Raw genomic sequence first — 288358 nt, 5'->3', positions numbered from 1 at the left:
TTACAATTAATATTTAATACCAACAAGTCTTCTGTGATGCTGTGCGGATGTAAATAAGTGGAGAGAATGTGATATTTACCCCACTATAAAACATTCATGAGAGCTAAGCTATTTACAAAAGCTAAATACGACACTGTATTTACTGTAGGTCACCTCCTAGGGTTAGAGATGAAAAGTTTTTGGTCTAATGGAAAGTAACATAATACACCATAATAACACAACCACTGTCTCGTCTGCAAAGAAATATCTCCTGGCTCCCTCTTTCTATTGCAATTACAGGTGGGTAAAGCCACTACAGGGGGAAAGAAATAATAATAATAATAATAATAATAATAATAATAATAATAATAATAATAATAATAATAATAATAACCAAAAGGAAAACAAAAGGGTGCCTTAAGGAGACTTGATACCTCGTGCCTTAGGGACACTGGATACCTTGGGCTGTTACACTGTGTGCTCTCCACGCTCATTATGAAACATCGTCATGTTCATGCAGGAACTCAGGTCAGTAGAAAGGTATGTGGGATGACTTCACTTTAATTGAAGTTACACTATCCCAGGATTGCCAATTAAGTATCAAAGTGCGTTGACGTGATCTGGGGCTTTCCTTCTACTCCAGTGGAATTCAAATTCCCCCTGAAAAAGGCTCCTTTTTATATACCCAAACCTGCAATCAATATAGATGGTTAAATGGGATTGTCAAAAACTTAAAATGCCAATATGCTGGGAGCAAATTCACTGATGAAAGTCTCATGGTGTTAGGCTCAGGATTTATAGACCAGGATAGTTAGGAATTTGTTTCCACAAACCAGGCCCCACAGTGAAGCCCCTCAGCAGCCAGCTGCATTATTTGCTCCAAGTCTCGGAAATCATTAAAGAATTGTCAAATCCAAAGCAGAGCCCTGATTTAGGAAGCATTTGGGTGAAGCTGTATTACAAAGACTAACAAAAAAATTGCTTAAATTGACGCATTTATCTCAGATTCCTGGATTGTTGCTTGGCTTGACATCTAAAAGCAAGCTGAAAAAATGATGTGAGTAATTTCTAAGGTGATAGTAATTTCTGGTGGAGCAACAATAAATGGGAAAAGGTACAGAAGCTTCAGCCTTTGCTGCATAGGAGAAGAGAATGTGGGTTATTGTAAACAAATTAGAAATGGATCAACAGTATCTACCTCTGCAGGGAATGGTAACAGCCCAAAGGCTGACAGAGCTCCAGGAGAATTTGGGGAATGCTCTCAAGCACAGGATGGGATTGTCGGGGTGTCTGTGCCGGAACAGGAATTGTACTCAACGAGCCTGATGGGCCTCTTTCAGCTCAGTATATTCTATGATTATTTTCCAGTTGGTGACTCAAAGATAGCAGTCTTCAGCCCTTTAAAGGTTTGCCAGAGAAGGCAAATTTAGGATGGCTGGATGGGCTTGCTTAACATTAATTTGGCAAATACTAAACGAGAGATAAGGTAATATCTAAAAAGAATAGAATCACAGAATCATTTAGGCTGGAAAAGACCTTCAATATCACTGAGTTCAACCTCTGTCTGATCACCACCTTGTCAACCAGACCATGGCAGTAAGTGCCCTGTCCAGTTTTTCCTTGATCACCTCCAGCTGTGGTGACTCTGCCACCACAGCTCATGAATAATTCATTTGGAAGGAACCTACAATGGTCATCTGGTACAGCTGTCTACCAAATAAAGTTAGAACGGCAAAGATGACTTCCTTGTGCATCAGAGAGGATTTTGAGAAAGCAGACAATAGAAATGGAAGTAGTAGCTGACATCTCCCCTCCTTCTCACGTGCAGGACATCTCCCAGTAAGACAGGACTCCCCATCACATCCTTGTCAAGAGCCCTTTCAGTACAGATGCCTTTCCTACAGCTGCCCCAAGACACATTGCTCCAATGGACGGAAGAATCCCAGTGCCACTATGGACACCACCAAGTGACACCTTCTCTCACTGCTCCTGTGTGAAACGCTGCAGCCTTTCCACCTCCTCTCTCTCCAATGCACTGAACCTCAGGGGCTGAAAGGGAAGCACATCCTGACTTGAGTAGAGTCAAAATCCTCAAAAAAACCCCACTATTTCCCATCTGTGTCAACAAGTTTGAAGAGCCAATGTAGTTTTGGTGATCCGGGGGCAAGTGGCTTGCCCGAGGCGACTCCACCGAGTTGGTGACAGAACCTCAAAGCGCTCTCCTGCTCTGGTTACTAAGGTGTGCTCCCCACACAGCCCTCTGAGATCAAACCAGAGCTGGAACCAGTGACAAGGTAATGAATAGGACGGTGGCCTATAACTAAGGCCCGGGGTCTATCTCTTGGGAGTAAATCCTACAACTGATATGCTCAGTGGGCATCTTCAGGAGAGATGATCTATCACCGTACAGTGGAAACCCTTTGTGATACCTGCTTACTGAATCCCCACAGAGACTAGTGAAGTTTCAGTGTGATTGATGAAACAGGATCAGTAGGAATACGGAGGCCTGTGCAGTTTGAGAATTATTTAAGATAAGATATCTCACCTCACAGCCTCAAAATTTTCCACGAAGATTGGAAGATTACTCTTAAGTGATCCTCAGGCCATTGGCAGATGGAGACACTGTGAGGCCAACAGCAGAGATTACACTATCACCCTCCTTTGCAGCCCAAAGATGGTGTGATTTTGGGCTCATCTACAAGTTCAGTGACGTTTGGTGACATTTGGACCCATTGACAACATGCTGCAGGAGCTGTGAGTAGCCTTGCTGCTCAAACATCTCATCCATTCTCCGATGATGTACGTCATGTGGATGGAGGTCAGTAAGTCTCAATGCATCCTCTAGCAAAGAGAGGTTGTACAAAGCCAAATTGCAAAGCAGATGGGAATTAAATTCCCAAAAGCAGGTGTCCAGATGTCTCAGGATCACCCAGAACACCTCTAAGGGCTGGCAGGTTGAAGTTATGACCTCAGGTTGTAGCCGGGTTGTGGTCCATGCAAGCATGGTGACCGAGTCAAACTGGGGGAGGATCTCTGGGCCAGAAAATCAGTGAGAAACTTTAAGAAACCCAAATCCAAACTAAATAATTGCCTAGGTTCCTACCTAAAAAGCAGAGTGGTCCATAAGTTTAACCTGAGAAGATATTTCCCAGGAGCAATGCACTTTTGGTAAACACAAAGTATTTCTCATACTGATTAAAACAAGATTTTATACAACAAAACAGAAAATCTTTGTAAAATACTGAAATGTCTCATTTAAAGAAATTTTATTTCATCTCAAGTCATATTTATTTTCATGTCTTCAGCAGACTTAAATTTAAATTTAGGAGTTCTTTTCAATTAAATAATCAGCTGAGGTTTTCCTGAAAAGGTACAAAAATATTTGCTTATATTCGATTTCTAATTTTTATCTGAATTCACCCAAATGTGAATTCTGAAAGGTTGAAGATTTCAACAAAATTTAAAAAAAACCTTTTCTCTAACCTGCTTTACACACAAAGCAACACCCCAAAACTGAGGTGCTCAAAAGCACTGTCATTAAAAGTTCCTGTCCCAAGGCCCAGTTTTTGGATCTCATTCCTCCAAGGTTATTGTTGTTCTCTCAAAAACTGCTCTGGAGCACATTCCCTTTGCATCACTTTTTCCTACATTTCCAGCTGTAGTGTGGGGAATTACAGGCAAACACTGGTGCTGTCATCACTTATACCCTTTATTTGGGAGTTATTCACAGGGAAGGAGAAATAACCCCAAATGGAGCAGAGGAGATGTTTGACTATAAGTGCTTTGAAACACTCCTTCTAAAGCCAACTCAGAGAGTTTCTCTACTGCAGATTTCTTTGTCAGCTGCAGAAAAGCAACATTTCTCATTTATTATGAGAGGTGACTCAGTGGAATGCTGGTGAGAGTTTGTTCAGCATCTGCTCCAGTTGCAGACAGCCTTTACCTGGGAGCAGCCCCTAACCTGGCATTTCTGCAAATGAACCCTACCAAGAGACATGAACATGGTGTTGTGGCACCTTGTGCTTTGATGTAACTAGCGAAGAGATGATGATAAACACAACAAAAACTGGCTGCAGTGTGCAAAGGTGGATGGACAGCTCTGCAGCCCAGAAAACCAGCCCACGAACTGGGGCTCCCCTGCCACGTGCAGCTTGCAGAGATGATGTGCAGGATTTACTCCCACCTCTTTTCGTCTTAACACCACTCTGCAGCACACACCGAATCGGACACTTCAAGGGAGAGGAAATATTTCTCCATTTATCCTGTCCATCAACATCAAGAGGTTCACAAAGTTATTCATACAATGAAATGTCATCAGAGGAGACACAGGGGGAAGAGAAGATGCCCCGAACTGTAGTTCCACCTCCAAGATATGGAGAAACGTTATTTTTCTCTTCCCAACCCCCTTTTCCTTAGTCTGATACCCCATATAAATACGGAAAGGAAAGGCAACTCCTTTGAAAGGCTGACGACTAGAACTATGACATTGTGAAACTGATAATGCAAAAAATATTTAAATATCCTCCCTGCCAAGCTGTGCTGAGTAAGTCAGGTAATCACTAAGGGGTGCACAACCATTTTATGGGTCATCAAGTGATAAAGCTAATATGCTGCTTAAACTCCCCGGGAGAGAGGTCTCATTTGGTTGCATCAGGCCATTACGCAGGGTTGTAAAAAATGCAATTGTTTGATTTGCCTAAATACAGGTGAGATGTAATAAAACCCCTTATTTGCCATCCCTTGCTGTGTTATGATGGCAATCTCAAAGCAGGGACTGACCTTTTTATTTGTTTATGAAGCACTCTTCTTACCTATAGTACTGTAGAAATAAAACTTAAGTATTTGTATGCATACACATAATCTATTAACGGGATGGAGGGGTAGGGGGGAGTGAAAAGCAAGAGGCTTTTTCAAGACGAAGCCACACAGATCAGGAAACATGATTTCACATGAGTTCACACCAGTATCTTCGGGCCTGGGGGAAGGGAGGAAGAGGAGAGGAGAGGGTAGTGCTCTCTTGGTTAAAAGCAGAATGGACACAAACATCCCAAACACCAAAGCAAAAAGGTCAAAGCGGGAGAAATAAAAGTGTTCTCCACTGCGGTGGGGGAGAAAGAGAGAAAGAAAAGGACCCTGAGAGCATTACATCTTGATCAAGGAATGACTGATAATATTCCAGCGCACCATCTTTCAGGCCCCTCGTTTGATGACAAAGCACGGCCAACATCCCACATCCATTATCCGCTTCCCTCCCCGAGGCGAGCGCATCAATAACGCTCCCTCTGCCTCTCGGTGCCGCGTCCCCCCGTCTGCGCCGCGGCCGCTGCCGAGGGCTGGTGGGCATTTCCATACAGCCCGCGCGCATCATTACAGCCCACCAATCCTTCACCACTCACGCACAGGATCCTGCTGCTACACCCTGGCCGCAGCTTTAACCAGTTCCTCTCCCCCGGAGACGCTCCCTCCATCCCAGGATGAGTGCCCAGGCCGCTCTTTTACCGTGTAAGGTCCGTCTCTTCTCACTGTGCACCTGATTACAGGTGATGAAAAACCGCCCGGCATTTGGGCACAGTCACCCCGTTTCTAGTTTTACTTTGATTTTACTCCTCCTCACCTTTTGATTAACAAGCAGCCTCATCCAAGGGGGCGAAGAGTGTGAATTTGAATGCAAGCATCCTCAAACTTGTTGCCGTAATTCGGCTGGATTAACAGTCACGTTTGTTCGACCATCTGCTGCCATCCAGGAGCCAAGCAGGATCCTGGCACACAGGGTCCCATCAGCCTGGTGGCCCACACCTGCTGGACAGGAGGGTGTTTTGATCTCCTTCCAAACCTGGCAATGGGATCCAAGACCCTTGGAATTTAGGGGCAGATCTGAACTGCTCACCTACCAGCTCTGGGTGAAGAGGTAATCATTCAGCTTGGGAAGGAGAGGAGTTATACACTCCACTGGGAGCCTGCTGTGGGTCTTGGCAGCACTTTAGAGGGGTGCCCAAGCCTGCAGGAACCAGCAGCGGCAATTTTCTTAAATAATTGACAATGGATCTTCCCCAAAGCTGCAACTGAGGTGTTATTGGTGTGATGGAGATGAGGAAGGTACCAACTGAAGGGAGCAGATTTGGAAGATGTGGTGGTTAAAGCTCTGACTAGCACAAGGTTAAGAAAAGGTCTGTGGCAGACTGCTACCTGCCTGGCTTTTCAGCAGCCTTGAGTGACTCCCCTTAGTTGCTTCTGTACCTGCATTTTTCATTTCACAGAATCCTAGAATGACTTGGGTTGGAAGGGACCTTAAAACTCATCTCACTCCATGCCCTGCTATGGGGAGGGACACCTTCCCCTGGACCAGACATTTATAGTGAACAAAAAGGTGCAGCTTCAGGTGTGTAAAGATCAAAATGGAGACAGGAGTCACCCAGCTGGAGCTGTAACAGCAGCAGCTCTTGCACCTCTGCCATGCCCAGCTCAAAACCGATTGTTTGTTACCCACTGGAACTGGCAGCAATTCCTTTTCTCCCTCTGCAGAAGCCAACCACCACCTGCCCATTCTGCCTCTTCATCACGGTCACCCAACAAGATGCCTGGTGGTGGAAAGCAGAGCACACCTAAGAAAAGCAGCAGAAAGCTTTTCTTCAAATTACTGGTTCAAATCCCAGCAGGATCAGTGGTGGATTTGAAACTAGATCAGGTAACTTCCAGGCAGCTTTGTGAGCTGCAGGAAAAGACTACTTAGTTCAAGTCCTTTGGAAATAAAAATTCAGCAAATCAGGGAAATTTTTGTCTCTTAACAGAACTCCCCACTCACTCCTAGGGCAAATAGGAGATATTCCAGGCACATCAGCCAGTAACATCGGTAATGAACCTTTGACAGTGCTACAAAACACATGGGGATTTTTAGAGGTGGTGCATCCCACTGTAATGAGAGAGAGAGAAAAATAAAGTTCCTCAAACATCCCAGATCCACCAGGGTGTTTATTTTTTTGCTCTTGAATGAGCAACGCAGAGCTCAGCCCATTCCTCCTGCCTTCCCCACCACAAGTTTGCACCGCCTACACGCTACAATTAGAGCCAGGGCTCAACCATCACTCCATCAGCCCTACACATACCAAAGCCTTTCCCCTCTGGCAGGAAAAGATATGATACGTGGGACTGAAACCTGTACTTAACAAGGAGGGGTGAGGGCCAGGCACTCTCCAACCTGTCACCTGCTCCAGGATGGGCTGGGAGGGAAAGGTCAGCGCCATCAAAGCAGCCAGCAAAGTAAACCAGTTAATAGCAAACCTGTTTCTAATTGCTTGCTGTATTATAGCTACACCTTTCACCACCTGAGACCACCAGGAACCCATTCAAAACCTTGCTTCCTAGCTTATACATAAGCCTTTCATGTTTTATTATAACCCCGACAATTTTTTACTTTCATTTATGTGCAGGAGAAAACAGCTCTGTCGCTAGCCTCAACAGACAGGGGGGACTTTTTAAAGCCTTATTTCCACATACATTGCTTCCAGAAGCCCCCAGCAGATTCAGGTTCAACCCACCACACCCCCCCATCCCGGATCCCCGCAGGCTGCTGTCAGTGCACGAACGGCTGAACGCGACGCCAGCACCCTCAGCAGCAGGATTTTCCTCTTTCTCCCTCTGCATTCACGAGGGCGATGGAACCGCCCCGGTGCTCTTCACGCCGTGGTCGCTCTGTGGTTAAGTGCAGACTGTTATTTAACTGCCCTGCCCTCACAATGGCAGCAGCTGCCCCGGTGTGGAGGAGGTGCTCCAAGGAGTTCTACAAGTGCTCTGGGCGCTGGCAGCTCTTACCACGGCCTCTCGTGTCGGTCTAAATCCATGCAAACTCCTGTGGTGCCATGTGTGAGCTCCCTCCGTCCCACCCCAGCTGAGTCCAGTTTCCCTGCCATGTGATCCAATGGGTCAGGAAAGGGTTGGGGTGCAGAGCATGGGGAGCAACTCAGTCCCACAGCGTTTCAACTCCTGGCCATCAGACAACCACAGAATCGTTCAGGTTGGAAAAACCCTCTATGGTCGTTGAGTCCCACCATTCCTCAGCACTGCCAAGGTCACCACTACCCCATGTCCCCATGTGCCACATCCACACGGCTTTTAAATCCCTCCAGGGATGGGGACTTCACCACTGCCCTTAGCAGCCTGTGCTAGGGCTTGAGAGCCCTTTCCATAAAGAAATTTTCCTAATAGCCAAACTAAGTCTGCCCTGGCACAGCTTGAGGCTGTTTTCCCGAAGTCCAACTTTGGGGTTTTAAGTCCTGTAGGAAGCACCATGAGCTGGCTGTGCTCTGCTCCACTCCCCCAGGTTCCCAACATCTGGGCTGCCCAAAAAAGCCCCTTTTTTTTGTTGTTTTGTTTTGTGGGATGGCAAGCCCTGGCCAGGTGTGGCAGGGAATTGCATCCTCTCCCCAGACCAGATCCCTGGCACTGAGCAACTCTTCCCTGCCTAATCCACTTTTCCCTTGACAGCCTACACCTCTGACAGTTAATTCCTCATCACTGACTATTAATATTTCATAGCAGCACCAGGACAGCACCATGACAGCTGCTTCAGAAACACGGGCAGACCATCCAGCTACCCTCATCAATAAATGGGTTAAGGTTGTTCTGGCATTGCAAGGTGTTTTTTTGGCATGGCTCAAGGTTATGGCAAGGGCCACTCACTGGCAGCATCACCTTGCCCTTAGTTTTCAGGCAGATGTGCGAATTCACCGAATTACAGCCAAACCCAGCCATGCTCAGCACTTAATCCTGGCTCAGCTGAGCCCCAGCCACCTTGTCTCTGCTTCTTTTTTTTTTTTTTTTTTCCTTTTCCCTGTTATTTAAATCATTTTGAGCAAGAAAGTAGGCCATGAAAAAGGGGGTAGCATTGTTTTAATAATTAGCAATTACGATCGCTGCAATATTAATTGCATATTTCCATAGCAAACATCCCCCTGGAGGGGAAAAGTGAGCGGTGGTTAGAGACCGCCGAAGCCTAAAACTGGAATTCCTGGGAACAGGGAGGGGAAAAAAAGGGAGAGAGAATATGAACTTCTTACATTCAAGTAAATTACTACAGGGATTCCTCAGAAACCTTTAATTAGCCCTGCTCTGCTGTCGCATTGATTGGTCTGAAACTCATCAATTATTCAATGGCAGCAGCTCTTTCTCTCTCTTGCTTTTTCCCCCCCTTCTTTCCATCCTTTAGGTGGAAGAGCCAGTTCTTAACCTGCTGGGGCATTTCTGTTTCCATGCAACTGAGCCACAGGCCAGGGAACTCAGCTTGATTTCCAACCTCCAACCCAAACCCTGCGGGGACAAGGTCTGATCCTCATGCTGGAGGAAAGAGGTTCCGTGCCCTTGCCATGCTGTGGGGCCAGCACACTTAAAGGTGGTCCATGCTGGTTTTTAGGGATCTCTCACCAACCCTGGATGCTTCCCATCTCGGGTTATTATTGCTCATCAGCCTCCAGAAGTGGGGTTTTCCAGAGGACAAGGTGCTCCTTCCGCCTGGCATCCCTGAGGGGTGGCTGCCACCTGAGGGAAAGAAGGTGTCATGGCTCTTCCCAAGCGAGGGGTGCACTTCCACGCAGGGAAACACAGTTTACAGAAATCAGAAGAATGAACTCCAGCAGAAACTCCCTCGTCAGCCTCAAGGTGAAAACAGAGCTGACCTGGATTTGACTGCTGCTCCCTCAAATTTGGCCTGGGAAGAGTAGAATCCTGTGTGCACAGCACTACTTGCAAATCATTGTTTCCCTGGCTCGTGGCTGGAAAATCAGTGATGTCTGTCTCAAATTGGTCACTTTCTCCAAAAAGACACAGATTCCACGTGTCCGTTTGCTTCATCCCTGGAAATGTTCAAGGCCAGATTGGACAGGGCTTGGAGCAGCCTGGGGTTGTGAAGATGTCCCTGCCATGGCGGGGGAGCCGGAATGAGATGGTCTTTAAGGTCCCTTCCAAGCCAAACCATTCCATGACTCTATGATTTCCCAAATGAGGCACAGCCCTCCTTAGATGATCCCTATCTCATCTGCACTGTCCCAGCGCCATCTCGCTGGGCTCATTTATCCCACCAAGTAGCAAACCCCTGTATCTGTTTGGCCACCAAAAGCACTGACAGTCCCAGTCCTTCCAACAGCACCAACCCACGGCAGCATCTCAGCTACAACCCACAGATGGAGAAGAACTTGCAGCAATCAAACTTGCAACAATCAAACTTGCAACAATCAAAACTCATCCCTGGCTGCCTTGCTCTATTTAAACTCTTGGGAGAGCAGCTTTGCTGACCCTGTATGTATTGGCCTGTGGTTTTTTTCCCCCATTTTCTCCCCAAGAATTGTCTCTAATGTCTGGCTTCTGGAGACCCCTACATATGGTCCCGTTCCCAGACTGCACAGCTCAGAGGAGCAGCCTGGTCACATTTATGTTTAGGAAAGAGACAAACTCACTGGGAATACAGGGCACAGACCTAGTCAAGAGTTATGTTTTTCAGGCTTTGGTCTAAACAGACTTCCACTATCCCAGGTTGGTCCAAACCCTGTCCAAACTGGCCTTGGACACTTCCAGGGATGCAGCCACAGCCTCTCTGGACAGCAAGTCAACTACGTGAGTAACAATTTGAAAAGTAGTTCTGGGCACTTCATCATGCCTATGGCTTCAGCTTTTCCCCTGCTGCTGCAAATACGAGGAAATTTTGTCCTCCTGAAGTCCTTTATCTCATCCTACAAGAAAGACAGAGGGATTTTTCATAAGGGCATGTGGTGATGGGACAAGGGAGAATGGCTTCCCAGTGCCAGAGGGCAGGGATGGATGGGATATTGGGAAGGAATTGCTGTCTGTGAGGGTGGGGAGGCCCTGGCACAGGGTGCCCAGAGCAGCTGTGGCTGCCCCTGGATCCCTGGCAGTGTCCAAGGCTGGGTTGGATGCATGTGATAGGAGAGAAGAATTTGAATGCCAAACCATAAGAGTGACCTGTCCATGCTTGTACCTATGAAAAAAACATATTTAAACTAACAGGGAGACAAAGTCAGGGCAGAAAAACCCCTTTGCCTTGGATGCTGGTGGAGAGATGAGCCATTCAAATGTCCATCCTGCCCAGAGCACTCCATGTCCTCCCCACCAGCTCCCCACTGCCCTAGGGATCAGATTGAAAGGTTCTCCCTTTTTTTCCAGCCCCTCAAAAAACTGGGAGAAAAACAGCATGTGAAACCAATAAGCAAAGGGGTTTTATTTTTCTCTTAAAGATATGAAAAATTATTTTAAAGGGTTGTTTAATGTGACCCTTCTTGTTTCATTTTATTTTTTTCAAAGACAGCAGTGGTGACAGGGGCTTCACATTTTCTGAGTAATTTTGGATCATTTCAAAACACTATTTAGAAATTTAAATATGCCATTTAGATTAACTTAAAATGATGCTTTGCCTCTAAATTTTTGAGCATTTTCTTTCTAGAAAAAATCTGTTTAATTTGATGTTATTTAGTAAATGCTATTTAGTGAATTGGTTTACCTTCTGACATGGGAATGATTTGTGTTCTCCTCCAGCTTTCATTCACCTCTAATATGCTCCATAGGTTCTTTGCAGTTAAGCTTGGTTTTAAATTTGCTATTTAAAGCAAAGAAAGGAATTAGTAATTGAAGTCAACTTTTTTAAAAAAAATTTTTAAAAATGAAATATATTACATTATCCAAAATCAGGACTTCTGGTGCCTCAGAGAAGCCCATCCTCGAGTGTCAGGGATGTGCCTGAAGACCCTGGGAAGGCTGGGATGGTCCCACCAGGTACCCTGAGGTCTCCCTGTTCCTACTCTCACATTCAGGGATAGCTGCAAAGAAGTCACAGATGAACACAGGCAAGAAAAGAAATCCAAACCAAACAAAACCTGAACCCTTTGCCCCAAGAGGGGGATAAGAAATGATGTATTGACTATGAATTTCATTTATCTTCCCACCTTCCCCGGCTCGAGCCGTTGCAGCGGCGCCGCTCACGATGCGTGTACACATATTAGCCTGTGTATTTCCCATCCTACTTATCCCCTGGAATTTATTCTAAAGCTCGCTTTTGGAAACCCATAAGTAGGACATAATTCGGAGGATTTGATATTCTGGTCAATGTTTTGCCAAGTAGTTACTCCACAAGCCTTGATACTGGGGAGAAATATGTCCTTAAATAAATATATAGATATATAAAAAAATATAAGTTACACACAAATATATATTATTTTACTTACATTACATTTTAATAGTTAATTATAATATATAAAACCAGTCATACAGATCACATCCAGAAACACCGAGGGCATTTGGTTTGCCTATGCTGGACACGTATTTTTAACCTATTTTACCCTCAAATAGAAAAAAGATGTGTTTCCTTGCTCAAGGCAGCTCTTCAAGCTCACCACAGGCAGTCATGCATGGCTGTGACACCCAGAACTGGCAGAAAGGTCACCAGTTAGAAACTTTTTTATTATGGATAATTATTTCAATTCCTTTATGGAGATCTGAAGCCCACGTGCCCATCCCAGCCCCTTCTGCAGGACATGGGATTTCCTGTGTATCCTCTGTTAAAACCCACTGTGTTACTATTAAAAGTCATCAAAAATATTCATACTGCAAGTTTTTTGAAAACCACTGGATTTTTTTGTCTGGTTTTGAGGGTAATAGGAGGAAAAAGAGGACAGCTCTTTCCTGGCTCTCCATGAACCATCGCCCCCATCTGCCTCCTGAAAGCAAGGGAAGAGGAAGAAAAATTGAGAATAATACTTTTTCCTCATTTTTCCACTTTTGTTTCCGTTTATAATTCAAAGTACAGATGGGAAGCATTACTGTTTCCTAAGGATGAAGACAGGGGTGCTTAAATTTCGTACAAAGTCATGACACTGCTCAAGAAATGACCAAAGAGAATTGGTCAAAAAATTAAACAAAACCACACTTTCCCCTTGACAGTGAACACATAATTTAAAAAAAAAGAGGAAAAGAAACCAAATAACAAACCTCTAAGGTGTCTTAAGAACAAGTATTATTTTGGAGAAAGTATTTAATTGGATTTTTATGGGATATATAGAAAGAATTTGCTTCAAATGCAGTTTTATCTTTGCTGTTATAATTTAAATTTCATGACTTAAAAAAAAAAAAGTCAGAATTTTTCTCTTTAAATCCTTACCCACTCATCAGAGAGGAGGGTAAGGATTTAATTGTTGCTAATTTTGTTAATCCCCTGATCAAGCCACCATTGATCCCAACTGCTTCCCTCCGCATTGCTAAGATGTACCCTCTTCCCAGAAATACAAGTTCACACCCTGACTGAACAGAGGAAGGGTTGCTCAAAGACACTTAGAAAGATGGGGTAGAGGGGCTGAGAGTGAAAAATCAACTTCTCTGCCCCCAAGGAGCCTTTTTTTCCCCAGGATCAGCCTTGATGCCGCAACCCTGTGCCGCAGTGCAAAGAGGGACACTGAAACCCCACCTGCCTCACAATTTTTTTTCCTTTAAGCTGGTGGGTTTAAGGCTGGATCCCTACTGTACGTGAGAAAAGGCTTTTTCTGTTGAATTTCTTTTCCTTTTTCTTTTGTTTTTCCCAGTTTCCTCACTATCACTAGAGCAAAAAACACATGTGCGCATCCCTGCCTTTAAGAGAGGGAGGGTTACTTGGCCCCTCTCCTCCCTGCCCCCCCGCCAAAATTCAAGGAGAACATACAGCTCATGAAAATTTAATGCCATATGTAACAAAGCAAAATGAATATTTAATTGGGGCTTTTATGTGAAACCAGATAACAAAACCAGTTACACACAGAGGGGGGAAAAAAATAATAATAAAATTAAGCCACTCTAATGTTTGATAAAAACTGGTACTGAAGCAGTTAAGCTATTGGCAACAAGCAGCTCCTAATAAACACTCAGCTAATTCTGTAGGAAAAGCACTAATTAGAAAAGCAATAATAATCGGTGTAATTGCTCTAAATTACCCTCCTCACAGAGAAGTGTGTTTGGATACTGCAACGCAGCTGCTCCTGCTCCATCCAGGCGCTTGCAGCCAAGGGTGCTCTGCTTTTCTCTGCTGCCCTCTCCAGGTCCAGGAAGGTGGGAGAGCTGTCACCTCTCACATGCCAGGGAAAGACAGGAAAATCCCACACACTGGGCACACTTGGGTGTCCCAGCCTGCTCTGGTTGCATCCCATGGATGTTGCCGGCTCCAGAAAACACAGCACTGAGCTCCAGAGCTGGGATTAGAGTGGATGAGGACCTATGAGGGAGGTTGGCAGGTCCCACTGGATGTCCAGATGCCAAAAAACCAATAAAGCTTAATGGTCTGGACACATTAGGCAGGACAGGGTTTCATAGATGTTTTTTATAGTGTGGTAGGGCTTTGAGCAAGAGCTGGGGAGCTGGGGAGCAGCATCCCTCCGTGGGGATCACCCTCTCCCCACATCACATTGACAAGGGCACCCACAGGCATCCAGAAGCACAGCAGGGACAAAATCCAGAGCTCTCAGATACCAAAACGCAGCAGAGAGCCCAGAACTCAGCTCTTGATGCAAAAAGAGGAATATTAGCTCCTCTCCAACCAAGAACAGAGGTGCATGAAGACCTCATGTCCTCATGGTGCACCCAGCAGGCATGTGAGGGTTGGCTGGATGGGGCCCTGAGCAACCTGCTTTAGGCTAAAGTCTCTTCCAACACAAGCCATTCTACGATGGTTCTATGACTGAATCAGCCCTTCCTCTGCAAGAGGCTCCCACCATAGGAATGGAGATGAGAACCCTGAAGATGCTCTGTTTTCCACTGCTCAGATTAGAGTTAGATTTTAGATATTTGGAGCCCCCAGGTGCTCTCCCATGCTGGATACAGATCATGGAAGTCATCGGTGCAATGATGCTCTCCCGTGCAATATTTTTGGTTATTGGCAAATGTGTTTACGTTAGCTTAAGTAATTCTGAACAGAATAACAAACTTCCATTGATTGTGTGTCTGCACCAGACAGTGAGGCTGCACTAGGGCTGATAACTGGCATTTTCAGAGCATTAAATTACCTCCCCATGCAGTAAAGGTCAGTGATTGGAGATGACCAGTGTACGGATGAGGCTTTAGCCCAAACATGCTGTTTTCCTCCAGCTGCAATGCTGAGATCTTCTTTCTCCAAAAAAAAAAGGCAAAAAGAGCAGCAGACCAAGAAGCCACGCAGTGAGTTACCAAACTACATACCTGAACAAGTCAAAACTGCAGCAAATTCTCTGGCAGGTCAGCTAAAATGGTCATTGAGTTCCTCTCTGGAAGCTGAATCTACAGATGTCAGATACAGTAGGACAACTCCAAGATCCTCTCCAAACGTGGCATGGTTTTTTCATTCATATCACTGCCAACAACTCCCACAGCTGTAGAAGCAATGATCTTTTTTTTCCTTTTTAATTTAATTTCACTGATCTTGATGAAATCGTCGGAGAGGAAATCATTCCAGGAACAAGGTAAAAAGGTCAGAGCCCGTCCCCAGAATTTTCTCTTTAAGCAGAAAAGAAATGCAAAAACCTAAAATGGTGTTTTCGAGTCTAACCCCTCCTGAGCTTGGTTTAATCCCCTCCCTTCCATGCCACAGCCTCCAAGATTGGACAGTCACGCTCCAAGTTTCCCTGTGTAATTGCGTTTAAATCCTCGTTGCTTCCATGCATGCTTCAGCGTTATTTATATTGGTTTAACGATCCATTAAACAAATACTGTACTTTGGGAAGTGCTACTTTGCTTATGAACAATTACAGTTTCTCCAGCGTTCAACGATGTTAACCACAAGATAGAGGATGGTGATGCAGAGCTGGCCTGGAGTAGGGGCTTCTGGGGGCTTGGGGAATGGCTTTTAGCATTATTAAGATAACCCTTCCTTGGGTTTGTTTGTATTTCAAAAAGTAGTTTGAGGACATTCAGAAAGACTTTTTTTGCTTTGGTTGTTGTTGTTTTGTTTGCTTGTTTATTTGGTGGTGAGTTTGTGGGGGGGGGTTCTTTTTGTTTGTGGCTTTTTGTTGGGTTTGGTTTGGTTTTAAAAAAACACCTTTCTGTAGTAACCCAAATTAATTGTAACCTGATGGCATTCAAGAGGAGATTCCTACTTGGCAGGATTTACTCCACTAGAGCCCAATCCTACAAATACTTGCAGAGTTTTGGTGCAGTGGACAGGCTCCAGGCAGTGAAGCACATCCCATGAGAAAAGCTCACCTTCCTCATCACAGACACTCTGTGTCCCACTGGGCACACTCAGCACATCCCACAGTGACCATGTGTTTGGCCAAGAAGGGAAGATGTGGCCCTGTGGTGAGCACCAGTCCTCAGCCCTGAGATGACCATGGGGTGAGAGGAGCCCACAAATGTCTTCCCAGAAATCTGGGGCTGTACCAGGACCTTGGGAATGGGGAGCATTAGGTTTAACTAAAGTGGGGCTCTGAGGGCAAGAGGCGCAACGAAGGAAATCCAAGTGTGAGGGAAGAGATGGGGTTTGGGTCTCCACCCTTCAGAGGCAGATTTCAGCTACATCAGCAGTGGGATGTAACAGGCACAGCAGTTGCTTGCAAGCCTATCATTTCTGCCCACAATTAATTTAATTATTTTAATTGATTTTTAAAACTTTTAAATGGTCTTCAGTGAGGCAGCTGAGCTTGTTTTATCCATCCAGTTTCCTGCAGAAGGAAGGAGAGTGAAAAGGAACTGAAGGTATAGGTGGGCAGAGACCATCCCATGACAAAGTGGTGCATGGGGAGGATTTGGGATATCAGGGGGATCTCCCCCAGCCCTGGCAGCTTTCCAGGCTCTGGGATCCCATGAGCACTGGCAGCAGCTCAGATCTGCAGGAGCCGGGGGACAGTTTGTGTTCCGCCTAATTAGGGTGGCTGGATCTGCCTGAAAGGCGTGCTGGGCTCTTTCATGTGCCCAGTCACCCTTTACTCCTTTCCAAAGTGCTCTCTTGTGTCTGAAGGCCTTGTCTTATTGTGCCCAGCCTGGCAGAGTGGAAAATTTAATTTTAAACTAATTAGTTTCTAAGTTGCTGAATATCCTCAAATTACCGGGCATCACCTTTCCCAAAGGGGAAGAACAACATAACTCACCTGTATCCAACATTTGACACTGCTGGAGTCAAGAGCATGGAAACAAAGGACCCCCAATTGCTTATTGTCTTCGCTCAAAGGTCAAGAGTCGTTTCTGACAAAGCTCTAATTAATAGTTTATTACCCGCAACTGACCATAGTCTCTTTTGTTAGCATTTAACGTTATTAGCTAAAGGTTCGCTTTGAATGCAGAATGAGATTATCTTTGAAATCAACTTGTTCAGCTTTCCTTGGTCTTCAAACAAGGCTGCCCTCCCGCTCGTCACTGCGTGTTCCCAACTGGTCTTCACCTGACACCAAATCAATGACGTGCTGTTGCTCTGATTACTTGGTCACTGGAAGGTCATATGGATATAAATACTATTTTCCAATTATTCTCATCAATGGGCCAGTAATCACACCAAGACCAGCCAGCTCTTCAAAGCTAACAACAGCAGCAGTGTCCTTCCCTGTTTGATTTTTCAAGTTCATACAACATCTGTATTACTCTGCCAGCACAGAATCACAGAACTGTTCAGGTTGGAAAAGCCCTCCAAGACCATCCAGTCCAACCATTCCTCAGCACTGCCAAGGCCACCACTGCCCCATGTCCCCAGGTGCCACATCCACACGGCTTTTAAACCCCTGCAGGGGTGGGGACTCCACCACTGCCCTGGGCAGCTGTGCCAGGGATGGACAACACTTTACAGAAAGAATTTTTTCCTCACAGTTTTCAATAAAAGCAATGGTTTTCAAACAGTTGTGTTTGGGTTTGTTCCTTCTTGTTTGTTTTTTTTTTCCCCTTTGGTCCCTTGAACCACATGGAAACAAGAGCCCAGGCATTAGGGATAGGCACAGGATTTACCTTTGGGATGACAACAAGCTCCCACTCCCTGGTTGGTTTTGGAAGCGGCTTCAGGTTGAAGCAGCCCCATGTTTTCATGGCAGCAAATCATCCTCTCTCCTGGCTAGTGACCTGAGCTGATGGCAATGGTAGGGACATCCTAGCAGGGTTTGGGGAGGGAAGGTGCAGGACGGGCTTTGCACTTTTTTTTCAAATGGAGCACTTAAAAGTACATTTTTTCCCAATGGAATCAAATTCCAAAAGGAAAACATTTTAAATACAAGAAGTTATTTTGCTTTAAGAGTGCTCCTTTGAGACATTCCGTAAAACTTTTCTTGACTACCCCTCCCATGACCCAAAGTTTGTCAGAATAGAAGTCAAAGTTACAGGATCAGGAATTGAAACAAGAGTTTCAATTAAGGAAAAAAAAAAGTTGTCTTCAGTGCAATGTGCCACAGACGGCTGCCATGACTCTGTGGCACACAGGAATACCCACATCCTTGCCTATTCCAGCAAACCCTGGAAAGATGCTGATTGTATGGCCACAAAAAGCCTTTTGTGCTCTGCAGAAAGGTGCCTGCTACAAGTTGTGGTCACTGGTCTCACCCCTTTCCCCAAGACCTGCATTGATACCAACCCTTCTCCTGCTTTTCAGTTCTTCTGTCCTTTCTAAAATAGCTCCCCAGTTTTGCTTTGGGGGCTCTTGTGCTCGAACACGTCATGGGAAGTGCCCAAATTCCCAGCTAGGTCCATCCATGTCCTGTTCTCCCACTCCCCCTGATACCGACAGCCACCACCAGGATCATGCCCATGGCTGAAGGGACAGTGTCTGGAGCCAGGACCACTGGCAGGGGCCACTCTGGGCACCCAGCCTGCAGCTGTGCCATCACAGCCCTCTGGCACATGGATTTTGGAGATGCTGCTGCTGGGCAGAAGCCATCCTCCAACCACACCAGGCACTTCACGCTGCTCATCGTACCCTGGCATCCCCAAAAGTGGCACCTGAACCCCACATGGCCTTTTCCTCTCCAGGAGGGCACAGAGATGATGTGAGTGAGCTCTTTCGGGGACAGGGGACATCGGCTGTTGCCATGGAAAGGCCACATCCCCAAAGCATGTTCCACATTTTGGGGATCCCCGATGCACGTTGGGCGCTGAGCAGCCAGCGGGGCTGGCGACCGCTCACACAGCCCGGGCTCTCCAATTCCCTGTTCTCTGCTGCCATCAGGTGGATATTTCATTTTATTCCGCTAAAAGCTGCAAAATCCGTGCACCTTTTGCCTGGATTTAACCACCTTGCCCACAGACAGCTGATTCCCTGGCCTCTGGTCACATAGCAAAGCCATAGCAGTCTGAAGACACGGAAAGATCCCTAATGTTTCCGCCGCTGCCAGGAACAAGATTTTGGACACCACAGAAGGCTGCCAAGACTCAGCAGTTAGTTGTCAGGTCTTGTTCTGGTCTCTTAGGTCTCACCCCACCTGGGAGAGCAGTGTTATTTATTGCTCCCCTTACCCAGCATCTCCCTTGCAAATCCCACCCCAGGAGAGGGAAGGTTTTAGGCAGTGTCAGGATTCAGCACTAGCACCTACCTTGGCATAACACCAGCACCAGAACATTTCCTGCACCCATTTGTTTCAGGACTTGGCAGTTTCCTGCACAGATGCCAAAGAAAACACAGGGTAAGGTTTATGTTCAGCAGAGTGTTTGGAAGATCTTCTGGTGCTCAATGCACTGCAAGTGAAGCTGCTGGCAGAGAAAGAAAAGAAATGCACATCTTAATTTCCCACCAAACAGCAAAAAGCTGCCCCAGACAAGAACTGGTCTTATCTAATATCACAAATTCATGTTCTGAACAACATGGCACATGACTCAGTGTCATGAAATAGAATCCCAGGATGGTTTGGGTTGGAAGGGACCTTAAACCTCATCTCATTCCACCCCTTGCCGTAGGCAGAGACACCTTCCACTATCCCAGATTGTTCTGAGCCCTGTCCAGCCTGGCCTTGGACACTGCCAGGGATCCAGGGGCAGCCACAGCTTCCCTGGGAGATGTGTGCCAGGGCCTCACCACTCTCAGCAGAAAAAACTTCTTCCTTATACCTACCCTAAGTTGACACTACTTCAGTTTAAAGACTTCACCCCTTGTTCTGTCACATCAGGCCCTGCTAAAAAATCTGTGTCCATGATTCTTCCAAAACCCCATTATGTACAGAAAGGCTGACATAAGGTGTCCCCAGACCCTTCACCTGGAGAACACCCCCAGCTCTCCCAGCCTGTCTCCAGAGCAGAGGTGCTCAGCCCTCGGAGCACCTCCGTGGTCTCCTCTGGACTCTGTCCAGCAGCTCTACGTCCTTCTCGTCCTGAGGACCCCCCGGATGCAGAACTTCAGGTGGGGCCTCACCAGAGCAGAGTAGAATTGCAACGGGTTGCTGGAAACAGAAGCATTTGCAAAGATTTTTGGAATCGTTTTGCACTCCTATAGAAAGCAGTAGCTAATTTAAAAGGTATAAACCAGTATTTTTCATGCCACAGCATGAAAAAAGCCCAGAGCACTGACACTTTGGACAAAACATGATTATGTAGAAAAACTTTGGTACTTTAATGGAGGAGTCAACCAACCTGATCCTGCTGAGGCCCAGGGCACTGCCAAGATGCTTGGTGACAATTGCAGCATGATGTCAAGTGTCACCCATAACCCAGGCTAATGCATTATTAAGCCTCTGAGCATCCACCTGTGGTGATTTATTCCCAGATCTTCCATTGCATTTCAACCCCTTCCACAGCTGGGGAAGCCACCAGGGAGAGTTTTCCCACTGATCACATCTCCCCTTGCCAGGCTGGAACCTGTGACTCCTGGCTGGCCAGAAGTTAGTGGTTCACCAGTGGCAGACCAAACAGAAGAGAAACATCAAGCTCACATTGTGGCAGGGTAAAAGGTGTAGATCTTCCTTGAGGTGGCCCTAGAAGATCAGACAAGACCAATCCTCCTTTAGACATGACCTGAATTGGAGGGTGGGTTCAAGATGCCGTGGAAGGAGAGAGCCCGGACTGGCAACAGTGCAGGCACAATTGTGCCAACTCAAAAACCCACAGGAGACATTCTAAAGTTACCCAGAAAACCCACAAAGCAGAAAATCAGGATATTGAAGAAAGTATCTTAAATTTTCCCAGTAGATTTTGATCATCTATGAGTCATCAAGCACTTCTCTTCCCATTTTGGTGAAAAGAGGCCCTGGCATAGGCTGCCCTGAGCAGCTGTGGTTGCCCCATCCCTAGGAGTGTCCAAGGCCAGGTTGGACAGGGCTGGAGCAGCCTGATCTGGTGGAAGGTGTCCCTGCCCATGGCAAGGGTGGAACTGGATGAAATTTTATGTCCCTCCCAACCCAAACTTCTCTGTGATTCTATGAAAACAAATCAACACTGGTGCAGGAGCCAGATCCACTTCTTGAAGCACCAGTAGAGCCAGAAGCAGAAGGTGGCAAAGGCAACAGGAGAGGGAGAGAAAGAAACAGCCACAAAAACTGTCTCTGGCTTCTCAGGTGCACAGAGTGCTCGTGGCCCCAAGGCTGTCTGCCAGCTCCTATTTTTCCCTCTGCCCCTAAAGTAAACAGGATGCCCAGGTGTTGACAAAAGACTATCAGCAGAAAGCAAGGTAAAAAAAGCAATAATTCAGCCAACTAACTGCCACTGCTGTTCCTCCCTATCTCTGCATTCTTGATAAACAAATTCATAACAAGATTTTACTGCTCTGTTCCCTGGAGCAGTCTATTAGTCTGTCGCTCAACATGCACTACCAGTCGAAGCCGAGCTCTCTCAATACAATATCCCTTAAGATGATCTCCTTTGCATTTGCTATGATGTAATTATGCTAATTATCCAGCCGGCTTTAATATCCTCATATTTTCCAGGAGGTTTACGATCAAACCTGTTCCCTTAATTTACTTTCCCTGCCGTCGGAGCCGGGGTGTTTTGATGCGCTCTGCCACACGTACGTCTCTCCGTGGCTTCTCAAGGCCACGGGGAGCTTAGGCACATAACTTCGTCCCAGCTGACAGGAATTTTAAAAATTATTTCTCCTAACTAGCATTTAGCCAATGTTTGATGTCTTCCCCCCATCCATAACATTACACTGATAATGCCCATCTGCATTTCAAGGTTTCATCCATTTTTTTTTTTTTTTTTTTTTTTTTTTAGCTTGCAGTGTATTACATTTCCTGGGAAACCTTCACATATTTACCCTTCCACTTGAAATGAAGGCCCTGCCTGTTAGATTAACATTTATCTGTGCAAAAAAACAACCCAAAACCCTAGAAATTTTGAAGTCTGGGTCCTTACAGATAGTATAAAAATGATGCATATTATAAAACAGATGAGGCAACTCAGAAATCAATCTGGAACAAATTGCTTTAAGTAAAATATATGAAAAAATATTATTTGACATAAAAATCTCATTATTTTCCTGACTGCCTGAAATACAGAATGGTTCAAATCCTACCAGAGTGGATCATAGAAAGTCCTCCTTATTCAAAGAGCATTAGCTTACTTAAGAATATTTTCTTTCATGTTTATAAAGTTTCAGTGGAAGTGCTCGGTGGGATATGGGTTTCATTAGCTTTTTCATTTCAACTTCTGCTGTGTGCTTTCTTTTCCTAAAAAATACAATGACATCTGAATTTTTATGGCTTGGGACTACCACAAATTTTTCTCCCCATAAAATGTGATTTAAATAGCAAGAATAGTCGGCTCTAATCAGAATAGGAAAACCAAAGATGACCCAGATCCCTTTCCAGAGGTTTTTTTTTGGTGTGCATCATTTCCATAAGTTCCTAACGCATGCAGTGGCCATTGGTACTGCATAACTCAAAAGAGTTTTCACTATTTCCAGTTTTTTCCCCCCTCCATTACCATTTATCTGAATGACCTCACAAAATCACAGAATGGTTTGGGTTGAGAGGGAGTTTAAAGATCATCCTGTTCCACCCCCTGCCCTGGGCAGGGACGCCTTCCACTGCCCCAGGCTGCTCCAAGCCCCATCCAGCCTGGCCTTGGACACTGCCAGGGATCCAGGGGCAGCCACAGCTGCTCTGGGCACCCTGTGCCAGGGCCTCCCCACACTCAATTTAAAAAAACCTATATTCCTTATATGTGATTAAGTGGTTAAAATTATGTTCTTTTCAGATTTATTTTTGCAGATTTATTCATGGGCTGTGCAGGGGGATTGCTCTGTATCTCCCTGCAACCACCCCAGCACAGCTCTGGAGACATGGAAAGGGTGAGGTGACATCTGCAGAGCCTGGACCAGCGCCCACAGCTCACTGCATGGGTGGAGGAAGGTCCATCCCACCTATTTAATTTTCCTTTCAGATACAGAAACCCAGCTCCAGCAGACTCCACATGTGCAGGTGGGAACACCAACCAGTGTGCACAGCTGCTTTTCACCCATGCATGATCCTATCCCCACCTAATCCCATCAGTTCCCGTATGTCACTAATTCCAAGGGCAGAGGGTCAGCCCTCCATGCCAAAACGCTGCCATGGAGCTGCTCAGCCCAGCACTGCCAGTGCCATCAGGGCTTCAGAGAGGGGACTCTGCTTGAAGAAGATGGGGAAGATGACAGGATCAATCTCTTGAGTGAACTATGCATGGGCTTGGAGGGAAGACTCTGAAGGAACACTCCTTCTCTGAGAGCTGAGCTGTGTCAGCCACGAGGAGCCTGGTTTCCTCCATCCCCTCATGACAGCCCAAGAAAGCAAATGAAGGACACAAATGCCCAAGACACAGCCAGGACAAAAGATCTTTAAAGAGCCAGAGGGGAAACACCAGCTGCTGGCTCCACCAGGTGTCCCAAAATACTCAGAAGCTGTAAGAGGAAGAGGGGAAAGCTGCTTTTAGGAGACCCCTTTTCCTTATCTCTGACCTCTGGTACTACAGGGGAAGAGGAATTAGCAAACAAGCAGACCTGTAGGACACCCCAGCTCTGAGGTACAGAATTTTAAAGTCAGGATGAAACAAGTGGGCCAGTCTCTGGCTCAGAAGGTCAGGGATTATCCCACACAGATTTCAGGGACTTTGGTCTTTAGCAGACTGTGACAGGAATACTAAGTCACAGAATCCCAGAATGGGCCAGACTGGAAGGGTCCACAGTGGGTGTTGGTCCCACCTCCTTGCTCCAGCAGGGCCATGCCAGAGCACAGGGCACATGATTGCATCCTGATAGTTCTGGAATATCCCCAGGGAGGGAGACTTCACACCCTCCCTGGGCAGCCTGTCCTGTGCTTGGTCACCACTCAGGGAAGAAGTTCTTCCTCATCTTCAGCTGAAGGTGGAACTTCCTGGGCATCAGTTCCTGCCCATTCCTCTGGTACCATTGCTGGCCCCTCCTGAGCAGAGCCTGAACCACGCTCTGAGCCCTCCCTGCAGACAAGGAAAGACATTGAAAATAGTCTCCAAACTGCTTCATTGGCCAGAATCTTTGGACCATCATTGTGTCTTCTTCAGAGCTTCACAAAGCAATAGCAAAGCTCAGGAGTCACAGAATCACAGAATCTCCTGGGCTGGAAGGGACCCACCAGGATCATCCAGCCCAGCTCCTGTCCCTGCCCAGACCCCCCAACAACCCCACCCTGTGCATCCCTGGCAGTGCTGTCCAAACGCTCCTGGAGCTCTGGCAGCCTCGGGGCCGTGCCCATTCCCTGGGGAGCCTGGGCAGTGCCCAGCACCCTCTGGGGGAAGAACATTTCCCTGATCTCCAACCTAAACCTCCCTGGCTCAGCTCCAGCTGTTCCTCGGGTCCTATCACTGACTGCCCCTTTGCTTCCTGAGAGATTCTGGGAAAGTTCAACCATGCAATACAAAACATCTCAGAAAGACCCTGGGCATGAAAAAACAGAGGCATCCACCTTTCCTGATCACATGGGAAATAAGCAGGCTGGGTTTATTTACATTGGGCTAACCCCACATCACACATGACTTTGAGATAATTTCAAAATAGATCCCCTACCTGGGGGAAAAAAGCAAAACTCCACTCAGTTCATCTCCTAGAGCACTCAAGGACAAGCAGGAGGGGAGCTGCTGAGACAAGCAAATCCTGTTGTCTTTACCCCAAACTCACAGGGAAATCAGGACTGCCTGACAGAGGAAAAGTTAATAGTTTTTGATATAGCAAACTGTGGTTGACAGACCAGAAAGCTTTGCATGAACGCCTTTTAAAACAGCCCAGAGCTTTAGGGCATGAATGTGAAATTTCTGTGTCTACCAGGACCATGCCAAGGCTACTGAAGGTGCCTGTATCAGCTACTCCGACCAGAAAAGACGGCGTTTGCTAACACCAACCCGGAGAGAAGCAGGCTTTCATTCCCAACCACCCAACGGGCCCTGCCACGGCACAAACGGTGACCAGGCTGTTGTGGGAAAGTCTGGCAGGAGAGTAAAGAGAGCACAGCTCCAGCTGGGAACACCTGGAGCAAAGCTTGCAGACGAAACCTCAAGCAAAGAACAAAAGCCATGTGCCCACGAGCCACAGACACCATCCGACCACGGGGTTGGCTGGGATGTCAGCTGCAGGATCAAGTTTAGCAGAGGGGAAACCATGCCCATAGGAAGTCAAGATTGCCTTGCTAGAGTCACAAGATGCTCTAATAAACTCCATTCTCACAGTAATACATGATTCCAGTCAGATTTGGAACTTACCTGAGATCCCACCAAGCAACACAGTGCAATCACTGTAGGATGTCTTCAAGTTGTGTTTTCGTGGCTTTTTTCCCCACAAATTCTAGCTTGGTGAGACCCAGAGTTTTGAACAAACCATCTTGAGAGGGGAAGATGTCACCTTTCAATGACACAGATTAAAGGATTGCTTCTCCAGGTTGTGAGATAATGAGGTTGGAGAGTTAAAGAACAACATAGCATGGACAATTTTTGGAGCACAAGACAGTCCTGTTAGGAGGTAAGGACAGGGTTTAGAAGTAGCCTGAATAGAACAATTTTGGGAAGTTACTGTCTTGTAAACAACCACAGCTGGAGGAACTTCAGAACTGAATCTCCCCCCCCCCGTGGAAAGAGGGATCATTTCCATGTCATAAGGGAAAGGAAGATCCAAAGAGAGAAATATTCAGCAGAAGGCTTGTCAGAAAAATTTAATTTTGAAATAGCTGGAGACACATGGGATGACATCAGCTCAGGGAGGTTGTCTGCCTGGAATGATGGCCAAGGGACCAAATTATCTGCTTTGCTTTTATTCAACAGACTCACATAATCAACACTTTGCCATGTAATATTTCAACTTTGTCAAAAGTGCTAGGCACTTTTTTTCCCCCCTATTCTTAATCCAAATATAACAAAATTTGGTTGTTTCTCTTGTGTAAATTGAAAACGATCACCTAGCACTGTTCAATAAAGGCTTTCTTGATATTTTAAATTTCTTAAAACATTTTAATCAACAAAGGTACCCTCATTATTTTTTTTTAAATAGTAGTAATTTTCAAAGAAGTGGGTTATTCTTAACACTAAAGTCCAGATGAGAATTTGCTTTTGTTGTCTCAGACTTCTCCACTGTCACAAGCCCCAGGTTATATTTAAAACCCTGCTGGCAGTGACACAGCACGCTGTGTCACTGTCCATCCTCACCCACCTTCTCTGTGAGGTGAGAAGTACACAGATTGTTTATCGGATCTCTTTGGAAACACGTGTTGGGTTAATGCCCAAGGTCAAATGAGCTTCTCTTACATAAGGAACCAAGGTCAGTGAAGGTTCTCAGGCCTTGTCCAAAGCAGCTTTGCCCTCCCCACAAGCAAGGGCGGCTTGTAGTGGTGCCACATCTGCAAATTCCAAGATTACCCAGAACAAAAATAGTCGGTCAGCAGCTGTACAACCAGTTTCACAAATATCAACACCTGTTTCTCATTATTTTACCTCTTTGAAGAAGATACTTTCCCGTTTCAGCTGGTCAGAAGGCCAACCCCGCTCTTGAGTTACATTCTGGTCACAACACCTCCACCACTGTCTCATTAACCGAGGACAAGAGAGACCCTGATGGGTCTCATCGGGCTCAAACCAAACCAGCTCCACAAGCCAAAGGAAGGGGGGCACAAAGCAAAACAGCTCTGTAGCCACACACAAGTCACTTCAAGGTTTCCATGACTCAGAGCTATGGGCTGCCAACAGTGGTGCCCTGTCAGAAAAATACCGTGGCTTCATGAAATCAGCCTGAGGCTGGAAGGCAGGAAGACGTGGGTTTAAATGCTGGTGCTGCAGATGCATCCTCGGGTGATGGCAACCGAGAAACTCCCCAGGAGTTTAACCTTATTTGAAAGTACATGGGGCTGACAGAGGCAAGAAGTACCCGAGGACTCCAGCAAAACAAGGGCATAAAACACTACCCACTGACTGCACTTATCTGCTTTCCATCTGTACACAGATACTGCTCATCTCAGTCTGCCTCCCCTGGCACTCCTCCACACAAACTTTTAGCAGATTGCTTTCCCTCCCATGGCTGTGGAGGTTTGACGCCCGCGTGCAGAGAATCTGATGCCTCTTCTGGATGAAACAACCCATACAAACACCTTTTAAGGGAGTGAGGCTGAGAAAAGAGATCTCCTTTTTTAACTTCTGAAGTTATGGTATTACCTCGATCATGTTCAGTATGAGTATTTAATTCGTTTTTAATCTGCACACTCAATCAGTTCTTTTCTGGAGGGAAGAGGCTCTGAAGGACCTGGCTTGTCACAGAGTTGACATTTTCTTGACCACATGGATAACAAGACAAAATACAAAAAAAATCCCATACTACTCAGTGAAAGGCTTTTTCACCCAAGCCAGCCAGAGCACAGGACAGTAGAGAATATAAAATGAGGGGGAATACCTGCTGCACACCTCAAAAGGCACATCTTGAAAATCATTAGTTTCAGAATTGGCTCAATCACAGCTGGGGAAAAGTCTTATAGACAGAGCTCTTTGGATGAAGGCACACCAGTATTAGCATCCTATACATGAATTTTGGGTTGAACTGGATGTGCCACTAAAACACCCCCTGCCAAGGGAAGAAGTCCACAAATTAGTCCCTTGCTCCTCCATTGTTTTTAATGCACCTCCTTAACTAGATGACTTTTTCCTTAATTAGATGACTTTCAATGATTTGGATTAATATCAAAGAAATATAAATGCTTTTCAAAAGTTGGCCCACCCATGGAGCTGGCGTTTGACAGGGCCATGGGAAATTTAGGCTAGCAGCACCCTCTGCAAGGACACTGGAGCTCCTCAGGCCACTGTCAGAAAAACATCTGTCTTTATTTTTTGTTAGACACACAGCTGGACACAACAGGCCCGTCACTAGCAATTGGTGTGACCAGTGCCACCTACTGCAGAGCTAATTAACAAGACATCAGTTCTAAACACACCCAGATCTTTTGACAGCAGCAGACCTGGAGACTGGGGGCAGACAAGGGGAATATTTGTTTCTCCCATGCCAGGGATACAACTTCCCAAAATTCTGCCCATTGTCCCAAAGTCAGGATAAATCATTCTTTCTGCTCATGTGTCTCAGCCTTTGGAGCATGCCTGGGGGAAGCACTGGGTACAAACAGATCCCAAAATGTTACAGTCACCTTTTGGATGAGCTCCAGGGTTTTGACTCCCAGGGGTCACTTGTGTAAACTCATCACAGCAGGTAGAGCTCAGAGAGAACACTAAAATTATGGTCTTTTTCATTGAATTGAGGCATTACTGCAGCAAACCTCTGTTGGACCCCCTTGATTTCAACATGATCAGAAATAAGGTCCAAGAGGGTACGTGTGAATGAGCACATGGGAAATGAGAGTACTGACCTTGAGTTTGTGTCCTTGGGATGGTACTGAGATCAGAACTGCCTTCCCAGAGGCACCAAATTAGTTTCTTACATCACACAAAATCAATAATTCAACTGATGGCTGACCTGTTTCCAAGAGTCTTCAGTGGAGAGAGAACACCTTTGTCACACCACCTTTGTCAGCCAAGTGAAACTACACAGAACAAGGGTGCCTGTTGACACAGCAAACTAAAAATAGAATGCACATTTAGGACCAAGTGTCCTATGTTTGAAATTAAGTCTCCTCAAGCTTCACTTCGTCAAGGCTTTGGTCCATCAGCCAGGCAAGTTTCAACCCAGTGCAATTCAAACACAATTAAAATATTTAGACTGTTACTTGCACGCTAATTCCATTCCTACCTCCCCCGCCCTGTTTTAAAGCAGAAAACTTTGAAGCTGGTTTTTTCTTCCCCCTTTCTAATAGTACTTCCTGCTATTGGCAAATAAGTATTCTGGAAAAATTTGCTCTTTAATATTCTTCCTCAGGGCCTCAGAGGAGCATAGTGTTTTCTCCACATTTTACAAGCGTGGCTGCTGTCACGCAAAACTCCACTAATTTTGTACTAAGCATTTTTAGAACAAAAGCAGGAGACAAAAAAGTTTTTTGACTTACTTTCAGTAAGTCAGTCTCTCTTCTAAATCCCTCAAATACAAAGCCGTCCCTCCCAAAACCCCACCACAAAACACCTTCACGCTACAGGATGAGATGTATTATTTGCCAAGGAGCACCTGAACACTCCCAAGGACGGTCCAAGCATTAAAGAAAAAGCTAAAAATGTCTTTTTCAGAATGAAAACTAATGCGGACATTACAGAAAACCTCTTCCCACAGAGGTTGTGGGGTATTTATTATAATTTATTTATAAGACTGCTTATCCTCATAGTCGGGTCACCACCGGGAGACAGGACAAGTCCTGTCGGTTCTTCTGTCTTGAACTCAAGTTGCTCCAGAAGGGACGATGCTGAGCCTTATCTTTGACAACAAGAGAAGCAAAACTGGATTTGTGCTCCTCAGCCCCATTTCCATTTAACCTGCTCCTGTGCTCCAACAACTCTTTCAATGCTGTAACAAAAGGAAAATGAGTTTTATGATCTTTAACGAGCAGACGCCTAACACGAGCGTTCAGACAGCTGCCCAGGGTGCCTTTGTGGCCACGTATCACTGCTGAGGCTGAGCATCAGCCACCCTCTCATTCTTCTTTTCACCTCCACCACTTTTCCTGTTTTACTAAACCTTAGTATTTCTCAGCCTTGGCTCTTTGCCCATTTTAATTTCGTACGCTGCACAAACCTCAAAGTCTGAATACATTATGAAGACATTTTCCCTCCCATCACTACTAACAGCAGCGTTGCTAATTGCTGTGGTTTTTCTTCCCATTGGACTCTTAGACTTCTGAAGCTGTAGAAGAAAAGATAAGTGTACTTGTCTAGAAGGAGATTATTGTTTCTGAATTAACGTTATCATTTCCCAGGCCTAAGTACCAACAGAGATGCTGGGTTATGAACATACACCTTCATGATGGAGATGCATCTCCTGTGCAAAACAGGATCCTGTTAGGAACATCCAGTCTGGACATGGACACTGTCCAGAGTGACCACAATGCTTCCCAACCCACAGTGTGCCCCAGTGCCTGACAGTCCTGACATGCTGCTGAGCTCCTCAGATGCCTGACAACTCTTCATCCAAAAGACATTTTAATTTGTTCCTCACTACAATTATTTTTTTCTTCCAGGACCTCCTCTACCGAACTTAATGCCCTTTGCTATTCATCAGACCACTTACAAAAACACATGGCAAAAGTCCTTTTTCCACTGTTAGGCAGCAGCCTGGGTAGTGATTATTCATTCAGCCCTCAAGTGGATCTTGTTGATCCGCACCCATTTATGCCTGCAGGGGAGACCAGCCCAGGCTCCCCCACCTTTGCCAGCTTTGGAACCAAGCACATGAGGAAGCACAGCACAGGCACACAGCACAACTAATTCTATCTGTGAACAACCTGGCTCAGGCCCTAAGAAATTTCACTTGGGCCTGTACCTGAATCAACACCCCCTCTGACAGTACACTGTTCTTCACATGGTGTTACCCAGCAGGGAAATTCTTCCTGCAGCTCACAGATCTCTTCACAGCAAGATCAGGGTGATTCTCCCCAGAGCTTCACTACGATCACGTCCTACCCCTCTCCCAAGAAGCTCACCTCTGCTGCCTGAGGCTTTTTGTTCTTAACCACAGACTCCACCAGTGATCGCATAGGGGGGAAAAAAGTACACCAACACACAGGTGTGAAAGCCCTGGGAAATCTGCACTGAGTAACCCCCACATGAATCTCACCAGCTCACACACACACATTTTTCTCAGCTTCACTTTGTGAATTCTGAAGATCCACTCTTCAAGGACATGCAACACAAATGGAAGAGGAGATAGGACTCTGAAGTGTTTTTAAAGTCATTATGCATTGGTGTCATTTCAAAGTCATTAATGGATCTAGACAATTCCAGTGTATCTGTCCAACTGTTTCGTATCTCTGAAGAGTTCTGAGTATGTGGCAGATATCTGGGCTGTCTGCAATTCCCTGGTCCAGGACTTGGCTGTACACCTTGACTGGCCTCTGCTCCAGCTTCCTCAGAAACTGCATGTACATTTGACGCTCTGGCCTCCCAGTGTAGTTACTCCTTGATCAAAGGTGACCATCTTCTAAACAACTCCTCTTCAAGATTAAATATGAACTGATATTACGATATATAACTGATTACCCAAAGATAAACTGCAGCTGCTGGCAACCTACATTTAATAAGCCTCTACACAAAGTGCACAACAGCTGTTCTTGGAATTTTACTTCAAAATGAAAAGGCAAGAAAACAAGACTTTAAAGCAGAGTAAGTTTTAAAATCAAACTGAATTTGCAGCCTCAGGTACACATTGCTCATAAGCTCAATTAATTCATGAGACATAAATTCTTTATGATACCTTATTATAGTTTTAGGCAAGCAAATAGAGCAAAAATTCTGCTGGTAACAGAAAAATCAAGAGTGTCAGAAGCTTGCTTTGCTTCACCTTCCCCTGCTGGGAAAACAGTAGGGGCAGAATGCCTATGCCCATAGACAGTTTGGGTCCTATTCCAAAAGGAACAGGACAAGCAACTGGGCTTTATCAAATCCATTCTGACTCAATCTTCTACACAGGGGAGAAGGATCAAGAAGACCGACGTCTGACATCATTACATATCCGTTGTCATTCACTTTTCTTCTGCCAGCTATCTAGATTTAATACTGATTACAGTTAATGAAACAACAGCTAATGCAACATCAAAGACTGCTCTCAGCTTTGAAGCCTTGGTTCTAGCACTTGTAGCTGCGACAATCCAGGACTAGAACCTTGCTCCACACACTGTGCTTTCCCAAGAGAGAAATGGCAACCTTAGTCAGAGAACTTTTTACCTAAGAGAGATGGAAAAGAGGGCCAACATGACTGAAGGGTTTTTTAAATGGCCTTCTTTAATATGGTTTATGACAGTCATTCACTAGCCAAGCTTAAGTGATCAGGAAAAACACATTTCATTAGTACTTTCTTAATAGTGATAAAGTTTCAGACCAGCTGCAAATTAAATCCCTGAGGAGGTCCTTCCAGAAGCAGTTACTAATGCATCTGGCATGTTATTTGCTATTTTTATAATTTTTTTAACAAAGACAGTATCTCGATGCTTCAGAGCTAGCACTGAAGCTTCAGCATCCCCAAAATTAGGTTAGTCAAACTTGTTTTGGTAAAAAGAACAGTGCTTCATACTCAAGTAGAACACTGTGTGGGTGGAGTATAGTGAAATCCTGTATTTCACAGTATTTTAACTCAAAACCCAGCTGCAGAAAGCTTTCAGTTTGCAATGCTAAAAAAAAAAAAAAAGCTGTAACCACAACGAAGTGTGACAAGTTCGAAGGCTAAAACAAAACACAGTTCACTGTGCCAGCTACTCAGAGCTGCAGATGATTATCAAACCCCCAAACTTCACACCCTCCCACTTCAACACGAGAAGCTGGACACACGAAAATAAAGAGCTTGGTGAAGTATAGTAGTTGTGATTTCTAGCTGTGTGTTAATTAGTTTAAACCTATTATTCCTAAACATCTTAGCTGACTACTTTGATAGCTCCAGAGAACCTTTCAAGGGAGATATTTATATTTACTTTATGCACTTACAACAGGCCCCTCAGCCAACAGCCTATGCTACCAGACAGCCAAATTCAGATTTTACCTCTCCCTGTCGATTTTACAGGGAGTCTGAAGTTAAATTATTTACTCTCCTTGCCTGCAATTGGTCTCAAGGAGGTTAAGTTCTGGTTAAACACAATATTCTGAATAAAAACAGGAGAAACCACAGCTGCCAAGGTGTTCTGGATTTGTGTAGCACTGCCTGGAAGTCAAAGGATCCCACACAAAATCATGACGTACAAGACAATTCCTGTTGCAGGGAGCTTGCCACCTAGACAGGAACCATGCGCAACAGGAAGGTAGATGACTCTACTATCAATTCTCACAGTTTAAAGCTGCAAAAGTCTAGGCATTTGACATTGTTATCAAAGCCTCAGCCCTGAGACAACTTATAAACGAAATCAGGTTTTTCTTTGGAGGAAGAGCTCAGAAAAGTCAACTCTGTGCCTCCAAGCTGACAAAAGGCAACTCAAAAATAATTTTTAGGCTTAGATGTTTACATCGACTACCTGGTGTTTGGTTACTTGGCTTTGGCAATAATATGAAAATCAAGCTCAGGCAGGGCTAGTGACAAGAGATCAGGACCCGGGCTCACGGAATTAAAGTCAATGCAACCCAGAGTTTGTACAGTTTTTCCAGCTCTGATACAGGTAAGGAGCTGGCTACCCATACTTTAGTGAAAGCATCTCCACTCAAGTACTCCCTCCTTGCTATGTGTTACATTCTAGAAAATAGCCTCACTGAAAAAAATAATTCACTTTTTATTTATATTTTGGACATCAGTACTTTGGCAGAACCGGAGAGGGAGGAAGTCACATTCCTGAGGTACAACGGGCATTCTGCATTAAGATGCTGGGGTCATCTGCATGATTTTGAAGAAGAGCAGAACAGCACTGGGTAAGTCAGAAAGGCAGTGATTAAGAAACGGGTAGGTTAAAGTTAGTAAAGAACTGCCAAAGGCATTTAAATGGAACACAGACAAGCAAACATTACAAATACAGCTAAGTTCCTTTGTGCTTCTAATCTGTGGCTGGCAGCAATGGCAGAACATTTCAGTGGCATGAGCAGAAGTCAAAAACAGTGACTTCATCACAGACCAGAATGGTCCTGCACACAGGCAGTACCACAGGCAATGTCTGCAGGGTCCTGGCACTCTCCTTGGAAGTGCCCACCACAAGAGGAGGCAGAGTCAAGATTACTACAATGTTCAAGGCAAAGCAACTAACACTGCCACAGTGCTAGGCAGATTCAGAAATCCACAGCAAGGAGACCAGAGAATTAGGCCACCCAACTGATTCAAGCTGCAACCTGCTCAAAAATGTGAGTCTGACCCAGACAACTTGCTCTTATCTGTCTCAAAGGTGAAAGTAAACACCGGAGATAGTAGGATGCAATTTGATTGTGGCAGGGAAAAGCAACTGCTTTAATAAACTCCATCAGGAGTAGGAGTCTGCACCACCAAACACACACAGACCCAGAACCTCCACAACAGCTGCATGGAAAGTGGTATTAATATCTAAACTCTACCTTTCCACCCACCACATGCAGGACACTTGTGTCATTTATCTGGGTGGGTTAGGGTAACTTCTAACCTTCAACAAAAAAAATACAGACAGCAATTAATTAATTTAAAAAAAACCAAACAACAAAAAACCAAACAGCCATTGTGAGAATTAAAACTTTTATTAGTGTATTCACATATTAGGCAAATGCAACACGCATGAAGCTTATCTCTTAGGTTCACAAGTTCTACCAATACATTAGTCTACTGGTAAAACTAGCACAAACTGGTAACTGCTTCGCCAATTTTTGAAAGGTGTCTGGCCCACTTTTTCAAGGCTTGATTTTTGGTATTGCTTCTATGCCCTAGTCATTATGGCATAAAAATATCCATCACTATCATCAATTCAGTCAAGTGATTAAAAGCTGTAACACTGGCCACATTTTTGTTCTCAAAGCTAAGTTATCACTAGCTGTACTTACGAAGTACAGAACTAGTGTAATTGATGAAACAATAGAAAAAAACAGACAAAGGCAATCCTGCTACTGCCACAATAACAAAAGAATGACAGACAGCTAGATCACAAGATTGTTAGTAAGATGTGTATTTTTCAAGTCAGAATAACCCTTCTATACAGTTTCCCAACCCAGCCCCAACCCAGACTTATTTGTAGAATATATTTCAGAATATTTTTAATATGGTGCAGCTGTAGTGTCCAAGGGTTCACAATAACATGCACTGTCATGAAGAACCTGGAAGTCCTCCTTTGCTGGTCATACCTCAGCAACCACTATCCTAGAGGTTTTGCAGAAGCAACTACTTTTAATAACAAGGCCCATTATGACATAATGAATGCATATGATCTGGTGTGTAAGTAAACTATAGAAGCGACTCAGATAAGAAATTTAAATTCTGTTACTGAAATATGTTAAGAAGCTGCATCTATTTAAAACCTAAACAAAAAGAGTCTAGCTTACCCCAGGAAATGATTTCTCAAGGTATATGGCTCCAAAAACTAAACCCCATTATTTTTAGTGACATATGAAAAAAATGAAAAAAAATACAGATAGGAAGGGGTAAGACTTATTCAATGAAAAAAATACAGAGGTAAGGTTTAAGCCAATAACCTTGTGCACTTAATCAAATATCCAAAGCCATGGTAAATTCCCATTCCATGAGAAAAACCACTCATTTCAATGATTCAAGGTACAAAAAAAGTCCCAAATTACAGCACTGCCAGCAATACTGCTGGCAACAGATGCATCAACTCAGATGGGTATCAAAAAGTAACTGCTAGTGTGATGGATACTCAGAATTTTTAATATGAATTCACTTTAGGCCCCATTAAGTATATAAAGTGTCTTAAGCCTTCACAGATGAATCTCAAGACGTTTCTTTCCCTTCCAATGGAGGGACTTTCTTTTTTGTTAAGAACGCAGCAAAAAATTAAGCTTTTCTATAAGGAAAGTCTTTTTATGATTAGGACAACTTGAAAACTTGCTTATATAAAAAAAATATAAAAGAATAAGGGAGCAAAGTCTTGGAATTTTATGGGATACTTGCCCCAATCAAAAAACCAAAATGACTATTAATGGGAACTAAAATGTAGAACAGCACAATACCATGATATTTGAGATCGTGATACATTATCTGTATATATACTTAGCTATTCATGTTATTGATAACCATTAGGACACTCAATTATATACCCAATAAAAAACACCATTAAAGAGTCTTTAGAACTGTCCCTTCTTTCTGAAGAAGGCTTTTCTATACACTAAATTTTCATCTAGTATCAGAGTATAGGAAACAGAATCCACAAGGTGCTTTAACTGATGAGACCTCAAGTGCTGTTTTTTCTTTTTTTTTTCTTTTCTTTTTTTTTTCCATTTTCTTTTTTTTTTTTTCTTTTTAAAAAACCTTTTTAGATAGTAAACAGTTCATGGGGACCACACACAAATACTACGACAGACGAGCTGTTATATTAAGTCTGTTGACTGGACTCGATTTTTAGCCCACTGGTGACAGAGGAGAGTTTTAGGACATGCTGGAGCAGCGAACTGAAGGGGAGCCCATCTGAGTCAATACTTTGTCCAGCCACTGTAGAGGCCCGTTCAGGTGAAGCTCAATCCAGCAAGGAGTGCTTGTTACTGTCTGCCGCCTAGAAAACAAAGAATAGGGAAAAGTCACTGTACTGGGTTGGTGTGGCCAGGTTTTGGCAGTTGCAGGGGTGGCTTCTGTGAGAAGCTGCCAGAAGCTTCCTCCATGTCTGGCAGAGTCCATCCTTGGCAGCTGCAAAGATGGACGTGCTGCTGGTCAAGTCTGGGCCAGTTAGGAATGGTGATGCCTCTGGGACACCAATTTAAGAAGAAAATAAAGTTGTTGCTTGGTTGTAATTGTGGCCAGAGAAGAGAGGGGTGAGAACATGTGAGAGGAACATCTCTGCAGACACCAAGGTCAGGCCAAGAGGAGGGGCAGGAGCTGGTCCAGGTGCCAGAGCTGAGATTCCCCTGCAGCCCCTGGTGCAGCCCATGGTGAGGCAGCTGTGCCCCTGAGGCCATGGAGGGCACCAGGATGCAGAGATGCACCTGCAGCCCCTGGAGGAGCCCATGCCAGAGCAGGGGGATGCCTGAGAGGAGGCTGTGACCCAGAGGGAAGCCCATGCTGGAGCAGCCTGTCCTTTGGACAGCAGGCTGCACCCTTTGGAACAGTGACCCACGCTGCAGAAGTTCATGGTGAATTGTTGCCCATGGGACAGATTCACACCAGAGAAGTTCATGTGAAACTGTCCCCCATGGCAGGGACCTCAAGCTGGAGCAGGAGAAGGATTCCAACTCCTCCCTAAGCAGTGGCAGGAACAACATGTGAGGAACTGACCATGACATCCATTCCTACCTCCCTTCACAGCTGGGGGAGGAGGAAGAGCTGGCAAGGAGGGGAAGGTGCTTAAAGTCTTATTTTACTTCTCATTATCTTGCTCTGATTATGTTAGCAATAAATTCATTCAATAACTCTGATTCAAGTCTGTTTTTCCCACGATGATATTTGGTGAGGGATCTCTCACGGTCCTTATCTCAACTCACGACCATTCCGCTACATTTTCTCTCCCCTGTCCAGCTGTGGAAGGGAGTGAGAGAGCTGCTTTGGTGGCTGCCTGGAATCCAGCCAGAGTCAACCCACTACAGCCAAAAAGCAGGTTCAGCTGCCACAAATTCTGCATCATATGAATAAATACATTTCAGAGAAAAAACAGAGATATAAAAAACTGCAACCATTATTATAACTGTTACTAAACTTTTTCCAGAAAAAAAAAAAAAAGCCTCAAAACTCCAAAGCACTTCACATATGTAAGACACATCAATAATTACATGTTTGTCCATAATACATCAAGAGAATATTCCACTCTGGAGAATAGTAACAGCAGTATTTCCTTCAAGTGCCACACCAAGCACCTTACTTCTAAAAGGAAATTCAGAAGTGAAGGTTGTCCAACCAATGCAGTGTTCATACCACAAACAACTGTGTGCAGCTGTATCTCAACCTTCCAAGAGTCTGCATGCGTAACTGGATTTGAATTTTACAGACAGCTACTGAGAAATACAGAATAAAAACCCTTGGCTCTGCATTGTCAGGTGGCCAAATAGCACAATGCTATGGTGATCATAAGGTCTGGCTTTTTGGGGCAAATGACATGATAAATGTATAAGAAAATTGGTAGATATTGTCAGAAACACTGTATCAAAACACAGTGTGTGGTTATACTCTGCTAACTGATGGTATCGCAAAAGAACACCAAACTTTATCTCTGATTTCCTGTAATCTTACACTTCTGTATGTGTTTTGTACTGTAACATCCTCACACAAACAACTGAAGCAGAAATTGTGTTTCTCTTGTCTTCTATACTAACTTGCCCATAATTTTCCACAATAGAAGCCCTTAATTAAACACCATATAGCAACTTCCAGTAAAGCTGAAGGACTGACAACCATGAAAGCTTCATTCTCTCTCCCATGTTCCTTTGTTTCAGAGACCTGTTATTCAAACATCCTCCTTCTCATCTCCAAAGTAAAGAAATCAGTATTGGACATACTCTGACTGAGAAATCCTGTTATTTCACTGCACCCACTCCAGGCATGGGAGTTTTCCCTAACTAGATTGGCAAGACTGTTGTTGCTAAGCCAGTTTTTCCTTGTAATTCCAGCTATCCCAAGATTCAAAGGCAGCAGATTAGTCAGACACAAATCCAGCTCCTTCATTTTTACTGTCGGCACTGAAGTCCTTTGCTTTAAGAAAAGCTGTTTATATAAACAGAGGAACTGAAAAGGCAGAAAGATTAAGACAGTGAAGATTGATTTCAAAAGTTTCACATTTTCTAGGAGAAGACAGCAGCTGGGGCCTGTGCTCTTTCAGCACTCTACAAAACAGTTATCTTAGCCCCAAATGCCTATGCCAGAACAAAGTGATACAACAGAGAAACAAATCTAAACCACAGGAAATATAATTCCATTTACTCTTGAATTCTCTCCCAAAAAAGGAAGTTCATTATTCCACCACTGTAAACTCCCCTACAATGTATTTCACAACAACTTCCTCAAAATTTTACAACTGGTTCTGTTCAACAACCCTGGCTTTGCACTAGGCTGGTAAAAATTGATTAAATACTGACAGTCACTAAGCAACCATCTAAAAGCTAAAAACTCAGCTTCTTCAGCGCACAGATTTCCAGTTCAAAGATCACTAATTACCTCTACTGAACTTTCTCTAAAACTATCTAAACTGGATAGTTCCTGCACTAACATGAACACTTCTGAACTTCTAAACTTCTACCATCCCCAATTTGGGCCAACATGTGACACAGCAAAAAGCTTTGTAAGGTATTTTGTCTACCAAGCCTATAAAATGTATTACCTTCCCATACCTGCACATTTATGCACATATGCCTAAAGTGCAAGCAATGCTTTGCCTTTGCCCAAGCCTGTTCTATGAGAAACACTTTTTCACATAATAACGAAGCACGGAGGTTTTAACAAGAGTGATGGGGTTTACAGTGTTCTTTTGTCCATTTTGACAAGTACGTTAATTTAAATTCAAGGTTGAGTTTGCTGGAGCTACCTCTTCTTGCTCTAATCTCAACTGCAGCATATTTACAAGCTTTGTGTATCAGTAATTTATTAGCATCATGAAAAAGAGAGGTGCAAAGGAACTAGTTCAGTATTACTCAGCATCCAGTTTTTGTGCTATTTTGCACTTTTTCAATCCTATGGTCTACAGTTTATAGACCAACCAACAACATTCTCCCCACTCAGAAGTAACTTTAACAAAAGCCTCCCCACAGTTTTAAACCAGCACTTACACTCTGTTCACTTCAAGATGCCTCTATATAATCTGCCTGATTAAGCCTTTCTTCTGCTCAGATTTGAATGTTGTATTTAATTATGCCTAAGTGTATACATGCTCCTTCAGAGCCAAATCCAATAGCTCTTTAAACCTGAGCCAGATTTTTTTGTGTACCTCTTCCTAACAAAGAGGTACCAATTTATTCCATTACTCAAATTTCTCATTTCATCTCATTAGACTATTACAAAGTTGGCTTCATTTAGCTGAGAAACCTCCCCCACATACTGACACTGCTATTTACATGTATGTATTTCAAGAGCAGATAAAGGAATCAACCCAAGTGGAGCCTACATGCCATTATTCAACTTCAGAAATTATATGGCATAAAAAAATCATTATGTATTGCATTAGGGTACTGACAGGTCAGACTTCATTCTTTCAGAGGACAGTTTCTAGAGAGGTTTAAGAGATTTGTTTAAAACCACAGTTCTAGCTCTCCAAAATAATGAAATCTTTAAAACTGCTCAGTTAGAAGTCAATTCCTTTTCTTCCTGAATTTCCATACTACATTAAAAACAGGCACTGTCTTCAACTACAGCTTTTTATTTGTGCTAATAGAGAATACAATTGGAATCTATTCAAAAGCAGATAGAGTGCTATTTTTTCCACTCAAAGAACTGTTTTTAGAAGTTTTACTACATAAACACAGTCATCTTACTCCTGCAAAGCTTTTTCCACTACAAGTTCCAAAATACTTGCCATCCCTTAGATGCATGCTCTCCAGCTATTTCATTCTGCAACAGGCACTGCAAGTCTCTCAGTTGGATACCACCGACCCCATCCTGCATCACAACCTAAGGAACTCATGCTACATGCAGAACAGGACAGATACCAGAATGACTGCAGGTCTAACAAACAGCAAATAATCTCACAGCACAAACTGTGAAACTTCAAGATGTTGTCATGGATTTCACCACAACATGCAAGACAGCAGGACTGAGCAAGGGAACGGAACTTTGACAACATTCCTTGCTCAACAGTTGGCTTCAATGCAACACTAAAATCAGTTTATGGACTTTGTAACTTAGCAGTTCCATGGCTGAGGGAGACAAAAAAGGAAAATATGGGTTCAATTTGCAGACAGCATATCCACAATAGCAGCAAGAAGTGTGTAAGTATTCTGTATGGCTTTTAAGCCAGACAGAAGTGGTATACTAGTGAAAAAACAAAAATTACTAACTGTAAATTTAAGAACAAAGGGTTTTCTTTTCTTACCTGTATTCAGCCCCCCATCCTTTAACAAAGCTCATTCTTATGGTACACATTCTAGTAAGCTGATAAACTGCTTCAAAGCCCTGATTCACAGATTGAGCCAGAAGAGCAGCAAATTCTTGGTTATTAAAGATTTTTAGATTGCATCCTATGAAGAGTCAAAAAGGTACAGTTAGTGAATACACTTGTGTTTGCTACACAGAAGACTGAATCAATGAAGAAATTACAAAAAAGGAACGCAAATGTCCTTCAGTGAATAACTCCACTGGGTACTTTCACACGAGACTTTTGGTAGGCTGCTAACCTGGTGGAATTTTGCACACAGTTGCAGGATGCCAGCCGTATCTTTGATTACAGTTGGGGCTCTGAACGAAGATCGCGCTATCACTCAGGCACTCGGCAAAAACTTCTCCGCCAATGTAATACAGACGCACTCCCCTGCCTGTAGCAAAATCCAAAGGAACTCTACTTATGATATGACACTAGCAGATTAGGGAAAAAGGGAGTTTATTTTTCAGAGAAGGCCAAGGTTTTTCTTTACAACAAAAACAGAAATCAATTATCTACAGGACCTCACTGCTGTGCTGACAGCTGTAGCAGGAGCAGAACACAATTAAGTTGCACTTTTCTCCCATGAATGCACAATATATGAAGGAGAAGCAGAATTATTTTTGGTCAAAAGTGAAAGAGAATTTTCCAGCCAAATAATGGCTTGTAATGAAATCCAAGCTCAGAAGCAGTGTTCATTAAAACAGAATTAAAACTTGTGCTAATATTAAAGCATTGTATGTGAAGCAGCACAGGCCACTATGGTCAAAAGAGAAAACACAAGATCACCACTGCAATACTCTCTGCTTACATGCACCCACAGTTTCACAACCTACTGCATACTCCCCCGTACAAAACCAGTATGATTTCATTTAGCCCTATTACAAAAAAAAAACCAAACCTGAGAAAAAAAAACCCCAGTTGTCCACTTTTAAATTGTTATTTTGTTCTGTCCCTCTGAGTGGAAAAAAATCTGCGTGGTTTATTTCTAGCAGAAAGTAAATAATGTGCAATTGATCTCCCAGAGAGAACTATTTATAATTAACAGACCCTTTATAGCCCATAGTTTCCATTTGCCTTTTTTGTTAAAACAATTTTTCAAACAAAATGTGAGCTCCTCTATCAAAGAGTGAGGGCTCATGAGATTTTTGCTTTTCATCATCATTGATCATTTTGACCAGTCAGCACAGGCACAGCCTGCGTTTCTGCACATGTAAAATTTTATTAGACGAGCATTTGGATTTGGCAGTTGGATTTGGCATAAAAGGTATCAGTTCTACTGAAGAGGTTGAAATTTTACTGAAAGTAAAAACAACAACAACAACAAAATCTCGTAAATGTTGCTAATGAAAGTATCCAGAAAAAAAAAAAAGAATGAAGGTAGTTTACTGAAGAACCCAAAGTCAAGACACTGAGTTGTGGAAAACAACATTCTTGACTAACTATTACAAAGAAAATCTTAATCATGTCAAAACAATGTGCTCTCAACAACAGTTTTTTCTCAATAGCCGCTTTTCCCATTTCAGAAAAGAATTCAGAATTTCATCCTGTCAGTGTCCATTCTGCATTTTATAAACTACAATAAACTAAGCAACATGTTAATATTTTGTAATTAAAGCTTAAATTTCAATTCTGAATATAAATGCTGCCCAGGGCGGAGCAGCACATTGAGGAGCCTGGGACCCAAGAATCTGCCCCCCAGGATGCTTTGGTGCACCATCATTTTCCAGAAGGCAAGAACAGCAACATGAGCAACAGGAATGCCATACAACAGTGGCTTCCTCCTGTGTTGCTCTCAGCATGACAGCTGTGTGACTGCTGCTGCCACCAGCTTAGGGGCTACTGAGTGAGGAAAGGCAGCTCCTTTCAGCTCCAGACATCACTACATCTCTTCCCAATTCAAACTGGCTTCAGTGGCAGAGGATGCTACATTTCTCCCTAATTTCAGAAGCAGTGACTCTGTGTCTTTCCACTTCTGTTCTCAGCCAGAGAGACCAAACTATCCTTGACAAGCCCTGAGATACAATATAAGGCTGATGGCTGGCTGCACAAGGGTGAAAGGAACCCAACACACATCCTACCTGGATCACTCCAGATAATTTAACCAACAAAATGAAATTAAATAGTTAAAAGATCAGAGATCTTTACCTATATGTCGCCTTGTCATTTCCACTGTAGCATTTCTGTTTACATTGGAAAGCAGACCTAGACAAAATCGCTCTGAATTTGATGGATCTGTAAAGCCATCTACAGTCAGGGAAGGCTGAGACGCATGGAAGGTTTCTCCCACTCTTTGATTCAATTCATAATATGCTATTGAACACCAAAACGCAGGCTCCGAGTAAGTAACTGGTTGCAAGTCTAAAAAAAAATTTTAAAAACCAAGCTTAACACAGATTTTGAGGCTGAATGTAGATCGATCTACCCTGCTATTTGTCTCTCCCAGAAATGAAAGCAGTAGTCTCCTCAAACTACTTAAACTATATTTTGCTTGCTGTCCTTTTTACCTACTCCAGTAAACAGAATGGAATTCAATCTTCCACACAAGGGAAGGAGGAGGGGAAGAAGGGGTGATCTAATCTGACCACAGCTCATTTAGTTCAGTACTTGCATTTTGCTCGGCAAAATGATTAAGCTAATGGTGCTCTGAGCATCAGACGTTGAGACATTCCTGTTGCCTTTTCTATAGCTTGCAAACATTCTGGCAGCATTAAAGAAAAGATTAAACTATCAAACACTGAACAACAAAAAGGAAAAAAAAATATGAAAATCACGTTCTTTTGTATTACACTATCTCTTTGATAAAGGTAGTTCTGAGATACTTCATTGTCCCCTGCTAGAGTGCAGTATCTTCCCAGTGTATCTCCAGTCTTTTCTTCACTGCTTCCCCTTTTTACCTACCCTAATTACTTACTCAGTGTTCTGAACAGCATTTTCCTGTCACATCCTGTCACCATTCCTTAAACAAACCCATGGCAATCTGATCTTCCTGAGGCACTTACACAGACACACAGCAATGGCACCGGATCAAAGCAGGTGGGCTACTAATGTGGGAGCAACAACTGTGCTGTGGTTATAGGTGAAACAGTACATGAGAAGAGCAGCAGAGCACACACACAAGGGAGACAGCAAGTCTAGCCAGCATTATGGACAGGCAAACATCCTTTAAGCTATTCATTTTATAAATGCAATTCCTGCACACACAAAGATATCACTCTTTCTCTTTGCTAGGAGCTCAACAGGTACAGAAACACAGTAATTGTTAACAAGTGATTAACCCAGCCCCATCATACTTAACATCAGGAAGCCAACCCAACAAGTCACCTCTTAATATAGCCCTTAATTTCTTACAGTGCATTTTCACTTTTAAAGTAATTACATATATAATGAAGTGTCACCACACATAGAGAAATAATTGTAAGTATTTCCAGCTTACCCAGGCTATGATTAACTGGAGAGAGAGTACTAGGAGACAGCTCTGCCGGAGATCCTGTTGAAGCAAGACAGACAGGTTTCAGAGCAAATGGTTTTCACTATTTCAGATCAGTAGGCATAACCATTATCTAAATCAGGTTTACATTTAAGTTTTTCAGAGTAAGAAACCTCAGTTTTCTGGAATATCACACACTTACTCTGAATTAGGATTTCATTCAATTTTCCAGACCTCTGAGAACCCACCCCTCCTCATAAAGACTCAATTAACTTAGCATTGTATTTGGTAGAAATCTCACTTTGTGCACACTCTAACATTATTTATGCACTTATCCAGTGAGAAGGTAGTCTCTTCCCAAATTCAGTGAAAAAGCAGGTAAGAAAGAGGATGAGAGAAGACATATCTGTTCTCAAAGGAGAAAGTTTATCTTGAGAAAGACCTTCCAGTATCTGAAGGGAGCCTTCAAGAAAGTTGGAAAGGGACTGTTTACAAGAGTAGATGGTGACAGAACAAGAGGGAAAGGCTTCAAACTGAAAGAGGAGAAATTTAGATTAGATATTGGGAAAAAAATCTTTATGCTGAGGATGGTGAGGCCCTGGTACAGGTTTCCCAGAGAAGCTGTGGCTGCCCCATACCTGGAAGTGTCCAAGGCCAGGCTGGACAGGGCTTGGAGCAACATGGGGTAGTGCAAGGTGTCCCTGGTGGAAAGAGAGGGTCTCTAAGGTACCTTTTATCCCAAACCATTCTGTAATTTACGATTCTACGATCTCCAGAAAAGAGCAAGCTAGATTTCCTCATTTGAGGAAATAATTCTTTCCCAGAAGGAGGAATTAAAAACTCAGAAAAACATGAACCCTACAATACAATTTGCATACAAGGCAGCAAAATACAGAGAGACTTTCACAGAAACATTCCTACAGTGACTGCTGATGTCAGGCTGTTTTAATTAAGGTATTTATTGTCACATAAGTGGGAAAATATTGCAGTTCTTACAGAAACTGGTGCAGCTGATTCCAACTTGCTGAAAATGGTTGCTAACATTAGCTAACCAAGCACACTCATGTCTGCCAACACTCAGCAGGAGGTTCTTACCCAGCACATTAACTGTGCTTTGTCCAAGTCTAAGGTCAACAACATTATCTAGAAACTCTTACATACAAAGGCACAAATGCTGCTACTTTTGCCACAGAACCTTCCATGCAAGAATTAATGGCTGAAGTGGTAAGTTTGACAGGTTCTCAGAACACAGATTGTCTGTAACTTGTTTAGGCCAACAAACATTTTGCTTCAATGAACCTGTTTACTGGGGAATGGTTGAAACCAATTAGCTATTAAAATCTATTTTAAGGCTTTCTGGTGAAGTCTTAATTAGACTTGTATACTTCTGTTACGAAACAAATGTAATATACTTAATATGTCACAGAATGTTTTAAAAGCATTTCTCTGGCAAAAAGTTGTTTTGTTCATTAAAGACTGAAAGGGGTATTTTAAGCAGAAAACACCAGGTTTTACAGAGGAAAACTGTGACCATCTTTTGGGCTGAATTCATGCTCCTATGCAGAGGAATCACAGCTAGTAATCCAAAGCCTGGAAAGTAATGAAAAATAAATGTTACCTGTATCCATGCTTTGGTTCAGCTGCTGGTCACTTGTTTCTCCATCTTCACTGATATATCCTGGAGGAGGTGTTTCTATTAAAAAAAGGAAAATCCATCGATTTGTAGAATGACTGGCAAAACTTCTGTAAGATTTAACTCTTGTGCATTTTGCCATCACATCTTCATGAGCTCTGTAACACCTGAACACTGAATCAGAATGTCATTTTGCTGTCTCTTTTTCCTTCAAGTAGGACTTCAAACACATTATCTGCCTTATTGGTATGTAAAATGTATCTTCACTTGTATGTCACTCAACTGCTCAAATGTGTTATATAATTACCAGAATCCTTGTTTGCTCCATTTAAGACAAGATACTGTCACTACAATGAGTAACAATTTTGCAATTGTGATCAACAGCTTTCATATTTAGTATTTAGCAGAATTACAAATGAAAAAAACCATCCAGTGACTTCCACAAAAAATGTGAGCTGTCTTTATATAGATAACCATCAGATCAGATACCCTCCCACACCTTACTGAAGTTGTTAGATTTAAAGGTTATTTTTCAGTTCAGTCCCCAAACACGTATTTCTTCAATACCCAATAGCTGATTTGACTCATTTATAACTATATTAATTTAGAACATTGCATAAGTTCTATTACTACTACTAATACTTCTAAATTCTATTAAAACTACCATTAATTCTTTTAACTAGTTTTCTTTAAAGACAGAATTTCACAGACCAAAGTAAACTCAGTACCAACTTTGAAGTGTTCTGATACCAGAAACTGTGTCTAATTCCTCAGAAATATCTTCAAAACCCAGGAGAGTATGTATGTTCCTTTTCTCCATTCAAATATTCTTTGTAATCCAGATAACGAGTTAACCAACTGCCTTTCAGGAAATAATTTTCTTTGAACTGGGCAAATGTCTTTTCCTACATATTAAAGGCAGAACCTGCGTTTCTTTAGTGAAAGTGTTTGAAGCTAACTATCTCTACAATCGCTTTAGAATTGTCTCTGAAACTTCCAAGGATTAAACACCTTTAATTACATTATTGCCAAACAGCAGAAATTTAAAGATAAAGCCTTTTTGCTTAAGAAATAAAATAAAATTTTAACAAACATCATGTCTGAGATGTACTGCAATATCATGAGATCAGAAGGAAACTAGTGAGAGGAAACTAGATTAAGGCAGTTGATTAAATTAAAATGAACTGAGAGAATTTTATCTTTGATTCATCCTGTGTGCTAAATATAGATGTGACAAAATTCAACTGAGAATTTAAAAGGACAATTAAGGGAAATCTTCACTAGTAAGAAATATGATAACAAAAATCATACCCATTTTGAAGATTTTTACAGCATTCATTGTGATAAAAGGGACTCCACCCTTCTCCAAATCATTCACTATAGTTAAGCCCACAGCTGTGGCACAAAGTCAATACACATTTCCAGTCCAGCCCATGACTCCTGTTTCCAGCTGCTAATCTAGGCTCTCTGGCACAGATTATTTTCCATGTCTAGCCTCTGCCTGAACAGAGAAGATTTACTCCACCTAGTACTATTAATAGTTTAGGGTCAGAGGTTGAGCACCACACAGCTGGAAAGGAACACTCAGGTGGGGTACTAAAAATTTGTAATAGAGCTTGAGCGCTGCCAGAAGTGTGGACAATGCAGCTCAGCCCATCCAGAACCTGAGCTGGAACACACAGCTCCCAAAGGCCATCCTGCACCTTTCATGATCACCAAGCTCTCTTGCAGATCAAGTACTGAGACAGGACTGGGGTGCAAAGCTACCAGATGTGAGCCTGCCCTACCGCTAAAGAAAACCGTTCTCTGAAGAAGGCTGTCAAGGAAATAAGGCTTATCAGAACCCAGCCAAGCGTTCCGGATTAAGTCAGCAAGGTCAAATAAAGTAAGATACCACGATATGAGCACAAGGAGGGTGTCAGTGACAAAGAGAAGGAGGTGTGGTTACCTGTGATGCCTTCTCCTGGTCTTAAAATCAAGAGTCAAACACAGTTAGAAGGGAAAAAGGGATTTTACCTTGGTATTTATTTTAAGGATCCTTAGGTGCACTATGTCCAGGTCGAATGCACATCCCCAAAAGATTGGGTATAATGTTATAGGTGTTACTAATTAGCATACCTATAAAAATTCCCCAATGAGAGGCTTGAATGAGCCACCCCCTCCCCAAGGAGCCTTCTCCATGATAGTTCTATCTTAGTTTACAGCATGTGTTCTGGAGAGGACCTTGGGGTCTGGGGCACACTAACCCCTACCTAAAAAGCCTCTAAAGTGTTTAGTCTCTCAGCTTGACAAACAAGTCCAAGAATGTAGGCAAAAAGCACTAGGAATACAGAAGCTATAAAAAGGTATAACAGGGGTATAAAAGAAAAGGCAAAAAACCTTCATGGCATCACCTGCATAAATATGTGAAGATCATGTGAATTCCTACAATCACCCTGGGCAAACTTCCTGGAAATAACTACTTTAGCTCATTTCCATAGTACTGGATTTACAAAAGGTGGCTTTCCAGTAAGTTGCTTGCAATTGTTATCAAAACCCCTCAGTTTCAGTCAAAAAAGTACACACAAGAAAGCAACACCAACTTCTAGCACCTTAAATTGCTCTACAAAGGTGGCAACAGATGTGGCCAAAATTAAACAGAAAGGTCAAATTAATTGATTGTCTAATGCCATTTCAACTCTTGGATATATTTAAAGAAAACACAAGCAACATTCTGCTTAACACCTGTAGGTACAATTTTTACATCGCACATATTTGAGTTTTGGGGCAGTCATCTCATTCTTTCAGAGATTCCAGATGTGAATTTTCAGCTTATTTGTAACATGAATGAATGCATTAAACATTTATGAGCAAACTTCAGCTTTACTTGGTTTTACACTCCAGGCGACTTCCTGAAGAGATAGGAACAGGAAGCTGGGGCAGGAAACAAAGGTCACTGATTTTATGTTTCAATGAGGGTTAACAAGGTTTTGGGTGCAGCAGATTAGCATTGGTGCTTGTTCTGGGGTGGAAAAAGGGCCAAAGAGGGGGAGGAGAAATTCTTTAATAGTTCAATATTGTTAGGTTGTTCTTTCATACCAAAAAGACAAAACTGTATGCACACAATAGTACCAAAAAGCTAAAGCAGACCATTACTGATGTGAACTACAGATCAATTAAGTCACTGCTTTGCAACTTAAAGGTTTTCTCCACATATTACATATGATGAGATCGAGCATCAGTTAATTACTCAACCTCCAATGCACAGCATTTGGCAACCCCTGTATGTTTGTGAAAGAGGCTTAAAGCATAAGGTGAAGATCTACTTTGCACTTATTAGCATTCTGAATCTTAAATAAGCTAATGAAACCAAGTAAGCTATTGTGAAATGACAGCAATAAGGTTTCACACAGGATCACGTTCTGCAAACAACAGTGTTTAGGTATTTCCATTGGAATTAATACACAAAATCAACTAAATCTAATTTACTGGTGCGTATTTCAATTAATTTGATCACTTACAAGGATGAAATGACCATCTTTGTTCCAGTGGCACAACGTGAGAACACACTGTCTACATGCTGTGGGAGTTAAGAAAATACCTGGTATGTAATTGCTCTGTGGTTCAATCCCAGCTGGAAAGTTAGTGTTCTCAGGAATGGAATGAGTATAGTCATCCAGAGGCGGCAGCTCTGTTAGGATCTCAGTGTGGCGCGGCACAAGCACAGGAGGCAAGACTGGAAAGGCAAAATTCAAAAAACATTGGTAATCAAAATACACAATTCTGTGAGCTAAAAGGAAGAAAATAAATCTAAAACACCTAACAGTTTCCTCAGATGTTTTGGAATTTTCTGGAACTCAGCACTGCCAATACTACATTTGCACAGTTAGTTACTGGAAGAGATGGGATTCCTGGGGTGCCTTAAGTAATACTATTCCACATTAGCACATTAGCAAAGGTAAATCAACTTTTTTGTCCTATTCAGTCTGAATTGCACCTGGCCAGCTGGAAACTGCTAGCAGTCTTGGAAGTGTTTATAAACAAATCTGTAAGAATTTTTCAGTAACTTTACTATTAAAAACTTTCAGGGATATGATCTCAAAACCATATCTGTAAGAATCTTGCACTTCTATCAAGAGAGGACCTTTCTCTTATTTTTCATTTAAAACATTATGCTGAACAAGCACACACAGATGCTGCAACAGAAAGTTGGAAGCAGTCCTCCTACCTGGTGTCTCCACTCTCTGGTAGTGGTAAGGGTTTACACATACTTCATCCTTTTTAAGATTAAAAGCATATTCACAGTTTTCAATTGCCTTAAGTTCATGGTGGCTGTGAAGGTCTGGCCAGCGCCACAGGCGGCAGTAAATGACATGTGGCAATCCCTTGCGGTGAGACACCTGCAGACGGCCATCGAGAGATCTGCAGGGGAAAGATGTTGAGAAGCGTTTACAGACTGCGTGCTGCCTTGATCACCCGAGCAACAGAGCGCACACACACGGGTAGTTCATTCTCAGAATTCAGTGCATTGACTCTGCTAGTGACATTTATACTCTAGGTAAAAGGCTTCAAATGCAATGAAAATGATAGTATCAAGCAATGTCAACTTATTTTTGAGCTGTTCAAATTATTGCCAGTGAATTTAGAGTTCATTAAAAGCCACTTACACCCAACCAAGTATTTAGAATGATTGCTTCATATACTTTTTTTTAAATGCAGAAGACAGTTGTTAAAAATAAAATCACACACTTAATGGACCCTTCCACTGCTAAAGGCACCTCAAGGCTTTGCTGTGGCATGGATGCTTTATGGTTTTAAGCATAAGAATTCCCACAGGACTGCAAATAAGCCTATAAGCAGTCAGCTGCCCAAGTGATCCACATGGCAGTATAACAGTAATGCAAAAAAACATGAATGCACATCTTGTAAGGGCTGTACAGTTTATCTTCTTCACTTCATCTGCCTTGCTACCAGCTGAAAACGTTTTGCTAGTTTTAAGACAGACTGCATATGCTTACACAAATGCAGATGTTTATGGTTGTTATGGGATGGGAGACAAATCTCAATACACAAATCAAGTAATGTGACATGAAAAAATAAAGACCCTGTTTAGAATTTGCCCACCATTAACTACTAAAGAATTTACAAACAATTCATTAGTAGCTCATATCTGAGCCAATTAGCAAGATTTAACTGAAAGCTTGTGGCATACAAAGCAGTTTAAACACTTTGTAAGATTAGGTCAAAAGAATTAAGTTTTCCAACTTTGTTAATATTAATACCAAATCATGTTAGAGCTTGCATTTAACAAGTCTTCCCATTCTTTCAATAGCACTGGCATGAAAAAGGAGTAATTATAGAATTAAGAGTTTCATTGGTCAAAACATCAGCTGTGAACACACTGATTCCTATATTGGCAAGGAAATACTTCAAAATGCTGTACCATGAGAGGCCTAGGAATCATTTTAGTCTATTTTACAGCTAAAGCATCCCATTACAGACCCTCCAAAGCCAATCCCTCCCACAAGATTTTTATGATGCGAGAGAGGGCAGAATATTCACCTGGTTTGTTCAGAGAAGCTGTAAAGGCCTGTTGTATCCCACTGATCTATCGTGTTTGGTGTACTCAGTCCCCAAATTTCAGAGCAAGTGCTGTGCATAAATTGAAAACAAAAACAAAAAATTGATATGAATATGGAACATGGTTATTCAAAACACCATGATGTCAAACATGGAAAAATGTACAGAATACTTCCTTTCACATAGAAGATAGAGCACTGTTAGACTGGCATTTAAACTGACATCTCATGCTATATTTTCTATATGAAGGAGGCTATCAAAATGGAACAAGTGATTCAAGGTAAATGATAAATGTTTTTAAAGGTGAACAAGTTCTCAGGTTTTAAATAATTGATACAGCTGCAATGTTCCTTAAAACACGCAAAACTTCCTCAGCCTAGTTCTTTACAAAATTCAATTTTAAAAGGTAGTTTCTGGGTTGCTTTTTTCTTCTTTTTTTCTTTTTCCTTTTTTTTGTTTTTGTTTGTTTCTAAACATAAACTGCCCTAAGACTTGAAACAAAGGCCATGTGTATCCAAAACTGAACATCACAATCTAAAGTTCAAGTACCACCACTTCAGCATTAATCTCATTTTCCATTCACACACTAATTTGTTGCTATTCCAAAAAGCAAAAATTCAGACTCTGAAGAAGTCACATTATAGGTGATACTTCACTGTTTACTGTACTCTCCTTGATTAAACAGCTAAATATTCTTTCACAAAGTATATAAAACATAGAATGTTTAACACAGTTTTACAGTGTAGTACTTTAAGATTCAACTACAGAATAATAATTTTAATCGCTAAATCAAGCAGGAGAAAAGGAAAGACAACTGTGTCTTTACCAAACTGGTTCAAGGAGAAGATCATGACAACAAAGATAAAGGAATAGTCAGTCATAGACACAAACTTAAGTAGAGGAAGATTTAAACAAAGCAAGAAAACAACATAGGATTGTGAAGAGACAGCAGACTTTCAGAGGCATAAATGAAGCTCAGTTCTATAACATACTTGCTCAGTGACCACTGAAAACAGACAGTTTATTTTATAGAAGTAACATACAACTAAACCTCACACCTCAGAAATGAAGAGAATTTGACTCACAAGAAACTTGAATCTCTGCTTCCTAATTTTGCAGCCTGAAGCTTGGCTGGCTGCTACATTACCTTTGAAATTAACAGGCCTGAAAAATTTGCAAAAGGAAGAGTCCAAGATCACCAAACTTCTGATTTTAAATATAAGTGCTGTGACTGAAATCTAAATTACCAAGTTTAGCCAATACATTCAAGTTTGGATTGAGTGCTTAAGAAAAGAAAAGTGAGGTTGGTGTTTTTATTTCTCCTCATTACACAGGGAAAATTCATTAGCATTGCAAAACAAAAGAGCAGACAGCACAGCACTGGACTTTAAACCACTTTCAAGGCTGACAACCACCTCAACTCCACAGTGAGTTCTAATAAAACCGAAGTGTTGGCTACTGGTGAAGGGAATGAATGCATCTTGCTCCATTCTTGCCTCTACCACACACCTCATTTCTAATGCCATCCCAGGGAGGCTGAAATGTCCATGCCAATGAGAAGTAACCCAAATCAATGAACTGACTATCTGACCACAGAACAAATATGGCTGAAAATACATGTCTTGAGTTACTTTTCAGGCAGATCTCTTCTATTCACTGTAGTTATACAAGCACTACAAAGGAGAAGTGAGAATGTAATTGTGGGTGGCAATGGCCTGCATTTATCACAAATAAATATGTTAAATAAAATGCAGCCTTTTGATATTTTACTGATTATAGACACAAGTAAAATAGTAAAATCTTGTACTAGATGACTGCCTAGCAGAGAGCAGCAGAGAGCCAGAGATGAAGGCCCATTCTCTGGCATAGATCCAGCTCTTCATGAAAGCCAACCATCCTGAACAAGTTGCATCCATGTCGGACACAAGCAGCATCACAGCTCTCCAGAACGAGTGGGCAAAGAGGGATCCTGCCCATAGCTGCACCAGCAGAGCCTATAGCCTCTCTTTTCCACGTTCCTAAGATGCTGAAAGAACAGTGGGCCACCAGAAGCTTTGCAAGGATTGAAGTAGTTGCCCTGAAGACACATGGGCAGCCTGTGGGACACCAGGGAGCATCTTGGCACTGTACTGTGTCCTTAAATATGCACCACTACTGCTGGTAAGACAGATCATCCTGTACATGCAATTAGAAGAACAATCAGCAGACACAAAGCCTGCTGCATATTAATTGACACAGTGAGCTCTGACAGCTCACTACCTTTGAGCAATGGATCCTTCATACAAAGCAGTGCTCCAAAGCTGACACTGTCACAAAGATTACACGTTCCCAAAACTGTGGGGTGCATCACTGGTGTAAGCATGAAAGGCCATGCATTTGGTTCACAAGGCTTTTAAGACAGTAGGTGCAGAAGGAAAATTGCATAGCCCTTGACAAAACACAACAAACAGGAACAGTATTTTATATTGCTAACCTCTTCTCTCTATAAATATTCAAACTATCAAAGCTGACAGCATATTCCACAACCTACAGAAAGACAAACAGTATCGTGAAGTGGACTGTGTGACAGAGCCACAGCTTGGAATGAAGCTCGAAACACCATGGAGGAAGGACAGGCCAGGAGGCACGGAAAAGTGATCAGTTAAGGCAGCAAAACTGCTCCAATAGTCATTGGTTTACACGACGTGCTATCTTCTGGGACGCGTATCTGCTTAGAGCTGGGATTAGTATCAGTGTTTTACTGGCTCATCTACACTAGAACTATACTTAAACTCCAATAATGCACAATCAAACACAGAAGAGCCTGCAGGAAATCATTTTATATAATCAATAAAGTCAGCTCAACAAAGCTTTTACTGTTTGCTGGAAGAAACATCCAAAGAAATAAAGAGGTTTCTCCACTTCCTGCTGACATAAAAGATCCATTGCCTACAAGGTGCAATAAATCAAGACACTTAATATTCACACACACGCGCACCAGATCAAAATAAAATTCCTCACAACCCTAAAAACCATACTTCATACACAGTACTTCCATGAAAGGCCACAGTACTTTCATTCATACACAAGCCATTGCCTGACAGAGGCAATGTCTACTCATCCCTGAGAGGTGGCACTGGAAAGGTGACTGAATTCTGAAAGTTTTTTTAACCACCACTAAAACCATCTGAAAGTAGGACAGGAGGTACAGATTTTTAGTAGTGCAGAATTACTGCCTCAAAATAAACAGAGATCACTCACTCCTAAATCTACCTTTCTGAAGCATCCAAAATCCCATCCAGTGTGAAGAGTCCTTTCCATGCCTTAGTTCAAAAAGATTTCAGGGGAATCAAGGACTAACATCTGTACTCTTAAGTCAAGCCTTGTCTGGAAGTATTTCCAGGCCCTGGAACACGATCATGTAGGCTAGAAAGCAGCTAGGACATTCCCCAGCACTAGGCCATGCCAATTACTGTTCTCCCACACAATTCCAGGTCTGTGAGCCGCACACCATCAGGACCCACTCACACTGGGCAGTTCAGATGTAGCTCCCCTGCTCTAGTAGCTAAGTGTTGAAGAGTATGGTCAAGGCAGTTTTGAGCCAGTTGGACATGGTGCCTGGAATGTTCCCAGGCACGTTTAATTTATTAGGAAGGAGGCAGCCAAGATGTATCACCATTTCACCTTCAGTAAACACTCCAGCTGAAGCCTGGAAGCACACTTCAGGCTTTGTATTTTACCAGAAATGGGGGTTTGGTTTTGAACTCACTGTACACTATCACTGGTAAGCCACCATTGTTTTCAAACTACAATTTGGCTTCTGTGTCCAAGCTGTACCTAAACCTTTCCTGTGCAGACAGCGTTTAAATAAACTCCAAAACACGAGCTCAAAGCTAATGTATTTCCTCTCTCCTGAGTGGACACTTTCATTCCAAAGAGCATTTTCACTGCTGTTCTCAAAACAATTTGTTGACAGAGACAAGTCAACATCTGGTCAACAATACAAAAGCTAGTTTTTTATCTTTTCAACACTTTTCAACACTAGCTCAGAATAGCAGATCCCCACGTTCTGTGGCCTCTACCATGCCCTGCTTGAACAGAAGATTGTTACTTTTGCAGATCCCACAAGTGAGTGAATTCATTAGAAGGGACTTCAGGGATATAAAGCACCAATTTGGCTCAGTTTCCCAGGTGATTTGGAGGTCTAACAAGAGAAAACTATTTCCTAGAGAAAGGAGAAATGCTGAAAATAAACCTGGAAGGAGTAAGAACTACTCTTTGTGACCCAGGTACTTTCAGGGAAAAGTCCAAATCTAGCAGGTATCTGGTTAAGCTGCTACACACTAAACCTGAGACAACTGGGGTTTGGGACTGATCAGGGGACTGATGTGGTGAAGAAAGGATCAGACAAAGTAATACATGGTGGAATCAAATCTACTTCTGTCAGTCTTTCCCTGAAAGGGTTGTAAGAGCTGGTGTTTCAACTTGACTTTTTATCTGCTTATAAGGAGCAGCATCTCAGATGATACTGTGTAATTCTGGCAAGAAGAATCTTTAATGTGGCTATCAGCATGCAACAGTACACAGTATGCCTTCATTTCTTCCTTTTCATCATTTCCTTTAACAGGAAAATCTGAGTTCCAAAAAACCTGTACTCTGGGCAAGAAATTACCTACACAGCAATGAGCTGTAGCAATGCTTCACAATTTTCAGAAAAAATGCCAAAACTGACTGTCTTTATTCAGTAAGACAGAAAAAACTGACATACATAAGAAAAACGTGGACACAGGAAACCCCAGCTATTAAAGATAACCTGAAAGTATCTGTATTGCCTTATCTGTATTACACGGATGATGTTCCCAGTCATTATTCCACTACCTTAGTGAAATAACATTTAGCTGTAACTCTACTACAAAAACTGGACTATCAAATCCTGGTGCAAATACAGATAAATTATTGATCTGCCCATGAAAAATGAACATGGACAAACAGTTGGTGCTACACTCATGAGTAAGAAATAAAATTGTTTTAATGTAATGTATCTCTACCAGAGGAATAATGTTCCTATCAAAATCCATACCAACAGCAAAAAAAAAACCCTACATGAATGAAATAGTTTAAAGAAACACACTGTGGTGATCTTCTTGAGTACAAAAATACACACAGACATCATATCAAAAGAAACACACTGCCCAAAACCAAGTTCTTGTATTTGATATGATTAGGTGGCAAAGGACACTGCAGGAAAAGGCTGAACAGGGTAAGATGACCTGTGACAGCACAACCTCATCTCAGTGAATACAGAAAGACATTTGCCTCTTGGCTTGCGGCAGTAATAACTCTAAACTAGAAACATCAGTAGCTAGAGATGTATATACGCAGACCAATCCACAATCCCCTCACTGATGTCCAGATGCCAACTATTAAAGCCTATTGGTACTCAACATAGGCTGCTTAATTAGGATCAGTTTCTAAACGCAGTTGAACGCCAGATGTACTCATTTGCAGATCCAAGCAAGTATGTGCAAGTACTGTCCCGATATTCATGGCCACAGCATCAACAAGCTGGCATCTACATGTGGCACTGCACATCCTCCAAGACATCCCTGTGCTTTCCCCAAGAGCATTTGCAAAGTAGGAGATACAACCAGGGATAAAGGTAGTCAATCTTGTCAATAATACTCATTTTTACAGAGATGCTGTTTATGTGAGGCTATAGCTGAAAAACCGGAAGCCAGCAGAGCTTCAAACAGTATCCTGTGTGCACCAAAACTATCACACACAGTGCTTGGGCTGCAAGAAATTATTACCAATTTTTACTGAGAAACAGAATCAACAAATAGCTATCCTACCACTATTTACAGTGTTGGAAATGCTGTGTGCTCAAGGTACTTTTTGTACTAAATTAAGTGCTTGCAACAAGTACAACATCAGATTAAAGCAGGCAGAACCACTTCAAAGATATTCACATATGAAGTACCAGAAACTCTATAAAGAAGTTGTTAAATATTGCCACAATTCATATACAACTGCAGTCACATATTTTTCTTCAAAATCTTGCAAGGTGGAACAGCTCTAAAGGAGCTAAAAGGCACTGCGTTCAGTCAACAGCCTCCTCTTCGCCTAAAGTGGTAGCACTAGAAATATGACAAATAAAACCTGAAATGCAAATAGCATGTGGTAGTCAAAGCCCACATTATAAAGAAAACATTATAGAAATGGCTTTGGACATTTAGTTTGCTTATTTGTGAAGTATTACACTGAGTCCCTAAGATCCTTCCTGAAGCTCTCACATCTCTCAGAATCTGCAGCCACTAACAAGTCTGCCAAGATCATGTTGAAGGCAATCTTCTCCATTTGCCTTTCACCTGCATCTTAATCATGAGCCTTTCTCCCCCTGAATCTAGTTTGTCTGCCCTTACATTTTTTGAGACATTTGTAGTGCTGGAGCTGTGGCTGACATGAAAAATAATTTCAGCAATCTGTGACAGTACTCCATTTCTCTTTTAAAACGTGAGATGAGAATCAAAGTCAGTTTTCCAATTCTAGAACTCTCATGCAAAGTCTTCCCTATAGAAGTGAGCCTGACACTGTTTTTCACTCTGTTTTTACTCAAAGACTAAACAAGAAAAAACACAACAACAAGAACATAAAAATGATCAGGTTTTCATTTGAATTAGAGAAGTTACTTATACAAGCATGCAAGCACCTTTACACCAGCCTAACATTTACTACACTTACAACTTTGACTGTTATTTTGTCAAGGAGGCAGAAAAGAGGCAGAAAATTTGCTTCAGGAGCTACATTAAGCCATCCAAATTGCTCCTACAACGAGTTAGAGCAGTAAGAAATGGCCACTAGACTTATGGAATCCCATTTTCTCATAACAAATGGCCAAATGCCAGCGCTGTAGCATTGCTCATGGCTGCTTCTGTAAAGTTTACCTGAGAAAACAGGTTGAAGTATGAACTCAAGATCTGTATCTTGTTTACTGTTTTGAAAAAAATAAATCCATCTTGCTATGTAAGATCTTCAATCCAAGACTTCAGAACAATACACTGAGCAGGAAACCAAAGCTGGAACACCACAACACTGACTTAGCCTCCAGTTTCTCACTGAAGCTGCACTCCTGCGAATACACTGCCCATTACACTCCACTGACTCTACCTTTGAGAAAAGGACCAGTGAACTGATGTACAGAAGAACACAATTCTCCCCCTCATACCAGTTATCTTCCTCTTGATGCAACTGAGATTCAAGAACAGCTAAGGAGATATATCAAGCCTTTGGAGCTAGTTCAGAGAGGGTCTGAAAGTCTCCAGCAATTGGAAAAACTGAATAGAACAGCTTAGGTGTAACAAAGATGAAACTAAGTCAGCAATTAAAAAAGTTCACTGGCTTACATACAGTATTGTATTCAGCACAGACAGTTCCTACCAAATCTGCCTGATCATGGTTTCCTTAATTCTGGGTTTCAAATGAAAATATGTGTAGCTGCTTTTATATTTGGATTTGATAGTCCTTTCTATACACTGACAATTAGCACTTTTCCCTATTACAGCCTAAAATGCCAACAAACCAGAGCAGCAGTGCTAACTGTATTACCTGTCTTTCCAAACAGCACCTCAGCTAGCTGTATAGCCTGAACAAACACGATGTAAAATGCAGTTTGATTGACCTAAGTGTCTCAACTACTGAAATGGATGTTGCTTATGTTTCTTTTCCCCATGCTGGGGGTGACAGGGGAAAGGTTATTTGCACTATGCTCACTTAGGAAAGACTAAAACAACCTGCAAAAAGGACATGATTGTTAAGCTCTTTAATGAGATCTCTACCATACTCCTCCTTCGAATCATTTTGCATCCCTGCAGAACTGATCAATGTTTTTACTTGCATCTCCAGCATCCCATCTTACAGTAACATAATGTCATCTGCTCACTTAAGTGTACAGGACCAGGCATACACATTCATCAAATGGAATGACTCAAAGCTACAGCAGTCCATTCCTGCTTGTCAATGACATCAAGTTACAGAGGTCCTGATCTCATTATCTTGCAACAGAAAATGCAAAGATTCAGTATGAAATGTAATTCAGTATGAAATACTGATTTCTCTTCCAATCACCTGCTAGAGGGATGAGCTAGTAAGTTAACAAATGCCAAATAAAAACCACAGGTATGAATTCTTCCTGAAAATTATTTACACTGCTCTGTGGTGGCACTCGCCTTTAAGAGAAGCTGGACAAAGGTTCTTCCATTGAGACCATTCTGTGATAGACCCTGGGGTAGAAAAGCAGACCCCCAAAAAAGTTCTGTTAAAGGGTAGTATTAGCAACCAGAGTAAATGAATATTTACACGTATTTACACATAACTATAGGTGGGTAGGTAGTTTGCCACCAGAATCCCCCATTCTTCAAAGGAGAAACAGAGCCTGGCAAGTCTACAAAAAGGATATTAAGTAATGTCTTAAAAAGCTCTGGACTAAACGTTCTTGCAGAACTGAAAGTACAGATTTCTCTCTCAGTACAAATTCAACAAAACAAGAGTAAAAGTGTGAGCTGGGCACTGAGCTCCTACAACGAGGAGTGCTTCCTCAAGTGTCTCTAACCTCTTATTTACTTATTTAAGTAACTGGCCTTACATAGTTACTAAAAAAAATTTTTAAAAAATTGTTTGCCTTCTTCCCCAAACAGGGGAAAGCAGATCCAAAAGCAGACCTTTATGCTTCAAGCAGAAGACAGCGATTACTTGCTGAAAACTGTAACTGTACCTTATCTCCCTGCCTCCCTCCACCCCACATACACATTCAGGACACACTACAGCCAAGAAAAAAACATTTATATATGTGCATATTTAGTGGAATATAAATCAGGAACCATTACACAACCTCTCACCTTTCAGAATGCTTTTACGAATAAAGTTTACATAGAATTTTATAAAGTATATTCAAAACCATTACATCAAATACAAAATGCAGCATCTGAACTGAGGAAAATGACTTAATAACCTTCCTCATAAATGGATGCATGCTAAAAAAATTAACACATCAAAATAGCCAGAAAAGCAGGAGGCACAGGATGCAATTAACCTCTCTAACACTGTGGGAAAAGAAAAAAAGTCATTGAATAATTCCCATTTACTTCAGATTAAAACTTCAAGGATGTCCACAGGGGACACAAAAGTGGAACATGATGTACAAAAGATACTGTTAGAGCCCAGCGTGTGAGCTGCCCAGTGTTTGTTTCAGGGCCAGTAGCTAGTTTTCTCTAGTTCTGCTGAGTGCCAGGCCAACAAGTGATCTTGATGAACACTCAAGGCTCCTGTTGCTTTTTCTAAAGGCACACTTCTTCCTGGTCACATATGCAACAAAGTGCCTACACAGGAAAAATACAGATGCAAGGCTCTTCAAAGCACTTTATCATCCTCCCTTCTCCCAAATCCTGACATGCAAGCCCAGTGCTGTCAGACAGAATAAAGCTGCTGACAAAAATCACTGCTACCTTTATTTTTCTCTCAATGCTAGGAGATCCTGGAAGCATAGCACCTCAAAGTTCAAGAGCAATTTTCCCAGGATACCATGGAAACCAAGCAGAAGTAAAATACTTCTTTCTTTTTTCATTATCCATATGGTCTGTTCAAACAGATCTGATCAAGAAGTCTCTACCCAGCATTCAAAGGCAGGTGGGGAGTAGAGCCTGAAAACTTCTAAATGGCAAGGTCAAGCAGCACAGAGGTGGTGTCAGGGCTCAGAAATAAAAGGCATGCAATGCAGCTCAGCCTCCTTCAAGACTCAGCAGGGACTTGGCCACAAGTCTTATGCTCAAAGACCAAAGATGCGGAGCATCCAAAAGCAGCCCACAGAAATCATGAGCTAACAGCTTTGCTGGGAAACTTGCCCTGCAGTTCCCTACTCTCTACCAAACACCACAGCTTTCAGCAGCTCAGCATCTCACAAACACTGAAGCAATCTAACTGGAGGTAAGAAGAACCTAAGCATGGAAAAACTGCCCCCAATCACATATTCAAAAACAGCCATCAAAACCAATGACTCCTAGATGCCCTGTATCTAGTGAAGATGACAAGTGTGCAACTGCATTCACAATGGCAGCTCCCTAAAGACTAACTAAGCAGTGGAGGGAACCCAACAAAAAAAGCAAAACCAACAACAATAAAGAAAAACCTATTACCATGTGAATCCAACAAGCTCTGAGGACGGGGATGTTTATGCTTTAAGATGGCATTTTTGAAATGGTAACTTAGAATTCCTACACTGCTTTCATTTGTTACACTATTATATTCAATAAAGGTTTTCTAACTGCTGCAGTTTCTCATCTTTAGAAACTTAAACTACTCTATGATAATATCAGGCAGCGGAGTGAGATGACACTCAGTGCATTTTCACAGGTTAATGCTATATTCTTTACAGCTAATTCTTCACAGACCTGAAACTCAGAAATATCAAAGGACAAAGTACCTGTATATGAAGACCTATCCAAGACAATATTGGCTGATATATCCACAACAGATTGGTTTGTTAACAGCAGACAAATCTCACAGAAGATCATACTTTCAACAGACATTAAAAAATTACCTTTATCTCAAGTTCTCTAACCACTATTAGTCACAGTAGGTGTGGTGAAAGCTTTCCCCACAAGCTAACAGGTACAGCTATCAAGCAAGGGCCAAGTCAAGTAATTTTTCTCGAGTAGTCCATCCTCCAAGAGGGTGGGTGAGTGGCTGATGCTACCACTTGCGTGGGCTGTTTTGCAACTGATGGACAGCTGAGAAAACATGAGATCTTTTGATTAACCTTCCCAAACTACTGTGTATTCGGGGTAGTGAGGGGGAGAGATTAGCTCTGCAAGATATTTCCTTTGTCCACAGTCCTCAAAAAGTATGTTAGCTTGGCAAAAAGATTACTCCTAGAACAACAGTTACAGGACCTTTTAATACATTATTTCAAACTGAACTTTCCTCTGGACAACCCCTATGAATTACACACCCATCTTGAGAAACGCAAGAAGAAAAACAGAGGTTATATGTTATGAAGTGCTCAATGCAAGGAGGCCACTACAATCCCTGCTGCATTTCAAGCCATGCACACCTGGAAGACAAGTGGTGAAGCAGAGAATACACTGACCTTGATCCACATCCCAAACAACAGACTGTCTTTAAGAAAACTTAAAGAAACACCAACAATTATATAGCTAAAGCATAAATGTTTCCTATAAGGAATTTCAAATGAACGCTTAGAGAGAGCTTCCCCAAGCAACACACTAAGGCAGAGAACCAAATGGTACTTGTGACATCACTGTTTGTCAAAAAAACCACAAAATTATGCCTGAAAATGACATCACCCACACTGACAATGCCTATATTTTGAGGAATGTTAAAGACAATTCACAACTAGCAAGGAAGCCATAAAAAGCCTTGAAGAGTTGCATGGTTCAGATAGAAGCAAGCAGTATTTTATTTCTAAAATGCACTTTGCATCTTTGCTTAGATATTATATTACCTTATATGCTTTTGATAAGGCAAAAATCAAGAAAGTAATAGCAAAGGTGCCTAACTAGAGACCTCTACTCTCCTCAGGCCCAGAAGAGATACTATCATCAGAATATTGGAATATGCAGGAGACACCTCTAGAATAAGAATCAAAGCTGTTTCCTGAGCTTTGCTGACTAGAGCTTAGGCAGAAAGGTTGTGTTAACACCTTGGCCAAGTCCTGAAGTCTTCCACATCTCGCTAATGATCCACACCCACAAAATGCATCTGAAGACTGTGCCCACAAGTCCTCTTGCCTCACATCCAATTGCTTAACAGGTAAAGCACCTTCCCAGGACATCCAACAGTTTCTTTTCCTCACTCCACCTACCAGAAGTCAGCCCTCATCTACCACCACCTGCCCTCTGCTGAGGTGCCAGTTGCTCTGCAACTCTCTCTCTCTGTCCTATGGCAGCCAAAAAGATGGGATTTTCAAAGGCTCAAAGAACATTAACATTGAAGTTAACAAATACATGGATTTTTCTCTAAAGACAGCTGCTTAAATCCTTCTTGGAATCTCTGTGGTTGTTGGCCAAAACAATGAGGGGTTCCCAGAGGATCAACAAACACATCAGCACTCAACTCCAGTAAAAGTGTCTTCCCATCAATGAACAGAATTATAGAATTTTTTAAATGACTGCCATTAATACAGCTTGCACTAGGTAGAGCCCTTCTGCTTTCCTCCTACATTCATCTAATTGAGACATACAGTGGACAGCAAAGCATTAATTTTTGGGTACTAACTCTGTTTAGACAAGGCATCAGACTGCAAGACAGGTACATGGGACAAACAGAACATTAGACATTCAAAATTAAAATGCAGAACAACTGAAAAAGCATTTTTGTTATTAGTTTTGTGGAATTTATGGGTAGGGACACATTTGAATTCCTTTCCCTGGTATGGCTGTTGAATTTATATTCAAGTTCCCCTCACTGTAGCAGAAGGGGATATTTATGACGTAAAGAGAGTGAAGAATTATCAATGAGCTTGGGTGACTGGATGCTGTGCTGCTGTAGGCTTATGCAAACGCAGCAAGGTTCAGAAGCCACTCCTGAAAAATGTAGTTGGAGTCCGTGAGATGAACATTTGAATAGTCTATTAAAGAGACAAGCCTTTTTCAGCCAAACACCTGAGTCAAAAACCATTTCAAACATGACTTTCTGTGTCACAAAGCTGCAAGATTCCACATCAGATGGTATAAGCCTTTCTTCATGTTCAAACCTTCAAAACTACAGCATGAGTTGAAATTATTTCAAGTATCAGAGGAACTCAACCTGAAGCCTTTCACAAAACTAAGGAGAAATAAAGACCAGTTCTGGGAGGTAACTCACTAATTGAATTAAACAGTAACTCTGAAATTCTGGCATTTAAGCGAAACTGACTATGCTTCATTTGCACTGGTCTTTTCTCTATCCAGTACTCAAGAAAAGAACAAACAAAGTACCCAAAAAAGGAGTCTGTTTACCTACAATTATGAGCAGGGATTCTAACTGAAAATTTTCAACTCTTGTTCTAAAACTGGCTTGTACATTTTGTAATGAAAAGTGACAGTTTGGAGGATCTTTCCTGCACAAACGCTGAAGTCAGATTACTGTGCAGCACTCGTTCAAGGGGATTTCCCCAACCTCATTGTTCTTCTGCCAATTTTAAAGCATATGCAGCGAGATGTGAAGTTACTACAGCTCCCGATTGTTCTCCTGTATCCTGCCAGTCGGCCTCAAACAATGCAGTGTGACAGAAGCCAAAGAAAGCTGTTCATGATGAGACTATGGCACTTCACACAGTAAATTTTAGAAGCTTTCCACCAATCAGCAGTGCAACTGATTCAGTGAAAAAAAAAAAAACAACAAACCCCCAGCAGTAAACAAGACATGGGAAATTACTTTTATTAAATTAGCAGGTGTACATTACAAGCAGGATTAAATCAGTAGGGAGCCTATTAACAAGCTATTTGTGTTCAAAGCTGCAGCAGTAAAGGAACTCCAGTATCTTGTTTAGCCTATAAATTCTTCCTAGGCTAATAGCCTGAGCTACATATTTGGGAAGTTTTTCCTGTAAAATTGGCGGGTTGTCATAAAACAGTCACACTAATAAAAACAGCACTCAGGTGTTTTGTTACAGTACCAAGAAAACTCAAATGGCTGACTTCTACAGAAGACTATGATGAGGAGAGGAATCTTCACCAAACTGAATAGCTGGCCAGATACAAAGGCACAAGTTACCACAGCAAGCTAGGGAATAGTTCAGCATTGACTGGGGCTGGGTAAAGACTAATTCCTTTATTGGAGAAAAAAATAACAACTATTTACAAGATAATTTTGGGGTCAGTATTGACAATAAAGCACAGTCAATGTAATTTTTTGGAGTGACTAATACGCCTCCTTAATGACAGTACAAACTGTCAAGATGCAGGTATTACTCTTCCTAGTCAGAGCTTTCTACCAGAACCTACTGTGCAGGTAAGTTGCTAAAGTAACACAACTAGCCCCAGCATCAGTTGTTAACCGGATAATTAATCACATATAAAAAAAAAAAATCAAGCAAGCTTTAACACCTATTGTTGTTTCAGACTCTTCCTGCTTCTTACCATTAAGGCAACCCTAATTAAGTACAACATTAACTTGAACAAAGAATTTTCAGTTCTAACCACTCACATTTGCTTTCACATCACTGATATTCCAACAGCAAAACATACTTTAACGTTACTCCTTAAACAATTAATATGCCTTATACCAGTGAAGTGAAGGTGGCCTTATTACAATCCTTAAAAAAAAAAAAAAAATCTCCATTTATAGGCAGAAAATGACAGCAAATTAAAAACTTAGGTTACCTGGGAAAAAGTAGCAGAGCCAAGGCCAGAATCCACATTCCCCAATCCTTTATCCAGTGTTTCAGCTAGTATACAATATCATCCTCAAAATTCAACATTTTTTCCTCCTGACTCGAGAGACAAGTGCCTTTGAACTATACAGCATTTTGCTACTGGCTAAGTATCTCACACATTTATATTTTTACACATTGACCTAGCTCAAATGACATGCCAATACTCTCTGCCTGGCACACCAACTCTAACAAATTATGTGGCTAAGTCACATGGCTTCCTGACTCGCACGAGCTTAAAACTGGCAGCCCTAAGTATCTTTATTTAATACTCTAAGACTTCCTTTTTCAGGATGACATCATTGTAAGATGCTGTAACCTGAGCTATGTCTACACTAAAGCTTAACCTCAGCTACAGCAATTCAGCCCTCACCACCAGCCACAGCTGTACCACAAAACAAGTTAACAGTTATGTTTTAGTATTTGTAATTAAACCTCACTCAATTACACTTGAACACAATTGCTATTCTTAATTTCAGTAAAAAGCTCATCTCATTCCACCCCCTGCCATGGGCAGGGACACCTTCCACTATCCCACGTTGCTCCAAGCCCCTTTCCAGCCTGGCCTTGGACACTTCCAGGGATCCAGGGGCAGCCACAGCTGCTCTGAGCACCCTGTGCCAGGGCCTCCCCACCCTCACAGACAGCAATTCCTTCCCAATATCCCATCTAACCCTGCCTTCTGGCAGTGGGAAGCTATTCCCCCTTGTCCTGTTACTCCAGGCCCTTGTCCAAAGTCCCTCTCTTGGAGCCCATTCAAGGTACCTGAAGGGGCTCTAAGGTATCCCTGGAGAGAGACTATTCCAGTAGGAAGTGGCAGTAGAATAAAACTAAGCTATTAGAGGGGAAAGAAGCATTACCTTGTGCTCATATTAATCCTGTGTCCTTCTCTACACGTGAAATATACCAACATCATGAATCAAATAGGAGAAAACTAACAAAATTAGCTTTTAGGCAATAATGTGGAAATTATATTGAAGGGGTTAATAAAAGAAGGAATAACAGTGCTCAATATGGTAACATTACCAACATTGCCATATTAATTGCTAAGCTCAAGTTTAGACATTAAGATTTAGGGAGACTTGAAGTCAAACTTCATGTGAATTTTTATTTCCCACTGTAGGTCCACGCAGCATCTAAAGGTGTTTTGCAGCCTACAGATTGAACATGTAATTTTACATAATTATGGCCAGTATCCTGTTGTCTATAAGCACATCCTTTAGTCTTTTACAGAGAACAATACTGAAGTTCCACCATAATTATGGGACTGCAGAGTAAGGGCGGTTTGATCCTCCTGCTACACCTTTCCAATGAACACATCTCAAGTATTCACAGCACCAGGTATCACAAGGAGGAGCACAAGATTATGAAGCTAATCTTGGCCAACCCTCCACAAAAATCTCAGCTGTTTCTTGCCATACTTCCAGAAAAGATTTCTTTGGCTTTGTTCTAAAGAATTGTTTTCATTGAATTTCCAACAAGAGAAAAGCAGAGGGGGGTCTGTTTCATCCTCAATAATCCTGTCATGAGAAAAGGGAGTCAGTTTATCAACAAACAATTTACAAGCATGTTACTCCTGTAATCTCAGCAATGAAAAGGATACTTCAGCGAACTCTGATGCATTCTTAAATATCTATATGTATTTTTGAAAGCTTAAGATGTTCAACTATAGTTTTGATACATTTAGAGAACTAATTTACATTTAACTGAATGCATCCAGACTGAGAAACACATGGTTTGAGAACATTTTTTATATATTAAACTATGATTAAGAGTAAGTGCCCATCCCCGGCTTGCATACTGGATTACCCCAGCTCTGCTACAAACTATCGGACAGTGCCAAGTTTTGTTTCTGGGAAAACAGGCTTTACCTCTGTCTGGATTGCAATGTTATTTTAGGATCTACTATGCCAACCCAACTGCCTACTGCTGTCCTCTTCACTAACTCACTCATAGCTTAGCAGATGTTGGGAACTCTCCTAGAACAGCTCCCAGTGAAACTCTCCCTACTCTCCAGTTTAATTGCTGAAATCACCCATGTACTATGGCTTTAACCCGAGAAGGAACAAAGCAGTGCCTGTATTGCTGTCCTCTGAAGTAATCTATTTTGGGAAAAGATATTAAAGCATGAAAACAATCTATTCTAGAAGCCACATCAGCTTGACAACTCTGCTCTACCGGTGATCAAAAGCATTCCTAAAACTAGGTAACTGCATGCATCACTTTCCTGACAAATATTCCCAAGAAATCCAAGAAAACATGCTAACTGGTAGAAGAGGGGTTTTTTTTCCCAATAAGAACTGTGCTCTTTATACCCAAATTTACTTTTTACTCATTTATGTGAGGAAAAAGGCATCAAAAAGATATAGTTTTAAAAGATTTGTTTGTTTTCAAACAGCAGTTACATGCCAGTTGTCCCATCTTTGAAAAGGGCATTTCTTTGCCCAGTGTACACGTGCTACTAACTCTTGTATAGAGACTGATAACACCTGTAAGTTCCACATATGGAGGCTCAGAGTAACTAACAGAGAGCCAACCTTCAGAAAACAATTCTAATATGTGCCATAAACCATGCCTAGGCTCCTTGTCTTACCCACAGTGCTAACTCACTGTAGGGAACGAGGAAAGGGCTGCAGGGCAGGCAATCAAAGGAATAACATTTATATAATAGAGAAACACAGTTTTTTTAAAGGATTTTCATCATGTCAAATGGCCTCATTTTCATGTGTTCGATACATTTTCATCAGATTCTGCAGTTTTAAGTACTGAGCCATAGTAGAATACATCAGAAATACAGAAAAAATTAAGATATACTGGATTTATTTCCCTGATACTTTACACAAGTCTAAGAGAAGAAGTCAATTGTCAATAGCATTGTTCACTTCAGCATCAAGAGCAGTCTTTCAGGCTCAGAAGTCACATGGATATTTACTTGACAAAAGAAACCCTAACCAAACAACAACCAAACCTAAAAACATTACAGCCTTCAGATGCAATCAATATATGCTACTGTATTTTATAGTCTTTAGGTAAGAGTATCAGAAAGGTATTCTGAATGCAATGCTTAAATAGCAACACCTTATTTCCCTAACAGAACCAGGCAGGGTGTGATCAATTCCATGACAGCAGTTAAAAAAATTACCAGCCTTCACTACCAGATGAAGTGAACGCCATACAAGTATATAAAACACTTGAGATATTACTACTTCATCCTAAAAAACCCACAGAAACACCAAAGTCAATGAAGCTGACCAGTAATTCCAACCAATCACTTCCTTTGTAGCTGTCTGCTTCACATTCCCAACACTCCCTCACAATCTTCCACATTCCCAAAACTATGGAACCCATTGCAGGGTTTTTTCTTTGATTCTGAATGGTACAGAAAACCAAAATTCAACTCATATTGGAAGTAGAACCCAGGTGCTCTAGAAATCTAACTGTGGACTGTAAATTCCATAGATCATCTATATTCTTACTCTCATTCTAGAAGTCAAAACTGGGAAGCTGCAGAAAAACAAGCAAAAATAAGCTTCTAAAAGCCACAGCACAGAGATGCTCTCCTCATGTTAAAAGTGACAGAAAGAGAGCACATGTAAGACCAGATAATACTAAAACTCTAATGACAAAGCAGGCTGAAAAGCAAGAGCTTGACAGGAGTATTAGCCCTCGCTCTGCTCTGGAAGCAACTGCTGCATTTCACCTGAGACTCTGAAGCACCTGCATGGAACCAGCACCCCAGAAGAACATCTCCAAGCTGCTATTTCAGAAAATTGGTTTTTAAAACTTTACTTCAGCCAAAAATCCGTCAGATTGCTTTACATTAACATTCCACATTGCTCTACATTTGTGATGCAATTTAATATAAAGCAGCAGTAAAATTTACCTCCTCTGCAGGAACTAAGGCCTCAAATTAAAGCTGAGATTCAACTGTTAACTACTGTTCCACATACAGTACCAAAAACAACTATACGTAATAACTGTAATATAACTACTGCTGTTAATGTCAAAAAAATTTGTCCAAATTCAGTGCTTCCCTTCCTCTAGCTGTTTTTTAAAAATTTATATCCAATTTTGCAAAAATAGGAACTACAACAGTCCAGTCAATATTATTCCAAACCTGACCCAACTAAATTCTTTTATTAGTTGTACATTATCAGGCATTTTAGCAAAGCAACTGGTTTTTGGTCTCATTTAAAAGAAGCAAAAATAAAGCATGAAGCATATCTTTACTCTTTTTAAGACAGAAAAGACACTTAACTTATCACACCAAAATACTGGGATGCTGAAACTAGTTGTGTTTCCATACTTTGGATTCCAATTCTCTGTGCTGTTACCACTGAAACAACTTTTTAAATGAAGATAAGACTATCAATATGCCCGTTGATTATTCACTAAATTGCATGGTATGGTTCGCTGAATGCTTGGATTTTAGCTGTCACTAGGTTCCAAAGCATTTATGGACTGGGTTTTGAGGAATCAGGTCTAATGGAAGATGCCCCTGCACATGGCCATGGCAGAGGAGTTGAAGCTAGATGATCTTTAAGGCTCCTTTCAACTCAAACTATTCTAAGATTCTATGATTCAAAAGAATAATCCAGGCTAAGAAGGAAGAAACTGCTCCATCAGAAGAAGGATGCTCACACTGTTTCTTCATTGAGACTGCATCTTGTGCCCATGTCAAAACTGCAAGGGAGAGCATGAAGACAAGCTCTTAAATGCCACCAAATTCATTATGTATTCTAGAAAAGTGAACTCATGTGCCAACATTTAGTTTCAGAATACATGGGGATTATGTGATTAGAATCCCACTGGCTTGCTGGGAGGATTCAGCAAGATAACTACAAATTACTTAGAGGGCTGGTGTCAAAAGGACTTCTGTACTTATTTAGCCTCTGCTCTAGATTACTGACCCACTTATGGAGAGCTAAGAAGTCCTGCTGTGCAATGCCAACACCCACTCCATCTGTTTGCTTCTGCTTTCTCAGAACCTCCATTAGTCTCCTAAGAAGTTGTGTTAATTACCACACGAGCAGCTTTTGTGTAGTACACACAGGATCAGCCTCCCTTAGTGTGCAGTCACCTTGACAAACAGCACAGGAGCAGAACAAACCTGACTCACGTGATTATCAATAACACACAGTAAAAAAGTGCGGATTTCTGAGTAGGTGATTTAATACAACCTTTGTTCAAGCTGCTCCTCAGTTTGCAGAAAGTCTGTAGGAGTTTAGATGCTTTAAGTTTCAATGATGAAAAAGTATACTAAACACTGTATCAAACTCTCTGGAAATCTCCGAGGGGACCAGAAACTTGTGAAACTGCAACTGGAAGTTTTCTTGAGGGAATAATGCAACAGTGGCAAACAGAAGCATCCCACAACGGTTGTCAGTATCTACACCAAATAAAAGAGCATTACTAAGTAAAACTAAAGCTAGCTAAAAAACTAACACACACAAAAACCCTCCCCAAGCAGAACAACATTTGGAAAGCTAGCCCAGCTGTCACATCAGAACTGCATCTCAGCAGCTTGGCACCACAAACTTCCTGCTGACTAGTAAGGAAAAAAGTTTCAAATTCAGCATTTTATTATTTATCCCTGCTGATCTGCAGATCTTTAAGACATTCATTAAAGTGGGTCTCAAGCAGTGGTTTCATTGACTTACTAAATCCAAGAACAGAATCTCCAAGAAGTCATTACCGTACTGAGTTGATGTTTGTTATTTCTTGGGAACCCAGACTACTGCTGTCAAAGTGAAATAATATCAACAATACAAAACCCAGCTATGAAATTCAAAATTTCTGTATGGCACTGCTGGTGACCCTGATATCACCCTCCCCTTAATGCCAAAGCCATTTTTTATTTTAAAAGTAAAGCCCGTATAATAGCCAACATCACTTGAAAAACTCTTTCTGGCTTAACTCCTAGGGTAATCAAGAGGAGTAAAATCAAGGTCCAGTCCTTTTCACAGCTGAGTCGAGGATAAAGAACAGCAAGAACTGCTGGTCCCAGAACATTTGTATTCCATTTTAAAGAATTATTTATCATGTCTACTTTAGCACAAACTGTTATGCAGGCATACTCATAGCAGACTAGAGTCTACTCAAAAATAATGATGTATTAGAATACTGCTTGTATCTTCTAACAAAATTCAGTGTAGACATCTGTTCTTCTGAGGTAGCAATATCTACTGCTCCAGTGTCCCTGCAGGAGAGCTTTAGAAAATCCAAGAGCTCTAGAACATAGATACACATTTTATATCAAGTGTGTTTAACTTCTGTCATATAACACCTTCCAATTAAGCACTTCACCTTAGTCACAGTAAAGACTTGCTAAATACATAGAGTCATCTCAAGAAATACATAACCTTACAGGTTCCAATCTTAGCCTGCTGATAATACTCTAAGATAAGAAAGTGCTAATGTTTTTTAATTGATTGTTTCCATCTGGCAAATGGAAGAAAGCAGAAGGGAAAGACAGAAATTTTTGGGTATATTCTAGGGAAGAAAATACAAGCAGAGGGCAGCCCTAGAAACAAAAGGTGAACAGAATAGAGGGAAAAAAAAAGAATTAAAGTAGTCATTCATTCAGGGCATACTCATGACCTTCCCAGACAGCTGTGTCAAATCTGAAACAGAATGCTGAAACCATTATCAGATAACAGCTACAACACATTTGATATATGGAATCATTAGTGACATCAGTCAAATCTAGTTTGCACTATGATTAATAAGAATCTTAAAAGGAGCTGAGATGAATGTGCTAATACAGAAATGAAGTTCATATCCCAGATGTAGTTCCTCTTCCCTATAAATAATTTTAGCATCGAATGCCCAGAAAAGTGAGATCCTCTAACTTTTTCAGGGAAAAACCACACCTGTGAAGTGATTTGATACTTCTGTCACACACAATGAGCTTGCCCGGCACCCCAGTGGGATTTCAGTGTAACATGAATCAAGAGCAGACTGCATTATACTTACAAACATAACCCTTGCTCTCGCACAGCAGTTGCTATGAATTAAGCTGGGAAAGTCAAAGGGGTAGAATGAAAGTTGTTCATCTAAATGTTTATACGTAGCAGGAGCAGAGGAGTAATTCTAGAAATACCCCAAGTTATTAAACAAAAGTGTTTTCATTAAATGATAACAATAATTACAGTAAATAAACTGGTCTTCAGACAACCTGCCTCCAAAGATAAAATTTCCCTTCAAAAGGAGGAATGGAGGCAGCTTGTAAAATTTAAACTAGCAGATATAACTGAAAATAATTAGATGACTGAAGTGTTGACCAAGGAAAAACTAGTCTTTTGTGGCTTTTTTTTAAAGTGAAAGTGTTGCCTCAAGTATGCCCCCCTCCCCAAGTATAGACAGGGTTATTAAATAAAAGCATAAGGCAGTGCTAAGAACTAAGAGCAGTGTTAAACATCACCAGAATACACACAAACAGGAACCTACACAGCAATGAAAATTGAAATGTAAAGAAATTGTGACTTCACAAAGCATGTGATTCAGTTATAAGCAAGCACTATATAAATCCAATACAGGTTTTACATCATTTTAAAGAATCAAAAGCATGCAACTGTTTTTCTAGTCATTTGTCCACAGGAGGTCTGAGCATCTCATTTCCTAAGTCTCTGTAACAATTTCAAACACAACAGCACTTACCTTGGTATTGTCACACATTTTGTATTGCAATTCTGAGTGGTAATTGCCTTCTCAAGCTCATCCAGCTGTCCTGTTTTCTTTAGCTTCTTGACCAAGCTTTTCACTGCTTTTTCACACCACTTTTCCTCCTGACCATTCTGCTCACCACCACCAGCCCCTGCAGTGCCACCAGCGGATTTTTTCCACCCCAGAAGTCTCTTCACAACTGGTGGAGTGAATGGCAATATGGACGACATGACTTTCACCAGACAGAGCACTCAGCAAGCAATAAAATGGAGATTCCCGTCTGATGCCTAAAAACACAAACGGAAACAAGAGACACGTTAGCAGTGAGGTTCCACATGAAACAAATACCTATCTCCATTAGGACCTTTCACTGCCAAATGCCACAGGACACTGCATCCCAAAATAAAACACAGATAAATAGCTCAGAAGTAGTCTGTATCACGGTTGGGTACTTCATAAATAAAGATCAAGTGTGCTGTAGACTCTTCAACAGCTAACACAGACCAAGATCACTGTTGCAATAGAAATTTAGTTTTTTCTCAAGTCTTTCCTGACTAAAGCAAACTTCAGCAAATACAGAAGGTAACTTGAGTCTAGCTTTGCACCTAGGCTAGCTGGTTTAAGTAATTTATTAATATTTTCCACAAGTGACTGGCAAATTGCACACACATACATGCATGTTCTGCCCATCTCCAAATTAATTGAGCAGGCAAAATTGTGTTTGGAAGGTCATTTAGTCATTATGGCTTGACAGAAATCTTCCAACAGCCAGCCATTTCGCAAACCTTTTCTCATTTTGTCATGTTTTAAATAACTACCAATTTTTGTTCCATAGGGGACACCAATTTCAAATTCCCTCGAAGTCTGGTAATAAGCTTATTCCCCTCTAAAATTCAATGGCCTACAGAAAATGAATCCCCTCAACTGGCAGCCCTTAAAATCAAGTCTTTCAAAATTCATTAAAGGAACAGTTAAAATCTTAGGTTGCAGGCACCAGCGTAGTAGAACTGTCTGTTTTCAATTTTGATAGCCTTTCATTCAGTATAACTACCTGATCAGGATATTAATATAAAATGAAATATTAAAAGGGATGCTGAAACTGGGGCTATGTTTAGCATTCACTGCAATATGCACTTCAAATCATTTGAAAGAGAAATGATAGCCACTTAGAAAAAAAGCATCTTGCTTTTGCAGCTTCCATTAGGCCAGTTTTAGGTATTAAAATAAAATACCTGAAATCAACAGGCAGACAGCTGTTAGAAACTGCTCAAGGACATTAATGGTCCTGCAGATGGAAGTATGGCTTTGAAGTCTAAAATGATCCTATCGCCAGGCAACAAATGGGTATTTGAACTCCAGAAAGTTCCCATATTCCCAAGCTGTGTAAGTTAGTTCAGTCAGCAGAAAATACCTTGTTTTAGCTAGAAGCTAACACTACTTTCAGGCTACTTGATTTGAGCTTTGAAGGCAGCTTATGTGCCTCTCCAACCTGTACAGGCACACTGCCCATATCTATCCAAAATATACCAACTTCATCTTACTGAAGTCTCCCACCTGCACAACAGCGTGATTCGAGGTACTTCAGGCTACAGCACTCATGGCTAATTTATGCCTTGTCACATTTTTGCAGTTTCAATGAGGGTCAAGTCAACAAACGCTAGATTATATTCTACAGGTAACTTTAAGTCATAACTTTGCAACTTCCACAAAACAGAACATTCAGTAGGCATGACATTTCAGTTTCAAATAAATTACACTTCCATAAACCAGTTTCCCAAAAATATGACTGAACCAAGCAATGTAGTTTTCTGGGGGCAAGGAGACAGAGGTTCCAGTTAACAGGGACCAAGACCAACACTGATAATTTTATGCAAGTCATTCAAAATACTCCATCCTAAATCACAGAATCACTGAGTGGTTTGGGAAGGGACTGTTAAAAATCATCTTGTTGCACTCTCTGCCATGGGCAGGGACACCTTCCACTATCCCAGGCTGCTCAGAGCTCCATTCAACCTGGCCTGCAACTGTTCCACGGATGGGGCAGCCACAACTTCTCTGGGCAACCTTTGACAGGGCCTCACCTCCCACAGAGGCAAGAATCTCTTCCCTATACCCAACCCATATCAACCCTCTCTCTCAGTTTTAAACTGTTGCACTTTTTTTGTCAGTAGAGGCCCTGTTAAAAAGTCAAAGCATTTATTTTCACACAAGACTATAAAGAACTTTCATTCTTCCAGTAACATTAAATTATTACCAAATTGTCCCAAATAACTCCAACTGCAGCTTTTGCTGACTGCAAAAGCATTGCATTGGAAGCCTGGCTACAGCAAACTAGAAAAATAAACTGAATAGACAACATTTTTAATGAAACACTGACTAGGACACTCAGGGTACAGTTTCATAAGGAGTCAAACCAACACAACAGCTTCTTGCCACAGGGAGCCCACTTCTCCTTCCTTTCTTTCCTGTGGCATCACCACCTCGGCATCCTTGCTAATGGTCTTCCACAAAAATTCAGTCAGGTTAGAGTAAAAACTGATCAATTTTGTGGGTTTTTTGCCAAGTTAATTCTCTTTTAAGCTAATAAGCCGCTCACACATGGTATTGATGTACTACAGGTGATGTCAGATGAGTTAGAGGAGTGCAGAAAGAGAACTCTAGCCCCGGACTGCAGCTGAAGTGCTAGTGTTGACTGCATAGCTGCAAATGTGCTTTAAATTCAATCATTTTGGTAACAAAGCCAAATTAAGCAGCCTGACATGTTCTGAACCATTTGAGGGTCCAGCAGTGAGACACAATAGACCCGTAATGAGTACACCAAGTAGCTCCAGAGATTAAACAGGCAAGCTTGCATGGCCTCCACTGGTTGAAGAAGCACACTTGGTTTCTAAAACAGGGAGCAGCAGTCACTGTGAGCTTTATTAAAAGACTTCAACCTTTCAGCAAGGCCAACATTGGGTGCTTGAGAGGCACACACAAGAAATTCAGAAAGACTGAACTAAAGGAGACAACCTTTTTGGCTTTCAAGATCCTGTTTCAAAGAGTAGCAGTTGATGGTGTAATATCTGAACACTAAATTCAGTGCTGACAGATGTAGGCAATCAAGTAGCACAATCATTGCTGATCCACACAACAATTCTTATCCTTATCTGAGTATTTCCTGTTCTTAAGCTTCAAATTTGACACCTTTCAGTGCCACAGAATACTCCTTTGACTGTCAGCCTTATAAAACGCAGACTTCAGAAAGGTCTCATTTACCACCAAGGTGGTAAATGGCCTCTTTCAGAGCCTATTCTTCCAGGCCCTCCAAACATTCTCAATACTTTTATCCAATTTTTCAGCTTTATAATACTCCCTGTGATGAGGTACTCAATTTTGCAGTATTCTCTCCCTTAAGAACGATATGTAATTTTCTGCATTCTGTTTTTTTTTTTTTTTAACAAAGATTTGCCTTTCGGCTTCAAATGCACACTAAGTGACTTAAGTCTTAGAGCAGGAAAGAATTTCAAAATTCCATACATTTCAGTTTTTCTCTGTATTTGAACTCTCATTATTTTGACATATTCGGAGGAAAATAAATTTTTTTTAAAAATCTCTTTTCACATTTACAAAAGACTGTAGGCTCAGACCTAACTAATCAGAAGTTTCTAGATACCATACTTAATTTTATACAGTTGCCTTACAGATCTAGCTGCTCATCCATCTTCTGCAGAAGATGTCAAAAAGCACAAATTGATCTGCTACCTCCATGAAAATTAGCTGTAAGAAACCCCAAAACACCAAGGCACACATTTGAAGAGCCAGCCCTTTATAACAATGATTTTTGCAGCTTAGCAGCTATTTAACAAAAACACAACATACATCACAGCTGCAGAGAAGGAGTCTGGGAGGCTTAAACTAACTTCTTCCTTCTAGCTATTGTTTTGCCATGTCAGGGATTTGCCAGGAGTTATCAATAAGAATTTCAGTAAGTTATTCCAGTAGCGGCCCTGTATCTTTCAACGGGTGAGCAGAGAGAATGTGACACAAGTAGGACAGGACTTCATTCAGCTTAATACTTCACCCAGTTGTGATGAGTACTCACATGAGAGTATCTCAGACATCTTAATTTATGAAAAAAAGGCACTCTGCTCCAAGCCTAGAGAAGACAGTGCAAACTGCAAGGCATGATTGGGCTGAATTATGAGCAATTTGGATAAATGCAGATTTTGCAACAAAAAAGCAGCAATGGCACATCCACCCTAGTGCTCCAATGGCTCCAAGGGTGGCAAAAGGACATGCTACTCAAGGAAAGCACGTGAATCTGGCTGTTTTCTGCAGCCTACCCTCCTCATAATCCTTCAGAAATTTAAACTGTTGCAACACAAAATTAAAGGCTACATTGCTACTTATTCCCATCAGCAGCAATTTGTGGACTTGCTGTCCGCAAACCCAACTATAACCACCTTTTGAACATGCCCTCACAACCTCTTGTGGCAGACTGCACTAGTATTTAACTGTCCACGTTAAAAGAACTACTTTTAGTAATTTAATTTATTCCCTTCCCAGTTTCAGAAAGTCCCTCTTGTTCTACCACTGCAAACCTTGCTGAAGAACCATTTGTACTCATCTGGTCTGCAAGCTTCATGATTCTGTACACTTGAATCACGTCCCTCCCTCAAATAGGAGGGCTCTCAGCCTCTTGTCACAAAGAAACTATCTGAACACAGCTCACACAGTTTGGGATGCTCCTCTGGACAGATGCCAAGCATGAAAGCTTTACTTATTCAATTAAATTACAAGTACTTGAAGACACTGCATAAGGATTTATCTTAAGGACCATAGAAAAAAATTGTACCAGCCTAAGGTTATCTTTGCACTTATTCCTTTGGTCATATTATCCTAAAGTTCTCAACATTATGATTAAATAAAAAGTACAAAGACATTTACACCTCATGAAAAACTGGAGATAGAAGGCAGGGTGTATGTCTGCTGCTGAACATCCGTCAGGAGCTCAAATAAAAATGAGCCCTACACCTGTGTTGGGTTCTAACTGTACCCACCCAGAGAGTACCAAAACCACTTTGTTTACACTAATGGGTTCAGGAGCCACTGTTAAAGCTCATTTTTGATTAGCACATCCCATTTCTATTCATCAATTATACCTTCTACCTTCAAATGGATACAGTAATAGAAGAAGTTTTGATCTCCTAAAGAACAATAATTGCATACATTGCCACTGCTGACGCTTGCCTCTTGCTAAAAATGCTCCTCTGGATTTCTGCCTGGTACACATTCTTTATCTGCTAAAAAAAAAATAAAGTATGTTCTTCTCCGAAACACACACAGAAAACAATCTTTACCAATGCTGCAAAAAACATTTCCACATTGCTGAAACGGCCTCAGATTAAATACATGCTAAGTATGTAATGTCCCCTCTTACTTAAAATGTTTTTTTTGTGATTCCCTTGTAGTTTACAGCCAACTGCCTCAAAAAGCTGAGTACTCACAGCCTTTGCTTCTAAAAGGAGCTCAGAGGTGCTTCCCCATCACTTACTCTTTGCACCATCTCCCTTTTGCTCTCCTTTACTGAGGCGCAATGGCATGGGCCAAATCTGATCTTTTTTTCCTTCCTCTGTACTATCTCCAATATCCACTACAATACACCGAGATTCAGGGACTCAGTGGGTAACTGTAGGGAGATTTTCAAGATCCCTTTCCAAGCTCAACTGCAGTTGAACTAGTAGTACCAAGTCAGTAGTGTGCTCCACAGCAGAAAACTTCCACTTCATCCCTTTCCATCCCAAGTCCATCTCTGGACTGTGTCTTCAAACTGCAGCTTTGGATACTCAGGGAGTACTCACTGTTACCCAGAAAGGTACAAAAGTTCCTTTAGATTGCTGGAACACAGAAAGCATGTGCTGTTACTCCCAACAGATTAAGAATGGAAAAGCTACAAATTGCCTAACTTTGGTGGTATTTGTTTCATCTCTGCCCCCGCAGCATATCTCTGCTCCCTGATACACACATGTTTCTATAGTTGGTCAAACACTGTCATAGTTGGCAACTTCTAAAGTCAAAGTTTGAGTCATGTCTGCTATTATTCCATTCTACTGTGGTTCTCTGGAACAAGTATTAAATATTAAGCCCATGATCCCAGCAATAACTAAGCATAAAAGATGAAGAAAACCTTAAGGGCAGCATGCTAGCAGACTAAAGTCTTCAAGGGAAATTTTCCTTTCCTGAGTGTCTGGAACATACTATAAACACACTGGTGCTACCAAAAATATCAAGTGATTTCTGGCTAATTTATTCTAAACCCTTATGCAACATATTTCATATCGGTCTGCTTATTCATCTTAAACTTGAAATAAAGAAATCTGATCTCTCCTGGTTTTACTAGAAGTATTCTGGCTTACAGAAATCTCATTTTTAAGAGCTCTTCTGGAATAAAGAGGACAGAAGTTAAGCTCCCAAGGAAAGAAGATCGAGGAAAATAATTTGTGGTATTTGAGAGAAAGTCTACAAGCTTATTTCCTCCCTATTTTAGTCCCATTTTTGAGATTTTTTTAAAGGCAATTTTTTTTCATTAATCCTGGAAGCTGGACAAGATTCTTTATCAATTTCACCAAGTGCACAACATGCACCTGAATTCAGTATGAACTTCAAACTAAAATCAGAAGTCAGTCTCTTCCATTTTAGACAGAACACACTCTAGCTTGAATCACTTGGTGGAACTGACAAGTCTACTGTACCCACCACTCCTCCAAAAACTGCCTTTCAGGATTCCAGAAGGGCTAATTCTTTTATTTCCTACAAATGAATAATGGATACCTGGTTTTGTGATACCTTTCTGGAAGAACAATCACAAAAAAAAAAAAAAGCAATACGGTGCTCATTCTTACCTCCTCATACTCAGGTGAGAGCAGGACAGTATTCCCTTACTGGGGTTTGGGTGGTAGGGTTTGTTTTGGGTTTTTTTGAGGAAAGGGGAGATCAGCCCCTACTGAGTAATGTCCTCAGACTCGCTTAGGTTTTCAGCCAATTAGCCAGTAGGGGGGTGCCTCTGGGGAGTTCCCCTCCCAAGGAGCTCTGGCCAGCTCAGCTCAGACCAGAGCTCTGAGGAGCAAGACCAAGGTTCTGTTTTGACACAGGCTGATGAAGTTCAAGGCATGATGCTTGTGATCTTGGAGGGCAGGAGGAGCAAAGGGATTTCCTTCTCTGGGCCAGCTTTAGAGTGATAAATTGAAACACGCCTCTACAGAGACTCTATTTACGCATTTTTAAGTTTACCATGCTCTAGTATTGCAATGCATCTTGAAACTCTACATAACTGTATTCATTGAAAACATAATTACTCACCTATTATGACAGTGTGTTCTTTCCCTCTTGCTCACTCCATGAAGTTCGTTTATGAATCAAATGAGAAAACTCAAATTTCTCATATATTAAATTAAATAAGCACGATCATGATCTTAAAAAAGCTTGGGAAGGTGGATTTTTCTTCAATTACTAACAGCTACCTCAAATTGCAGCCAAATGCAGTAATGAAAAGGTGTATTGTTATTAAAAAATTAGCACTCCATCTAACACATGAATTCATGGCACACAAAAATTGCCTGCAACAGGAGACATGAGAAGGAAGAGTTGTTAATTTTACTGACCTTTGATTAAACTACTGGAGAGACCAATGTATTTTAGCAACTCTCTTAGAATTGCAGAAGAGGAAAATTACCCCAACTGCAGTTGGCCAATCCACCTGTCTCTACAAAGATGCAAAATTCTTCCACTTATTTAGTATTACGAAGAACATCGGAGTACTGCTTCTTAAAACTCAAAGGACATTAACAGCCCCAGAAAAGCAGTGAATAAGCACTCCAAACCACAGTAGTTTAAGCCCTTCTCACCTCACCGATTTTGACTAAAATTTTCCATGTACAACAGGCAAGTGTCAGCTTCATTACTTTAGAAAATAAATACTCCTGGGCTAAATTTGACAGGAATATTCACAGAACTGCTATCAGTTACCTAGGTACCTGTTTCAGTTTATAGCTTAGCAGCTCCTCCACTTTGTTAAAGCCCAAACAACTGCATTTAACAATTAGTTAATGCGAGTTCACTTTCAATACAGGCCAGTGTTACTACAAACAAGCCATCCCTCCACCCCCTTGATAAGCAGGGTTCCACTGTGCTATGTATCTGATGTTAAACTCTTATGCTCCAGTGTTTTAAACCAAACTCAAGCCCCAGACTAAGCTGATGGGAGACCCAGAAGCTGCTCTCTTGCAGTCTCTGCTTGGTCTTAATTCACACAGTGGCTGTCAAACACAGAGTAAAAAGTCATCTGGAATGAAGGCTTACTGTTTGCAACGGAGCTTCTGTTACTGGAAGCGGAGAGGAATGTTTAGGAAGGTTTTCTGCAGTAGCCAATTTCTTCTAGCCCAGAGAGTATTGAGCACAGGGCTGCCCGTACTCTCCATTCTATTACAAAAACCTAATCCCATCGCATGACCTGCAGCAATTCAGTTTAACAAATCAACAATTACAAATATTTTGGCAAAGTAAGCTTAGGTATTGTTTGCCTCTCGGCACAGTTCACAACCAGTTTATGGCTTTATGATAAAAGTCATTAAATCCAATCTGAAAAGCAGAATTTACAGCTCACTTAGCAAGTCAGGCCCATAAATGGATGCTTTCAATTACAGGGCATTTACATGCACAACCATTAAGGCAGCATTGAATACATTTGAAAACTCTGGAATACTTTTTATAATAATTAAAACTTTGCGTACTGTTCTTTATACAAACAAAACTTAGGAATTTGCTTCAGTCTCAAGCAGAGCTCAGATTCATTGTTACCCAGAACCTACTACAAAGCCTGTTCTCCCAGTACTTTTTTGGGCAAGGGATTAGAGAGATGGAAACAAGGTTTCTTTTTTAAAGTTGCTGTAAGTAGAAGGGAGGTTTTTTTGAGCTCCAATAAACTCAATTATATCAACTGGTGCTCAAGACTTCTGAAAGATCAAGTGGAACAGGAAGATGGAGGAGGACCCAGGGACAGTCTTTCATTTGGAGATTTGCTGTGCAATTCCAGCATATTTGATTTTATTGGTGAATGTAGCTGCTGGGTGGAAGAAAACAAGAGAACAGTTCAGAGACCAATTTTTTAACCTCATTTTTTTAACTGTGCTGTTTCTTTTACAGTTAAACAGAACCTCAGGAAAGCCGATGAATTCTTGTCCAAGACTATCACGCACATCCAGCCTCTTCAATGAAGAAAACTGGATCTTCAAACACTTACACTCATTTTGGTGACTGTTGGTGTATCTGACCCACACAACTGCAGAACAACAATCAGCTGCCAGGTTACTCTTCTCAACATCCCAATATGCTGTTCAATATGTGCTCAGACTCATCTTTAAGTGGAAGCCACCTTAAAAAAGACCCTCCCCTTCCCCTTCTTAAAGGCATTTGTAACTAATGTTATCTTTCATCATGATAGTGCTAAGCAAAGGGGGGAAGGGACTTCACAAACACCTCCTTTACTCACATTCTCATCCCCCTCGAATTCGCTGGAGCTTGTAAAGGTTAGAAATTTGAAAGCTGCGCCTCAGAACAAGCACACAACCAACCTGCTCACACACCAACACCTCGACAAAGCATGAGAAAAGCTAAACAGGCAACCTCGCTCTGCTGGCCTCTCACCTCAACCAGAGGGTGTTTCTCCTCCAGCCTAGAGAACAGAGCAAGGACTAATCAGTCCCGCGCTACAGAGTCCAGCCCCCACAGAAATAATGTCATGAATCAGCCTGAAAGTACAGCTCTCCAGGCTAAGAGAGAACACTTCAGAAAAGACAAACCTGCTGTTACCTGCGGTCTCCTAACACGCTGTTATTATAAACCTCTTGCTACCCATGGAATCTAACTCGTTTATACCTGAGGACTGTGATAGCATGAGCTCCACACACCATACACACAGGCTGCAGTTTTTCGGGGACACTTGTTTTGGTAAGCCCAGTAAACAAATTTTTCCTAATGTTATCCTCCTGGCAAAGCATTTGAAAAAAGCACAACACACATGTTGGGTTCTTTTCAGTCAGAAACTGTGACGGACAACCAAAAAGACAAGACCAGCCTGCAGCCTGAATCCCAGCTGTTCAACAGCTCTCCACAATCATCACAAGAGCTCTTCACTCATTCACACACTTTTTTTCCTTCTTTTATTTCCCCAGAGTGAAGACTAAGAGACCATGCTGTATTGCACTTCTCTTCCCCTCCACTCTCCACAAAATGAAAAAAAACCAAGCTACAAACAGGAACTCCACAACTCTACAGCAACACCACCAACTCCTTGCCCTTATCACGACACAACTTCCCCCGTGCACTTATCGAGACAGATGAGACACCAACCAGGTTATGTTTGTTTACAAACAACACCCAGGGATGGAGGGAGCAGCCACAGCTTCTCTGGGCAACCTGTTTCAGTGCCTCACCACTGTCATTCTCCCCAGTATCCCACCTACCCCTGCCCTCTGACAACACACAGGTTGCTGCAGCATTAAAGCCGTGAATAAAACCAGTAATCTCAAGTCCTATCTCAGGCGGGCTGTGTGTATTTCACACCCGCGGCTCTGCAGACAAGGAGAGGGGACAGACAAAAGGCTAAGGAGAAGCCTCGCAATCCCAAACGCAAACTCCTAGCTCCAAACACAACTCCTCACCCCACATCGCTCCTAACTTTCTCCTCCAAAACTCCACGGAGTTTGGCACACCTAACCCTGACTGCACGTCCAGGAGGCACATGAGGGTGTCCCGTGCAGGGCTAAGAGCTGGACGCGATGATCCTCGCGGGTCCCTTCCAGCTCGGAATATTCTGCAGACCCCTGCAAGGAGAACACACCGGGAACGGAGAGAAGGAGCGGGGGAGAGAAGAAGGAGCAGCACAACTTCTTTATTCCCCCCTCCCCTCACCCACACATACACACGGGCAGCACAGCGCGGCCCTCCCACCCCAGCCCGGGGGTTATGCCGGCGGGAGCGGGGTAACCCAGCCCGGGTCCCAACACAACAAAAGGGACGAGGGCGTAGGGAGGCGCCCCCGGCCCCGCCGGGACCAGGCCCGGACGGTTCCCCACGGCCCGCGCAGCGCCAGCGAGGCGACCCTGCCCGTGGAGCAGGGACCCGGACCCAGCACCCACTAGCACCTACCGGGAGCCACCAGGATCCGCCGAGAGCCACCGCTCCTTCCTCTCCTTCTTCCTCCTCTCCCCTTCCTTCTCCTCCTCCGTCTCCCCGAGTGCTGTGCGGCCGCCGCCTCTTCCCTCAGCGTTACCTCCTCTGAGGGCCCGCCCCCCACGGCGCCCCGCCCCCGCCGCTGGGCGGAGAAGCCGCCCATTGGCCTCGCTTATCCTCTCTTTAAGGAGCCGGGCGGCAATTGGTCCAGATATTTGATTGGCAGTTAGAATCGCCAATAGAATACCCGCAGCGTAAAAAAAAGAGATAAGGGAAGGGGAGTGGGAGAAACAGGCGTGAGGGGAAGGGAGGCTGGTCGAGATCGCGGCGCTGATTGGTTGGATGGGCTGCCAATCACAGCCCCGCGCGCTCGCTGCGGGAGGTTGATCGGGGAGCATCGGAGGTTTGGGTGAGCTGCAGCAGCGCAACCGCAGTGCGGCGCCCCAGTGCCGTATCCTTCCGCGGCGGGCACGGTGCGAGCCGGGAAAAAGTGCATCGATTCCCGGCAGGAATTGCCGCTGGACACCGGCTGGGGCCTGCCCGGGTGGGCAATGGCACCTGGCTTATACCAGCAGTAGTGTGACACCACGACCAAGGCAGCGATCGCCCCCGTGTGCCGGCACTGCTGAGGCACCTCCAGTGCTGGGGACAGCTCTGGGCCCCTCAGGACAAGAGAGACATTGAGGGGCTGGAGCGTGTCCAGGGCAGGGAACGGAGCTGGGAAGGGGCTGGAGCCCCAGGAGCGGCTGAGGGAGCTGGGAAAGGGGCTCAGGCTGGAGCAAAGGAGGCTCAGGGGGGACCTTGTGGCTCTGCACAAGTCCCTGACAGGAGGGGACAGCCGGGGGGGTCGGGCTCTGCTCCCAGGGAACAGGGACAGGAGGAGAGGGAACGGCCCCAGGCGAAGTTGAGGTTGGAGATGTTGAGAAAAATTCCGCCGTAGAAAGGGCTGTCCATCCCTGGCACAGCTGCCCCGGACACTGGTGGCATCCTCATCCCTGGAAGGGTTTAAAAGCCTTGTGTGTGTGGCACTTGGGGACATGGGCTAGTGGTGGCCTTGGCAGAGCTGGTGTCACAGTTGGACTCGCTGGTCTTGGAGAGCTTTTCCAGCTTAAACGATTCTGTGGTTCTAAACAGATTCAAACTGCCCAATTGGCTCCATCTCCCACAATGGCACAACATTCCGGGCCAGGGGTCCCGAGGTGTGAGACGGACAGGAGGCAGCCCCGGAGCCTTCCCAACCTCCCTGTGCTGCCTGCACCCACCCCGGGCTGCCCCCCAAACTCAGTAAATCTTAACACAGCGGTTTCCCCTCACATGTTGTTTTTTTCTTTTAGCTGCTGCCTTCAGTAGACTCTGCAAAGCTTTAACCACCCATGCTGTGATGATGGTGAAAGGTTACCAAATACCTGTGCCTAAGCAGGGGTCTAGGGTCACCACAAAGGAATCAGAGCCTGTTGCCTGCCAGTGCATGTCTGGGCACCCGTCAGTCTGTGATACCCAAGGCTGTTCCGTGTGCGGAGACCCTTGCAGTGATGCCCAGCAGGTCCCCCGGGTCTGTTCAACCCGGCAAAGAGAAGTTTGCATGGAGACCTCACAGCACCTTCCAGTATCCAAAAGGGCCCACAAGAAAGCCAGAGAGGGACTCTCTGTCAGGAACTGCAGTGACAGAACAAAGGGGAATGGGTAGAAATTGAAAGAGGGGAAATTTAGGGTAGATACTAGAAAGAAATTGTTTGCTATGAGGATGGTGGGACACTGGGACAGGTTGCCCAAGGAGGCTGTGGATGTCCCAACCCTGGAAGTGCTCAAAGCCAGGTTGGATGGGGCTTGGGACAACCTGGTCTCTAGTGGAAGGTGTGCCCATGGCAGTGGGGGTCAGGACTAGATGAACTTTAAGGTCACTTCCAACCCCTTAGCATTCTATGATGAGTGGGAAGCCACAAGGTAGGAGTTTAATGGGTTTTTTTGGGGTGAGAAGGTTTGCTGTAAGTCTGCTGGAGATCCTCTGTTTTTTTTCTTTTGCCTTTTTGATACTTTTCCTTATTATATATCATATATCTCCACTTCAAACCTCTTCCTTTACACCTGAGGTCACATCTCCATAACATAGCAGTTGTCTCTCCATAGTCATGCTCATCTTCTAGACTGGAAGGGCTTCTGCACTCAGTGATGTAGGTGTTATGATTCAGTGTCTTGGGCACAGGTCCCATCTCAACAGGGCTGGTATTCCCGGGAGCCAGGTGAGACACCTCACAGTATTAACCCTTCTACAGAATGGTACATGTGGACTCACAAAAATCCACCTCTTGCCTCTTTTGTGTTTGGATTTTTCCAGCTTGAAGCAGAAATGTGGCCTAATTTTTTGGTAGCATTTTCACTCCATTGCAAACGTTTGAGATTCAAGCTGGTTATGAAATTAACAGCGAAGTGAAATGGAGAAGATCCCCTGCTGCAGACAAAGCGGAGCATCTGGGAGATTGCCATCATGTTTTTGAAAGATAAGGTGTTCCAGTCATGTTGTGCCTGGAAACAGACACAGGCTATTCAGCCAGCACAGCACTTGCTTTGTGGAGGTTTCACTGCATTCAGAGAGAATTTTTTTTTTCTATGAACAGCAAGTTAATTAAGCTCAGTTTTCATATGGATTTGTGTCAGACATTCCCTTCACCTCTCCTCTGCAACATATTCATGGCTCCTTCTCCTCCTATCTCCAAGGCTGATTCCTGATACATCCAAATTTCCCTTCTATGTCCGCAGCCTGCTTGTGTTGGCCTTCTGTCTGGAGCAGCACATGCCGTGCCTGGTTCAGGGATGTGTGTGCTCTGGATGGCCAGCTGCCTGCCCCTTATCTACTGCCAAGGAAGCCAAGCAGTGCTGATAAGGGCTGAGCTCTCCCTGCCTTTCTCCCCGGCAGAGCACTTAACAACATGTGTCTTTCCTAATGCAGCCGCTGTTTGCCATGAAACTCGACAGACTTTGTATTTCCAGAAGCTCTACTTCTCTTTCAGGTGTGGTTGAAATCAGTCAAAAAATTGGCAAGATCCTCCAGGGGCCCCTAACACACACACACACACACACACACACACACACCCACCCACCCCACAAATCCAACATGGCATAAACCTTTCTCTAGGAAAGGAAATTGCAAGCAGCAAGAGGAAGAAAGCAAATGGAAGAAGGCAACATCAGGGCTGCAAATCCCAGAGCCCAGAAGTTACCTGAGAAGCAGGGTGGCTGTGGAGAAGGCAGCCAGGCAGGATGTGCATCTGCTCTAAAAAGAGCTCCCAGCCACACACCTGCACCTCCAGGAAGAGCATTGATTTAGGTTGGATATTAGAAAGAAGATTTTTGATGAGGGTGATGAAGCACTGGCACAGGTTAGCGAGAGAGGTGGTGGATGCCCCATCCCTGGAAACATTCAAGGTCAGGTTTGACAGAGCTTTCAGACACCTGATCTCATTGAAGATATCCCTGCCTTTGGCAGGGGAGTTAGATGGGGTGACCTTTAAAGGTCTCTTCCAAATCAAAATCCAAATTGTTCTATAATTCTGTGAAATAGTACTTGATGTAGTAAAACAGGCTGCAAAACTCAATCCCTGACTCCAAAGCTGGATATTGCTAGATAATTAATCACGGAATCCTAGAGTCATTTGGGTTGGAAGGTTGGAAGTTCATCTCATTCCACCCCCTGCCAGGGGCAGGGACACCTTCCACTATCCCAGGTGCTCCAGGCCCCGTCCAACCTGGCCTTGGACACTTCAGGGATCCAGGGGCAGCCACAGCTTCTCTGGGCACCCTGTGTCAGGGCCTTGCCACAAAGGGAAAAATTTCTCAAAGGGAAGAATTTCTTCCTAAAATCTAATCTAAATCTTTCCTTTTTTAGTTTAAAACTATTCCCCTTTGTTCTTCCACTATCTGCTGTGTAAAAAGTGGCTCTCCATCTCTTTTATAAGATCCCTTTAGGTACAGAAATCCCTCAGTGAGCTCTCCCTGGAGCCTTCTCTTGTGCAGGTGAACACCCCCAGCTCTCCCAGCCTGCCTCCAGAGCAGAGGGGCTCCAGCCCTGGGAGCAGCTCCGTGGCCTCCTCTGGACTCACTCCAGGTCCACAAGTATCTCAAAACACATAGCTCAACACATTTTGGACATTAGCAGTTAGGTACAAATGGCTGTCAGCCCCATGCGGATTTGAGGCTTCAGTGCAAGAACATCTCCCTCAAGGTCTCTGAATGTGTGTGAGGGGTTCAACATCCTCACAAAGGACGTTCATGTGCAGAGACAGCAACAGCTCACTGGTATCTGTCATCTGTCTGCAAGAAAGAACAAAGGAGGTTGAGCAACTTGGTCTAGTGGAAGGTGTCCCTGCCCCTGGAACAAGATGATCCGCAAGTTCCCTTCAAACCCAAACCATTCTGTGATTGTATGAAATAACCTAGGACCTAAAAAAACATGATGAAGCAGTAGCTGGCTGTGCTATTCTACAGAGGATACATATTGACTTTCCGAAGCCTGTGACCAAATCCTGTAAGAGGTAAAAGAAACACAACATCAATATCAGATAACTTCAAAGACACCTAGGATTTCTAAATGACCCAACACTAGCAGATATCACTGCATGGAGGTGGAGACAAGTGTGAAGTGCAGTGCCAGGGAGACAGGTCTTGGTGGCAGAGCAGGTAGTTTGTGTGTTGAGGTCATTTTTACCAACATGTCAAAATGATGTGTTAAACTGAAAAAAATGGAAGAGCTTTGAGCAGAGTTGTGATACATAAGGATCAGCCAGCATGTTCAAGACAGGAAACAGTGTATGATTGAGGGAATCCTCACCCTGGTCTGCAGCTTCTTCATGAGGGGAGCTGAAGGATCAGGCACTGATCTCTGCTCTCTAGTGACCAGGAACAGGACCCAAGGAAATGGCTGGAGCTGTGTCAGGGAAAGTTTGGGATGGATATCAGGAGAAGGTTCTTCCCCCAGTGGGTGCTGGGCACTGACCAGGCTCCCCAGGGAATGGTCACGGCCCTGAGGCTGCCAGAGCTCCAGGAGTGTTTGGAAAATGCTCTCAGGGATGCCCAGGGTGGGATTGTTGGGGTGTGTGTGCAGGGCCAGGAGCTGGACTCATGATCCTTGTGGTTCCCATCCAAGTCAGGGTATACTGACACAAATCCATGGAAAACCACTGTTAAATGTTCCTAGATTTCTTAGCTCATCCTATTGAAGAACTGTCCTGTACTTCAGTAGGTGCTTTGTCTCTTGCATCACTGGCTGCGGTGTTGCTTCCCTGCTTTCTCTAAATGCCATCCGAGCACATTATTTTCTCTCCAAACTTACATGGAAGTAACTTTCCCCTTGCACAAATCTGCAAAAGGTTATGAAAGAGGGAATGGCGCTGAGTCTGGAAGCTGTGAAAGGGACAGATTCCCTTTGGCTCTGCATTACTTCATGGCCAAACATGGAAACAGCCTGTCCATGCCATTGCAGGACTGCCTGCCCAGGGGGAAACAGTACAACTCTGGAAAAAAATGCCCCTCTTGTTGGTACCAGCATAAAAAAACTCCTGGAGGACTTAGACTGTGTCTCCCTCAGGGGGTTAAATACAGATTTAAACCCCTTTTCCTTGTATCTCATCAAGCTTGCACACAGTTTCATGCTGTATCAGTTCTTCTGGCAGCACAAAGAGGGTTAAAGAAAACCACACTCTGCTTTCCCCATCACATCATGAGGAACATGTCAGTTGATTTTCAAGACAAGTAATGTCTGGCATACCGTCAAAACAGGCACTGCATTAAAAAGTGACTAGAGAAGAGCTTTAGCATCATAAATTTAAATAAAGCCCTTGCACGAGGGATAAAAATCTCCAAAATAAACATCAACTTAACTCAGTCATACCAGCACAAATTAAATACTCAGAAAACTTCTTAAACTTTAAAAAAAATGCTTTGACCTAGGGCTGAGAATAACAGCAAAATACATAAAAAGGCATTGCATATTTCTGTTACTCTTATCTTTTCAATAATGAAATTATTCATTATTTCAGTAATGAAATGAATAACTTCTGAAACCTTGAAACTCAAATCTGTTCACTACCTCTTCTGAAATGCAGAAGTATGTTTCCAATATTACACAAATCACTGTCACTTCAGACTGGGCTGTTGGGAGATTTCAAAACAAAGCCAAAAAAAAAAGAGGAATCAGTTCCACAGTGAAAAAAATATTGACAAAAAATAAAACTTGACAGCTCTTGATGTAAGCCTGCTGTGTCTGTCCTATCCTGTTGGCAAAGCAGACTTAAGAAATAACCACTATTCAAAATAATACTCTAAAAGCAAAGTTCTGCCTTTCTGACCCATCATCGCACAAACCGGTTGGTGTTTGTGATATAAAGTACATGGCTTTTATCAGATGGAATGGAGTCAGACATAGTCCTTAGAAGTGACATCCCCCTTGAGACATTCACAGCACAATGAGAAGACTTATATATCTGTTCTTAATTTACACTGTGTAATTTTGATGAGTAAATTACTTAACTGCCTTAACTTACCTTAATTCCTAGTGCCTTTGTGCACATAAACCCAGTTGCCGTGAGTAACCAAAAGCATGATGAATTGACAGACAACTTTGGCACGATCAGACACTCGAATTTTTAATTCCTTTGCTGCAATAACTTGCTTGATTTTGTGCTGAAATTGACAGGAAACTTTCATGCACTGAAACTGGCTTTTCCTTCCCCAATTCTGTTTTTTATTGCTTAGAAACATTTCATGTTGCCAGCATTTCTGTTTTTCCTCAGATTATTCCTTTGTCCTTTTTTATTCTTCCAAATACTGCACCATTCATCTGCCTACATCCTTTATTTTGGATTAGTTGATTAGAAACACATTTATGCTAACCCCAGATAAGCCATCATTAAAGTGAAATAGCCTTGTTTACAAAGAGATTTACACAAGTTTATTGACTTAAATAAACAAGTGTAATTTGTGGGTAGGCCTGGGGAACAATAGCTTTGTTTCTGAATTAATGGTAGACCTTGGTCCAGGAAGGATTTGGGTATGTGCTTAAATCTGTGCAGTGAATAACCCAGTGGGACCAGTCATAGAAATGAAATTCAGCATAAATGCAAACCTGGTATGATTAATTTTTTGATCATCTTTATTTCTTTTTTCTGTGTGCTTTTTCCAGGAAGCTGACATTAATTCATTATGCTGAAATCTGGAAAATAATCAAGAAAAAATAGTTTGTGCCTCCGTAGGAAGGATCAAAATAAACCAATTTATGCTGTGATCAGTTATTGCAATACAGTCTGTTTCTGTTTTACACTGTGTAAGATGCACTATGCTAATTAAGCATATGTTTGTATAGATTAGTCTCAATGAGATTTACCCCAGTTTTCTACGCCATCTGTGCAAGATTGGTAGCCGAGTTGGAAGTGATCTCTGTATATATTGTTTGTACTAGTTGAAGAAGTGTTTAGAACACTTTGAGGTAGAAGTTTTCTTTTTGTTATTGTTGGTCTACCAGACCTTTACTTAAGAGATTTTGGCCATTCTCCTTGTGTTTTCAAAAACTAGTGATTTATGACAATATCAATTTAAAAGTTTTGATTAAAAGTTATAATCTTAAGAGATTTATTCTGATGGACCAAATAAATCAAGCAAGACTTTAAGGGACCTGACAAATCCTTTTTTGCTTAGATTTATTTAGAGATTTAAAACATATATTACTGTTAAGCAGGTGAAGATAACACAAATAAAAATGTTGCCATAATAAAAAATTAGGCCTAAAAAATATAGTGGGACTTTATCACTACAAAGCTGTCATGTTGTTTATTTTAGCTCTTGGCATTTATCATGATGAATAACTGATGCAAAAAAAAAGTCTATCCTTCTCGCAGTGCTTGCAGCCAACTGATAGCTTTTACTTTGTAATCCCCAGGGAAGCCTGTGTCAGAGCCTCCATCCCTGGCACTCCACGTTACCAGGGGCTGGTTTCCTCGGCTGGGGTGGCAGGAGAAGGAGCTCTCTGGTGTGGACAGCCCTGGAGCAATGCTGTGACAGCCGCTGTGTTTATGAGGACGATGGGGAGAACTGGAGTTATCCCTGGCTCTGCTGGTCGGTGTAAGAGTCAGCTGGCTGTGTCCTCCCTCAGTGTAGGATCGAGCTGGTGCAAGAAGCTGGTGCTGGGCGTGTGTCCTCTCTCAGCACAGCAAACTCCACTCTGCAAAAGTAAATTTTGCCCTGTTTTACACTTAGGAAGTGCTTTTCTGGCAACACACACCAGATCTCACCAGTATGTGGGCATTGTCCTCATGCCGTGTTCTGGCTGCAAGGCACCAAGAGGTTAAAAATTAACATTTTACCAGAGTCTTCAAATTTAAGATGGATCATTATGAGCATCTACTGTATGTTACAGTAGTATCTGTTCAAGACCAGATAACTTCCCCCAAAGAATCCCTTTTAGGGTCCACAACCTTTGCAGCTTTGAGCTGTTGCAGAAAAGGCGGCTCGGCTTCAATTACAAACTTGGGTTGAGAAGGATCCTCTATCTGCCTGGTACAGTTGGTGTGGTGAAAATGGGGCACTCTCTCTTTTATCTTCGTGCCATTAGATCTCATTATACCTTTTTGTTGGTTTTGTTTTGTTACACTGATGTCTTCACATAGAAATCTTTATCCCATGTAAGTATTTGGCAACTGGGAGTGAAACACCTCAGTGGTTTTTTTTCTTAAATAAACAGTCTAAACCAAGTTTCTTTGGTCTTTCCCTGCAAGGAGGATTTCCAAACTTCCATGTTTATCCCAAAGTCCCTTTACCTCTTTAATTTTCGTTTTAAAGTATGGACACTGAAACCATGAACAGCCCTTTAATTCATTTACAGTGGTATAACAGTTCTCTGCCTTTATTCAGTTGTCTTCTGTTTATGCATTCAAAGGCCCCTTTGCACTCTAGGCTACTATGTAAAACTGGGAATAGATACAGTGACCTGTAAATCCTTTTTAAAGCCACTGCTTTCCCAAATGCAGTCCCTGCTCTTCAAGTTGAGATGTGCAGCCCTTATTCCTTCAGACAGCTGTCTTAAAAACACTAATCTGAGTGACTACATTTACTGCACTCTGTAGATTGGTCTGTAAAGTAGTTTGTCAATATTTATGAGACATGGCAGTAAGAAGAGACTCCCTGCTTCCAGCCAGAGGCAAGGACAGCTTTTGATTTTTCAGACATCCACGCTTTACAGGTGAGGAAAGGTCAGACAAAAATGAGAACTTAAATGCTTTAGAGTGGTATTGCTGGTGGAAATGGAAATGGAAATGGAAATGGAAATGGAAATGGAAATGGAAATGGAAATGGAAATGGAAATGGAAATGGAGAGGTATGTCTTCTGGTAGGTGTGACCAAACCAAACCTGGAACTGCAGTCTGGCTGAGTTAGCTCCTTCATGCAAGTTTGACATGGCTGCAGGCAAACAGATTACAGGTCATAGAGTTTTACACAGCAGAGATAAGGAAATCACTGCATACAGACTGCAAAAGTCAGATTCAGGATTAATCAGCCTGTTGATATGTGTCATGGCAGGGAGCAGGGCAAGAACAAGCTACAAAAGATGAAAACCTTGGAAAACATGGGAGATGACACCATGGACAATAAAAAGGAGCAACATCTGAAATAGATGGTCTGAAATACTGGTCTGCAAAGGGCAAGAAACAAATGGAAGAGGCTAATATTCAATAATCCTGCTTTATGTGTTCACTCCAAGATACATTGCTTTCCAAGCTTACACAAAGAGCAATCTGCAGCAATTTGGAGTCTACAGCAACAGAAGAAAAACAGTAACAGCATTCAGAAGGAGCATCTTGGTCTCATCCACTGGCTTGAAGATTAAAGCAAAAAAGTCCAACCCAACCAACCAAAACAAAAAAAACAGTTTGCACCTCAAGCATTATTAGGCATTATATGAGAAATGTTCCAAGGACATTATGTCTTCGTTTGCAGAATGAATGCAAGTGTCTTTCAAAAACTTAAAAGCTAAATTAAAGATTTAAGTGAAGATTTAAGGCAAGTTTTTCATTTTTGGACTCAAGGATCTGCGTTGTCCTCTGTGTGTAGTTTTGACATTAACTGTGTTCAGTGTAACCACAGACTTCTCCTTTGATAACAAAGGGGATAGATGTTTGTGGTTTGCAGGGCAGAGGCTAAGAATTTTGGCCCAAGCATTCCTGGTGGGTGATTTTATCACAGTGCAATGCTTTGGAGGACCTTGAATTAGGTGCAGTTGTTCCTGTTCAGTTTAGTGTATGAAGCTCAGCTGAACTCTGGCCCACCAGCGAGAAAAAAGCCCCTTAGAAGTTAAAGAAAACAGAAGAATCATCTGGAAAGCCATTTTCAGGATTCATCTATAGTTTAATGAGAGTTGAAAACCTCTTGATTGAGCTCAGTATCTCAAGGTTTGTGAGCTCTGTAACCAGCGCAGTGTGGAGCTCAGGGCTGGCTGGCTACCCAGGCCCTGGTGGATTTTGCAATGCACCAAGCTTGGCAGATGATTACATTGTTTGGGGAGGAAGAGAGGCAGGGAATGTCAGTTTGAACTCTGCCCATTCTTAAGAAATACCGTGGAGACATGCCTGGAGCGGGTTTGAGTCCAGCAGTCATTCTGCCCAAGGAGAGTGCCCCGCACAAGCTCTAACGATTCTGCTGATGGGCACTGGCAGTCACAATGCTCCGTGTGAGAGCTGCCCTCTCCTGAAAATGCTTAGACAAGTGACAGCCAGTCACTTGGGCTTCTTTCTGATCATCCATTCCTGGATGCTACCTTCTCATCCTTCAGCTGATGCTCCTGCTAGTTCTCCTGTAGCTGATCGGGAGGCAAAGCACCTGCAGTGTCTCACCTACCACGTGTCAGTGCCAGACAGCTGATTGTCAGCCTACCCGTGGAACTGTCTAGACGCAGTGATGTGCTGTCAAATGCACAAAGTTAACAAAATGATAGGGGAGAATATTTTCCCTGTGAATCCTCTTTCAGTCATGATCTCAGAGGTTATTTGTGTCAGTGGCAAGTACAACATTTTCAGATGAAGACACAATTTGATGAATCAACTCTGCCTCCTTAAGATGTTCTAGGGTTTAGGGGTTTTTTTCCAAAGTCCATCCCTGTCATCAGCTCAGGCTTACACAAATTCCCCAGGCACATGCAATGCTGCAGTTACAGGTAGTTTGCACTTACTTAACAGCTAATGTCAGTAGATAGTGGTCTCCTGCTGCTAGATAAAGCCAGAAGAAAATCCGTGACAATTTACACTCTGCATACATTTAAAAATTAAGGCTAGTGGCTTGGAAAAAAAATCTGTCTTTAAACAGAACATCAGTATCTCTTCTTAGCTTGCTCCCCAGCAAAAGGGTGAGGAGCAGAGAAGAGTGAGAGAGTTATCCCTGCATCATTTATGATACAGGTAGATAAGATTGTCCCCATGAATGAATTCTGCCGTTCCCCTCTCCTGTCTTTTTGCCCTTTTCTGAGCACAAAGACTTACTGGCGTCTGATATGGCTCAAATCTGTGACATGACCCAACTGCAGCCTCAGCTGTTGGTGAGGCTGCCAGGTCACTCACAGAATGCTTTACGTGGAAGATCTCCGTGCTCTGAGCCAGGAGCTGCATTGCACGGCCGCTGTCTGTGGCAAGAACAAAGCCTTGAGAAGGAAGATCAGGGGAACAGGGCCAACCTCATTCCATGAAAGAATATTTGTAACATGGTTTTGCTCTATAATATATACCAAAAAAAGGGCATTTGTGGGATTTACAGCCCCGGTCTGTGCTGGCTTTTGAGGGTACCTTGAGGCTATATCCAACACCAAATCTTAGCAGACAGATGGCTGGATGCATTTCGCCAAACGTTAGAAGTTAGACATCAAGGTCCAAGTTACTCACCCTAGAGTTTCTAGAGGGCAGTTCATCTGGCCTGTTTTAGGACGAGATGAATATTTATAGGAATTCCCTCTATTTTTCTGCCCTGGCTTTAAAAGCAGCCTCTTAGTTTTTAGATACCTCAGGCTGCTTCAAGTCTGCAAGCCTGGCTCCAGACACACAGCAGAGCATGAAGGGTCTAAACCTGCAGGGTCTAAACCTGGAACCAGGTCTGAAGCTGGCCACAGCAGTCTCATTTTCCCCCTCCTGCAGCTGTGTGAGCAGATCAGCAGAGCATGGTGCAGGTCCTGCAGCCGGCGTGGAACCAGCAACACCCAGAGGGAGCCAGACTTTCCACTTTCCAAACAGGGCGGGCACGAGGAAGATGTTGCTGCAAATGGTCCCTGGCCTGACCTACATCCCAAACCATGCCCAAAACTTGTCTGTAGAGAGCAACTGGCCCAGGGCCCAGCCTTTGCCAGGACTGCAGCAATCAGAGAGCATGGACAGCGGAGCTCTGTGTGCTGGGCTCTCTCATCTGCTTCTTCTTGGTGCTGGGGTCAGACTGAGCTGTCCCCAGGATTTGGCATCCTGTCCTGCTGCAGAGCAGACCTGACATCCTTCTTGGACCAACTTGGAATTACCCTTCGGTAGGGTAGCACGTATACTAGGCAACAGGCTGGGGTGCAGAGTTGGGGTTTTTGGTGTTTCTAAAGGTTTCAAGCTTTGGTTTATTTGTTTGTTTTGTTAGGTTTGGGATTTTTTTGTTTTGATTTTTTTTAATGTACTGAGAAAAAACCTTGCTGTCCCAAAAATCCTGAGCACAATCACAAGATATAGTCTCAGTTCTTCAAAGGCAGGCATGATAAACTCAAGAACTAAAATACAAATTTGTTGACTACCAGAATTTCTATCTGGCATGTAAATCTCTGGTGTAACACCATAGTGCCCAGCATAGCTGGGAAAACTGTATGACAAGGTCGGGACAGGGATTGATCTGGGAGCTCTGGAATTCCCTTCCTTGCTGATCTTGCACAACATGACTGCCTGCCAGCTGTTGCCTTTGCTTCCTGTTCTTCATCCTACAAGTTTTTAAGCAGCTTTTTAGATTATTGTACGTTTGCATTCCAGTGTGTTCAGGAAGAGAAGACCAAGAAACTTCTGTAGAATTTTTTTCACCTTCTGATTGTCTTTTTTTTCTTCCATTTTTGTACAGTTTAATATCTAGATGTCAGGTGTTCTCCTGTGGGACTGCCTAGGGCTTCTGTGAGGGGATTTCTGATTATTTTGCTGCCCTTCCTGTCAGTGGACAGCCATCCATATCTGCCAGCTTTGCCACTGACAGCAGATCCGTCCTGCATGAGTTGAAGGAGCTGGTGTGTGGCTGCATCTCGCATAGACCCCCTCCACAAAGAGCCAGTAATTGTTAAATAAATTATATGCTTTATTGTCCGCATGTTAATAACTCTAATCCCACCTCCAACTACCACGTTTAGAAATGTGATTAGGGAGGATTATACCTCACCTAATGCCTAATCAGTTGTCTGTTCTTAGCTGGCCTTTTATTTCCACACACGCAACATTAAGGGATCTAATCAAACATCTCGCACGCATGGAAAATGCCGAGCGAGTTAAAAATCAGTTGAGTGAGAAAAGGTAACAGCCAGAAACCAGACGTGACTGAAACATCAACCAGTGTGGTTACAGCTCTGGGCAGCACCCAAACTCACACCCTGAGCATTTATTTAGGCTGATGAAAAACCAAAGGGCTGGAGGTAGATCTCCATCAGACTGGTTTTCTGGTGGTTTGGGGTTTTTTTCCTGACAAAATGTGGTTGGGTTTTTTTCCCCTCCTCATACAATTCTTGGTTTTGTTTTATTTTATTTTGCATAGGAAAATATGGGTGCCTTTTCCAGCAGTACTAATGAGCAGGCTGGTGAGTGCCACAGTTCAGGAGCTGCCTAACCACTGTCCCTCAGAGCTGGTCCCTGAGCACCACTCCTTGCTCCCTATCTTGATGTGAGGTTCAGTTGCTAGGACTTGGCATAGAACATGAAGTGACATCCTACTGTCCCAAAGTAATCCATGGGTGAATCTTCAGTGAGCAGAGTCACGGGATAGGATGCCTTTCCCCCTTGACTGTGCAACATGAAATCACCATCTACTCCACCTTACCAAGGATTCACATCACACAAGCACCTAGAAATAATCACCTCTTCCCCTAACAAAGACAAGGGCAGACAGGCAGCACGTCGTGGAGTTGCCCAAGTACTTTAACACCAAAAGAAATGGCTTAATGAGAGCCAGTAGGGTCTAGAAATCCCCTTCCAAAAAGACAAAGGACCAAAGAAACCTTCTCTACCATAAATTGGCATAACCCTGTTGCCACTATCGGAGCCCCCCCAGTCATCCAGCTGAGGTTTATCTCCTTTTTCTTGAAGCACCAGCTCTGTCTGCTTTCTCCTTCCTTTGACACATCCCCATGCCCAGCAACAGTTCTGGGCAGGCAGAGCCAAAGGGACCCAGCAACTGGAGACAGGGTTTGGAATTCTGGTAGCTACACTCCAAAAAAGGTTTGTCAAGTCTGTGTACTGCAACATCAGAAGGACCTGGAGCTGCTGCAGCCAGTCCAGAGGAGGCCACCCAGATGCTCCAGGGCTGGAGCCCCTCTGCTCTGCAGCCAGCCTGGGACAGCTGGGGGTGCTCAGCTGCACAAGAGAAGGCTCCAGGGAGAGCTCAGAGCCCCTGGCAGGGCCTAAAGGGGCTCCAGGAGAGCTGCAGAGGGACTGGGGACAAGGCATGGAGGGACAGGACACAGGGAATGGCTTCCCAGTGCCAGAGGGCAGGGACAGATGGGATCTTGGGAAGGAATTGCTGTCTGTGAGGGTGGGCAGGCCCTGGCACAGGGTGCCCAGAGCAGCTGTGGCTGCCCCTGGATCCCTGGCAGTGTCCAAGGCCAGGCTGGACAGGGCTTGGAGCAATGTGGGATAGCGGAAGGTGTCCCTGCCCATGGCAGGGTGTTTGGAATGAGATGATCCTTAAGGTCCCTTCCAACTCAACCCAATATATGATTCTACAGATTTGTTAAAATTTAAAAAAAGAAAATAAAATCACATTTTCAAGTATTGTCATGTTGTTGGCACTTTTTGTTTCAATAAAGTTAGTTCTCTTTTGCTTTTAATTTATAATTACAAGACCCTGCTGAGGCCTGGAATGGTGGGAGCCTTGCGGAACTTTGGTGCCGTTGGTTTGTCTACAGTGTTTGTTATCAGGAAAGCCAAGGACTATGTTTAGGGGAGAATAAAGGAACAAATATTTGGCAGAGAACTGAAATTATGTCCTGAACATCAACAGAGATGCAAATCAAAGTATCGTGGAGAAATACCCAAGGATTTAGCAATTCTGGATTAGAAAGAGGATTTCAGCCATGTATTTCAAATCTCTAATCTCAAGTGAGCAAGTAATCTAAAACCACTTAATAACAATGAATGAAATTATATCTTAGCTAAGTAATTACTCCCTTTTTTCCTTCATATCATTCAGAATAAATATATTTCATGAGCTTTCATTGGAGCATTACTTTACATTGCAATGATTTTAACTATTGAATTTTAAATATCTGTTCTCTTGGTTGACTGAAACGAAACTTCCTCCTTATTTTTGGTTTTCAGTGTTGAAAAAACCCCACTGTACAGCCTGGTGCTAATGTAACCCCAGCTGCTCCTTTACTAGAGCTCTGTCCTTGAATGTGCCAACTTGGCACATTCTCTGCTTCAGAGAATTCCAGGTGGCGACTAAGTTTTGAAGGGACACTGATGAGTTGTGGTGGAGGCTGTAGCAGCCACCTTTCCAATGGACACCTTGAATCTGATCTTATGAAGTCCAGAGATGCTGTTAAAGCCATTCCAGCAAGGCAGTACTTGGGAATTCCATCTGAGGGCCAATACACACAGTGAAAGTGGGAGATACTTTGCTAGTGACTAAGCACAAGGCTGAGCTTGCTTATGCCTGGGCACAAACATGGGCTAACTTCTGGAGTAATCAGAAGAAGGGGAATCAGAGCATATCTGAAGATGCCCCTTCCGTGGGAGTGTTCCAGGCCAAGTGGGACAGGGCTTGGAGCAACCTGGTCTAGTGGAAGGTGTCCCTGCCCATGGCAGGAGGTGGAATGAGATGATCTCTAAGGTGCCTTCCAAGCCAAACCACTCTGTGATTCTGTGAAGAGGGCCATGAGGCCCTCTGGGGTTTTCTTGCAGCCCACCAGCACAGTGTGGCACCTTGTTGGCCAGCGGTGTCAGGGGCTGCAGCTCTGCCTCTCACTCAGTGCAGTCCCACAGCACAGATGGGCTCAGCCTCTCCCTCTCCCCTACATGATCTTGAAAAGCCTTGGGTGGGTGCAAGCAAGCAGAAGCATTAGTGGAACTTCCCCGTGGCTGAGTGGGCAGAGAGAGGCAGTGATCAGAGAGACACAGGTCCAAGCCTTGCCAGGGAGGGCAGCAGTCTGAGTCTGCACTCACTGCATTCTGGTTTATGCTGTCATTTGCCTCATAAGTGATTTCAGTATTAGGAAAGAAAAAATACCCCATAACCCCGAGGAGTGGTGACTCAAGGGCTGTGCCTGTGTCGCACTATGGTGCCTCCTATGGCCAACAGCTGATGGGGAATCGTGGAGTGGCTTGGATTGGAAGGGGCCTTAAAATGATCTAATTCCAACCCCGTGCCATGAGCAGGGATACCTTCCACTAGACCTGGTTACTCACAGCCCTACCCAAACTGGCTTTGAACATTTCCAGGGATGGGGCAGCCACAGCTGCTCTGGGCAGCCTGTGCCAGGGTCTCACCACCCTCACAGGGAGGAATTTTTTTCTAGTATCTAATCTTACCCTGCCTCCTATCAGTTGGCAAACATTCCCCTTGTCCTGTCACTACATGCTCTTGTATAAAGTGCCCCCGCACCAAAATCTAATCCTGCAGTAAGCTGTCACACTCATCCTCCCCCAAGCCTGAAGCCTCTGTGCAAACCACAGCCTGCTCAGACAAAAAAAAAGAGAGGTGTTCACCCTTCCCCCTGTGATGATCCACTTCTCCCCATGCCCTGTGGGTGCTAAAAAGCAGGAGCAGAGGAATTTTCCAGCTGCTGAAGCATTTGTGAAGTTTCCCTTTCTCATGCTTTAGCTGAGAAACAGTGGAAGACAGTTCTGTAAACTAACTCTCTATCTCACACCTGCACAGACTTGTTTTGGTTCACTGGGAAAAATATTTTGGAAATGGGTGTTACGCCGTTCAGCCAGTTCCTCTGGGAGGCAAATGGTCAAGCATCCAATGGTTTTATGCCACCCTTGCGAACAAAGCTATATAAGCTGAATTATGTAATTATTTCTGGCCTCTGAACCCGATCCTGGACTTGTGTCGTTTCTCAGCGTCCCTGGGGACAACAGCCCTCCAACCTGATCCCCATCCCACTGCAGGCAGGCTGCAGATCATGAGCCCGTGGGAGCACAGTTATGTCAGACACTGCCCAGAGCTTCCACATCCCCCCAGCTGGCTCAAAAAGCCATGACCTACCATTTTCTAACCAACGTGACACAGCCTTGGCTGTCCTTGTAGCCAAGGAGGGGTAAATTTTGAAGGCTAGAGTAAATGGGAGGAAAAACTGAGGCAGGGGAGGCAAGCAGCATGGATGAGGTTAGCAGATTTGGGAGATAGCACGGTTAAAAGTTTGGTGTTTGGGCCCTGACACCCGCCAAACTTTTTCCTCAAAGCTGCTTCACCAGGACAGCAGCGTATCCTCGTGGAGGAGCCATTGCCCGTGTGTTCCAATCTCCCCACGCACAGAAAATCGCTTTTAAGGCCGTGTGCAAGAGGGAAGGAGAAGCTGAGGGCTAACACACTTCAGCAGCTGCTAAATTACCTCTCCTGTCAGAGAAATTTCCAGCACAGAGACCATCTCTCCTGCTGCCTGACAACTCTCAACACCAAGCATGAGAAGAAGCTGCCTGCTTGGTCACTTCTGCCAGTGAAAATTGCTCCCCCAGCAGCCTCCAGCTCTGTCTGCTTGTGACTGATCCACAGGTGGCCTTTTAGCTATCATACTTTTTTCCTCCTCTCTGCCTTTGCAAGAGATGAAAATTAAGCTGCTGGGTGAATGCTGACCTGCAAATTGGAGAAAGTGCATGGCAGGGGGGGCAAAATGCTTGTGCCTTCCGTGTTCCTGCAAGGAAGGAAAGCAAGACCAGCAAACTTGTACTTTGAAAGAAAAAAATTAGAAAACAGTGAGATTCATCTTCCCCACCATTATTTGTATTTTGCTTCAGCTCAGTCTTGGATGTGAGGATGGGCATTAGAAGCAGGGACCTTTGAGGGCTTCAGGACATAGCTCAGGCTTGACCAGAGCACAAGCAACACACAGCAACAAACACAGGGGCCACACTTCGAGCTACAATAGCACTGCCAAATCAGGCATCTGAATCCCATTTTAGGTATCCACATCCAAAATCCAAGCCCTAAATATTAATTTTCAGCCAGTGTTGATGTTTGTCATCATCTGTCAGACTCTGGCCAAACCGCCCAAGTCACTACCCCCTCCACACTCAGCACTTGTGGTTTATCTAGCTTGGGTTTCCTCTGCCATCCCGTGGCCTGCTCACTCTACACCACGATCCTGCTGCTGCTTTTTGCTTTTAGTGACTGAAAAATATGTGTATTCCCTGCAATTGCCCGCCCACCCACCCATTTTGTGTGCTCTGAAAGGACTTCTGCCCCTGTTGGAGGCTACAGTGAACACTCTGCCGCAGCCGAGACGTGCTGGTGACCTCCCTTCAGACTGTAAGGTCTGGATAACCAGCCTTCAACTTGCGTTCTTTAGAGCAGTGTTAGCTTCTGCAGAGGCACATTAGGCCTCGAAGATGTCCTTCTCCCCTCACTCAGTCCTGTCTTTTAGCCTTGGTTTGATATCAGAGTCCTCTATTCTGCAGAAGTAGCAATGCTGGTGTCACACAAAGGGGGCCACTCCAAGGCTGAAGCCTATTTTTCAGTTGGTTAAAATAAATAGATTTTTCTCCCAAGACATAACAGTTTCCACTGAGGATGCCAGTGTCCCCCACAACTGTCCTTTCTTGGACTAGAAGAGAGCTATGCAAGGGCATTGCTATTCGTCTAGCCATGTGTTTTACCTTCTCACTAATGAAAACCATCCCTGTTTTTCCTCTCAGAAGCTGACACGGGCTCCCATCCCAGCCTGTCTTTGAAGTTACGGTTTCTGACTTTCGCTGTCTCTCCCTCCTACCTACCCTCCTCATTTTGAATTAAGGGATCATCCAAGGGACACCAGTGTGTGCTTGATTGAGAGCCCTCCAGCTCTGCTCCAGAACACGAGCAGACCAGACTGATAAACTGATATGCACCATCCATCTCCAAGGAAAAGGCTTTCAAACCCATCCAGCTCCTATCCTGGGACACAGGCCATGGCTGTGCAGGCTCTCAGGGAGGTGGGCAGGCAGCTGTGCCCACCCCAGGGACAGAGTAAGTCTCAACAACAGATCTATCCTCTTTGGAAGAATAGATATTCAGGGGTTCCCTGGGGCACAAATACTAATAATATTCCAGGAGATCAACTTGATCATCCTTGTGGGTCTCTTCCAACTCAGGATATTCTATGATTCTATTATTCAAATACTCATCAGGAGCCCATAACCTGGGGAAAAGTCATTTTGGGAAAGAAACTGTGGATTTCTAGTAAAGTTTGGGAGTTTTTTAGTCCCTGATGCTCAACTGCTCCTCCAGCTCAACTAGGAGTGTGAGTTTGACACAGAACCCCTGTCTTGGCAGGTGATTTGATGAGCCACCAAAGCTATCAAAACTCTCTCTGTAGTCAGTGGTGTGTTTAATTCTGCTGCAGATATTTCCATAGGACAGGATGGGTTATTCCTTGGGCAAACCTCTCACCACCACACACAGAAGTAACCTGGCTGCCAAGGCACCCTACACAGGGAAATTCCATGTTTTGTGTTACAGAAGTTTGAACAGATGATTACAATAATGGAAAAAATCATAAAACACTTGTCACAAACAAAGATTATGGCTCAGTCTTGCTCCCTGGACATGGAAGGAAGCAAACCCAGTCCTTCAAATTTCAAGGTTCTGGTGAATTTGCGACATAAATTATTCATTGTCCTAAACAAAGTAATTCCCTTATCTAACTCATCTCTACTTGCTGGAGCAATAAACATGGCTGCAATTAATTCTGGTGCAGAAGAGCCAATAAAATGAATTATGTCCCAGAAACCTTTCTTCTGCATCCTATTTTAAGACCAGTAACGAAAACACATTGCCAGAAGCTTCTTTCAGACAGACCATCATGAATTAGAAAGACACTGGAAGACAACATGCAGATGCAGATCCTCCCAGGCTTTGGTCCTGCACCAGCAAAGACAACAACAGCTCTGTCCTCTTGCCTTGACTGAGTTCAAGGCTTGCATGGGCAGGGAGAGACACCTTCCACTATCCCAGGCTGCTCAGAGCCCTGTCCAGCCTGGCCTTGGACACTGCCAGGGATCCAGGGGCAGCCACAGCTGCTCTGGGCACCCTGTGCCAGGGCCTGCCCACCCTCACAGACAGCAATTCCTTCCCAATATCCCATCTGTCCCTGCCCTCTGGCCCTGGGAAGCCATTCCCTGTGTCCTGTCCCTCCATGCCTTGTCCCCAGTCCCTCTGCAGCTCTCCTGGAGCCCCTTTAGGCCCTGCCAGGGGCTCTGAGCTCTCCCTGGAGCCTTCTCTTGTGCAGCTGAGCACCCCCAGCTGTCCCAGGCTGGCTGCAGAGCAGAGGGGCTCCAGCCCTGGAGCATCTGGGTGGCCTCCTCTGGACTGGCCCCAGTGGGTTTAAGGCCACAGCAAGACTCATTTCTGCTTGTACTCAAAAATTCCCCCTCTCTACATGAGCAAGCAGCTCCTTACTTCTCACTGGGGTGAGCCTGTACCTGCTCTCCTGACACTGAAATCAGCTCCCCAGTCCCTCCCTCCCATTCTCCCCTCACAAATCCCTCCACATCCTCGGAGCCATAGCAGGGAACCAGCATCCCAAGCAATACAGCTAATACAGCCCCGCACACCAGGCTCCATCATCAAGGCACAGCAGAGGCTCAGATTAAGCGATAAGCCCCGCCGCAGCCCACAAGGATGGATAAAGTCACCATTTCCATTTTACAAATAGAGGAGCTAAGGCAGAGAGATTAGCTGCCTTCCCTCAAGGAGCCTCAGACCTGGACTCCAATTAAATGAGTTTCTCTCTAAGCAGGGAGATGGCTCAGGTTACAGCTGTGGGCTGTAAATCACGGAGTGTCTGGTGCAGGCTGATGGGAGAGAACACATGATAGTTTATTAAATATAATGAGGCTTAGGTCCTCAGCTTTGTTTGAGGCCAATACCCTAATTTGTCCAGATAAATTGACTTTTCAAAGCAAAAAGTGTCTTTTCAAGCATTTTCACTAACCTTCTGCATGATGCTGGTATCCTCTCCCTCTCTCACCTGCACCTGTCTGAGCTACCAAGAATGCAGGAAAAAACCACATTCACCCCATAGTGAAGGCAGTGCAGATTCCACCCTCCTCTCTCCCCAGGGATGTGGGATTAACAGCACAGCCAAACACCTCAAGTTACTTGGGCTGAATCTGTGGATCTTCAGCTGATGGTGTCCCTTATTAGCCCTTCATCCAGAACCTGAGAGCTCTGGGTGCACCCACAGCCTCCTGCCTCTGTAATCTGCTGCTCCACAGAGAATGTGGCCTTTAGTACTATGCTGTATGCCATCCTGGGTGTTTAAATGTGCTGGGGTCTTCAGTGGGGATTGGTGAAACCTTTGAACACTGGGAGCAAGGACCAGGAGACTGATAACCAAGGGGACAGGACACTGAGGACATATGTCCTCTGTCCTGCCACTGGAGAGCAACCAGCATCTCAAAAGTGTGGTTATCTGACCCGTTCTAGGTGTTTAACTCAAGAGGGATTGCTCTCCCCTTGACTGCAGGAGGAGCTGGAACACCAGTGTCTCTCTCTGAGTGTCTGACCTGGATGAGCAGCACGCTCTGATTTCCACCACGACATTTTTCAAAGCTTGATTGTGTCCTGAAAATCCCATTTCATAATAAATTTTGCAAGTGCAACCTGCTGCCGAATTGCTTTAGAGAAACACATTGCCAAGGATTGGTGGTGCACTCCTATAACCCTGTTAGCATCCTCCTGCTCAACTTTCAACTGCTTTATACCAGGGACCCATTGCAAAAGGTCTGTGGTGCCCTCCAACACGCCCCTAACACCCTCTAGTTCCTTGTGCTGCTGCTGCTGGGCAGAGACATTAAACCCGTGCTGTCTCCCACAATCGCCGGGCATCCTTCCCACACCTCTGATCCCCGAGGCCTCTCTAAACCCTACCTGCTCCCACTTGCTGGGATGTCCCTTTTCCTCCCCAGGAGGCCCACCCAGCACCCCCCTGCGTGGATGGAGCATATGGCCGGGCATATGGGGCGTTAATGCAGCAGCTGGCGCGGGGCGGCGCGGGATTCGGCACGGTGGCCGCAGGCCTGGGCTGCAAACAAGGAGCCCATGTGTCTGACCTGGCCACATCCCATGCTTTGGACATCCCTGCCCGACCAGGGGGGGTGGTGGCAGTGTCTACAGCCCCTCCCTGCTGCTGGGATTTACTCTGATGCCGATTTTAGGGACGTTGGGAAAGGAGTTTCCTTCCTCGCTGGCATTTGGAATCATCCTGGTGTTTCGTTCTCCCTCACTGCTGCACACTTGCTTCAGAGCCTCACCAGGGACAGGGGCATTTACCTCTGATGGTGGGATTTTTTCAGGAGCGGGGTGTTGGCAGCCCTCCACCTCAGAGACAAACCTCTATCACAGATCACAGTGCCCGAAGCAGCCAAGCCGCACGTGTCCCGGACAGCTCCTGCTGCTCTCGCCAGCTCATCCTGGCATGGTCTCCTCTTGGGTAAAAAACGCCCTCTCTTGGTTACTTCCTTTTTCCCTCTTGCTCCAGACTGCATCCTCAGCAGCTGGATGGTATTTGTGGCCAGCTGAATCAGACAGGGATACTGGCGACAAGGAGATGGGGTTTCCTGGGAATACTCCTTCCTAACATTTAATCTTACAGACGGATGAAGCCATTGCCAAGGTCCAGCACTCCCCAGGGAGGATTTGCACCTGTGTAAAGGGTAGGTTGGCAGCACACAGAGATACCTGTGTGAATAAATCTCCGTGCCGCCCTGTCCCTCAGCTTCCCCTCCCAAAGGAGAAATATTATTGTCTTCTATATAAAGTCTGGTGAGGATAACACCTAAATGCATATTAGATGTATGTAGGTCTGGCTATGCACTCACACATGTATTAGGGTTGTTGAATCTATCTGAAAGTATATATATATGTATGTATGTATATGTACACACACACATATAAATATATATATATTGTCTAGCTTGGCTGCTTCTGCTCCAGGGGAAAAGCATCCCAAGTGCTTGGAGCTACAAATCTCTGTCATAGGCTGAGCTGATTGAACACAAAGAGCAGGAGGGCAGGATTGAAGAAAAAGAGCACCAGGCAGCTGCATGAGGAGCTCATCTGCATCTGGGCTGCTGCTCCAGCACTGGTGATTGCCCCTAGCTCACAGAATCGCAGAATCATTTAGGTGGGAAAAGCCATTAAGATCATCAGATCCAACCATTCCCCCAGAACTGCCAAGTCCACTAAACCATGTCCCCACATCTAGACATCTTTTAAATCCCTTTTAAATCCCAGGGATGGGGACTCCACTGCTGCCCTGGGCAGCTGTGCCAGGGCTGGACAGCCCTTTCAGGGAAGAAATTTTCCCCATATCCAACCTAAACCTGCCTTGGCACAATTTGAGGCCATTTTCTCTTGTCACTCGGGAGCCAACCCCCTCCTTGACTGCCCCCTCCTGTCAGGGAGTTGTGCAGAGCCACAAGGTCCCCCCTGAGCCTCCTTTGCTCCAGCCTGAGCCCCTTTCCCAGCTCCCTCAGCCGCTCCTGGGGCTCCAGCCCCTTCCCAGCTCCGTTCCCTGCCCTGGACACGCTCCAGCCCCTCAATGTCTCTCTTGTCCTGAGGGGCCCAGAGCTGTCCCCAGCACTTGAGGTGTGACCTCATTGTCTCCCCATGGGAGATCTTCTTCCACCTCCCACAGAGCTTCTGTTCACTCCTCACTTTTCTCATTCAGCTCCTATGTTTAAATTTTGGGGTGTCACAGCCTGGCTCACACCCCTGCAGCAGCACCCAGAGCAAATCCCTGCTCACCTTCGCTTCAGATTCAAGGACCTTGTCTCAGAAAAGCTGTGAAGACTTTGTATTTCCAACTGATTTTTTCAATGAATATATCATCAAGACCTCCAGAAAAATATCCTAAAAGCTGCCTAAATGAGAACCCTATTTCTGAGAACTCAAAGGTGAAGCCTGAAATATTTCCCCCAACGATGCAAAACTCCAGCTCACATTGCAGAAGTTGATCCCACCGAGACAAGCCTGTCCTGTTCACTATGGAAACTGAGTTAACAGCTACACCTTAAAGACAGGCAGGTTTACAGACATCCCTATAAGGATTTGCCAGAGGTTACCCAAGAGCAGAGGAAGGTTTTAGCTGACAGGGTCAGTCCTTAAAACCTCAGCCCTTGCCTGGTCTGGCTTTGCATCTCCTGCCTGCAAATTGGCTTCCTGAATTTGAGATGACCCCTGAGGCTCAAGGCACTGCATGAACTATTAGGAAGCCCAATCGGATTTGTGACATCTCAGTCAGTGTCATCTCTGCAGACAGAAATAAATAAAATGAAATTTGGGGGGCTGTAGCTCAACTCTGCTGTTTGGCTTCTTCCTTGGTATTGGCACTTACGGTTTTTAGTCTCAGTTCCTAAGGAAATGAGCTTTATATAAATTGCTTAAGATTTACATTTGAAACCCCTACTTGCCCAAACTGATCAAATTATTAGTGGTACCATGAGGGGAAGTGGGAAATATCAGCTGAGGTCACATTGGGCATCAGAAGAGTCCTCTCCTGGCTTACCCTTCAGGAAAAATTCCCTAAAAATCAGAATTCCCACGAGGCCACCGACAATTTGGCACGTTCCCAGCCTCACTGGCCTTATTCCTTGGCTGTGGTTAATTAAGGTGTAAAAAATTCTTAGAATCATAAAATCATTTAGGTTGGAAAATACCCTTAAAATCATCAAGTCCAACCATTAAACTCCGTCCGGACATGAGGTTTGTATTTCCTCTTCCTGGCAAGTAGACGTGGCTGGGTGCGACGGGAGGTGATGGAGGGTCCTGCATGTCCTGGTGCAACCGAGACCCCCAAAACAGCTCCAGATGTGGGTCCCAGCCCTCTGCTGTCCCCAGCGCGGCTCCGGTGGCAGAGCTGCCTCCGGGCCACCACACGAGGGCAGCCCAAGTTCGAGTGTGCAGGGAGCTGAGCACGCGGATGTGCCGAAACGGGGAAAAACAAGACCCGAACGATTGTACTCTACATATATAGCATTTATTTGACACCCACACACACACAGAATTTCATTCGGGCATCACCAGAGGCTGCTTCTCAGCCCCTGAACCCTTGTGGTGACAGCCCAGATGCCACATGGAGGGTCACCCTGGAGGGCCACCACAAAATGCTCCATCACCCCCCGCTCACCATCATTTGATCGCAGCATCATTTAGGTTGGAAAAGACCCCCGAGATCACCAAGTCCAACCACTAATCTGATGCCGAAATCTGAATTCCCCAGACCCAGAGCAGCGTGAAGGACACAGGACAGACTCACTGCTTCAGGTAACAGTTTATTTTCTCCAGGGGTGTAAGATGTGCAGCAGGTACGTGTACAGGACCGCCAAGAGGAGTCGCAACCGAACAAGAGACTGGAACAAAGAAACCTAAACAGTGTCCTGCCCTACAGAAAATAGTGCAAGTCATGTAAAACATTGGTTCAACATAGGAAAACACGGGGGGAAAAAAGGTGTTTCCAGGCCACAGGTATTTCCTCTCCCTCTGCTGGAAATCCCAGAGGTGGGGCTGGGAGGTGGGATGGGGATGAGTTCACTCAGGCTCAGACTATATGGGGTGTATCTTCTACAAGAAGGGATTTTTCTTCCCTTCTTGTTTTTGGCTTGGAAAGAAACTCAGGTGCACAGTCAGAGGCACCAAAAGGCAGTGGCAGATCTTAAAAACCCACGGGTGACCTGCTGCCAAAACCAGTATTTTCTCAAAATGAGACGGTTGGGGTCTTGCTTCATTTACTCTCTTACCTTAAAAGTTTCCTCTGCAACCACACAATATTCCATTTTCAGAGCACTGAGACTGTAAATAAAGCACTAATCCCCCCCAAAACGGATGGAAAAGGATGGGGAGCATAGCAGGCCCCAGGGGGCTGCGGGCAGAGCACGAGCAGAGCAGAGACTGGGCAGCATTTGCAGCCTCACTGGTGCCGCCCGGAGTCCTGCTGACACATTCAAGTCTAAAACATTTCAGACTGTATTTTGCAAAATTATTCCTTTTTTTTTTTCTTCCTGCAGGTGACTGCCAAATGGAAAAGCCGGTCACTTGCCAACCTGCAGGCTCTTTCTCCCCTTTTTAAAAACACGAATATTTTTTTCTGTATGCAATTTCCTTCTGCACAACTGCAGGAAGAGGCTCTTGCAATGCTCAGCAAAGGGTTTCGAGCTCAGGGAAAGGGTTTGCCCATCCAGCTCCCTGCCACTCATGCCAGGAGATGCTCCTTTGGCAGCAACACCTGGTCCAAGCAAACGCTGCGTGCGCAGCATTGCCCCGGTGCCGTTCCCCCTCCGCAGCCTGGATGCTCCAGCAGATAACAGCAGCTGTTCAGGAGCAAGCATGTAGCCATATGTTGTTGCTAACAAGCATTTACTGAAGCTGGTTTCTTCCCGTGATTCCCATGTGTCTGATTAATGCACAGCTCCTCCAAGCGGTTTTCAGATTTTTTTTTTTCACCCTCCCCTTGCAAATCTATCTCTTGTTGTTGTTGTTCTGGCATTATAAGCAAACCAGAATGTGAGCATAAAATGGGGTTAAAAGCCACAAGACCTGAAAAAAATAATTATAAATGTATTTAAATAGCTAAAAAGTCATTCACACAATTTTCGTTTGTGGGGTTTCTTTGTGCTCAGGAGCACACAGCTTTCGGGCTGACCCTGCTGTGGTCCTGCAGGCTCCAAGCACAGAAGCTGCTCAACAACTGACCACCTGCCCTGGGAGGGGGAATGGTATCTCTTTGTTCCCAAGTCACATTTCTGGACTCTGCCTGCAGATCTGGACTGCTGCCCAAGCACCTGATGCTGTGGAGTCCTTCTCCAAAGAGTGAAGAAAGGAAAATGACCTGTGGCTGTAAGAACTTGGGATGTTTTGCTGGGATTGCAGCAGGGTGTATGACCTATGAGCCTGAATCCCTGGTCCCCAGGTTTGGGAGGATGGACTTGGACCTTTATTTCCCATTGCATCCCAGTGGAAATGGACTGGGAAGAAATCAAGCTGCCTGACCTGGGTCTCCAGGCTGCGCCAGCATCCCATCCTCTTGGGAAAGGTTTTTCCAGGGACTGTCCCATGAGCTGAGCAAGAGGAGGGAGCAGAGGTGGTGGGAACATCCCTCCCAGTGGTTAACCTTATCTCACTGAGCTATGGGAAAGCACAGCACGCTGGTAGGTAGCAGAGAGGTGCCCAAAGGTGATTCATCCCACCCCTGGGAGGTCCAGCGTAGGTGGGGTGAATCACCCTCCATCAATACTTGCCTCCCTCCAGAGCCAGGATGGCTTCAGAGGAAGGCTGGAAATCCCGTTCCAGGTTGCAGGACAACACATAGGTGTCTCAATAGGCACAGGGTGCCTCTTTACTTCACTTCCAAATGGCTGAACAATGTGGGACAAGTCCCACCGTTCCTACCTGGAGCTTATTTCCCAGGCTTTTGTACCTCATTCAAAAACAATGAAGCAATTCCTGAGCGGCCACATGAATTACAGGGCTCATGTTCATGTCAGTTGTGTTCATATAATCATAGAATCATCAAAAGTTTTGGGTTGGAAGGGACCTTTAAGGGTCATCCAGTTCCACCCCCTTGCACTGGGCAGGGACACCTTCTACTATCCCAGGTTGCTCCAAGCCCCGTCCAACCTCGCCTTGGACACTCCCAGGGATGGGGCAGCCACCCCCTGTTTGGGCAACTTGTTTCAGTGTCTTTGCCACTCTCATTGTAAAAAATTTCTTCCATCTAGACTGGATCTCCGCTCTTTCAGTTTAAAACATCTCCTTTTCTTCTATCACAATAGGCCCTGCTAAAATGTTTGCCCCCATCTTTCTCCTAAACCACCTTTAGGCCCTGCCAGGGGCTCTGAGCTCTCCCTGGAGCCTTCTCTTGTGCAGCTGAACACCCCCAGCTGTCCCAGGCTGGCTGCAGAGCAGAGGGGCTCCAGCCCTGGAGCATCTGGGTGGCCTCCTCTGGACTGGCTGCAGCAGCTCCAGGTCCTTGTGCTGTTGTTCCCCAGGGCTGGGGCAGCTCTGCAGGTGGGGTCTCACCTGAGCGGGGCAGAGGGGCAGAATCCCCCCTCCCCTGCTGCCCACGCTGCCCCTTCTGCAGCCAGGCCATAGGAGCCAAGGTGAGATGAACAAGAAGCCACCACACCATGACCTGGGACAGAACCTGTGTCCTTCCAGCCTGAGGTTTGGTGCTCATTACACCCATCCTGGTTAGGAAACGGGAGCAGATCCCCAGGAAGGCACCTTCACACTTAGCTGGGCTCCCACATGGATACCTGTGGCCTGGACTCACCACACAACATCAAAACGGTAAGAAACAGGGTTTTCTCTAATCATCCCTCTACACCCCAAAACATGATCACTGCCAGCACTCAGCTCCCTCCAGCCCGACCCAACCCAGTGCCAACGCGGGAAAATCAACCTTAACTCCATAATCATCATCAGCATCGCAACGCCAACAGCCCCTCGGGCTGGAGCCCGTACCAGCTCAATGCTTAATTAATAAGTGATTATTCTGCCTTTCCAAAAGGTGTCAGGCAAACATCCACAGAGCTGAAGCCACATGGATGGCTGCGCTGGCAGCTCAGCAACCGCAGCAGCTTTGCCTTCTCACCATGGCTACAGGCAAGAGAATCAAGTCCTGCTAATAATTTAAAAGCATCAATTAATACAGTTTAATAAATACATAAAATGACCTAGTCTCTTTTTTTCCATCCGCTTTTTAGCATCAATCAAAGTTAAGGGTGATTGTCCCGTGAGTAACTAAGGCAAATCTGTTTGTGTATGTGTGTGTTCCTCACTACTTTTTTGATTTTTTTTCCATTGTTTTGTACATAAAGCAATCACATAAAAATAGTTATAAATAGAAAAATTGCAAAGGTTTATCCCCACTTAGACATATAGGAAAAAAAAAAAAAAAAAGAACCCAACTGACCTAACAAACAAACCGAGACAGAAAAAACACCTTGCTTCAAGTCCTTGCAGATCATACAGTACTCAGCATCTTTGGATATTTTACAACGACTCCAAATCGTAGACAAAAAAAAAACACCTGAAGGAACCAATCATCTGCAAAACGTCGCTTGTGTAAGGAGTTGATGTGGATTAAAAAGAAAAAGTTTGATGCAGTTCTAAGAAGATTTCTTTTTCTTCTTCCTTTTTTTTCCTCTCCATTGACTTTCATTGCACGTGGAGTCCTTATGATTTCTTTTTGGAGGAGGAAGCCGAGTGTTGGGCAGTTCCTTGGGATCATTCTGCTATGGGTGGTCTCAGTGCAGAAGTCCCTCACACCCTCCTGGGGGCTGTGGAACCCTTGACTCCCTGTGTCCCCCTCCTTGCCTCTGGTGGGCAGATTCTCACCCAGCCACCGCGTCACTGATGGAAAAACCAAAAAACTCATGAACCCGCGGTCCTCACATTCCCTTCTATTTTGCTGACATTGAAAGGTCACAGTAAAAAGAGAAATAAAAAGCCCTAATTTGTAACATTTACATTTCCAAGTGTTGGTTCCATGTAAAAAAACCAGTGCAGCCCATCTCAGCCAGTGGTGGAACTGAGGTCCCACCACGTCTGCCTCCAAGGCTCATCTAGGAGGAGCCACAAGAGGCAGATGGCCACCAGAAGCCTTTATCCTTCAGAGTAGCTCAAGGATTTGGGGCTGAAGGAGGTGGATAGGGCTATTCCAGCCAATCTGCCACTTTTTTTGCCCCAGAACAATTACCAGATGGGGTGGCCAAGATGGGGTCTGCAGGGATGCTGAGGAGTCACCCCAAACCTGTAGGCCACCGTGTGCAACCTTTGGCTTGGAGGACCCATATGTCACCACCTTCTCTTTTGAACCAATGAACAGTGAAAAATAGCGTTTCTACTTGCTTGCAAGTAGATGACATCACCATCAAGACACCTTTAGTGAACTTCTTTTCCACAAAGATCCCGTGAGACAAGCAGCAGGGACATTTGCACACCCAATTGTTTCCCATCAACACTGCAGATTTGGGGACATGCGAGTGTTTTGTAAATTTTTCTCATCACTATCACATAGGAATTTGAGGGAATTAAGGACAGAACCCCAGACATTTCAGAATGGTCAGCGGCGGTGAATTCTGACTCTTTGGTTTGAAACGAGTTTTTCATTTCAAAATTCCCACGTGGTTCATTTTTTCAAAGCAAGGGTTTAATAAAAGCTCAGTATGGAAACATTTCTGATTCTTCCAAAACTTTTCCTTCACCTTTTCAAGCAACTGAAGTTAAAATACTCAAAATAGGCTTTGGTTCTCCTTTTGAAACTTTGAAATAGGTAAAGAACCAAAATAAGTAAAATCCCCCTTTTCCACCCAGCTTTGCGCTGGGTGTTTTTCTATCTCCTTTTTTTTTTTTTTTTTTTTTTTAATGTTTTTAGGGTCCCAACTCATGCTGCAGATCAGGGCTTTCACCAGCCCTGTAAATCTGATATACTGCTGAGAAAGGCAGTGGCCAGGATCCTCCCTCTCCCAGCAAGGCTGCTAGACCTCCCCTTTATCCCTTGTAGAACAAATATTGTTGCCAGACATGGGAATTAATTAAGAAGAAAAGAAAACAAAACCAGAAAGAAAACAGAAAAGTCCTTTTGACCAAAAGGGCCAAGGAATGCAACATAACAAACCCAAGTCTGGACGGCTTGTCAGTGTCCAGTGAGCTCTGTGGGTGGGAAATGGGTAACAGTTCCCACAGAAAAGCCATCTCATGGTGATGGCCGAGCCCTGGACTAAGGCAAGTGACATTTTTGGGAGTGTTGAAGAGAGCAGCAGTCCTGGCCTGGCCTTCCCAGACAGAGCCATGAGTGGTGGGATGGGACAGTGAGTGCCCGATGGCCCCAAAGCCAAGTGCTGAGTCTAAAGTGCCGGTGGCCATGGGGCACAGCACCTGCCCATCCCCTGCTCGCCCCAGGGATGGCCCCGTGCCCCAAGCCCCATGGCAGGCCATGGCAGTGAGGGGATGGAGATCTTCTTGGGAACCTGATGATGCAGAAGGGCAGGTGGGAGCCCCGGGGGAGCCGGCCGCCTTGTTGGGATGGGAGCAGAGGCATGGTGGGACCAGGCGCGGGTTTAGTTGCTGGCCTCTGAGATGGGAGCCACGTGGCCAAGCCCCGCCAAGCCACTGAAGCCTGTGCTCCAAGGGTCAGGGAGAGGGAAGAAGGGTTGGGCAGCGAGGTTTTCATTGTGGCCCAGGGCGAAGGCGAAGATGCCCGCGTTCCTCTCCATGTCCATCTGGGCCCGCCTGAAGAGCTTCATCTGGGTTTCTTCAATTTGGCTCTCCAGCTCCTGCAGGCTGAAGGGGGTCTTGGCCCCGCTCAGGAAGTGTTTGGGGCTGGGGCCGGGAAGGCACATGGCCGTGCTGCTGAGGTGGCCGCTCATCTCCTCCAGCGTGGGCGGCATCACGAAGCTGTTCTCTACGGGCGGGCCCCCGGGGGCGAAGAGCAGGCCGGCCGCCCGCCACGCCGCCGGCTTGCGGCCGCGCCGGGGCCGCGCGATGCGGCAGCTCTGGCGCTTGATGTGGCGGTGCAGGTGGTCGGAGCGGGTGAAGCTCTTGTAGCAGAACTCGCACTGGTAGGGCCGGATGCCCGTGTGGATGCGCATGTGGTTCTTCAGGTCGTAGTTGTGCACGAACTTGGCGTTGCAGTGGATGCAAAGGTACGGCCGCTCCCCCGTGTGCTTCCGCATGTGGATTTTGAGCTTGTCCTGCCTGCAAAAGAAAAGGCGCTTGGTCAGGTGTGGGCCGGGGGCAGTGTGGTTGGGATTGCTCTTGGGATCAGGGGAGGAGGTGGTGGGAAGGTGGGGAGCTCATCCTGGGGCCTCTCCCAATGTATGGGTGGTCTTGCAGGCTGATGTTTGCATTCGCCTCCTCTTTCCTGGGCACCAAAACATCACACGCAGAGCCCTCCCAAGAGTTTGCAGCCCATCCCAGAGACTTCAAAACAGCTTAAATTGGAGGAAAAAAAACCCTGGAATAAACCCAAAACCCACAGAATAGTTAAGGCTGGAGAAGACCTAAGACCATCAAGTCCAATCATTCCTTCAGCCAAGGCCACCACTAACCCGTGTCCCCAAGTGCCACATCCACATGGCTTTTAAATCCCTCCAGGGATGGAGATTCCACTGCTGCCCTGGGCAGCTGTGCCAGGGATACACAACCCTTTCAGTGAAGAAATTTTTCCTGATTTTCCAAGCTCAAGTTGCCCTGGCACAACTTCAGCCCGTTCCCTCTTGTTCTGTCCCTTGCTCTCTGGGAGAAGAGCCCGACCCCCACCAGCCTACAACCTCCTTCCATGTATTTGTAAAGAGCAAGTATCTAAATATGGGAATATATCTATATATAACTAAATCTGGGATTATTAAATAAGTACAGCCCTATTCCGGCCTGCAAATAAGGAAATTAGCTGGGATTCAAGAGCCTGGACACGTGGGACAATACCGCTTAAATTCAGCCCCTCTTGGAGCCGATTATCCTCTCCTTTTATTCTTGCACTGACCACATGGTGTCTCAGGAGCTTTCTTACAGAGCAGGAGCATCACAGAGGGTGATGCTGCCAGAGGTGCAGCACCCAGGCACTCCGTGCTTCCCTGCCAGGGTCCTCAAGGCCAGCACACATCCAGCCTCCCACACAGTCTGGAGAAGTTTTTTAAATCCAGCCATGGAACAGCATAATATCCATCCCAATGGCATTTATTTACAAATAGATATGTATGTACTTTTTAAGGGGAAGGTCTAAAAGCAAGAATATTTTTCCATGCCGGCGATTCAACCACTACTTTTTCCCCCAGTAAATGAATGTTTCCTTTCGCAGCCAAAAAAGCAAAAAAAAACAAAATCACAGGTAAATCATATGATTATAGAAAGTGAAGCTGATTATGGCTCAGCTGAGCTGAACACTGCTTCCTAGGTTGCACCAGTGAAGTTCAAGTAAAGAGCAAAGTGGGAAAATTTACATTGTTTTCCAAAATTATTTCAGTATGAACCCTCCAACATGCTCGTATTGAGCTAAAAATAATGCAGAACATGTGGAGTAATGTAATTATTAAATATAAAATATATATTATATATTACAGATATGCCATATAAAACTGTATCATATATTTTAATATAAACAGTAAAGAATATACAATTTATTACTGTTTTAAAATATAATCATATTTTAAATTACATCATATTAAGTATACATTATGATGTTTTAATTTATGTAACATAAAAACCACACTAACATTTGTTTCTTCAGGCAGGTCAAGCTCTCTAAACTTGCAAGGTGCTGCCTTTGAACTGCTTTTTGCCACCCAGCCCATGTGCATATTGAAACAGTTTTTGGTGACATGCCCAGCAGCACAAAGGCGTTGGCCATACTGTGAGCAATGCAGCCCTGGGCTGGGCATCCCTGCACACCAGTCCCTCAGGATCAAGGATGCAAAGGAGTATCCCTAGCAGGAGAGTCACTTCTTCACCAGATGTCGCTTAATTGCCCTTGGGTGACTGATCCCAGCCTGGTCCTGCACCTACAGATTTTTTCAGGGAGACACGAAAAAAGGCTTCTCTCAGGACCTGTGCCAAGCTCAGGGCAACTTCCCACTCCGGCATTTTACAGGTGGTGCTACCCCAGTGTTCTCACAAGGGTGCATCTCCCCTGGAAGGGCTGGGATCAGCGCTCAGCAGCAGACAAAGCAGCAGCAGCAGGGAGAATTCCTCCCCGAACGGAGAATCGCGGCGAAGCGATGCGGGTGCGCGGGTGATCGCGGGGGCTCGTGCTGCAAAGCGGTGGGAAATGTTAATAAAAAGCAGAGCTGCCAGCCCCACCTATAATTTAATTTAAACCCCTATATGTAATGTTTAACCTAGCAGGATCGCTTTTCCTAATAAACACGCCGCGTGCCAGGACTGTGTAATGTAAATACAGGCAAAGCTCTTTTCGGGCTATTACCCATCTCCGGCAGCAGACGGGGAGAAACCCAATCCTCCCTGCCCCGGCAGCATCTCCAGGGAATGCAAGGGAGGTTTGTGGCTCTGCCTGGAGCCTCTCAGGGGCTGGGGGGGCGAGGTGCTCTGTGGTGAAGCACCCCAGGGGGAATGTGGCACAGGCAACTCTGGGTTTGCGAGCTGGGAGCTGGGCTGGAGGCTCGCTCCGACGGAGACCCACGCTCCATGTGTGTGAATAACCTTAATGCAATTGCATTAGGAGAGCGATTAGGGCTCTGTGAGCTGTCACAACACAAATAATAGGAACAAATAATGTTAACCTTTCCGGCTGGAACAGTATCTTCTTGAGCACTCTGGGGTTGTCTTGGTGGAAAAGCTGAAATATTTGCAGCTTTCTCCAGTGTTCTGGCAGGGTAGAACAGCAGACTAGAAGCTGAGCAGCCTTTGTTTAAGGAAAAAATAATTAATGAGCTATTAAATGAAGTCCTGCTTCCTGTGATCAGATGTCCCTGGGCAGCAGGAGTGGCAGATCCAGTGCATGTGGGGTCCTTGCCCGGCGATGCGAGATCCCACTGATGTGAAGGGGAAGGGATCTGATGGGGAGGTTGGGGCACTCCTCACCCAGGAAAACATATCTTCTCTATTTCCCCAGTAGATTTTCTCCTCCACAGTTCCTTAAATGCAGGAATAATGCCAAGGACTGATTCATACTGAAATTCCATTTGGGAACCTCTGCTTCCCTGCACCTTCACTCCCAGAGGGCCCCAAGAGAGACCATGTGAGCTTGCATCTCCCCAGTGAAGGCACCACGGGCACAAGTACAAAGCTTTCAGGAAGCATGGGATTCCCCCCTGAGAGCAAAACAAATAATGCAAGTGGCAGCACTGAGGAAATCCCGGTAGAAATCTCTTTCTACATCTCAATCAGTCCACTTTGCTTAAAAATACACTTTCTCCTGAAAGAGAGCTCTCACATCAGAGTAATGATGAGAACAGCTGAAAACACCCCAACCCAAACAAAACCAATAAGCTGCATGCTATTCAAAATCCTTCTGGACACATTTAAAAACCAATCAATATTTCAAGATATCCACTTTGCTCAGGGTGTTAAAGAAGGAAAAGACCCTTCAGCACCCTTTAGCTCTGCACACGGTGACCCACAAGAACAGTTTTCATCAGTGATGCTGGGGGACTGCATTGTTGAGCAGCCCCAGCTTTGTGATTTTTTTCCTTGGATAAAGTCCCCCTACCCCTGTGCCCTGTATTGAGAAGCTGCTGAGCACATGGGGGATGTCGAAACCAATGGGTTTAGTCCTGCATTAGTAATGGATCATGCTAGACCAGCTCTGTGTGGAGTTTTTAACTTCCAGCATGCTGACATAGCCCATCTGGATTAGGGGTCAGTATGAGCATCTCTCTGTGCCTCAGTTTCCTCAAACTAAGTGAACAACACTGCCCTTGCCATTGGGACTTCGTAAAGTTTCTGGGAGCCCTTGGGGAGGGCTCAGCTCTATTGTTCCTGTCACAGGGAAGCTGTCAGTGATGGATCTAGCCAGGCCATTTCCTCATCAGCAATTAGCACCCACAGCAGCACACACAAGGGAGTGATAGGGACCACAGGATGGGGCTGGCCAGGCGTCCCTCCAGTCCCAGATGCCACCACACTCACAGGGCTGAACCCACGCCACAGAGACAACAGCCCAGTGCTAACCTGGGGATGCAGCACCAGCAGGAGCCAGACCCAAATTCCTGCAGGCAGGAATGATCACCATGCAGTGGCCTTTCCCCTGCAAATACCAGGGTGAGCTGGCTCATGTCGCACATGCCCGCCCGAGGCACGATGCTCCCCGCATTATAATACAGCGTCTGCTGCGTTGATGGAGGGGAGCATGGAAATTTATTTTCAGGTCAAATTCTCATCATCTGCATATCTTCCATTCGAGTATTATCATAGGGACAGGAGAAGAAAAGACAGGCTGAATGCAGGAGCACCCCAGGTGTCCGGCCATTGTCAGGAGCTCGCCTCTGCCTACTGTGAAGATTATTTTCCTCTGGTTTTCTCACCCTAGCTTAATAGGGCTCTCTCTCTCTCATGCAGCCAGGAGCTGAAATACCATGCTCTTGTCAGAAAGCTTTATTATTATGGTAAAGATTGTTCTCATTAGATATTAATTATACTCAGCAAGAGCAGGTCCAGGAATCTATTTGTCTCTGCTCACCGATTAAATTTGCCCAGCTTTGCAGAGCACAGTTGCAGGCTGGGACATTAGATCTGCACAGCTAAATACAACTTGGCAAGAGTAGCTGTGGCTGCCCCATCCCTGGCAGTGTCCAAGGCCAGGCTGGACAGTGGTTGAAGCAACCTGGGATAGGGGAAGGTGTCCCTGCCCATGGCAGGGGGTGACACTGGATGAACTCTGAAAGTCCTTTCCAACCCAAACCATTCTATGATTCTATGAGTCCAATTTTTCCCTCAGCATTGCCAAGTCCACCAAAACATGTCCCCAGGTGCCACATCTACACATCTTTTAAATCCCTCCAGGGATAGGGACTCCGCCACTGCCCTGGACAGACTGTTACAGTGCTTTACATGAAGACATTTTCCTAATATCCAATCTAAACCTCCTCTGGTGAAGCTTGAGGATGTTTCCCCTTGTCCTGTCATTTGTAACTTTGGAGAAGAGACCGAGACCCCAGCTGCCCTACTAACACATAATAATTAGGGCTGCTCTAGCCCCAGAAAGCCCAGATACTGTCATGTCCAAACATGTGCAATTTGGTTGTGGTCTACACTGATGCCAAAATGTGCAAACCCAAACTAATTACATCCTGTGGCTGAATGGCCCTCCCAGCTCCATGCATCTCTCAGCACATTAGAGATGAAGCCTCCTTGGCTGTTTGACCATCTGTTTTCCAGCTCACTCTGGTCCCACTGTGGTGAACTATGGTGGGGTTGAAAACATCCCGTTACTTATTTAAGCTTTTGTCCAGCGAGGGGATGGATCCAGTGAGTTGTGGATGTCGTCCACAACCCACAAAAATCAGTAGGTTCATTTTCTTCCTCCACCCTCTCTTTCTCCCTTTTTTTTTTTTTTTCTTTTTTTCTGAAGGGATAGAGATCATGCCCTGCTTTCTTCCCTGTTATTGTTTTGGGGGAAAAAAAACCTGATGTGTAGCTGAGAAATCAGTAATGTATTATGATGTGGCCCTTCCAAGCCACCACCCCACTCCCCACACACAGCAGAGGGGACCAACACACCTGGTAAAGCGAACTTCACAGATATTGCACATATAGGGCTTCTCCCCCGTGTGGGTCCTCATGTGCCTGGGCAGCTTGCCGGCTCCCATGATGACTTTGTTACAGATGGGACACTGCTGGGATGCCTTGGGCTTCATTTTCCTCTCTTCCTCCAGGGGCCATGGGGGAAAAACTCCTCCAAACTGGGTAGCGCTTAAGAAATTGAGATAAGCGCTATAGTCAGTCTCTGCCTTAATATGCCCTAAGGGAGCTGCTGGGGTGTTGGCAAACATGTCCTTGAAGAAGTCATTAGGGAAAGGAGGCGGAGGCAGAGGCAGGTCTTCCTTCTCCTCCTCTTCCTTGATCTTCCTCTTTTTGATCACCAAATCCAAAGGGCCATTGTCTACTTGTGGCTCTTCAAGCTGGGAGAAGGAGTTAAAGTCGCCATTCCACAGATGGGGGAAGAAGCTGGGGGCGAAAGGAGACAGAGCTGGCCTCCTTTCTGGGATGTTTGCCTTAGGGTACAAGTTTTCACTCAGCAAGGACTCGATGGAGAAGTCTCTTATCATGCCCAAGTGTCCAGAGGAGTTACTGGCTGGGAAGTGATTTGGAAAATCTTTAGGTGCTTCTGTATAAGCTTCTTCAGTAAGATCGGACTCAGAAGGGCTTTGGTGGCAGCTTACTTCTTGTACGTCAGTTAGGTTCTCCTGATTGACAAAATCTTCCACTTCCTCCTCCTCCTCTTCTTCCTCATCTTCGTCTTCATCTTCATCATCATCGTCGTCCTCTTTGTCATCTTCCTCCTCGGCCTCTCTGTCGGGCTCCATGATTTCAAGGCATACGTTGATGATGCTCTGGATCTCCAGCATCTTGGCAGCACTGAGGATGTGCTTGACGTTTGAGGTGGTGATGGTGAGGGTTGAGGTGTAGGCAAATTCGAGGATGGCAGAAAGTGCTTCAGGCTTGACAAAGTCAATCTCGTAAACATAGGGCTGGTCTGTTAAAGTGCCGGTAGTGAAGAGTTTTTTGAAGTACTTGCTGCAGGCAGCCAGGACGGAGCGGTGGGTGCGGTACTCCTGGTCCTGGACGATGAGGATGACATCACAGAGGAGCCCGTCGTGCCTCTGCTCGTTTAAACCACACAGGACCTCACTGCTGTGGTTCGGGAATGGAATCCCAATAAGATCTTCAATGCCATTGGCCATATTCTCATTTAGTGCCCTAGGACAAAGCACAGACAGCAGAGCGTTAGCTGGGGATTCCCAGTCGATAATGCCAAAACGATGCTGCCTTCCCTCCTCTACCTCACCTGTCCTCACCACCTGCTTGCACTAAGTGTGTCTCTCGGCCACCTTCAGCTCTTTCCAGATCCTCTGTAGCTGAACCTCTGCTTCCCTCCACATCTCTTCACCTCCTTCTTTGTCCTCATCCTTCTCGATTCCCACCCTGCTCACCTTTTCAAAATCACCACGAGCTCCCTCTTCTCTTTCACACCCGTCCCCCAGCAGCCTTGTGCAATGACTCCCTCCCCATCGCATTTCTTCCACATCCTCCTGGAGCCAACGTTGTTCCAGGCACATGCTGGATTTGTGAGCCAGGAGCTATGTGGGGAAAGTGTGATGCTGTATTGCTTCACACTGCCAAGAGCCAGCACCTACACTGCTTAAACCAGATGAGCCAGGGAGTGCCCATCTCATCTACGTGATTGTTTTTGGGACTGGTACAACTGGACATCCCAGATAGGAGGGTCATGGCTTCCTGCTGCAGCAGGAGAGTGATCCTTATGCATCTTCAGTCCTGCTACTTCATGCCTGGAAGCTATGACATGTCACCTCACACAGGGACAAGCCATGTAGGAATGTCTCCCTGAGGGATCTGGGAATGGGGAGGAAAGCAAGGATTTGTGTCACAGTGTGTACCTAAACACTCAGAGGAAGACAACCAGGTATCAAGGAGCTGGCCAGACACAGATTACTGTCTGCTATCTCTTCCCATGAGCTGAGCTTTCTCCATTCCAAATCCTGCTTGGACTTGTCAGCAGGGTATCAAAATGCCCTGTGCATCTGGCAAACATCTTCCCCTGCTAGAGCAGCTTTAGCTTCAAAGGAAACTTGCAAGAAAAAAGCCCACACCCAAGAGGAAAACCCGATTTTTTTTTTAATCTGTAAGATGTTTCCTCTTTCACACGGCTCCAGCAGCCCTTCCACATGAGAAATCCCAGGAAAGGAAAGCGATTTCCTCCAGCAGGTGACGAATACATTAATCCCCTCACAGACAGAATACATCAAACAGACAGAATAACTTTGAATACACTAACCCTTGGAAACCCCCAGGACACAGAGCATGTGTTCCTGCAGTGTCACCTTTACCTGGTGCAGGTAGACACTTGGTTCGCTGCCGAGGGACAGAGCAGTTCATCTCCAGGAGAACTCGGGGCACATGAAAGCACAACTGCAGCCCCACTCCATTCCTTTCACAAGGCTGACACCATCAGGCAGGTTCCCAATGTCGCCCTCTGCAGCTCTGTCAGGTTCCCAATTCCACACCATCCCACCTCTGCATCTCTCCCGGGATCTGCTGCCATGTCCTGGGTGTCCTTCCCCGCTCGGTTTCTGGCTGCGCTGATTCCAAACCTCCTTCAAACCACCAGTGGGGACCTGGTTCACTTCAGCTGGCTTCCACCCTCCCAGCTGCCTCAGGGATGGAAAGAGCCTGGTCTGATGGAGGCTGTCCATGAAAACCTGTGCTTCACCTTGGCCAGCAAGACAGCAACCCTTGGGAAGCCTGGGGAGCCTGTAGAGGGGATCAGACTCTGCAGGAAACGCTCCCGTGGTAAAAGGAACGCTGTATCCCTTTTCCTCCCTCCCCAGGGAGACCTTGCAGGTATCTCCCCCACACCTAACCAGTGCTGCCAAAAACGGGTGTGTGGGAGCCAGAGAGTGAAGGTCTCGGGAGGACGGTGCAAACCCAGAGAGAGGTGATGGACCACAGGCCTGCTGGGAGCAACAGGGATGGGGGACAGCTGTCCCTGGTCAGTGAAGCTTCACAGGGGCTGGAGGGCAGCCCCAACCATGGGAAGCCCTCTCCAGCCACCTCCCCATGCCCAGAACTGGGGACAGGAACCAGGAATTACACCCAGCTCCAGCTACTAACATTTTCAGCTGAGGGAGGGTGCTCCAGCCCCGCATCCCGCGGTGTGCCCATTACCTCCACGCTAATTACATCTGTTGTCTGAAACAAATTGATTCATTACAGTGTGCTGTGCTTAACCATGTTAGCCAGCAACGCTCCTCTGCGATCCCGACCAGCTCCGTATCAAATCCTCCTTGAAAATCGCCGATAAATGACAGTAAATCCAATACCTTCTCCAAGTGGAGTGTAAGATAATAAATAACCCCCGAGCCAGGGAGGAAAAGACAGCTTCCTTTCTAGGGCTTTGTATCCCGAATAATAAGCATGAGCAATTAAATTTCTATTGCTGTTTTTATCATCTACTCCTTTATTTTTTTTTTTTTTTTGGAAGGAGCCTGAGTGTTAAAGGAGCTCCTTGCATGAAGAAACGTGTCTTCCTATTTTGATCTTTCACTGCCAGATCACCCTAAGTGCCAAAAATCAGAACAGCAGAATACTAGAGTACCCTGAGAAATGTTTTTACAGAGGGTTTTTTCTGGACACTAAGCTTCATTCTCCCTAATTAGTGGATTATTCACTCAACAGCAAGAAAAATTAGAATTGGGGGATTGGGGTGTGTGATTATATATATGGTTACATATAATTTATATGTATAAAATGTATTAAAAATTATGGGGTTTTGGGGGAAATTAGCTATTTTTCCTTTCTTATCCCCCCACCCTGGTCCTCCTGAGATGTGGTTCTGTTAACTGCAGCGTTTAGGCAAGCCGATAACTTTACAGGATGCTGGCAAAATTGAAGGTGATTCATGTCATTTAAACTGGGGGTGAGGGGGGAGAGGGAGAGAAACAGCCCATTCATTTGCATACATTTGCATTTTTTAAACTCACAGGGTGGTTTGACAGCTCTGGAGCTCAGCGAGTTTGAGAAATGACCTTATGGTTCCCATGCCCCCGGGGAGGTTGATGGCCAGAGGCTGGAAGTGTGCTGAGGCTGACGTTTTCCTTCCTTCCCCTCCCTCCTCTCCCTCCCCCTGCGCTCCCCCCTTCCCCTCCCCAAGCCAAGGGTGGGGTCCTCAATAATAACAGGCTTAAAAATAGCATCTGATGGTGACAAATGTCACCAGTGCATGCACACAAACACACACACACACAGAGGCAAATGCTGAGCAGACAACATGGAGTTAAACAGAAAAATCCTGTTTTATAATAGAAAATTACAGCATTGTTAAAATAAACTGGAGGGAGATGGTGGAAAGGGTGGAGGGCACCTAAAATAAACGTATTCTGCAAATGACGTTGTGAAACATTGCATTTATGGTCATGCTTAAAACTCATTCATTACTTTCTTGCCAGGAAAAGCCCCACTTATAAAAAAAATGATGGTGGGATACTGGACCGCTTCCCCCCATGTTCTGCCAACAGATTTAGACACCTGAAGCTGCAACACGAAAAAAAGAAGGGTTGGGAGAGCTAAGCTTTGTCCCCTTTTTGGATGAAAAACCCCAGATACAAGCTAGGGACCACAGCAATGTCATAAACTACCTGCAACCTGCACTCCCTGGGTGACCCAAAGCTGATCCAGGCACTCTGCTGCTCAAAAACCCCTTCTTTATGTTTTTTTGTTTGTTTGTTTGGGGTTTTTTTTCTGTTTTTTTTGTTTTGTTTTGTTTTTATAATCTTTTTTCTCCAACCTCCTTCAGTATAATACTGAAGTACCTCAGCATCTCCAAACCAGCAATGTAAAACTGGAATACCAGTGAGAAGAGGCAAAATGTTCGTTTTAGCACCGTGGCAAGTGAAAACCAGAAGCACACTCAATAGATGATAAAGATATATGCACAGAAAACAGATAAAGCAAACTTGTATTGCCTGTACTCGTTTGTAGGGGTGGAAATGGAGCACCAACACAGCTCAGAGCAGCCCTGGAAAGATGTGCCAGCCCTGAGGAGGGACAGGACCCTCCTCCTGGGTCTCAGTGTTGCTCAGTGGCAGGAGCAAGAGACCTGTGACCTGTGAGGGCTCTTCACCAGCACTTCCCTTTCCCATCTCCTTCCTCAGCCCCGGTGACAACGCCCTGAAAAGCCAAGCCCTTGGAGGAGATAAAGGCTGCCAGGGAGAGCCCAGGCTTGTGCAACGTGCGGCTGCTGGTTCAGGGCTGTGTCAGGGATGGGGGATGTCCCCTTCCCACCCGCTGCATCCATGGGGACAGTGATTCACAGCCTGAGCCTTGGCTGGGAGATGGTAATTTTGACTTTTAATTGTGTGTTGGCATGCAACATAATTGCTGTAACATGCAGTGTTTCAATATTTTAATACTCTAATATTTTAATATATTAATATTCTGGTACATTAATATTTTATTATTTGTGTATTTTAGATATTTATACTTTCGCATTAATATTGTATATATTCACATTTTGTGTGCTTTTATTTTATATTTTTGATATTCGCATCGAGATTTTTCTGAGCATCTCCCTTTAAAATGTGCATTGCTTGGCCTTCTCTTTGCTAGGATTTTCCCTCGGGAAAGTGCTGGCTCCTCACTGTGTTTCTTTTTGCTGTGCCTACAGTCACTCTCTGTGGGAGCACACCCCCCAAAGATATGGGGGTGCCCCAGGGCAAGCAGGGGATGCAAAGCAGCTGCCCCCCCATGCCAGGCTCATTCTGCATTCAGCAGAGCGGAGGAAGGAGCCTGAGGCTCTGGCTGATCTCTGCCTGCTCTTGGTGTCAAAATGTCATTTCTCCAGGCAAAACAAGGTGTCTCCAGTTCACCCCTTCACCCAGCCTGTGTGTGGAGGGGAACTCAGGGTGCAAGGCCAGGGGCAAGGCTTGAGGTTGAACATCCCTGGCCACTGTTCCCCCATCCCAGCCAGCTGCTGGCCCCACCTCCCGAGCATCCCTCTGTCCTTGCTGACACAAAACCCCTGGAGGAATTCCAGCCCCTTTACCCTGAAGCGTGAGACCACCCAGCAAAGCATCCCAGAGGTGTCAGAACCAGGCTTTGGGGTGCTGAGCATGCCAGACCACCCCAGGCTGCTGACCCTGTCAGGAGAGGGAGTCAGAGAACCACAGAATTAATCTCAGAATGGTTTGGGCTGGAAGGGACCTTTGAGCTCATCCTTCCACCCTCTGCCATGTGCAGGGACACCTTCCACTATCCCAGGTTGCTCCAAGCCCCATCCAACCTGGCCTAGAACACTTCCAAGGATGGGAGAGTCAGTAGGAGATCTCAACACCTTTCATCACCCTGATTTATTTTCTCCCATCACCTCCTCAGCCCGGAGCACTCAGCACCCTGAGGCTCAGATGCTTTGGCTCTGCTGCTCTGCTACCTGCACCTCTTTCCCAATCCCTGCTCCAGGCTGCAGGAACGGAGGCAGCAGCCAGGGTGGGCTGGCTGCTCTCCCTCTGCATCCACCCATGGTCCCATCAGTGCAGACCTGCCTGCTACATCCATCAGCCCATAAATGTATGTGGGTTATTTTCTTCCCCCAGTTTTATTTGTGCCTCTTCATAATGAGGCAATTAAGATGTGCATGTGAGATCACCGTAATCTGTCAAAATATTACAGCTACCTTCAATGGGATACGCTGGCCAGTGATTGATCACTCCTGCTCCTGTTGCTTGGTGGAAAAACACTGGCACAGGGTACCCAGAGAAGCTGTGGCTGCCCCATCCTTGGGAGTATCCAAGACCAGGTTGGAGGGGGCTTGGAGCAATGTGGGATAGTGGAAGGTGTCCCTGCCCATGGCAGGGGGCTTGGACAAGATGGTCCCTTCAAACCCAAACCAATCTAGGATTCTATTTTGGTGGCACAGGGACACTGAGGCTCTGTTCCTGCATCCACCAACAGCTCCACGACCTTGAGCAAGTTCCTTGTGCAAATGTCCCCGAGCAAAGCCACCCACAGTGACACCCCATTCGAAGCCAGCCCCACAGGGATAACACCACTGCCTTGGCCAAGCACTCTGCTCCAATTTGGAAGACTAAGAAAGATTTGGGATCCCTAAAGGCCTATTTGAAGGCAGACAGAGAGGTGGGATTATTTTTTTTATTTAAAACAGCAGGAAGGTGTAAAACCTAAAGAAAGGTAAATATTCCCTTTATATTTATTCCTTAATATAGGGGCACACCTCCCCTCTGAACATCTTGTCTCCAGAAGAACATGTTATTAAACCACCCACCCCAGCAGCAAGCGTTTCTGCCCTCCAGCAGGAAGGTGGGGCAGAGAGCTCCTCGCCTTTCAGTCACTTCCCTGGGATGCCTGGAACGATGAGGAAAACATGGCGACACCAACCACTGCCTCCCTCACAAGGAAATCAGCGGGGTTCTGAAGGACACCATCCACTCTGCAGACCCAAAGGTGGTTCTGTGGGAGGGAACCACCTCACAGCAACAGCATCAGGGTCTTACTGCCGGGCTGGGCACCCACCCCAGCCTCCAGGAACTGGGACCAGTCTGGGAAACATGGCGTTGAGCTGGGAAAGCTGGGGTTGTTTGGCTTTTAACTGAGCTGATCCACCCAAAAATGAGGATCTCGCCAAAAACTCATAGAATTTGCTTGGATCTGGACAGAGCAGAAAAGGGCAGAGGTTTCCAAAGCGATGCTTTGGAGAGGAAGGATGCACAGAAGGTGCCATTCTCCTTGGAAGATGCTCGCTGGCAGCAGGGATGGGGAGGAAGCCCTGTGGGTGGGTGCAGAGGTGGCATCACCCAACAGGTCTCTGGCGAGGGAGCAGCTCTGTAAATGGAACAGGTCAGCACCATTTAAAGGGATGCTCTGTGGGACACCAATGGCAAAGGCCAAGCAGAGTCCCCACGATGATGACACAGATGGAGACCTCCCACTGATGCCAGGAGGAAAGGGGTGGCCAAGGAGCCCAGCCCTCCACAGGATGCACGAGATGGAAGAGCCCCAGAAGTCGAGCATGGTTTGATCACATAATTAAAGTGGTTAGGCTTCAGGGAGTGAGATCACAGAGGTGACCTTCACCCTGGTATTTCTTCATTACTCACTGGACTTGTCAGTATTCACACTAATCTCTGAACAAAATCCTTGGGCATACAAGGATTCATCCTCACCAACATCTGGCTGGCCAGTTGAGCCCATGTGAACTATTTGTATTTGCACACCCTATATAAAACTGACCTTTTTTTTCAGCTGGAACTACTAGTTTCCTACAAGCAGGGCACAAAAAAGCCATATTCACTGAAGTCCCATCAGGGAATCCAAAATAAAACGTGCTCTAGAAACCTCTCCGGAGTTTCCAGTGATCCCAACAACAACCCTTTCTGTTCCCAGCTTCCAAAATCCATGCGGGAGTTTATCCAGCCACACAGATTTGGGGCACATCAGTGCTGGAGATCTGCTGGATATCTCTGGTACAACATCACTTGGGAAGCACCATGAGGACTATTTGCTCAGGAAGGTGGTGACAGGTGCCACTCAATCGGTCACCAGGGTGTGGAGGCTGAAACACCTCTTGGGCCCTTTGTGAATCCATCCCAGGGAATTTTTGAAGGCTTCTTACACATAACAGCAAATACACATCTGTCAACAAATCCATCCCTGCAGGTGAACCCCAGCTACCCAGAGCCTACATGAAGCACTCTGTTACTTCATCAACTTTGTTTACATACAGATACAATCTGGCAAAACTGCAAATTATGAATCAAACCATCCCTCAGAGAGCTGGACAGTTGGGTGCTGCTGGTTATAATGGGAATTTGCTGCTGCTCCATGACCACCAGGGCCCGAGCCCCGTCCATTTAAGGCTAGATTTTTTGGCCTCAGATCCTCTCTAGGGAGGAACTTGTGGCTCAAGTTGAGCCCTTGGGTGGCACGTGGTGATGAACAGGTTGAGCTCATGGCAGGCTGTTGGAACTACCTGATCTTTAGGGTCCCTTCCAACCCAAACCATCCTGTGATTCTATGATCACATCACCAAGTCCCAAGCCCCTTCCATTTCCTTGGAACCAGTTCTCAGCCCCAGATAAATGCCAACAGGAGCCCTGGAAGGGCCAGAATAGAGTTCAATGCCTCCTATAATTGAAAGGCCATGTTTTTCACTTTGGTTTCCTTTTCCTAGCTTCTTTAAATCGCCCATCAGACTTCCCAGTTTCAGAATTTATAAAAAGCTCCAAAATCAGGACCTCCAGGTCACTTCTGGGTGGCAGCTTGATGAAGTCTGCATGCTGCATGACAAATGCCATCTGATGTGCTGAGCAGGTCTTGGCAAAGGGGGATTCTGGTGATAAATGGTCAAATAAACACAAACAATTAGTGGAGCTACATCAAAGGCACCGCCTGGCTCCAGATGGTGTTTTGAGGACTTCATGCACACACAGAGCAGAGGCTAATTAATTAACCACATCATCTAGGCAGGTACCAGAGAGGAGACTTTATAGAGTGGTCACATCTGACCACACTCTTTTCTTGCAGCCTTGTCCTCCCCATTCAAGCATTTTCTTGGAGGTCTGGAGCTTGAGGGGATGGTGCTCCAGGCATGAGCTCCCTACTTCTCCTCTCTGCTGAGGCTTCAGAAGATGCTGCAAGGCTGAAGATGCTCAATATCCTTTTTTTATTTTCTTGAAACCCTGAGTGGACCCTGTCTACACAGCTCTGTGTAGCCTTGATGCTCTCCTGGCCATGCTCTATTTGATGCTGCCGGTAGAGGCAATGACCCTGGGTGATATCTCCCCCCACTGTATCTATATGCACACACTTAAAACACGTGTGGGAGGGGGGAATATGTTAATTGAAACAGGAGAGTTTCCAGGCATCCTCTGCAACCACCCCACTCTCATGGAAACTCATTCACACTTCAAGTGACGTGCTCCCCCTCCCACACCACCAAAATGAGGAAGAAAAGAGAGAGCAAGAGGAAAATCCCCACCGAAGATATGCCCATGCCAGGGTCTGGCTGAACATCAGGTTGCTGGTCCCCCCAGCAGCTCTGGCATGAGATAGATGAAGGTCCATGAGGTATGTGACATTGCTGGTAGCATTTCTGTCCATGTGTGTGCAGCCACTCTCCTCCAGCACCATCCCCTTTTGCCCAGACCCTGCTATAGGGAGTGATATAGGATATATATATAGGATACATCCCTATGGACGCACAACATTACAATCCAATGAGCACATCAGTGGTAGGTACCTCCTTCCAGCACGGCCTTAAAAATAGCCAAAAAAGCCATTTCCTCCCATTCTGAACTCTCCTGGGAGAACAGGCCATCCCCTTCACTCTCTCTTGTCCTGTTCTTCTTCAGAGCCAGAAAAAGGAAAAGAAATTTTAAAAAGGCTCCTATTGAATGGCCTGCACACACTGGGTGGGTTTGCTTCCTGACAAAAAAAACACAAAAAAACACCAACCAACCAACCAACCACGGCGGAAAAATGTGCCCAGCTTAACCATGGAAAACTGGTTTGGCTGGCGTCCCTCCGGAGTGGACAGGATTGCGAGGGACTTGGACGCAGATCCGGGTGAGGCTGTCACCACTCTGCATGAAAACACGGCTCCAAAATAAAATACACTCTCTGAGGGCTCCAAAAAAGCAGAGGGCAAAGGATGGGGATCCAGCTTCCCCTTCTCTTCTCCCCCCCACCTCACCCCCAGAGAGAAAGCCACCGACGGGAGGACTTTGGGAATAAAAATAAAAGGGTCAGAGCGCTTGCACATTAAATCAGAAGCAGATGTGTGCCTGCTCGCCAGCCTGAGTCACCGCGGGAGGGTGGGGAAGGGGGGGTTATCGCTATTTTGGTGCTGGGTGTGGGGTACAGAAAACAATGTGAGGAGAAGGCGGTGCAGTGTTTGAGCAGGCTTAATATCGGCCTGGGAGCAGGTACAGGCAGGCTCCAGCAGCGGTGGGGTGGGAAGCTCAGCTCGGCGGTGGCATTGGCAGCAGCTGCGCCCCATCCCCTGCCTGGGCAGGACTGCTCCTCCAGACCCTGCCCAGGCTCCCTGGCAGCATCACTGGGCATCCCCAGTGGCACACATCCCTGTTTGGGGGGGGTGGTTCTTGCTGGTCTCCATTTTGTCTCCCAGTATCATCCCTCCAGGAGTAGCGCCCAACCATCCCCATGCACTGGCCGAGACGCTGCTGGGCCTGAGGTGTCTCCAAACTCACATCAAGGCAGAGGCAGGAGCCTTGTCCTCTCTCTCACAAGGACAACCTCAGCAGCTCAGCACCTCTCTGAAGCCCTGCCTGCTTTAGGTCAAGCCCCATAACACAAGCTCAGCTTTTCCTTTCAGCTCCGTGTCCTGCGCTGCTGACACTGTGTTGCCGCTCATTAGGCTCATAATCCCACAGGTATTTAGGAGAAAGGTACCTCAGATTGGTCTATTTAACTCTGGCATAACTCAAAATATTCTACTCCTGCTCAACTCTCATGAGAGCCCTTGCAGCCTCATAGGTTTGTAATTGCCATTTCAGTCCTGGAGCTCTACACACACAAGTTCCCATGCTATGGCTGGGCCCGAAGAGTTCCCACACAGACATGAGGTGGCTTTTGGAGAGGTGTGCTCATGTAAGGTGCCTCTGCAGATCATCTTGTCCTGCAATGGCAATCCAGTTGGCAAAGACACGGCCCCTCCAGCACCACCACCCATCTGTACCATGGGCAGAAGGACAGTGCTGGGCTCGTACGGTGCTGTCGCAGTCAAACCCAACACAGGATGAAAACTCAAGACCCTGGTTCAGAGAAAAGACCAAAGAGACACAGATGTTACCTGTGAGTGAGTGCCTCCTCTGAGTCACCTACAGACTCTGCCCCATTGTAGAGGGGAGTTAGGCAGAGTGGGTGAATATTGCATCTCCCCATCCTTTGCTGCCCCGAAGAGGAGCTTCACGGCTGCTCCATCCATGGAAAGAAGAGGTGATGGCTTTAAACTAAAAGAGTGGAGATTCAGACTAGCTAGGAGCAAAAAATTCTTATGATGAGGGTGGTAAAACACTGGCTGTGTTGCCCAGAGAAGCTGTGGCTGCCCCATCCCTGGAAACATTCAAGTCCAGGTTGGACAGGACTTGGAGCACCCCAGTTTGGTGAAAGGTGTCCCTGCCCAGGGCAGGGGGCTGCAATGAGATGATCTTCAAAAGTCACTTCCAACCCAAGCCATCTGATGATTCTGTGGTCCCATGGCCAGTTTTTCTGCAAGCCAACACTGTCCTCATCACACTGAAGTCCCTGTGAGATGCATCATGTCCCTAACTCTTGAGCTGGGCATTTCTAGTGGAAATACTGCCAGGTTTCAGCACAGGTTTCAGCACAGGATGGTCAGGGAAGGGGGATGAGACTTTCATCCAGACTTTTTATATGTAAACCAACCATCTAATGAGCTCTCTGAAGACCACAGGTAATATATGGGCATAACCTTATAGCGTGGCCCAAGCACCAAATATCCAGAGGCAACTCCCTGTCTTCCAGGGATGATTTAATCCAGCTCTCAAGGTTACAGAGCAATTTAACTGAAGATCTAGGGTCAGATTCAGATTTCATTTGTATCTCAGCTCTTTCTGCGTGCAAAGTCCCTGGTTTCTCTGCCAACCTGGTTGCAAGCTAAACAGCAGCTGAGTCCTCAGCTCAGCCCTCAGATCCTGCAAAGCCTCGCCCGCCTGAGCAATCCGTGCGATCCGGCGGGGCCCACCCATGCCCAGCTTGGTAAATATAGTCAAAGCTGGTGGAGGACCAACAGAAAAAAAACATTTGAACTCTCCCTGGAAGAAGGAAAAGAAAAATATCCACTGCTTAGATGTTTTGCTCAAACACATGGAAAAAAAATAATACTGAAAATCAGTAGGATTAATTTTTTCAACCAGTGCTTCTGCAAGGAAGGAGAGGGTCCGTGGGATCAGGTCCCTCAGCAGGCAAGTCCTATGTCCCAGCTGACTCTTTGCACATGCCAACTCACAGTCTGATCTGATTTAAACCAGCTGAGTTGTAAATGAGGCTTATAATGGAATTGGCAAATGACCCTTCAATACAGCATCACAAACCGACAGCACTCAAAAATAACCAGGGGTCGAGTCAGGACTCAGCTCCCGGCCAAGGGTGAGTGCAGGATCTGGCGTGCATCATGCCACAGGCTACAAAACACCCCAAGCAAGCAGGGAGAACCCCCGGGCTCTCCCCTCTTTAGAGGGGGGACCTTTCCAAAACAACAACATGGACAAAAAAAAATAGGGAAAAGGAGGAGAAAATGCAGCCCTGACATGTAGAGAGAGACAGTCTTGCCTGTTTGTGTTGGCCTATACTGAACTCCAGGCAGTTTCCAACTGGAACCCAGAGATGCTGATGGTGTTTGGATTCTGTCTGCATCCCTCCCATGACGTGAAGACGCATTCAGGATGATGGGCTAGGATGTTGGTATTTTTTTTTCCCCTAACAACTATATTTACTGTTACATTTTGAACTCCCCATGCTGTCATTACAATGTCAGATGAAATTACATGTGTGATAACCATAACGTCGACACATGCACAAGTTCATAGAGGCTTTACAAGGAAACAGCTTTAAGGGAAGAGGGAAGCTGCTCACATGCCTCAACTCAAAGGGTATGTCCAAAGGAGTCTTTGAATTACAGGGCACTGCCTACAGACTGAGCCTGGCCTTGCTGGAAGTGAATTACATTTTTTTTGGGGGGGGGGCTTTGCTGGGTAAAATGGATTCTTATTTATACTGGTGTAATTCTGGATTGACTCCAGGGATTTAACTGATGCTGTTCTGGATTTGTACCAGCACAAAGAGGATGAGGACATTACAGTGGTCTGTCTGCAGGACAGACTTGCAGAGTGATCTGAATTGCACTGGCATTCTGTGATGAAGCCACCTTGAAGATCACAAATCCTGGAGTGTTTTGGGTTGGAAGGGACCTTAACACTCATCCAGTTCCAAGCCCCTGCCATGGGGACCTTCCACTAGACCAGGCTGCTCCAGGCCCCATCCAACATGGTCTGGAACACTTCCAGGGACGGGATATGGAAGTGCAGAATGAAGATAGCTACACCACTGCAAAACCACCTTGTATCAACGTGGCTGATCCCCTTTCACAAGTATGCCCCTGTAGAGCCCTTCAAGAGTGAGGACAGGTGCTCTCTTCTGATCCAAGATATGCTAGAGCCATAAGAAAGGAACCCCAGCTTCTGATCCACTACCAGGCCAGAGGTAACTGCTGCACAAAGCTCAGCCTTTGAGGTGTTAAGAAAATCCCAATTTCTGCTGGGGAAAAGCAGCAATCAGATTTCTTCCAACTGCTATGGGCAGCTGGGTGAAGAGAACTTGGCTGGAGCTCCTGGAGTATGGTTCCAGCAGCAAACTCCAGAAGAGAGGCATATCTTCCATTGGCACAGCTGGATGTGTTAGGCAACATCTGTACAGCTCTGATTGCATCTGCTTAGGGGGAAATGGTGCAAGTCTAACTAGGCCGGTCCAGTTAAAGTGCTACAGCTTCCAGAGAAACCTACAGGATGTTACAGATCAACCCTGCAGTGCATTGTGACATACTGGGACAGATTGAGGGAGTTGGGGGTGTTCAGCCTGGAGAAGAGAAGCCTCCAGGGAGACCTTGGAGACCCTTCCATGTCCTAAAGGGGCTCCAGGAGAGCTGCAGAGGGACTTGGGACAAGGCACGGAGGGACAGGACACAGGGAATGGCTTCCCAGTGCCAGAGGGCAGGGACAGATGGGATATTGGGAAGGAATTGCTGTTTGGGAGAGTGGGGAGGCCCTGGCACAGGGTGCCCAGAGCAGCTGTGGCTGCCCCTGGATCCCTGGAAGTGTCCAAGGCCAGGTTGGACAGGGCTTGGAGCAACCTGGGATAGTGGAAGGTGCCCCTGCCCATGGCAGGGGCATTGGAATCAGATCGTCTTTTAGGACATTTCCAACCCAAATTGCTCAGTGACATCCATACCTATGGATGTTTTGGCTCTCAGCTCCTACACAGAGAGCATCCGAAGGAGCAGCTGCTTTGCTCTTGCTCTCTTACATCAAAAAAAAAAAACCAAACCAAACCAAAACAAAACACCCAAACATCTTACACAGCAGCAACCCCAAGGATCTGTGGGCTGGAAAAGGGCACTGCACGTGCGTGGAGAGCACACGGCTGCCTCTTTGTACACTTCCCAGGGTGCAGGTTTGATCCACCTCCTGAGCAAAGGACTGGAGAATGCTCTGGGTGTGCATGGTTGGGAAATGTTCTGAAGAGCACCAGAAGGCATGTAGAATCACTCACGCTATCCTAGGACCTACTTTTTGTCCTGTGTGGGAAAACATCAGGGTTTCACCCCACTCACCCTGCCATCTCATTGTCTGTGCTTCGCACGTCCCTCCACAGCACAAGTACGACAGCCTCTGGTTAAATACATTGCACTGATCACTCTCCAGGAGAGGAAAATTCATCAGGTATGGGGCTACAATAAAACCAGACACTTGGAAGCATCTACCTGTCCGTTCACCCACCCCGCCTCCCATCTGTGGCTCTCTCTAACCCACATTCTATCTTGTTTCATATACCCCTCACTTGAACACAACACCCCTTGCAGCACACTAATTTCTTCCCCATTTGTCCATGAAGACACACGACAAAAAGGGGTGTGGATACAATCTCTTGCACAGTTTTAACCATACAGATTTGTATATTTTTGTTCACTCAGTCCTTCCCAGGGATGGGCAGGAGCCCAGCAGCTTGCCTACACCACACTTCAAAGCCGCACACCAGCGCTGGATGAAACACCGGCACCGCAGCACGCCGGGGACTTTCCTTTTCCAAGCCGGCACTTCAAAATATTTATAAAGGCACTTAAGCCCCGTTTTGACCACTGCCTGTGTTTGCAAACCCTGCCCTGGGATTCATGTAAGGTTGCGGGGAGTTCCGCTCGCATTGTTGGCATACCTGAGGAGAGGCAGAGGGACTCGCTCCCCGCTCGCAGAACAAAGCCCCGAGTTATTGCAGAGCTGTGCCCTCCGCCGGGCGCAATTATGGTTAGAGAAAACCCTTGTTTATAGCAGGATCCTTCCAGTCGGGGAAAAAGAGATTTAATTACAAGGCAACGGTGCTGTGGGCGTGTGCGCGAGCGCAGCGCAGATGTGGCCAAGAGCTGGGCTGCTCCCCCTGCCCAGGTGGTTGCTGGGGGGTCCACCCTTTGTGGAGGGTGAAAAAGGGGGATTTGTGGTTGTTGATGACCAGGCATTGGATCAGGGGAGCCAAAGCATGGAGAGTTAAAAAAAAAAAATCCAGGACAGCTGCTCGTCCCAGCAGGTTAGGGGCAACAGGAAGGGGATTAAGGGGAAAATTTACCCACAACTTTTCTCTTTCCCTTTTCCCTGAGTCATGGCCTTGGACACAGGCTCCCTCAGGTAGGTCATGAGACTCACAGAATGGTTTGATATGGAAGGGACTTTAAAGATCATCTCATTCCAAACACCCTGCCATGGGCAGGGACACTTTCCACTATCCCAGGCTGCTCCAAGCCCCGTCCAGCCTGGCCTTGGGCACTTCCAGGGATGGGGCCACCACAGCTTCTCTGGGAAACCTGTGCCCGGGCTCCACCACCCTGACAGCCAAGAATTTCTTCCCAATGTCCAATCTAATCCTGCCCCCTGGCAGTTTTAAGTTATTCCCCCTTGTCCTATCATTATCTGCCCATGTAAAAAGTTGCCTTCCATCTTTTTTTATCATCTTCCTGTAAGTACTGGAAGGCTGAGGTCTGAGATGGGTTTGGTTTCAGCTCCCTTTTCCAAATGGTATTGCAGAATCAGAGCCCAATGTGAGCTGCTGACATTTGACACACAGAGATGGACTACAGGACATCGTAAAACCAAGAACTGAATCCTTATTAAAAAACCACCTTTAGATGAAAAGGTACAATCCTGTTGGACACCCAGAGCCCCTCAATGCTGCATTAGCCAAGGTACATGCTCATCAACTGTGTGCATCAGAGAATATTTTTGTAGCCCTGTCTTTTCTTCCACTAATTCTAAGGAAAAGAGTGTGGTTTCCTCTCCGGTGTTTCTCATATTTTGCTTAAAAATAAAATTTGAACCTCTATCAAACCAAACAGCTTCTTGCCCAAGGTGGTAAAAAAAAAAAAAAAGGCAAAGCCTTTTCTATGGTGAACCCTTCAGGAAAAGGGAATATAAATCCCCCTGTGGTTGTATTCCCCCCACCAGCATTCAAAAAAGCCCCCAAAAGCCAGTGCAGAATTTGCAGTGGGTCCTCTCTACCTCTGCACATGACTTCTGGGAAACACATAAAGCATCCACCAGAGCACAGTCTGATTTATACTTGGAGCAGGGCACCTTTAATGGCAGCAGGAGTGCGGGTGTAAATCTCCAGGCACGGAAAAATCAGACACACAGCCTCAGCCCTCTGGATCCACTCTGCTCTGAATGCCACTGAATAAAAATGAGGCTTTCTGGTAAAAAAAAGAGGTGAATGTCCTTCTGCTGCATAGGAGAGATTTCTAAGGGTGCAGTGCTATAAATAATGATTCAGGCCAGTTTGCACGTGTCTCGTGTAGCCCATGATGAGACACTGAACAGGTATTGAGAACACCACAAAAATGATCAAGAGGCTGGAGCCCCTCTGCTCTGCAGCCAGCCTGGGACAGCTGGGGGTGCTCAGCTGCACAAGAGAAGGCTCCAGGGAGAGCTCAGAGCCCCTGGCAGGGCCTAAAGGAGAGCTGCAGAGGGACTGGGGACAAGGCATGGAGGGACAGGACACAGGGAATGGCTTCCCAGTGCCAGAGGGCAGGGACGGATGGGATATTGAGAAGGAATTGCTGTTTGGGAGAGTGGGGAGGCCCTGGCACAGGGTGCCCAGAGCAGCTGTGGCTGCCCCTGGATCCCTGGCAGTGTCCAAGGCCAGGTTGGATGGGGCTTGGAGCACCCTGGGATAGAGGAAGGTGTCCCTGCCCATGGCAGGGACTCGATGGTCTTTAAAGGCCCCTTCCAACCCAAACCATTGTGTGATTCCATGGAGACCCAGTGGGTTGAACCAGAAGTGGAGGCTGTCATGCCCTCTCAGCCATCACTGCTTCCCAAAGCTGTAAGCCAGCCCTGTTCACATGCACAACCAGACACAAGTTGTGTCACACGTCCCCCTGGATGTACCCACCCTCCGACATCCCACCCTACACGCCGAGGGAGGCTGCACCCCAAAGCAGCCTCCTGTCCCTGCCCTTTGCACAGGGGAGTCATGGGGACAGGCCCTGTATGAACAGGGACAATGCCACACTCAGTTCTCCATCATGCAGGCAACCCAACCGTAAGCTCTTATGCCCATCCTGACTCCAGAACAACAGAAATAAAAATTAATATCCTTGGGAGCAAGCAGGGATGGGCAGTGAAGCTCATGGTTGCCTCCACAGTCCAGTTTAGTAATTCTCACTATTGCCAACTCCTACTGTTCAGACAGCGTCTGTCCTGTCTGCAGAGCAGAAATCCACCTTCAACAATCCTGCTCAAGTCCTAAAAGACCTTCTTTGTCCTTTGACCTTCACCAAGGGCAGTTTGCACCTCTGCTCTTTAGGTGCATTCGAGTGTGAAGGCACTGGAGAAAGACCCATGTGAGAACAAAGAGGAGATCACTTGTGGAAACACATGCTGAAATTATAAAATGAAATAAATAGCCAGTCCTAAAGAGGAAACTCCTGCCATAAAGTAGATTTTGAGGGGGTGGAAAAAAAAAGAAATGGTTGTGCACTGCCCTGCTTTGCTAAACAGGCAGATGGGACCTGTATTTCTCTTCTGAAACTTTAATGGAAGGATATGATTCTGCTGCAAGCATATTTTATATGCCTGGCGATTAAAGAGGAAGGGAAGGGCATAATTTATAGAATTGTGAAACACAGAGGATAGCTTTCTGGCTGCAATGTTTCTTTATTTTCTTGTTATTCCTCTTATTCTTTTTTCTAGGCTTGTGAAAGGTGATGGATGGGCAGTGGTAGAGACAGAAATCTTCCTATTATATTCACAGGGCAGGTACTGAATCAGCAACCACGAAGGCTACACAAGCTGCACCTCCTCTGAACAAGTCTGAGACACAAAAAAAGTGTTTCTGTGTGTCCTCAGCCTTTCTACAGCACTTTCCAGCTCCTGCAGCTACCTCACCTCTCTGTAGGTAGCAGGCTTCACTATTTAAAAGAAGAAATCTGAGCCTTGGCTCATTCTTGATGTAGATGGGAACACGACATGGCCAAGCTCTAGCCCCATCTGATCCTCCAAATCCTGCATTTTAATGGACAATCTGCCAAACTCTGCCAAGACCCTGGCACTTCCCATCCATCCCACCTCAGAGGAAGCAATTACCACCTGTGTTTGCCGAGAGAGACACCTCATAGACAAAGACATGGTGGCCAAGAAGGTGCCCAGAACACAGTGGCATGTCCTTGCAGTGAAGGTGGCCAGGCACACAGCCAGCTGAATGAACAAAAGCGGTGCCCAGAGGTCGAGGGAAGTGAACCTTCCTTTCTATTCATCAATTGTGAGATCACAGCTGGAACACTGTGGCCAGTTTGGGGTCTCCAGACAGAAATGGCCCTTGTGGAGGCACCAAGATGGTCAGCAAGGTGGAGCACACGAGGTGAGGAGAGAGAGGTTTGTTCAGCCCAGAGAAGAGGGCATGAAGGGGGAATCTCACTTTTTCATCTCCCTACCTAATGCAAAACTATAGAGAAGGTGTCAGACTCTTCTCAGAGCACGAGAAGCCATGGGCAGAAGTTTCAGCAAAGCAAGTTTAGATCAGACGTGAGAAAAACATTTTTTGGTAAGAGGCTGGTCAAACCTTGAACCATGAGGCCAGAGAAATGCCAGGATTTTTATCCTTGGAGATGCTCAGAACTCAACCACACAAAGGCATGAGCCTGACTGAGAGGTGGAAGCTGGGTCAGGAGTTTTCAGAGGTCCTTTCCACCAAAACCATTCCCTGACTCCGTGCTCCAGTTGTGCAGAGAGGGAGCCAAGGCACAGAGCAGATAAAATAACACAACCACAGGTATGCAGCCAACCTGCTCCTGAGGCCACATCTCCACAGAGCAACCTAAAGCCCTACCCTCACTGCTTTTGAGCAGATTAAACCCATCACCACAGTGTCTGTGTGTGCTGGGCTTTCTGGGGTCATCTGCTTCCCTGGTAAAAGGTTGCGCTTCTCCTGCTGCAAAATTCTCTGGATTTTTCATTTTTTTTTCAACTTCAGGGCCAATTCAGCAACTCATCTTTCTGCTAAGACTGTCAGTGAAAGTGTCAACTGCATGGTTGGTTTCTGCGACGTGGAACCATGCCCACCAAGACTTGGACCAGGACTGCGCAGCCCATTTCACATCAGCCACCATCCAGCCCACACTTGGCAAAAGACTGAAGACAGTATCAGCCATGCCTGCATGACTCCTGGCTTTGGGCCATTTTTCTTCAACCCTCTGAGCAGCCACGATATAAATCTTGCTCTTCTTTCACTGGTCTTTGCCGTGACAACACAATCACTTGGCTGCCCATGCCAGCTCTCATTGGGCGTTTGTCAGGGATGCGTCAGTGGAAAAATGAACTCTGTACTCTGGCGAGGAGGGGGAGCAGTTCTTCACGGAGCTAACCACTGCTGCCCTTTCTCAGCTCACACGTTTGCTGCAGGAGGAGTGCAAGTCCTCATGAAATCACTGTGAATATTTACCTCCACTACGAGCAAATCCATATTCCTCCCTCCCGGTGAATAAGCAGGAAAACCTTGCCCAGATAAATGCAGGGTGAGAGCTTTGCTTCCCCTCCAATACCAGCACTCCCATGCCTAAATATCTCCATGAAATATGTGCGTGTGCATGTGTACACATCCTTTATTCAGAGCTGTATTTACTCTCTAGAAAGAAGACTGCTTGTCCCACTGAAGCCAGAAAGAAGGAAAAAAATTCTTTACATTGAGGGTGCTGAGGCCCTGGCACAGGTTGCCCAGAGAAGCTGTAGCTGCCCCATCCCTGAAAATGTTCAAGGCCAGATTGGACAGGGCATGATAGTAGAAGGTGTCCCTGCCCATGGCAGGGGGTTGGAGTGACGAAAGGTTCCTTCCAAACCAGTCTGTGATTCTGTGATAGGTCAGCTGAGTCCTCCTATTCACCCCAGGAATGCTGCAACTCCTGGCGAAACAGAGAAAACCATTCCCTGAAGCTGTAAAACTGAAATTCTCTAGAAATTCTTACATACTACCTAAACGTTTGGGGTTCTTTTTCCACTGTCTGCAACCTCTTTAACTGAGTCACTCCAAACGCTGTGAATTGCAGAGTCTGGTCAGGGGATGCAGGACCCCACTGTGTGCTGGGCAGTGTGGGAACATACAATCCCAACAACCACCTGCAGGGAGACCATGAGGTCAGCAGAGAAGTCAGTGGGGATGGACACGGTGTGGATTCAGCTCAGGAAGCTCACACAGTTACAAGGCCATAAGCACAGGAGGGTGGAGACCTACTTCTGTCCAGAGAGAGGGAAGGGAGCCCATCCCCTGCTGAAAGCTGTGGGTGGACATATTGTACTTGGCCGGCCAGAAGATTAAGGCAGGTCCCCTAATTGAACATTTCCCAATGGGAGTGAGACAAAAAAAGCAATTCAAGGGGCGAAAAGAGTGCAGGTAAAACACCACCTGGAGAGAACAGGGTGGGCAGGAGAGGCTCCTCGCAGAGAGGGGTGAGACGAAGCCTTGTGTGGCAGAGGAGGATGCTGGCTGCACCAGCCACCAAATGCTTCAAATACAGGGAGCAGATAACCGGAGTCATGGAGCAGGGTGGGAGGAGGTGAAAGAAGCAGGCAGGAGAGAAGATTACAGGAGCACGAGGAACAACAAAGAGGAGGAAAACAGAGAAGGAAAAAATTATGAAGGGCCTTGAAGGTCAAAAGAGTCAACTTCAAAAGGATTCCTTAAAGACATAGAGCAAATGCCTTTACATTCAATTATTAGTGTCCACACAAATCTAAGTAGCATGGGGGGGCAGGGAATGACTCCCAACACTCTATTTGGCACGGAGGGAAGACAAAGTGGAAGGATGATAAGAAAAGTCTGGGACTGTTTTTCTAATGGAAGAGACAGGGCTAGAGTTGGCAAGACTCCCTTGCAAAGGACACAGAGTGAAGTGGAGGAGGCTGTTCAGGAGAAGAAGGATGAGAGTGAGCAGGTCTTCTCCTTTCTGGAACTGAAAAATGTTAAAAATTGACTTGCTCAGCCTGAAACAAAATGTTTTCCTAAATTCCAGGCATCCGTTTAATCAAAACCACAGCAAACCTTGAGTTAAAGAAATCATGCTGCCAGTGAAAGTCAACACTTTTGCTTTGTAGATGCTGAAATGAAACAATTCCAGTTTTTCACAATTCCACCATTAATCTGACAAAACTGACCCAGATGCAGAGCAGTTCTTTTGTCATCAAAACCTTTACTTTGTACTAAAATCTATTTAGCTGAATTATCTCTCCCCATTGTACTTAAGGAAGCTAAAGTGAAGTACAAAGCCAGAAGAGTCGGCTCCTCTATCCTGGGGCATTCAACCCATCGGCAGAGTTAAAATCACTGACAAGCTATGGCAAGCTAATGTCAGTAAAATGGTACCCAACAGGAGGTTTGAAGCCAGCACAGTGAGCTCTACAATAAGTTCCAGTCCATTAAACACCAGGCTTAAGTAAAATATTACAGCAGGTCATGTTTTAAAGCAGACAGAATAGGTGAGGGAATCACTGAGGACCCACGAGGATCCTCTTGGAGGAGAACAGAAATTCTGCGTTTTTAATCTCCCTGCCCTAATCACCATCACTTTCCTCCTGACTGTGTGTGCTTCCTTCCACTCCACACCACTTTTTCCACATGCTTATCCAGCGGTGGATGGCAGCAGGGACTTGTGTCACTCAGGCAAAGACATGGTGCTGTTCCATCAAGTATTTGCAGGGCCACCACAGGGCCCAACAAGGTGACGACCACTCACACTGGAAAAAACACACGAAGAAAGTGACTTCCTGAAGGCCAGGGAACAGGTCAGTAAAGGAGCCAAGAGCAGAAATCTTGCCCTCCTATTTTTGCCCACCTGTATCCCAAGTGTTTAGTACTTTCCTCTGTTCAGCTTTGACCTTACCTTCTCCTGGCAGTTTCCTAATGGGCAAATAAATCTCTGGAGAGTATCTTAAATTCTTTTTTATCACAGACTGTATCAGTGTGATAATAAGATCAGCCTTCAGACTCCCCATTAAGTCACAGAAGGTGTGGTCATCAGTCATGCTTTTTCCAGACTTAATTGCCAGACAGACACTTTAAGTGGAAAGTCCACCTAATGAGCCCAATCATTAAAACATCCCTGGTTCCTATTTGAGATGGAGAATTATATTACTCTAATAAGGGGGTTGCATCTTTGCCCCCCTATTCAATCATGTGGCACACGAAAGGTGAGACTTCTCTGCAAGTTTGCCTTGGATGTGTTTCATTTAAATACGGCCCCCTGCTTCAGGCAAGAAAAAGTAATAAAACTCTTCACAGAAGGAAAACTGGGTGGTTGGAGAAGGTGGCAGCAACCTAAAAGTGAGCAAAGGAGTCACCATTGATGGGGCGTCACCACTGACACCAGGGTGACACCTGAGGGCTGTCCAGGTGGAGACGGTGGAAGAGTCACCAAAGTGGCTGTGTCAGGGTGGAGAAGATGTGACATCCGTGGTGTGTTTCTGCAAATGGCCAAGTGGGATGTATGAAGTGGGCTCTTCACTGGGACACCTCTTTGCTAAACAGTTTGAAAGAAATGGCTCCATTTGAAGAAAGAATTGGCTGTGTTGGCCACTATCAGGACCTGCACCACGTGGGAGAAGTGGCTGGGCGGCTGCCGGGAAGTTGGGAAACTGAGGTGGAGCAGCTCACAGATTCAAAAGCCCTTGCATGGGGCATCTCCAGCCAGAGTGCCCAAAACAGGGATCAGGCTGCAAGTCCTCTGCAAAGGGGTAATCCTCTCCTGCCCTGTCCAATTCTGACAGAAATACTCGCCCTTCCCACCTCTCCATCTCCCACCCTTACCCATCACGCAAAGCTTTGTCTAGGTAAGCGCAGTCTGCAAGCTCAGCCTAGGTAAGACCAGCCCAAGTCCCTGGTGGTCTTCAGCCACGCCAGATGCCTTTAGTTAGAAGCCATCAAGCCCATGGAGGTGCCCCAGTTGGCCCGCTCCCACCCCAAAGCACCAGCAGTGAGAGCTGCTCCACAGGGAATCCCAGCAGGAAGCCCGGGCAAGCCTGAGTTACGAGCTGCACATCCAGCAGCGGCTTTGCCAGGTGCTGGGAGCGCTGGTTCAGAGCAATCCCTAATAAAAACAAAAGAAGCACGGAAGGGCGTGTTGCTTTTGGGTAATAATACATCTTAGAACTGCACGGTGAGGCAAAGACAACGCCGCGCCCTAAGCCACCCGAAGGGTGTGGGCATTATACAATGATTCGCCCACGCCCAGAACCTCCGACGACAATTAACATCCAGCGCCGCGCAAGGATCAGTAAATACTGTATCTCAAACCAGGAAACGCCAGCTTTTTCCATGTGCATGGAGAAAAAAAAGCCCAAACCAACGATGTGTCTTAACACGAACACCACCCCGGGCAGATCCGCACCGCTGCTGTGCACGGTATTTTCTGCCCCTCCCCTGGAAGAAGCCAGCAAAGTCAGCGGAATTCATATTTTGAGTTGTATTAAGGATCAATTTTGGAGTTTTTTCATAATTTCCCTCCTAAAGAAAAAAAAAACAAAAAACCAGAACAACAAAACCAACAAACAAACCAACAAACGGAGATGATGGAACTATTAAAATGCATAATTACATTTTGATAACGACAAAGTCATGCGAGGCACTTAATAGATAATAAAACGACAAGATCTCATCACGCCCAAGCTTATTTTCACAGCTGTAAATCTACTTCTGGTAAAGTCGCCGGGAAAAGATTTTACTATTGAGTAATAATGGAAACAAAATAGCACTTACTAAAGGGAAATGAGAGCAAGAACTCATCAGATGTTGAAAGACAACAGAGAAAATCAGTTTGTTATTAGGAGACAGGAGAAATAACACTGTTCTGTTGGTCTGAGATATCGGCAGCGAGATGTGTTGGTTATTAACAGAGATCCCACTTTTTTTTTCCCCCTAAACCACAGTGCATTTGCTGTGATGCTCATGAAAACAGCAATTAAAGATGCAGCTCTAGGGTTGCACCTCCAGGAAAAGCAAAAAAAAAGCAGCAAAATGAAAGTGTCTCCAGATCTATTCCTAATACTTTCTGAGGTCATGAAATTCAAGTTGTTTTTCCAACATAAATTCACCTGTTCATGTAAAAAAAAAAAAAAAAACAGAGAGAGATGATGATTGTGATAAACCTACTTTCTGAATGATCCCAGGAAAAATGCAGCAGCTTTGACTCTGTGGGAGGATGGAGCTAGTAGAGTTACCATGTACCTCTGCCCAAAATAGGGAGGCTCAAAGCCTTCCAGAGGCCAGGTGGTGCTCCCAGGGAGGAATGGTTGTTGCAATATTAATGAGGGAGGAGACAGGACCACCAGGGACAAATGAAATATGTATTCCTGGCTGGCACAGCAGAGACAGTTCGTGTAGCTCAAGAACAAGGGGGTCATGCTGGATGTGGCTACTTGCCCTCGGGGCAATCAATTGGGGCAGATCAGGAGCTGTTTGTACAGATAACAAAGTTCTGCTTGAATTTCTGAATCCTGAGAATGGGCTGGAGAAAAAATGGATTTTGATTCTCCAGCTGCAGCACTGAATAACAGGAGTGAGGCATAGCCCTACCAGTGCACATACAAGCAAGGAAACAAAAATATCCAATATTATTGTTTACTGATGATGGCTCGGAGCATGTTCAGACCTGACTAAGTTTCTACTGGGCAAGGTTTTATTATCATTATTATTATTACTATTACTACTACTAGGACGACAGTTACTGTTATTATTACTATTGCAATTAATTGTAGTGACCATTTAAACTGTGCCAGTGTCTTACAGCTACAAGCTGGATGCTCATTCCCTTAAAGGCACTGTATAAGTGAGACCAAGGAAGGAATAATCCACTCCTGAATGCTTGTGCTCCAAAGAAACAGTGGGAGAACAAAGAGATCCCCCATTTTGTACAGAAGAGGAACAGAGAGACTCGATGATTTGCAAAGGCCATGGATGAAGCCCTTGGCAGAGCCAAAATCTGATGTTAGCTTTTCTAAATCCCAACTCAGCCCTCTGTCTAGACTATCAGCCTGAACTAGCTCTCATCTAAGGCTCAGCTTTATCCTAAAGACTGAGGCAGCCTAAAGCTCAGAAGGGCTCCAGGTCAGGGCCACCCCATGGGCTCTGATGGGAACAAACTTTTCTTAGCAGGGATGTTGTGGTAGGGCAAGGGATAAAGGTTTGAAACTAAAGAAGAGGAGATTTAGCTTAGATATGAGGGAGCTTTTCATAATGAGGATGGTGAGATCCTGGCACAGGGTGCCCAGAGAAGCTGTAGCTGCCCCATATCTGGAAGTGTCCAAGGCCAGGTTGGACGGGGCTTGGAGCAACCTGGGATAGTGGAAGGTGTCCCTGCCCTTGCCAGGAGGGTTGGACTAGAGGACCTTCCAGGTTCTTCCAGCCCAAACCATTGAGTGAATCCCATATGCCAGGTGGTTGCCATGTGCTGAATCTTGTGCCCACAGCCCATGGTTGGTGGCACCAGCCCAGCAGCCAGGTGGCTCAGCCCATCATGGCAGTGTTTTGGCACCTGGCAAAGCCAGAGGATGTTGGTGTGCACCAGGACAGAGTAAATCACCCAAAAGGAGTTGGGATTGGCAGGTTTGGGCTGGTGGCATCACTCGGCACCTCCACAGTTCAGCTGGGATTTTCACTGGACAAAACCAAAGTGATGGGGGCATGAAAGAAGAGTGGGATTCCAGGGCAAAAAAGGGGTAGTCAGAGAAGCTGGGAATGACAGCTTGTTGCATCTACCACCCAGCCTGACAGGGTGCTGTGGAAAGGACAGGGCAGGGAAGGTTTTGCATGCAAGAAGGGACATTCAAAAAGAAGTACCAACAAAGTGAGGTTTTTAAAAATATAAACAGTTTTGGGGAACAAACACAAATGGCGTGCAAGCTAAAAATAAGCAGCAGCAAGTGAAAAAAAGGATTAAAGGAGCCCGAAAGAAATAGCGAACAGCAAATTGCAGGGAATTGTTCGGCAAACAATAAAACGCTCCTCACCATCTCCCTGCAAAAGGCAGATGGCACTGGGAGAAAGCAACCCCCGACAAATGATAGCTGCAAAAGGGGTGAAGGAGGGGGGGGGAGAAAATTTCAGACCTGGCAGATTTGTTAAGTGGTAATTTTCCCTCTGTCTGTGCAGAAGACAAAGGGGAGGGAAAGCTCCCCAAGACAGGGATTGTATTTCACTCCGCGGTTGAGAAGGCTTTCGAGTGTCTGCAGATAGCAGCAAGAAATGGTCCTAAAAAGATTAGAGCTCTTAAGGTAGGGCAAAATACTATATCCAGACAACACACTCGAGTTTTAATGACAGTGGGGAGAGAATTGAGTGAACCATCGTCTGCTGCCTCTAGGAAACCAAAAACTTAATTTGAAACAGCACAGGCTCGAGCTGGACTTCTCTCACAGAAAGGCTTTACTCCTGCCCTTTAAGCATCACTTTTTATCCTCAACACATATTTTTCATTCATCTTTTTCCCACAGCCAACACAAGTTTAGGAAGGGTCTTCCAGGTTTTTAGAGTGATTTGGGTAGCTTGGCTTTCAGCATCTCCCTGTGTGGAATGCACCTCTTCTCACTGAATCCCTCTTGCCAGGCCATTAACCATGTTTGTGGATACCCACCTGAGGGATGAAGAAGGAAAGTGGCTTCTCAGAGATGCATAGGGAATGTGCTGGAAAAGAAATTCACGCTGGGTTTCCCAAATCTCAATCCCCAGACCACCCCCTGCCCTTCCTACCTCTGATTCCACTGTGGGCTTGCTAAGCTGGACAGGCCAATTCCCAGTGGGTGCAAATGAGCAGAGCTTCCATATAAACCATTTTACACTGGGACCAAGACCAAGCATCACATCCAGCCCTAAATCATAGAATCACAGAATCGTTTAGGTTGCAAAAGCCCTCTAAGATCATCAAGCCCAAGTGTTAACCCAGCGTGGCCAAGGCCACCCCTGAATTTTGATTGAATTGGGAATTTTGTGCTTCCCCAAAAAATGAGGCTGATTGCTATGACCCCACAATAACCAATGTGCCCCTTGGGGGTTACCAGGACTCCCCTGGCACCGCCTGGCTTGGGACAAGGACAAAACAGGGTACTGCTTTGCTGCCAGCCTCACGGCTGCATATTCCAGGGCGGGGAAGCATCACTTCTATGTCGTCCCCACCAGCCCCATCTCTGGCAGGTGACACCGAGGTGGCTCTGCCATCCCCCATCTCAACTCCTGCATTCCCCACCCAGAGACTTTCGCTGCAGGGACCCCCCTGACCTTGCCCGGGGCTCTGTTGCTAAGAATAAAGCAGAGGGCTGTGCTGTGCTGGCACGCGGTGGGATAATTGCAGGGAAGCGGCTGCTGTAGCCCAGCGACCGCAGTAATTGGGCATGGGCCATCCTGCAGTCAGGTTTCCCGTGCTATTATCCCCTTATTAATAGAAACCAAATCTACCTTTGCAGAGGCAGCACTGTGAGCCTGGAATTATGCGGTGTGGGGCTGCAGGGAGGCATCCACGGCATCCCTGCAACAGCCTCAGCCCTTCACCACCCAAGGGGTGGGTCCTGGCAGGATCCACAGGATGCTCCCGCCCAAGTCGTGGCAAAATCCCAGCCACAGAGACCCAAGGTCCCCTGTGGTCATTGGAAAGGTGAATCTTAGACTCAGCCACACGACAGTTGCCCTCACGGAGGCAGGCGAGCAAGATTTGTTCTATTAACTAATTAATCCCAGCAGCATCCCTCCAAGGTATGGCAGGGAGTATTAATTTCATCTCCCAAGGAGGAAAGCTGAAGGTCAGAAAGGCTTGGATTTCTCCTTGCCCACCTGGTGGGGGCCACAAGCCCCCATGGATTTAGGGCTGGAAAACAATGCACAGCACCTCGGCTGGGATGCTCTTGCCAGGGTACCACAGGATGCTGAATGTAAAAGAGGCAGAAGTGATAGCATCATTTTAAAGAGAATCAACCCACAATGCCAGGGCTCTTTTTGCTGGAATATGTGAAAGTGAAGTGCTGATTTCTGAGACACCCAAGGACAAGGCAGAAGTCTCTGCAGGGGTTTCCAGGACTTCCATGTCAATGTGGTCATCTGGCTTTCCATGGCCAGGACTAACACAGGTACTTCTCCCCATCCCTGTCTTATTCCAGCCTGATTTCCTCTGTGAAGCTTAACTTCTAAACAGTCCTGAATAAAACGTTTGTCTGATCATGACTTTTTACCTGCCTCAGGAAGCAAGGTGTGAGTCAGGATTAAAGCTGGAAAGTAGACTAAGTGCCTCTATCCAAAAAGCAATCAACAATGAAAAGAGTAAGGTCTGGTTTGGCACAGTTATTTTTTTCATGGAAGTTTATTAAAGTCTTCAGGACCATCTGAATCTTGTCTCAAATTTGAGATTTGCTTCGAAACTTACAAAGTGAAGGGTCTGATGAAGAGCAGCTGAGGGAGCTGGGAAAGGGGTTCAGCCTGGAGAAAAGGGAACTCAGAGGGGACCTTCTGGCTTTTCCAACTTAAACAATTCCATGGTTCTGTGACTCCCCAGTGATGCTCATTTCTACCTCCCTCAGCATCCACGGCAGGCAAAGCCCAGCAGATAATCTCCTACAGAACAATCTTAACCATGAATGTTAATAAACTCAAGACTGACACAAGGATTTATCAACCCAGAGTACTTCCATGCTTCCCTCTTTCTCTCCACCTCTTCTTCACCCAGCTTTCAGCACTCCTCATTTCAGCAATTAATCCCAGCCTTTCTGAAGAGGCTGAATCCTACAAGCTTGAAACCAAGTCCTCACAGAGCCAAATCAGCACAGATGTGCCAGAGAGCAATGCAGATGTTTTTTCCTTCCCCTGAAATTCAAGACTTTGCTTCTGCTCAGTGCTGTGGTATTTTGCAGACTGGGGATGTCAGGACCATATCCCATTCCCACATGGCAAGTGAGAAGTCACCCTGGGAAGATTAAAGCAGAGAGAGAAGACCTGGGTTGCCTCCTGCATTTTTCAGCCCTTCTCCATCCCTTTGTGAAAGGCTGATGCTGTTAAGCAACTATGTAAGGGATGAAAAGAGTCAGGGAAAATAAATAATACATGGATGTTGAAGTGTGTTGCCAAGGCCACTTCCAGGATGGATCTGTACCCTCTGGACAGCTGCCTGCTCCTGCCCTAGAGAGATGTCACTGGGAGTGAAATGGAGCTCCTGGGCAAGACGCTGTTCCAGAGTGACACATCAGAAAACCTTGCGGGTGACAGAAACTGTAATTGCTGTGCTTAAACTCCACTGGCCCATTCCACCCCCGTGAAACCCAGCTTCGCTGCTGATTTCAGCAGAATAGGGAGGGATTTGCCCCTACCAGGGCAGCTGGGATTGCTAGGGATACCTCTCCCCAAAGCCTGAGCAAAGCCCCACTGCCTGAGCAGGGGCCTCCTTATAGCCCTCGGGCCTCGTGGATGCTCTGGCTTCCATGAGGACTTGAACAGTGTTCTTCATTCTCCCCAACAGCAGGCCAAACCAGATGCAGAGAGCTAGCAGCCTGAAAGAAAAGGCATCTTAGACCCAGTGTCTTCTTGGGGTTCAGGGCAGCAGTGTCTTGTGTGCAGAGGCTGTGGAGACCCCAAGGGATTCCACCAGCTCCATCCCCAAGTCTTTACTTCAACACCAGCTTGGCCACATCTGCCTCTGTTTCTCTCAGCAACCCTCCAAGAGCTCTATGGCTCTGTAGCAATGAGAGATAACATAGCTGACACTCCAACTACGTAACTGGAATGCAAAATAAAAGGCACGTGGTGTGGCCGGATCCAGCAAAGACCATGACGTGAGCTGCCCTGACTCCTATCACGGAGAGCTGGCTGTGCCAACACTGCCAGCAGCCCACTGGAAGGGCAGTGGGCTCCTGTCCCCAGTCTGTCCTTTGCATGGGTCAGGAGGTGAGGCACCACCCCTGGAACAGAATGCCTGTCCTTCAGCAAAGACACAGAAGTGTCCAGCCCTGATGCACAAGGACACCAGGAGGTGCCTGGGGTGCTGGGAGGTGACAGTGAGGAGTGCAGTCATTGGGGTGGCAGCTTCCAACCTTGCTGTGATGGAGAAGACCAGGCACACCCCTGCCTCACTGCTGCTGCCTGGAAAACAGCTGAAATAGCCCCAGCAAAGCACTCTGCAACCCACTAAACCCCCTCTCCTCTCCTGTGCCTGCTGCAGAGGGCAGCTGGAGGGGCTCAGGAGACACAGCACACAGGGATGCTGCAGGGACTCCTCAAATGAGATGCACACAGACAGTCTAATGTCTCTGCAAACCCCCTCCCCACACATCTGCCAAGATCAGAACTGGCTACAAAGATTGAGGATGTTTTTTGAGAAATACTAGCTATAACTGTTTGCATGCATTTGCCTTACAAAGCGATTGGGAGAAGAGGGGGGAAATACTCTTCCTGTTTAGCACAGAAATATAGGTAACAATCATGAGGCAATAATTGATTCATCCGATAGTTTATTAACTGGATTTGGGGTGTGCAAGTGACAGCCTCTGCAGCCAGCCTTTCATGTGACACGTTATTAAAGGCTCTTTTTCTGGCTCTGAAAGGCAGTGGCTGGAAGATCAAAGGTCAGACATTTCAAGAAGTAAATTGGTTTAATGTGGCTGCAGATAGCCTCACAAAAACCTAATAAATATGCAGTGAAATGTAAGGAGAGAAAATTGTGGACAAGAGAGACAATTACTTTGAAACCAGGATAAGAGCAGCGCAGGCTCAAATTAATCAGCGTTCAGGCTCCTTCTCTCTGTCTCAGGATTTAGTATTCAGAGCAGGAGCCCAGCTGATGGTGGGATGTGCTGCGGGGAGCACCAGTACCCAAAACCTGCTGGGGGAAGATGCTCAACTCCAATCCACAGCTGGGGTGGTGGTGAGAAACACCCTGGTTTTCCAGGTACACCTGAGACCCACAGCAAAGGATGTGCGTGAGCACCACGGGATTTTGTGGTGGCTGGTGAACGCATCAGCACTCCATGGCTGAATATTCTCCTATGACAACAGGCTGGGAGAGTTGGGGGTGTTCAGCTGCACAAGAGAAGGCTCCAGGGAGAGCTCAGAGCCCCTGGCAGGGCCTAAAGGGGCTCCAGGAGAGCTGCAGAGGGACTTGGGACAAGGCATGGAGGGACAGGACACAGGGAATGGCTTCCCAGTGCCCCAGGGCAGGAACACATGGGATATTGGGAAGGAATTGCTGTCTGTGAGGGGGGTGAGACCCTGGCACAGGGTGCCCAGAGCAGCTATGGCTGCTCCATCCCTGGAAGTGTCCAAGGCCAGGTTGGAGGGGACTTGGAGGAATGTGGGACAGTGGAAGCTGTCTGTGTCCCTGTCCCAGGGGAGGCTGGAACCAGGTAATCTTGAAGGTCCCTTCCAAAAAACTGTTCTGTGTTTCTATGATTTTATTTTATGACCCTGTGGGGAGCTCTTGGTGTGTCCAAGTAGGTTCATGGCAGCACTGGAACATCAACTCACAGCCCAAACCCCATTATCCATTGGTAAAAAATGAATACAGAAGGGCTTGATTATAAGAATTGATGCTTTAAGCTCATCTCATTTTTTGCTCGATCTCTTGACATTTTCAGAAACTTGCCTCACTTATTTTTAAACTCCAGATTGCGGTATCTGAATTACGTGGCGGTTTTTGTTTGGATTTTTTGAAATGCTTTAACTCTAATAACCTCTAAACACTCACGACACAGGATTTCTTTGCTAAAACGTCACAGGTTCACTCCTTTTAATTACAGGTGGGAAAACACCCACTCCAGTTCTCTAATCTGGAAAGGGGCTTCCTGCACGAAAACAAAGCGCGATATTCCCAGTACAGCTAGAAACAGGAGCAGAGGAAACCAGTCCATGGAACAAAATGCCTGGTACCCCCCAGACAAGCCAACAAGGACACAACCTCTTTGTATTCCCTCTGCAGGTCACCTTCCCCAGCTGATCCATCGTGGTTTACTCTGGCCCCACAGGACAGACTGAGAGGGATCAAGCAGCAGGGTCTCTCTGTGATTTAGCAACGCCAAGCCTCGCCTGCTCACCCTCACAGGGACCTTCTGTAAGCACCTAAAGGTTGGGACCCAAGGGCTAAGCCATTCAGTAGAATCACAGAATCATTCACGTTGGAAAATGCTGTTGAGTCCAACCATTTATCTCCCCACCACTGCCCAGCCCAACACTGACCCATGTCCCCCAGTCCCACATCCACACGGCTTTTAAATCCCCCCAGGGATGAAGATGCCACCACTGCCCTGGGCAGCTGTGCCAATGCCTGACCACTCATTCTGTGAAGAAAATTTCCCAGTATCCAACCTGAACCTCGCCTGGCACAACTCAAGGCTACTTCCTCTCATCCAGTCCGTTGTTCCCTGAGGGCAGAGCCCAACCCACCCCCGCCCCCCCGGCTGCCCCCTCCTGTCAGGGACTTGTGCAGAGCCACAAGGTCCCCCCTGAGCCTCCTTTGCTCCAGCCTGAGCCCCTTTCCCAGCTCCCTCAGCTGCTCCTCATCAGATTTGTGCTCCAGACACTTCCTGACCTCTACTGCCCTTCTCTGGACATGCTCCTGCATCATCGGCCACGTTCTCCCATAGTTGGACCACCATGGATGAATGGGATCCCTCTGACCACCACGTCCCCACTCATGGCTCTCATGTACCCCTCTGCCCAGAATGGAGCTGCACCCAGAGCAGCACCAACACCTCCCTGGTGAGGAAACCTCCTGAGAAGCCTTGGGGATGAGGCAGAGAGGGACAGCTGGTGCCACCTGTGTCCTGCTGGCCAAGGGACAGTTCAAAGAGAACCCACCCTTCATGGGTCAGCAACAAGGAGATCTGATGGGACACGGACCTCTGCACCTTCAGCCCACGCAGGCAGCCCTTGCCCTGAGTTATCTGTGTGTATATTGCTCTGCCATAAATCAGGAGCCCTAACAACTGTAATTTGTATCTGAGGAACTTGGAGCAATTACAAAATCAGCCCAAACACCATTTGTTTCACAAGATTTTGCCCTTAGTTAGCACTGTCGTTCTGCTTTAATTGCACTGTAATTAATTGCAACAAAACTGTTTGGAAAGTGCATGTGCACAGTGGAAAGGCTGGAATATTGCAACCTGACTCCTCTGCTGCAGCCACAAGCATAAAATCTGTCATCCTCTTTCCATACAACACTTAGCATTCATTTTACCACCTTGTATCCAGAGGATCTCCAAGACCTCTCAAAGCCAGACCAAGACTCATGGAATGCAACTACTGAACTTACTTTACATGCAGGGAAATTAAGGCTCAGAGGAGCTAATCTCTTTAATTTCTCTTCAGACGTGACTAAGAGGGTATAAATTATCCGAAGTAAACTAGGCCTGGACCCGGATGTAAATCACAATCCTGCAACACTCAGAGGTCCTCATGTTCCCTTGCAGCTCCCAAAGCCACCCAGCACCTTGAAGAGGCTGGGATCTGCCTCCTGTCCATGGGGGAGGTTGCCTCACACATAAATTCAACACAAAGCAAAAGACCTCCCTAAAGACAGAAGGCAGTGAGAGTTGGAAACGATGATATCCCACTCCTGGAAGTGTCCAAGGCCACGTTGGACAGGCCTTGGAGCAACCTGGGGTAGTGGGAGGTGTCCCTGCCCATTTCAGGCATGTGGAATGGACGATCCTTAAAGTCACTTCAACCCAAATCATTCTACAACAGAGGAAAGCAAACCTGACCCGTTTCTTTCACAGCCCATCCCTTTTTAGCACCCAGCTGTGGCATGGAGGTACTAATCCCAGCTGAGGTGGTCTTCCAGAGCCCCCTCTCAGCTGGCACTCAGTCCCTCAGCACAGCCTGTGACAGCAGCCATAATGCAATTGCTGGGCAATCACTTGGAAACAAGAAGCCACCAAATCCATCCACGGTTGCCTTAAGTCTCATCCCCTGAACAATTATTTCTGTGCAGGGAAGGCAGCTGCACCAGAAGTCTGCATTCCTGCAAGGCTGGCGAGAAGGTCTGGAGGGACACTGGAGACAGGAGACAGGGATGAGCTGATGTGGCTTATCTCCTCTCACCCCCTCAGTGAGTGGCTGGGGCAGTAACTTGCTGGTAAGGCAAGAGGGGACATTTCCCATTTTGAAATTTCTCAGCATTGGTAACAAAACTTATTTTTTTCAGCTAAATAGACTTGCAGAAAAAAATACGCTCTTGCTTTTCTTCCCTCTTTGCTGTTTTCTTTTTCTGATCTCTTCTCTCTTCTCTTCTCTTCTCTTCTCTTCTCTTCTCTTCTCTTCTCTTCTCTTCTCTTCTCTTCTCTTCTCTTCTCTTCTCTTCTCTTCTCTTCTCTTCTCTTCTCTTCTCTTCTCTTCTCTTCCTCTTCTCTTCTCTTCTCTTCTCTTCCTCTTCTCTTCCTCTTCCCTTCTCTTTTCTCTCCCTCTCCCTCTCCCTCTCCCTCTCCCTCTTCCTCTTCCTCCTCCCTCCCAGAGCCACATGATGGAGAAAGGGCTCAAATTTTGCATGATGGCAGCAGTGCCAGCACAGGGGCTGTGGATCCACCTCTCTGGCCACCCACCAGGCACTATGGTGTGACACAGCATAAGGGAATTTCACGGCAGAGTTGAGGATGCACCTGCTTGGAGGAGCTCATGGCAACAGAAGTCAGCCAGGGACCGGGCAGGTAGCAGCAGGGGGTCCAAAGGCAGCAGCAAAATGGTTGGGATTATCCCAGCAGCAGTACCTCTGGAAGATCCAGCTGATCTAGGAGACCTCCCAGGCACATGCCTAGAGAGCCTGGGGTTTGGCTGAGGATCTGCTCCATCAGCTTCAACTCACCTTGGCAAAAGGTGCCCAGATACCATGGTGACGGGCTCGGCAGGGATAAACACTGAGCATGGGTGTGGGTTGTTTGCATAGTTAGGAAGCTGGCTGGTCTCCATCCCTCCACCCTGCCTCCTCCCAGCAGTGCCAGGACCTCAATCCAAAGTGGTCTCCTTCCTCCTCCTGGGCTGGATCATCCGCAGGCAACACGGAGGCACTTCCCAAACTGGTTTCCTGCTAGGCAGGGCAGGGTGGGGGCCAGCAGTGCTGGGCTGCTGCCTCTCCCCAGGAGGTGGAAGTCATTTGATGGTCCCAACATCTGCCTGAACTCACATAGAGACAGCGCAGAGACTTCATGGTGTGGACATCCCCGCCTCCTCCTCCTCTGCAGCTGCCAAGAACTTCAAGTCCCTTGCAAAACCAACAGCTGGGATACGGTGTCCTTTTGCCCACCTCAAAAAAAAGTCAGTCAGGACCACCACACATCCATTCCTCAGGTACAAGGGCATCTTTTTGAGGAATAGGGAAGAAAGCAACCCATGAGCAGAGAGAAATAAATGTATAATTAAGGCAAGCTGCTCACATGAGAGATACTTGAGAATCATGCAGACCTGTGAGCAACGTTGCCATCAGGAACACGGCTCCTCTCAGGCTTCCAGTAAGGAATAAAAAAGCTCTGACTAATAAAAAGAGGCCTCCAAATCATTCTTGGCAGAAGCATCCCAGCCTCAGATCCCCTCCCTCTATTCATGAGTAAAGCTCTCTCAGGCAAAGGAAAATAAACCGTGCAGCTACCTCGCTGACCCGACCTGCAGCAGGGTGCAGCTGGGTGCTGGCTGCCCCTTCTCCAACATCAAATGCCAATGTAGTAGCCTATTTAATATATACATTAATTTGTATTAATGTATTATGCACAATACATATTGTAAGGAAATTTATAACATGTATCATGCACAAAAAGATACATTATACGGGCACACATAAGGATAAATATATATTGTGCTTCTATAAAATATTTTTATATATATATATAAACTAATACAAATATTAATGGGAATAGCACCACACAGATGAGACCCATCATGATTCTGCATTCCCATCTCCATCCTGCCAGGAAGGCAGGGGCACTGGCAGGGGCAGGGATGAGTCCTGCCATCACTGCCTGGTTTCCAGGATCGTACACACACACTCAATAATACCGTGTTTCTCTGCGGTCTGAGATCCTTCACCTCTTCTAATTAGTTACAAGCGTATAAAGGCATTCCACCAGGGACATTTAATGGGAAAAAGACCAAGGACTATGAACTGGGCAGGGAAGACTCCAGTTTTGAAACTATTTTAATAACTTGTTATTTAATTAAGAGCAATAGCTCCGAAATTATGTCAGTGAAACTTGCTACTTATTTATTAATTAGAGGAGGAATTTCAAAGGAGGCTCCGGGAGTGAGGTGCTGGACAGCCTCGGGCTCGCTGGAAAATCCCAGGTTTCTCCAGCTAGTGCTTGCTCAGCGCTCAAACACGCTGGGTCTGACTCCTCACTGCCTGGCACCTGAAGTAAACAGTGTCAAGCACAGGCAAAAAGTGAGTGTTAAACACTGCCTGTTCTGGAGTAGGGGTTTGGAAAGTCCTTGCTGCAGTGGTGGGAGTGATGGAAGGCATTGGAAGACCAGGGAAACACCACAGAGCATCTCCTCTACCTTTCTAGGAGTCTTGCTGGGCTGTCCTGGTGTGGATACATCAGGATATGCATCGAGAAGCCTGTGAAAGGTTTTCTCTCTGGTGTGGGGTGCTGGAGATGCTGAAGGTTGGCCATGCCCATGGTATCACTCCCTGCAAACAGCTCTCAGACAGACCCACCAACATCAACATCCTCCCAGGAGGAGAAACTCCTCTCTGATTCCACTTCCACCAAGCAGAGAGGAGGAAGAAGTCCTATTTGGCTTCATTTCCCCAAATATTGCACCGGAGTGAACTGGAAGGGGGTTCCACATGCCCCTTCTGAGGGCAGAACAAGCGGCAGGTCCGCGCACGGCCGCGCCGAGGGTTTCTGTCCACCCGACGCGCGCCAGGGAGCAGCGCGGGGATGGCCGAGCGCCGGTTCCTCCTCTGCCGAGCACATTCCTCCCCTCCTGTTTTCATTCAGCCCAACCTTAAACAAAACCAGCGCTGTTGTTTTTATCCGCAGCGTGGATCTGGGAATTGCCTACATGGGGTCGGGGGAGCTGGAGAGGGGATTTGTGCTGCTGAAACAGCGTTTCATCTCGAGAAGGAGCTGTTAAAAATACAAGCGCTTAACTAGGTGCAACACACTGTCCTACTGCATCCCATCTGCTAGTGAAGAAGCAAAAAGTTCCCAAGATAGACTGAGATTTACACTCAAGCTCCAGATACGGGGTCTCCAGATAAAGGACCTGCGGCTTCCGCATGCAAGCCCCGCTTGCAGCACAGGCAGCACGGAGCAGGTCAGCTTGAGCTGGGCTTAACCCTGCACCAAGCATCGACCTCCTCCCAACCATGCCTCCCAGCACGTCTTTAATCACAATTTCTTTGCCAGCATTAAATCTGCCGAGATGTTTTAACTGTTCAAGAGGAGAACGGGATTTTTTCCCACAAGTTTTCTGCAAGGAACAACTGAAACAAAAACTCCTTCAGCACAAATACTAATAGGAAAGTATAAAAAATACATAATGGAATATAGTAAGTACTATCTTGTATTATTATAGACATATATTTCTATTATATATTTCCATTATATATTTCCATCTACTAAAATATTTCTATTAATATATATTTCTATTCTATTCTATTCTATTCTATTCTATTCTATTCTAAATATTAATCAACTGCCTCATGAGATCTCTTCTGCTTTCCCAGCTGGACATACTGGCAGATCTGTTTTTGCACTGGTATTTCCTATCTAAAACAAATAAACATATAACCAAGCTGGACTTACAAAAAAAAAAAAAAAAAAAAAAGCCCTGAGAATTGAGAGGTTGTATCGTACAGGTGTTGATGCACAGCCAAAATCTCCGGGCTTGGTAAAGATTCAAGATACCAAGTAAAGAAATCAGACAGAGATTCACGGGTTTGAGTTCAAACAGCAATTAAGAACACATGTAAATGGCGACAGATTAGTGCAGAGGATCGCTACAACGCGCCAAAGATTTTCAACATGAGCACGATTAGCCTCCGAGCAATACATTCGAGTGCCTTCCCCTCCCCTCAATATCCTGCAAAACCCCTAAAAGCTGGAGGGGGGCGGGGGGGGAGGTGTTTAAAAACTAAAAATCACACATTTCAGCAGCCAAAAATAGAGCATCTGACCCACCTTCCCTCTCCAGGTGCCGACCCTCGTCCTCGCCTCGGCTGCCGTGGCTGCGCAGGGAATCCGGCAGCGTCGCTCCCCGGGTGTCTGCAGCCAAGCGGAGATTGTCATTGATTTGTGTGCAGAAAGTTAAGCCTTTCTAGGAGCGGTTGGGAGAATTCACTCCCACCACTCCCTCTAAACCAAAAGTATTTGGCACCAGGCCCTCCTCGTCCACCTGTACTATTAAGGTCTAAACAACACCCGGGATATGGACTGATTTTTACCGGATCTGTTCAAGTTTCCTTTTTTAAACCGGCACACAAAGTTCTTCAGAAAGAAAAACTTGGGGGGTTGCTGTGGTTTTGATTTCTTTTTTTTTTTTTAAGTTTGTTTTTTTTTTTTTTTAAATCTTGTTTTTCTTAAAGCTGATTTATCTCATTCTTTTTGTTCTCTGCTCAGTGAGACAAGCCCCTCCCTTGTCTAACTGGCGACCCCCGATTTGCCCCCACAGAGGTCACTCTGTGGTTGACTTTCCTATGATCTGCTCCACCTCCCCTGCAAACCGTGCACCCATCTGAGACGGGTAAATCTGGGGAGGGGGGTGAAAACCACCTCTTTTGAAAAAAGAACTGCCTGTAATTTAACTAAAAAATCAGGTTTGCACATGAATGACCCAAATGAGCAAGAAGATGGAGGCAAAGTATCTTCCAACGGGGAGGTTGGTTACTCAAGTCCCCTGTCACTGAGTTGTACTGGTGACAAGACCCCAACCCAGGTGTCCAATCCAAGGAACGAGTGACTGAAAAACCTTCCCAAGTGCCCAGTGTGGGGCTTCCAAACCCCACCCCCGCACTCAGGTTTGGAAGACAACTCCTGGCCACCTCAACTGCACCAGACAGCCAACAATCCCATCCCACACACACCTCCCGTGGCCCCTGGCCACAAGGATGTCCCCAGAGGAGGATTCACCCCTCGGGAGCCCGTCTCAGCAGCCATGAACAGCCTTGCCTGGCTAAGCCCAGCTCGCCAGCGTGTGCACAACCCCAAAGGGCTGGCCATCATGTTGAGTGATAAATAACTGGGCTCTCTCCTCTCCTCCTTGCTGGGTGCCCTAGGGAGCAGCTTATTCTTGATATTCTGCCCCAAATTAAGAGGTCACACTGAATAAAACACTGCATTTCATAAAATACTAGTTCCTTTCTGGCACAGGTATATGTGTTTCTGTTAATACAATGAATCCGATGAGAGCAGCTGGACACCGAGCTCCACTTACATGCCTTCCTGATGGTTTTCTTTCAAAGAAGCACATTAAAAAAAAACCCAAATCACAACCAGAACTGTTTATACAAGGGAAATCTTTCTGAAGCATGAGGCAAAATCAAGTGCAAGATAGCCTAGGGCAACCTGGCACTCCCAGACACGGCTTGGAAGAGCTCCGTGCTCAGCACACGGTTACTTTTGAAACTTTTATTACACGCTTTCTCAGTCCGTAGGAAAAAAAACATTAATGCTGTTTCCATCCCCACACCCAAACCACTATCTGCAGCTCCTCTGACTACTGGGTTTCTAAGGAGTGTCTGGGTAAATCAGTAAATGAAGTCGCAGTGAACAATGTGTCTGGCCCCAGATAAGGGCAGAGCAAAACTTGGGCAGCATCCAGTGACTGTCAAAGTCGGCACGGAGAGGAACACCAATTGCCACCCACTGCTTTTCCTGGTACTCCCGTAGCTGGCATCCCCTGTGGGATGGGAGAAACCAAGCAACCACCCACCCAAGCTCCTCAAGCACAAAATCATGCTATTCTTCATTTCCCACAAAACCATTTCTTTTTTTTTTTTTTCCCATTAAAAAGATTTGCCTCCATCAATTCACCAAAGCCAGTGTGCTGAAGAAAAAATGACATCTGTCCCAAGCTAGCAAAGCATGTTGTTCACAGTGCTGGGTTCTCAAAATGGTTTATAATCAGGGTGTATGGAAATGTCCTCAGCACCAGGAGGAGCATGTCCAGGGAAGGGAATGGAGCTGGGAAGGGGCTGGAGCCCCAGGAGCGGCTGAGGGAGCTGGGAAAGGGGCTCAGGCTGGAGCAAAGGAGGCTCAGGGGGGACCTTGTGGCTCTGCACAAGTCCCTGACAGGAGGGGACAGCCGGGGGGGTCGGGCTCTGCTCCCAGGGAACAGGGACAGGAGGAGAGTGAACATCTTCCAGTTGCACCAGGAGAGGTTTATTGGGAATTAGGGAAAATTTCTTCATGGGAAGCGTCCAGCCCTGGCACAGCTGCCCAGAGCAGTGGTGGAGTCCCCGCACCTGGAGGGGTTTAAAAGCCGTGTGGATGCGGCACCTGGGGACATGGATTAGTGGCAGAGCTGAGGGAATGGTTGCACTTGAGGGCTTTTCTAGTCTAAATGATTCCAACCCCAAATTCTTGCAAACCAGACCCAGTACTTTCATGCAGAAAAATACCTGGGTGTGGACCATGACAATTGAAACATCTCAGTGATAACTTTGAGTCCAAAACCACTGCAGACCAATTAAATCCCCACTGAACCCTGGAAATTATTTGCCCTTTTCCATATGAAATTAGCTCACTTTTTTTTTTTTTTAAATCACCATTAATGGAAGGCTGAACAGGTCTCCTACACTGTAAATGAGAAGAAAATAAAGTACTTCTAGGGAGGTGTGAAATAAGAACAGCAGGAGAAAGAGAAGAAAGGGTTGTGCCAGACCCCACCTTGATTCACAAGGATAACAGGAACACCTAGCAAAAATGTAATAGAAAAGGTTGCAGTGATTGCTTATCCCAGCTGAGGAAAACTCTAATTTCAAGTATATTGAATTGAAAACTTTCCAGAAGAGAACTTGAAGGAAGCTTGTTTAATCAGAAAAATAAATGATCATCAAATGTAAAGATTTTCATGGGCAAAATAAATTTTGACAGAGTTTTTTTGGGGGGGGAGGGGGGGTTGTTTGTGAAATGGTACAGTATTTTCCTTTCATACCTCAGTTTTTCAGGCTGATTTTAAACTTTCTGCTTGGAACCCAACAATCAGCTCCAGTGAATACATCTCTGAGAGCCACAGGAAGATATTTTTTGCAACGGGATTTGCTGCATCAGTCACATTTTTCAAAGGAAAATAATTTTCTTCCTCAAACATCCCTATTTCATTGCCAAATTTACCACGGTGGTAAAAAAAAACACCATTTTTTTTTACAGGTTGATTTTGGTAAGAAATAGATCCCAGAGAAATATTTCATCCCCCTAAATCTCACCAAAGATGCTTGAAATGGGAAACCTGGAAAAGCCTGCGGAGGTTTTTTCCGAGGTGTCCATCCCACACACCCACACGTGTTTCCGTTTGCAGTGGTCCATATCCCCATTAACTCCAACAGGGCAATAAAGTTAAGCCTGGCCTAAGTGCTTCCAAATGCTGGCCTTATTTTAAAGGTGACAGAGCAAGGGGAAGGAAGAGATGTGAACCCACAATCCTGACAAACACCTTCCTCACTGGGACACCAGCGGGGCAGGAGGGAGTAGGATGGGGACACCTCCCGACTTGTTTAAGGTCTCTGTTGGTGCAGAGATGAGCTGCTGGTTTTCCACTTTTCAAAGGGAATAGTGGACCTTGGGAAAGGGTGAATGGGTAGATATTTCCTTGCTAGTAGCCCCACATCCTGCAGATGAGGAGCAGTTTCCAGCAAGAGGCTGAATTACCAGTTACCTCATGCCACAGACTGGGCAGATTCACTGGTCCAGGATGTGTCTGTATAAAAATCTACTGCTGCCATAACACCCTTATCCAAAAAACCAAAAGCTCTACAGGAAATCAGTGAAAACCAATGCTGATGAAGTGCTTTCCTTAAACAATCTCAGTGATTTCATATTTGAAAGCTTAATGGTTGTAATCCAGATTGATCCTGAGGGATCCCCACTGCTTTGTTACGGAAAGCAGAAGTCAATGAGGCTCCATTGTCTCCAGTGGAAATACAGTCAATTATTCTACCCAGAGTCCTCCTCAAGGAACGAAAGCACAGTTGGATTTCTTTCCAGGAACAGGGCTGGATGGAGCCAAGGTGATATTGAACAGGTGTATGTATGCATATATTTACACAATATATGTGCAACTACATGGAAGGATTTTTCTACATCATATGGCTTCACTGAGAAACTCTTGAAAGAGCTGCCCCCCTGACCTCCCCCGACCTGGAAATGCACCCACCTCTGGGCCCTACAGCTCCCAAATCCTTCTTGCTCCACAGTTCCCAGTCTTTTTTGGTCCTGTGCAGTTTCAGGGTATGAGGAAAATCTCACGTGAGCAAGAACATGGCGAAACTTCTGCACAAACTTTCAATTAAACCTGTATTTGGCTAAATATGACACATGCCTGAAGGCAACATTCTGGTCATAAAAATCCCAGAACGGCTTAGGTTGGGAGGGACTTTTAAGACTGTGTCTTTCCAACCTCCCCTGTCATAGGCAGGGACCTTCCACTAGATCAGGTCACTCTACTCGCTTTCAACGCTTCAGTTCTCCCTTTCTCTTCACTGAAAAAGACTTTTGAGTCTGCTTCAGCTTGTCTTGGTGCAGGACTGGGGCTGGGTGAGGGCAATTAAAAATAAATGGCAATAAAATGAAATTTAAACACAAATGGATGTTAACAATAAAAGGCACGACATGGATCAAAGATAATCTTTTCAGAGCTTGATGGCTTGGTGCATAATTTTATTCGGGGTACCTCTCATGCCCCAGGGCAGCTGAAGCCAGGTGAGATTAAAGCCCCCAAGGAGGCTCAGACCACATGGAACTTCTGAACATCCACTTTTTTGGTGCCACCATCCCCAACGCCAAAAACATTCCTCGGCACCCCAGACCAAATTTGAGATGGGTGGCAAAAACCCAAATACAGCCTGCTGCGGGATGGAAGGGAGGTGCTGGAGAGCATCTACAAAGACTCAGATGCTACTGAGCTGCAGAGAGCAGCCTGACCTCCACCGCAATCACTTTAAACCTCCCTGTGCAATTCACAGTCCCAGCTGCAATTTTGAAACGCTTTCCCCGCCTCGTAATTTCTCGATGGGTTATTTTTGCTTTGCTCTCACACAAAATGAGCCGCAGCTCCTTGCTGGGTCCACTCACACCATCCTACACAAGGATGGGCTAAGGACAACCAAGACAATGGCCCATCATAGCCAGCATTTCAGCCTCCAAGAGTTGGTAACCCTCTGCAGAGATCACTTGCTTTCCTTCCCCAACTGGAAAGTTATCCTCACCCAGAAATAAGAAATTCTGCAGAAGCACCCTGATGTAGGTGGAAACAAATCTCTTTTGCTTTCTAAAGCTGTGGATCAGGCCACAGCTCCTTGCAGAGCATCACATTAATACTGAAAGGCAAATGAACCATTTTACTTCTCCTAGCTGAAAGAAAAAATAAAAATGCAGCTGACCTGATTTACCTTTCTGATAATGTATTTAAAAAAATCTTCCCGGGCTCAGGACTTTGCCAGCTGAGATTTCAGACGGAATGAGACTGTTTATGTCATGACCACAACCTTCTGAAAAATGCCCCTTTAGATGGGAAAGCTCACAAGACCCTCAGGTATAATGATCTCAGCTATATCAATAACCACATTTCGGCAGATTCATTATCTGCTCACCAGCCTGCCCGGCCGCACAGCGAAGCGTTGCAGCAGGATGGAGTGAGAAAGGAAAACATTGAATTCAGCCCTTCTTCCCACAGAAAAAAAAAAAAAAAAAATTGACACTGCGGGTCATTCTTTTCCCTAGCAAAAGCCAAGCTTTTATTTCCACTGTTTTCACGCCGTACTCGGGAGGGAGGACCTGAGCTACACACAATATTGAACACGGCCGATCAATCCCCCTTGAGTGGGTGCAGGAGGATTTTCCTGTACAGCTCCCATCTTCGCTCCCCAGGCATCCTCATCCCTTGCCATCCCAAACTTTACAGCAGAACAGCTTTTTTTTTTTTTTTTTTTTTTGCCTGTTCCCCTCACGACATTCACTCCATTATTCAAGATTTTAACATCCATCACTCCATTATTCAAGGTTTTGACATCCATGTTAAATCTACTCATGGATTTCAGACCACACTTCGTAAGAAATTTAGGCTACAAAACAAAGGTTTATTTCGTATCTGTATTTTCAAGCAACAGGGACCGTTACGATCATGTATTTTGCCCTCCAGCTTCATACAAAATAAAATACTTCACCCAGTAATTTCTGCAGCAAGGCTCTCATTCCTGCCTGCCCTCCCGCATTTAGAAGCAGAGGCAATCTTGGCTGGAAGATTTCAAATCAAGGGGGCTTGCCCTGATCCTTTGGCAAGTGTTTCTAGAAGTTTATTAGTCTCATTAGAAAGAAATCTGCACTCTTTTTTCTTTCTTTTTTTTTTTTTTTGCCTGGACATGTTTAGCTCTAGTTTCTGAGCATCTCATCACACCAACCCTTTTTCTGCTAAATAAAACATTTTGACTCTCTTCCCAAAGCAGAGATTTGAAAGCTACAATCCTATGAGTAAGGAGCTGAGAGCTGTGAGCATCTCCCACAGTAACTCACAACAGAATCACAGAATGGTTTGTGCTGGCAGGGACCTTAAAGCTCATCCCATTCCACTCCCTACCTTTCATTATCCCAGGTTGCTCCAAGCCCCATCCAACCTGGCCTTGGACACTGCCAGGGATCCAGGGGCAGCCACAGCTTCTCTGAGTGAAGTAGAAGAAGCCCCTGGAAGATCTCTGCCCCATCACTGAGTGCATCTGCCCTCCCCACCATGAGCTGTGGGATTTGTTACTGCAACAACCCACAGCTGGGGAAACAGGAGGAAAGGAAAATGACAAAGGTAAGATGGGAGAAAGAAACAGCAGCTCTGCCTTAGGTCAGGGGAGAGAGCAAGCAGCCACTAAGTGCTAGGAGAGATGAGGGCTTGTATATCCATGGATGATTAACCTAAAATTAACATGGCAGCATGGAGATAGGGGGTTAATAGGTAGGTTGAGACGTAGAATGGTCTCAACTTTAAAAATCTCAAAGTTTTGGGGGCAAATCTCATCCTTTCTGGAAGGGTTGAGGTTTTGGAGCTCTTGCAGGTGGCTCTGCAAATTCATAATTCCTCCTTAGTGAATGCAAAGCGATGGAGGGCAGAGAGAGGAATTTTCTGGTCCTCAGGCCTCTTCCAGAGCCCTAGACTGTGTCATATCAAGGAATGGCCCTCCCAGCAATGGAGGCAACACAGCAGAGACTTCTGCTCTGTGCAGAGTCCCAGAGCAAAGCTCGCAACACGTTCAGCTGCATATGGAAAGGGACGGCGAGCAATGCCGGCAATATTATAATGCCTTTGTATAAATCAGCAGCGCAGCCTCAGATGGGAAGGAAAGTAATGATGCAGAAAAGGCAAGAAGTGTTCAATCAATATTTCTGCTCCGCATCTGGAAAGAAGGCAGGACGAGGTGCTTGTATCACTTGAGGAGGATTAAGTACTTTCCACTCCATTAGTAACCAAGGAGGTTGTTAAACAGCATCTACCAGCGATAAACAATTTTGAATCAGCAGGCCTGGATAACTTGCTCCCAGGAGCCCTCCAACAGCTGGCTGAGAAGCTCTCTGGCCTGCTGATGTTAATTTTTAATAAATCTTGGAATACCAAGGAAGATCCAGATGGATGGAAGCATGCAAATACTGCACTGATCTGCTAAAGGGGAAAGTGGGATGGCCTGATGAACAGGTTGGCTTGCCTGCCATCAGTCATGGGTAAAATAATGGGAACCCTCCCGAGAGTCACCTAGAAGAGGAATCAAAGGATGGAAATGCAGCTCATGTTTGTCAGAGAGGTTCTGCGGCCAACACACCATGTCAAACAAAGCTGATTTCATTCTCTGAGTAGATTACAAGTTTGGTTAATAAAGATAATTGCTTAGAGATAATACACATATGCTTTTGTACAGCATTTGATTTACCAGGGCGTGGCATGCTGATTATAAAATGAGCACTGCATTATGAGAATAAAGCACATGTGCAGGGAATTCAGAGGGGATCCCAACAAATAGCTGTCAGAGGGGCATCGGCCTGTTTCCAGGGGGATTTCACAAGGCTCAATCCCAGCTCCAATATTCAGCATTTTCTTATCTGGAAGCAAACATAACATCACTGCTGATAAATCAGCTATGTACTAGACAAACAAGAGAGGCCAAGCCATCAGAGCAGAGCTGAGATGATGACAGTCCAGCATCTGGCCGGGGTCATCACTGCACCTCAGAAGGTAAGAGGAAGGGGACAGCCAGGGAAAAGCAGAGGCGGGATGCTCAGAATCGGGGCAGTGATGCCATAGCAGGTGGTGGTGGGGACCACATACTCCCAGGGAGATGTGGACCCCAGGCTCAGGAGGAGGGCAGAAGGTTGGATGTCACACATCTCTAAGGAAAACTTCTTGGAGTGGGTATCAGGAGGTAAATCAGAGCCTGGGATGAGGAAGGCCGGGATGAATGACTCCATGCTGCAGGACTTTGCATCTGGGGTTGGATTACTGCCCAGGAAAGAACGCATGACCCAAACCAGCCCTTTCCATGCTTTATTCTGACACTGACCTTTGTGACCCTGAGGAAATCAACTAAAGCTTGAAGCAGCTTTTTGTAACAGGAATATCCCATCTGGCCTTTCGCATCCCTGAGCTTTATCTGTCCCTTGGGAAAACACTCGATGCATGCGCAGACACCTCAGTGACCCCCAAAGGGAAGTACAGAGGTACCAGGCATAGAGTGATATCCCTGTGGGCAGCCCGAACACCTGGACACCTAGGCCTTGTCTGCTGCTCCAGACCCATAAATCCAGCTGAAAGAAAAGGTTTTGAGAAACCTTTAGCAAGCCTAAAAGCTCAAACAAGCCTACGTGAAGCAGCTTTGCTACATCGTAGTTACACCAGCATCACTTACACTACCCCTTACCACCCTCTTCAGCAGGTGAGGCATCATCAATTCAATTTAATTTTATTTTGGTTTATTTCTACTCTTCTATCCTAGAAAACCAGAAGTTACTCATATTCACATGGGGCACATCATGTTTAGGAAAAGTTGCTCAATCCTGGCCATGGCCAGCCAACATCCATCCCTTGCTTGGGTAGATGCTGGAGAGATGTGGGGCTCAGAAAATTCATGTGAGAGTGCATTTCTGTAGGTTCAGAGCAGAAGAAGGCCCTGTGGGAGAGAGAAGAGTGCATGCCCACCAGCTCATATGTGCTCCTCACTCTCAACCCTGGGGCAGATCCATGTCTTTGGTCTTCAGAGTATCACAGGAGCAAGGAAACAGGTCCTTAGTGATTTGGACACACCAAGCTAGGTCCACAGGAGCAGTTTCTTGCCCAGCCTTCACTTGTGTCTTCCCCTGGCTCTGGAAGGACAGTCTGGTACCTTCTCTTCTTCCTGCTCCTTCTGCAGCTGCCTTGGAAGGGACCAGACCTGCTCAATCATGCAAAAGATGAGAGGAAACCTCTTCATCTCAAGAGCCAAGAAGGCCCTGACCAACGTCATGACCACATCAAGGTTAGGCACCCTCACTGGACCTCATGGGGAACCCTGGAGCAGCAAGGAGGGGGAGGAGGGTCTCACACTGGACTGACACTGTGACATTTCTCCTGGAGAGTGATGTGGGAGGTTTGTTCCCTAATCCCAGCCTGAACCAAGCTCAAGCATTGCTCACTTCCACATGCACCAATGTAGCGAAGGTGGGCAGCAGCCTCCGTGAAACAGCCTCACAGAAAACGTAGAATTTTTTTGATCTCATGTCTTTCTGTCCTCCTGAATCCAATTCAAGGAAAAATTTAGCTTCCAACCTATTTTTTTCCATCTGCCAAGATTTGCAGAGGGCTTCTCAATACGGCACCTGTCCTAAACATTCAGTCTCCCATGGGAACTGGAGATGAAGTCTGGCTAAGGGCCAGGCTGGCCTCATATTTCCATTTGACTCTGCCACTGAGCAGTGATGGAGAACCTGCTGCTCACACTGCTCCTCAATGGCTCCTCTGACTGCTCCTGCTCCAGGGACAGAATGAGGTCAACAATTCAAGTCCCAAATGTTTAACCCAAACAGGCCCCATCCATCAATACCTGAGCAGTGGATTAGAACACATTGTTATTGCTGAAGGTGAGTTGAGGGGATAAGGTATTAAATCAAAGGTCTTACCTAATGCTAGACATTACAAAATGTTTCAACCTTTGCCAAAAGGAGAAAAAAAAAAAAAAAGACAGTTTGCCTTAAAATCACTGAATGCCAGCCAACAGAGTTTTGGTGAGGTGATCCAAACCAAAAGGTGAAGCTTTCTTCAAGAACACTGTAGCCACCTTGATGGGCTTCCCAGATGCAAGGTAAAAAACAGGTGCCCATCCAAAAAAAGACCATCTCACCTCTAAATGCCACTGGGAAGATGCAGCAGGTATCAGCCAAAGACCATGGACACGAGGTCATCTTCCCTATTGTGATCCCCTCCCTCCCACTACCAAAACTGTCAGGAGCTCACAGGAAATTTCATCTCCCCAAAGAGTCACTAATTTTGATTGCCTCTTCTGTCTCACCTGAAAGTATTTGCCTCATCTCCAGAAACACTCAAGGTTGGGTTTGATTTGGCTTTGAGCAACCTGTTCTAGGGCAAGGTGTTGGAATGAGAGGAGCTTTAAGGTCCTTTCCAACCCAAACCATCCTGGGATCCTGTGATTCTGTGCACTAAAAGGGAGACAGGATCACCACAGCATCACTCCTCAGCACACCTTCAAGTCTCTGTGCTTGGCACAAAACCCTCAGTGGGTGAGAGCCCTGCCAGGGATTGCCCTGCTGCCTTGCCTGCCTCCCACATTCTCTTCCTCCCCGGCTCTGTATCCATGAGCAGCCAGGCTGAGGAGCAGAGTGCAACCACAAGTACTCCAATCCCTCCAAAAAAGGCATTACCTCCACTCCCACCTTCCTCCTCGCCTCCAGCTCAGCTCCCTGGGTGTTTTTCCTCTGCCACAACTAACACTTGACGAGGCAGAACATCCCCCCCCCACTCCACTCAAGCCCAAGGGAGGGTGCAGCCAGAGTAAATTACTTAGAAGAGAAGGGAAAAAAAATAAAATTAAATAACCACAGCAGACAAAGGCTTCTTGTCTTAAAACCCCTACTCAGCCAGCACACTGGGCAGGTTGGCACCATGCTCAGGTGATGCTGTGCAGGCAGGGGCTGTGCTGGGGTTGCTCTGGGCACCCCACTGCAACACACTCCCAAATTCAGCAACAGGGACCCCCGGTGCTCACCCAGGCACCCAGATTTTTAGCAGGTGGGTAGGACCCAAGATTCCACGTTTAGGGAGATGTGTGAGACCTGAAAGGTTTGGCTCTGACTGCTCCAGCAGGATGCAATTTTTTCAACAGGTTGAACTTGTAATTGTGTATTTTTCTCCCTTATATGAAAAAAAGAAAAAAGAGGAGGAGGAGCAGAATGAACTCATTTATCAAGTGCAGCCAAACACTAGGCTGGACTCAGAGTCAGTGACACTTTGTACAATGGCATTCCAGTTTGTCCTCCTAAATAATTTGTATTTTAATGAGCCCTCCTGCTCCAGTAGTAGTTTGTAGCCCCCACACTTTCTCAGGTCCTTCTGTGCTTTAATTTGATTTTTTTTAAATTTCCGGTGTCATATTTTTATTAACAGAAAGAAAAAGCAGGCTTGCTTCCCTCCTGGCTCACATGGGAGCAGGTAATGAATCTCTGAGCGCAGGAGTCGTCTCGGCTCTTATCTCCATGGCCTTGCTGTTCCCAAACCTACTTATTTAAAAAACTCCCCCATCATGAGATAATGGGAACAGAGAAAGTCAGCAAAGAAACAAGAAGGCAATCAGGATCTCTACAGAAGCAGGGGAGCACCATGATTTCCACCTGTTCTTCTCCTGCTGGGACAGGTCTTTAGGTCAAGATACCGTAAATGAGAAGAAGTCGCTTCAGGGAGTGCAATCACGAGAGATGTGCTCGACATCAAAAAGCTATTTTGCAGTGCCTGGTCTTGCTAAAGGCTCCTCCATTTGGGTCATGCTCAGCTTGCCATGGAAGTGGTGGCAGCCCAGACCTTGCAACCCCCGTGCTGCTGGTGGGGTGGCTGGGCCAGGGTAGCCAGGGGTAACTTGCACCCAAATTCCAGGTGCTCTGGGCTGAGGTGCTGGTCCTGCCTGTCTGTGGTGGGTCCCTGGGGAAGAGCAGTGAGGCTCTGACCCCACAGCAAACCTGTGTGGGGCAGAATTGCCCCACATCAGCCACAACACAGCTGCAAGTGAGGGCACTTCCAGGCCACTTCACCACAAATTCTGACCCATCCAAACACCAAGCCACACTTAACACACTTGCTCCTGGAGGTTCCTCGAGCTAGAAGGTGCAGTGACACCCTCTACAAAGTTCAGCAAAAGAGAGGGAACCAAAGGCTGTGGCAGCATCTTCCCTTGCCCACCTCTGAACCCCATCACCACAGGCTCCTGCTCGTGGTGGGGACAGTGACACCCCCTCAGTCCAAGTGCCAGGCATTGGCCCAGCTGAAGGATGGAGTAGAGATGGCTGAACCAGTCAGGAGGAAGGAAGGAGAGATGGTGAGGGCCACACACTCCCCCATGTGAGCCTAACGAGTCTCTTTAACAGCAAGGACTTTGTTCTGCAGCTGGGTGGGATGCGGGTGAGGGATGCAGGATGACAGAATCCTGACCCTTTCAGGCAAGGAAAGATCCCTGGAAAGGTGACAAGCTCTGGAGGGGTTTGCAGCCTAAGCCAGGTTAGGATCGGGGTGATACTGATGAAGTAGACACATCTAGGACAAGGTGACCCAACCGGTCCACCCCCTTTCAGGTTCCCTCCCCAGCATTCCAGGTCTGTGGGAGAAAAGAGCCACCAAACACTTAAGAGAGAGGTCAGAAAAGCAGCATCTCCAGTCCACACAGTTTCACTGGGAGACAGGATAGAGAAGAGTTTATAATCAAGACTATCCGAAAGGGAGGCTTGGCTTAAAAACCTGCAAAACCTCAGCAAACCTGGTTAAAACGTCAGCCTAACCAGGCTCAGCGCATCTCTCCCCTTCAGACTGGGGAAACAAATGTTACAGGTTCATACACTAATTTATTTCTATCCATTTAACAAATTAATGTGTCCCTCCCATCCCCCTTCCCTGGAGTAGCAGGCTCTGCAGCTCAGAGTCAGTGATACTCCTACTTCCCAAAGCCTTGGAGATACGCTTGACCTTCATTAGTGCCCTGCTTTGATTTCCACCCTCCCTTTGCTAACCCTCCCCGATGGAACTCTGCCAGGCTTTCTCCCTCCCTGGGGACCATCCTTGCTGCTATTTTGTTGGGTTTTAATCACCTTCTACTTTGATGCCTCCGATCTTTTACAGCCTTCCCCCATGCTGTGCCATCTCACCGGCCTTTTTGGGAGTACCAGATGGACCAGCCAGATTACTCTTAGGAAATATCTACTCTTTCCTTGGTTTCTTCCCTACCCTGGGAAAAGCTTCAAAGCTTCTCTCCCTGCTGGCAGGATTCCTTGGAGAAAAGCTCTGTGGACAAGGCCAGCAATCACAGAGTCCCAGAATGGTTTGGGTTGGAAGGGACCTTAAAGTTCACCTCATTCCACCCCCTGCCACGGGCAGGGACACCTTCCACTGTCCCAGGGTGCTCCAAGCCCTGTCCCACCTGGCTTTGGACACTGCCAGGGATGCAGGGGCAGCCACAGCTGTGCTGGGCACCCTGTGCCAGGGCCTCACCACCCTCACAGGGACGAATTTATTCCCAATCTCAAAACTATCCCTGCCTTCTGGCAGGGGGAAGCCATTCCCTCTTGTGCTGGCACTCCATCCCTTGTCCAAAGTCCCTCTGCAGGAGACTGCAGGGAGACTCCCTCCTGGAGCCCCTTTAGACACTGGGAGGGAGTCTAAGGTCTCCCTGGAGTCTTCTCTTCTCCAGGCTGAACTCTCCAGCTCTGTGTGCCCAAGCAGCCTGGCATTACGGCTTTAGATCTCATCCAGGCTTCACCAATTGCCCTAACCAGCCCAACACCCACAGGCTGATGCACCAAACCCCAGCTGTGCTTCCAAGAAGGTGCTCTCTCAACTCCAACAAGCTCAAGATTGTTTTAAACCCCCAAATAAAGAGTAATCACTCTTCCAGGTCTCATTTACAGCTCTTGTTTTCGTTACCACTCCCAAACAACATCCAAGCCTTATCTGAGTGTTAAACTCCCTGCTTTGGAGGTATCCCCTGGCAGCCACTTTCACACACTCAACCCAAGGGCAAAACATTTTCTCACGGACACAGCTGCTTCCTTAAACAGACCCTGTGTTATGAGATAGGGACATCAGACAGTGTACTCTCTCTGGCCACTCATTAGCTTAGAGATCCCCTTCTCCCTGCCTCTGCTTGGCTCTAAGCCTCCCCCACAGCTTTTTCCAGCCTCTCTCTCAGTGATTTTTTCCTCTGGCTGGTAATTGTTCTCATTGCCCTTGGCTCACAGATGGTCCTTGGAGAGCTCACTGTTGATGTGGTGCCAGCTCTGCTCCATTCCAGCTGCTAAAGGGCATTAGGAGACCGGCTACCACTGTGCAGAGACCTTTCCTCTGCTCCATCTGCCCTTCCACACGCAGGCAATCGCTGGAAAAGGCTTTGCTCACCACAGCTGCCACAGCTGGGCCATGCCTCGGCCCCATCCCAGCATCCAGGTCACCCTCCAGCCCCTCTGCCCCCCACGCTAAGCCTCCCCAATCTATCTGGATCTCCCTACCCACCCTTCCTCCCTGACAGTCTCTCCTGCCATGCAGCTGAGTCACTTCCCCTTCTCCAGACCTCTCCTTCAAGTTTTCCCATCCCCTTTGGAGCACCCCTGCAGTCCCAGTCCCAGCAAACCTCACCCACAGAGGGGACCCCTGTGCTCAGGGAGCAGCCCCTGGGCTGAAATCCTTTATGCTGAGGGTGACAAACACCAGCACAGGTTTCCCAGAGCAGCTGTGGTTGCCCCTGGATCCCTGGAAGTGTCCAAGGCCAGGCTGGACAGGACTTGGGGCAGTCTGGGATAGTAGAAGGTGTCACTGCCCACGGCAGGGGGTGGAACAAGATGAGCTTTAAGGTCCCTTCCAACCCAAACCATTCTGGGATTCCAGCCCCTGGGCTTCAGCCCCGCTCCATGGGGACAAACTGGGACTGCCACCCAGGCAGGATGGATGTGAGTGGAAGAAAAGAAGGGGGGGAAAAAACACAGCAGAGCAGAGAGGAGGTGAAAGGAGGTCTTATTTTTCTCCAAGCCAAGTTGTTTTTGGAGGCACAGACACTGGGTTCATTCATGAAGCAGCTAAGTGCAGCGTTTTCAACGGAAACAATGAATTAACAAGGATGAGCAGCAACAGGATAAATGACCTTTTTCCTGCCTCCCAGAGTGTCCTGTTTCTTTCCTAACCAAGCAGGCAACAGCTCCTTTAGCTTCAAGGCACTCAGCCCCAGAGACCTGGTGCCTCTAGAGAAGCCCAAGGGCTTAGAGAGGAGCTTTCCACAGAGGAACCTCCTTCCCTGTGGCTCCACACCCTCCCCACTAAACCCATGGGAGCTGGGGGCTACAGAGAACCCCACATGGCATTTGGGATGTGAAGAATGGGTGCTGCCACCCAGCAAGGCAACAGCCCCATGGCCAAAGCCATCATGGAATGAAGCTGCATCAGAGAGATTTCAGGCTGGAAATCAGGAACAGGCTCTTTACCCAGAGGGTGGTCAGGCACTGGAACAGTCTCCTCAGGGATGTGATCATGGCCCCAAGCCTGACAGAGTCCAAGGAGCATTTGGATGATGCTCCTATGTTTGGATAGTCCTGCAAGGAGTGGCAAGTTGGACTCGATGATCCTTATGGGTTCCTTCCAATTTAGAACCACAGAATTGTTTAGGTTGGAAAAGCCCTCCAAGACCACCGAATCCAACCATTCCCCAGCACTGCCCAGGCCACCACTGACCCATGTCCCCAGACGCCACATCCACACAGCTTTTAAATCCTTCCAGGGATGGGGACTTCACCACTGCCCTGGGCAGCTGCGCCAGGGCTGGACAGGCCTTTCCAGGAAGGAATTTTCCCTAATATCCAATCTAAACCTCCCCCGGCTGCCCCCTCCTGTCAGGGACTTGTGCAGAGCCACAAGGTCCCCCCTGAGCCTCCTTTGCTCCAGCCTGAGCCCCTTTCCCAGCTCCCTCAGCCGCTCCTGGGGCTCCAGCCCCTTCCCAGCTCCATTCCCTTCCCTGGACACACAAGATACTCTATGACACTCATGATTCTCAGATCAGGGCCCCGAACACCAACCCAGTGGGACCCAACCAAACTCATCCATGGGAAAAAGATCCCAGTCCACTGAGAACCCAGTACCCTTCACCAGGGTGCAATTTCTCTTCAAAGACACAGAAGGGAAGTGGTTTGACTGGCAGTTTCTGCTATCTCAAAATCTATCAGAGGGATACACTACCCTATGCTAACATAACGGATTAAAGCAGAAGATAAAATGCTGTTCCATTATCTATTTATTAAAAGCACCACTTGAACTGCTTTTATTCAGTGTACATCTCCCAGTAAAGAGGCACTCCTTGACGGTGTAAATCAGTGAGCAATTGTGTTTTAACAGCCTTTAGAATGGCATTTCCCCACGCTTTTAGACAGAGTATCAGACAGAAAACCTCTTCCAAAACTCACTTATCGTAACAGGCGAGATCACAGAGCTCTTTACTGCTCCTCTACCACCAAGACAAATACAAAATGGGCTTCTAAAGCTCACAAAGCAGAGATCATTCCCATTTCTGCTGCATGAATATCCTTAATGACAGGACAAAATAAATAATTTTGTTAGCAGGGGAGAACTGCAGCTCCCACTGACAGATGGGACTCCTGGTAGGCGATGAAATGCAGGCTGCAGCTCCCAGCCCGACGATGCCACCTCTGTGGTAGCTGTGAGTTCTGTGGGAATTAGCTCTTACAGAGCCAGCAAGGATGAAGCCACTTCGAATCTAGCAGTTCTCTGATCAAAAGGGGAAGAAATGATGCCAAACTTTCAGCAAAAGATTTCAGGTGTGAATATAGCAGTACCTGTGAACTGCACAACAAAAGGGAGGCTGCTGGACTCTCTCTGCTTCACCAGAATAAATTAGGCTTTTGCTTGGTTGAGGATAGTTTTCCATCCCAAGAAATACTCCCCCTTACTTTTTGCTAGGCTCTGCTGCTTTGGTATTCTAATTTTATTTACAAAGTGTTTCGATAAAGAAACCTGGAGCAAGAGCATTCATGAGCTGGTTGGATTTCAAATAAAATGCTGGTGGAAGACAAGCACAGCAAGCTTCACCCTGAGCTGTGGAAGTCAATGAGGCCTCCACTGTGGACATGAGCAAATGTCAGATCTGATCAGGAGAAGAGGGAAAGGATGGAGGCACACACATGGGGAAGGACACCCATGGTCTGGAAACTGTGTGAGCAGACAGATGGATGGAGGCAAGGTTTGATGGAAGGATGGATGGATGGATGGATGGATGGATGGATGGATGGATGGATGGATGGATGGATGGATGGAGGGAGGGAGGGAGGGAGGGATGGATGGATGGATGGATGGATGGATGGATGGATGGATGGATGGATGGATGGATGGATGGATGGATGGATGGATGGAGGGAGGGAGGGAGGGAGGGATGGATGGATGGATGGATGGATGGATGGATGGATGGATGGATGGATGGATGGATGGATGGATGGAGGGATGGATGGATGGAGGGATGGATGGATGGAGGGAGGGATGGAGGGAGGGAAGGAGGGAGGGATGGATGGATGGATGGATGGATGGATGGACGGATGGATGGATGGATGGATGGATGGATGGACGGATGGAGGGAGGGATGGATGGAGGGAGGGAGGGAGGGATGGATGGAAGGATGGATGGATGGATGGATGGATGGATGGATGGATGGATGGATGGATGGATGGACGGATGCTGACCACATTGCTGCTGTCAGAAGGACCTCAGCACAGCGGCAGACTCAATGCTGTGGTTGATGTCATTGCTCCTTCCTTTCCTGTGGCCACCTGCATTTTACCACCTGCTGCAGATGAACTGGGGCACTGCCTTGCTAGGGAAGGCCCAGGGCCCAGTGGTGTCACCTGCAAGGACACCCCTCCTTGGGGTGGTTACCCAGCCCCATGCACCCCAAACTTCTGGCTGCTCTTACACAAGCTGAATTCTGACTGGGCTGACAAACCTGAAAGATCATTTCAAACCACAATCGCTTCAAATTCAGCCTGTGACCTCCTTGGCAGGATCTCCCTTCAGCACAGCAGCCCCAAACAGGAGCTGACAGTGCTTTGCAACCTTTTGAACCAGCACTCAGGTCCCTTGGGTACTGAGGGGAGGGTTTCTCTCAATGGCGTGCAAGCTCCCCAGCTCTGACAGCCCTGCTCTTGGGCTGCCTGGGAGGGCACCAGCATCCCATTCAGCGGTGTGAAAGGTCACCGGGGAAGGTGAACTTGTCACCAGGAATAAACCGCTACACAGAAGTTGTGTCACGTCTTCTCTCTGGGAGGACGGAGCCAGCCGAAGCCAGAGAAAATCTCTCCTGATGCCGGTGGGGTTTGGATCTGTCCCGGAGCAGCAAGCAGAAATGCCAAGCAGCCAGGAGTAAAACCTCTCCTCAATGACACAGGTTATCAGCTGGCGTGGAGGGAGCCCCAGGGGACACCCAGGGCAGGTGTCCCTTCACACTCAGGTGCCAACCAGTGCAGCCCAACTATCTCCTTAACATAAGTCACCCCATTACCATAAAGCCTGGACAGTGCCAGCTTCCCAGTCAGGCTAAATAAATCCCTTCCCTTTGCCTCCCCTGACAGCTCATCTTATCCAGAGGTATTCTGAGACAAGAGCCACCAGCACAACAGGGAAAATTGTAAGGGTCCAGCTCAGGAGAGCGTGGCTGATCCCCTGTGCTCCTGAAATGATAAAGTTTCCCAGATGAACCTCATAGTTTTCCACATTTTACTACCTTTATCTATCAGAATGATGTTAGAGAAGATTTTATTCTCTCTGCAATGAGAGAATAAAATGGTAGCAAGCCAGAAGCAAAACTACAGCAAGGGTGACCCACATGGAAGGGAAGCAAACCTCGCCTGATCTGCTGGGAGGAAGAAACCAGCACCAGCCAGCAGCAGTGCCTCACCTGGCTTTCCTGGCTCAGCAATGTCCTAGGAACCTGAGCACAGGTCACAGACCCCCTGAATGAGATGTTCTGCAGGGGAAAAGATCATGTCCTGCCACGCTCTGCTTGAAGCCCAGGAGAAAGCAGCCCAGACCAGGGGGGTGATCAGCAAGGCCAGCCCCTCAGCCCACAGTGCTGGCAGGCACAGGCTGACACAGGCAGGGGTGTCACCACATCAAAGGGCTGTCAAGCCCATGTCTGGCCCCTCTGCTCCTCCCTGAAATGTGGGTCAAGCCACAAGGTGACAGCCAGTGCTAAGGGAGTCATCCCTGACCACCAAGGTGCTTCCAGCACTGTATCAAAAACTAAAGCCAAGCAATAAAAATTAAAAGAGAAGTAACATGGATCATAAAACCCAAGCACAAGACTAAAAAGTCCCTGGACACTGATGTATCATTAAGACACGGCATGAGACTCCCCTCGCAGGGCTGCGAGGTTTCCTTTCCATGAGAAATCATCCAGGTTTCTGATTATTGTTTTATCAAAGATGGGTCAGGCTTTTGTCACCTGGCTCTCCAGTGTTAAGGAAAAATGGTGGTGGAAAGGCTTGGGGCTTGTGTGTCACCCCTGTACACCACTGCTTGTGCCTCATCCACCCAGGGGGGCTTTGTGGCTGACACCAGCAGTGCCCTGTACCAATGACTGCACTCACCCTGGTCAGGAAGGGTGCTATGGAGAACTGCTGAACAGATCCAAAGAAACATGGAATGTCTTGGGCTGGAAAGGAACTATTAAAGGCCATCTAGTCCAGCCCCTTTCCCATGGGCAGGGTCACCTTCCACCAGACCACAGTGCTCCAAGTCCCTTCCAGCATGGCCAGGGATGGGGCATGCACCGCCTCTCTGAAAACTGGTAATTAAAATAAATGGTCCCAGCCTAATAGGACTGCTGGGTTGTCCTCTGATAAGAGAAAACATTATTTTGTTAAAGTTCTCCTTCCCCCTACTTTGCAGTGATCTGTAACTCACAGGCATCCTCCCCCATCCCAATATCGCATTTTTCTTCCACTTCAGAAGGTTCCACTCAAACAGCAGCCCCAGCACCAGGAGTTTTATGGGGGTAGAAGTCCAGATTTAACTCTTTTGGACACAGAGCTGAGGTTTTAATCATCCCTGGTCAGTGGGGAAAAAAAAAAGTGGGAGATTCACAGCCCCCATCACCACTGTCCATCACCTCCATCCCACACTGGTCCAGCTCTGCTGGCCCATTAACATCCCCTCCTTCTTGTAAATATTTCCTGAGCACTCCTGCCTGCCCTCCTGCCCTCAATTAATTGTAGCCTGAGGGAGAAGCAGGTAAAAAAGCACTCAAATTTAACTGATCTCCACAGATGGTAAAAACAGAGCTCAATGAGACGAACACAGGCAGAGGGGACGGACAAGGGCACGGCAAGCAGGACAGCAGAGCCCCTCTTGCCCAAACATCCTTGCCCAGCTGTCCTCATCTCCCAAAACTTCAGGGCATTTGAAGAAAGTCTGCAAGCCACAAGGTTTTATTCTTTGCTCTGAAACAGGTTATCCTTGCAATCAAAACCTCCCCTCTGCTGAATCCCATACTCCCAGAGCCATCAGGCCTCTCCCACCAATCCCAGCGGGGTGGATGTCCCATCAGCCACACTCATCTCATGACACAAGGCAGAGGCTGAGCCCACACAAGCTCTGCAGCTCCCAAATCCCATGGGATCCTTAGTGACCACTGCATTAGGAGCCACTGCATCTCAGAAGCAACAATGTCAAGAAACCTCTGGAAAGGCCAGGTTGGATGGGGATTTGGAGCAACCTGGGGTAATGGCAAGGTGTCCCTGCCCATGGCATGGGGTTTAGAACTAGATGAGCTTTAAGGTCCTTTCCAAACTAAACCGTTTACTAAACCATAAACTCTACGATAAGTATCTCAGGCTCCAAAGAGCACCTCCAGCATCCATGGGGATGCCAGAAACACACCTGGTACCTTCAGCAGGGTACCCAGCTCTCAGCTCCAGCTGCAAGGAGCCACAGGTCACCAACAGAGCAGCCCTGGCTTTACACAAAGGTGGTTTTGCTGGAACAAAAGCAAAGGCCACAGAAATAGGTTGATTTTTTTTTTTTCTTTTTTCCTAAGATGTGACTAAACTCCACGAGCAGGTAGTGCCTGGGCATCCTGCAAGCATCCTGCAAGCAGCGCTTTCAACATGAAGGAACAAAAGGCTGCGGTGGGGAGGAGAATGGTGGGAAACCTTACAGGCTCCCGAGATTCATTTGAGACCTGGTGTTTGCAGCACAGGCTGTATTTCATCTTTTCATAAGTAACTCTTACCGGGAAACATTACAAAAAAGGGGGCATTTCAAGGCAGAAAAGTTGGTCGCCAAACGCCATTTTATTTTATTTTTTTTAAACCTTTTGTTAGCAACTCTTCTGGGGAGCAAATCCAGCAGAGGCAATACAGTGCAGCGTGCACTCCTAAATTAGTTTCCAGGCACTTGGGATGCTTTATTATTCATTTCCTCCGAATATTAGGTAATGCCTTTCACCCCTTTCAAAGTCTATACGAGGGGTCTTTGATGCATTGTGGGACTTGAAAGTTTCAGGTCTAAAGAAGCATTTCTTTTAAGTCCTCCCTTTTATCAAGCATATTCTGTTCTGTTCGCTATAATGCACACAATGGCATGAGAGTCTTGACCTGCTTCATGTCTGATGAGTTGAAATCTCAGATGCATAGGATAAAACAGCCATTCCTAGCAATACAGCTTAAACACTTAGGGCTCTATTCAGGCAAATATTACCCAGGGGTCTGCCACGCCACTGAAAAGCTGCAGAAATTGGCTCTGTAGACGGCTGACCAATTCAGCAGTGAGAAATGACCCCGCCACATTAACTCCCCTTTTCATTTCACCCTGGGCGAGCCGGGGTCTGGAGGTAACCGCAGCAGAAGGCGAGAGCCGGCTGAAGCCAGATTCATTTTCTTTATATAAAGTATTTTTGTGTGCGTGTGTGACCATGAATGTCATTATGCGGATCTGCAAAAGAAGGGAAGTAATGACATTAGGGCACAGGCGCAGGAATCAGGGAGGTTTTTGTCTTACGGTGACACCGGAGCGCTGTCACGTCTTCTGGACAAGCAGAATTTGTGGGCTTTAAAATGCTGCAAATGCCTCAGAAAAGCAGGTCTCTGCCTCTGCTGAAGGTAGGTGGACTTCGCTGGGTCACTTTACACCATCCAGCATCAGCCATGCGTTAACCTCTTGTTAATACCTCTTGCTCCATAATAATTTACCCTGTTCCATAATAATTTACCCTGTTTATAGGTTTTCTCATCCTGTTTTTTCCTCTTTATACAGCAAGCTCACTTAAGTGATGGCCCCTGTCCAACAATACAGTGGACCCAGGGAAGGGATGCAAAGTGAAACTTGTTATTGCAAAAGCAAACACATTTCGGTACAAAATACCGTGTTTTTGTCCTTTAGACAATCGCACTGACATGTTTTACAGAAGTACCAGCTGGCTATTTTAGGATATTAATCTCCTCTTATCAATCTCCTCTTGACAGGTTAGAAAGGGAAAGATTTTTTAAAGGGCAATATAGAAACGCAGGGCTGAAATTTAACATATGTGCTGGAGAGTTCCTAAATGGGCTGAAGCTGCTGGAATTTGCCTTTCACGTTCTATACCCTAGGAGCAAAAGACACCTCTACAACAAGTCAGAAAACAAGTGTTCAGACCATATGGGGAGATGTTCATAAAAGAGACAGGTCCTGTTTTTCTGACTCCCCTTGCCTGCCCTAGCACTACACCTTGGTATGACCTGCAATCCCATCCTGTCAGCCTGAGACCAGCCTTGATAACCCCAACATTCCACTGCAGAGGCCACTTCCGAAGCTGTATACAAAGGAAGAAGTTCACCTCGCATGAGTAAAACTCAGCAATGTTTTCCCTGATACTGGCAAAACATCCAGCAGCACCTCCAAAGCCTGTAAAAATGGGAATATATGCATCTGCAGCCCCTGGCCCTGGTGTGTGTGATTTTAGGATTAGCTCTAAAAGCAAATCAGATCCACAAGGATATAATCTCCCAACCCATCCACCTCATCCAGGATGCTGCAGGCCCAGAGAGGTGAGCACAAGCCTGACTTTTGAAGGATGCTGAGTATCTCTCCCATAGCTAGCACGGCAGTAGCAGCAACAGGCACCAAAAATAATATGATCAAGACTGGACAGGGCCTTGAGCAACCTGGTCTAGTTGAAGATGTCCCTGCTTATTGCAGGGGGGTTGGACAATATGTCTTTTGAAGGTCTCTTCCAACCCAAACTACTCTATTCTCCTCTATTCTACTCTATTCTCAGCTCTCACGTTACCCACCTGGCTAGGAGGCTTTTTAGGAGCCCTCTTAAGCATCCTTATTAAAATACCATGGTTTGTACCCCACACGTGAGTGGTGCCTTGCTGGTCTGCCAGAGGGCAGACAAGTCATCAAGCTGACAAGTCATCGTTGTGCATCCTACAAATCCTCTGAGCCGGTAAGAAAACTCAAACAATGTGAAGATTTATCGGTTTGCAGGTGGAAATCCTTTCAGTCAAGACAACAATTCTATTCCTTTTGAGGTAAATGAAGAGTTTTTGCTTGGGGACCCCGTCAGGAGCGAAGGCAGCCACGAGGATGGGACCCATCACTCATCAGCCAGCAGAAAGATGCTGATGGGGGTGTCAGCACAAATTTTTAAGGAGCCTGAAACAGCTCCTTTGAGAGAGAGAGACAGAAGAAAAGAAGCAAAACTGAAGGAGAAACGAAATCTATTTGTAAACCCCAGGCAGAGCTGACACGAGGCAGCTGGCACAGGAGTGCAGGGATGATAATGGAGCCTGATGGATAGTTCACAGGATTATTAGATACCCTCCAACTCAAATATGCTGAGGAACCAATTATTTAATGTTAAAGACAGCACAAGCAGATGTTTAATAAGCTGGATCACTTCAGGATTGCTGGAGCTCAGGGGGCCAAACCCCCTCTGGTGTAAGTCTGGAAAGCCAGTGCAATGAAATACCCGGTGCCTCAGATACACACTCGTCACCATCTCTGCCAGGAGACTGGGGCCATGGAGGGGAAATACAGCTGGAATTTGGGAGCAGATGGGTACAAGAGGTCCCTGGGGAGGGAAGCACATTCACCACCCCAGGCTGGCGATGGCACTCAGCTCAGCCAGTGGCCTTCCTGGCTGCCTTGTTTGCAGGAGTAGGGGTTGCTGCTTGCAGGAAGACAGTCTGGGTTTATTGTCTAGCTGATTGCAGAGAGGCAGCAGGGAAGCAGTAGGAGGTGTGGGAGATAGAAATTTAGTCTGTGCTCCAGGCACTGATTGGAACCTGTTCTGGAGTCAGGGATGATGCCTGGGAACAAAGCGCCCCTTCTCAGGCTCTTCTGCTGGCAGGGGTGTTGGGGAAAAGCAGGGTCTTAGCACCCTCCCTGGCTGCCTTGTCAGGAGGTGACCCTGCAGACACACAATCCCCTCACCTGAGCTGCTCTTGCAGCCAGCAAAGAGGGACGGGCTTCTGTTCATCCTCAAGTGCTGCCCAAACTGGATCAGATGCAACATGGGATAAAAACACTCCCACTAACTATAAAGGGCCTCTCTGTTTTTGAATGTCTGAAGATTACTTCCTGAAACCACATTGTGTCAGCTTCTCCCTTCATCTACACCCAAACTGTACTATAGGAGCTCAGGTGTGTCTTAAAAATCTGCATCTCTCCATGATCCAACCTCCACCAGCACTGCTCCAGTAGTCCAGGCTACAGCAGAGATGAAAGAATAGATGTAAGAAACAAATTCTTTATGATGAGGGGGGTGAGGCCCTGGCACAGGGTGCCCAGAGCAGCTGTGGCTGCCCCTGGATCCCTGGCAGTGTCCAAGGCCAGGTGGGATGAGGCTTGGAGCAGCCCGGGATAGTGGAAGGTGTCCCTGACCATGGCAGGGGTGGAACTGTATGAGCTTTAAGGTCCCTTCCAACCCAAACCGTGGTTCTACAATTCTGTGATAAACCAGCACCGAGATGCTCCTCAGACCCATCACACAGGCACAGAGGAAAGATGGGGGAATTTGGTCCCTGAGGGATGGGAACCGGCAGGGACTCACAGGAAGGCTCTGCTGAGGGTTTGGCCAGTGCAAACTAGGAAGTTGCTCACAAGAAGATGGTGGAAAAAAACCCAGCCTCCCACCTGACACAGCGCAAAATAGCTGAAAAGCATGAGCTCAGGGTCTGGCTCTGGCATATCTGAACCAGATAAAAAAAGGATTCTCCTTTCTTCCTGTTCAAGACCTCTAGGCAAACATCCAAGTCAGAGCCTCCTGTGTGACAGCTGCAGAAAACAGGTCTGGAGAGGACCTTGAAATGCCACCCAGATCGTAGCCCCACGACTCGGTCTGGACGGGGCCAAGCACAACAACAGCCAAAAGCACTCCAAGCATTAACAAATATTGTTGCTTGGTGCACTCCTGTGCAGCTGCCAGCATATCTGCCGCCTGCTCCTTCCAGCACTCAGCACTGAGAACACACATAGTGATGAGAGCATCTTCCACGGATTTACAGGAAGAGCAATTAGAGGTTTGGTCGCTGACAACAGCAGAGAATCGTAGTAAAGATGATTTGTGCTGATCCATTAACACGACAAACTACCTGCTCTCCCACAGGAAATCTCAGTAACTAAAGAGCAGATCAGAACCCCAAGACCCCAGAAAGGTATCAGGACAACCACACAGGACGCCCAGGTTTGCATCCTGATTGCCAGCTCTCCCCACAAGGCTCAGCCTGGTGTGTACTCACCAGTACCCTTGGTTTTGTTTCAAAATCGTGATGCTCCTTTTGCTCTTCTGACCATCTCCTAAGGAAAAACAGAAAGGGAAAAAAACAAAACAAAACCCCTCATCAGATCCAGGACTGATTACGTGGTTAAGAAGGCCCGGCTCTGGAGAAGCCTTGCCGGGACAATGAGAAAACTCGGAGCCAGGCCTGCTCCTGCTCTCCCACCACACGTGCTTCCAGGGTCAGTTCACCTGCTCACCACCCTTCCCTGTGTCACACCATCACCTGGCAACGCCGTGCCATGGAGGTGGAAGCCCACCCCATCCTCCCACTGTATCACATCTCCAGTGACAGCTGGGAGATGAACACCCCAGGAACAGATCACACTGAGGCAGCTTTGGGCTGCTTCACCCATCCCACCCCACAGATAAACATTACACTTTGGTCCCCTTGGGATTATCAACTTCCCGGGGCTTCCTACGCCCACAGTTCAGTTACCAGTGATAGCTTGGTGGTACCTCCAGCAGTACCCGCAACAAATCCACATTCTGCAAATGCTGGGGTGCACAGAGGGAAGGTGTATGAGCAGCATCCTCCCAGCTCTGCCCATGAAAGTCCCCTGTCCCTCCTAGCTTGGGAAAACCTTTTGGAGAAATGGAGCTCTACAGAAGCTCGTGGCCACCACTTGCACTTGCAAATGACGGAGACTTGCACTTCCAGAAGCTCCATGTGGGAGGCCTGGCAGCTTGGCTGGAGGTGGGCAGGACTCAGGGCTGATGAAGGAGATCAGCAGAAGGATGTTTTGGGGTACTTTACTCCACTTCAGACCACCACCAGCAGGCAGCCAGCGTATCAACAGGGTCCTGAGTCCCCCCTATGACAGCCTGGGAGGGTGGCCCAGGCCTCCTCCTGGGTGAGGACACAGAGGAAGACCATTGTGGCTATTACAGGACTGGGCATATAAGATGTAGGAGTGCTCAGGTGGAAAATGCTCCTGTGGCTCAGCAGTCAGATGGAAACAAGAGTATTGCATGCCAAAGAAGCCATGATCTGGGGTATTTTCCTTAAAATGGCACCACCAGTTCACACCCATCCTTAAACCTGGGTTTGTACCCGAGTCCTGGCCAGGGTCAAGAGGTTCCCTCCTTCTCATGGAAGCTGCAAGGGAAACAGGATCTCCCTGCCAAGGCTTAGTGGTGTGCAAAGCAAGGAACAGCCACTCACTGCGTGCAGTCTCCATTTTACATGAGAAGGTTGAAATCAAGGCAAGGAGACACTTGTTACCATGGGGCAGCTGGAGATGGAGACACTGCCTTCTCTTCCCAGGTTCTCCAAGAGGTTCTGACTGAATCAATCACCCAAGCATCTCTTTTACTTCTCCAGGCAGCCCTTGAATGGGTTTACAAGTGCAGGGTCCACCAGCACTATTTCCCATTACTCATGATACAGGGAAGCAACTGGGATCCCTCTCCCAGCTTTTTAGACAGAGCTGATCTTGATTCAGCCTTCATGGGATCCTAATTCTCATTATTTTCATGGGAAAGTGTCAACAACATTTTCCAAGTCAGGCTGATACCTGGATGACTGTCCCAGGATGGAGAAACCAACAGGCTGTGATCACCCTACCCAATCTATTTCACTGGTAAATAACTCTTGTGCACATACACTCAAGGAACAGAGCAAAACCATGAAGGGTAACCCTTCTGATGGCCTCTAATTTTCCTTCCCATGCTTCTACAACCACCAGAGTGAGGACATTTAGGCAGTCTGAGGACACTTAGGCAGTAGGCAACACATGGAGCACATGTGAGTGGTGGAGCAGGGAGTGGCTGCAGGCCAGCCCCAGGGCCATGATCAGCCCCAAGAACGGGACTTCCCTGCACCTAATGAGTCCACGTGCTTTCAAGAGCATCCAGCTGCTGTGAGCTGGTGCCCTCCAGCACAACCTCCTTCCTTAGCCAGGGCCCTGTTCAGATCATTAACTCACAAGAAGCCACTGCTACCGAGGACTAATGACTCATTTGCCACTCTACAGCCAAAAGTGATCAGCAAGGGCACAAAGAGCTTAATGCAGGCCGCTGTCAACATGCCCACATTGGGCATGTTTGTTTAAGGCAAAATTCACAGGGGAGGCTGTAAAAATCATGCAATGGACCCTGGCTTCATGGCAAAGCTCATCAGCTCTGCTTGGGTCGGTGCACAACGTCCCTCTAGCACCAGGGCAGGGGCTGGCACCACATTTCCCTTGAGCAATGCTGGGCTTCAGCTCTAACTCCTAGCTAAAGTCTCCTTCTCCTCTCCACAAGTCCTTCACTGCAGCTGCTCCCCACAGCCAGGGGAGCTCAGCTTGCAGTGCAACACCTTGTTGCAGGCAGGTGGGGTTGGTGTCTTCTCACATGTGATAGGACCAGAGGGAACGGCCTCAGCCTGAGCCAGGGCAGATTTAGATGGGATATGAGGAGAGATCTCTTCACAGAATGGGCTGTCCAGCCATGGCACAGGTTGCCCAAGGCAGTGGTGGAGTCCCCACCCCTGGAGTGGTTTAAAAGCCGCGTGGATGTGGCACCTGGGGACATGGGGCAGCGGTGGCCTTGTCAGAGCTGGGGCACAATTGGACTTGACGGTCTTGGAGGGCTTTTCCAACCTAAATGATTCTGTGGTTCTATGACTCCACCTCAATACCATTCAAATTGCTGTGTGAGGCACAGAAGAATTCTCACAGGACAACAAATGGGAGTTTCTGGGCTATGAAAAGGCTGCACCTGAATCACAGTTTCATTAACCCTCAAAGAAGAGTGGCTGCGAACAAACACATTCATGATCCAGCCTCTGAACCAGAAGATGCCCTGGTGCCCTTGTAGCAGTTTCCAAAATAGGATGGGCATTGCAGAGGGCAGACCAGGCTTCATTCTCCCACTCCCAAATGACACGTGCAATGAGAAGCTACAAATCAACCTGGCTTGCCTGTGGCTTCCCCTTCAGCCATAAGGTCCCTTTTAGCTTCTTAGGGTGGTTTGCAGAAAGAATCGAGCACGCCCTCCTGGAGATGACATTCAGGTTTCTAATTACCTCCCTGAATACATCACTGACGTGCCACATCAGCTCACTCGCGGGGCTGCTCCTCTCACCATGTGTCGCCAGCAGTGGAGCTTCTGCCTCTCTTCAGCACACTGACCTCCCCCTCGCCTGGCCGGGCTGAGCTCCTGGGCTGGGAAGGATGATTGCCAGATAAACTGGTGATGGGGAGTGCTTGTCCTGCTATTGAGGTCAAGCCCATGCGAAGAAACAGCCTTTATCACAGAATCACAGGTCAGTTTGGGTTGGGAGGAGCCTTTAAAGGCCATCTAGTTCAACTCCCCTGCCACAAGCAGGGACGTCTTCAACTAGAGCAGGTGGCTCAGAACCCTGTCCAGACTGACCTTGAAGGTTTCCAGGACTGGGACATCCACATCTTCTCTGGGCAACTTGTGCTGGTATTTACCACATTCATTGCAAAAAAACCTTCTTCCTAACAGCTGATCTAAATTGATCCTCCTTCAGTTTAAAACCATCACCCCTTGTCCTATTGCAACGCACCTGGTTGAGAAGTTTGTCCCCATCCTTCTTCTAAGTCTTCCTTTAGGCCCTGCCAGGGGCTCTGAGCTCTCCCTGGAGCCTTCTCTTGTGCAGCTGAGCACCCCCAGCTGTCCCAGGCTGGCTGCAGAGCAGAGGGGCTCCAGCCCTGGAGCATCTCCATGGACTCACTGCAACAGGTCCATGTCCATGCTGAGGACCACCAGAGCTCTCTCCAGGGTGTCTGCACTGAGAACAGCCCTACCCTCAACAGCACAAGCACTCATGTATTTCCAGTGGACTTCCAAGGCTGCCATCCATGCTCTAGTCCTGACCAGCAAGCAGCTGCAATGTAGCTCACCTGAAGCACAGGATTGCCCTGGACTGACAGCCAGCACAGACCACGGACATGTCCTTCCCCGTGTCCAGGCCACAGAGTGACCCTCAGGGACATCCTGATAAACCTGCACCAGCCCCTGGCACATCAGGCAGGATTCAGCTCCAATTAAGGCATCTCAGCTGGGGTGCCCAAATGCAGATCCTGGCTTTATTTGCCTTACTGCAGGTTCTCATTGCAACACCGGACTCCCTAAGCTATCCCAGACCCATGCCTGGCTTTGCCAGACAAAATCCTGGACCTGCATCCCTCCTGACTGACAGATGGAGACTAAGCAATGTGTCCTAGGGCAAAAATGGACACACACGCCCAGCAGCTGACTTGTGACCTACACATGTGGTGGCTGCCCCAGCTCTTGCTGCAGCCCATGGGGATGCAGTTGGCACGATTTGGGTGTTTGGTTTGGGTGACCCATTTAGTTACTCAAACTCCAGTATCTATTTCGGGGTGTGAAACACCCTCCAGACTCCACCGGCCAAACATCCACTGACTCTAAAAGGAGACTGGGCACCAAGTTAATATTTTTATCTCCCACTGCAGCCTACCTCCAGCTCCTAGTCTAAGTTTCTACAGCTCCAAAATAAAACCCATTTGCATGGGATGGGGATGCCCTGCAGCTCTGCTCTCTCAGGCCCCTGCTGTGATGAGCAGCACAATCCTGGCACACCCACACTTCCAGGACCGCTCCAGTGCCTCCTGCGTAACAGGACTGAAACAAATAAATTTGACAAAGAAAGAACAACTGATATGCAAATCCATGTCATAAATCGTTCACCAAATCTGTTCTGCAGTTTTGAAATAATCTCGGAGGTTGCTTCCCAAGTGCTGTTTGCAAACCCTCTGTTAATCTGGGAAGCAGATGTTGTTACAGTAGGCTGTATTACAGCATCTTCAAGAAATCCCCATCAAATATCACTTTTAAATGCTCATGACTTTTGCAATCAGTTGTTTTTAAATCTTCTTGGCATATCTGAAAACCGAACATCATAAAAAAAACATTTCCTGTGAGTCAGCTGTAATGAGTCTAAGCCTGGGGAAGAGCTCATCTCACATCTCCTTTCATACCCAGGTGACCCCCACATTCCTCCCAGCGGCCTCTGCCCATTTCCTTCATATGCCCTGAAGAGCCTTTGACTTCCCCAGACTCTTCCTGAGCTTCACTGAAAGCCTGTGTTGCCTCAAAAAGGGCAGTGCCCTGGAGATGCCCTCTAGAATCACAGGAGCCAAGTCACCCACATCCCCGCAGAAAGTCCCACATGGAGAACATACTCTGAAAAGGCATTTCTGCCATGCCCTGGCACACATGGACATTTCATTGCCTAGGAGAGCGTTTGGGATGATTACTGCTGGGGTTTTTTTATTGCCAGCAACTGCTCCTTCCAGCAAAAAAAACCCCCGCCCTGAGACAGATCATCCCTCCCAGCTCGGAAAGAACTGAGTGTGTGGATCGTGCTCAGAAGGAGGAGTGACCTGGCTGCATCTTTGGGCTGACATCCTTTCCAATCTCCAATGCTCAGTTTTCCCCTTCCTGTGTGAGAATGGAAACAACAGTGTCAGCTGTGGTTGGAAAGGGCTTTGAAATCTACAGGTGAGAAGTGTAGGTAAGACAGCTCTGCACTCTTCTAGAAATGGGAGGAGAGGGAAAGGCAGCAAAGGGGGGAAACCCCCACATAATAAATAATACTCTACAAATTACATAAAATGAACGCATTAAAAAACCAATCCTCCAAGAAGCAGCTGCTTCATTCTTTGCTGTTGATAGGATCAATATAAGAGAGGAAATTGCCACCTTGTGTTCTGCAACACATCACACCGACTTTCCTTTACAAACCCTAATGCGCCTGATTGCAGTGTCAATTTAAAATTTACCATAAAACGCAGAATCTCATAAACTTTACAACCTCAATCACACTCAGCCAGTGTTTTCACCCACATCACATGCACAGGCACCCGCTTTGCTCTCCAAGGAAACACAACAACGTGCTGCTGACAGCAGATGGGAGAGCAGACCAGGGCACCACAGCTGGGATCTGCCTGTCCTGGGCAGCCTGGATGAAAAGAGAAGGAGTCAGGTTGGAAAACAGGATGGAAAATGTACCCTCGGATCTCTGTGAGACAGCTCATCCCGTGTCCAGCAGGATGAAGGGTAGCCAGAACCATGGTTTTTAATGAAGGTGCTGCTGGCACAGGTTGCCCAGAGCAGCTGTGGCTGCCCCATCCCTGGTAGTGTCCAAGACCAGGCTGGACAGGGCTTGGAGCAACCTGGGATAGGGGGAGGTGTCCCTGCCCATGGCAGGGGATGAAACCAGACAGCCTTTAAAGGTCCCCTCCAAACCAAACCATTCTATGATTATATTATCAAATACAACATGACCTCAGGTGCAGCAGCTTTGGTGCCCCAAACATGCTACCATCGAGGTAACACCGGCATCCCACGATGCTGAGCCAACCTCCTTGCACTGGAACATGCTTAAAACACAGCTGTTTGAAGCCTTTTTGCAGGCTCCGATGGAATACCACAAGTCATTTCCCTAATCTGGCTGTCCTTCAGAAATTTAAACCGTGCAGCTCCTACGGAGAAGACGGTGTGAGTTTTTAATGCAGGGAAGGAGCACGCAGCTACACCCATGCCATGAGCTGACCATTTGCTTCTCCAGGCATGGGTTGCACTCAAGGGTTGACAAGGGAAAAACTAATTAGGCTCCTAATGTTGCTTCCTACATAAATCTAAGCCCTTTTGCTGTTGTCACTATGACAGAAAACCCACTTCTCCGCAGGGGTACAAAGGATTTTGGCTAAAGCATAACAAAAAGATGCATATTTCAAGTTGCACTTCCCCAGAAGCCATAAAACTCCACTCAGTGTCTGCAGTCAGCATGCACCCTGTAAGCTCTGCCTTAAAATTCTCCCTCAGCTCAAAACTATGGGATATATTTAGGGAGAAAAGTAATTTTTTCAATCAGCTGCTTGCCTTTGTGACTGACTGAAAGTGCAATGAGACAGATGCTTGCAGATACAGCAAGGGTTAAACCTTGGGAGAGGACAGGCAGGACTTGGGGATGAAGCAGTTGATCAAAGGGTGGCTCAGAAGTTATTTAAAAATAAACCAGAAAGTAGAACTTCCCGGCGGTTGCCACTGTAATTACAATGCAGACAACGGAGCCGTGGTGCTGTTAAGGTTACTGGATTTTCCTAGCAGCTGTGTTTAATTTACTTAAAACATGCAAAGCCATCAGGTCAGATCCCATTAGCAGAATATCTCCAGAGTGCTGCAAGAGCCCGGCCAGCCCAGCACCACAGAAATGCTGAGGGCAAAACACAAGTGTAATATATCCCTGGAGAAGTAAGACAGCAACGTGCACTGCCTTCCCCCTTGGCTGCAGCAGAGGCTGGGTGGTCAGTCCTTCCTGCTCATCCAAGGACCTGCCCCCTGTCCCTTTACTCCCATCATAAGCCATCTATTGCCAAGGCCTCCTAAGACCACCACAAACAGAAATCCATGAAAATACCTTGACTGGCTGTGATGGAGAAGGATCTGGGACCAAGCATTTAGGGAAGTCCTTCAAGTGTGTTTTTGCTGTAACCCAGGTTCTCTGTGTGTCCTACAACTGTACAATGTCCCACCTGGATCCCTCTACTTTCCAAGCATCCCCCTGACATCCACACTGCCTTAGAAGACCCACTTGTCCAATCATGCTCAGAGTCCCTCTCAGAGATGGGAGCTTCGTGGATTTGTGGGTCAGGATTCCCCCCACAGAGCTCTGTTCACACGTATATAATTCGGGACCACACAATTCATCAGGAGTCTTTCCAAAACACAACTACAAAAATTACAACCTCCTTGTCAGGAAAAAACCTTCTAGAGATACTTTTCTGATTCACTGTTGTTGTTGCTGTTTTTCACTCCTTTTACACTATCTCAGCCCTCTCTCCACCGAATGGAACATCAGGGTTTCATCCTCTGCTTGTGGCCCCTGCCAGTTCAATTCTTTTTCTAAAATTAGCATCCTGAGAGATGCAATTGCTAGAACAGGAGGTGTTAGGTCACGTTTCGGTCCCTGCACATCAGGCTAAGTGCTTCTGCAGCCACCTACAACCACCTCAGAGTCTGAACCTCAAACATGCCCTACTCCACTGAGCCCAGCAGAGTGATGCAGCTTTAATGGGTGCTGATGCCAAAAAAAAGAGAACTGAAGACAAGGACAGATAACACACTACAGGCTCCCTTCTGCACATGACCCCCATATATAGTCATTCCTACAGAAAATGGGCAAACAAAGTAAAATAAAATACTAGAAAATACAAGAAAATGTATTTCCCAGAGCAGCTGTGGCTGCCCCTGGATCCCTGGAAGTGTCCAAGGCCAGGTTGGATGGGGCTTAGAGCAACCTGGGACACTGGAAGGTGCTCCTGCCTATGGCAGGGGGTGGAATTAGAAGATCTTTAAGGTCTCTCCCAACCCAAACCATTCTGTGATTCTATGACTCTATGAATAGAATAGAATAGAATAGAATAGAATAGAATAGAATAGAATAGAATAGAACAAAGCAAACTAAAAATAAATAAAATCATCCTAAGTAAAAAATCACAAATAGTAGGAAAAAATCTGAAGGAATGGGTTTGTTCACGGGAAATCTGAAAACCTCTGACATGCATGATCCTCACTGTCATCAGAACCCCTCCTGAAATCATCATCTCCTGCCACTGTGTGCAAGAAACCCCAGCCTGGCCCTGGAGATCTTGGAGCAGCTTAAGATCATTCTTCCAACATAAAACTCCAACATAAACTCATTCCTCATGGCTTAGAAAGGTGTGAGACTTATTTGCATAATAAATGACAAGTCAGGAATATAGATTTGTGTCAGATCAACCCTCCCTTCCCTTTGAAAGAAATCTATTTATTCTGAGTAAATCGTCTCTTCTCCAAATAAATGGTGTTTGTAGTCAGTTTAGCTGGCACGATACGCATTCTTTTGCATGCCTGTAATGAATTTTCACAGCCAGAGCCCTAATCCAGTCTAGTCATGGAGGGTTTATCACGACCTCTTATTTTATTTCTACCAGTAAATGGGAATTGCTTTCCTTATCGCTATCTAGAAGCACCTGAGTGATTTTTGCTTCATATTTCCTATCCCACTGGAATTCAGGATGCAGCGTTATCTGATGCTGTACAATTGTCACTCATGTTAGCTGCCTTTTCATTTTAATTTGCTGGATTTATTGCTCTTTCTTTTTTTTTTTTCTTTTTCCCCCCCAAGAGATTTTACTTCAGATCTGAGTCCTTCCTTGCTCTTTTTCATCCTCCTAGTCAGATTTCTTGGGTGATCCTCAGGAAAGCAGGATCAAGGCTTGTCTTGCCTTCATCTGCCTGATGTCTTTGAGCAACCTGGGACAGTGGAAGGTGTCCCTGCCCATGGCAGGGGGGTGGAATGAGGTCAGCTCTGAGCTCCCTTCCAACCCAAACAATCCTAGGATGCCATCCCTTGGCAGAGCACTCAACCCTTGGGCTTGTCCCAATCCATCCCATCTTCCTCCACTGAGGAAGCATAAAACTACACAGCAACAAGCAGAAATTATCCCTAACTTTGAGCTCAAACAAATCCATGAGAGCAAGGGCTTCCTGACATGATCCCTATGGCTGCAGCAAGCAGCTCTGAGCTCCAGAAATCTGGACCTGCTGCTGCTGCTGCTAGAAAGGCATGAGAAGACCTGTAAATCCTGCAGATAACACTGTGATGGATCAGTAGTGGCAAGACATTAACCTTCACTCTTGAGGAGACACCCAAATGATAACACCTGTAGCCATGCCACTCCAGAGTTATCAGTCTTGTCACTTGTGAAGATAAATCTATCTGACCTAAGCCATCATCCTATGCCACTCTGCCTTCCTTGCTCAAAATCCGTGTAGATACCAGCAGGGATGAGGGAAATCACACCTAATAATCAATTGAGTGTGTGCAACTATGCTCACATGGAAACCATTTCCTTCAGTATGTTAAAATAATTCCGCAGAGCAAGGGAAAAACACGGTAGGCTTGAAAGCTGGTCTGCAGGGAAAGTGCTACATGTCAGTGACAACTCTGGAAGGACAGAAAACAGCTACCAAAGCCTCAAGGAGCTGTCACGCACAGGAAAATGTAAGTTAATTAAAGCCACTTAAACAAATACATCTGGGACAGGGGCATGGGATGTAGGGAGGGAGAATGAAGTGATATTAAAAGCTCAGACACATGGTGAATCCCAGACAGGAGACAAGGAAACTTATCTGGCAGAATCCAGAGGAGCCCCTCGCCCTGGAGCTGTGCCAGAGGGGGCAGTGAGAGCCCCCTCTGCCACGGGGCTGTGGCCCACCCTTGGGCATAGCATTGTCCCACAGCCCCCTGGGGATGCACAGGCTCAGCAGATCCACCCCTCCTCTGGAAAACAGCACCCAGGCTCCACTGATGCTCTCCTGCACCAAACAGCGTTGGCTTGGAATTATAAATCCAACACTTCACAACATCTTCCCTCCTGTCCCTACCACAACACTCAGCTGAAATGAGAACCATGGGCAAAGCATCCCTCTGGCAAAGTGTAAGGATGTAAATCCACCTCACACACACCACCAGGGCCCACATCCACTTCACCTTCCCTTGCTCCTCCTCTGAGCACAGTCTCCCCTGAGTCCCCAGAGCTGACTTGCCTTCTGCTATGCTCAGAAGATGATGAGCACAGGCTGCTCACACCAGCCCTGCTGATACAAAACCACAAGAAGAAAGATTTGGATGGGCTCTGTGTATTTTTTTATTGCAATCAGCTCCCAAAGAAACTTAAAATGTTGGTGTTTTCTACATTCCTTTGAGCATTGATTCAAAAGTGGAAACAAAACACCTACACGAGGCTGGGTCATCACGGAGATGCTGAGCCAGCCTCTTGAGATATTCCTGGTTGGGAAGCAGGGCTGGCCAGCCTCAGCACGAGGCCGATGGGAGGGGAAACAGGAAGCAAATCCATCTGCACACCATCAAGCCCCCGCTGCAGGATGACAGCATGCAAGACTGCTGTCTGCAAGAGGAAGTCTTGCCATGGCATCAGCCCGACCCAGTTGGAGCGCACGGAAACACAGATGGAGTGAGGAGGATCCAGGCTTCCAAAGCAGCTTAGTTTCCCACCCTCCCTTAACTGCTGGGATGGGGGTGATGCAGCAAACCCAACACCAACCCAGCGTGCTCCTCCAGGAAAGCCATGGAGCTGCTGGGATCTGGTTGTCTTCACTAACTCCTCCTTGGTTAGCAGGGAGCCAAAGGAAGGAGTTAGTGAAGGACCTGGGTCACACAGGACAAGGTCTGAGATCTCCTTCACCCCTCAGCATATTTTCTAACACCAAACCAGGCTTATTTACACATATTCTATTCCAACCCTGGGTGAGATTAGCTCATCACAAGTCCCATGGCTCCAGGGAGAGCTCAGAGCCCCTGGCAGGGCCTAAAGGGGCTCCAGGAGAGCTGCAGAGGGACTGGGGACAAGGCATGGAGGGACAGGACACAGGGAATGGCTTCCCAGTGCCCCAGGGCAGGGACAGATGGGATACTGGGAAGGAATTGCTGTCTGTGAGGGTGGGGAGGCCCTGGCACAGGGTGCCCACAGCAGCTGTGGCTGCCCCTGGATCCCTGGCAGTGTCCAAGGCCAGGTTGGACAGGGCTTGGAGCAATGTGGGATAGTGGAAGGTGTCCCTGCCCATGGCAGGGGGTGGCACCGGATGGGCTTTAAGGTCCCTTCAACACAAACCATTCTGTGATTCTACAGCTCTGCAGACAGCACTAGAGCCTGGTCTAATGCAGCCCAGGACCACAGCCCCCTCTCTGCCTGCAGCTCTGGGCAGGCAGCCAAGGCCCCCCACCCATGGCCCGAACCCCTTCCCTCCCCAGGGTGACTTCCTTAACACAGCCCAGCTGCCTGCCCCCACCCGACAAGGGCTGACAGATTTGTGCTGTCCCCTTAGGGTGGGGTAGGTACATTTATTTCCTCTTTGGAAAAAAAGGAAAGAAAAAAGGAAAAAAAATATGCAATTAACCTTTTCCTCTCCTCGCAACAGGCAAGAAACTTCCCTGCCACAGGAATAGTTTCAGGACTAAGATATCTGTTCCCACAGCTGCACCAGTGCTATTCTGGCCTAGCTAAAATTAAAGAGCTGAAGTTGTACGTGGGCCTTCATGAAACTGACATGGGGACCACAAGATTAGAGGGCCGGATGGTGACCTGGGAGGCCAAGGTCTATTCACAGCTGCGGCAAGGGATCCTCATGTGTGTCCGAGCATGTTTCTCCACCCCTGCTTAACAGAATCCTGAAATGGCTTGGGTTGAAGGGACCTTAACAACCAGTTCCAACCCCTGTCAAGGACAAGGACACCTTCCACTATCCCAGGTGGCTCCAAGCCCCATCCAGCCTGGCCTGGGACACTTCCAGGGATCCAGGGGCAGCCACAGCTGCTTGGGGAAACCTGTGCCAGGGGCTCACCACCCTCATCATAAAGACTTTCTTCAGCATACCTAGTCTGAATCTCCCTGCTTTTAATTTAAAACCATCAACCTCATCCTATCACAACAGGCCCTACTAAAAACTCTGTATCCTTTTTCTAAGCCCCCATTAAGAAAGACCAACATATATTGCACGGCCACTTCCAGTGCCCATCCTAACACCAGCCAGAGATCCAACAGCACTAAAAAAAACAGGAAAGCACAGGATAACCCCAACATCCCAGCCACCATCCCACCACAAGCAGGTCCTCTGCCAACAACTGTGCCAGCTATTGTTGGCCACATCAAGCCCAGTCCAGCGGCCCCGCTGTCAGCATGCAGCTCATTACTCTGCCAAGGGCTTTGAAACGCTTGGAATATGAAAGGTGCTCCATCAGATCAAATTCAGCTTCGTTTGCTATTACGATGCAGTGCATTTCTTTTGTCTGAGACTTTTGATGATGTGCAATTGTTCCCCTCAGTCAGTATTTCGGAGTCATTAGCTGGAATTAGTAAAGTTCCCGCTGCCGGACTTTTCCAAGGCTCTGTTCTCGGGCTACAAAGAGTCGATGAGGAGTTGTCCTGCTTTCACTGAGTTGGAAGCACAGCGGGGAGCGTTCTGGGGGGAGCAGGCAGTCTGCTCAACTCCACTTTTCCCCTGCAGGCACCAGGAAATGCACGTGCAGGCAAGATGCTGTGGGTGGTCACGCAGGGCTGGTGCTTCCCAGCGAGCAGGGAACGTGAGACCCTTTCATTTGGTTCCTCTGGTGGGACCAGGGGAAGGGGTACACCTAATTGTGTCCTTATTTAGGCAGCACATCCCACAAAGTTTGGGTTTCTCTCCCAGAAATCCCCCACTCCCAAACCTAAAGGCACCAGCCATGAAGAAGTCACCTTTCTCTGGGTGAAGGGACCTCTACTTGGCATCTTCCTTGGTGAAAACACCTGGATGTGCCTGACCTTGTCCTCCAACCTCTTGCTCATGTTACACCCTTCCAGCTGTATCAGAAGGGCTTTAGTATCAAGACCCTTTTTCCTGAAGGTATTTATACATGGAACATCCACCTCTCTGGGCAACCTGTGCCAGGGCCTCACCATCCTTATCACAAACAATTTCTTCCTTCTATCTAGTCTGGATCTCCCCTCCTGGCATAAAACTATTCCCTTTCATCCTGTCCCTCCGTGTCTTGTCCCAAGTCCCTTTCCAGCTCTCCTGGAGACCCTTCAGGCAGTGGAAGGGGCTCTAAGGTCACCCTGGAGCCTTCTCTCCTCCTGGATGAATACCCCCAGCTCTCCTAGTCTGTCCTCTGATCAATTTTATGCTTGTCTCTGATAGAGGATTCATTCCTATTCATGCTTAAGGAGTTCCAGAAAAAAACAAAGTGATGAAGCTCCTGGCCCCAAGGGCACAGCTCAGGTCTGGGGACCACAGCAGCTCCAACTTGCACCCACCCCACCTGTGGGTGGAAATTCCAATTTCAGTTCCCAGTTCCAATCATCCCACCACATTTTCTGGATGCAATGTGGGTATTTGGCCACTACAACCCTGAAACAAAACTAGGAGCAAACCAACCTTACCGGACATCCACATGGAGAAGAGCTCAGCACTGAACCCAGCTCCTTCAGCAGCTGATCATCTTTCACATGGGACTGTACTTCCACCCCATAAGGATTTCCCTGGAAATCACCTCACAGATCATCCCACCTAACATTCACAACAGCATTTCCATTAGAACACAACAAAATGCAGACAATTCACACCTCTCACCTTACATTTTTTAAAGTAACAGGCTACAATAAAGCAGCCTGCCCAGATTCCAGCCTAATCTAAAAACAACTTTATGGTTTCTAATTTTAGCACTAATCTTCCTTTGCTATGGTTGTGTGATTTCTAATTATTTTATCCCCAAGCCCTGCTTTGATGGATAGTTGTACCTTTTCCAATGCCAAATGACTTGTAAAGTGCCTTTAAAAAATACGCTGATCATTTCAGGTTCATTTCCAGTTCCTACACAAATAACATTCTCATATATGGCTTCACTGCAGAAATATTATTATTATTATTAAAATAATAGTAATAAAAGCAATACAATTTAAAAAGGAGAGCTCCATTCCTCAGGATGATCCCAATCTGCTCCCGCAGACACCGTATTTTCTCTTAAAAGCTGATAAAGAGCAGAAAATCTGTTATCAAGATATGGATCACTTAACAGCCCAGTGCCTTTGGCTTGGCATGGCTCCCAGAACATTTTGCCTTTATCTATCCCTATTTTCAAGTTACAACTCATGGAAGAGCAACTGGCCAGGCCGAAACCTCAGGAGGGACTTTGCGAGGGGCGATGTAAAGCGGTGGCAGAAACAGATTTGCCTTGATGTTCCCCAGGAGCATTGCCTACCCAAACCTGCTGAATTTGGAGCAGCAAACACGTGCCCTCAGCTGAAGATGTGTTGCAGGGGATTAGGATGAGCCTCCAGCCCAGGTTCCTCATAGGCAGGTGTTCTCTCTCCTTCCATGCTCACCTGAAGCAACCTCTCGACCCTCCCAATTGCTGACCTACACCAGATCTGGATCTGATTCTGTTAAATTTGAAATTTGCACAAAAATTTATTGGGGAGGGGATGCTGCCTGGGGACCATTTCAGGATGCTGAGGCAGCTGCCTGCCAGTGGCATGTCCCAGTAGGACTGCCACCAGCAGCCAACACCAGAGCAGGGGACACAGACACAGGGCTGGTGGATGTTTGTTGGGTTATTTCCTTCCCCAGGATTTATACTGAGCTCCGGTCAATTGGAAAACATCCACTTGACCTGCGACCTTTTTGTTTTAGTTATTCTCCAAGCTTTGACAGCAGCAGTTTAAACACAAAGCATATGAGTTTTGGCACTGAGGGAGCACCCCATTCCCACATATTCTGAGTGGATATGGAAAAACATGGCACTGCAGCCCTGATGGTGAACGTATTTCTTCTTTCTCACTCTTCATGTTCCTCTCTTTCACTTTCTGAGCCTGTTTCATGACCCATGTCTTCTCCCTCCCCACTGGAAACATGAGCTTAGCTCCCCAATGCAATATTCAAGGGAGGAGGACATGGGTTGTGGTGTTCTAATTCCCTGCACAGTGCTGTGTTACAGAGGGTTTGAAATGGAGATTGTCAAAACAGGAAACAACCCAGTCAGCGTCCTCCTGCCTGGGTCCTGAAAATGTCACCACACAGAGCTGCAGGGGATGGAGAAAAGCCCTCTGTTCCTGCAGGAACAGAGGATGCCCTGGGAGAGTGGGCAGCGAGACCATCTGCCCTCATGCCTCTCTGATCTGAGAGCTGGGCTTTAATCTCTGCTGAAACTACTGTGGAGTTGGTTTTTATTGACTTGGGGAAAAACTCTGCAAATCAGGTTAAAAATTATATCCCTCTGTTGACTGATACTTTTATCGGTGTAGAGAATTTTGTATGGAATGTCACCTCGCTCAGGAAGTCAATCCTACAGGAAATCCTTCATCTTTAGTGCTTCGGAGTAACATCCACAGCATCCTGCTGGCTTCCTTCTTACTCCTCTAAAACTCGCCCCTGAGATCCTCACCTCTCGAGCTCATGCTTTGTGTTTGAGCTGGCCTTGCTGGGATAAAAGCACAAATCTTGGGTCTAATCCTGCCCATACCCCCCAGGCAAGGCACCAGGCTGACACATCTCCACGAAGACACAGAGCAGGGACAGTGCCAGGCCCCAGGCTCTTTGACTTCCATTTATCCACCTTGGAGCAAGGATTTAAAGTTCCTCAAAGGCACAACAGTGAGGCCAGGTCTGGAGGAGAGAACAAAGCTACTGTTAACCCAGATAAAGAAGATACTGGATTTATTTTTAAAAGCAGGTTCCTGCAGCTGTAGGTTTCAAGCAATTCTTAAAAGCCTCACCTGAACAAGCATCCTTGATAACAAGTATTGGTATTTTAAGCCTTTGATTGCCTTTGATTGGAGTTGAAACCTTTTTTGATATTGATTGATTGTTTTTACAGCTCTCTGCAAGTTAACTTCAGGAGAACTTCCCAAGCACAAGAGCTGGTGACCATTACCAGAATGGTGATCCAGCAATTCCAGGATGCCCCACCCCTGGAAGTATTCCAGTTAAGTTGGATGGGACTCTGAGAAAGCCAATCTAGCTGAATATACCATGTTGCAAGGGGGTTGGACTAAATGGTCTTTAGGGTCCTTTCAACACAAACCATTCCATGATTCCTCCTTGTAAGCAAAGCAGGTATTTTGTTTTATGTTTGAGGGATCAGTGGTTTTATTGTAGTGTCAAGCCACTGATCTAGAGTGGCAACCTTCAGTAGGGAAAAAAAAATCCACAGGTTGATGGGACGAACAACCAGGAATGTCATTTCAGATGGTCTGCATAGCCCAGAACAGCAAATTTCCCCCATCACACAGGCAGAGAATTAGAGTAATTACCTAGAGCCTGATCCTGAAAGGTGCTGAGTGCAGTCAAGTGGTCTCCGCTCATAGAGTTCAGTATCTCAGGGGCTCTCAGCAGGGTCAGTCTTGGAGCCTGGGCAAAACAAGACAGGTTGGTATTAGTCCAGTTACTTGTAAATAAACCTACATGACCTATAATTTAAAAAAATAAACCCAAAAACCATTCCAGCTCCATGTGCCGGCTACGTTATCCTGTATGGGGAATTAACTCAAGGGTCAGGCAGAGCGTGGCTGAGGAGGTGCTCTCCAACCCACAGGCATTTTCTGCAGATTAGGATGGATGCCTGCAGCACACAGGAGAGAAATTACACAGGGATGTGTCCACAGAGCTTCAGTCCACATCCAGGAACACCTACATGACATTCCTCAGGAGCACTGTGTTATCCAAGCCACCGCACCTGGACACGTCACACTGCTACACCATCCCAGGGCTCACACACCTTGCTGGCAGAAGACAAACCCCAGGGCTGCCTCACCAAGTCTACAGGCAGCAGCAAACCTGGAGGTAAGAGAAGTTAGCCAGGTTTCCAGGGAGGAAGAGGAGGAACATTCCCCTCCCCGTGCTCTTCAACGCGCCGGCCCCGGGCGGGCACGGCTGTGCCAAGGGCAGGGTGAAGGGAGGGAAGAGGATGACGGGGACAGGATGACGGTATCCTCCTCCATGCAGCCCTTTGTTCTGGGAGGTCCCCTGGGATGCTCGGCTCAGGGTGGCCAAGTCCTCCTTCTTCCCCTACAAGGGGAACGCATGAGGGGAGGAAAACAATGCTCTCTCCTCAGCTGCCTAATGGAAGAACAAAAGCACAGTGATCCCTTCCAAAACCGTCTTTTGAGGAACAGACCATGGAGCCTGAAGGCCCAGTATTTCTGCTGTATTTATTTTTGGATGAACTCCAGCCTGGCAGCGTCTTTCTGTCCTTCCTCTGGGCTCTTGCAGGACCCGCCCAAAGCCACTGGAGTTGTGCAGGGCTTGCACAGACCTCAAACACCATCAGGAATTTAACACCCAGCACCTGGTAGAGGTGGCAAAACCAAAGGCGATGTTCCTTCAGCAGACCCCACCACATATACACCTTGGCCATGGGGTAGAAGGGGCAAGGCCAGGTTGGAACAACCCAGTAAGGTGGAAGGTGTCCCTGCCCATGGCAGGAGGTGGAACCGGATAGTTTTAAGGTCCCTTTCAACCCAAACCATTCTGTGATTCCATGATAGCCCTGTTTCAGCAGGATGCATTTGGCAGGAAGGGTCTGCCCCAACCTGATCCCACTGAAAACTGGGACCAAGCCCCATTTAAGCCAAAATCAGTACAAAAACCACCTTTGATTGTTGAGCAGAGATGGCTGCTAGGGAGCAGAAGGGGATTTCTGCTGTGCTGATTGCTCATGGAAAGTCCCTGACTGGCCCGCAACCGTGGAAAAAACGGAAAATAGAACTTTAATACCAAGTTGGTGGCAGGCTGTCTATTTTTCTCTCCTGTGACTAGTTACCATGGATAGATTTCTGAGGTCGACCACACAATTGTTCACTGCACCGCTCCTATTAAACAGAGGATGAGCAAATCATCCCATTTGTACCGTACTTTAATTTCCAGAAATTCTTTGTTCGTTTGTTTGCTTAAATTATTTCTCTCATTTGAAGAAACAATGCAGTCTTACGAAGTGAGGGCCCAAATCTCCCGAGTCACCCTGCTGTGGTTCATTACTTCCACACTAGTTAACAAGGCCAGTAATTTCCCTAAGGTTTAACAGAAAATCCTCTTTCCAGAAGGCAGAGAAACAGGACATTTTAACAAACTCACTGTATCCTGCTTATGTTGTAGGTGAGAGATATCCTAGGCAAGGCACAGGTGCTCCTAAGGGTTAGTGTAAAAAAAATTTCACCCCAAATTACTCCCTCAGCTGGGGAAGGGGACCTGGGGGTACCATGTCCCTTGCTCAGAGCATTAGCTCCAGCTCCACTTGGCAATGGGTTCCTGAAGCATCCCAGTCCTCACCCCAAAAATAAGGAGTGGCTGACGTGGATGATACTGGAGAGGCAGATCCAAGATGTACCTGGGGTGGGTGTGGTGGGAGAGGTGGGCCTACAGCCCATTTCATTAATGACATGGATAGCAAAGCACACAGAATACCTGCCAATTACCTGCCCATAAACTGCCCTTCTCACTGGTTTCACCAACCTATTTCCATGACCAAATCAGGAGAAAAAATTAAAAACTGAAATAAATACAGGAGAAGAGCTTGTGGAAAAAAGGCAAATGCATAAAACATACATACATATATATTGGAATTGCAGAATAATTTGGGTTGGAAGGGACCTTTAAACTAAAAAAAATAAACTGAAGTGTTTTATTTATATGTATAGAGAGAGATAGATATGTGTGTGTGTAAAACAGCCCAGTAAATCTCTGTTGAGGTGCACATGCAGGTGAAAAGCTGGCAGTGCTGCCTTCAGTCACGAGGGTATTTACTCTACAACAGCCTCTGCAGCTCCTTAATATTATTTATACAAACAGGATTTGTCAAGCAACAACTACAGATGTTTGCAGCGAGTCTCCTTGCTTATCCACTGATAATACCGTGTGCCTGGGACAGCTGAACAAATCCTGCCATGTAAATAATAAATACACGTCTGGGCTAATCAGAAGGAGGTGGTGAGGAATCTGGAGATTCCCACAGACTCCCTGCCGCGGGGAAGGAAACAAGAAAATGCCCTGACCTAAGCAGGGGTGAGTCTGGCATACCCACAGATCACAGGGAGATCACAGGAGCTGTTTGCAGATCACTTACCGAGCATGAATAATTCAGGCAGAAGCGGCTGGGAGTATGAGAACAGATAGATGGGAGCTCACTGCCGCTGCTTTGGCAGGTTTTATTTTATCCACCAAGGCAAGGAAACCACAAGCCCCAGCAAAAAAATCCTCTGCCTAGCATTGCTGGTGTTGTGACTCCACTGACAGTCCTGTGATACGTGGTGTTTTACAGATGCCCAGCTGATGGTGAATGCCATCTCCCTTCCTCCTTGAGGCATTTTTGCGATTATTTGGCTGGACAAGTATGGTAAAACAGTGCTTGTTTTAAAAAAAAGCCTTTAGTACCGATCTGCACTCCACTGCACAATTACACAACTCACAGAATCACAGAACGGCGTGCCTTGGAAGGGACCTTAAAAACCATTTCATTCCACCCTCTGCCATGGGCAGGGACACCTTCCACTATCCCAGGCTGCTCCAAGCCCCGTCCAGCCTGGCCTTGGACACTGCCAGGGATCCAGGGGCAGCCACAGCTGCTCTGGGCACCCTGTGCCAGGGCCTCCCCACCCTCACAGACAGCAATTCCTTCCCAATATCCCATCCATCCCTGCCCTCTGGCACTGGGAAGCCATTCCCTGTGTCCTGTCCCTCCATGCCTTGTCCCAAGTCCCTCTGCAGCTCTCCTGGAGCCCCTTTAGGCCCTGCCAGGGGCTCTGAGCTCTCCCTGGAGCCTTCTCTTGTGCAGCTGAGCACCCCCAGCTGTCCCAGGCTGGCTGCAGAGCAGAGGGGCTCCAGCCCTGGAGCATCTCCGTGGCTTCCTCTGGACTGGCTGCAGCAGCTCCCTGTCTTTGCTGTGCTAAGGACCCCAGAACTTGATGCAGACCATGAAGCATCCACCAACCAAAAAAGAAATTTAAAAAAAAAAGTGTAGTCAGCTTGCAGGTCTCCTCCCACCCCAAGGGACCTGGGAAAAAACACAGCACCTAGAGACCAGACCAGTTTGCAGCCTTCAGGCTCCTCTGCCCCTGCAAAAACTCATCAGTCAGTGGAGCTCAGCCCTGAAGGAGGAGGATGGAAAAAAGAAAAAAAAAGTGGGGATAAAAAATAGAAGGGCTAAGGGATATCCTCTAATCCTTACTCCAAAAGGAAAACACAAGCAGGGTTGCTCCTGTTGGGATACATTAATAGTCCACACTGAACACATTACCAAGAGGACTGGAAGCCAGGAAGCAAACTAAAAAATAAATTAAACACATAAGGAAAGGCAGAAATGGTAAAGACAGATGGTAGAAGTCAAACATGGCTTTGGTGCAACCTGCAGAAATCCAAAATTCATTCTGCTGAAAGGAAACTGCATTTTGTTTCTTGCCAAATGGAAGAGCCTTGCTGTCGAGGATGGAGGGGCAGCTGTCCCACGTGGTGTCAGAAATGGGAACCCAGCTCACTGACCACCAGTGAGCCTGGGGACACCTCAGCCCCAGAGGTGAGGGGACACCTCAGAACCAGAGGAGCCAAGGAGGGATTTGACAGAGAGGACCCTGCCTTCGCAGGATTTCTGAATGTCCCCAATGGCAAGACGTGCTCCAGTGCCAGTGATGTGCTTCAGGATTGGGGAACCCTCTGGGAATTCCTGTCCTGCACCTACACGTGCATAGCCCTGCTTCAATTCACCCCTCTGCACTGCACTACTGCCAGCACTGGATTTGGCCCCAAAACTGCACATCAAGCTCTTCTCCAGCCCAGCTACTGTGTAGGTATACCAGGTCACCGTCCCCTCACACAAAAACCTATTTCTTGCTATCACACAAAATGTATCTGATTCAAGACTCACAGTGACAGCAAAAGACATTCACCCAAAATCTCAACACAAAAATCCCAATAGATCTGGTTCTCAGTGTGAATCACAAGAAGCATCCAGGCAGCCCCAAGTCAGGAGCAAAACTTGGTGCTACCAGCTAACAAATTTACACCTTCAATTTTCCTTCAACACAAAAATATTGACTCTCTCCATGCTTTCTTCCATTCTGGAATTACTTAATATTCTTAATTAAAAACTGAATTTAAACTTCAGCACCATTGCCAGTAGCATCCTTGGCTTAGAAAGCTCAGTTTGGAAGGGCCATCCCTACGGTGTGTCTATGACACAGGCTCTAGTGCCCATATCAAGAAAATTTCACCTCAGTCTTTAGCATAAACTGTCTCTGGTAGGAAATCTGCTTCTTGCCTTTGTAGACTGAGCACAGGCCACATCTCTGCACTACCCCAAAATAATTACTTGGCCACACACCTCATCGGATCCTCAGGGCTTTGGGTTCTCCACCCTCGTGTTTACATTCCATGCAGAAAAATTAACTAATTAATATACGTCTGACAGATGTTCTTTGAAAGAGATATCACATCTACAAAACACAGGATGATGAAAGGAGCAATTGAGTAGATTAGACTGACCAGAAAAGCGAGGATTGTAGCATGACAGTGGAAAGCAAAGCTTTAAGTCTTTCTCTTGATATTTATATGGTTCTATTTGCATATCAAACTATATGCCAATTAGCTGTATATAAATTCATGATGAAATTATGCTGTGCAGCTCTCCAAAGAAACGCCAGGGCTGGGCTGCATAACCACCCTTAATTCTGGCCCTCCAGGTGTTCCCACTGCAGCTCACTCCTAATGACCGTGTACTCCCAGTAACAAAACTGCACAACGGGAATCTTCTGGAATTGCACAGATCTATCTGCAACATTTCCATACATTGTAAGCTGCTTTGTGTATTTTTTCATTCTCCTCCAGCTAGTTACTCCTGGAGAAAAGGAGTCTGAGAAGAGACAGACCTTCTCCCTCTGCACAACTCCCTGATGGAAGGGTGCAGCCAGGGGTGGGTCGGGCTCTGCTCCCAGGGAACAAGGGACAGGATGAGAGGGAACAGCCTCAAATTGCACCAGGGCAGGTTTAGATGGGATATTGGGGAAAATTCCTTGATGAAAAGGGTTGTCCAGCCCTGGCACAGCTGCCCAGGGCAGTGGTGGATTCCCCATCCCTGGAGGGATTTAAAAGCCATGTGGAGACATGGGTCAGTGATGGCCTTGGCAGTGCTGGGGAATGGCTGGGCTCAATCATCTTAGAGGCCTTTTCCATTGTAAATGATTCTGTGATTCCATGATCTGCCTGCTGCCCCTTGTCTCAGACTGCAAGGCAAGCTTTGGCTCTGTTGAGGCTTTGTGCAACCCTGTAGGAAAGCGAGGATTCTGCCTGAAGAGCTGTAGGCGACCCTGGGTGCAAACAATAACAGAGATGTATGCCCTTACTTTAAATATCAACAGGAATGTGGGGGTGCAATAGCCTGGTCCTAAGAGCAGCACCACTTAGTCAATTGTGCTCTGGGAGGGGTGTGCACCTGTAGTCAAACTGGCTGCCTTAACGAGGTCTTTGTGCTCTGCCAGGTATCTGCAGAAGGCATCACGCAAAGCTGCAGCCTCTGGGCCCATCTGCAGCCACAGCTCACACCAGTTCCAGCCAGCACTGCCTGTAAACTGGGCCATCCACCCTGCCCATGCAGGCAGGGAAAGGTCTGGGGAGATGGGATTTCAGACACCTTCCACTGTCCCAGGCTGCTCCAAGCCCCACCCAACCTGGCCTTGGACACTGCCAGGGATCCAGGGGCAGCCACAGCTGCTCTGGGCAACCTGTGCCAGGGCCTCCCCACCCTCATAGTAAAAAATTTCTTCCTTATATGGAGTCTGAATCTCCCCTTTTTCAGTTTAAAACCATCAACCCGTTGCCCTATCACAACAGACCCTACTAAAAACTCTGCCCTTCATTTTTCTTAAAAGATCCCTCTTAAGTACTGAAAGGCCACAATAAGGTCTCTCCAAAGCCTTCTCCAGGCTGAACAATCCCAGCTCTCCCAGACTGTCTGCACAGGAGAGGTGCTCCAGCCCTATCAATGAGCCTGCATTGCTTGGGACCATTTTTTTGGGTTCAACTGCAGTAGTGAGTTTGACTAATTTGAGTGATCACACACATATTCAGACATAAAACATTAATATGGGAACAAATCAAAAGCAGTCTGGCTGGGCTCCTGCTTTGAATTCATTACATAGATTGAAAAAGAAAAAAGAATTAAAAAAAAAAAATTTAAAAAAAAAAAGAAAAAGTTTTTATCTTTTCTAGTACGTATGAAAAGGTATAAATTCCTGACTGACTGCAGCACTTGGCCTGGCTGTGCTGGTAATTGGAACCAGCACGCTTCACTTCCCGGGCGTCCCATTCACAAGGGAGAGAAGGAAGCATTCAATTTTTCAATAGGAAATTTCATCGCCGGAAAACAATCCACCTTCCCTGACTCCGAGGAAAAGCCTGAGGGCGAGTTCTCTGCTCGACCACAGCTTCAGCTTTACTGCCAGCCCAGCCAGAGCTGCGTGCTCACGCCACCCCAAACCCATGAGACCGCCTTCAACACCTCCAGCTCTGTCTTTTTTTGTTTTTTTTTCTTCTAAACACAATTGAGTGTTTTTCTTTTCCTTTGGGATTGCTCAGAGGTCCAGTTTGCAACTTTTCTCTCCACAACAAAACGGGCTAAAACAAGCCTGGATTTTGTCATGAGAGTTTTCCTTAGATTTTCAGCTCTCCACCCAATTGCAGACCTGGGACTTCATGGAAAGCACCCAGGTGTAGCCGTGGGCCATGCTAACAGCAAGGGGATATTTGTGGGACATTTGTGAGGCAGAGCACACTTTAAGTGGGTTTTTTTAATGATCCTAGGACACCCCAAGTCATATGGGACTGAGCAAAAATCATGTTACACCAACAGTTTTTCTTTAATAGCATTTTTAAACTCATTTTTCATTCCTGAAGCCGCTGTCTTAGCATGGAGTGGAATAAGGGTTTGAGGCCACAAAAACCCATCAGACACTCCAGCAGGACTCAAGAAAGCCAAGCAGCAGGCAAAGGGACTGAGCAGAGTGGTGGCAGGTGAAATGTAGCACCAGTCAACATAAAACTGATGCAGAAACAACCCCTGACAATGGTCCCTGTAAGAATTTAGTTTCAGGATTAAATAGACTCAGAAGCAACCATCCTGTGCTTCTGCATGCATAGCTCAAGTTTAAAAATCAAACTTCCTTCTACTTGTAACAATTAACGGGAAAGTTACTTTTCTCCTCATTATTTATGTTCCCACCCTAATGGCTTATTTCTTCATGCACTTACAGAAAAGCTGAATTATTGGCCTTCTTCACCTGCTTTCTGAGCCATCCTTGACTCCCTCCATCTTCCACATCCAGGACCAGAAGGCTGAACAAGAAAGGAATCACAGGTAGGGCATGGAGGAGCTCCTCAAAAACACATTAAGCTACATCTTTATGCCTTTATTCTCCCTAAAATCTCTAGAAACAGGTTGTCACACAGCAGTTCTTGATTAATGAATAGAAACAGTCTTCTAACCCACCGTGCAGCACTGTTAGGGTACTTTGAGTTGTAATCAGGGTACTTTTACCTGCCTTCAGCTGATCCCTTGGCAAGGGGAATTTTGAAGACTGGTGTCTGACTGGGAGGGCAGAACTGGAGCAACAAACAATGGCACAAAGGGCAGGAGATGGGCAAGGCTGAGGGCAGCAGCACGAGTAAGATAAGGAAAACTTAGCACAAGATCAGTATGGAATCACATGGAATGCTGGATATTTTGAGATATTTCATGTAATGGAGGCACTTGCTGTTCCTCCACTTCTGTAGAAGATGGGGAGTAAGAAACCAGGGTAGAGCTCCCCCAGTCTATGCTGAGTTAGGCATGGGATGCCTTACACAGCCTCAAAGGAAAACATAAAGACTGTAGCATTCAAAGAGCCCTCAAGAAGCCTTCTGGTTCCCCCTCAGCCCAAAGCAGGCATCCCTGAGGACATGCAGGAAATGTCTGTGTAGTTCAGGGCTGCCAAGGATGGATCCACAGCACTGACAGGACCCTGGTGTTTCACCTGTCACCTTTCCTTTAGTGGACCTGATGTCAGTCTAAAGACCCTTCACTGGATCCCACCAACGCTTCAAAAAGCCAAGAAAGTCAGGCAATACTTACCTCTGCTGGACTCCATCCTGGCCTTGACACGCAAGGCTTGGATCCTCCTGATGGACACAGACTCTGAGTCCTAACCCAGACCTGAACACCAGATCTCACCGTTCTCATTCAGCTCCAAGGATCACTTAAATCCCAACAAATTCGTGGGCAAATTAAATGCAAGCATCTATTTTTGTAAGCCAGGATCACTTTTGTTGAGCTGTCACTGAAGCTTTTCTTAAAAGTCATTAACCATGATGGGCGAAACACAATCCCATCTCGCTCCTCTCCTGCCTCTTCAGAGCGAGGATGGCAGCACTTGAGCCACTGCCTCACTGATTGTCCTACTCTTCCACAAAGTGGTTCCTCTCTGGCAAATTGAACACTGAGAGCCATCACAGAGCCCCAGACAAAGGGACCAGTGACTGTTTCTGGGATTATTAGAGGGAAGCAGAAAGAAGCCTATTACAGGCTCTTTGTGGCACTTAATGTTGACAGCTGAAAATAATGGATAGGACAAAACAGAGCAAAGATGATTTAAATTAGGCAACTCCTGGGGAGTGGTGCTCACTGAGGCTTCCAAAGGAGAACTGCCCTTTCTAAGCCATGCTAACCCCCAAGTGGACATGCACTCTCCCTCTGCAGCCCAAACACACACAGACACAGCCGTTTCTAGGTGCTTTGCAGAGCTTTGGCTCAGTTTGCCCGTGGCCACTGCACCCCTCCCACTAGGGGATGGAAAAGGTGTATAAAAAGAGCAGCATCAGCCACGGCTCATCAGTCCTTCAACAAAAACAGCCTTTAATTTCTAACCACTGCCACAAGTTCAGGGACCTGTAAGAAGAGATTTACACGTCCACGTTCCAGCAATCATTACACAACTCCTGCAAAGCCACCTGGAGGACAGGAGATTCACTCCTACTCCAGGGGTTTGACGCAGACAGAATGACAAAGGCTCTGACGAAGCTTTAGTGCCATCTCATGCCAGTCCCAGCTCTGTGGGACTCATACAGGGCTCATTTTAAGTAACAGGCGCCTGCCACCTACACACATCACCTCTCTCCCTCTCAAGAAGGCAGTAATCAGAGAGTCACAGAATCATTTCGGTTGAAAAAGAGCTCCAAGATCATAGAGCCCAAGCTGTGTCCGATCCCCACCTCGTCCCCAGCCCAGAGCACTGAGTGCCACATCCAGGCCTTCCTTGGAAACCTCCAGGGACAGGGATTCCAACACCTCCCTGGACAGCCCCTTCCAATTTTTTCATCACCCATTGTGTGAAAAAATTCCTCCTCATGTCCAACCTGAACATTCCCTGGTACAGCCTATGTCCTCTCCTCCTGTCCCTGTTCCCTGGGAGCAGAGCCCAACCTCCCCTGGATGCCCCTTCCTGTCAGGGAGTTCTGGAGAGACAGAAGGTCCCCCCTGAGCCTCCTCTTCTCCAGGCTGAGCCACTCCAGCTCCTTCAGCCACTCCCCATAGGACTTTCCCTCAATGCCAAAGCCACTCCCAGTCCGGCCAGGAAAGCACAAGAGGGGTGGAGAAGCACACACATTGCACATGGTGAATTTGCTGGCTGCCTGGATTCAATATATGTGCTCAGGCTGTGGCAGTAATCTGTCTTTCCAGGCATAGCACTTGGATTTTACGACCTGAAACACCACCCGAAACAGCTCCTGAATATCTGAGGATGCCGCCCAGCCAACCCTGCACTCACCCTGCAGTGGATAAAAGCCTGTTGAACATGGGTCCCTCCACAGTGATGGGGTTCACACCTTTCTTGCACCCATGGGTATAACCCAGGAGGTACAAGGCTGCTGTCCTGTTGGGCCACCCAAAGCCCAGAGATACCCTAGCAGCAACTGGAGGGTGGCAGTGGGACTGATCCTGGCAACAAACACCCCTGGGACCTGAAGGGAGGAGCCTTCAAAAGTGCTCCTGGGGTTCCCACACCACCACTCCTCTGCTGGGACACTCTGGGGTCTCCCTGCTGCAAAAGCTGCCTCTGCAGTGGAACGGAGAGAGAGCTCTGGCATGGGATAAGGGTCATGGACATGGCAGTGAGAGCTGGGAACGCTGCTCTGGATTTGTGCAGCATCCAGATCCTGCAGCAGCACAAGCATGCGGTAATGGTTGTGACAGAGGTGGAGTAGGAGGAAGGAGAGAAAAGAATGAGAGAAAGGCAGGAGAAGGAGAGGGAAGAAGAAAGAAGGGGAAAGAAGGAAAATGTGGAGAAGAAAGAAGGGTTGGAAAAGGCAGAAAGAAGAAAATGAGGAGGAGAAGGAAAAAAAGGAGAGGAGGAGAAGAAAGGAAGCAGCGAAGGAGAGGAAGCAGAGGAGGATGATGAGAAGGAGAGGAAGAAGGGGGAGGAAGAGAAGGAAGGAAGCAGTCTTTGAATTCATTACGGAGCAATGCCTGAATCCATCCGACATGAAACCAGGCCACAGCACCATTTTCCCCCCAGACAGACAGCAAAGCAGCTCACCTCCTGCCTCCTGCTTGGCACAGATAACTGGCATGGAAAACCCCGGGGAGGAGAAGCACAGACGCGTTACGGCAGAGAGATGCTGCAGGAACGCCGACCAGACACTCTCTAACAGCAATGTGCCAGGCAGCACGGGAGGGGAAAAGCAACCTGCCCCCATGGACGTGCCAGTCTCTTCCTTTCAATCCCTTTTGTGAAAAAGGTGACTCAGGAAAACTGGAAAGGAAGCCAGGGGAGGTGTGAAAGTGGAACAAGACACCATCTGTTCTCAAGCCTCGCAGCTGGAAAGGGCATAACCTGCCCTTGGTGTGTCTGCAAGGGACACTCTGGTCCAGAGAGGACTTGTAGGAGAGGAGAAAGCTGCCTGCTGGGTTTCCTGTGCTGGGCTTCACCCAGCACACACAGACACCCCATCATTGAGCTGGAGGACCAGAGGCTTCACCCTGCTCCCATCCCTGCCCATGAACCCCCATGCAACATCACATCTGGAAACATCTGCTTAGGGCACTCACTCTACATTGCTTAAAAAGACAAACCACAGGTCCAGATGTCGGCAAGAACCACCTCTGCAAGACATATCAAATGCTGCATATACTTGTGATACTGTAGTGGGGAAATCCTTACATACAATCCTCATCTATTTCTTACTGAGTTTACAGTACCAGAGTCCCCCCTGCATATTCAGAGTTGTATTCCAGAGCTGATGTTCACAAAGCTCAGATTGAAAGGTGAGTAAGCCCTCATTTCAACTTGTGCTTCACTGGAAAGAATGGAAGGGAAAGGAGAGAGAAAATAAGATAAAAAGAAATAAAAATAAAATAGGTAGCAAAATAAAGGTAAAATTGAAAAAATGGGGAAAAAAGAGAAAGAAGGAGAGAGAAGAGAGAAGATAAGAGGAAAGAAAGAAAGAAAGAAAGAAAGAAAGAAAGAAAGAAAGAAAGAAAGAAAGAAAGAAAGAAAGAAAGAAAGAAAGAAAGAAAGAAAGAAAGAAAGAAAGAAAGAAAGAAAGAAAGAGAAAGAAAGAAAGAAAGAAAGAAAGAAAGAAAGAGAGAGAGAGAGAGAGAGAAAGAGAGAAAGAGAGAAAGAGAGAAAGAGAGAAAGAGAGAAAGAGAGAGAGAAAGAGAAAAGGAAAGGAAAGGAAAGGAGGGGAAGGGGGGGAAGAAAAGGGGGAAAGAAAATGGGTGAAAGAAAAGGGGGAAAAGATAATGGGTGAAAAAAATGGGGGGAAACAAAAGGGGGAAAAGAAATGGGGAGAAAGAAAAGTGGGGAAAAGAAAAGGGAGGAAAAGAAAAGCAGGGTGAAGAAATTAGGGAGAAAAGAAAGGGAGAACAAAAAGTAAACAAAAAAGGGTGAGGTTAAGAAAAGACAAAAAAATTAAAAGAGAAAGTCAGCAAGCAAGAAAACCTAGAAAACTGATACTTTCCCAACACTAAAAGAACCTCGAGTCACTTTTTTAAAAAGTCCGAGCCCTTCCTAATAAGATGCCTGACAGGCTGTGATTTATCCAGCCATAAAACTTCCACTTGCATGTGACATTTGCTGGTAGGAATAAATCAGGGCAAAGAAAAGAGGAGCCGCTTTGGAGTTCAATGAGTATTATCCTAATTCTAAACGTATTAGCAGTGGTCTGAAAGCAGGACATTGTCATCCAGACAGACGGACAATGTTCATAACCAATGGTAATTTGTAGGACGCATAATTTGCTACTACCAAAATAGCACAGCATGTGGGTTTTTTTGCCCTTTTTAGTCTATAGCTGTGTCGTTTCTTTTGGCTTGTTGAAAGAAATCTGCTCTGCACACGCGGAGCAAGAGCTCAGACCTTCAGCAGCTCATAGAAAACAGGTGGCCAGGCATCGGGGGAAATACAGCCTTTTGGAAAAAGCTAATAAAATAAGCAGATGATTATAGAAAACGGAGATGAAACTGGCTTCTCTTTCAAAAACAGAAAGTCAGAGAAAAAATAAGTTGAGACTGAGCAAACACGGACTGAAAACACACCCTGCCACCACCTCTCTGAGTTTTAACAACACCAACAGAGTTTTCGCCCAAAATAAAAAATATTTAGGAAAAGAACAGTCGCCCACTCAGGGCTGGCCATCCCCAAGCCACCAAGCTCAGCTTCCCCAGGCTAACCTGGCTGTTGGATTAACACCAAGCAGGTTGGGGTCTCGGGAAAGTCAGGTTAAAACAGGTTTGCTGTCTTAAGACTTCGTCCCTGCCATCCTCATCTCCCCATCAGACAACAGCGCGCAGCACTTACATGAAAGTTGAAATTTGGTCAAATCCCAATCCTTTAACTTTCCATGGGGAGAATGTTAGGAGGCACCTCTCCTGCACGCTCCAGGACCACTCTCTTAAAGTGTCAGTTATTTCACGGTGGAGATTCACCAGAAGAAAAAAGAAAAGTAAAAGAGAAGGGAAAAAAATAAAGCAAAAATCCACCCCAGAAAAATAAATGCCTGTATCCCTAACAGAGCAGCAGGGTGGAGCTAGTACACCCTTATACTTAGCTGCAGGCAAAGCCTTAAAGTTGTAGTGCATTTATTTTCCATCAAGCATATCCATGTACAAGATAAAAAACTCCCCAGACTCCTGCTATTTGCCCCATTCTGTCTCTCATGGGGCACACTGGGATTGTTATCACTGTTTTATTTTTATTTTCTGAACTCAGGAGCCTAGGGATGGATCAGAGATTTCAACAAGCTCAGCTGAAGTTACCTCAAGCTCAAGTAAGTGCAGTTTCCCACAACCGTGGGAAAATAAATTACCAATTTCTTTTTTTTTTTTTTTTTTCCCTTACAGTGGAAAAAGGTAGTTACCAGGCATAAATCAGACCTCGTATTTAGAAAATGCTCCACGGGCCGAGAGCCGGTCTCAAAGGCTGTGAGTCCATCCTATCTCTCTACCTGCCCCAGCAGAGCTCACCTGGGTGGCAGCCAAGGTCGAAGCCCATCTGCAGAGGGCACAACTTGCTGGGACATCCAACACAAACACACACAGGGGAAGGAGGGGAAAAAACCGGGATCTGCTCCCAACCCCTCCCGAGGCTGCATCCAGCCCAAGCCACCCCAGCGCCTCCCGCTTGGCCTTGCAGCTCCTTTCATGCCCTGCCAGCCCCCCGGGCTCTCCGGCAGATGCCGTGCGTGGAGCTGCAGCCTCCTCTGCCAAAGCTGGGGGACGGCAGAAGGCTCGGCCAGCTCGTAAAAAAATGAGCATCTGCACTTTGCCACTCGCACAGCTGCACCGTGACAGCAGGGCCTGGAGACGGGGCTGTCTGCGGGGACGTGGTGGGGGAAAGGGAAGCGAGTCCATCACGCTACTGCAGGAGCTGCCACTGACCTTCCAGGGAGCCTTCCTCGAGCTTCAGGGAAGGAACTGAGAGGACTGAATAGGAAATTTCATCTTTCTCAGCATTTTCCTTTAAACTGTCCAGCAAAGCTAAACACAGAGGAGTGTCTGAAAGCCCTCAAGAGGAGAAATCAACCGTCTGCTTTCCAAGCAAGTGCCTAGAGAACTTGTTTGGAGAGTCATACACCCATTTTCTATTTATTCCATCAGAAGGGTTGTTCCCCCAGCAGTCCCAACATCTGAGAGGAGGACAACCCACAACCCCCTCCATGAGGGTCCACATGCTCTAAATGGGATCCACCTCTGGGTCTACCCTGCCTTGGACTAAAACATGAAAGCACCCACCCAGCTCTTGCAAGAAATCCTGACTCCACTTCCAGCATTGCTCCCTGTCATGGATTCTTCAGCAGTATGGGCCCCAAAGTCTGTTTTTATCATGTATTTTAAGAAAATTTTGAAAATATTTCTTCTCGGGCACTCTGTGAGTAGGAACTGCCAAACTTCCCACCCCTCTCAGCGGGGGACAGACAGGTGAAGAAAGGCAAAATGCTGTTGTGGCTTTTCCCCTAACCACATCAATCCCTACATGAGGTAGGAGTGAAAGGCCATTTTCTCTCTCAATCTGAAATTTCAAACTGAGAGGCCATCTGGGATCTCTCCTTTTCCTGCACCCCATAACAGGACCTGACATTTACCCAGAGGCAAAGAAGGAGCATCATCATGGGCTTAAGAGCATCAGATCAGCCTCTGGAATTCTGCCACCCAACCCCATCCCCTGGAACAAGCTGCCCAGAGAAATGGTTCATGCCCCACCCCTGGAAAAACTTAAAGCCAGGTTGGATGGGCATTTGAGCAACCTGATGTTGTTGAAGATGTCCCTGCCCATGACAGGCGGGCTGAAACAAGATGGTCTTGAAGATTCCTTCCAACCCAAACTGTTCCATGACTCTCCTCCAAAGCACTCCAGAACTGTTTGCAGGAGTTCCTTACCAGAAGATCATGGAACAGTTTGGGTTGGAAGGGACCTTAAGGATGATCCAGTGCCACCCCCTGCCACAGGCAGGGACACCTTCTACTATCCCACATTGCTCCAAGCCCCATCCAACCTGGCTCTGGAGACTTCCAGGGATTGGGCAGCCACAGCTGCTTTGGAAAACCTGGAACAATGAGCAGGTTCAGCTTCATCACCAGGTTTCACCACATCACAGTGACAGCCAGGACATGGCCTGTTAGACAGCCATACCAGACGTGATTAGAAGTTGATAATTAACTCATGATCCACAGAGCAGAGCACCCTTTTCTTGCTGCACAGCCCACAGCTCTGGAGGGACACCCTGAGGAAAAAAACTGACTCTGTCAATGTACAGGCATTTGGAGACAACCCAACAGCAGATCTCTTGACTGAAAGGGACATACATTCTTGTTTTGTTTGTTTTGAACCACTGGTTGCCAGTGCAGGACCTCACACTGGGCATCTGTCCTACCACACAATTTGTATGACAGATGCTCTTTCGTCTTTCTAATTGTTGAAACAAAGTGGGTACTGAATGAGGGCTTTTGAGGCTGGCAAGGGCTTCAAATATGGTCAGTGTTGAGCTAATTCTGCAGGGCAGTGTCTCCAGCTTCCTCCATCCCCCTCCATATTTATGTTACAGCCATCCAGACCCATTTTTTGCTGACTGTGTCCTTGCCTTCCCTCTGCCCTCTGCAGAATTTCATGCATCCCGCTTTGCTGGCTGGGGGGGACAAACATTCTCTTACTTTTATTTAATTCCTCCCCTCTCTCCCCTCACCTTCAAAACACCTTCAGGGATCTCCTCCTGGTATCCACACATAACATCTCTCACCGTGACCCAGAGAGAGGCAACATTCTGGGGCCCAATGATCCTGCTAGGTCTTAAGGCCTGGTACCAAACCAGGACTGCTGGAGCACATTGAGCATTTGGCACCTGATTGCTGAGGACCAGGAGCCCAGCCTAGGACCAGAAGGGATCTCACCATCATCAGCACAGTGCAGACCTCTTCTAGGGAAGATGTAGCCCTTGAAGACAGCAGGGTTAGGAGCTAGAGCTGCCAAAATAGAGTTCAAGTCCTGCAGTCACCCTGGGGCGAGCCAGTTATCGAGGAAAGCTGGGGACAGACCTCAGCATCCTCCCCATCCAGCACCACCTTGCTCTGCACAGCACTGGCAAGGTGGTTCTTCCCAGCACACAAGCTCTGGGGGCAATGCCTAAATGCTCCAAAGTACCAGCAAAGAGCGGCTGTCAGGAGGCCACCCAGGCTCCAGCTGCCTCCTCTCCCCACACAATCTACCATCAGCAGAGATACGTTCCAAGGAGTTTGTCAAAAAGGGAATTGGAAAGAATAACATGCTCAACTCTTATTTACCTGGGTGGGAGTTCGGCACTCCATGCCATCAGTCCTCTCAGAAATTCCAGCTTAACTGCTACAATGAAAAGGAAATATTTTTCTACACTGGGGTTATTAGATGTTGCCACAGTGGCATGCGTGGGTGTGCACTTCGATATTAACTAAAGGCCCAGATCTGCAAAGACGCACATAAATCACTTGACTCCCATGAAAACAGCAAGAACAGTCATAAAATGACCCAAGTGCTGAGGTCAGATCCACCCAGACAACTTCAGTGTGTGCTACTGAGGCGTAAAAGAGGGAGAAAGAAAAAGCAAAGACGTATAAAATTTTCATTTCACCTCATGATGTTTCTGCATCAAGTATGTTTTTCTATGCTGATGTAACACTTGCTAAACTCTCCTTGACTCCTCACAGCTGTGATGGAGGGATGTGGATGCTGGCTGGGGCTCCCCACGCTTGGCCCGGCATCCCTGTCTTCCCTTGGGGCAACAGCAGGGATCTGACCACTCACTCCAACAACTGTGATGCCTTTCCCAACCCTTCTTCTCTTTTTTGCCTCTTCTCCCACCTTCCCAAATAGCTACAAAACAAATCAGCAAGTGATGTGCAAGTGATGTGCAAGTGATGTGCAAGCAAAGAGGTGAGGCTCGTCGTGGAGACAAGGGGTCTAAGGAATGGAAATTTGGGAGGCACAAACACATCTTGTCATGGGATGGAGTGGCTGGGGAGGAGGAAAGAGGTTTTGTTGAGAGATCTGAAGGCTGCCCACCCCTCACCTTCCACCCTTGAGCTCTGGCACTGCAACCTGGTCTAGTGGAAGGTGTCCCTGCCCATGGCAGGGGCATGGAACTAGGTGATCCTTAAGATCCCTTCCAACATAAACCATTGTAGGATTCTAGGATGGCTGGAGAAGACATTGGGAAACCACTGCAGGAAGTAAGTTCTTGACCCTCTCTGTGTCACTGCCCAACTTCCACAGCAGCCCTGGGGACCTGTGGCTCAGTCCATGTGTCCAGCAGCTGACAGGGGTCTGCAGGCACACAAACAACTTCCCACCCATCAGCACTTACAGATGGGCTCCGTGCCAGCTGTGGGATACAGCCACATGGCACACAGCAAGATTGCCACCAGCATATGGTATCTCATTTGGCACAAAATCCCCCCATATAAAGCAAATGCATTAAAAAAAAAAAAAAAAAAAAATCTGAACCACAGCTGAACCACAGCACCCCAGGCCAGCTCCCTGCTGCAGCTGCTCTGGCACCAACAGCCCTCAAAATAAAAGCTTCTGAGTTTTAGTTTTATATTTTTCCTAAAGTGATGCTGGCTTATCTACTCCCTCCCACCCTACAAGTGACACCTTACACACATCCCCCCTGACTGCCTCCATGGCTCCTCCATGTGCTCTTTACGCTGGAACAATTAAGCTCTGCTCAACTTTTCCATTAACCCGGGCAGCCCTTAGTCATGTCTAACGAACTCACAAGTTGCTGTGTTTTTTAATTTGATTCAAGACTCGTGTCTGCCCAGCTCAGACACATGCAAAAGGTCCAGTCCCTCAGTGCCTCACAGTGAAACAGCAGTGAGGCTGCTCCCTGTCCCTGCTCTGCAGAGGCTGGATGACTACATGAGATGCCAGACAGCTCGGAATTAGGGCCAGGATTTATCCCAGGAGGGTCTGGCTGCACAGAGATTGCAGGCACCCTCAGGATTAATTTGTTTAAAAGCATCCACCCATCTGCAGTTGGGTGGCAACCACATGGCAAGGCTCTACCATCACTGCTGTGTCTCATATCACTGCAGATGTTTCCTCACTCGGGTCATTAGGGTCCCTGGCAAGACATTTATTCTGAAGAAATCTAGGCATTTCAAATTATTCCTAGTCCTCCAACAAATCTGACCCTCACCCACTGGTTCAAGAATTCATGGTTCAAGAATTACTGATGGGACAGAGAAAGAGCCAGGCCTCAGACCTCTTTCCTTTAGAAGCCAGGATGAAAAATGTTACATGCAAAGAAGGATTCAATCAATCAATCGATCATGCAATCAGCGCAAACATGGAAAAGTATGGTGCTAACAGGCTTTGGGAGATTCAGAACCACAGAATCACAGACTTGTCTGCGTTGGAAGGAACCTTAAAGATCACATGTTTACAACCCCCATGCCACCCACTTAGTCCATTCCCTTTGTCACTTAAGACACCAAAATAATCATCAGGGAAAATGTCATCACGGAAAATCAAGGCAAAGTCACCAAGCTGAGCTCCTTGAAGCAGCTGGTAAGAGGCAGAACTGTTCCCCCATTATTTTACTGTCTCAGGCTACCTGCAGACTCAGGGAGGTGCCGCTACGCTTGGATTCATGGAGATAATTTTGCAGTCACAGTCGTTAGGGATTCATTTAGAGCTTGGCTTTGTAAACCAGAAAGCTTAATAAAAAAAATACATGCAAGTCTCTGCACCTACAATTTTCAGTACATCACCTGCCCAGGGCATCATCTCCACTCTAGTTTCAAAGGGAGGCATGATGATAGGAATATATGAAGCTCATAAAGTCTTCATGAAAACAAGAGACCTCATCAGGTGAGAGCAACTAAGTGATACCACTGCAAGAAAAGCTGCAATGGGAGCCTGACACCTGACAACACCAGGCAGGAAACCCCTCCTGAGAGCTGCTACCAGCCCTGAGCCAGCTCCACCCCAACACCCTGCCCAGTATGCCCCACACAGTATGAACCACCAGGCCAGAGCTTCAAAGGATTTGCTCCTTCAAGCATTGAAGGATGAGGATGCTTTACATGAGGATGTTTTACAGGGAAGTTGCCTTAGTCTCACCCTCAGCCAGCCCTTCATTAATGACCTGTGGCTGTATGGGAAACATCAGGGTATGAAACAGAGTAACTCAGGAGGAGATGGCAAAAAAGAGGTGACCAGCAGGTGTTGCACCACACAACCAGCCCAAACACATCTGGAACAAACAGCCTGAATCCTCCCCCCCCTTGCTCTGCCCTGCCCCACTCTGATCCTCTCTCCCTTGGTCTTTCTCCAGTCTGCAGCATGTGGTGACTGTAATTATGGTTCATCTCACTGCTGCACAGTCACACCACCTCCAGGTACTTAACTTCTTTTAATCTTGCTTCATGTTTCAGTCCCTACAGCCCACTCGTGATGTCTGCTACTCTTCTTCCAACACCCTCAATTCATCAATAGCCATGTCAGGCTTTGACCTCCAATTTTCTAACTGCTCAGTTAAACCACTCTGCCCCCGGCCCCGCTCCTGCCTTTGTTAAAAATGAGGGGGGAGCCTCATTTGCTTCCTTATTTGATCATCACTTCACTTCTGTGGTGTGCACTCTGTTTCCCCATCTTGAAAACCCATCAACCAGCCCCATTCCAGACTGGTGCAGGAGCTGTTGTTACCTTTAATGAGAAGAAATTATGGTTAATGCCTAATTTTAATTTTTCCCCCTCCTTTAATTTTTTTTCAATAGCTTTCCCAGAAAAAGCAGCTTTGGCAGAGTGCTGCCACCTGAATGCTAATGAACGCCGAAGGGACCCGACGTGTCTGCCTCCCTGCCAGACATCAAATTGATTTTCAAATTGCTTTGATGACATAAGGTGGTTTCACAGTTTGGACCTGTGTGATTACCTGATCATTTATCTCAGTGGGCTCCTCCACTTACCTGCTTTAAAATAACCCAGGCTCTGGATTGGACCTTTGTGATGGAGGTTATCGTCCCCCAGGCTGCGGCCAGATCACGGGAGCCCAGTCTGAACTTGGATAATTTGGATATGCCTGAGCCCCAGCAAATGAGTGTGGAGGACAGTTTGCAGCTGAGCACCAACAAAATCTTTAGCCTTCCAGTTTTGGGGCACAAAAAACAAACCCCAAAGAAGGTGGCTACCCCATCCCTGGAAACATTCAAGGACTGGTAGGGATGGGGTTCTGAGCATCCTGGTCTAATGGAAGATGTCCCTGACCATTTCAAGCAGACTAGATGGCCTTCACAAACCAAACCATTTTATGACTCCAAAATATAGATGGTTCAGTGCTAGAAAAGAGGTTTGGATGTCTAATGAAATTAAAAAATTAATTTCACTTGGGGAATTTCAACTGTTGTGCATGGGCCAGGACAGCATCTGACTTACTGGCTGATGTTCTCTCCTGGGCCAAAAGCATGAGGATGAGGAAGGAAGGACATTTAGGGAGCTGGAGGATGTTCTGAGGAGCCAGGAGCTCCCTATGGAGACATTGCAGAGCTCAGGCACACTCGTCCCTCCTTCCAAAACACTCACCCTCTGAGTGGATGCTGGATGGGAAGGAGGTGCAGCTGACAGAAGGGAAACATGATTTAGGGATGGCTGAGACTCTCCTCCATGAGCAAAGACCCAAGCCTAGGAGGAGAGGAGCAGTGCTTGCCAAAGGGAAACCTGAGCATCGCGTCGCACCAGGCAGCAGTTTTAAATCCATGGGAAAAGGCAGCAAAGCGAGGCCATAAAAAACACAACCCTGTCCCGTTTCTAGGACAGGTGAACAACCAGGATTTCACTGAGCCTCGTTCCACTGCCTGGTGAGCAGAGTGACCAGGTCACTGACTCTGCCCAGGCCACAGGGGCGCGAGACAGCCACTGTGCCAGCTGGTATCAGGACTCAACTGAGATAAAGGCATAAACTGCTGCCGGCTGAACTCAGCCTCCAGATCAACATGGATCAGAGACTGGATTAAGGGGGAGGGAAGGGAAATACAAACCACTGGCATTAACCTGTGGGTAACATCAGCAGTGACCCCAAAGGTAGTATTTCTTTTATTCCCACGCACGGCTCTGTCTGGGTACGCGCAACAGCTGGAATGCAAGCGGCTGGAGTGCAATTTATGGAGTGCTTTGTGACGGCAAGGGATGAGGGGAACAGCAGGACAGTATTTATTATTAGTATTTTACATTAAAAGGAGCACAGTTCCATTGGTGGTTTACATTTCTGGGGCACCTTTCATCTCAAAAGATAACATAAGCATCCCGCTAACAAAGGATGGGGGGTGGGTGAGCCAAAGCCTCACCACTGGCTCTACCCAGGCTAATATATATATATATATATAAATATATATATAAAATATATATATTAGGGACTAGAGAAATTCAAATTACCACGTTTGAGTGCAGCCATTTACAGAATCACAAAAACACCATTCTCCCCAGACCTCTGAGTGAACCCTTGCTGTGCCCACATGAAGAAGTAATCAGCACTTAGCAGCATTTCTCTCCCTGCTTTGTATTGCCACACAGGCACTCCCCATTTGCACTTTATAAAGAAAAAAATAAATCATAGGCACCCTAAATAGACTCAGGGGTGGGTTGTTTTTTGTTTTTTTCTTCAGCCAGACAAGCATGTACACCTTTGGCATAGATCCTGCTGGGTTTGGAGAAGGATAACTACAGCACAGGTTGGAAGAGCAAGCCCTGACCACCCTCAAGACACCAACTCGGTGCACGAGCTGATGGATGGGAGATCCCAGTGTCCATGAGGGCTTCACACCCACCTGTGGGTGTGTGGGTGGAAAATGCTCTTACCCAGATGTACTCGGCTGGTGTGGCCAGGTTTTGGCAGTTGCAGGGGTGGCTTCTGTGAGAAGCTGCCAGGAGCTTCTCCCATGTCCAGCAGAGCCAATGCCAGCCAGCTCCAGGACAGACCCCAAGGCCAAACCCATCAGGAATGATGGTGATGCCTCTGGGACACCAATTTAAGAAGAAAATAAAGTTGTTGCTTGGTTGTAATTGTGGCCAGAGAAGAGAGGGGTGAGAACATGTGAGAGGAACATCTCTGCAGACACCAAGGTCAGGCCAAGAGGAGGGGCAGGAGCTGCTCCAGGTGCCAGAGCTGAGATTCCCCTGCAGCCCCTGGTGCAGCCCATGGTGAGGCAGCTGTGCCCCTGAGGCCATGGAGGGCACCAGGATGCAGAGATGCACCTGCAGCCCCTGGAGGAGCCCATGCCAGAGCAGGGGGATGCCTGAGAGGAGGCTGTGACCCAGAGGGAAGCCCGTGGAGAGGGGAGCACATGCTGGGGCAGGGGAAGGACTCCAACTCCTCTCCCTGAGCCGTGTCAGGACCATGGTGTGATGAACAGATCATAACCCTCCTTCCCTGTCTCCTTGTGCCGCTGGGAGAGGAGAGAAAGCTGGGAAAGGAGGGGTGGAGGTAAAGCGTTTTAAGATCTGTTTTTACTTCTCATTATCCTGTTCTGATTTTGTTGTTAATAAATTAAAATAATATCCCCAAGCTGAATCTGTTTTTCCCACGATGATATTTGGTGAGGGATCTCTCACGGTCCTTATCTCAACTCACGACCATTCCGCTACATTTTCTCTCCCCTGTCCAGCTGTGGAAGGGAGTGAGAGAGCTGCTTTGGTGGCTGCCTGGAATCCAGCCAGAGTCAACCCACTACAGCCAGGTGATATTTGGGGAGATATTGCCAGCAGGTCAAGGGAGAGGACCCTGTCCCTCTGCTCTGGTATGACCCCATCTGGAGTCCTGCATGCAGCTCAGGGGTCCTCAGCACTGGAAAGACATGGACCTGCGGGAATGAGTCCAGAGGAAGCCATGGAGATGCTCCAGGGCTGGAGCCCCTCTGCTCTGCAGCCAGCCTGGGACAGCTGGGGGTGCTCAGCTGCACAAGAGAAGGCTCCAGGGAGAGCTCAGAGCCCCTGGCAGGGCCTAAAGGGGCTCCAGGAGAGCTGCAGAGGGACTGGGGACAAGGCATGCAGGGACAGGACACAGGGAATGGCTTCCCAGTGCCAGAGGGCAGGGACAGATGGGATATTGGGAAGGAATTGCTGTCTGTGAGGGTGGGGAGGCCCTGGCACAGGGTGCCCAGAGCAGCTGTGGCTGCCCCTGGATCCCTGGCAGTGTCCAAGGCCAGGCTGGACAGGGCTTGGGGCAGCCTGGGATAGTGGAAGGTGTCCCTGCCCACGGCAGGAGATGGGACAAGATGAGCTTTAAGTTGATCTTTTGATCCCTTCCAATCTCAATCATTCTAGGGTTCTGTGATATCTCTCCCCACTGTGCAAAGTGAGACATCACCAGCAATCACTTCCAAACCCTGGTGCAGCAGGGACCTGCCCAAAATAGCCCAAGAGCGACAATTCAGCCTTGTTTTAGGATTAGGGCCATAGCAGCTAAAGCAAAAGAACAGTCACCACACAGAGCAGGAACACTTTTACACCATCAGCTACCCAAATCACTTCTAGACCCCATCCAAAGTTTGCCACTTCCACAGAAAATTAATTTTGCCCTGCACCCTGTAGCACATAGAGCTGCAGGTTGCCTTTTCCAGACACAGCTGTTTGCAGTATGAGTAACAGAAAATGTGTCTTCCCCACATATGGGGAGCCATCTGAAAGCCCTGCTACACCAACCTGACGGCAGAACCAAGCAAATGTTTGGTGACATTTCCCTATTGCTGTCTCACAGTTAAATAAGCTTTTAAAAAAATCCTTGCTTTGGTGCTGGCTAAGTCTATTTTATCAGCGTGAAAATCCTCCAGAGCTCAGCAGCAGAGATTGAAGCAAGCCAGGTAAAAGTAACAGGAGAAGAGCAAATATAAACCCGAGCATCTCCCCTCTCCTCCAGAGAACAGCAGTGCCTTGCTGTTAGCAATTAAAGAAACAAAAGCTACGGGGCTGCTGCCATCCCCCTGCACTCAGCTCTTCCCAAACCTCGGATGTGGATGACAGCTACTGAATCCACACTGTGCAAAACGTTCCTCCAGAGGTTTGCGACCTCCATCTCGCCCACCATGGCGTTGACAGCTCCCAGTCGCCAGTGGGCATGGGAATTCTCCAGCAATTCCAGAGGGATCACTCATCCCTCTGCACATCCCGACTCCGTCTGCCTCCCCCACCACCACACACTTGCTTTTGGGCTGCGTTTGGAAGCTTAGCCTGTTAATTAGGGTAAAGGAAGTCAACACGTCCAGCCCTGACCTCCAGTGTCCTCAGCTCCTCTGTTTGGTGGTGTTGCCCTTGCAAAAAGCCTGCCAGTGTTTTGGCAGGAGCAGGCTGCTCCCTGCCTCGTGGGAGCAAATGATAACACAGCAGAGAATTACAGCCCCCCAGACTGCCGGGGGATGGTTCAATCAGGGGAGGAAGGTGCAAAGGATTTCATGCTCTGGTTTGAAAAATCAGCAGCTTTTTCAGAGTTTCTGAAAAAACTGGACAACCCTGTGATGTCTTTTTTTTCTTCAATTTCATCTGTTTCCTGCCTATTGAATATCACACCGTTTCCTCCAGAACACAGAATAAAATTAGTTAAGACTCACTCTGATGGAAAACTCTTTCTTCTTACCAATTCTTCAGACCCAGGGGAACGACTACAGTGGAAACGAGCTGAAGACAGAAACGAGCTGGGGGCTGATCCTCAAAGACCAATTAAGCCTCTGGCATCCCTCATTTTGATGATGCTCCTCCTTGGGCTCCAGCAGGCAGCATGATGCATCTCCTGCCCAAAATGCTAAGGAAAGAACACACATTGCTGCCTGCAAAGAGGGTACATCAAGATCAATGGCTCACTGCAGACCCCAGCGTGAGAATGATGTCACTCCAACGCCAGACGTGTGGTAACGAGCCCTACAAACGAAAACATCGTGCATCACCGAGCTGTCTGTTGAGCTTACCCTCCAAAAAAAAATGGGGCATTGACCTGAAAAAATCAGGGTTTGCTTTTAGGTGGGTGGGAAGATGGTGCTGAGAGAGAATGGGCAGCGCAGCAGCTCAGGATTGTAAAATCATAGAACAGTTGGGGTCAGAAGGGACCACCCAGTTCCACCCCCTGCCACAGGCAGGGACACCTTCCACTAGACCAGGCTGTTCCAAGCCCTGTCCAGCCTGGCCTTGGACACTTCCAGGGATGGGGAATCCCCCATTGTGCTGTGCTTGGTGGGCTCAGTCAGGACAATGCTCCCTAAGCTGTGGTGCCAACTCCCCAAGGCGCCTCATCGCCTCCTCCAGCCCCAGAATGATGCCTCAGTAACTCCTGCCAGTGGATTCATCAGGGCCTCACCTGCTTTACTGTGGAGCCCAAGACGGCCAGCGAGGGCTGGGATGCTACACTGGGCACCATGGGCAGCCCTACAGCCCTGCCATGAAATCCTGAATTTAGGATCACCAGATGCAATGGGCTGTTCCACATATTCCCGCACGGGTTTTCCATCAGTCGTTTTCACAGATTCCAAACCAGGGCGTTCCAGGAGCTGGAAGAGGTGAATAATCTTTTTTTTTTTTTTTTTTTTCAATCCAATGACATCTCTTACTTGTATTAAAAGTAGGAGGAAAATGGCTTGAGTCAATGAGAAACAGATCTGGGGGGGAAGTGACACAGGAAAAAAAGAAAAGCATACCCCCTCCACATTTTATTTGAATCAAAACTAAGTGTCTTAGTCCACTACTACCAAGTCTTGTTTAATCTCTCCTCCTTCTAACTGTTAACTGTAATTCCCAAACAAAAAGTTGAAAAGCTTCATTGAGAAGCTGTCAAAAAGAAAATGTTTTGGCATTTCCAAAATGACACATTTCATTCTGACATTTCACTTGAAATGCCTGGACATTAAAAATAAATTAGCTCCCCCTGGGGATTTTCAACATATCCAGTTGCCAAATTCAATTTAAGCTTATGAATAGTACAGGCTTTCCAAAATTCAAGTTTTGAATTCACAGAATCACAGAGTGCTTTGGATTGGAAAAGACCTTAATGCTCATCCCATTCCACCCCCTGCCAGGGGCAGGGACACCTTCCACTCTCCCAGGCTGCTCCAAGCCCCGTCCAGCCTGGCCTCGGACACTGCCAGGGATCCAGGGGCAGCCACAGCTTCTCTGGGCACCCTGTGCCAGGGCCTCACCAAAGTCACACTATGAAATGTCTTCCTAATATCCAATCTAAATCTACTTTAATTAACTTACACTGGAAGTTCAGTTCAGTTTTGGTCCAGACAGTGATGCTGATACTGAAAACTTGATCTCCAGCCAACATCTCAAGCCTAGAAATATTTACACCTTATGAAAATATTATATATGAGGAGAATGAGTTAGCCTATGACCCAACAACAGCCTCTCAAATTATTCTAACATGTGTTTTGCTCCTCATACACTGCTGTCATTCATGGGGATTAATGCTTGTTATTAATCACCTGATGTGAAGACACAGGAGAAAACCATCTCCCCATGTACTAGCCAGAGGGAACATTATTTATCTGCTATCACCAACACGTAATAAAAACAATTTCTGAGTAGATCTCACCTCTCATACACAGACGACCATGTCACGTTGTGAGTGATTTGCAGGGCTTTGGAGGCATGACAAAACCAGCCAGCAATGACAACCAAGGGTATCGTCTCACAGCCCCTCCTCAGATGAGTAATACTCATGCAGATAAGCACATCCATCAGCCTGAGGTCTTGCTGAAGACTTCTGGGGACACCAGAGTGGTCACATCCCTTCTGGCTTTCCAAGAGGCTGCTAGTGGGACTCAGCAGAGACCCCAGAGCAGCTGCAAGGTTCACCAGGAACCTGGGCTGTCCAACCTGGTGGAGCTATCCTACACCTGCGTGCCTAGAAATGTCATACAGGATCCCAGAATGGTTTAGGTTGGAAGGGACCTTAAAGATCATTTTTTTTCCAACCCCTACCACCACAGGAGTGATACCCACCAGATCAGGTAGCTCCAGGCCTCATCCAGCCTGGTCCTGGACACCTCCATGGATGGGGCAGCCACAGCTGCTCTGGGCACACTGTGCCATGCCCCACCACCCTCACAGTCAAGAATTCCTTCCCAATATCTATTCTAAATCTCTCCTCTTTTAGTTTCAAACCACTCTTCCCATCATGCTCAGTGGTTCCAATCCAGCTTGGACAGACAATGGCTAAGGGAAAACTTGCACCATTAGGCTTAAATCCATCACCATGCTGGTGTGACCTTGCTGTGTGACTGAGGGACCAAAGCCAGTCTAGGGCAGGAAAACCTGTCCCCAGCCACCACCAGCAAGGTACCAACTCTTTCCAACAGCACAAAATCTGAACACAGGATCAGCAACTTATCCCCACCTTGCTGTGGAGGCTCCAGGGGGCTGTTTTCCCTGTTTTTACTTTTTAACGCTGCAGTTTACTCATACTCATGCACTTAGCACCAAAGACAGATCTGAGAGAAGGACAGACAACAAACTTCCACTCTCCTGGATGTCTACACCACCAGGTCTAAACCAAAATATCCTTGCACTCTTCTGAGAAGGGCTACAGTGGGTCTGAAACACCGACTCTGCTCCAGCACAAGCTTCACATTGAACTGCACACTGAAGAAAAACTTACATGTTTATACACCTTGCTTGCACAGCACGGTGCCTGTAGGCTAGAGGCTCGAGTTCCTTCTTTTGATTCACTCCTTGAGTGAGTCAAACTATTTATTTGAACTCAAATCCGCATGAGGTGCAGAACAGCTCAGGCTTCGGCTCAGTGCCAGCTGCACTCCCATTGTCCACCATATAAAAGCAGGTATCCTGGCACGGACACAGGAGGTATGAAATACAGAAGATGACAAAACACTGCTTTTGTAAGACACCTGCAGAAAAAAGAACTAATGCAATACCAAAAAAAAAAAAAAAAAAAAAGAAGAAAAGAAAATAAAGAGAAAGATCTATATTTTGCTTTTCTCTCCTGTTGTCCTTTCTCTGGATCCCTTTACCTCTTGCTTTTTTTGAGATTAGGGACAGAACAACCAGCCTCTTCGCATTCAGCCTTTTCTCCATTCCCCACACACTGCTGTATTTAATCCATGCCCTGAAGCTCAGCCAACATCCCTTATTAAATGAAGTTGGCTCTTCATCTGCTGAACTACAAAAAAAATTAAAAAGCAATCTTATGAGAAATACAGGGCTTCTGGGAATCCGAAAATGATTTGTGTTGGAAGGGACCTTAAAGCTCATCCCATTCCACTCCCTGCCATGGCAGGGACACCTTCCACTATCCCAGGCTGCTCCAAGCCCCATCCAACCTGGCCTGGAACACTGCCAGGGATCCAGGGGCAGCCACAGCTGCTCTGGGCACCCTGTGCCAGGGCCTGCCCACCCTCCCAGACAGCAATTCCTTCCCAATTTCTAATCTGAACCTGCCCTCTGGCAGTTTAATATTCCTAAGGAGGCTGCACCTTTTCTCTGGACTCCCAAACTAAAAACCTGTTGGTATGAAGTCAGATCTGGGCTTTTCATCAACTCGAATCCTCCAGCTGAAAACCGAGTGCACAAAGGAAATCCTCCAGAGCACACCAGGTGTGTGAGTACTGGACCAGTCCATTGAGGTGGCACATCCAAGACTTGACACACATGCACTCTTCACGGCGAGATGCATCAAAGGTTCCTTGACTTTCTTCTTCAAGAACAAGCCCTGGCCTTGCTGATTGGCACAGCAGATAATTTTGGTAACTATTTTGCTCGTGTACAAGTTCTCTGTCATTCCAGGTGAGTGGAGCATCCCCTGCAACCTACTGCACGAGGGGATTTCTCCCTCCAATCCCCCATCCAGAAACATCCCATGCATGAGCAGTGACTCTACTGAAGGAGGAATGGCAAGGAAGAGCTCCAGGCTTTGGAAAAGGGGGTCCTGGATACGTGTTTTGACATTTAAGGTATAATACAAATGTACTTTCTCACAAGCAGTATCTGATGAGCTATGCTCAAGATCGCATCCAAGGAGCAACAGCCCCCGGAGTACAGCAGAGTACAAGTGGTCTCTAACAGGGTATTTGGCTGTTACTTCAGTATTAATCCCCTCAGCAGCTAAATCGTGGGAGGCTCACGAAATCTCTCTTTTCTCCACTGTACCAGCAAAAGGTCTTCAGCAATTTCCATCCAAACAACTGTGCTTTGTGAATAACGGGACCATTCATGGAGTATAATTTTATGACCTCATTCAAGCAATTTTAGCCAAATTGTGCTTCCTCTCTTGAAGAGCTGCCTTTGGTGAGGAGAAATTGTTTGCGACCACAGAAGCAACAAAAATACACATTCTTTACTTCCACAATCTGGTCTTATATTTGGGTTTTTTTGTCATTTATTTCCAAAATACCTGCTGTCTGTCAGAATGATGCTTCTCCTCTGACAGAGCCTATAACCATCACTCAAAGATCATGGCATCTCACAAGAGTTCAGTGGAAAACGAGAGGAAAAACTCCCTGGGTACGTAACTGAAGCTTTCATTTGAGGATGGGGGGTGGATTAACTGAAAGAAAATTAAATAAGCTCTAAGGTCTCAGCTCCCTGCTGGTACAAGCAGGTGCAAATTCCAACACAGAGCCAAAGGCACGCCCACACCCATCTCTCTGAAGGCAGCAGGATTATCACTGCAGGAAATAACATCACAGACTGCTTTGGGTTGGAGGGAACCTTAAAGCTCATCCCATCCCACCCCCTGCCATGGGCAGGAACACCTTCCACTATCCCAGGTGGCTCCAAGCCCCCTCCAACCTGGCCTGGGATGTTCCCAGAGATGGGGCAGCCACAGCTGCTCTGGGCAGCCCATGCCAGTGTCTGAGTGCACATCAGGATGTGGAGAAGAGTGCTGACAAGGGGCAAAATATACTTTAAAATTAAGGTGGGACAGGTCTAGGGTGGTTTGATAGGAAAATGAAGAAATAGTTATCCTGGATCTACGCCCCATTGCTTCCCCAGTGTTCTCCCACATCTGCATCCCTCCGCCTGTCTCCTCTCACATGGTGAACTCTTCAGGATGCTGATTGCATCGTGCATTCTCTTAGCCTGGAGTCCTACCTACTGCCAGGACCCACCTACAGAGAAGAGGCTGGCCCCCCCATCTTCTATCTCCTTTCCATCCCAAAATTTAACATCAGGTTTTGCTTTACACCAAGCTCTATATCTTAAGTCATTCCATGCCATCCCATTCCACTTACCACAAACACTGTCACAATCAAAGCATAAAAAAGAAGGGAGAAATAGAGATGCAGAGATCCCCTGTACGTGTGACAGGAACCATTGATGTGCTTGTAGGCCAGCAGAAACAAACCCACCAGATGAAGAAGGGACACCAAAATGACAGCACGAGGGATTTTTAAGAACAAAAAGGAGAGGAAAACCATGGCCATGATACAAGCAACTACTTTCCAAGCTACTAAAGACAGAATAGAACACAAGAACAGCTTCTTGTCTGGCCTCTGCCCGCAGTAGGCCAGCTACAGACTTGAACAAAACCCTGGTTGCATTCCAGGTCTGATGCATTCAGGGAAGATGTGCGCTGTCCCTAAAAGACCCTGCCACCCCAGGCACAGCACACACTGTCACAGACACCCTTTGGCTCTCACAGTTACTAAATTTACTAAAAGGACTAAGCAAAACTGCACTTCCCAGCAATAAAACCCTTCTCTGACAGCATCACTGGAGATGCCACTCGTGTATTAATTCAGAGGCTGCCCATTACCTATTAATTAGAGGACACTATTATGCAAATAATGAAAATTAATTAAACCCTCACTTATTAATCTAATACAGTCTCTTCCTTGCTGTTCTCAAATACACCCCAGGCAAGCACCTACAATTTTTTAACTATAAAAGTGACAGTCTATGGGCTGACACTTCTTTAAAGGATGTCTTTAATATCAAAATAAAGTAAAACTGCCTCGTCTCCTGAGTGCAACTGCAATAATGAGCTGTTAAACCCAATCTCTCCCAGACTGCTGGGTTGAGGGAGATGGGATGTTTCCTTCCCAAAAAACCTCATCCTTCTCCTAGGAGACTGCTTCTCCCCACTGAGCATATCTGGGCACACACAGTCCTGGCTTGATGTTTCTCTGGCTTTCACCCAAATCAGCTTTATGGGAAACACAGAGCTCCTGGGAATCACAGAATCATAGAATTTTGGGTTGGAAAGGATCTTTAAAGGTCACCTAGTCCAACATCCCTGCCATGGGCAGGGACATCTTCAACTACATGCAGCTCAGAGTCCTGCCTGAACTGATCTTGAATATTTTCAGGGATGGGGCATCCACCACTTCTCCAGGCAGTGTCGGGAGGCACCACTGCATCCCTCTTCCTCCTCCTCCAACAGCCACATCTCTGCACTGCCTAACAGCAACCTGTGTTGCAGGGAGCAGAAGGCAGCTCCTGAACCACAGCCTCCTCCCGAGATGCACCACCTCCTCTGACTGCCACGTGTCCCGTGGTGCTTCTGTGTGCACTCTACACCACGCCACAGACCTGCAACACAACCCTGAGACAACTCTTCAGAGCCACACTTAATGTCACCGTGGCAAATCACCCCCTGGCTCCCGTTTTACCCTTCACATTTCTTTTTCCTACCAGACAGGGCCCTCGTTTTTCCCAGGCTGTGTGTGCAGAGCCCAGGCAAGCAGGGCTGGGAGTGCTCTTCCTCACCGATGTCATCGTCGGCCAGCGTGAGCAACGGGGGTGCCTTGTTTTGCAGCTCCTGACATGACTCAGAACAGCCTGGGAATTACACTTGGAATAAGTGATTAAAAACCCTGACTACTCTTCCATTACCATGCAGGGGCAATGCTCTCAGCAGCAGCAGCGGTCAGAGCTGCACCTTTCTAAATGAGAGCAAAATGAGGAGAACCAAGAGCTAGTACTCCTCCAGACTGCTCCTGGGTATGTGGAGGTGGGAACAAGGGCTTGGAAAACCCACAGAAGGGAATCTCCAGCACACATTTAATCACTCTCTGAACCCCAGCAGAGAGCCACCTCCTTCAAAAAACCCTTCTCCAAGATGCCAGCCTCCTCCTGGCCAGTGTCTGCAGGCAGTACCTGTTTGGAAAAGCCAAAGAGCCACTGCAGGCATTTTGAAATGGAGGTGCCCAGACCCTCAGTCATATGTTGTATCTATCTCAAACATTAATATAAGCAGCTTGGATTTTCTTGGTAGGGAGGGAATCCTGGCGGGAAGAAAGAAACAGGATTTCAGAGGAGGAAACGCAGAGCAAAGGAAGGGTTTGAAGGGGAAGGGAGGAGGCCCCTTGACTAGAAGCAAGAAACTACAGCAAAATAAACTTGCTCAGATGGTCTCCTGGGGATCTGTGGCCTGAAATTCCAGCCACCTCCACCCACAGACAAGCAAAGAGCTGGAGCAGCAGAGACCTGAAAGATCCACCCTCGGCAGCCTGTGATCACGGGCATCAGCTGGCTTCACAAATCACAATCACAAGGAGTATCTTGGCCAATTCCCCTCTATTTTTCTGAAAAGCTCCACGCTGTTGCAGCCCCATGTTCCCAGGTGCTTCATAAACCTCCCAGAGCTTGGGAGAAAAGTATTGTCCCTGCTTCCCCAGTTGGAAAAAAGAGCTCAGGAATTCAATTAGCATACAAGAATGCTCAAGCCTATGTCCTTGAGTCTCCCACACGGAATTAACTCATGGGCTTTGCAGCTGAGGACCACGTAAACAAGAGATTCCAGCCCTTATTTAGGTACCCACCAAAATCAATTTAATGTATCTCAGCCTAGAGTGGCTTGGTCAAGGTCATGCATGGAGCCTGAGCAGAAATTAATTGTGAAGAACCCAAAGAAGATTTTTTTAAAGGGAGAATAAAAGCACTCTTCTTTCCAGATGTGAATTACTTTGCATTAACCCGAGCCTGCTCTATCCTGAAGCACCAATGCACCCATCGAGCAGCTGCACCTCAAGCCTTGTCCTTTGCTCATCAGCCAAAATCAACCCCAGCACAATGTTCAGCTCCTGCCTTGGCTGACAATTCCATACCCCATGTCCTCTCTTTTGGGAGCCATTCCCACCTCACACCAGCTACCCCATACACAGTGATGCTGCCACATCCCAGAGGGATCACAGAATCACAGAATCATTCAGGTTGGAAAAGAGCTCCAAGCCCACCGTGTCCAAGCTGTGCCTGATCCTCACCTTGTCACCAGCCCAGAGCACTGAGTGCCATGTCCAGGCCTTCCTTGGACACCTCCAGGGATGGGGGCTCCAACACCTCCCTGGACAGCCCATTCCAATGACTGACCGCCCTTTCCATGGAGATGGACACTCCTTGGCTATAGCTAGGTTAATTGGATGACCAGCAGTCTAAGGCTCCCCATCTCCTTTTCACTGCCCAAAAAACTCCTTCCTCTTTTTTTTACCTCTTCCCTTCCAGGTCATTGTCCCACCCATGCCAATCCATCTCTGCCTTCTATACAGTTTTCAAGCATCAAACTAAAAAACTTTGGGGCTCCTTGTATTTGAGGAGAAAGGGGGAAATCCAAGCCATTTGTTGTTTTGAATTTTGTATCTTCTGCAAGTTTTATGAGGCAACTATCTAAAAGTCTGAATAGTTAGTGCAAGTCAGGATCATTTCACTGTAGACCTTAACACCTCCCACCTCCTTAAGGATGGAGACATCAGAAGAACCACAGCTACTGGCTTTGGGCACTGGCTGAATGTTGTATCCTTACAATTCCCCGCCCATACTACAGAGATGTCCACAGATTTTGCCAAGGGGGCATATTATCATGCTAGGCCAGCTACTTTACTTTACTTTGTTGCTTTACTTGCAACATCAAAACCAATCCCTGCCCTGGAAAAGCAGAGAGAAGCTCCACAAGCAAGGCAGTGGAAACACAAAACCTGGAGTGACCTGTTGTGGTCACACAGGCAGGTAGTGGCCAAAGGAGGGAAACACCCCAGTGTCCCCTCAGGGAACCCTCACCTCCTGGGATGAATTACAGCCCTCAACATCAGCTTTTTGCTGCTTGTCCTCACCTTACTTCCTCCCACAAGCTGACCTGTCTGTAGTTACCTGTTCTGCAGCAAGTGTGGAGATCAGCAGCATTCCCAGCTGCAGGTAAGAGCTGACTGATGCCAGGATCCGGGTGGAATCAGAGACAAGTTAGAGTTGGAAGTGGCATTTAAAGGTCATCTAATTCACCTCCCTGCCATGAACAGAGACATCTTCAACTAGATCTTGTTGCTCAGAGCCCCACTCAATCTGGACTTGAATGCTTCCAGGGATGGAGCATGCATTACCTCGCTGGGCAACCTGTGCCAGTGTTTCACCAGCCTCATTGTAAAAACCTTCACCCTTACGTCTACTTTCAACAGACCCTCTTCTAGCTTAAAACTGTTACCCCTTCTTCTATTGCACCTGCCCTGCTAAGGACTCTGTCCCCATCTTTCATGCAGACCCTTCAGGCACTGGAAGGGCCTCTCAAGGTCTCCCTGGAGAGAGGCTGAACACTCCCAGCTCTCCCAGCCTTTTCCCATGGAGCAGAGATGCTCCATCTTATCCCAGTCTCCTGCAAGCCAAGGGGATCTCAGCAAGCTCCAGCACGTGGCAGAGGGACACATCGGGGTCTGTACGCTGGGGCAGCGGTCCAACGCGACTAAAAAAGTGCATGTAGTGGTGCTTGTGTGCACCTTTGCAATTGTGAGAGCACAGACTGGGCAGCCATCTCCTCCCAGACTCACACCAGCACCTCCTCATCTCCTCCAACACTGAGCACAGCCCTGCCAGGATGTAAATCCACACCAACGCCTTCATTGCTCAGCTCCGTCCTTCTGCCTTCCCACTTGGGCACCACAAAATGGGAAACAGCCTTGAAATAATGGCCATGATTACAGTTTGGTAGGTCTTAAATGTAGCAGAGAAAGACAGCCCTCCTCTTCATGACATTCCCAGTGTAACATGTCACAACACAACAAATGGCCCAAGGGAAATCTGTGGAGCTGGATGTAAATATTTTGATGTGCTCATGATAAAGCTTCTCAGTACTTACTATCCACTGCCAAAAAACCAGACTGCTCCCCATGCTTGCACCTCTACCCAGGCATGCATCCTCATCTCTTGTACACCAGGAGACCTGCAAAATCCACCTGGCTCCTAGGAGTATTCATGACTTTCCACTGAAAGAGGGCTGCATTCCTTTTCTGTTCCATTTAAAACAAAATGAAAAATTAGAGAGCGGACAGGCGGCTAGGAGTTTCTGAGGTTTGACAGCCCATAATCAGAGATGAACTCGCCTGAAATAGAAGGAAACAAGAAGGAAACAAGTCCCTGAACTGCTCCCCATTCATTTTTAGCAAGAAAACCAGGTGAGCACAGCAACTGCTATTTACCCTCTGAGTCACGGGAAGCAGCACCCAAAACAGATGCCTTGCGAAAGCTTTGCAGGACTTAAAAAAAAAGTAAAAAAAAAAGAAAAACAAAAAAAACCCAAACGATTTGAGGCAAGTCTCAGGGCTTGCAAATTCCCTGTGAAATCCAGGCTTGGGATAACGAAGAGCTCCAGGGCTGAGGTCAGGCTGCTGCCGAGCACCTGCACTTAGCAATGCATCATTGACCGAATTCTGCTCGGGGCTTCAAAGCCCCACAGACGTCACCGGCTGCACAGTCTGGCCCAGTAACCCGTAATTTCCCTGTAATCAGAAGCAACAGGGTGAGAGTTTTAGTGGCCATGCATAATGCATATCCTCTGGCACAGCGGGGGGAGCAGGAGATGAGCACCACAGCTGGCAGCACCGGCCACAATGCCAGAGAACTGGACACCCCAAAACCCACAGAGCAGCTCCAAGTGCCCTGTAACACCCCAAAGGCCCCCCACCTCTCTCTCTGCTCCCAGTTTTTTCCCCATATTCCCCACGCAGCAGTCACACACGGATGGTTTCACTGTGGCTGGTACCTACCTGCTCATCGGCATCTGCTGCTCCTCAGCCTGGATGAGGGTCTGAGCATGCTGTTCACACATACCCCTCTCTCAGAGAGTATGGAAAAAGCCAGTTGAATAGTTTATCAGCACCACTCACTTTTCCAGGTGTATGACATGCCCCACACTCAAAAGTCTGTGGTGGTTTCACAACACTCCATGGAGCTGCTCCCTTGAAGCCTGTTGCTGCTACTTTCCTTCCCATTCCCCCTACCACTCCACCATCAACCTCATCATCATCATCCCAGATACCTTCCTGCCATCCAGCCTCCAGCACACACCCTCAGACATCAAGATCCAGCCCTCATCCCACCCGTGGCCCCTCCTTATCCCCACATGAAGGGAAGCTGCTTTTACTCTGCTTTTCCCTTTATTTTCCCTCAGGTATTCTTCCCCAGGCCACTCTGATCTCTCCCTTCCTGCACTCTTGGTCCTTCTCTAAAAATCCCAGTAATTTTAGATGTCCCTGGAAACCACTGAGAGCATCTTACAGCAAGTTTTACATAATCCCAAAACACTCTTTGCCCTAAAACTATAATAAACTCACTCCACCAAGGGCAACGTGGCTTTCCAGAAGGAGACTTCCTCACCTGGATACCCATGGGCGGGTTTCAATCCAGGGCCAAGGTTCTACAGAGTCACAACTCCATGCAGAGTCACAACTCCACTGGCACAGAAGCCAAACTGGGAGCACATACCAGGGACTCCCTCCTCTGCTTTGTATCAAAAATGCACAGAACTGAGACCAGAAATCATCCAGGTCCACCTATCTGGGATACCAGCAACCAGGTCACACTTGGCCACACCATGGTGAGGCAGAAGCTCCTTCAAAAGGTTACTGTGAACCAAGGATGCTCGTTGTAGCAGCTGCAACCCAAGCTCCAGCAGCAGGAACCCTCTGCTGGAAAAGGGCAGCCAATAAAACTCCCCAGAAATGGTGGTTAGGCCCTGCTGCAGCCAAAAGATCTGGGTTTCTCTGGAAGGAGGCTTCTCCACAATCACAGAAGTATCAGCCCTGACTGAACTGCAGAGAACCCAGCATTTACCACCAGGGTGTAGCCTTTGAATACACCTCCTTCAAATGATCAGTGCTGAGCACAGCTTGTGCCATCACTGCTGGAAGAGGATCAGGTGAAATCGTGACAGAGCTACCAAAAAACATGCAAACAGAGCACCTGGAGAGCACTGGGTGCTTCCCAATCTGACCTTGAGCCAATACAGGTGGTGGGAGCAAGGAAAGAATCAAGATATGAGGTTGCTGAAGCAGAGCAGACCAGACAGTCACATCAAGTGGTGTTTGCTACTGCAAATCTGCCAACAAAGGGAAAGCCCACCTGACAAACACTTCGGGCTGTGAGACTCAGCACACCTGGGGAAGGTCAGCAGACAGCAAGGGAGAAAGAGGAGGGCACATGGCACAAACTGGGACCTACTGGAAGATGTCTGCAAGAACTGGTTTCCTACAGAACACAGGACCTCTAACAACAGTCCTCTTTGCACAGACAGCTCTAAGTGCTGCTCAGGAGATCAGTTTTCAAAAATTTTCACTCGAAGTCGAGGTTTGCTGTTGGGGAGGAAGACTGATGTACCTCAGCCCTTGCTGAGGCTGCACCTCTCTGCTCAGAGGAGGGGAAACAAGAGCCTTCCCACACCACCAGCAGCATCTCTTGCTCTTTGCCTTCCACTGTTCTGAAGCTGTGCCACCTGGCAGGTATCACACACTTCTTCAACCCCTCTCCCACCTACCCAAGCTGCAGCAAGGGGTGAGCCCCATCCGATGGCTGGGGTGTAAGACCCTGGAATGCTCTTGGTCAGACCCTGTGGCATTGCCTGTGTGGTTTGTATAAATAATTGATGGGAACCCAAGCAGAAGAAGGGGATTTCAGAGGGGAAAAACCCAGTGACAGATCTACAGTTTGAGTAACCTTCACCAGGCTCTGCCACCGTCACCAGCCAAGGACCTTCTCCCAGGATATGGGGCCACCATGAGCTCTTCCCTTGCATGTTCCTCACACTCTCAGGAGCAGAGGGATTTACAGACACAAACACCTCTGGCTCCCCAGAAAACAAACCAGTTTTGGGAAGTGCACCACGCAGCAACACCTCCAAAAGGCCCGTGCCATTCACCTCACTCCATGTCCCAGCATGCCAGCACCCAAAACGCACAAAATACAACCTCAAGTCCAAAAAACACACTATTACCTAAACCCTCCATCCCCTCCCCACACACTGAGCAGATCACAGACACAACTCTCCAGTCTGGTACTGGGTTATAGGGGTTAAACTTTATGGCCTCAAAACCAACATTTTATACCCAAAAGAGGAGGTGGAGGGGCACGACAACATGCCATGCCCCAAGCTGTGCGCTCCCACACTCGGGGATATCTCACCAGAATTCTTACATAAACCCACCCAAGCCCCGCAGGTGCACCAAGGAAATTAAAACAAAAACTGAGAAAGTGAAAATAGAACCTGAGAAAACGAAAATTAAACCTAAGAAAATTAAAATGCAAACTACCTCCTGCAATATGACGGCTCCCTGGATCAGTTGCCGTACGTTCTCGGGAGTTTTTGGGGAGGACACCTCCACATCGGCAAACGACCAACCGCATCGAAATGACTGCACCCCATCTTCTGCCTGAAAAAGCTCCGGCTGGTGGGATTCTTTTTTTTCCCTACAGCGGTTTGACTCAGAGGTCTGGCCAGACTCACAGCTCTCAAATTCGTTTAATAAATCATCTCCTAACCCCGCCCAGAAGCAAAAGGCAAATCTCTGTCTCCCAGGCACCTCCTGATTGGACTAACGTGCCTCTTGCTAATGACCCTGCAAGGAATAGCACGGCTCGAGTGACGTGTTTATGAAGACAAATATTTTAACTTCACAGTTTAGCGCTGTAAACTCGTTCCAGCCAGAGAGTCTCTTTAAGTTGGTTCCAGGAGAAAATGCCTCGATAATTAATTTTTTTTTTTTTATTTATTTTTTAAGCTATGAAATATTAATTGCAGTGAAATACGTGGCGTGTCTTTCAGGTGCAATTAGTAGCTGCTGGTGGATGAAAAAAACCTGGCTGGTGAAGCCCAGGGAAGGGATGGGAGTGATTTCTCCCCTCAGCAGAGGGAATGCAGCGCTCTGCCCTATCTAATCTCACTATAGCAACGGGAAGACCTTGGCAACCCCGATCTTTACAGTTATTAAGATGGGAGCGGGAAGAGTCGGGAGCACAGCGCTGAGGGATGCTCGGCCGAGAGCCCGGCTGCCGAGGAAATAAAGCATCCTGTCTCGCTCGGGGGAATGCAGGGTCTGCCAAGCTCCCAGGGTGGGGCAGTAGCCCAAGGCTGGCTCCCCAAGACTTTCTTACGGTGGCTTTTTATGCCAAAGAGGAGACAGGCAGCTCCCCATCACATCTTGGAGAAGGATCTCCAACTCGTGCAGCTCGGACCTGCTGGAGGAAGCCACGGAGATGCTCCCAGGGCTGGAGCCCCTCTGCTCTGCAGCCAGCCTGGGACAGCTGGGGGTGTTCCCCTGCACAAGAGAAGGCTCCAGGGAGAGCTCAGAGCTCCTGCCAGTGCCTAAAAGAGGTTTCTAAGAAAGATGGGGACAAAGCTTTTAGCAGGGCCTATTGCAGTAACGATATTAAATTTAGAGAACGTAGGTTTAGACTACCTCCTGCTATACCTGCTGTGTAGGTTTAGTCCCCTCCATCCAGAAGGATGGAATTTTTACACTGAGGGTGGTGAGGCCTCAGTTTCCCAGAGAAGTTGTGGCTGCCCCATCCCTGGAAGTGTTCAAGGTCAGGCTGCATGGGGCTCTGAGCAACCTGGTCTATTTTAAGACATCCCTCCTCAATGCAGGCGGTTGGAGTAGATGATCTTCCAACCCAAACTATTCTATGATTCCCTAATGCCACCAGAGATCCAAGAGGAACACGCTGCTTTTGGGACCAGGGGTCAAGTCCGCAGCCAGCTGCTCTCCCACAGCCCCAGATTCAGCCGCAAGGATGTGCCCAGACAGGATGGGGACAAGGAGGCTCCCCCATAAGTGCCACCCACCCTGGGGCTGCCAGCAACCTGCCCCACTGCCATCTCCAGAGATTGCTCACTCTCAGTTCTCACCAGGATGATTCACCCTCAAATGCAAAGATGCCAAGTGCTCAGATCAGATTATTGCAAAATAGTGCATCTTGGTGACTGCCTGGCCCAGAGCCACCTTGGTCCTGGGCTCCCAGACAGCAGGGACAGCCCCAGGGCTAACCTGGAGGCCACCAGCTCCTGCCCATAGCTTGGTCCCACCTGGACAGAGCAGAGAGCTGTGGGACTTCTCCCCTGTCTAAGAGGGGTACTTCACTAAGACCTCATTCGTCCTGCATCCCCCTAAAAGCAGATTTCAGGCTGCTAGGAGCTGCAGAACCAGACCCTACAGCTCCCTGACCAGCCCTGAACATCTCCCACCCCTTCTGCTGCACCAGCTCACCATGAACATCTCCCACCCCTTCTGCTGCACCAGCTCACCATGAACATCTCCCACCCCTTCTGCTGCACCAGCTCACCATGACAGACACTCACAAGAACACGCTACTGACTCAGGGAGGGCTGCCTGGGGACCCTCCAAGGCTAAATTGCTACTACTTCCATTCACACTGCCATAATAATAATAATAATAATAATAATAATAATAATAATCCATAACAAACTTCCAAGGCAGTGTGAGTCAGTCTTTTTGGTGGCAGAAGTTGTGTTTGTCTCTAGCACTGCTCTTCTTGGCACCTCAAAGTCCTGCGATCACGTCCCCCCCCCACAGCTTCCTGTGCTATCAATTTCCACACAAATTCAGCTGTTTCTTTCCTTCCGGCAGCCTCATTAGCCCAAAGTTTCTTCGCCAGACTCTAAAGAACTGCCCCAACCCTAGCAGAGGTGTGTGTCCCCAGCTCACAGCACCTGCAACAGCCCTTGCTGCTCCATGCTACCTTCTACTCCTCAGCCAGAGCACTGGAACTTTCCTCACCACCAAAGTCCCCAGCTGACTTCCAGCCATATTCCTCATGATCCCAGTGTTAACTCCTCCAGGGTTTTAGCAGCATTACAACATAAAGCAGGCAACTGGGCCAACTCCAGACAGAACTAGATGCTGCTGGTCATTTTTTCCAAGGAAAAGAAAGAGAGGAAGCCCCCACTTAGCTCTTTTGGGTGAAAAACATCAGGGCAGGCCATGTTAAAATACCACTATGAATGGAGAAGCAGCAGGAAAAAACCACTAGATTAGACAAAGCAATTTGATCCCCATTCAAGAAGGTGTAGAAAACTTTGATCTAAGATTCCCACCCCTCAGCCAGCTCTTCAGATGGTGAATACTGACCAAATTCCATGGAGCTCTGCTGATAGTCACCCATCCATCCAACCCCTTAGGACTCCTCTGAGCGTACAAAAGAGGTTTTGCTTGCTTTTATTTTTTTATTTTTGACTGGGCTGGAAAGTACCTCAGTCAAAACACACAGTGCCCTTGGTGCACATTAAAACCAAAAGCACTCAGAGTTAAATGTCAAGATTTTAATAATTTGACCTCATCTGGCCAAAACCAGCACGCTGCCACCCTCCCTGTGTCCCCTCCATCCAGGCAGGGATCAGGCCTGCCAGCGGGCTGCCAGGCCATGTGCTAGCTGTCCCAGCAGTGGGAATGCTGCTGGGCAGAGCAGCGGTGGTAAATCAAAACGCAGCGAGACAGTGTGTCATCCCAGGGGCCCGTTCCAGCCTCAGACACCCGCCAGCACCAGGGACCAGCAGGCTCTTTATCTTGTCACCAGTGACTAAGAGCATCCCTGGCATGACGGTACCACAAAAATACAGGTGACGGGAAATGGCCCTTTTCCAAGGAGGACGGATCCTTTATTACGTCCTGTTTATCTCCCATGTTACTGAAGGGAAAGCCATGGAGCATGAGATCCTTTCAGGTTCTCTGAATCCACTTAGATTTTATCTCTGGAGCTGGAGCTTTCCAGGAATGAAATAGCTGCAAGACACAACGTGGATGAAACGAAATCAAATAGAGAGTCTCCAACATGAAAGGCAAACTAAAAGGATGACAGCACTAGTTATACGGAAGGAGAAATAAGGAGGAAAGGAAATTAAAAGCAATTAAAGGGAATTAATTAGAAGGTATGATGGAGCTATGAAAGAGGAAAAACAGCTATGCAGAGTTCACTAAATACCCCCAAACTTTTAATTGTCACACTTGGAACTGCAAGCCCTGGAGGTTCAAAACCCCCCTGGCAGTTTCCAAATGAAAAAAATTCCCATGGCTTAAACAAATTACTTCTTTGCCTCTAAGTCTGAATGGCAGACAAGATTCTGAGCTTCTACTCCAAACCATGAAGATAGAATGGCATCCTGCTCTCCCCTTCAGTCCACTGACCAAGGTGGACAGCCCACACCAGCATCTGATACCAGGAGTTGGGGCTTCAAGTAGAATATGGATGTTGCAGTCCCAAGATTTGGGCTGAATCATTTGCATCTACCCAATGTTCCTGGTAGGGTTTTCACAGGGCCCTGGGGGTTTTGGGGCCATCGTCTGTGCTTGAAGTCACCAGGATGAGACATGCTGCTGGGTTAGTCCTGGGGGAGACGGCTGGCACCTGGAGCATCTCACCTCTCATCAGAATGCACTGTCTGCATTTTCCACTAAAACCTAACAGTCTTCCACAGGACCACAGAATGGTTTGGGTTGGAAGGGACCTTACAGACCATCTCAACCATGGGCAGGGACACCTTCCACTATCCCAGGTTGCTCTAAGCCCTGTCCAAACTGGCCTTGGACACTGCCAAGGATCCAGGGGCAGCCACAGCTGCTCTGGGCACCCTGTGCCAGGGCCTCACAGGGAAGAACTTCTTCCCAATCTAACCCTGCCCTCTGGCAGTTAAAAACCTGATCATCATCCCCAGTTCTGAACCAGAATGAGGTTCTAAGTAACAACATTGCCATGCAAAGGGCTGCAGAGAGCAGGAGTCCCTAGTTTGTCCAGGCCTTTCCTTTGCCAACCACCTTGGTTTTAGCCCTGAGAAGTGAGGAAGTTCCCTCTGGAGATCAAAAAGTCCCTTATTAAGGGAATAGTGGCGATGGCTGGGAGGAGCAACAAGAGGTCGTAAAAAAAGCAGGCAGACACTGTTTGTCTTGGCCTCCTGGAGATGTATTATTTTCCCAGGATGCAAGCTCCAGCCCCACGCTGAAAGCAAGGACGCATGAAACAGAGACGGGGCTGCCTTGCCAACGTGGAGTTTGTTTCGGAAGAAACTCACCCGGCATTTCCGTGCAGGAAGGAGACAGTGGGGCTGCACAGCCAGACCTGCTGGATGGTGCCTGGAAAGTACCAGCCAGATCCTCCAGGCTTGGGGTGCATGCACAGAGTCCACGCAGTGCCCCAAAAAACCCATACAGGGAGGTGGGCAAAGTTTAAAGCTCCCCTATGGTCGCCCCATGTTCTCCATCCATCCATCCATCCATCCATCCATCCATCCATCCATCCATCCATCCATCCATCCATCCATCCGTGCTCGATTCCATCAGCTACGAGGTAGGTCACGTACAGGTCTACAGAGTCTGTGCCAAAGGCTCTTTCCCCATCCCCTGCACCAGCCCTGCCACCCCCTCTGCCTCAGCCACCACTCCACTGCTGTCTTCAGAGACCCAGGAAGCCCTGGCTGTGTTTAATTAAGTGACCTCACGCTGATTTACACAACAATAACCCTGTTTCCCAACATACCAGCTTCAGGCAGCTCCCTCCAGTGACAGAACCACACTACTCCAAGGCAAGGGAGAACGTCATTATGAGTTACCCATTACAATTCAGAATTTTAAAAATATCTTCTTTATATTAAAGGCACAGCTAATTTGACACAAAAATCAACTCATTTTTAACACAAGTCTAGGGAGGAATTTTTTTTCTTCTTCTTTTTTTTTTTTTTTTTACTTGAACTGGTTTTGCTTGGACTGTTTCATCCTTTGAAGATAATTGTAACTATTTAGCTTTATACCTCACTTGCTCTGAAAGTACAAGCCTCCCATATCTCCCTGGTTTATTTGGGACCAGGGTTTGAAAGTCACAGCTGTCACCAGCCCAACTTCCATTAGGGAGATTAATCTTACCCAAGATGTGTCTTTGGGAAGATCTGAATCACAGGGTTGGATCCTGCTATTGGTTATGCAGCCTTACAAGAATTGCAAGAAGGGGAGAAAAAACAAAGCTGAGCTGGACTGGTGAGCATCAAACCTCCTGTTGTGGGACTGGATGGGGACATTTGGGACTTTTGAGCAGAATATTTATGCCCTGTGCAGCAAAGCAGAGCCCTGCCCCAGTGCTGGATCTGCCCAGCACTGGGGCAAGTTAGTAAAATTAATAGCAATAACCAAATTGGGAAAGCCAACAGAGCATCAACCAGTGGCCTTGCCTACGTGATGGGTGGGAAAGTTTTAGCTGCTGGTCCCTGGTGATGCTCGTGGAGACCCTCTGCTGCTCTGGCATGCGTTGTGGATGACATTCCTCACTCCTGAATTAGGGGAACCTCCTATTCCTTGGTGCCAAATTAACTCAAATGACGAAGTGGTGAGGGAACACCCCATCCCATGGCAAACCCCAGGCACTGCTGGGACAACCAGCTTGTGAATAAGCCCCCACAAACAGCCAGCACCTCTGTCCCCCCACCCCTCCCAGCTTGTCATCCATCCACAGGAGCAAAATAAAAGCTTTGGGCTTTTAGTTAAAAGAGAAGAGCATCGAATCAGGGTCTTGCCATCCACACTGAGAACACAGGCAGCACCTACAAGGAAGAAAGTAGTTTAAGCCACCAGATCTCAGACCAATTCAAAGCAAACCCTGAAAAGTCACCAGACAGTTCTTACATACTCCTACACACACAAGACACCAAAGGGACAAAAGGAACTGCCTGGCAGGGGAGGAACTGGAACAGCTTCAAGTGAAGAGCTGCACTCACAGGGAAGCTGGTACGAAGAGGTACCAGTGTGCAATGCCTCCTTCCTGGCTCTGCTGCCTGCAACATGCAGGGAAACAAATCAAGAGCAGCTTTTGTGCTGGAGCAGAATCTGCTGAAAGGTCTTCTCAGTGCACCTCAAAGGTAAAGGACTTCCAGCAACTGCCAGCCTGAAAATTGAGGAGGGAATCGTGTGTGGTGAGGCTCTGCTGCAGGTTAGTGCAAGGAGAGCCTGGCCTGGAACCAGGTGTGGAATGGGCTGGTGGTCTCCAAACACATGCACACCACTGAAATAAGGTTTGAGGAGTGTAACATTTGATTTGGGTTGGGTTTGCTGCCTGCCAAGTCAGGCTGCTTAGTGAATTAGCCCATTTCTTGGAGGGACCCGGGCCAGGAGCCCAAGAGATACAACTCAGCTGCACCTGCAACAAACACTGCTGGGGTCAGAAGGTGCAGGGAGATTCTCACCTTTAATTTGGGGAACCTGCAATGGACCAACATCATGTTTTCCTTATGAAAGCAGCAGAATTCAGCTTACAAATTAAAAGGCTGCAGCCTGTAAACGATTAGCATGCACTTCCCACTGCATAACGCTATCATTGTCAATATAACTGTAAACCTCTTCTTTAAAGCAGTCTTACAGAATTATTCTGCCTCAGGCTCCATTGAGTTTGCAGGGCCCTGTATTTGTTCCTCAGCTGAGACACTTGCAAGTCAAGCGCTGAATGGCAGTGTTGCTGCTACAGGGATTGTGCAGCTAAATAATTCAGTAACCAATTACTGTTTAACAATATCCCTCCCCATCATCCCAGTGTCGATCCATCATCCCAGGCCAAGAGAGCCCAGCAGAAAGGAGGCAGTGAGAAGCCTCCCTGTGATGTAAACACATTGACTCGCGTATAATATACAACTTATTGATCAGAGGACAAGGTATACAGCACATTTTATTGCATGCTAAATGAGGGCTGTAATGAATTGCTGCTTGCCTCCAGGTCATTTGTTTGATTGCCACCTAAGCAAACTGGTGAGGGCAAAAGGTCCTGCCTCTGGGACGGGTCCTTGGTGAAATGAGCTGCTGATCAAGAGAAACAAGAGAAGCAGACAGCAGGACAGTTTAATGCTCATTCTGTGCCCAGACCAGGAAAGCTGGTCTTCTCCCTCATCCCCAAAATGTATGAGACACAACTGTAGTTGATGCTTTCACCAACGGCATCAGGGCCACTGCACCCACCCAGGTCTTCAGCAAGGGCATCCCATGCTCCCCAGCTCGGATTCATCCCGCTCAGGACCTGGTCCTCCCAGCCTGTTGCTGTGCCTGGTCTGGGATCTGAAAACACAGCTGGTTTCACATCTGAAGACTCACGGACACACAGCACACATGACCAGCTGCCCTCCTGGCTATAAGACAAGGGCTGAACCTGTTCTTCACGCAGGGCATGGCCAGAGCTCACCCAGCCTTTCTCCACCACTGCAGCTCTGCAGAGAGACACGCCTGGGTATTAAAGATATCCCTCCTGCCTGCTCGGTTCCTCCTTTGTGCGGCTTTAAAGCTTTCTTCTGCGCAGCTATAAAAGGGTGTGAGAAAACTTGGAAAGGAAGCCCTGGGTGGTACAGACAACTGGAACAAGGAGCAATCTGTGCCTGGGGCAGGGGAGGGGGTGGCAGAGCCCACACGGTGCCAGGCTGAATGGCTGCCGGGGAGGAAATGACACACCACACTATCCTGCTTTTGTCCAGGGGCGAGACCAAAACGCTCCAGAGGAAAAAGAAAAACCAAAAAGGGATTATTCTGCCTTGTGTTCTCCCTCCCCTCGCCTCCCTGCCACCCCCAGGCAGGCTACAGGTGATTGCCTCCTCATCCTCGCTCCACTGGACCGTGGGGCATCGTGATCTGAGCAGCATCTGGTTCCCTTTAGCATTGGGCTTACACTTTCATGCTCCTCAGATTTCTCCCTGCTTTTTAGTTAGGAATCACAGCCACGAGGCCACCCATTGCTGGGTCTGGCTGGGCAGCAGAGCCCAGGTGCAGGAACACCCCGCTCCACCACCAGGGAAATGCCACGGGCAGGGGGTGACAGGCAGTGTCCCCCAGCCCTGCCTGTGTGCAAAGGGACACCAAGCACACGCCAGCCAAGGTGCCCACACTGCTGGCCTCCCCAAACCCCACCTCCCAAAGGACTGTGACTCCAGCAGCATCCTGGCTGCACTCCCTGGAAAAATTAAGACTTAAAAACTTTTCGGCCTCGTTTTTCCAAAGTTAAACTCAAAAAGTGGGTGTTTTCCAAACCCGCACTCTCTCATCTCATGCTCCCCCACCAGAGTCCATCACTGGGGTAATCCCATCCCCAATGGCTTGTCTCCTCCCTCCCCACAACTGAGGCTCATCCTCGGATCAGATCCTTCACCTGCAGCTCGTGAACCATCTCCCAAATGGCCAACCACCCTCTGAAGCCCCACCCCACCATATTACATGTTTTCTTCAATCTCTCTCTTTTTCCCCGGTGTTTTTTTATCTCACCTATTATCTTCCTTTGTAAAAGGACCAGAACTGACACTTTAATCCTCAGACAAAACTCTCTCTGTATCTGGGCCACCTCTCACTCCTCACTTCAAGCATAATGAAAACAAGCAAGGCACAAATGCCATTTTCGTATAAATTAAGAAGCCTGCCCTGAAAGGAACCAAAATCTCTATTGTACATACCCACTGTGATGGTGTATCTCACTAAAAACAAAACCCCAGAGGAACCCCGACTAAACAACTCTCCACAGACACAAGTTCTCCTCCTGCATCACTTGAGCACTTTGAAAGGTCAGTACTAGGAAGGAATTCCTCCCTGTGAGGGTGGGGAGGCCCTGGCACAGGGTGCCCAGAGCAGCTGTGGCTGCCCCTGGATCCCCTGGCAGTGTCCAAGGCCAGGCTGGATGGGGCTTGGAGCAGCCTGGGATAGTGGAAGGTGTCCCTGCCCGTGAGGTTCAGCACCTTCAGCTGGTACCAATCGTCACAGCATCCCTTCAGCCCAGCTCTCACTCAACAGATACCAGGGCTTCTCTGACTACATCAGCTATAAAACCCTCTGTCCACCCCCGAGCTGGCTGGGGCCCTCAGTGATAGAAGCTGTAAAGAACAAAAAAAAAAAAAACAAATTATCAATTGCAGCAGACACATCCAGGTCGTGTTTTTCTTCTTCTGCATGTCAGAGCTTTTTCCTCTTTAAGGAAAATCCAGTGCTCCCCCTTTTATTCCTCTTTCAAATAACGATTTCCAAACTTTAAAGTTAAAGTAATAAAAAAGAAACCAGCTCCTCACCCCCATCTTTAGTTTAATACCAGCTGGAGGACAGTGGGCCTTGCAAAGCTGGACAGTGAGTTGGATATGGAAGTGGTCTGGCTTTTTCCCATTAAATTCATTTTTGTAGGGTTAATGTGCAATGCCACCACTGCCCCCAGCTCCACCAGCAAAGAGGAGGATGGGCTGGGAGCAAGCACGTGGCTTGGGGATTTTGGTGCCTTGTCAGGTGTGACTGAACCTCAGTGAGCTACAGCCCTTTTGCAAACAAAAACCAGGGGTAGAAGAGGGTCAGAAATGTGCAGGTGTCTCAGCTGACATCACCGGCACAAGGTCACCTTGCCGAGTACACCTTGATGAGGCAAACCCTAAGTAAAGACTGAAGATCTGCCACTTCCACATGGATCCAATCCCGAACAAGAAGGGCTGCAAACCTTCCTCATGGGGCTCTGCAGTGCTCAGTCTGGACTGAGGAGATTCCCCTTTCCTTTTGCCCTCCCTGAAGACTCATCTCGAGCACCTCCAGCTCTGAAGAAGAACAAAACCTGACTGCTGTCCCTCCAAAAAACAGCATCCAGTGGCAGCACCAGCACAGCCCCCTTCCCAAGCCCAACCATGCAGTAGAGCCACCTATCACAAACTCCTCATCAGCATCTGTCCCTCTTCCACAGAGAAAAGCTGCTCCATACAGACACACGACCTCTTTACGTTCCTAATGAATTACTATGGACAACCCATAGGCGTGGCTGGCCAGCCAACCGGCCGTGCCTGCAGCACAGCCTCCTCTTGCTCAGCTGATGAAGGACCTGACCTGCACAGGGCTGGACAGTGAGCCCTACCTCTGGGGAGGGAGAAGGAGAGCTCATGGGAAGGTGGGGAAGGGATCATGCTGGCGATGGACTCTGACGAAGACCCACAGCACAAGGTCAAAGTGATGAAGACACTTGAGATGGGGGAGCAGGAGAGGACAACCCCAAGCATGAAGCACCGCAAACAGAAGGAAGATTTACCCCTCTGGGTCACCTCAATCACCTGGGTGTCCCCAGGACATGAGTCACCAGACACTCCTTAGTCAGACCAGCCACGGCAGGCACCACCAGCCCTGGGGCCAGCGCAGCGTGGGGAGCCCCAGGGAAGCACTGAAAGGAGCCGCCAGCCTCAGGGCGCACTGTCTGAGCATTTGCATATTGGAAACCACATAAAAACACCCCCTAATACCAATAAAAACAGCTTAAGAGCAAAAGAGAAATGCAACTGCCCATCTACCATGGGTGCACACCCCATGCCAAACCCACCAGGGTGGCTGCCAAAACCCCCAAAGATGTTGCCACCCCCAGGAGCTCACAGTGGAGCACCAGATGAGGCAGAGGGCATGAGGAAAAGGTGTTCAGGAGTATTCAGTGTGGCAGAAAAATGGTTTGTGGGTTGGGTTGTTTTTTGGGGGTTTTTTTTGTAAACCACACCTGCACATCATCCACCCATTTGTGCCCCTCCAGACTCATCCACACACTCGCCACTTGCAAGCTGCTTCTCAGTAAGGACCAGCTTTGTCAAGAAAAAGTACAGGGCCTGAGGCAAAATTAGCTTTTTGTCTACCAAACAGGCAATTATCTCTTGCACAACTATGCAAGTCTAAAACACAGGAGAAGCAATATTAAGCTTTACTAAAATGGTGCCTTTAAAGTACAAATTATTGCAACATGCGAAAATAACATGGGGGATTTGCAGTTGTGGAAAATTTGGAGCACTTTTTTTTTTATAATTTTCAGGCACACTAGGCTCCCAATCGAGGTGACCCAAAAAAAACCACAACTTTCAGCTGTGCTACACGCAGCACCCCATTTTTAGATTATTTTAGAGGAGGTAGAATGATCTGCTTCTCTGTTCCTCCTGAAGGCCCACAGATACATCCTTTCAGTATTTAAAGGGAGCTTATAAAAAAGATGGAAAGGGACTTTTTACATGGGTATGTAGTGATAGGACAAGGGAGAACCGTTTTAAACTCAGAAGGTAAATTTAGATTGGATGTTACAAAGAAATCCTTCCCTGTGAGGGTGGTCAGGCCCTGGCACAGGTTTCCCAGAGCAGCTGCGGCTGCCCCATCCCTGGAAGTTTCCAAAGCCAGGCTGGACAAGGCTTGGAGCAACCTGGGATAGTGGAAGGTGTCCTGGATGAGCTTTAAGAACCCTTCCAACCCAAACCATTCTGTAGAAGACATTAAAAAAGGCATCAAAACTTAACACAGGCCATGCTTCTGGAGTCTGTATGTACCTGTACAGACAAATCTGCTTAAATAGGATCCCCAAGTTGCATCAGCATCACAAAAAATTAAGTTAACACTCTCTTTTTTGTATTTTGAAAAGGAACTAAAATGGGTCATTTCTAACCTGATACCATTAATTTACATGTTGATGTTTGTTTAGTGAAGCCTGTCTATCCCGAGTCACTTAAACCTTAAAACCTGAATATGGGAAACGAATGCATCGCCTTATTAATTACATGTTATGAAAGGACTCATTTTACAGCCTAATAGTTTGAAGCAGTTAAAAGAAACCCTGCTGCTGGTGTCCTGCTTACAATTCACATGGCAACTCTGAGCTTCTGACCAGGCTGACCAAGGGTTTATCTCTTTGTGGGGAAAACAAATAACTGCATATCAGACATTAATTTAATTAATCCCAGGCATCAGCCAGCACCAGCTCTGCACCCATCATAGAAGCACAGAATAAATACCCTGACCTGGAAAGCCCCACAAAGACCATCAATGCCCAGCTCCTGGCCCTGCACAGGACAGCCCAGACAATCACAATGCCTGGTGCCTTGGGGTTGGAGAGAAGATCAAGGTCCACAATACGAATTCCAGACCCAAGAAGAAACTCTAAGGTGGAGACATCCAAGGAAAAGGACAATTCACAAAGGCCAGGCTGACCAGTAACAGCGCTGCCCACAAATCCCCACTGAGCAACCTCAGTGACTACCAACAACCACGTTTCTCTTCTCCCCTGTTTAATTCATAATCGAGATGCTCAAAAGTGACAATGAACACCCCGAGTATGCTCTCTCACTTCTTCTGGACTTCAGCCTCGAGCTCCCTGCTGAGCTGGCGGAGGTCACCATGCTCCTGCCCACCCTTTTCTCGGCTTCACTTTGATCGGGCACTCACCACAGAGCAAGGCAACCTACAAACAAAGGCCCCAAAGGGATCCATACATCAAACTTGCCAGTGGCTTCTGACTCGTGCCCCTGTGCCAAGGCACAACAGGCTCTACAGAAGGGCTCATCTTCGTGGAAGTCACGGAGTTCATCTCCTGCCAGTTAGCTTGACGTCCCTACACTTGCTAATGCTGATTTGGTTACTTGATCAAGCATGCAAATCTTCAGGTCTCGCGCTAGACAAAGCCTGGAGAAAGGAGAAAGCTGGAGCAAACAAATATGTAAAAGCTGGATTTATTAAAATGAAAAAAAAAAAAAAGGGTGGCGAGGGGGGGAAAGAAGCAAACTCTTCTCCTGCCTCCCCACCTGCTCCTCTGATGTGTGCTCTTAAACGTGATGCAATGAGAGAGCCGGCACAGCAGTGGAAAGGTTCCTGTCACCAGGAACAGAGACCAAGAGTTCCCACAGGGCAAAGGCCACCTTGCACACTGGTAAATGTTGCACCCACCAGACACAAGATCTGCAAGAAGCAGCAACAGGAGGTTGGGAGGCTCCACTTTTCTCAGCAAATCAGTAACTCATAAAGCTACTTAGGACTTGACTGGCAGGTCAAGGGAGAAAATTCTGCCCCTTCTACTCAGCTCAGCTAAAACCTCACCTGCAGAGCTGCCCCCAGCTCTGGAGCCCCCAACATAGGTAGGACCTGGAGCTGCTGCAGCCAGTCCAGAGGAGGCCACCCAGATGCTCCAGGGCTGGAGCCCCTCTGCTCTGCAGCCAGCCTGGGACAGCTGGGGGTGCTCAGCTGCACAAGAGAAGGCTCCAGGGAGAGCTCAGAGCCCCTGGCAGGGCCTAAAGGGGCTCCAGGAGAGCTGCAGAGGGACTGGGGACAAGGCATGGAGGGACAGGACACAGGGAATGGCTTCCCAGTGCCAGAGGGCAGGGATGGATGGGATCTTGGGAAGGAATTGCTGTCTGTGAGGGTGGGCAGGCCCTGGCACAGGGTGCCCAGAGCAGCTGTGGCTGCCCCTGGATCCCTGGCAGTGTTCCAGGCCAGGTTGGACGGGGCTTGGAGCAGCCTGGGACAGTGGAAGGTGTCCCTGCCCACGGCAGGGGGTGGTACTGGATGGGCTTCAAGGTCTCTTCCAGCCTAAACCATTCCATAACTTTCTAGAGCATCATGCACCCCACAACCCAAAAGAGCCCATGTCTCTTGGCTGGCAGAGGCAACAACCTTCAGACAAGCCATAGAGCTGCCAGTTTTACCCACTGAAAGACATAAATAAAATGCCCACATCATGTTCATAGGGGAGTCCAACAGTTTCTGATAGGGTTCATGCTATTTGTGGACCCAAATTTTCCCTGTGGCTACAAGTAGACAAAATAATTTTGTATTTTGGGTCCTGAACCATAGTGCAGCCTTTTTATTAAACAGCTGACACTACCCCGAAGCCTGGGAGCAGCGTTTTATGTGCATGTGAGAGTTTACAGAGCATTTGTGTGTCATTTCTGATGAATGGCGCTGCATAAATGTTAGATCTTCAACCCATTGCTCTTGCAAATACTATTTCTTCTCTTATTTATTTGTATTGCTGTAATTCATTCAGGTGCCAACCATGACTGAGGCCACGCCATCAATACACAGCCTGACAGCAGCAGCTCTACAGATCACACAGGAGAACAGGAAACGTCTTGGCTGGTGTTGGTGGGGAACGGACGTAAAGCCAGAGAATGTCCTCAAATCCCAAGGAAAAAGCCAGCAAAGCAAACAGAAGAACTCTGATGCACAGAGCACCCATCTAAGTGTTTAACCAGAAGAGTCAGAGAAGCCCCATCTCTGGTGTAACCTGGGGTCTCTGACAGACCTTTCAAATGGAGATGTGTGTGCCACCAGCACACCCAAACCATGAGGAACTACAGGGCCAGCAGCTCAGGCCTCTGCAAAGCCTGTCCCAGATCAAAGAACCACTGAATTGTTAAGGCTGGAAAAGCTCCCTAGAATCTACAACTGAGTCCTACCATTCCCCAAGCACTGCCAAGCCCACCACTAACTCGTGTCCCAGGTGCCACATCCACACAGCTTCTAAATCCCTCCAGAGATGGGGACTCCACCACTGCCCTGGCAGGCTGTGACAACATTTGCCAACGCTTTCCGTGAAGAAATTTTCACTAATATCCAATCTAAGCCTGCCCTGGTGCAACTTGAGGCCATTTCATCTAGTCTCTGTGATCTGCCCTAGCTGTGACAGCCTCCCTAGCTGCCCTGGAGACCTGCTTTCCTACAGTAGCAATAAGCACATGCCCCAGTGCTGGTTTCCATGGACCAGCAGGATGAGATGCTATCAGCCCACACCTCTCCTCTGCTCCAAAAGTGCCCCGAGGCAGCGTGCAAGGCCTGCTGCTGGGGAGCAGTGCAGCAGTGCAATATCCCAGCTCTGGTCTGGCAGCAGGTGGCCCTGCACCCTCCCTGACGAAGCCAACATGGCCAGAAGCAGGCTGACGTGGTCCACCAGCACCCCTGGGATGTGGGCTAACTCATGCCAGGCACTGTGTCATCTCCTGTGCCCATGCCAGATGTTCATCCCATTAAGCACCTGGATGTGGACATCCACCAAGCTGCTGCCACCCCAAGCCACACCTGACCAAGTGTCACCACGGTGGGCAGGACCTCCAAGCCATGAAGGTCTGCCAGTATCCCAGTCCTGCTCCCTAGGAATTGTACCCCAGCCTGCAACAGTGGCAGAGCTGTCTCCTGGTTGTCCTTGCCACCTGGACAGGCAGTGCCACCCCACCCTTTTAATTCTTTCTCCTGAGCCCTGCTCTTGGAGCAACTCCCTTCGGTCCTGGAGAACTGCTGGAGAGGGAGCCAGCAGCCTGACAAGGACCACCACTCCCCACTCACCTGCTCCTTGCTCCTCCAAAAAGCCCCAAGCAAAGCCTTTCGGACCAACCAGCTCAGGTAAATAAGCCAAGGCACCTCCTCCCAGTGGAAGTAATGGAGAACTAAGGTCTCATTAAATAAATGAAACGGATTAATGAGGAGAGTGACTGCTGTTTCTTTGAGCTGATCATGGTGAGATAAAAGGCAAAGCAAGACCCGGATCCCTTTTCACAGGAGTGCTGTAAAATGAGTGGCACAGACTCAGCAGAGCTGAAAACACAGGACAGGACACACTTTTCCCTCCAAACACACCTGACACTTCTTTCTCTGCCCTTCTTTTTCTCTCCCACACTCTCTCTGGAAAAGCCAAAATTCATTCATTACAGAACCAAACTATTTCCTTTTTGATTCTAGTATTTTTTTTTTTTTTTTTTTTTTCTTTACAGTCGACCATCTGGGAGTGGGGGAGTAGAAAGGAAGCCCTGGAGCTTTTCAGACACAATAAATAAATTATTAAAAAAAAAAAAAGTATGATTAAAACCAAAAAGTATAAACAAACAAGCCATGTTACCCAGAATAATGACTTCAGGGAAAAGTGCCAAAAAAATTGTATAAGCTTCTGGAGCGTGGCAAGAGAAGAGAACAGAAAGTCCTCTCTGCTGAGGAGAATGTGCCACTGCAATGGGACAAGGGCTGGGACTACAGGGATGCCCCTGGGCAAGCCAGGAAGGCGAAGGGTTTCACATGGGCTTAGATACCCAAATTTGTCTTCAGGCACCCGATTTTGCTAACTGCAAAGCCCCAGTCTAGGCACTCTCAGACCTTTTCAATACAGTGTAATTGCATCTGCTCCGCTCAGGTGAGACCCCACCTGGAGTCAAGCTTGGGAATCCTCAGCACAAGAAGGACCTGGAGCTGCTGCAGCCAGTCCAGAGGAGGCCACCCAGATGCTCCAGGGCTGGAGCCCCTCTGCTCTGCAGCCAGCCTGGGACAGCTGGGGGTGTTCAGCTGCACAAGAGAAGGCTCCAGGGAGAGCTCAGAGCCCCTGGCAGGGCCTAAAGGGGCTCCAGGAGAGCTGCAGAGGGACTGGGGACAAGGCATGGAGGGACAGGACACAGGGAATGGCTTCCCAGTGCCAGAGGGCAGGGACAGATGGGATCTTGGGAAGGAATTGCTGTCTGGGAGGGTGGGCAGGCCCTGGCACAGGGTTCCCAGAGCAGCTGTGGCTGCCCCTGGATCCCTGGAAGTGTCCCAGGCCAGGCTGGACAGGGCTTGGAGCAGCCTGGGATAGTTGAAGATATCCCTGCTCACAAGGTTCCCTTGGGCCCACTTCTCAAGCTTGTCCAGGTCCCTCTGGATGGCATCCCATCACTCAGGCATGTCAACTGCACTCAGCTCAGTGTCATCTGCATATACAAACCCCTCTGAGCTATTCTTGTTCTACAGCTCCATCATTCTCAGCAGCAGCATGCCATATTCTGCAGGGATGACAAACTGGGGGCAAGCAGGGTGGATGGCATTACCCAGAACAAATCTGATTTCTTTCTGAAAAACCCAGAGCACAGAGGGATGCACCCATTGCTCCTGTCCTAGCAGGGAAGCATTTGGGGGGGGTTTCTTTGCACTCAGGGGTGTCCAGCCTGATGCAGTGCATTGAAAGTAACAGGGTGCCACATGAAAGATGTGGTGAGGAGGAGAGGGACAGCGTGTAGCACTGAGACAGGGCTAGCAGAAAATGGGCCAGCACAGGCAGCCATGCTCCTGAGATACTGACACTGCAGCAGAGAAGATAAATGATTGGCCCAAGGCCACGCAGCGAGGCAGTGTCCCCTCTACATGACTTTCAATCCCTGCTCCGGCACAGGATTGCTGAGGGATCCTTCAACAAAATGTTATATTGGCTTTGAAATCATGAGATTTATTTTACACCTGAACACACTCACACTTATAAATGCACTTCTTTTCTGCCTCTTTCTCTTGCCTCTACCCAAACGCACTCAAGCACATCTTAAAACCTCTCGGAATAACCAGAAAAAGTAAAAACTTTGTATTTCCCTGCTAAAGGAGAACTCATAGGGGTTAACTTGACTCCAGGAGCTGGGGCTTCACAATGAAGCAGGGTGCTGCCAGCAGTCCCACCTGGCAAATCAGTGTCTGTGTTTACAATTGCATGCCCAGAGACTCTGCAAATATTTCCTTGAAGCTATAAACCCCATCCCAAACAATTGCAACGGGAGCAGGGATAAATTAGCTGAAGCCTGTCACTTGGTGAAGTCATGCTGGAGGAGATCCATCCAGGTAATCCATCTTTCTGCTGTGTTATACAATGACACAGTAATGGCCAGCCCAGAGGGATTTCCTTCAGGAAAACTCAACTGTTACTAAAATGGTAAGTTAATACCAAGCAAGAACTCAGCCATCATTAGACCGAAGGATAGGCATGACAGGGAATAAAATATTACAATCCCCATTCAAATATTTTTTATTTACAAGAGCAGGAATAAATAGACCTATCTGTAGGCTGCAAAGAGAGGAGGCTGGGATTAAGGGAGAAGAGAAAAAAAAACCTGCACACATCGATTCCATCTTTGCCATTTTTCCTAATAAATAGCCTGGCACGGCTGTGCTGATGGGTAGCTGGGGTGGAGGAGGGCACGCTGCCCAGCTCTCACAGGGACACAGGACACAAATCTGAGCTCAGGCTCTGCCCTTTTGTGTTGATTAAAAAAAAAAAAAAAAAGCCCTAAGAAGAAAGGAAGAAAGCAAGAAAAGTTATGTGGCTAATAAAGGGCTCTATTGTGCCATCAATTTTTTAAGCTTTAATGATTTCGGGAGGAAGTTCAGCTCAGCAATCAATAGCACAATATGGGCAGGAGGGCTCGGAGGAAATTCAGCGCCGGAGCTGCGGCGAGGGCTGGCGGAAAGGGGGGGCTCAGAGGAAGGGGGTTCCCCTCCTTCAGGGGGTAGGGGGGCTCCCAGAACCCTGCACAGGCTGGGGATCCTGTCCCCCTCCCTGTTTAGCCTGTTCGGTGCGAGCTCCCTCTCCTGCCGCACAGCGTGTGCGGCCAGGGGACAGCGGGGACATCTGGGGATACCACGGCTGCTGCCACGGCGAGGGAGGTGGAAAAGCACCCACGCCGGCTGGGATGCTCACCCCACACCTGACGGGGCTGAGCACATCCCAGGAACACTCACAGCACACCAGGGACAGCCCAGGGACCATCACCCCACACTGAGCACAGCCCAGAACTGATCCCCCTACACTCCCCACCCCACACTGAGTACATCCCAGAAATGATCACCCCACACTGGGTACATCTCAGGGATGACCACGCTCCCCACACTGGGACTGAGCACATCCCAGGGACCATCACCCGACACTGAGCATATCCTAGAAATGATCACCCCACACTCCCCGAATCCAGGGTTAGCACATCCCAGAGATGCTCATCCCTCGCTGAGCACATCCCAGAGATGCTCGCCCCACACCATGCACATCCCAGAGATGCTGACCCCACACCATGCTCATCCCGGAGATGCTCACCCCACACCATGCTCATCCCAGAGACTCTCACTCCACACTCCCCACACCCGGGCTGTGCCCATCCCAGAGACACTCTCCTCCAGGCCCACCCGTCCCTAAGCCCCACAGCCCGGGGCACACAGCCAGCCTTCCCCCACACCCTGTGCTCCGGGCAGCCCCGCTCCTGCCCGCAGCGGCAGACGTACCGCATCGCCGAGGCTCGGTGCTGCCGCCGGGATGCGGGGCTGTCCGGGGGATGATCCTGCGCCAGGCAAACCTAAGAGACACGGTGACACAGCGTGAGGCTCTCCAGCATCAGCGGGGACAGCGCCTCGCCCGAGGTGCCAGCCTGGGCAGGAGCCACAGCCGCCTCCCAGCTCTCACAGGCACGGGCAGCAGCTGGGTAAAAACCGGGCTAAAAAACCCACAGAGGGCTTCCCAGCAATGGGGGGATCCCGAGCCGTCGGGTCCCTGCCCCGCTGCGAGGTGCAAGGAGAAAGGATGGGATGACATAGGACGGGACGGGACGGGACGGGACGGGACGGGACGGGATCACCCGGCGCTTCCCGTCCTTCCCTGCAAAGAAAAGCCGATCCTGTAAGTTGATCCTTGGATCAGGGAGCGCTTCGCGGAGTGGGACCGCATCGGCTGCAGCGCGAGCCACCGCCGGCAGCAGGAACTCGGGCGAAAGTTTTGCCACGATCCAGGGGGAAAACAATAAAAAATTACTAATAGTAGTCAACCAACCAAAAAAAAAAAAAATTTAATAACAATTAATCAATAAAAATTAACGACCGTTGGAGAAGAAGAACGGGGGAATATCCGACCTGGGAGCCAGGAGCGCCGGTGACAGCGGTGCTGCCTCTGCGTGATGCTGCCGCAGCTCGGGGACCCAGCGGGAGAACCGGGCACGGTCCCCGGGCACCGGGAGGGAGGGACGGGAGGGACGGGAGGGGAGGGGAGGAGAAGGAGCCGCCGCCTCCCCCCGCAGGAGGGTCCTGGAGGGGTTGGGGATGGAGAGACCCCTCGGTCCACCCCCGTCGGTGAAGGCAGCAGTTCCCACCCGGGAATTCCGGTAGGGAGGAAACAGAGCATTATTTTAAAATAGCAAACAAAACAGAAAAAAAAAATAAATAAAATCAGAACTTACCGTCTAAAACGAATCAGCAGGGAGGGATCCGCGGGCAGCGCAGCCGGGGGAGCATCGCCCCCGCCGTGGGACGGGACGGGGCGGGGCGGGGCGGGGCAATTCCGCGCACCTCGAGGGGGCAGCGGCGGGGGATGGCGACGGACACAGCACCGCCACGGGGACCGCGGCACCGCCCGCCCCGTCCGGCGGCGCTGGCCCGCGGCTGAGGGCGGCTCGGCGGCGGTGGCGAGCGAAGGGCCCGGATGTCGCTGGCCCCGCGCCGGGGGGGCCACACGGGACGCGCGGGGGGGGGGGGTCAGGGGAGTCCTGCCCGCCCCGTCGGGGCGCCGGGCGCTGCCACGTGGGACCGCCGGGGGGGGGGCGCCGCACCCTTCTCTGTCACTCCCCCCCGCGCCCCCCCCCCCCCCCCCCCCCCCGCCCCGGGCTTGACAGGTCCACGCGACCAAACAAACCGCGGCGGACGGACGGGCGGCGAGGCCAATGGGAGCGCGCGGCGGGGAGGATCAGCCAATGGGAGCGCGCGGGGGGCGGGACCGCCTGAGGGGAGCGCGGCGGAGGCGCCGCCCCGGGGTCTGAGCGCCGCCCGCTGCCCTCGCGGTGCGGATCTCGGGAGGGGTGGGATCTCGGAGACGGGGAATGGCCCGGGAGGGAATGGGCCCGAGAGATCAGCCACTCCCAGCCCCCGCCGTGGGCAGGGACATCTTCCACTAGACCAGGGTGCTCCAAGCACCGTCCAATCTGGCCTTGGACACTTCGGGGATAGGGCAGGCACAGCTTCTCTGGGCAACCTGTGTCCGGGCCTCACCGCCAGCATCCTCAAGTCCTTTTCCCAGAGCTGCTCTTCATCGCCATCCTGGATTGATCCCAGGGGTCACCTCGCCTCAAGTGCAGCTTGCTTCAGGTCTTGTTCTTGTTAAACCTCAGAGGTTCCCATGGCACCACTTCTCGTGTCCTGCACCATTTGATATTCCAGACAAATAAACCCTTGCATGGGGATTAAAAAAAAAAGCCGATATATGGATCAGAGTGGTACTCCACCATCATCATCCTGCTGCAAGACCCCCAGTCCCTCTTGCAGGCAAGGGCTTGGTGGAGCGGGGCGCAGCTGATGGCATTGCCCTGCTCCTGCAGGGATCCAGCAGCTCTGGATCCTCTCTGCATCCCCTTCCTAATTGCCTCACCCTGCCTGTGTTCTCCAGTGAGAAAGGAAGCTTCTTGAGATGTTTGGTGTCCATGTTCATGTGTGTCACAAGCTTCTGGTGCCGCCTGCCCTGTGTGTTGTTAGACAAACATCATCCCTCAAGCCAACCCGACAAAACCTGCGGATGATCCTTTATCGCTCCTCAGCCTTTCGAGGATTGGGCTGTGAGGGAAGGAAGTATGATTTGCAGAGAAAATAGACAAAGAAGGCACATAAATCTAGGAAATCCATGACATTTGGATAGCAAGAAGCCCCCCTTACATGTCTAATCATCTTGGTCCCAAAACTGGTGTTCTAAAACACACCATTTTTTTTATTTGGCAGGGTGTTTTGGGAATTTGGGATTTTGACTTCCCGTTTTTTTTTTTTAAGTCAGACCTAGCCAACAATCACAATTTGTTTTTATTTCATCTGGTCTCCTACCCTGTCATCAGGCTCCCGTGCTTTCCCACTGGGTCCCTGAGTGCAGTCAGCGCGATGCTGAGTCATGGAACAACACTGTCAGCTTAAACTCTGAGCAGTTGAGGCTTCCCCCTCAATATCAGCTACTCAGGGAGAGCCTCCCTGTGTGCGTTTAGAACATTTCCAGCATATTTGCCCTCTGTTTTTTAGGATTCTCATCAAATGTTTCCAGTGAAACACCATTTCAGGATGTTCCTTTAGGGTTTGTTGCTCTGCAATCCATCTGTTTCAGGTGGAGGAGCCCGGCACAGCAATCCAGCCTGGGATCTCTGCTCTGACACCCAGTAAAACCATTGCTAACAGCTGACTCAGCCTGGGGTCTGCCTCTGAGTGCCTTAATTAGTCAAAAGTCACCGATTTCAGTCAAAATCCTTCACTAGTAGTGTGTTTTTAGATTTAAAGGGAAGGTTTAAATTAGCAACGGTAGGAGCAGCTGCTGTGAGTTTGCTGGTAGAGGAATGCATGTTCCTAACAAAAAGCAGAGGAAGGATTTGGGGTCTTTTTCATCCAGAGAAAGGATGCCATCCAGCTACAAAGCTCCCCATAAGGGGCAGAGGGTTTTTTCTGCCCCCTCTCTGCCTCCTTAGGACACACTCCTAAGCTTTATCTCATTCTCTAGATCCAGACTTAGCACCTGATTATTTTTAAAACAACAAGCTTGTGTAAAACACACTGACAGGAACAACGTGATGCTGCCTCCTGATCTCCCCTCTACATCTCCTGCCTTCAAAAACACACCGAGGTGGAATCAAGCATCCGAACCCACTGCAGCCAAAAGCACCTTGGAGAGAGTGAGTGACATAAGACTGACGTGTGCTAAGGATTCCCTCATGCCTTTATCTGGCAAACACTCACCAGCACAGCAGGCGAGAGGCTGTGAGGGCTGGGAGCTTTGGATGGAGGTGTCACGAGGCAGAGAGTGATGCTTGTGGTTGTTTTTGCCACAGGAAAACTTGAGATGGGATGCAACCAGGGAAGACTTCAGTGTGAGATTGGAAATGGATGAAAGAGAAATGTAACTTTTCCTGTTCCACTTTGCATTTAGTTTTTTGGGTCCTGGGTGCATTAATTGGTATTAATTACTCTGACCAACTTCACCTCCACTCATGCACCCTCCACTCATTAGTCCAGAGGCTCTAATTAAGCTCTGGGCAGTTTTCCTGAGCTGTGTTGTTGTAGTACTTGGTTGTAGTCCTGTCTGGGGTCTTGTGTCTTGGGTGAGCATCATACCCATGTTGTGACCTTGTTTGCAGTCCTGCTTCGGCTATTCCCAAGTGGACCCTGGACCCAGTTCATGCCTTCACCTTGCCTAGAACACTTGGTAGTTCCTTCTTACCAGCACCTGGCCCTGACCTTCCTCTTCAGATCCAGTGGGACTACATCCCTGCCTGTGCTGTGGTCATCCTTGGCCCTAGGCTCACCATGGCAGGAAGGATCGCTGAACCTGAACACCCCACAGCACCTGGGAACCATAAGCACACTGCTCCTAGACCACATTCCCTTCCTCACTCTCCAAGGCACACCTGTCTTGTGTCTGTAGGACTTGACTTGTATGGTCAGGGAGATGTGGGCACCCCTCTCCTACTGCCATGTTTGTTCCACTTGTACTTAAGGAGGTCTGTGGTCACCTGAAGTACTCTCAGGAATATTCCCAACAGATTTCTGATGCGTCAAGTTTATCCCCTCCTGAGAGCAGTAGCTCAGCTCTGTTAGAAATGGCTCAACTCCGGCACCCGCTTGTAATGTAATTGAGTGTGGAAATTGGCAGGAGAAGTAGGGAGCTACCTCATCTTCATGCACATAATCAATAGCAAATCATTACTTAAAAAGTAAAGTGGTTGATGGTGTTTCTGTAGGGCAAGACATGCCCTGCATTTTCAGTCTTTGATTCATACTGCTTAGCATGCCGTGAGATGGGGCTCAGCGAGTGACTCACATTGTAAAAGCTCTCCAGTTAGCTCCTGGTGCTCCCTCTCAGCAAGTGTGTCATGGTTTCTTCAGCATGTCTGCATCTGTTCTCCATCCCAGCTCCCAAAGCCTTCAAGGCCCTTTTAGGGATTTCCCTAAGTCCAGATGCTGGCGGCGTGGCACCAAAGTACACATGGGGGTCCTGCCAGGAGCAAGGTGCTCTCATGTTCCATTAGGTCCAGCCTGCATGAAGCCGAGTATGATACAACTCAGTCCACCTGCAGACACTTGGGAGGCTGAGGGAGCTGCAGGGGCTCAGGCTAGTGCAAAGGAGGCTCGGGGGGACCTTGTGGCTCTGCACAAGTCCCTGACAGGAGGAGGCAGCCGGAGGGGTCGGGCTCTGCTCCCAGGGAACAGGGACAGGAGGAGAGGGAACGGCCTCAGGCTGAGCCTAGGGAAGTTCAGATTGAATATTAGGGAAAATTTCTTCACTTAAAAGGTTGTCCAGCCCTGTCCCAGCTGCCCAGGGCAGTGGTGGAGTCCCCACCCCTGCAGGGGTTTAAAAGCCGTGTGGATGTGGCACCTGGGGACATGGGTCAGTGGTGGCCTTGGCAGTGCTGGAGGAATGGTTGGGCACAATGGTCTTGCAGGTCATTTCCAACCTGAATAATTCTGTAATTCTCTGACAGGAAGAGAATTCTCTGACAGAATTCTCTGACTCCCCCCATGGCTTGGGGAGTACAAGCTGTGGCAACCTACTCCATCTTGCAGGAGAAAGGAACCTTGCTCCTGACTTCTACCATGACTGTGTGAGGGTCAGGCTGTTCCCATATGGAGAAGGTGGCATGCTGGAAGTGTGTATCAGTGTTGTCACATCCACTGCAGATACACTTTGGTGCTTCTGAATTGTCAGCCTTCCTAAACACGAGCTTCCTGTCCAGGTGCTCCTGCTCCAGTGAGGGATTCAGCCAAGGAATCCAATGATCCTTCTCTGACCATTGCAAGTTGTTTGCTGTACTTAAATAACATTGTCACTGATTTTGGTCTGGAGCTGCCTCTTCAACAAGTTACAAAGCTTGGTAGGATTCTTTATTTATACACTGAGGATGCAGGGAGTGTTCCTTTGCTGTTGCTTCCTGTCCTCCCCTTGCACTGACAGCAATCTGACTCTGCTTTGGTTCCCTGGAGCTATGCTGGGGTTTCTGTAAGTTTGGGTGGGTCCTTGGACAAGAGGTGGGAGTTGGGAGACCCTGAAACCAGGCTGCTTTGGCTGAGGGGAGGACAGCACAGAGGAAGGGCAGCAGCCTACTTGGGGCTTGCAAGATCTCCAGCTAACAATGGCCTAAGCTACCCTCTCTGGGTTTGCCGTGGGACAGAACTGCCTGTGTCCATATCATAAACTCACAGGATAGTTTAGTTTGGGAGGGACCTTAAAGCTCATCCAGTGCCATCCCCTGCCATGGGCAGGGACACCTTCCACTATCCCAGGTTGCTCCAAGCCCCATCCAGCCTGGCCTTGGACACTGCCAGGGATCCAGGGGCAGCCACAGCTGCTCTGGGCACCCTGTGCCAGTGTCTTACCTCCCTTGCAGTCAGGAATTTCTTCTAAATATCTGATCTAAATCTGCCTGCTATAAGCCCATTAATCCTCCTGAGGACGCTGCTCGTTTTCTCTGGACTCCTAAACTGAAAGCAGCAACAAAATTCCAGCTGAGCTCCCGAGGAGCATGAAGGGTTACGGAGAGCTGTGCGGTGACAGGCGGTCCTGGGCAAGGCTGAGCACGTCCTGTGGAGGCCAGCCAGCAGGGCTGACCTGATGGAACTGGGAGCTGGCACTGGATGCTTAACTTCAAATGGCCCAGGGACTGAACAGATGGCTCCTCTTTATTTGCATGCTACTTGGATTTGTGAGTCAAACAGAAGAATAACTTAATTTTTGACATTTGCTTCTCCTCAGAGCCTGGCACAATTTATGTTATACTGGCATTTGCGTGAAGGATGTTGCTTTAGGCACAAAACCCATCCTGGCTTTAACCCTAAAAGGAGCCAAATAGGCAGGAATCATATTCTTCCCCAGCTCTTTTGTAGGCTCTGCCAAGGGATATCACACTTACACAGTGACCAAAGAATCAGGAGAAAACAGTCATTTGGGGCTTGTGGAAGGAAGGGGCAGGGTTGGAGTTAAACTGGACTGGAAAATATCGCATCTGTAGGCCTGAAATGAGAGACTGTTTGTGGGTGAGGTTTACCTCCTATTAAAAATACCCTTCAAGGCCTGTGCAGTTAGTCTTGAGCACAGGGGATAAATTTAGTCGAGTCTTGTTCCTGCTGACATAAACTTAAGTGAAAATAATATATATAGCCAGGGCACAACATCTGCAAGCCAATTAAAAACCTGGCTGATCGCACCCCACATGACAGTTGCCATGACTAGTGTGTCTGCGTGCCACCCCTTTGAGAGGGAAAAAACAGATCCTGCTTGGCTGTGCAGCATCTCTATACATCTTCCAATGCCCACGACACCTAATGGCGATTATTTGATAGCTGGAGTCTCAGCAGCATGTCCTCCTCGCCCTAACGCCTGTGCCTGCTGTCCCCAGTAATCGTATGTGGTCACATATGTGATATTCACGGGGTTTGACTGTAGGTCAGTTATAAAAGTCACAGGATAAGAGAATAAAGCTCATTTTCTGGCCTGATTGTAAAGACATGAGAGCCTGGGTAAGGATGTGTGTGCTTTGACCAATGAAAACACACATTTGTCAAAGGCTGTACTTGAAATACTTAGTACAAAGAGATGGTCTTTGTTTTCCAGCGGGCAAAGTGCAATTCTCCTTCACCTGTAATTTTAAGCAAAATATCAAGTGGTGTTTTTGTGGATGGAAGATAAAGCAGGCAGAGCAGGGAGACCCATGCCCTTGAATTCTGGGGCTACAATACGTTTTCCAGACTGTTTTCAGCGTCTCTTGCATTCACTGTGATCCCCCTCTTGTGGTTAGTCCAGCGCCTGCAAAATTTCCCTGTCCGTGGCTGTCAAGGCTCAGTGACTTCGGGTTCCCCAGCCAGTGCGACTGAAATATGGTGGCTTCATGGTCAGCTGCTCTCAGCTGAGCTGCTGTGACTGTTCTGGTGTGTTCTAGAAGACAACCCCAGTTGTGAGACAAAGAACATTGTCCCAAACCTCTCCTGTTGACTGTTGCCACAGCAGCCTCAGTTACCAACCTGTTGTGGAGCTGCTGGCCTTGTGTAAGCTCTTGAGATGCTCCTGTTGGGAAGTGAAACGTGTTTTAAACCATATACGTGCAAGTCCAGCTGACACATTCTCCTCTGCCACATGGGCAGGCCATGAGCATGCACAGGAAGGATTTAACAGCCCAGCTCATGGGCTGTAATGTGTTATATTACAATAATTTGGTCCCATCTGATGACGTGCTTCACATTTGGCCTGAGCCCTCAGTGCATAAAACATGCCCAGAGCACACAGCAATTGTGGTGTTGCTTGGATGCAAATAAGTCTCCTATATAATCTCCTCTACATCTCATATGAAGCATGGGTTGGATTTTAGATTGGATATTGGGAAAAAATGTCTTCACTGGAAGGGTGGTCAGGCATTGGCACAGGGCAGTAGTGGATTCCTCATCCATGCAGGGATTTAAAAGCCCTGTGGATGTGGCACTTGACAGTGCTGGGGGAGTGGTTGGACTAGACAGAAGGTCTTTTCCACTGTAAATGATTCTGTCATTCTGTGAAAAACTCCATTTCACTTCTGACCCCATTGAGTTGTTCAGTTTTAAAATGAGACTGATGCAGTGTTCATGTAGAAGTACTTGGGCTAGGACCCATGGCATGGGGTTCTGATTCCCCTGAGTTAGCCCATCATCTCTCTTGTGTCTTCAGGGAGGCCAGGATTGTTGTGGATTGAATTCTACTTCTGGCTATCAAGTGGCTTTTTAAGGTCAGAGCCTGCATTCTTCCCCCTTCATTTGATGCTGCAAGGAGCTGGGACAGATACTCTATGCTCTGTATCCCCTTTAGGATCCATGCTTGTGTTTAGATCCAATCTACAGACATCCAGCAACAAGACCTCTTCGAATCTCCTCATAACTTTCCATTTCCTGGATAGTTTTTTTTTTTGTCGTTGCTTCAGAAGCAAGATGCCCAGTGTTGAAATAGCCTGACATTTCATGTGGGCCCTTTGTGAGACGTGACACAAGCGTATTGTGAATCTTTGTCGCTTTCTCCATCACTCTCACCGTGTGAGACCCTGCAGCAGACCCACACACAGCTGAAAGACAGCTCATAGCCGGAGGGCTGCTGTGATTAGGAGCAGCGGGGCTGTGCTGCGTGGAGAGAATGGGGAACTGCACTCCCTCTCGTGGCTGCGCTCTCCCCTACCTTTTCCTGGAGCAGAAGACCCTAAAACTTCACTTACGGAGCCAGTGCAATATCCTCAGCATATTCAGAGCTAGCAGCACAGCACCGCCCAGCACTCAAGGCACTGGTAATTCAGCTAAAAGTTTTGTCAAACAATTAATTGTTCAGGAAAAAAAAATTAAACAATTCTATGCCAGATGTCTGCCTTAGGCTGAAGTTCTCTGGAAAGTTTCAGCCAAAGTATTTTGTCCATTTCCAAGAATGAGGGGAAAGCACAGTGTTTTGCCCAGTTTTAAAAAGGAATAATTCCATGAAATTGTAATAACAGAGAAAAGCCTCCATCTATTGAAGAAAGAGCATGAAATTTGGCCCCATTGTCAAAAAAGGGCCATTTGCTACTTCCAGGAAAGTTTGTTTAATTTTGAATTAGTTTTAAGCTCTGAAAATCATGGTTTGCATGTGCTCAACAGATCCAGTCACAGATTAACAACTCTGTTCTCTGAGGACTGTCTGCAGCAGGCACACTCCAACTCAGGCCTGAAAAGGCTGGAGTATGGAATGGCTGCTTCCAGCACTGGAAATAAGAGCTGGGAAGTGAGGAAAGCTGGGGAGAACAGGAGGTTCAGAAGTGTTGTGATGGAGTCAGAAACAAATAGGTGCTACTGGAGGGCTCTTTATGAGAGGGGTAACACAAGCTGGCCTAGAAAAAAATAGTAATGAAAAAGCTCCTGTGAGAGTTAGACCAGGCATCCTCTCCCTGCTCCTCCAGAAATGCTTCCCTTGGTGGCAGAGAAAGGAAGGACAGATTCCACCAGGTCACAGAATTCAAGCAGCAGGGGAGGGGGGATTCTGCCCCTCTGCCCCGCTCAGGTGAGACCCCACCTGCAGAGCTGCCCCAGCCCTGGGGAACAACAGCACAAGGACCTGGAGCTGCTGCAGCCAGTCCAGAGGAGGCCACCCAGATGCTCCAGGGCTGGAGCCCCTCTGCTCTGCAGCCAGCCTGGGACAGCTGGGGGTGTTCAGCTGCACAAGAGAAAGCTCCAGGGAGAGCTCAGAGCCCCTGGCAGGGCCTAAAGGGGCTCCAGGAGAGCTGCAGAGGGACTGGGGACAAGGCATGGAGGGACAGGACACAGGGAATGGCTTCCCAGTGCCAGAGGGCAGGGACAGATGGGATATTGGGAAGGAATTGCTGTCTGTGAGGGTGGGCAGGCCCTGGCACAGGATGCCCAGAGCAGCTGTGGCTGCCCCTGGATCCCTGGCAGTGTTCCAGGCCAGGTTGGATGGGGCTTGGAGCAGCCTGGGACAGTGGAAGGTGTCCCTGCCCATGGCAGGGGGAGATGGAACAAGATGAGCTTTTACCCTTCCCAGCCAAAGCATTTCATGATTCTGAGGTCCTATGTCCCCAACACTAGGTCACCTCCTGAGCTGAGCAACCTTCCCATGCAGGGAGAGTTTCTTCTCAGAGTTTGGTTGCCGCGCCGTCATCCCAGAGGCAATTTCTAAGGGAAAGCAGGAGTGCCTCAGGAGCATGTCTAGGGTACTTTCGGTTGGTATGTGATGGAGATGCACAGACTGATCCAGGGTGTCCATGGGAGCATTTTCCATCCAGCAGCATAGCATTGCAGAGACTTGGGGCAAACTGACTGGAGCTCTGGGCTGCTCCTCCCGGCACCCTGCCTCTGACATCTAAAGCTTGCACTGGGTGTCTGGACACAGCCCTACAGCGTGCCCCGTGGACTCGAGTGCAGATAGCATCTGACTCCTTTGTCCTGGCAAGAAGATTGTCTTGCTTTATAACGCTGTCATCCAGATGCCAAAAACACACTTTTGCCATCCAGTGGAGGGAAGGTTGTTAAGAATGAAGGCGTTGACACAACCTGCCTTTGGGGGAAATGGCACAGAGCAGTATCCCTAGTTCAAGAGGCTGTCTGAGTTTGGCAATAGTCTCTTGTTCCCAGGCTCTGGGCCAGGGTAAATTGGCTGCAGTGTACTTTGGGAAGGATGGTTTTGCCTCCAGGAGAAAAAGCGCTTAGCACAGCTCTGCTGAGAGCCCCTCTTAAGCTCATCCACCCAAGGGGTTGGGTGCCAGTTCCTTGGATGGGCTTGTTACTGGCCTTCCCTGGGTGTAGGAAAAGCTGCCATTAGCAGGTACGAGAAAGGGTTGAGAGGCAAGAGGGGCCCACAGGTTTCGTTTCCTTTTATGAATTAGCCTGAGCTGATGGAATGGCCCCTCCACAATGGGAAGGAGAGGAAGGCAAAGACTAGGATGACTCCTGTCTCCATGCTCTGAGCTCTGCGTACACGAGCGTGTGTTCCCCACCGTGCCAAGTATTTTAATGCCTCACACCGTATCTGGGAACAATCAGAGAACAAAGAGCACCAGCCCTACTCCCTGCCCAGCCCTTGCTGCCGTGGATGCAGCCATGCCCCTGGGTCTGGGTGGTGGATGAGGCAGGAGCCAGGCAAGGTCTGATCTAGTGGAGAGGTCTTGGGGGCTTCTCCATGGGCTCCATCCAGCTGCTTTGCCCTGGAAATCTTCAGGTTTCAGGGCTGTTTGCCCTGCAAGGGAAGGGTGAATTGGAACAGGCGTAACAACTGGAGTCTCATGACCTACGCGGTTCCAGTGAGGACTGGAGAGGAGCATGGCTGGAGCTCACATCTCTGTGTTGCCTAAACAAGGGTCTTTTCTGTTAACTGAGACGCTTGAGACCATCTCTGGCCTTGCCTTCAGCCACCACTCCATGACAAGTCTCCTGTGAGCCCTGTGTCATGCTCACCAGTCTCTGTCTCAATACCTAAAGCGTCTCACGTGGCATTGGAGACCGGCCTTTTAGGTACCTGAAGTGAGCCCTCAGTGTTCATGCACCTCTTGGTGTGCATGCACCTCTGGTTGTCCTGGGATAGGCTCAGAGCAACAGTAACTTTCTCAGGTGCTCTGTTCAGCCAGGTTTTCTGGATCAATGGGAGAGTGGTGGGGATGTTCAGCCACCCCTTCCCAGAGGGCTCCATGAGTCTCCAGGAGAGATGTCCCCAAAATCTGTGTCAGGGAGCAGAACAAGCTTCATTTCCCCACCCTGGACTTCAACCTTCCCTGCACACAGATCAGAAATCCCTGTTTGCTACTTGAGATGCAATAGGATGGAGACCAAAGATGATCTTTTTAAATGTTTTTTTACCTAGAGCAGATTTTTGTATTTAAATTACATACACCTTTAAAAATAAAGGGTAACAGCTTCTTGAAAGTCCTAGGCTTATTACACTCTACTAAATTTCCTTAATTACTGAATTTGCAAATGTTACCAGAGCAATGGAGCAGTCACAGTCAAGGTGAAGCCCTTGGTTTCTTGAGGAACTAATGCACCTTTTGACAGAAGCCAACTTTTCCACAGATGCAAGGAGACAATTTATTTCATTTCCATTTGCTTGCCTAGCTCAGCTCAATGGCTTCATCATCCAGGGCTCTGAAGAGAACTGGCCACTGAAATAAACAACAAAGTGGGCTTTAAATAAGAAACACAGTATGTATTAATCCTCCAGGGATAAAAAAATGAGGTGTGAAAATCCACTAGTTCTAAAAATCTTGTTCATGGTCACTACATATATCTGTCAAGTCAGGTCATGGACAACAGAACTTTCTTCATTTAAGTTGGTTTTAAAACAAACTGGTGTTTCCTTTTCTATTTCTCCGACGCATTTAGGCTTCATCCTGAAAACTCTGGCTGGGAGCAGCCCATGTCCATGCTGTTTGACTCTCTCATCCTTCAAAACAGGGTGGTCCCCTGCAAACTGCTTGCTGGGGCATGGGTCTCACAAGTCCATGAGAATAAGTTTGAATAAACTCATTAATAATCCATTCGCCCACTGTATTAAATTCCACTAAATTCTATGATTTGGGACAAATGGGTAAATACATGTGCAACTTCCTTTGTTCCATAACACAAAACATTTATGTTTTACAGTCCTGAAAAATGAGTATTCATTTATATGGTGACCTAAACATGTGTTTCTGTCCCAGAGTCATTGCAAAACAGAGCTGGGAGGGACCTCAGCTGTTCAACTCATCCATTCCCTATGCTCCAGACAAGCTTTTCTGTGATTTTTGCCCATTTTTCTCATTTGTTATTACTCATCTCTGGTGATGGATATTCCATGATCTCCATTTTGATGGCATATCATCTACTAGCCAAGTTGTGCTAAAATACTATAATTAGGTAGAAATCAGCATGTTTTAATAGTTACTAGTAAATATCCTAGAAAAAAAAATTCTTACAGCAAAACAAGACTAAAAATAATGTTTTCTAACATGACTGCATTTGAGAATTTACTTAATTTGCTTGCAACTGTTCTTGGCACCAGACCTCCCTCCCCCCCCAAGCCTCTTCACTCTTTATTTTTCACCTGGATCAGTTCAGTGATCTGCTCTAGGACAGCTGAAAAGCACAGGGTGATGTAGCGAGCAGTCAGGGTGGGGAGAGAAGCAATTCTTTGAGCTGGCGTTGCTGAAAGGGAGACAGTCCTTGCTTTGAACCATCCTGCTGCCCATTCAATGCCCGTGCTTTGCTCACCTTCCCCTTAACCCAGCAGGTTGCCTGTCTTCACCACCAAGTTAAAGCAGAGAAGAGCAGCCAGGGATGAGCTCAGGGCCTCCTGTTCTTGAAAAATCACAGCAAAGCATTTTGTTTCTCAAACACTTGTCTAACCCAACAGGAATAATTTGTGAAGGAATCCTGACTCTACTTGTCGTTCCATTCATTATCTTTATGATCCCGTCCCTAAAAACACTTAATGGTTAATAAACCTTAAGGAAATACAATCTTACAGGCAAATGTTTTGGCTGAGCATCTGCTTCAATACTGGGAAGGGCTGGTCTTTTGTATCTTTAATTGCCTTTTTGACCTTTTCAGAATACAGTTTTGCATTAGCCGTAGGACAGCTGCGCAGAATCGGTGACACTGAACCCCTGGCTACGCGTCCCCCACAGATGCTCTTGCTCCACAGCTATTTCAATGCTAACCTTTCTGCAAGTTCTGTTATTCATCCCAGAAAGGCTCTTTAAAAACCCAAAGGAAGTGTCCTGGCATTTCCAACATGTCCATAGGGAGGCCCAGTGGCAGTTTGGAAGAAATCTGAGTTGTGTGATGCCAGCTCTCCAGCCTGTGTCAAGATATGAGTGCAGAGCCTCATTTGCATAGATGCAAGTGCCTTAGAGGAGAGCTCAGCATTGCTGCTCTATGTTTGTAGGAGACCCTCAGTCCCAAGTGAGGTGATCTTTGTGGTCAAAGCTGGACTGTACCACAGGGGGAAGTGTTTCAGAGATCAGCCTTATGCCATCTTCATCTGAGCTTGAGAATTCACAGCAAAGACAGTGGGTAAATCTAATCCTGAGTGCAGAATCATCATGGCCTGAGTGGTGTGGCTGCCTTAGCTGTCTGGGAGAAGATGAGGAGACCATGGGGATGATGAGTCTTTTGGGATGATTAGACCACGGGGACGATGAGACCGAGGGGAGCAAGGAGGAGTCCTCCGAGGACTCCATGCTGCACTGTCTCCTGCAGATTAATGCACAAGCTCACTCTTTCTTTCAAAACAGTTCCATGGGGAAGCTGTGCTTTTTTACTCATTAACCCATGGGTCAGCACACCCATCTGGAAGTGCTTGAGGTGAGCTTGAAGACCCCTTCCCAGCTCTGAGGAGATGAGTCACCTGGCAAGTTATTCTGGAGTGGGGCTTGCTCAGCTTCTTTCTCTGTTTTGTATAAAATAATTAACTGGCAGGGAGAGAGAGACAGAGGGAGTGTGTGAGTTTGCAGCTCATTGCCTAGGCATTAATCTGGAAGGAGAAGACCCAGTCCCTGCTCTTAGAACTGCTTAAATTACCCAGAAAACTGCCACAGCTCCACAGACTCTGCCCAAGGACCTTCTTTTTACACAAAGGAAACCAGAAGTTAAACCAAGACTAATGAGGAGAGGTGACTGTGGAATTTCTGGATCAGCAGTGGCCTCCTTCATGTCACTGCCCAGGGAGCAGTGAAGCCTGAAGAACACGGACCTCAGTTGTGAACCTCTTGCCCTTAAATCTCTTCATGGATTGAATGTCATCAACATGGCCAAGCATTTTGAAAGTACTTGGTACCTCGACATCTAAGTGCAAGTGATAAAGCTGAAAGGAAAATACTCATTTCCCGTAGTAAGTTCCCAGCAGATTATCCCCACAAGGCAGAAAAGCGAGGAAGCAGGGAGTTTCCTAGGAGAACACCTCCACAACCACATGGGTTCAGGCAGAGAGTCCTCAATGGTGGTGGCTGCCTTCCCCTGTCACTCTGTGGCTGCACTGTCTCCAGCAGGATTGGCATTGTCTCTATCCTCCTGACCAGCAGCATCAGGTCCAGAGGTCCAGGGGTCCAGCTGGTGGTGATGAGGTGAAGTGTGGGTGCAGCTCTGTCCTGCAGGAGCTCAGGGATTCCTGCTGTTTCTGAATGGCAAAGCTGATGTCCAGGGAGTAGAAGGCATGTCACCAGCCCAGCTTGGCTGGAACACTAAATTAATTTTCTTCCTAGTTACCAACATCTGTTGATGGCAGATGGGAATGGAGAGGGGATACCCTCATTCCTGCCCAGTCCCTGTGTTTTTTAGGGTGAAAGGCCCTGGAGGAAAGGTTTGCCCTTACTGTTGACATGATTTAGCTCGAGCTGCCTTCCATCAATGATATGTCACTGCAATGCAAGCCCTTAGATAGTGGTGTGTTTATAGAACCTTTGTTCTTGCGTTCAGTGAATTGATCTCCATCTGAGAAAGTATCACTCACTGTCAGAATTAAAAAACAGCCCATGAAAAAGGAAAGGAGCAGCCTGACTTCAAAGGGCCGTGGTTCTTTTCTTGTGGCCTCTCCTAACCTGCACGCAGCTGAAAAACTTGTTTGACCCAATTCATTTCAGGCCTCCTTCCTCCCCTCCAACAGACAAAGACGCACAAACAATAAGCTCATTCAGGTGCAGAAGAGGGAGGGAAACCCGGAGACCCAGGTGAGGTCCCGCTGCACACACCCTGTTCCCACAGATAAGCACAAAGCCGGAGGAGTGACAGGTTATCTTGGGCAGATCCAGCTACATTCGAGGTCTCCTTGAAGTCAGTGGTGTGTGTCGAGAGATGGTATCTTTTATTAGGCCAACTGGTAGAGTCAGAAAAACTAGACAAGCTCTCAGGGGCCCAAAACCTTATTCAGGCCAGGGAAATATCTGGGTCTCTTGAAGCCAGGAGGTGCATGAGATGTTGTAGGGTAGGAGGTGGGTAGAGGTAAGTACCTTTAGTGTCTGGTGCATTGGCTTGGCATAAATGGAGACCTTATAATGACCTTCCAGTGCCTCACGGGACTCAGAGAGAGCTGCAGATGGACTTTGGACAAGGGCCTGGAGGGACAGGACACAGGGAATGGCTTCCCAGTGCCAGAGGGCAGGGACAGATGGGATATTAGGAAGGAATTGCTGTCTGTGAGGGTGGGCAGGCCCTGGCACAGGGTGCCCAGAGCAGCTGTGGCTGCCCTTGGATCCCTGGCAGTGTTCCAGGCCAGCTTGGATGGGGCTTGGAGCACCCTGAGATAGTGGAAGGTGTCCCTGACCTTGGCAGGAGGTCAGAACTAGACAGATGATCTTTAAGGCCCTTCCAACCCAAACCATTCTGTGATTCTGTGATGTTGAAGTGATTTTTTTTTGTTGAGGGGGACCAATTTAGCTTCTGACTCACAACGTGACATCCCATCTCTGACTGGCATGTGGCCAAGGGTGGGACTGCAGCAGCAAACCCTCCCATCAGTCTAAAGTGCTATGAAAAGGTCCTTCAAGGTCAGTAGCAGGCATTAACAGGGTGCCTGGCCTGGCAGCTGTAACCGTGGAGTTTCCAACACCTGATAACATGCTCAGGAGAGTTATCTCTGCAGCAGAGGTACCAAACCACTCCCAGGCAGGGCTGACTGCAGCGGACAGCCCTTTCTTCCAGCAGGAGCACAACCTTGTACAGAGATCTCTGGATGGTTTTCCCCTCTTTCTATTTTTAAATGTGCTCCAAGCTAAAATCTTCATTTTTCTCTTCAGTGATGCATGTGCCTGCATTTCCTCGAGCTGATATTCATTCCTTCCTCCCTTGTCTTTTCCAAGAGAAATGTCTTAACATTTGCAAAAATCAACTATTGTTTTTGTACTTTAGAAATGTGAATGTGTCACTATAGCAATTATCTCTGAAACCTTGCTAAACAGGCCTAATGCTGCTTAATAGGAACTTTGTCGCCTCTGAGCACTTTTCTCTTCGTTAATGAGTCACTGCAAAGCAAATTATCGCTGGTGTCACTGTCTCAGTCCTGCTTCACTGCGGCTGGATGTAGCATTGCCTCAGTGCAAGCAGACCTTAGCCACGGATCTGCCCTGTGTGGGGCAAAAGCTCTTCAAGTTCTTTGTTAGATGCTGATGATAAGATGGAAGAAGACCGAATAAAACCAGCCACTTGGTATCAGCAACCAGGTGAGCATGAGTACCAATTTCCAGGTGTCTGAGAGGGCTTGGTGGCTGGTCCAAAGCAGCCAGGAACAGGCTAATAACATGTGAAGCAGTCCGAGTTTGGAGATTATACTGCTGGGAAGAGGGACAAGGGACAAAACCAGCATGGACACGGAACGCCTTGAGCTTTGAGGTGGTTCCTCAAGGCTGTAAAATCTGCCTTGCCCCTGAATTCCATCACTTGGTGACCAGCACCAAGGAGATGCTCCATGCTGTTACACACAGCATGAGTGAACACAGCAGATACAACTCCAACCAGCCTGGTCCAGTAATGCCCAGTAAATAACCATGCACAAAAAGCTGTTTGTGAACCTACTTCCCTACAGCCTAGAAAGGAGTTTATCTCAGTCATGCCCAATCACCCAGCTAGACCTTATTCATGGAGGAGTCTCCCAAGCTTTTCCATAAGTAATCATGCCTATGGGTAGAGTTCTTTGCAGACATCAGTGAAGCTCTGCAAGGAGGCAGCAGACCGTGTGATTTTAAGCTTGCACATCTAGGCCAGGGTGGATAGGTCTTGGAGCAACCTGGTCTAGTGGAAGAGGTTACTCTCATTGCAGGAGGGTTGGACTGGTTGACCTTAAAGGGTCCCTTTCTGCCCAAACCATTTGATAATTCTGTGAGCTCTGATAGACAAAAGGATTGACCACTGAGTTCACAATCCCCAGCAGACCTGTGGTTTCTGTGTCTATGCTCTAGGCCTATATCCCTTTTGTTAGTGATCACTTGTTAATAGGTTGAAATACCTGGTGCTTCCTGTGGGCTTAGACCACGTATGAGGAGAGTTACTCAGCTGTGGTAGGATGTCATTAAGCTTCTCCAATTAGCTATGCTGGTGCTCTCAGCTTCCTTGTTTTCATAGAGTCATAGGATCCTGGAGTGGACTTTAAAGGTCATCTAGTCCAGCCCTGCCATGAGCAGGGATACCTTCCACTAGGCCAGGTTGCTCAGAGCATATCTTGTCTATCATTCCTGTGTGTTCCTGTTTACATGGGGATTGCACTAGAAAGGGCTGCAGAACTAGGTGAGAGGAGCTATTCTCTCTTCTGATGGCATTTCCCTGGACAAGGGTTAGGAAGGTGATACACAGATTTATCTGTCCTGCCTAGGAGGTGATGACAGTCCTTGTGTCTGTCACCTGAAGGTTTCCCTTGAGCCCCAATAATCTGAAGTGTTATAACTCTTAACTATTATCAGGCACTTCCAGAATAGCCAGGGTGGGAAGACCTCCCCCAGCAAGCTCCCTGCTTGCTGCTCCCAGCTCTCATGTTCCTGAAACAGAAATAATCTCCTGCCAAGGTATTTCACTCCAGTGGCAAAAGGATTTGGGAAGTGCACAAGAGAGGCAAATCCTAGCATTCATCTCCACAAGGCTCCAAAACCTCGAGCCTCATGTACAGACAGCTCTGAAAGGTGTCTTTGAGCCAGTCCCACCAGTGCGGTGCATCGGACTCCATCAGCGCCAGCACAGACATCCCTGGGCAGCCTCTGGGATGGGCAGTTTATCATTTGTCCCTCTGTGAGCCTTTACCCAAGGTCCAGATGATGACTCCTGGATCCCCACACCCAGCCCAATCCCGCGCCTGCTGCTCTGCTGTAGCCTTGCAGTTCCTAAGCTATCTATCACGGCACATTTATTCTGACACCCCGTGAGTGCGCAGGTTAGTGCTGCTCTGCCAGGCTCAGCACAGGCTTCTAAATATATTAGTGAAGGGGAAAGATCTGGGATGGCTTCCAATTTTAACCAAGGTCACATTGGTGAGTGCTGGTGTGCAGCGCGAGGATACTATCCACAGCATCTTTCATTGAGCTGTGTTCCAGCTGCGTGCAGCATTCCTGTGCTGCGACAGAAGGAAATGGGAAAGCTTGGCAGGAGCAAGAAGCCTGGGAGATGACTAAAATTTTGTTGTGGGTGTGTTGTGTACCTCAGGATCTCTGCACCTCTGGTTATTTTTCTACCAAAAAACCCCAAACACGAACCGTGTTGCTTACCTGCCTCAAACAGCAGACTCAGGTGTAATGTTTTTCAAAGAGCTCAGAGCTTTGGGCCCTTGGATTCATCCTAGCAGACAATTTTCCCATTAGGAGACAGCCAAATGCTCCAGGGAAACATACATTGCTGGAAACGACACCTGCATTCCAGATTTACCCAACTCTCTTGATGATGCATCCTAAGAAGAGCTCTCTTCCTAGCCACAAGAAAGGGCTGGGAAAGTTTAGGCAAGGCCAAGGACTGGAGGTGAGACACATCACAGAAGGTTTGAAATCCCCCCTCTGGCAGCGGTGACTCTGTGACTCTCTCCATGGGAAACGGAAGAGATCTGGACTTTTAATTGCAGCCCTGGACTGGAGGAGGAGACCCAGGAGGAGCAGAAAGAGTGAGGGATAAAGAAGAGGCGCATAATTCGAGAGAGCGAGGAATGAGGCAGGAGGCTCCAGCTGAGGGCACTGCTCAGGCAGGGCCAGTTTATGAGCCTGGCAGAAAAGCATGAGCAGGTTTCACTCTTGTTGGCTTTTGGTGAGGTTCAGGAGCCCGTTAAGGCTGGGGCAGCTTCCCCATTCCTGCAGTAGGGCATGAAAAGCCCTCTGCACCCCCAAGAGTGAAGGGCAAAGCCTGGGGTAAAAAGGGACAGATTGCCATAAATTACCTGTCCATCTTTTCTAGGCTCAGTGACCAAGAGCTGTGCTGGGGTCTTGCTTAACCCTGATAAATGCGGGGTTGAGAATGATGCTGGGAGCATCCTGGTGATGTGTTTTCCTATGATTATTCATCCATGGTGAAGCAGAAAATGGGGCAGGGGTTAAATTTATTTTCTTAAAGAAACTCCATCTTCTGCCTAACTCCCCCTCTAAAGCCATTAGATACATTTCAGGATGGTGAAGGGCTAGGAATCCCAAAGGTACCCTTATGCCTTAGATACAAATAAAGCACTAGGTAGAAAAGAAAGACCTTTTCAGTGTCCCAGCGAGGAGAAGGCTGTCAGGGGAGGTTCCTGAAATGTGGATAAGGCAGAGCAGTGTCACGGAGGCCCTTGGCCGCAGGATGAGCATCAGGCAGGCTGTGGAAGATCCAGCTGTGCCACGCTAATCTGGTTCTCTGAGGCCACACTTAGTTACTAATGTGGTTTGTCAGGAGAGAGGGCGATGTTTTATCTACTTGCCTCTATTTTTAGCTGCCTTGGGTCAGCAAAATGACTCAGACAGTAGCACTGGGGGACCTGCATCTCCAGATCCAATTGTCCAGCTCTGAGCCATACCCTATGCAGATAGCAGCCTGAAATCAGTAATTCCTCCCTTCTTCCCAGCTCATCCTGCTCCCACTGGCCAGTACTTCCACCTCCTCCTGATGGTCCCAGCTCGTGGCTGTGCTATGCTGCCCCAGCCTGACAGTGTAGAGATCTCCAGACCTGGTGCCCCAGGTCTGCTCATGGCACAATCGTAGCCTTGTTCTGAGGTTTTCCATGGGAACCAAGTTCCTGAGCCTCGGGATGGAAGGGCACACCCCTGATGGGCTGTCTTGTTCCTGCCCCCCTGCATTGGGATAGCCAGGCAGAGGAGCATCCCTGCTCTGTGAAACCCACAGGCTTTCCTCTGTCACATGAAGAATTGAATTATTATTGTGCAACAAGTGCTGGGAGAGGTTGCAGAAGCTTTCTGTGGATTTGTCCCCAAGTCAGACTGTACCTGAAATGACTGCATGGTCTTTGGAGCAGCTGGTGTTCAGGAGCAGTGTCAAAACCGTGCTCCAGTACTGCTCTGGGTCTCCAGTGCTGGCTGTAGGGCAGGGGCAGTGGCAGGGATGTTGGTCTGCAGTTATCCTTCCGTTCCATCCCTGAACAGAAGTTGAAAAATCAATGTCACAAGGTGCAGTCAGACCAGGGTTGTGTGGACTCCCTGAACTGAAGCATAGTTTTGGTCTAGAAATCATCTAACTGTGTCTTGCAAAACTTCCAGGATTTCATGAGCTGGACTGGAAAAGAAATGCCATAGGCAGCGCTGCCAACCCTGAGCATTCTAATACCATGAGTCAGCCCCCCCTGCTCCTCCCTGACTCTTGCAAGTCTCTTTTCCTTTCAGGGTTTTTTTTTAACAGTGAGGTTAAACTTCGTTCCTATTTTCCAGGTTTCTCTGCTCCTCTTCTCCCCCACCTTTTGGGTAGGCTAGAAACTTAACTGTTTTGGGAGTGAGGAGGTTGTTTCTATAATGAAGAGGAAGTGCAATGCTCTAAGCCCCTGGAGCAGGGCCCTGAGTAACGTTGTTATGTGGCTTTATGATAAATTTGGGAGATTTGGCAGCGCTTCAGTCTGGCTCCTTGTTTAATTGCCTGCAGATCCTGCCTTGTCATTAACACAAGAGGTCAAGGTACTGGCAGGAGTTCTGTGATTTGTGGAGGCATACTTAGCTTATAAAAACACCTCTGTCTTTGCCTCCCGGCGAGCCTTCCTTGTTCATCCAGCTGTTGCTGTTGTTCTCCCCCTCTCCTGAGCTCCTTCAGCAGACTCTTCCTTGCCTTTGTGAGGTGCCTTACGCAATGCCTGTGCTCAAGCACACTTTTGGCCAGCTACACACCCACTGCAGCAGCATCTGGGCATTCAAAATGCTCATTAAACTTGGTATATTTTAATAACTGTGGTCCAGGAAATGTTTTCTTCCTCTAAGGAAATGAAGCAGAGAGGATGGCAAGAGAGCAGAGCCCAAGGAGCATCCAGCAGGATGTTCGAATAAAGACGGAGCATCTACCAAGATGCAGCACACATGCAACAAGCAGAGCACAAGTCTACTGAATGATAGAAATATTTAGGTTGGAAAAGACCTTTAAAAGCATCGAGTACAACCATTTCCCCGCTGCCAAGACCACCACCAAACCATGTTCCCGAGTGCCACTTCTACATGTGTCTGGTCTTTCTCAGTTCTCCCTGAAGATCAGGGTTTGAGTAGGCTGAGAATTTCCTCAAAACCAGGAGTTGCTCATCATGAATTGCTCTAAGCCCTGTATGACTCCTTTTGTCCACAAATATTCACTACTTTCTGAGAATACAACAGAAAGATGTTGCTCCAAAGGGACAGGACTTGGCTAAGCAGCATCCAGCATTATTCTTTTTTTGTTACTCGATTATTGAAGGGCTGACTTGCCTGGGCTGTTGTAGGGTATCCTAGTACTTAAAGGGAGGTGATAAAAAATATGGAAAGAGAGTTTTTACATGGGAAGATAGTGATAGGCAAGTGGGAAAGGTTTTAAATAGAAAAATGTGGTATTTAGATTAGATATTAGGAGGAAATTCTTGGCTCTGAGGGTGGGGAGGCCCTGGCACAGGGTGCCCAGAGCAGCTGTGGCTGCCCCTGGATCCCTGGCAGTGTCCAAGGCCGGGTTGGATGGGGCTTGGAGCAGCCAAGCTGCTTCCACTGGGATAGTGGAAGGTGGCAGGGGTGGCACTGGATGGGCTTTAAGGTCCCTTCCAACCCGAAGCATTCAGTGATTCTGTGATACTCTGTGCCCTGCTCTGCACTGAAAGCAGTGCCTGGGTCTCGCAGCAGCCCATCGCTGACATTCCCAGCAGTGCTGCAGTCCCGGCTGTCACAGCTTGGCAGATCCGAAGGGAGTGCACAGCCCAGCATGCCGGACCACTGGAAGGACAGCTCGCTGGGTTGCAGCAGCAGGAGAGCGCGGCTGAGGCGGCGTGGTGCCGAGAGAGCGATGGGCGGAGGGATGGATGGATGGATGGATGGATGGGCGGATGGATGGGTGGGTGGATGGATGGATGGATGGATGGATGGATGGATGCTTGCTGTACACAGTCTCTGGCACCCCTGTGTGGCCACCTGCGCAACCACAGCCCAGGCAACCACCTCAGCCTTCCCCGGCAGCAGCTCCCTGGCGAGGAGAGACCGGGAAGCATTTCTGAGGGGAGGTTAAATCCTGGCTGTCGAGGCAGCAGGTCCCTGTGAAGAATGGGAGCCCTGTTACTTTCTGTGGAGGGCCAGGAGTTCCTTATGGACCCGGACACCAGGAGACAAGAGAATCATAAAATCACTGAATCCCAGAATGGTTTGGCTGGAAGGACCTTAAAGATCATCCCACTCCACCCCCTGCCATGGGCAGGGACACCTTCCACTGTCCCAGGCTGCTCCAAGCCCCGTCCAACCTGGCCTTGGACACTGCCAGGGATCCAGGGGCAGCCACAGCTTCTCTGGGCAACCTGTGCCAGGGCCTCCCCACCCTCACAGGGAACTATTTCTCCCCAAAGAAGAAGAGCTAAGGAAGGGACCAGGCTTCAGGTTTTCAGTGTTCCCCCGGCTGCTGTGTTCCTACAGCTGGGGTGGGGAGCAGGAAAATAAGCATTTTGTTACTTTGGTTGACTGCCATCAGTGGAGATACAAACTGTATCTACACAGAGAGCTTACAGCAATAGCTGTAACTGGACTAAAATAGCAGAAAGCTGCTGTGTGCAGCTGTGGATGGTGTAGCAGTGATGCTGTTAGCTGGGTTTAACCCTCTTGTCCATCCTCCCAAATTACTTCCTTGGTAAAACGGCTGAAAAACCAAAAATAATGAAAAATACAGCTGGAGTACTGCAGCCAGGCCAGCACCAGGGAGCACAGCCAGGGCTGAGACACCCCCCCCACCCTTTACCCAAAATCAGGAGGTTCCTGAGGCCTTCCAGTCCCTTTCCAGTCCTCCCCACCACCAGATCCCAGCAGGGAAGCAGGAGCCTGCTCCCACGTTGCCTGGCTTGGAGCAGTGTGTTCCAGCCCCATGCCCTGAGCCTGAGCAATTCCCCCCTCATTCATCTGGCCTCCACCTTATCCTGCTGTTTAACACAGTCCTCATGTTAAATCTGCTCACCAAGCTACTTCCCAACTTAATTTCCATTCCTAGGGAACTCTTGAAAGGTGCGTTTTCCCCAGCCCTATTGCCTAGCCGTCTTTGTGCCTCTTGGGGGAGTCAGAGAAGCACTTGGAGGGGTTGCAGAGGTGTCAGGGCTGGGAGCAGGACCTGGACTTCTGGCCTCTTGAAAAGCACTGACCAGAGGCGAGGGCGAACCCTGAAAACACTGGTCATGCTCAGGGTGCTTGTGGCACGTCCAGCTGCGCCGTGTGTGGGCACCAGGGCTCCGTGTGCAGGTGAGGGGCCCTGGAGCAGCCGTGCTCAGAGAGGGGATGAGCAAGAGCAAGAAGACCCTGGGCAGACTCCTCTCCAAATAGTGGAGAACGTAGATAGGAGCCCCTGGGCACA

General features: G+C 47.1%; 2 protein-coding genes across 12 annotated transcripts; both read right to left on the bottom strand.

The window, feature by feature from the left end:
• Positions 1-34586: 34586 nt before the first annotated feature.
• On the bottom strand, positions 34587-85073 carry SMAD2 (SMAD family member 2). Of its 6 annotated transcripts, XM_069001017.1 has the most exons (12): positions 84960-85073; positions 73767-74059; positions 51686-51775; positions 50352-50545; positions 49725-49859; positions 46130-46204; positions 45150-45212; positions 44518-44571; positions 43230-43442; positions 41338-41475; positions 41037-41181; positions 34587-36584 (listed from the first exon to the last, which is right to left on the bottom strand). In XM_069001017.1, exons 2-12 carry the CDS (start codon positions 74000-74002, stop codon positions 36461-36463), a joined length of 1467 nt encoding a protein of 488 aa, XP_068857118.1. In that variant the 5' UTR covers positions 74003-74059; positions 84960-85073; the 3' UTR covers positions 34587-36460. The 6 variants fall into 6 exon arrangements, with proteins under 6 accessions (XP_068857118.1, XP_068857123.1, XP_068857119.1 ...); XM_069001022.1 differs by lacking the exon at positions 43230-43442; XM_069001018.1 differs by lacking the exon at positions 45150-45212.
• Positions 85074-110681: 25608 nt separating this feature from the next.
• On the bottom strand, positions 110682-263749 carry ZBTB7C (zinc finger and BTB domain containing 7C). 6 transcript variants are annotated; one of them, XM_069002061.1, is made up of 5 exons: positions 263690-263749; positions 204948-205044; positions 188078-188135; positions 122604-123803; positions 110682-117125 (listed from the first exon to the last, which is right to left on the bottom strand). In XM_069002061.1, the coding sequence occupies exons 2-5, from the start codon at positions 204997-204999 to the stop codon at positions 116489-116491; spliced, it is 1947 nt and encodes a 648-aa protein (XP_068858162.1). In that variant the 5' UTR covers positions 205000-205044; positions 263690-263749; the 3' UTR covers positions 110682-116488. The 6 variants fall into 6 exon arrangements, with proteins under 6 accessions (XP_068858162.1, XP_068858164.1, XP_068858163.1 ...); XM_069002063.1 differs by lacking the exon at positions 263690-263749 and adding an exon at positions 244184-244252; XM_069002062.1 differs by lacking the exon at positions 263690-263749 and adding an exon at positions 242872-242957.
• Positions 263750-288358: the final 24609 nt, after the last annotated feature.

The sequence above is a fragment of the Aphelocoma coerulescens genome (genome assembly GCF_041296385.1).
Source record: "Aphelocoma coerulescens isolate FSJ_1873_10779 chromosome Z unlocalized genomic scaffold, UR_Acoe_1.0 ChrZ, whole genome shotgun sequence".
Classification (NCBI taxonomy): domain Eukaryota; kingdom Metazoa; phylum Chordata; class Aves; order Passeriformes; family Corvidae; genus Aphelocoma; species Aphelocoma coerulescens.
This window is presented reverse-complemented; position numbering and strand designations above follow the sequence as displayed.

Bases quoted from the DNA above. Each gene is read 5' to 3' on its own strand.
- ZBTB7C (XM_069002061.1), bottom strand. From the start codon at position 204,999: ATGAGCGGAGACCACTTGACTGCACTCAGCACCTTTCAGGATCAGGCT. The intron at 123,804-188,077 runs GTGAGTACACAC...GCTTTGTCCTAG, and splicing joins AAACAAAACCAAGGGTACTG to GGCACTAAATGAGAATATGG. The intron at 117,126-122,603 runs GTGTGTTGGTCC...TTTCTTTTGCAG, and splicing joins TGTGAAGTTCGCTTTACCAG to GCAGGACAAGCTCAAAATCC.
- SMAD2 (XM_069001017.1), bottom strand. From the start codon at position 74,002: ATGTCGTCCATATTGCCATTCACTCCACCAGTTGTGAAGAGACTTCTG. The intron at 50,546-51,685 runs GTGAATATTCTG...TTTCCCCTGCAG, and splicing joins AGCTTCTCTGAACAAACCAG to ATCTCTCGATGGCCGTCTGC. The intron at 36,585-41,036 runs GTAAGAAAAGAA...TTTGTTTTCTAG, and splicing joins GGATGGGGGGCTGAATACAG to GCGGCAGACAGTAACAAGCA.